Below are 247,022 nucleotides of genomic sequence, written 5' to 3'. Positions count from 1 at the left end.
TTAAAAACACGATTTACAACCTGAAGAGGTGATAAAGCGATAGATCTTTCAGCCCAATTCTACTTTTTCTGCATAATCCATCATACAAAATGTAATCAAATGGAAAAGTCTCTTTTTAAAACTTGTTTTATTAGTTTTAACCTTTTAACTTTATGCATCAAGCAAAAATTAAATTATATGCAACATTCTCTGACTGGAAGAAATTTGTTTAACATTTAAACCTATTTTCTGCACATTCCAGCACATAAAATAAAATATTTTTTTGTGCTTACACTCAGTCTTTCAAATAGATGCAAGTAAAACACAGCAGAAAATAAATAAAATCAAAGACTAGCGGTCCTGTTGCTCTATTTTCACCTGTAATGCAGGAGTGGGGTAGGCGGAGGTTTACCCTGGTGCAGGTGTGCCACAGCCGTCAGTGGAAGAATCCACGAGTTTCTCTGTGAATTTCCCATTACGTGGTAGCGCACTCGGTGCTTGCTCAGAAGTTTAGGGTTTTTTTCGCTGTAAAAAGAAGTTTTCTTCCCACACACAACGGACGCTAATGTTTTTGTCACTTTTTATGGAATCAAACTCAAAGTAAGGTCAGTACTTCCACGCTTTAAACGCTGCACGCTCATACTCTCTCCCGCACTCGATATATTATCCATTGTTGATCTGCACACGGCTGTTGTCACGAACGTCGCAGTCGCTTACGTCACTGTCATGAGACATTCTCGCAAAAAAATCACGGTTTTAGTAACACAGTAACGCAGCGTTCCTACGGGAAAGTAACAGTAATCTAATTACCGTTTTTGCAATAAACGGTAATTATTAGTTTATTAGTTTATTTACTTTACTCGTTACTTGAAAAAAGTAATCGGATTACAGTACTGCCCGTCTCTGGTCGTGAACATAGTGTGACATTTTTAACTCATTCTGTGTTTGTGACTTTGATCACAGTGAAATAAACTTTGCTATAATGCACTTTCTGACACAAAGACAGAGAAAGTACCAGGCTCAGTGCAGTAAACACTGCTTGCACTGGTATGTTGTGAGTCGTGCTTCGTATTTGTGTGCGTCCCATGGCATCTTTCCATTATTTCTGCACAGTCATGTTCAGGTTACTTTATTGTTACATACACCACAAACAAATGTTTCCAGAGATTCAACCATGTTTCAGGACAATAAATCAGAAGGAGGAGACTAAAAGGGAGCGAGTCATCGGGTAATAAAACCTCTGTGCACAAGTGTTTGCAAAAAGGCAACAATCTGCTAGCTAACAAAGCAGCCAGAAGGAGGCTTTTGCATCAGCGCCCTCTTTGTGAGCACTTTGACCCGGTGACAGCCAGCAACCATTCACCAACATCCATTTTCAGGGTTGCTGGCTGATTCTAGGTCTGCATGAGTGAGGGCTTATAGACATGCTATGCACAATAAATAAGATAAAATAAGGCCCCTGTGGATTTGTCAGTGAGGAAATGTTGCCACCTAGCTTGTTTTCTATGATCTGTTATGGAAATGAACTCTGTGAGCGTCACCAGGGTCTTTCAGGCACAGAGTGCGCGTTGGCCGAGGGTCAGGTAGCACAACAGCGGTCAGCACATTATTACCTGTCCTGTTAAACCTTGTCATCACATGAGTCAGACCCTGATGTTGTTGAAGGTCATCTGAACATGTCATTAAAAAAGACTCTTTTTCACCAACTATCGATCTACGCTGAATTAACAAGAGGCCGAACCTTGAAACTGCTTGAACTGTGTTTACAGCATCCATCACTGGTTCGCACTGTCACAGAGAGGCAGAGCGCCGGGCATATTTTCTTCTTACTGATTGTATTTCTACTTGTATTTTCCTCATAATCTTCCGAGTTCTTAACTCATGCACCTCTTTATTCACAGTTCTGACAAATTTGACTCCGAATGAGAAGCATTGTTGCCGTCTTGTCAGAGCAGATGTTACAAACAGCTCTGAGGTTTGCGTCACTGAATCTGGTTTCTCAGCAGCAAAAGATCTTTTGTCGTTCAGATAATTAAAGAATAAATAATGAAGGGTTTGTGTTTGGTTCGAGAAGCTGTGAGTTAATCAAGGGCGTTCTTGGTTATCACAAGGGAGACTTCAGCAGCGGCGTCCTGTGCCAAGTCACACTCGCTGCTCTGCACGGAGAGCAATCATCTTGCAGTCGGATCAAAGCTTCTACTGTATTTCACGTCTCGCACAAGGCCGCCGTCTCATGGCGAAATCTTTGGCTGGTTTCTTGTTAGCGAAAGCGGGATGGATTATTATTACTCTTTCCAAATCTGCCACCTCAGTGACCCAAGGGTAACCCCCTTCTTTCTCTGGGACTTACATATCTGACTCCAATTACAAAGCAGCTGTAGGGAGGTAGCATGTTATTCCGTATCACTGAGTGTGATCAGCTCAGTATAACAGCTCCTGTGATTAGCTGCTAGATCCTTTAAGTAAGTCACATTTGTGGCGTTTGTTACCCAAGCGTAAAGGAAGGATGTACTTTTGATCTTTTATATCCTGTAACATGCTCACCTATCATGCTGGCTCACTGCACAAGGTGATCTGTGCATTATACCATAAACAGGAAAAAGTTTTCCCGTTTTCACAGGATGGAAAGTAAATAAATGAATGAAATTAGTGGGCTGAGCGTTTAATTTAAATTTGTAAAACTGTAATTTGAAATTATATCAACATAAAAGTAGCATGTCGTGTGTTTTACCTTAAATAAAACCAAGTGTACAACTAACAAAGATACAAACTGTTTGTGCCTCGTGTCGCGCCATATTAAATAGAGAGGAACGTACTTTTCCTTTTATTTTCTGTCTCTATTTTTGTTTTGGTTGGGCTTATCCTCATTCAGATAAACAGTGTAGTTGCACAGCCTTGAACACGAGCTATTTCTAACCACAGTGGTCTTCTCTTCCTTGAAATGAGTGTTAAATTCTCGTTTCCCCGCTCCAGTCTGCAGAGTGCACTCTTTCCATTCATGTTATGCAACAGCTTCGCGAGTAAGGGTCCGCAATAGATGTGCAGGCATCTAGTACCCCTGTTAGGTCTCGGCTCTGCCCCGACGTCGGCCTCCACAGGAAGGAAAAACACAATAAGCTGCGATCCAGACCAACAGAGGAATTCCCCCAGTCCCTGCCTTAGTGAGGCCAAATTATAATTAATCACAGGTTGAATAATTCAGCGCCAAAACGAATGGAAGCCTTTTTCAGCCCATTTCTCGGCACCTGCCTCCAGTGTTGTCCCCAGAGCCTGTGTGAGTGTGTGCATGTGTGTGTATAGGTCATGTTTGTATATATGTTTGTGTGGCGACGGTGAAGTGGGGTGGGGGTTCTGGAGAGCCAGTAGAAAGAGAAGAATGCAACCTCAAAACAGCCAAACACAAGACAGCCGTGAACCCTCCGCCCTGCAGTCCATATGAGTCAGCCCTGACTCGGAGTGGCCCCTTGATCTGCTTCTTCTCTTCTCCTTCACTCGAGGTCCATCTTTCCTCCCCTTTTCAGCTTGACTTACAGAAGAAAAACTGCCCCTTCAGACTGTCACTTTTTATGTCACTGTGCATGCAGCTGGGGTTGGAGTGAACACGGGACCACTCTCATGTGGAAAAATTATCACTGATTATCATACCTTCCATGTAAGTGTGAAGCTAAACAGCATCAGTCACTACATCACCGAGCCATTGTTAATATAAAACACACTGCCTATTCAACTCTTGGCTGTCAGTGCATCACTGGATTGAAACCAGCGTCTCCAAATCCCGCCTTCATAAACAAACGGGCTGTGTTTTGTTGCTAGGTTTGAATAATGCACGGTGTAAGCTATTATATACTATTTAACTGGAAAAACTACACGTTTCAGCAAAGACCACAGAAAATAACGAGCTTGCAGGAAAATGCAACAGTGAGAAAATAAAAATCCATCTGCACTGCCTTGGTACACATCTACTGCCACTGAAAGATTTTTGAAACTGTAAGCCTTTGCTTATATAACTTCAAACCAGCTGTTATCCTAACTCTGAACCTGTCTGTTATTATGTCAGTCTGTCTGCTGTTATGTCTGCATGCCTACCTACCTGCTGTTATATCTAGCTGCCTGCCTTCCTGTCTATTTGTCTGTTTTGATTTACGTCACTCCTCTTGGTCACCAAGTTCTTCTGTGCCATTCCCAAATGGTCGGCACCCTCCCCACCCCGCTTCATCCGTCTGACACCCAGCGGCTACTGTGGGCCTCTGCTGTGGCGAAGAAAAGCTGCGTGCACTTCAGCGCTGCCATAATTAGAGACAAAGACAGAAAGAAGAACGACAGACGTCTCTCATTGCTGCTGTGCACCGCTGTTGCAGGCACACGTGAAAGAAATCAAAATCAGCTCCATCGCAAATCTTTGCCATGCAACCTTATAAAACCGTTTAAAGTCATTGCAAACTTTAAAAACACAGTTTATCATATTGCATTTGACAACACAAAAAGCCGTACATGCTAAAACACATCTGTGGTGCATTGTAGCTCTTTTGCCTTTTAATCTGAACATGCCACTGCTTTCAGATTTATCGCGATCTAATGCCACTTTATTTATTATTGGAACCCCAAAACACAGGACAGGTGAAGCGTTCACGGGCGTTTAAATAGAAAACACTGCCATGTTTAAAACAGCACAGGTGCCTTCACTGGTTGGTGTTTTTTACGCCACTTACGATGAGGAAATATGATCCGGGGGGATCGTATGAATAACAGATCCATGTGTTGAAGCCTTATCATAGGACTTCATAAAACACACCAGGTAACAGTACCAGAAGTAATTTAATACCTCTTGACTGGAGTAGCTGCAATGTGGCTCAGGAGGTAGAGTCAGTCCATCAACTGTCCATCAATCAGAGGGTTTATAGTTCAATATCGAACTCCTGCTGTCCTTATGTGGAGTGCGGCGAGCTGCTCAAGCCTAAATTGCTCAATTAGATCGATAAAATGCGCAGAACGAACTGTGGAAACGCAGGTTTTAGTGCTGTGTGTTCCTTTGTGCTGAAGATAAGTGATGTGATGAACCAAAGCTTGTTAAGCCACAGTTTCCCCCACCTGTCTTCACCTGCTGGAGTTTACTTCCTAAAAGAAACCAACTTGAAACCAGTAAATATCTAAAACAGGTGTAATACAGGTTTGGGGGACTCCGAGTTATTTATTTATTTGCATATTTGAGTGACATCTGTTGGAGAGGTTAGTTGCAGTGAGGTGTGAGTGTGGGTTATATAGTATTCACGTCTCTGGGGACGATCGTTTCTGGGAATCTGCACTTTTGTCTGACTGGAACATCCATTGTGTCCCCCTGATAGGTGGTAGCAGCAATTATTTCATAAGGACAAATTGCTGACTTTTGTTTTCAAGCCTGTTAGTTATTTTTGTGCGTCTGTGTGGTTAGAAGCTTTTAGCTCCAGCACACCCTGAAGAACTGGGTGTTTTTCCTCACCAACACAGCGAGTTTGCAGGTGCGGAAGAATGCACTGCTGGGGGGATATTGTGTATATTGTGTTGTTCAGACTGTCTTGCTTTGCTTTTTGAATGGGTTTTTTTGGTATTTCCTTCTATTCCTAGTTATTGTTGATGTGCTGATCTGAGTTTAAGGCCTAGCTCCAATGCTTTCACTCAGTTTCAAAGAGCAGATATGGTTGATTTGGCAGCAGAGTTGGGCTGGTCAAAAACTGGAAAAGGGTCAGAAAGGGCTGAATTAAGAAGCACTGCTGAAGAACTAACTATGACTGCCAAACCTCTGGCGGTAGTCCAGGCTCCACTGACTACATCACTTTCACAGTGATTTGGTGGAACTTTATCATTCGATCAGAATCTGCAACTGGAGAAAGAAAAGGCAAAAACTAAGAAGAAGGGATTAGTCTGAATTCAAGCATTACAGGGAGACATGAGGTAGTGATGGAAAGGGAGAGCAAAAGTGGAACAAAAGCTGGGGCTGATAAAGACAAGCAAAAGATGCGTATCCTGGCTGGAACTGTAAGGGTAAACTTGCATCTTCTGTTTAAATTTGATACGAAAGAACACAATAGAAAAACGTGTTGTGTTTGAACATGTAGTTGCCATAAAACCTCTGTAGTTGCCATAAATGCTCTTCCATGTCTGTTTGCCTCATCTGAAAAAAGATGTAACAGTATAATGTCAAAGTTGCAGTAGCTTTCAACTAAATTGTAATTTCAACCAACAGATAATACCAGCTCCACTGTACCCCATTTCAGAGGCTATTTGAAGATCTGATGTGGTTTGTGTGGGCTGCTGCCAAAGAGTACAGCTGGAATTGACTTCTTGTTGACTGTGATGTGTAAAAAGCATTCACCCGTTTAAGACCAGTGATGGGAATAACGGCGTTACATGTAACGGCGTTACTAATGTTACTAGCGTTACTAAACTTTGTCAAGATGACAAAGCAACAAGGTGATATATATACCAGTTTTTAAATTGTGTTGATAGGCTACGTAAAACCAGAGTCATGATAAACAATATATACGTGTTTTTTCCTCAATAGTTTCATTCATGTTTACTGTCTAAGGACAGCGCTAGCAAGCACTCTCTGCTCATTGTTTAGTTTAGTTTTTTTTATTTTTTGACCATGAGCAGAATCAGAATCAATAAAGTATTCTGATTCTGCTCATGGTCAAAAAATAAAAAAACAAAACAAAAAAATCCCGCCCTTTTGTGTTGGTGGAAAAATGCACCATGTCAACCAAGCAAAAATGACATGGCAACATGACGTTTGGTTGTTTAGGAAGAGGGGGATGTTTTAGGAGTAACAGCAAGAGAGAGAGAGAGAGAGAGAAAGAAAGAGCGAGTTTTGAGATGTGAGCAATTTGTGACTTTTAGCGTGTTTTTAGTGTGTAGTTAATGTGTTGTCTTGTGTAGTTAGTGTGTAGTGTTGTGGATAGTTTTGTATTGTGTTTCAGAACAATGAGGCGACTGCTGTCTCCAGGTAAAAAAACAGGAGGAGTGATGCACCTGCTGTCAGACCTGCAGGTATCAGGCTGTGATGTTCTCCTTTATAGTGGACAGAAATATTTGGAGTGGCATCGTATTGAATGCAGAACAGCTGATTGTTATCTAAATAGTTTAAAGTGGTTATAAAAAAGGTTAAAAGGTAAATGGATGCAAATAACTTTGTTGTTCGCAAAACTTGTGCATCTAATTTAAAATTTTACAATTTACATTTGCATTTAAAGTTATGAAATATGATTCATTAAACATGTTTGTGGTTATTACAGTAAAAAAATATAACTTTTTCTACTCGGATTTTATGTTTTTTGTCTGATTTTAGATCAGTTGTGTTAATACAGTATGTCAAAATGAAAACATAACTGTAAATTCAGACACGTGAGGTTGTGCTGAAAAGAATGATACCAAACAAGGCAAAGTAAATCGTTTTTAAAGGTGAAATGTAGAGGAAACATCAAAAGTAGTTAAAAATGGGCAATTATACCCTGGACCCCAGAGGGTTAAAACTTTTTTTTAAAAGTAAGGCAAAAGTTATTTTTCAAGTAATTAATTACTTGTAGAATCTTGTAACTCAGTTACTAACTCAGTTAATTTTTGGAGGAAGTAACTAGTAACTATAATTAATTACTTTTTCAAAGTAACTTGCCTAACACTGTTTAAGACTGAAGGCTTTTACTTGTTTCATGTCCTTTGGTGTCTAAAAAGTTGTGCAAACAGACCAGGAGAGTCATTTCATTTTGCATGTGTGCAAAAGATGTAAAATGAGCCATCATGTGCATGCGAACCTGAAGGAACACAGAAATCTATCGTGCACTTCTTCTGAAGTGGACTTTCTTGGGACTGTGAAGCGGGCCCACCTTATGGAGATGCTTCAAAACAGCAGAGGTTCCAATCATATCAAACTTTTCTTTGGACACACAGTAGGGAGTCCACTAGCTCTGTGCTTAGTGGTAAGTTGAAAAATAGCGAGCCTGATTCCAAGCTAGATCTATAGATCTAGCTTGGAAGCACCTTTCCACTTAATCACCTTTCCACTTATCACTTAATCAAACAAAATCTGCCTTGGCTATTGTTAAAGAAACAGTGGCATATTTTGTATGCCAGGATATTAATCTCTACACATATTACACATATTAATTCCTATGCAGATGATGCTGTGTTATATTTAACTGTGAACCCAGGAGGCACAAATTAGTTACTTAATGTATAGAGTTAAAGATATAAACGCCTGGATCAAATGTCATTTTCTACTTAAAAATTTGGTCAAAAGTGAGATTTGTGCATGTTGCTGTAAAAAAAAATGAAAAAAATAAACTAGTTGGCTAACCAGACAATGACTCTGAAATGCATTGTCATGGGCTTTAGTAAAAACGTAATTTTAATTCCCTCCTACTGTATTTGAATTATAATTAAATGAATATGCAGGACTGTTTTGTTTCACTTATGCACTATTTCTGACTATCTCACTGTCTCAGAGTGATGCTGAAAAACTGGTTCGTTATTTCTTCAAGGGCGCACTTGCTGCAATTCGTGATTTTTAGTCTCCGCTAAAAGCTCCTTGAAAAGCCTTTAGTTAAAACATTTCAAAGAGGGTATTAACGGGGACTAGGAAGAGACCATAATTCTCCTTCTCCTTGTTAGCTAGTTAAGTTCTCAGAATAATCAGACCCTGTCAAAAGACCACATTATCCCAATAGAGTACTGAGCTCTCTCAGACTGCTGGCTTGCTTTTGGTTCCTAGAGCTCCCCATCCCTGGTCTCTTCTTGTTCAAAAGAAGTTCTTACTTCCCACTGTTGCCAAGTGCTTGCTTATAAGGAATTGTCAATTGTTGAGGGTTTCTCTATAATACAGTAGGATCTTTACCCACTTTAAATTTATTGGATGAGCTAGTATGGTGGTTTTTGTTGCAATAGCTCTACTGTGGTTGTGTCTTTCACCAACATTTTTAGAAAAGAATGTCCTTCCTGCTTCTTTTTCAGTACGTTCAGTCATGGCCAGCTAAATTACTCCGTGTCTGAAAAGGAGATAATGCACTAACTTAGGCTCTAATGTTTTTTGAATTTCACATTGGCCCATCATTGCAGTGATTGTGTACATATTAATTTTCTATCCAGGGTGCAGATTGATATCCATTTATGCACAGGTTGAGTTTACTATCATCACGTGGCCTATTATTTTTAATAGTTTTCATCAAGTTTTTCTTTTCTGTTTTTAACCAGATGATGTCTCATTTGTTGGTTGATAAATGCTGACAAAGTGTTTGGAATGACATGAAGATAAAACAGCTTAATTGACCCACTCCTGGATCCTGAGTGCACAGACCTTATCGATCTTATTGGTCAAGGAGACAAACTAAATAAAGTGCTTAAGCGACTTCAATCACCCACAGGGAACACTGGTGCAATGCAGAATAAACAGCACTGATAAGGGCAAAGAAAGTTTGTAGTTAAATTCCTGCTGTTGCAGGACCAGTGAGTGTCTATTTAAAAATAAACAGCTGACAGCAGGAATTGAATTGAATGCTTGAATTGGACTCTCTGTGACGGCTATGGCAACATAATGAAACAGCAGTATATGTGCAGGAGGACCGAATTCTGATCTAGCATACGTATCTTCCTTTGGAGAGCTAAGACCAGTCTGTTTATGGGCTAAAACTATTTTCTTTTACCTCTTTCTATTTAGTTTTTTTCTGTATTGTTCAAGGCGTTCCCAATGGCTTTCCCAACATCATTTTTCAAAGTAAATTCCTTTTTTCTTTAGTTTAAAACATGTCATTTAACAGGTAAGGCTGCACGTCAGCCTTTTTCTATAATCGCATGATTCTAATTCACATTTTTCTAGCACTACATCATTTTAATTTATAGACTTTGCTTTATTTGGTGCCTATAGAGAGAACTGAAAATGTATTATTATGATTGAAGGTTTGAAGTTGCTCCACTCACACAGGCCACGAGACCAGCTGACATACGCCTGGAAACCACCATTGTGAGGAAACATGGTAATATTCCCTGCCTATTAGATGCAGTAGTTCATTAGGTCAAACTGATTGCAAAGAAGTGTGAAAACCTCCTTGTGTTTGCTTGGGCCTCTAGCAGATTGCTGTGGTTGCATGCACTTTGTGTAGGTTAGTTAGTAAGTGCTTGCAGATAAGATGCCATCTTCCATGCAAAGTTTGGGTAACCATGGAAATCTGCTTGTGATCAAAGCAATCATAATGACGTTTTTAGTGTTGCAACCTGTTTGCAAGAGACAACTTCCAGCAACCACTCACCAACTGGTGGTAGTGTACGCATTTTTCCCAGTGATCGGAGGTTGCCGGGGGTCGGTGACTGATCTCTCCCAATGCATTTGTTAATGTTAAAGCCCTTTTTAAGTACATGATTAAATACTCAGCAATGCATGGAGATGCAGGATGAGAGGACCAAAGACCTGCGAGAGAAAACTATGGAAAGAAGAAAGTAAAACAACAAAATAATGTTACAGAGGTAACGGGTATAAAACTCTTAATCGTGCTGGAAAATTTGCAACTCATCAACCAAAATTAATCAAACCTTACCTAGTTAATACCTTTTCTTAAGCTCATATGTGAGCTTAACGAGGGTAGGGCAATTAAATACACAATTAAACACAGTGCATTGAAATAAAACAAAAAGAAAATATAAATTGGGAACAAGCTACGTACAAGTTCCTGTTTTAGGGTAGCACATTCTGATGGACGCATCACGGGCAACTCGGAGTATCTTGCCCAAAGATCCTGTGGCATGTGGAATGGAGGAACCAGGGATCAATCCACTGACGGTCCAACTGGAAGATGACGCGCTCCATCACCTGACCCTGGCCACCTTCTGAAATGACACAGAAGGTGAACATGAAGAAAAGAGGTCACTGCTGTTAGGCTTGTTGCTTCCACTGTGTTTCGCTCTGTGGTTTTCTCGACATGCTGTATTGTACTTCAGAATGACACAGAACATATGTACTGTTACAACATATTTACAGATGGCCCTACAAGAACATAAATGAATAAACATATCCCACAATAAATGAGGCTATGGGAACACATCCCACCATTTTCATTTTTTAAAGGTAGACTGGACTTATCCAAAACTGACAAACAAACCCAGGCACAGTCTTTACCAAGACATGAAAGGCTGTGGCACCTATGACGGGTGAGATCCCACTGCGACACCTTGTCCAACCACAAGTGCTTTGACATCACTGTGAGTAGTTACAGGAATGAAAATGATGAAATAAAGATGAAAAAAAAAGTATGGATGGCTGGTTTGACTATGATGGAGTAAAAACATTGCAACAACCTGCAAAGACAAGGGCAGCCATGAATGCTTGGACTTGCTGCTGCTGTGAGCAGCGTGCAACACGCAATGCCTCGTGCTCGTTTTAAGGGTCACATGACTTTTTTGCTCTGGTTGGGTCAGGCCCAACCTACGCTGAGAGTGGTGCGAGACTACAAGAGAAAGAGATTTATGACATGGTTAGAGGACTTAAGAACAAAACCAGTACAGACTGGAATGATATTGATATGGTAACGGTAAAGACAGTTATTGATGGTATCGTAAAACCATTAAAATATATATTCAACTTGTCGTTTCAAAAAGGAGTTTTTCCACAAAAAATGAAAGTTGCTAAAGTTATTCCCATTTACAAAACCGGTGAAAGACATCATTTTACAAACTATAGACCAGTGTCAATACTCTCCCAGTTCTCTAAGATACTGGAAAAACTCTTCATAAAAAGATTTGACAGTTTTGTGGAAAAATATGAATTAATGACAGATAGTCAGTATGGGTTCAGAAACAACAGATCAACAGCTTTGGCACTGATAGATTTAATGGAAAAGATAACGGAATGTATGGATAATAAGAGGTATGCGCTCGGAGTTTTCTTAGATCTAAAGAAGGCGTTTGATACTGTTAATCATGAAATTCTATTAAAAAAACTGGAAAAGTACGGGTTTAGGGGAGTGGTTTTGGAATGGTTAAAAAGCTATGTAGGGAATAGGCAACAATATGTACAAATAAATGAATATAAATCTAATTTGATGGATATAGCTTGTGGAGTACCTCAAGGTTCAGTACTGGGTCCAAAAATGTTTATTATGTACTTAAATGATATCTGCAGAGTATCGGAGATTTTAAAGTTTGTAATATTTGCAGATGACACAAATATACTGTGTGCAGGTGGGGAATTGCCACAGGTTTTGGAAATGATCACACAGGAATTAACGATATTAAAGAAGTGGTTTGATATAAATAAATTATCATTGAATCTCGATAAAACCAAATTTATGTTGTTTGGAAACCAAAAGAAAAACATCGAAGTAGAAATATGTGTTGACAATGTATATTTAGAAAGAGTAAATGAAATAAAATTTCTTGGGGTGATCATTGACCACAAGCTCTGTTGGAAGCCACACATTACTTATGTTCGGGGGAAATTGGCACGGGGCATTGCCGTCCTGGGAAAAGCAAAGCATATGTTGGATCAGAAAGCACTGCACATTTTATACTGTGCTTTACTACTGCCATATATGAGCTACTGTGTAGAGGTCTGGGGAAACACATACAAAAGTAACACACAAACAATAACTATAATACAGAAAAGGGCCATTAGATTAATAAATAATGTAGGGAACAGGGACCATACAAATGCACTCTTTGTCAAAATGCAAGCTATTAAATTCCAAGACTTGGTGAAGCTTAAAACAGCGCAAATAATGTATAAAGTCAGAAATAAATTGCTTCCCAAAGAAATCTGTAAATTGTTCATAGAAAGAGAAGGTGGGTATAACTTAAGAGGGAAATGGAATTTAAAAATACAAAGTGCTAGAACAACTTTAAGAACTATGTCAATCTCAATTGCAGGAGTTAAATTATGGAACAGTCTAACAGAAGAAATAAAAGACAGTCAAAACATAAAACAGTTTAAAGTAAAATATAAAAACCTAATTTTAAATAAGTATAAGAATGAAGAAAACGGGGTTAACCCAGGATGGTAATGTTGCTGGTAATGGTGTTGCGGTTCTTTTTTGGTTGTTTTTTTGTTTTGTTTTGGTTTGTTGTTTTTCCATAACTTGTGTATCTGCAAATATACACATTCTGTATTTTTCATATGAAAGAAACTATACTGTGGTGGGGCTTGCTAATTTCTTGTTTTTGATTTATGTATGTTATGTTTTGTTTTACTTCATATGTTTATATGTTTCATATGTTGTTTGTTTAATTTAAGACAAAAAAAAATTAAATGAATGAGAGGTAAAACTTGAGGGGGTAGGGACAAATAAGTAAATACTTCAGCCTACTCCTTTTCAAACAAATAATGGAATGATATTTTGTAATGATTGTGAAGGCACATGTTTGAAATGTTTGAAATAAAAATGAACTGAACTGAACTGAACTGAACAAGCCTCTGGCAAGGCGAAAAAATTCCCACCACACTATATCTGAATTGAGGCCCTGAATTTGTAATCATATCTGGATCCAGACTAGAATTTCTTTAGAACATAAAAAAATCTCTTAAGGTTTATCTATGAAAATATGCTATGCAATGTCAAATTTGGCCCTTTCTTACAAAGTTAAGGAGAACTTCCGGGTCCAGATCAACATCGGGAGTGATGTCAAATGTTAATTGCTTACAAAATGAGCCATATCCAAGCTCATTGTCTCATTTCATAACCTTCCTTACAGAGATAAAAAGTAGTGACAAGAAAAAAAGACAAAGCTGAAACTAACTTTGCTACCACATAGCCAGCCATCATTAAAGGGCGGCTTAAGTTATTGATTTGCTCTGTTTTTCTCTCACACACTGAAAAACTGAGCTGATGATTTATGATACTTCTTTTTGTTTCTGAAGAAAAACACAGCTCTTGTCTGAAAGTGTGTTTAGTTCTCTCGAGTTCAACTTTTCTGTTGGTTGCTTTTCTGTTTTTGTCCACGGCAGTGCCATGGTCTCGTCGCTGTGAACCGAGGTGCTGTTTTAAATCATAAGAAAGAAGGGTTTCTGAATTTGAAGACCATACATTCCCTGTTTGGGTTATTAAACAAAAACTCAGAATCAGGAAAGAAAGCTGGGGTAATCTTATCCATGGCAGACACAAGCAGCTGAATTGGGTTTCCTTCGAAGGGTGGCTTTGTTCTCTCCCAGAGACAGGGTGAGGAGCTTGGACATTTAGGGGGGCTCACAGTTCAGCTGCTGTTCCTCCACATTGAAAGGAGGCAGTTGAGGTGTTTTGGGCATGTTGTACCAGGAGGAGGCCCTGAGGCAGACCCACAACTCAACAAAAAAACAACATACCTCAGCTGGCTTGAGAACAACTGGTTATAAACGCGATGAGCAGGAAAGAGTAGCCCGGCTGTGGGAAGTCTGGGCTTGTCTGCTGGATGGATGGATGGATGGTATTAAACCGAGGTAAATTAAGAGCGAGCAGCGGTTAAAAACAGATGGATACAAACCTATCTTCGTGTTTGAAAGGACCTACATGTCTGAAATAAAATAATGATAATAAATAAACACTACAACAGAAAATTAAGCTGAATGCAATGTGTTTTGAGTCTCAGACATGCCTCCAAATGGATACACCTACACAGATTTGACAGTTTATCAGATCAGTCTAATACATTCTTACATGCAGGTAACATTTTTCACAATGTTTAAGGATATATTTAAAAATATACAATATGATCCAATTAGATGATGCGTTCAGAGTACTTATAATTCTTATTTTCTACCTGTGCCTTTAAGAAGGAGAAGAGAAGGGAGGGTGAGAGAGAAGCAGGGGGAGAGTGACAGAACGAGAGAGAGGAGGTGGTGGTAATGCTCTCATATGTTTTCTTTCTGTGGGAAGTGGTACAGCCCCTCCACAGTACAAACATGCACATGCATGAACACACACCTATGTTCACCCCAACCACGTACACACACACACACACACACACACACACACACACACACACACACACACACACACACACACACACACACACACACACACACACACACACACACACACAGGAGGACAACGCATCTTTTAACTTGTGAGAGAGGGTCTTATCCTCTCAGAGAGAGGGAAGAGAAAGTCGTGGTGATGAGCTTATTCCACAACTGAGACAGAAAGAAAGACTTGAATGGTAGCTGATGAACCACAGGTGCTACCACAGAGAAAGTAATGGCATTGCTCCCACCGGAGGAAGTCGCGATGTCCCCGCTACGTCCCGTCTGATACAATACAGGAAAACATGGCTGCAGCGTAACCACCAGTACATCCCCATTACTGCTGGGTGATAACTGAGGAAGCATTGCTCTGGATTTTTCCAGTGTGGCTTCCTGCTTCGTTTTAGATGGAAACCACTGACAACCAGGCCCAACCCGACAAAGCCACACTGAAACGTGTGGTCACATCCTGCATCTGCTCGCTCCCTTTCCATTATCCATTATCCAGCGTGCTCCACGCTGCCATCCTCCACCTCCCCTCCACCACACCATATAGGCTCTGAATTCTTCAGATGGAGAGTCAAATTACCATGACAGTGCTGAGGAGGATGGCGGGCCGCAGTCGGATGGGAGCAAGTGAGAAGTGAGAGTGGCAGCTAGCTGTTTCTGTAACAGGCTTTGTGGTACCCTGATCCCCTAAGCTGAACCTGGAGGGCCGCGGAAAACTGCAGTCACACTCTGATAAGGATGAGCGCAGCGGCGATGGTGAAACACGCGCCGCCTGTGACTGGCGAGGAGGCAGGCAAATTGCATCATCAGCGTGAAGGCAGCCACCACGCCAAAAACACGCCTGAGTGGAACTTGAAAAAAAGAGGCTGTGCCAAGTCCCTCTTCTTCCTCCTCCTCTAACAGAGCGCCCAGCTCCATCCCTGCCCTCCCACCCCGCCTGGCTCTGTCACATCTTTTAATTCTGTCTCAGAACATGCACATGAGCACACTTGCCAGCGTGCATGCCCACACTAGCGCGTGCATTTTCTGCATCGGTTTGTTTCTGCTGCATGTCTCCCACGTGCCCTCCGATACCACTGCCAGCCAGCACAGAGCACTGTGACCTCCCCCTGCCCTCAAGCTTTGTGTGTGTGTGTGTTCACGCACACATGTGTGTTTATGCATGCGTGCAGAAGTGGGGGATGGGGTTTAAGCAGACGGGTAATGGGGGTTGTAACACCAGGGAGTCAGGCATTGACGCTCATCTGCTCCTCTGTGCCCTACAAGAGAAAACTGGTGCTGTTATGAACATCAGTGGCTCCCGTAGCTTCACAACACGAGCTTCCAAAGGTGAAAATACATAAGAAAATGACACCTTCCAACTTTTGCTGCCATTAAACATTAAGCTCTGTTCTTTTCATCGCATTTTCCAGATCTTTTTAGTCTGAGCAACAGAAATCATTTACAGTCCCATGGAAGTAGCACTGTACATAACGAAAGTGGAATGACTGGTATTTAAGACAAAAACGCCGTGACTGGTTTATGGAGACAATGGAGTGAGACGAATGTGTTGTCAGCTGCTTGTACATTTGTCTATCTCGACTTAACTGAGTGAGATGTAAAGGCAGGGTCAACGAGGGGACAGTAGCTGACAGGATCGCTGGAGGTGGGTGTTATGCGAAGGGTGTGGAGGGTGTAGGAGTGGGCAGGGAGACTGGATTGTGATCCTGTCAGTTTATAAAGGAAGGGCGGGGGTGGTGCTGGGCTTGGTGATATGAATAATACCACACAGAAAGTAAACAGCCATTCTTAACTCCTACACCAGCTGACTGGCAGATAGAGAGGGTGGGGGGGCAGACAGGGACAAACACAGAGAAGAGGATCTGGAGACACTTCTATATGAAGTATTCCTAATTTTTAAGCTCCCAAAATAGCCTCGGTGGGATGATGAATTTAGAGCTGCCTGCAGTGTCAGGAGAGGAGGATGGAGGTATTGTTTAGTTCTTCCCCCCCAATCTCAGTTTAAACGTCTCGATAGACGGACCCATGGGAGGCTGTCTTTCGAGTGAACCCTGCTCCTGCTTTAAACTTCATTGCAAAGATCTTGAAGAAAGAAATAAAAGAAGGTAGGGGACGGCGCGCGGAGGCTTTTGTTTCAGTTTGTAGAGTAAAATCAAAAGTGAGCTAACACTATGGGACGGCAGGGGAACGCCACCGCAGGCTCTATATTGTGATGGAGGCCTTTTTGGGGGGTACATAAGAAGAGTGTGTGTACATGTGTATATTTATACAAGTGTGTTTGAGGGATGTAAAATCATCCCCTCTGCCTCTTTTGATCTCAACTTTACATTCACTTAAAGTGGCTCAAACCTAAAAACGGGTGTTAAGAAGTGGGTGGGGGTGGGTGGGAGCAGCATTTACTGGGGCTGTTTTGCTGCGTTTTTCCCTGTGTGTGCGTGCTTTAGTACACGTGTGTGTGCGTGAGACATGGAAACGGGGTGTAAGTCTTGCAGAAAATAGGTTGATGTGACCTACATATCCACGTGGCTTCTAATTAGCATACACCCAGTCTTAAAACATGGGAACACACACACACACACACATGCACACACAAAGGCCAGTTACAGTGACGTGTTACAGAGACAGCCAAGAAGAGGGCTATTTACATTATTTGCACTGTGTTCTTTGTTTGCTATTTAACCGTCTCAACACCAGAGCAGATGGCACTCTCCTCACACACACACACACACCTGCACGTGCACTCCCCCCCCCCACACACACACACACACAAACAAATCTGTAAACATTCACGTTGCTAAAAAAATGACATTTTAATGATTGCATGACAAGCAATTTTATGATGATGCTCAAACTCTGCTGAATGCACTATGTAGAGCTGGGCGATATGAGATTTTTTCATATCACGATATGTTTTTTTCATTTCAGGCGATAACGATATCTATCACGATATAAGCCAAATAACTATATTTGTAAGATTTAAATGTGCCGTTGCTCACAAGTAAAATGTGAAATAATCAGCAGCTTGTTTTTATTTAAATATTCATTTCCCATAATAAGTTCAACAGGGTAGATGTACTTAAGGAACATGAGACTTTTTCAGATAAATAAAGGCAAATATTGCAAACTACACAAAAGGCAGCCGCTAAAGCGTTTAAGTTTCAAAATAGAACAAACGAAACAGACTAAATTGTCAATTCCACTTAGAAATAAAGTATTAATTCTAAAAATAAATCTTAGTTTGTTTTACAGAAGAACAGACAAAACTGACTAACTTTTGTCAATATCAAATAAACTGAGAACTAAAAGGAAATTCTCAATCTCTCCTTGTTGTATAGCTGAGCTTTTCAAACAGTTTTAACAGTTACTTTAGTCTGACAAAAGCCGAATGATGAATTAGCGCTTCCAGTCAGAGACTGAGGCTACGTCCACACGTACACGGGTATTTTTGAAAACGGAGATTTTCCGTTTTCGTTTTAAAAAATAATCCCGTCCACACATAAAGGCAGAAATGAAGGAAAACGCTGCTATGAACATGCCAAAGCAGCAGGTGGCGCTAGATTCCTAACCGTGCAGAAATGTTGGCCAATCAGAAGTCTAGAAGCCTCGGTGGGAAAAAGTAAACAAAGCTGGGGCATAGAAGCAGAACCGAGTCGTATGTGTGGAGGGACAGTAACTGTGTGTATATGTAAGCATTTAAACACTGCAGAGAGTAGAATTAACAGTATTGTAGAAATTCATTTCACCGAAACAATAACGTGGCGCACAGTGTGACGCATGCAGCAGTTTATTGTATTTCCAGACTTGCTTTCGGCACAATTTACAGTGCACGCTACTCTGTTTTTTGTCAGACTTGAAATAGCCGAAATACCTTCACACTACGGAACTTCTATGGCTCTTCCGTTCGACAATCTCTCCGGCATTGGAACCATCATCGGTTTTCTCTTCGGTCACGCTCGGTTGATTTTTCTAGTCGGCACACTCATTTCCTCCATTATGCGCTGGCTCCATTACCCGCTGGTTGCTTCCCAAACAAACACACGTGCGGCTTGGCACTTGTGCTGTACGTAACAAGTCACGCGACGTGACGCTGCGGCTGTGATTGGTTCGGCTCTGCGCTACTGAATTTGGATCGGCTGACTTTTTTTTTTTTTTTTTTTTAAGAGGACAAGAGCGGCGAGGTCTATCGCGATAGCTTAATTTCTCTATCGAGTAAAAGTTATATCGCGATACATATCGTTATCGTTCTATCGCCCAGCTCTAGCACTATGGATCAATGTACAACAGCAGTTTAAGCTAGGTAATTAGAGTTCTCATTAAATCCTAAACTCTAACAGGTAGTCTCTTTGTGACGATGGCATGAAAAAGGCAGATGACTAAAGACCGTCTAAGTGTTGGCATCATATCGTTTGTCTACCAGAGAGCACTCTGTAACTATCCTGCTCCCAACACAACCATGTGAGCAGAGCGTATATAAGTTAATAGATAACTACACATGACAAATGTGACCAAGTATCAGTATCAGTCTTATATATCAGGCTGAGGCTTTTTCCTGTTGTTTACACCTGCATGCTTCATAAGGCGAAAATAGAGTTTATACTACTCTAACAGTCTGAGCTCTCTGAGCAGCTCTGTCATCTCTGTGAGGATATTCAGGAATAGCTCTCCAGGCTTCTTGAAGGATATTCAAAGCTCTTCTTTGTTCTGTTCTCTGTCAGAATGATCCCACACTGCTTCAGTAATGCTGAGGTCCGAGCTCTGGGGAGGCCCATCCATGACTGATGGTGTTGCCCTGGGTGTTTTTCTGTCTGGTATGATTCCTAATTCCATCAATATTTCCAATATTTAATCAGCTTCCTCAATAATAATAATGAACATATTTCTGATATAATACATACACCACATCATAAAATTTCATTTACTTTTATAGTTATTGCCCCAGACCTCTGCACAATAGCTTATGTAAGGTGCAACCAGTGAACAGTAGAGAATATGAAGTTGTCCAGTCTAATACCTGCTTTGCCTTGTTTAGGATTGCAGTGCGTCTTGATGCTTTTTACTTTGAAGGTGAACCTTCTCCATTTCCGGTTTGCGTCACACTTTTTCAAGTTCTGAAGCAACCAGAGCAATCACTAGGAGATTTTTAAAAGCTTCTTTGCATCCAGTCACACCCAGCAAGTGCCAGCACCATCCAGTAACCACTGCCAAACCAGTTGAGGGATCCACATTTTTTTCCTCCGGCTGGTAGTTTTATCACGTCCAGTACAGATTGTAACAGATTGTTAGTTACTTTTAGCCAAGTCGAGGGTTTTTTGTTTGTTTTAACAGAAAAGCTTTTTTTTTTTTTTATTTGAATTTTTGTTCAATTTTATATTTGTCTTTAAACCCACCAAACATTAACCACAGAAGTGGCGGGTCCGAAAACTGTTTGTGACATAATTTGTAGCTCTTTGAAAGGCACCAACAAACTGCGTCCTGTCAACAGCGACATCAAATCAGAACGAATCGCTTTGAACGACGATGACAAAACAACAGCTTAGCCCTTTCATTGCTGAGGACTCGTAAATATGGAGCAATCCTGTGGCCAGCTGGATCCATGTGGAGTGCAACATGACAAACAGTGCAGTAAACACAATCACCACCATAACACTACTGTATGGTAAAGGATTAATGTAGAACAACACAGAACGTCGAAGGGTAAACAATTAAGTGGATATTTATAGGGACCGAGGGGGAAAGGTGGATTCAATTCACTATGGTAGGTGAGTAGAGCTGGGCGATAGAACGATAACGATATGTATCGCGATATAACTTTTACTCGATAGAGAAATTAAGCTATCGCGATAGACCTCGCCGCTCTTGTCCTCTTAAAAAAAAAAAAAAAAAAAAAAAAAGGTCAGCCAATCCAAATTCAGTAGCGCAGAGCCGAACCAATCACAGCCGCAGCGTCACGTCGCGTGACTTGTTACATACAGCACAAGGGCCAAGCCGCACGTGTGTTTGTTTGGGAAGCAGCCAGCGGGTAGTGGAGCCAGCGCGTAATGGAGGAAATGAGTGTGCCGACTAGAAAAATCAACCGAGCGTGACCGAAGAGAAAACCGATGATGGTTCCAATGCCGGAGAGATTGTCGAACGGAAGAGCCATAGAAGTTCCGTAGGGTGAAGGTATTTCGGCTATTTCAAGTCTGACAAAAAACAGAGTAGCGTGCACTGTAAATTGTGCCGAAAGCAAGTCTGGAAATACAATAAACTGGTGCATGCGTCACACTGCGCCACGTTATTGTTTCAGTGAAATGAATTTCTACAAGACTGTTACTGTTAATTCTACTCTCTGCAGTGTTTACTGTCCCTCCACACATACGACTCGGTTCTGCTTCTATGCCCCAGCCTTGTTTACTTTTTCCCACCGAGGCTTCTAGACTTCTGATTGGCCAACATTTCTGCACGGTTAGGAATCTAGCGCCACCTGCTGCTTTGGCATGTTCATAGCAGCGTTTTCCTTCATTTCTGCCTTTATGTGTGGACGAGATTATTTTTTAAAACGAAAACGGAAAATCTCCGTTTTCAAAAATACCCGTGTACGTGTGGACGTAGCCTCAGTCTCTGACTGGAAGCGCTAATTCGTCATTCGGCTTTTGTCAGGCTAAAGTAACTGTTAAAACTGTTTGAAAAGCTAAGCTATACAACAAGGAGAGATTGAGAATTTCCTTTTAGTTCTCAGTTTATTTGATATTGACAAAAGTTAGTCAGTTTTGTCTGTTCTTCTGTAAAACAAACTAAGATTTATTTTTAGAATTAATATTTTGTTTCTAAGTGGAATTGACAATTTAGTCTGTTTCGTTTGTTCTATTTTGAAACTTAAACGCTTTAGCGGCTGCCTTTTGTGTAGTTTGTAATATTTGCCTTTATTTATCTGAAAAAGTCTCATGTTCCTTAAGTACATCTACCCTGTTGAACTTATTATGGGAAATAAATATTTAAATAAAAACAAGCTGCTGATTATTTCACATTTTACTTGTGAGCAACGGCACATTTAAATCTTACAAATATAGTTATTTGGCTTATATCGTGATAGATATCGTTATCGCCTGAAATGAAAAAAACATATCGTGATATGAAAAAATCTCATATCGCCCAGCTCTATAGGTGAGTCACCATTTTACCAACAATGACAGGGGCCTTTTGTCAGGATTTATTCATAAAGCCTTTTAACACACAGTTTAAACACATCAGGAGACATTCAGAAATCTCCGAGCTTGTTTCTCTGCTCAACTGTTTCCGACCCCTGAGCGGGAGGAGCTCTTTCCTCATTCTCTCTCCTCTGCTGTTTGTCTGCTTTTTCTTTCCTCTCCCTCCTCCTGTCATCCTGCACTTCATCTCCTCCTCCCTCCCCCCTCTCTCTCTTTGCAGAACAGCCATCCCCAGGACAACTATTAATCAGAGCCAGAAATGATAGATGTTTTGCTCACCAGCAATACCATCTATTTTGCCTAAGTACAAACAGTATATGTGCTGTGCATATTTATTTCAGGAGAGAAACAGTGGCTCAAAAACAACACACATATTTGCAGATTTACAAACGCTCACACACAGACACATTATTCTTGTATTCTGTAAACAGGCTCTGCCACAGTGACGCAGAATCCAGACTTAAATATAACAGATTCAGCTCTCTGTATTTCAGGCTCTGCTTGAGTGTCTTGGCATTACTCTGTGTCATGGCACCTTGCAGCTTCTCCTGCGCACTGATGATTAAGCAGCACAATGAACACAGTGGTCACTGCCGCCATAAGACCTCTTAAAAAGACTCAAACTAAAGGCGCTGGTGAGTCAGAGCGCTATAATGCTAGTTTATAAATAGTGTGCTCCCCGAGACCTGAATATATTGATATGAATCATTGGCTGTCTGAAGCAGCATTGAAATTAACTGATTTGGTCTTTTTGTTCCACAGTGAGCTCAAAAAAATGAAGCGAGCTCTCAGAAATGGCGGTGCAACCGTTGCCTTGACTCGCTCGCTTGTGCTCATAAGTCATTTATGCTTCTTTAGTTCCTTCCAACAACAGTCAGCATCTTCAGCACTGCTGAAAAAGCTGCGGCAAAATTACATTTCTGAGATTTTTAGCAGCCTGGGTTGAAGCTAAGCTTGGAAAAATAGTGAGGTCCGCTTTTTGAGTGGCAGCCAAATAAAAGTCCTGTAAGTACACCTTGAAGATGAGGTAAAAGAGATGTACAGCTGTGAAAAAACACATGTGAGAATGGCGTTTTCATCTGAAAACGCTCCGCGTCCACACAAGCGTTTTCAGTCGTTTTCACAGAGTTGTGTGTCCACACTGAAACAGCCGAAAACGCTTACGTTCCAGTACTGCGCATGCGTGAAATGCAAGAAGATTCGGCCTGCCTCATTTCTGCCTGCTGCTTATTTACTTTCGCTTTGAAACGTCGGCAAAATGTCGAGGAAAAGCACCGCTTTTTTTAAAAGGACCAACAATGAGGGGAGTTGTTGTTGCGAGTAACACAAAAGTACAAAGTTGCAAAAGCGAGTGAAAATTAAAGAATTTGAAGAAAAGCTATCTGGAGCATGTACAGACTGATATTAATCTTTAATAGGGCTGTCAAAATTGAGAACAAACAAACAAAATAGCTGCTGTATAATCCCCTCCGCTATCTTAGTTTAATTGGTCACATGACTGCATCATATGACTAACATGCATCATCTTTTTCGAAAGTCTCCGTTTTCACTGTCCACACTGCGATGCAAAAACACCGTCTTCAAATGTATTCGTTTTCGAGAGCGTTTTCGAAATGTTGCGTTTTCCTTCGGGGAAAATGCTGTCTAAGTGTGGATGGGAGGCCAAAACGGAGAGAAAACGATTGAGTTTTCAAACGAACACACACTAGTGTGGATGTAGCCTAAGACGCACGTGCCCACTGCCAGTAAAACTGAGGTTCACGTGTTTGGTCCTGACAGTTTCTCTAAGGATGTCAGTCAGTACATCTGCCCCTCACCAGCAACATCAAATCATCTCCTAAAACCCTTTTAAATAATTATTATTATTGACTTTTTTTTCATTAATTTTCCTAAATCATGGTCTGTTTGTCTCTATCTGCTTTACTTTGTTGTGTAAGTTAGTTTAAGCTCATATGCTAGGTATTTGTTTTGTAAAGCATGCTAGCATTTAGCTAGATGTCAGCGGGTTATGTTGATATGGGGGACAAGTGTTCACCAGCTAGCTTTTCCTGATTCATAAAATGTTCGTTTTGAAGTTTCAAGTTTAGCATTTCTGCTGTCTGCATGGAGAGTAATCAAGTAACACTGTTGAATGATCAGCAGGGTGCTAACTATGAAGTGTGATGTTAAATGGAAAACGAAACTCTTTAGGTTGTCTTTTGGTACAAGTTTCTTGTGCGTTTCTGATGCTTTGACGGATAATCTCGACTTAAAATGCTGCATACGGCTAATGTTTGATTTTAATGTTGTCGTGAATAAGGTTCATATAAGGAAAACATTTTCCTCTGCATGTAAAGACTTCACTCTACACTGAGCTCTCAGCACAAGCGTATAGGAGATTGGTTTGTTTCGTGCCACATAGCGATCGTGTCATTGTTCTATAGTAACTGAATCGTATGAGGTGGGATGCTGGAAAGGTTAGAACAGTCAGTGTGTACGTGTGTGTCAGTTTGGCATGACTAATGAGGATTTAGTTGGAACAAAGAGGCATATCAGAGCCACAGTGCTGGCTAGGACAGAGATGCAGTCATAGCTACGAGATACGTTTACCAGCGATTGGCCAAGGCGACATGGTACACCACTGAAAAATGCTTCCTCCCTGGCTGCCGGCCTCACTGGCTGGATGACTAGATGCTTGCTTGGGAATTAACTGAATAGGCTGCTCCGTGTACAGTGAATATGACACATGCTGTAAGTGTTGAGCAGTGCCAGTTTAGTGTTGGGTTGGGCGGTTGGCTGAGTACAGGAATAGCGGGAAAAAGAAGCAGGAATACGGTTTAAGGTGAGTAATGAGAAATGGTTCACAGAGTTGGGTGATCACTGTTTTACAATACAAACTTTAAAAGGCCTGGTGAAAGACACTGGTCATGCAGTTTACAGTGCAGAATTCAGCTGGGAAACCTGGAATTCATAGTGATGTTAATTCAACATGTGCAACCCTCCTAAATGCTGTTGCAGACAAAGGGAATTCCCAGTGGCTTCCCCCAGCAGCATAATCTTCCCACCACACTGCAAAAAGGGTTCAGGAATGCCTCCAGCAAGACAAACAAAGAGCCTTCCAAGATCAAAAGGGTGTTTTCGCACTTACAGTTCGTTTAATCAGTTGATAAGTTTGAATACTTGCAGCTTTTTTCTACGGTTTCCAGTAAACCAAAAGCTTCACTGCAAACATGAGAGCTTGTCCACTTCTTGGTCAGATACAGGAAGGTGCCCCCTGGACTAGTGGATAATATGGAGAATTTTACATTTGTTTTACAGCTAGTTATCACTGTTTGTATCTACAGTTGTCTATCAGGCTATGGGAAGATGTATGGCTCAAATTTGCATCATATGCCTGGTAGATCAGTCGGATCATGGTTGGATCGCATTGTCACCATAAATGAGACCACCTCCTCCAAATGGTCTGGCTGCTTTTGTTGTGGGGTGCACCTGAGTGTGGTTATTGTGTTCACATCAGCACAAACAAAGTGCACCAAGGGGGAAACGGTTTAATTTCGACCTGACTAAACAATACAGGTGTGAAAACACTCCGAGTTCAGCTGAATAGCCACAGAATGTGCTGCAACAAAGCCCAGTCCAACAAAAAAAGCACCAGAACATCTTCTCCATCCATGTCCTGATGGATCAAAACTATCTCAGAGGAACGAGGGGACCCACGCAATACAGCATCGAGCGGGTGGTGTTATGGCAGGTAAGGTATATTCAGCGCAGTCCAAGCTCAGCTGAGCTACTGTACATGCATCAAGTGACCCGAAAAAAGAATAATGTTGACAATTTATGTGTGCAAAACACTGCGCACATAAGTCTGTGAAGGTTCTCAGTCATCCAGGTCATAGAGGTCGTAGAACAAAACCCGATAGAGATGGTTTGAAAGAGGATACGTATTTAAAATGCAAAATATGAGTAACTATATTCCGTTACAGTTACCATTTAAAAGGGTGGTATTCAGAATACAGTTACTTTGTTGAAATAAATGGATTACACAGCGGTCTTTTCCTGTTTCATATGTTAGGCTATGCCCTCTGTATTTTTGGTAATTCCACGCCAGTGGAAACCCAAACAAAACACGCATTAAGAGGCTCAAATGCCTGTGTCTCAGTCTCGAGGCCCATGTCACCTCTACTTGCGGCCCGCATAATGACATGAAGAAATTTTTTTTTTCAAATATTCAAAAAATTATTTAATATGAAGGCAATAGGCAGAGTGTTACAGACACAGCCCTAACGAATGTATGTAGTCCGTGTTGCAGGGAGAATGGACTGCCATACCCGTTATGTGTCTGTGAGCGAGAGGGAGGGCGAAAAAGGAAAGTCGGAAAGTACGAGTTGTCACCAACCAGAAACGGGAGATGGAAGCATGTAAATATTCGGAGCAACGGACCTATACGCGCAGAATAGTTTTCCACACGAGATCGCTGCAAAAAGTGCAGCCTTACCTAATGTCCACCCTACTGTTACTCTGTTACTACTTTTATATTAAGATTTAAAAATTTAGTTGGTATTGGTATAGCGAATAACCTTCAGTAATAGTAATAAATTACACAGCAATAGTACATTCATGTAGTTGCAAAAAGCATGATAATACATTAAGTAATCCAAAGTATTCCGTTACGTTACTCTAATTGAGTAACACTCCCACAGAGCTTAAAATCTGGGATTCTCCACCAGCTGCTCTTAGAACTGAAGAAGCTTCTCGGATAAAACGTCTTCAAGAAACCTAAAGATGTCCAGACGCTTTTCTTACCGAGCTCCTTAGATAACACTGTTACATATACTACATGAGTGTGGTGTAAATCCTGGGTTTACATACTCATTTAATGCATATACCACATGCATCATTATCAGTGGTAATGAAATAATAAACAGTCCGAAGAGATGCAGAAAGCCGTAAGAGACAGCAGCACAAGCAGGAGATGTCTTTATATTTTAAAAAGGAAGTAAAGTCCTGCATAAGATCTAATATTAAATCTCATCGAATCACACATTTAATGGCTGGTCAATAACTCGATATTTCACAGTGTTATGCTTCCTTATCCCTTCTAGGATTGACAGTTATGTTTAATTTTAAGGCAAAATCAGTCCGGCTTCTTCTCCTTTAATGACCTGCTCACCCACGAACTAATTTACATGACTTAAAATCATGCTTCTCGAAATCAGTCATGCACTATAGACCCCAATTCTAAACCGGACCTCTTGGCAAGGCTTGAAGTTAGCCAACAGTATGGAAAGTATCAATAATGAGGACACAAACCTCAACTAAACTCTGGAGCCCTGCTCAGTATGCCAGGATTTGTCCAAGTAGATAAATCAGAAATAATTGCCCAGTTCCCCTACATGTCTTGGCCACACTGAAGGGAGATGAGGGGGCCATAACACAATACAATCAGACATCAGTCATTTCCCAGGCTTCACGGGTCAGCGGCTGAAACAATGGGGAACATAGGGTAATTGTTTACCATGTTTCTTCGGACAAAGACGGTGTCTTTCAGTTTCTTTTTCTCAAAATCAAAAGTTTGGTTTGAAGCAAGGCGCCTCGCCCTACTTTTTTTTTGGGCTAATCCTTAATCACCTATCAGCAACCTCATAGATGTGTGATAATGACATATACAAAACTTTCGAAGCCACTGGGCTCTCCCTCCTCATCAATAATGCGATGTCAGTCGATGGTTGCAAACAAGGCACAGTGAGCCTGTTAGCACTCTACAGCTGTTTAAGCTGTCAAATATTTCAACATGTCATAAAAGTTACAGCAAAGTCTCTCAGAAAGCAAACCAAAATAAACTAGTTTAAGTGACAGTTGCATAAAAGAGGAAAATAGATTGGATTACCTATGAGCGAAGATTTTTTGTTAATTAAAGACTGGATAAAATTAGATTAGCCATGCTAAAAACTACCCTTTCATCTTCGCTCTTTGAATGTCATGCGGCACTGTTAGGTCGACAATGGCTGGCCGAGGGGAATCACAGAGGGAGAAATGGTGTATAGAAGGCTGAAATGGAGTGAATCACCTTTACAGGGTCCTGCCTCAGTGCTCCTGGGTGATTGAACAGATCAGCTGGGTTCAGCGGCAGAGTGAAAGAGATGGAAAGCGAGAGGAAGACTGGAAGAGAGAGATTTATCCGTATATAGGAAGGTGATCCTCCTACTGAATGTTGCCAAAGTAGTAAATCATAGTGTGAACACCTGCAGGGTAAAAGGTTAGGTTTGCACGCACAGCCAAGGTGACAGTAAAACCTCCACCAGCCTGCCATTACCTCTTTCAGCACAGCAAGGTCAAGGGTTAATTCCTTTTTGGGGTATAAACAAAAAGCACACGTTTAAAACAATCTTAAACACGTCCAACATTTTTATAACATGTCATTTGTTACTTTGTTGCTTTCCTTGATGATCTGTGTAAGTACAAAGCTGGAAGCCTTGGTAAAGAGATGGTGAATTTGAAACAGAATTTTGGTAATGGTTGACCTTTCTCCATTCAAAGGGTTGCTTCTGAGGCATCTAGTTGTGAAAAAACAACATCTTTTTTTTCTCTTTATTCTTCATTACAGATCTATTCAGGTGGCTCATTGTTGGAGCGATTAGCACTGCGGCATCAAAGCGAGGAGGTCCTGGGCTTAAATCTGCTGTCTGGGCCTTTTCTGTATGGAGTTTTGCATGTTATCCCTGGTATTTCTTTAGGAACTCCAGCTTCCTCCTAAAGGCGATTCTGAATCAACCGTGGGTGTGAATGGTTCTCTGTCTCTCTGTCTTAGCCATGTGACACACCGGTGACCTGACTATGCTCCACTATACTCCCTATAACGGCTGGGATACGCTCTAGCCTCCCCATTACCCCAAACTGTGTAAGTGGAAGAAGCTGCATGGATAGACTTAAATCTATTTGGATTTTGCCTAAATTTTCCCTTTAACTGGAAAAGACAATCAGGATTTTTACCCAGAAGTTCATGTGAAAAAGCTTCTGTGAGGGGAAGAAGAGTATCTTTTCTGGCAACCAGAGCAGAAGAGTTGGGTGTTTAGCATGAAAGGCACTGCTGAACGTGACTCAACAATGGCTGCGTTCAGGTCTAATACCTCGTGTTTAGATATATCTAGATTCTGTCTGGATCCATCTCAAACGTGTCTCCAGAGATCAATTCTGATCAAGCTTTGCTTTTCTGCTCATTTGTGATTTTATCTGCAGGGACTCTGCTGCAAAGCATCATCAGTGAACGTGGTTGCATTGACTGCCTGTCTGTATCAAAGGAAGATCAGCTGTTTTACACCTTTGTTATGCGTGCTGGACCACAAATTTGAACATTTGACAATACAGAGAAAGTATCGTGTGCATGAAAACCCCTGACTTACCAGGATTAATGACAAAAGCGATTTGCCGGGGCTCGACACATTATTACAGAAGAGCGTATGAGTCATCACGAACAGAAGCAATCAAACAGGTTTGAAACAATCCCAGTTTAACTCTGCACAAAGATCGATGTTGGTGGTGAAAAGTGGAGGTAAAATTTAATAAACTGTTGAATAAACCAACATTTTCATTCACCTTATGATTGTGTGTGTTCCTGTGGTTAGCTGGGTTGTTAATCGACTGCATCCTTGCTCTTTATGTCCACCTGTTGTGGAAAGTGACCGAACTTTAAGAACGTCACACAGATCATCTTCCTGCGACATGATCTTAAATCACTTTTCACTGACACAGGATAACATTTTGGCACTAAAACAGATGCTTTATTAGCATTCAAATAGCAAACCATTTTAATAATTTCTTATGAAATTCATACAGTTCCATAGATCATGCAGATTTCTACATCTGCCATTTGAATTAAAAAATATTACCCCCACACTTCTGATATGGGATTATATGAACAGTAAATAAATAGACCGCTAAGATTTTTCTGGCAATCCCATTACTTAACTTTCATAATCTTGCCAAAGTATTCAATTATTTCATGGCACTGTTCTTTAGGCTACATCACTCACAAGAAAAAATTCAACTACTTCAAGTCAGTAAGTTTCAGAATAAATGCATTGTTTATACTTTTGGAATATTTAGGAGAATGTGCACATAATAAATTAATTATGGCTTTCAGTCAGACGGGAATGAGCTGGACCCGTAAATACAGTACAGAAACTCATAACTACACATGTGCAAGCTGAGAAACCTTCCTTTTATTCCCTTCACTTGAACCCCTTTGACAATAAATCACGTTACCATGACGATTCTTTTAATTCTTATGAAAATATTACTCAGCGCGCTGTACGACCGGGTAAACCGGGTAAACTCCCACTTTGCCCTATTCATGCATGCTCGCGGCTCAGTGGGTACTGCTGCAAACATGGAATTAACACTCGTGACTAACGTTTTAGTGAAGGCCCGTCGAGTTTTTTAGGAACAGTAAATCATTCTCATTAGATGTAAAGTGGAAATCAGTTCTATTTGCTTCACCTGGGATGGTTTACAAGTCCAACCTGTTCTTTGTACAGCTCCACAATGTCTGCGACTGTATGTGAGTCGTGTGTGTGTGTGTGTGTGTGTGTGTGTGTGTGTGTGTGTTGATTCTGCAACAACTCATCAAAACCCCAAAAGGTTGATTCTGTTAATCTGGACGTAACGTTTTCAGCATTTACAATCTATCCCTGGGGTTTAAATCGTCATCCCGACGATTGAGGCTCACTGCCAGGGTCTAAACAGGGCAGACGTTTTAGGCACAGCTACCTGGGAGTTTACGGCCCCTATTGCTCTACTTCCTGCTGCCTGGGGTAGATGATGCCGATTTGAGTGCATCCCAGCATTAGCACTGAAAACGCTACATCCAGATGAACAGAATCAACCTTTTGGGATTTACTTACCTGGATGACTTAGCATGCATCAAGATAACGCATAAAAACTGCAGCAGATATCACTGCAGATGCTTTCTTCAAAAACAGATGAGTTAATTTATACTTCTGTCATACCTTTCCTTCATATATGGTAAATAAATACCTACCACAGAGGGACAAAGCCTCCATCACTTTGCCTACTGGTTTGTTAGGTTAGAGAATTCTCTAAGCAGGAAGAACAAGACAGATTTTTATTTTGATTTTTTTCTGAAACTCACAGCGCCTCTGACCTCATACACTGCATTGCTTGATGTACTGCCCAATCACACACCCATAGCGTCACTGTTATTGGTACGCCTGGATGAAGCTGAGAGGAACATTAATGTCAAAGTGACTCAGATGTCATCATTTTAATAGATTTATAGTGATATTATGTCTGAAAAAGGCTTCCACCGAGCTCCTAGTGGTATACATCTAATTCTTAACAAAGAAGATTTCTGAAAATTACCAGAATTTCTTTCCCCACAGTGATCCTCAAAATTTTGTTTTCTGTAAAAACCAAAAAAACACAAAAAAACTAGTAATTTTTAAAAAAAAAAGAGTTCACCATTGCCCTTCCATTTATGTTGATAAGAGACTGAGATGATGTTTGCTTTTGTCAGTTAAAAATGTTGGTTTCTTACAGCTGTCATTACTGAGGATGGAGGAGCAGACACAGATTTATGCCATTGTTCAAGAAATGTTTTCAGATTGTTACACGCGTTGAAGCAGCTGAGATGAACTATTGCTCCCTCTGGCAACTCGTTAGTGCTAAGCTAATTACTGGTGCTTTGGTGAGGAAAGGTAGGGGTGTTACGATTTGAGGGGTGGGGCCATGCTAATGGAGGATTACACAGAGGTTGTTATACTGTTTCCTTTTGATGTGATTACCGAGCTGAAGGCTACATGTTGGCTGGTTTTTAATGATGGTCCTTCTGGTGTCACTGGAAACAACAGCAACCATAAAAGTCACCTAGAGAGGGAAGGGAAAGGAAAGGAAAGGACACTGGGAGGCTAAGTTAATTAAGCCCTGTTATGCACCTTGGCTGCTCTCGGCTATCACCTTTCTCTGTGAGACACAAAAGGCATTAAAGCAATGTTTCTGTGAAAATACTGCTGTAAGACAACATTTCACATTCTACCTGTTCAGAGTTTGTGTAAAACGCTGATGTGTTCCCCACCAAGGAAGTGTGAAAATCAAATGAATAGAAAGGTATACATGTTGTGAGAAATATTCATATCACTGGGAGTTGTCTTAGTGGCTCGGTTCTCATTGATATGCATACCAGCTTATAATGTCAGCTCTGGTGATTTTCAGAACAGGATGAGTCACACCTAGCTGGCTTCACCCTCTATTACTCGTCTTTCTCAGAGCTCGCTTGTGAGAACTTCATACTGAGTTAATCTACATCTGGAAGACAAACTATTTACCTACAGAAAATTGATGCACCGCTAATTCCAATTCTGCCACATTTCACGTTAAACCCACGTTTGTCCAGACATAAACTTTGTGAATAAAATAATAAGAGATCATTAATGGTTTTTTATGGTAACAGTGGATCTGTGAAAGGTTTCACTAGCAGTAGTGATAAACCTGCAGAACATGATGATGGTCTGACTCTGAAGTCCTCCTCAGCTGCAGTCACGTAGGTCTAGAGACTGGCCAGCGAACACTCGCCAATGACTTGTGAGGGATAAACGAAGCATTAAAATGTTCGCCTTCAAACTAGAAGTTGCACCTATCCGAAGGTGCAGTTTCTGCTGTCCTTGTCTGGTCTTTCTGCCCTCACCCCCAACAGATCTCTCAGATGGTTGCACCTCCCTGAGCCTAGTTCTACCAGAGATTTCTTCCTGTTAAAAAGGAGTTTTTCCTTTCCACTGTCACCAAGTGCTTGCTTACAGGGAGTCCTCAGATTCTTGGTTTCTTTACCTGATTTGGTGCTATATGACTAAAACTGAAATTAAGTCAGGATCTTCCATGGAAACTACAGGTGACCACAGCAATCTACGGTGGCTGGGAAGTGCAAAGCACAACAAATTAAAAAACGGCAAGAAATTAAAAATCCACAACAAATTAAAAAACGGCAACAAATTAAAAATCCACAACAAATTAAAAAACGCAACAAATTAAAAATCCACAACAAATTAAAAAACCACAACAAATTAAAAATCTACAACAAATTAAAAAACCACAACAAATTAAAAAACCACAACAAATTAAAAATCCACAACAAATTAAAAAACCGCAACAAATTAAAAATCCACAACAAATTAAAAAAACGCAACAAATTAAAAAACCGCAAACAATTAAAAAACCACAACAAATTAAAAATCCACAACAAATTAAAAAACCGCAACAAATTAAAAATCCTTGACGGAAAGGGATTGTCTGAAATACCGGAAGTCGAGAGTGATGTCACGGGAGGGGGCGTGGCCAGGATTTTTGGTTGAGGCGCCATGTTTCTGGGCCGAACAAAGCGCTAGCGAAAGAGGAGCGAAAGTACACGGATAACACCAGCTACGGTTCGTACTTGCTGTGCGGTCGGTTGTAAAGTTAGATAGCACGACCGGCAAGGGAATAAGGTTGAAAATGGTTTATCTTTTCATTCTTTCCCCACCTGGAAGCAACATGAGGCAGCTCATGTATCGGATGTTACCAAAAGAAGGCGTCTAGTCTGGATAGCAGCTGTGAGACCAGCTGATATCCAGTTCTCTTCCATCTCCAAATATCTGTTGGTGTGCTCCAGACATTTTCATTCCGGTAAGTTATAGATATGTTCATATCACTCTTTATCGGTCTTTTAAGTCTGACATCACTAGCCGTGTCTTGGCTCAAACTCCCAAGAGCACCTGCAGGTCCATAAATCACACGATCACTGTGGCATCACTGAGTGTTGAAAAACTATCTAAAGTCTTTCATCTGTAATAAAATGATCAGCGTTCTGCTCTACCATGTGTAACAATTGAGTTTATCATCCAGGCATCCATGAAAACGAAATTAGCAGGAAGTTAGCTCGCTAGATTCCATCTAAATACAATATAGCATGTCCTAACTGAGGGATTTTGGAAACAAAGTCAAACGTACAGCTCTGCTATCACTTCCAACATAAATGAAGACAGAAAACTAAACAGCAGTGACGTTTGTAGGGTACTGAAGTTTGGCTAGCTGGTGTAAAACGATGTGCTACGTGACCGTTAGCGACACAGCTATGTTAGCATAATATAAACACTAACTTTTTCCACTTGATAAAAGTTATCGTGAGGATTCTCGGTGGTCAGGAACAACGGCGCTTCGTGTCCATCCCGTGTAGATGTTAGTGAAACTGTTGGGAAGACAACATGAACATTTTATTTATACTGTATAATCTGCAGATTCTGACAGAAATCTGCATATCCTTTGAAGCACCGCTCCTCTCTAAAATGGCAATAAGGATAATTATTAGGCCATATGTAAATAACAAAATAACTTAAAGCAAAGTCTGAAACAAGTCTTTATATTTAAGGGCCATCAGTCAAACAATACTGTTTGGTCTGGGTCTAAACAGAGCGTGTTGTGTGTGACATCTGCTTTTGCATATGTGGGCCACTTTGAGGGTTCACAAAGGAGCGCGTTTGCTGTCACATTTTATTTGTAGTGTGAACAAGCAGACAAAAAAATCGGAATTGAGCATTAAGACCTGCAGTGTGAACGTAGCCATAGTGAGTTCAGTGCATTGATGTGACATTGTCCTGAAGGATTTAGTTATTCTCAGTGGTTAAAGAAATTGCAATTATTTATTCATATTTATTAGAAATAATCCTAATTACATATCTTGCTTCCGTGTTTGTGTCCTTTGTCACAAAAATACATTTTTTACTATAATACATTGATTAATGACCTGCAGAATCTCCTTATCATATTACGTGTCCATAATTGTCACCTAAAGTCAAACTTTATGCTTTCTCCATAAAGTGATTACATACTTTAGTTTCATTTTCTGAAGTCAGGTTTCTGAAAGAGAACAGGCAGATTTGGAATATAACATGCAGCGTTCTATAGATGGATACATAAAAAAATGGAAAATTACATGTATGTGCTAACTTTCTAAACACTTTGTTACATTTATGATAAATGGATTTGAAAGTAGATAAAACACATTTATGTTGGCCTTAGCTCATTAGAGTCTTTGTCTTTAAATTAACTAGTAACTTGTATGTTTCAGGTACTGCACTCTCAAAGACTGAATGAACCAGCATTGCAGCCATGGGTCATTGTGAGCATCACAGGGAAGGTTGAAGCCGCCCACTGCACCTGTATGGCCGGAGTCGTGGAGACCTGCAGCCATGTCGCTGTTCTTCTTTTTAAAGTAGAAGCAACAATGCGGATCTGTGGCACAAGGGCTGTTACAGATGAACCTGCATACTGGGTTTTGCTGGGTAATATGACCAAGATACAGCCAGAGGTTGGCCATAAGATAGACTTCTCCTCTTCAGCTGCCCAAAAACGGCTCTGGATCAAAACATAAACAGACCATCCGTATTGACAGGTAAAAGGAGTCGTCCTCAAAAAAGAAAAATCCCACCTGCTACTGTGGAGGAGTTGTCACTGCTATTGGATACTTTGCTGGAGCACAGTAAAGCTGTGGGTTGTGGGAATGACCCATAATGTTTTATATAAGGGTCTAGATTTATGCCTGAAGTGCACTGCCATGTAAATAATTTGCATTTACTGAATATGTACTGACTGAGTACCACTGTTCAAAAGTTCAATAAAGAAACAAACTAATTTTTGCCTCTTTTTTATTATAGAACATCACATCAGTTACAATGTAGAATCCATGTCATTTATAGTTTATAAAAGACAAAATGTTTACACAAAATCATGACAGCATTTACACGATATCACCCACTACTAACACTACTTAATTTACTATCAATTACTTCAATTTATCTTCTGAAAAATTACCGCTATTTATACAGCACAAGACTTAAGAATATTTAACAGGAGCAAGTTTCATTTTCCCTGGTTTTACTACCACACTGTTCATCAAAACGGCAGCAAACCTTCACCATCTTATCCAGAAGGGTCACCTCTTCACCCTCACATGGAAGAAGTAATCTGATTGGCATGGTGGTATGTTTGAAGCAGGTCCCTTGTGTAGCGCTGGAACCCAGTCACGATGTTGCATCCATTTCATTGGCTGGTCTGCTGCAATAATGCCAAATAATTAGCAAGTCTATAAATAGCACGTAGTTCTACAAAATCACTCATTAGGATGTTTTTTTTTTCTAATTTGCTATGACCTCAGAGTGCATTGAAAAGAAAACTAATAGGCTATCTGGTCTTTAAGTGATGGCGTGACAAATCCTGCTTCCAGGCCTGAAGTAGTCTGCGTTTAATATGGGTTTTGTGTTGTTAACATGTTTAATGTTTTGTATTGTCTTCTATTTAATCTCAAAAAACTCCTAAAAACAGTAAGTGACCACTGTTGGCCTCCCACTGCTTCTATCACCACTAATCATTTGAAAGCTCAGTTTTTAAAACCTTACGATGTAGCTACAGCCCAGCCCATGCAGCAGTATATGAATGACTAATCCTATTCATCCTTGTGGATGGATTATCTCAGTTGTTCTCCTGGCTGAAGTTTGGTCCGTTTACAGCATCCTGCCATGCGATTACATTTGTTCCTGACCACCGAGAATCCTCACGATAACTTTTATCAAGTGGAAAAAGTTAGTGTTTATATTATGCTAACATAGCTGTGTCGCTAACGGTCACGTAGCACATCGTTTTACACCAGCTAGCCAAACTTCAGTACCCTACAAACGTCACTGCTGTTTAGTTTTCTGTCTTCATTTATGTTGGAAGTGATAGCAGAGCTGTACGTTTGACTTTGTTTCCAAAATCCCTCAGTTAGGACATGCTATATTGTATTTAGATGGAATCTAGCGAGCTAACTTCCTGCTAATTTCGTTTTCATGGATGCCTGGATGATAAACTCAATTGTTACACATGGTAGAGCAGAACGCTGATCATTTTATTACAGATGAAAGACTTTAGATAGTTTTTCAACACTCAGTGATGCCACAGTGATCGTGTGATTTATGGACCTGCAGGTGCTCTTGGGAGTTTGAGCCAAGACACGGCTAGTGATGTCAGACTTAAAAGACCGATAAAGAGTGATATGAACATATCTATAACTTACCGGAATGAAAATGTCTGGAGCACACCAACAGATATTTGGAGATGGAAGAGAACTGGATATCAGCTGGTCTCACAGCTGCTATCCAGACTAGACGCCTTCTTTTGGTAACATCCGATACATGAGCTGCCTCATGTTGCTTCCAGGTGGGGAAAGAATGAAAAGATAAACCATTTTCAACCTTATTCCCTTGCCGGTCGTGCTATCTAACTTTACAACCGACCGCACAGCAAGTACGAACCGTAGCTGGTGTTATCCGTGTACTTTCGCTCCTCTTTCGCTAGCGCTTTGTTCGGCCCAGAAACATGGCGCCTCAACCAAAAATCCTGGCCACGCCCCCTCTCGTGACATCACTCTCGACTTCCGGTATTTCAGACAATCCCTTTCCGTCAAGGATTTTTAATTTGTTGTGGTTTTTTAATTTGTTGTGGATTTTTAATTTGTTGTGGATTTTTAATTTGTTGCGGTTTTTTAATTTGTTGCGTTTTTTTAATTTGTTGTGGATTTTTAATTTGTTGCGGTTTTTTAATTTGTTGTGGATTTTTAATTTGTTGCGGATTTTTAATTTGTTGCCGTTTTTTAATTTGTTGCGCTTTGCACTTCCCAGCCACCGTAGCAATCAGCTAGCAAAAAAAAAAGGCAACGGCAAGGAGGTTTTTGGTGCACCCCCCTCTTTGTGATAGCCAACAACCTCCAGTAAATGCTTACCAACCAGCTGGGGAGTGAACACTTTTCCCTAGCAACCAGAGGTTTTTGGTGTATGCTTCTTTCTGGCCAATTACACACGTCGACTGCCAGCTGTAGCACAGGTACTTATCCGTCCATCCATCTATAGAGTTTACACTCCCATACCTTATAAAAGCATCATATCGTTTTAATTTAAATCAATTAATTAAATTTCAATCAAATAATCACAAACTTTCACTTTTTGGTGATGTCATCATGTTGCCTAGCAACCACCTAACAATGACTAAAATCACAGTGCAAACAATAGCGTAGCACGAGCATGCACCAGCATGTTAAATAAGAATAATTTTATGTATTTTATTGAATTATTTTTGCTTGATTTGTTTATTTAAACATCCGCGTTTCAAACCTGCATGTAGACTAATGGAGTGAACAAGGTCATATTTAAAGAGCAGATTTCTACTCATTTCCAGCAGGAGCTTATATTATCTGCTTTTTTTGTAGCAGGCTCAAAGAATTTATAGTTTCCAGCTGGGTATTTGTCTGTGGTTTGTTTCCAAATAAAGAAATGAATGAATTTATTCAATTTATGTTTGGTGTATAGACATGTGGTTCAAGCCAAAATGAAAATGTTTTGCATGAAATCCGGATGCGTGAGGTCAGATTAACGGCACAGAGCATTATTTGGCAGGACAGCGGTCGGGTAACACTCCTCCTCTTCCGGGCTTCCTGCAATCGGTGCTTGATCCAAACTGACTCATCAACATGACAGACATCACTTGTCGATATTTGTATTACAGATGTTGCTGGAAGCTTTGTATGTATACCAACGCTCTTTCTCTCGGTGTCTCTGTGTCGTGTGCATCAGTGACAGACTCGTCCAGGGACTAAATTTGCCCTCTTTGTTTTGTTTTGGGGGCTTTAATTTTGCTGCTGTTGGAAAATTATCCATAATTGCAGCCTGCAAATGCTTATCCCCCTCTTTCTCCTCTCCAACTACTCTCTTGTGTACACTAGCTGTACACACGTACACACACACACACACACACACACACACACACACACACACACACACACACACACACACACAGTCTGCTACCCTCAGTAGATAAAATGGTTTCTGCTGAAGGATAGATCCACATTTTCTCACTGTCACACTTGGACACATTGCCACATTGAGACACACATACACATATTTGCATGTAGACTCACACACGCTCATGCTCTCTCTCACACACACACTAACACATCCACCCTGAGGTTGATAATGAGGCTGGGGAAACATGATTTATGTTTCATAGTGCAATCTAATTGATTTGATTAATCACATTCTTTCTTAGCTAATTAAATTACCACAACAGATTACAGAATATTTGGCCACAAACGTGCCCAGTGGCCATGCTGTTTGTTTTCAGTTGAGTTACATTACGTGTTTCTGAAAAGCTGTGATCAATGAATTTTATGGTCTATAAATCATTCAAGATCCATTCCTAAAGCAAGAGTTTCTGTGTTACCAAACATACATATAAAAGTTGTGCAACACGTTTTTCCCAGCAGGAAGATATATGCCAGTGTAGTCACACTGTTGAAATTGTGAAATTTCACATATGTTCGTAATAATTCATCATACACACTGCATACATGCTTCTCTATATGCTCAGCAGCCACTTCATCAGTTACCCCTTGTTAGTAACGGCTTTTGCCTTCAGAACTGCCTCAGTTCTTCATGGCCCAGATTCAACAAGGTGCTGGAAACAAACTCAGGTCTGTACTGACATTCAGCGTTTCCTGCTGGAAGCAGCCATCACGAAAGGATGGCTGTCAGCAACAACACTCGGGTAGGCTGTGGTGGTTAAATGATGCTCATTTGGTACGAAGGGCAGTCTGATTTTACCTGTTATCCTTTTAGCCCAGGTTTAGATAAGTTGACTCTTCAGTCTGGTGTACCGAGGCTATATGGTTTTATTCCTGTGGTTCTATCTCTCATTCGCTCACAGGGAAACTGGGTGGGTGTTATCAGTATAGTCGAGCTGGTTCACTGAGCGCCTGGTATTACAAAATGTTTGATTGGACTTGTTTTTACATTTCTTGGAAAATAAACAAAGAGAATCTCATTAATTTGAGTTGGATTGCTCTGGGATGAACTGTTGTTTTAGACTCTGGAAGGACTGAAAGAAAATAACGAGAAAAGAAATTTCTTCATAAATGTTTTCAAAAATCTAATCACAAATCATGTTTAGAGCTTATTAAAGGATCGACTTATCTTAAAACCAAATGTCAGAGCCTAATTTTACAACTATGTTTTTCCAGGAGTAATGCAGTGTTTGAGTTGGGCTGAGAGGGATCACAAGAATACAAAATAAAGGTAACCATTAAAAGAATACTTAAGTATTAAGTAAGTAGACTGGCAGAAAGTCGAGGGACTTATGAGAAACAGATGAAATTGAAAAGGCAGCGAGTGCTTCATCAAACGTGTACGCTGGATGGTCAAACTTATTCAGAACCTCCTCCCCCGACACTTTCCAACATCAACTGTTTCTGTAACTTTCCAGAGCCAGTAATCCGCCGTCCACACACACATAAAGATTTTTTTCCTCCATTATTAGGTTTTCATTAGTGTATGATTGTTTGAAAGTATGACTAATTTTTGTCTTTGTTACCTTAGAAAGAGGCCTTTGTATCTTCAGAAGGAGTGGATCTCTTCCATCATGGTGTGCTGTCCTGTTTCTACAGTAGCCTGGAACAGCCAAACCAAACAGTGGCTCTAGCATGGGACTTTTTAACAGCCACCATAGGTTTTTCTAAGCATTTCAAAGCAAAGGCTGATAAGGCAAATACGAAAGAGGCAAAAATGTACACATCATTCTTAGCACCATGCTCAGGGGTTAAAGCAGGCCAGAGGGTGCAGATGTAAATAAGTTGTTTTCATGGTACTTAAGCATCTAGCTAGTGCTACAGAAGGTAATTTCAAATGCAAAATTTCTAACAGCTCATCAAACATCAGCAAACTGTTTGTGTGCATTTTATCATAATCTGTCTGCTAGCTACTGCCTTATTTACCAGAATGAAGCTAACTTCACTATGAGATGCGAAAGTTGTAAAACAGAGAGACGAGGGAGGAAGGAGAGGTTATTTTCAAAGGAATAGATATACCGGAAATTTAAAGCTTAATCTTTTTAACACGTTGAATCTATATGTTCTTTTTTCATATTATGAAACATCCTGCAAAAAAAATACAAAATAAAAATAAATTCAAGTACAGCAACTTTGTGTTAATGATAAGTTGGATAAAGAAGTCTTGGTTTGCTGCAGACTTAGTTTGCAGTACTGCTCTGAGGTTTGCAGCGGTTCGGTGGTGCAGAGCAGCTGTGGTGTTCATGGTCAGTGATCGGCTACATCAGGGTAGCAAACTAAATGTAATCTAAACCAAATCACAAGTAAGGTGATCACGCTGATTACATTTACTTACTGAATTCCACCTTTAATCTCCTAGGACCTGGCGTCCACATATGTGGACATCACAGTTTGGGTTATTTATTCTAAAATAATCAATTTTGCTCTACAAGGGACTGATATCCACTTACAAGGACATTATACTGCTGCTCTTCTATCGAAATTTTAAACGAATATCCTCATATGTGGCTCTCATTTTTCTTAGAAACAAAAATCAGGTAAAAAATAAATAAATCTGGTAATTCTTTGTTTTTACATTCATTGGGTCCGAATATGCCCAAATATCAAAGAGAAATTAAAAATGCATGCCTTGGAAGAGTTCGAGTCTTAGGAGGTTAAACCAGCTTTATGCTGTCTACAAGTGGACAATCTGCCACGATGGCTCATGTAACATCTGATAACTTGTTGAATTCACACGATGAAGTCCACAAAGAGCAGCAGCACAGGTCAGCTGATCACAACTTATACACAAAATCACAACAGGAATTATCGTAACTTTTCTATTGTAATGTAACTGCAACCGATCTCATAGTTTCCCCTGCTACCAAACTCAACTTTAACCTCTGACTTTATTCATTTGATCTCTTTAGCTGTGGAGGAAAACTCACCCGACGACAGTGCAGGCAACAGCAAACAGAGTTTAGCTTCTTAATTCCTTTGTCTTTTCTCTGTTTGTGTTCTACATAACAGAAGCTCAAGCTGAGTACACACATTAGAGTTAAAAATTGGAAGTTGAAATGAAGTTTGCATTCCCTTGTATTAATATTATATTAATACATTATATAAGTGAGCTTTATGAGCTGATTGAAACGTCTTCCAAAGCACCACTTTTTACTTTTTAAACATTGCAGAGCCTCTACTTTTTTCACTTTAACTTGAGTAATTAAGTCAAATTAGTTCTTCTACCAGAGTATTTTTGAAACAAATGTCTGTAGTTCTACCTAAGTGATGAATGACTGGAGGTGACTGGTGACTAGAACCTAACCCAGATGGAGCATTCCCAGTGGTAAGTGCACGCTAGGTGTGAAGGTTCGGATAGCGGCGCGACCTTCTTCTCTCAGGTGTGACAGTCAGGTTTTCACACCAAACTGCCAAATATGGCCAGACAAATAACGCGCAGTGTAGTTCTTTAACAGAATAATCTGGCCTTAACATATTTTAAGACCAGATTGTCCGATTTCCTACTTTATAACTTTCATTAGACCCATCTTGCAATGTCATTTTTCAAACTTCATTTGAAACATAGTTTTCTGCCAGGAATACGTAACATCTAAACTGAAGCTGAGACATTATCAGGGTTATTTTATCAGAAGACATTATAATGGTTTTTCACAGGCTGTGCAGTACTTCTCATTACGAGTTTATAGATCTTCATATGTAAAACTGATGGAGGGCCTGTTAAGGTTCTTTTGTAGTATTGATTAAAAACTAGTCTTTGTCAGAAAAATACATTTCTAAAGAACGTGAAAGCTGCATCTCTGCGAGCTGTGAAAAAACACAGACAGACATCTGTTAGATTTGTGAGTAGTTTTAGAAACGGAACAAATTAAAATCAAAGTTTAAAACAACAAAGAACATAAAACACCCAAAAACTATGAACGTGTTTGATTTACAGGAAAAATAACTCTTCGGGTGCATTTCATTTCAGATCTATAGATTTGCTGCACGTGCTGTAATAAAACATGTTTCTGTCGTGTTGAGACATCAGGTTGCTGAGAGCTGGTTACTAAGATGGCTGCAGAGAAAAAGAAAAAGAAACTCTGTGTGAGCAGGAGGATAAAAAAATAAAAAGAAAAGACCGAGAAAAGGAGAAAAAAAGCAAAAGGAAAATACAAGGAGTGAGGGACTTGTGAAGTTTAGAGGTACAGCGGGACCTTATAAAGTGGGCCAAAGAGTGTGAAGATAGAGCACATAAAAAGCGAGCCGGGGATAGGGAAGATTGGAAAAGAGAGCAAAGCCAAATAGAAGACAGATTGGTCTGCAGAAAGTGGAGAGCTGAGAGATGAGAAGGAGAGGCTGCAGGAAGGAAAGAGCGAGCAATGAGAAGGACGGGAAAGAGAAAAGAGGAAGAGCGGCAGAAAGGGAAAGAAAAACATATAAGAGGGAGAGTAAGAGGTCATGAAGTGGTTATGAAACCAACTCTGACCTAATCTGGCGTGTTTATGACTCGATGTTTTCCTTTTTTCCGCGCTCTGAGACGCAAGCTGGAATTAGACTGGGCGGTGGCTTAGGATGAGCTCAAAGAAAGGCGAGAGACAGAAAGATGGGAGCCTTTTGTACTGTGGTTTTTACTTTGTTAGTGTGAGTGTGGCACTGGGTGCAAGTGTGAAGGTCAGGGTGAATCACAAACACTTTCATTCAGATGCACACAGCAGCACCTGAGGCTGACTCACCTGAACACCTGAGCATCTAGCAATCATTAACCAGTAAAGTCAGTACAAACAATATAAAGATGTGAAGGTCATTTTCCATTGTGTGAGCACGCGCTGTCGATGTTCAGCCATAGTTAGTCACTCTCTGACTTTATTACAGAGTAACTTGTCACATGTTGTGATTATTGTACATATTGTTTATTATTATAAGTGAAAATAGGATCACAACTTCTAAAACTATTAATAAAATGTCTGTGATAACTTAATTTCTTTGAATTTTAACTTCAATGTGTTAACTTAACCCTGCTGCCAACACTCAGCTGTCTTAATAAAAATTGTAAATATAATACTATAGACTCCACGCGTCAAACAAGGTACAAACTGGTGAGATGTTTCCACACTTTTGAGCAGTTTTAGTTAAAGAGCCCCTCTTCTCACTATCAGGGGTCAGTAGTGTGCAATACGAATGATCCGTCAGCTTTTACAGAGTTAAAAAGGAAGAGAATCTGTTTGTTTGAGCACTTACACCCAAATTTGCTGATCTCACCACAGTTCATCAGTCTTGGAGGACAGAAAGCCGTTACATCTCTGGAAAATCACCCTGGCTTCCAGTCACAGTTGGCCAAGAAGCAGGTGATGGACCAGCTTCAAAAAGTGTTTCTAGATAACATCACAGACTACAGGCCACACAGCCTCTCCTGTTAGTAATTAGGTTGTAGAACAAGACTGGAGTAAACTGGAAAGCATGCTACTGAAACTCTGTAAATATGATAATGCCATGATTGCAAAGTCATCATAGCGGCATGTTATGTGGGTTATTATAATAGTGTCATATTTTGGAGAGGCACCAAATGTTCTCTGTTCATGTGTCATCACAACCCCTCATCACGTTGTGATTATATCAGCTGAGGGATCATGCCAAGCCGGTGTAATATAAACCCTGCGTTGTGCCTCATTTGAGAGCGGCAGTTCATTACTGAACTTGATAGTAGGCGTGTGTGCGCGTGCGCGCGTGTTTGTGTGTCCGTGTAACAAAAACAGAGAGACGGTTTTGTCTGCATGTCCATCACACGTGCGGCATGACAGACTCCGACACAAATTCACGTGTGCGTCGGCATGGATGCGTGTTACTGCAAGCGCGCGAAGCAGTTTCTGGGAAATAGTTGAGAGGCTCACCGAGTCCGCTTACTGTCTGAGAAAAGGCATAAACAATGGTGTTTTAATGCCTTCCTCCAGCCTCCTCTGGCTGCATGTGACTGTGAAACACCAGTACTCACAGGCTTGCGTGTCTTTTTTGCTTCCCGTTTAACAAAAATACAACAGACAGCATTTCATCTGAGACAGCAGATTGCCCATGAAGCCTGCACCCCGATGGAAAATTCAGATTTGCATTAAATTTGTCACCGTTTTTTGAGATTGAATATTATCCTTCGCACAATTAAAGTCTGGCCAAGCTATCGTCGGCACAGTTTAAAAATTAAAATGTTTATCATGCTTATATGATGAAAAAGCACTTTAAAAAGCCTGGTTTAAATCTATGTATATCATGCTGTTTACTGCAGGGAAAAGGCCATCTAACTACCATCAGGTTTTCTGTCTTCTCCCTTACAGGGCCTCTTCAACCCCCACCCCTTGTTCTTACACACAAACACCAAATCTCTCCCTCCCTGCACACACACACACACACACAAACACACAGATGTGAGCACAAAGAGCGAGATGCACACAGTCTGGAAGTTTAGGTGCACACACTCTCACACAACTACACACAGGAACACACAGAAATGCTTACTCTTACACCCCCTCACACACACACACACGCACACACATTCCTACCCGCTCTGCTGAGACGGTATGTGAACAAACCACAGGCAGGGAGAGGTAGAGAAGGCCAGGGCTCCACTTTTACTGATTACTGCAGGAGAGAAGAGGAGCGAGGAGGCTTCTGCCAGTTCTTCGCACAACGACCTGCGCGCGCACGTGCACGCACGTGCACGAGAACTACACGAATAATAAATCTCTCTGTGGCCGGATACACTGCTTTATGTACAAATGCACACAATAAAAAAATGTATGCCAGTAAGATGTTTGCTCAAAATGATAAAATCAGCAGGACTCCCCATACATCCTGCAGAGTAGGGCTGAACGATTATGGAAAATAATCTAATTGCGATTTTTTGCCCCAATATTGCGATTGCGATGCGATATGCGATTATTTTTTAAGGTATTTGTCTTCTGTATTACAAAGACAAGCAATACATCATATAGTATGGCCAATACTATATTACATTAATTTTAAACTGTTCTTTCCTGGAAGACAGACCTCTGTTATGATGACATGAGGTGATGCATGAATTGATGACTGACATTTTTATTTAACTTCTTCAATCACAACAGTATATTTGAACATACACAATAGTTTATTTTTAGCTTACAAACATCTGAGCATAAAGTGCTGACAAGGAACCCTGGTGTAAACATTAAAATGAAAGTCAGTACAATGTGCAGATTGCAGAAATATACATAAACAAAATCAGTGGCTTTACCACACTCAGTTTTTCGACATCTGTGAACTACTAGACAGTTATTCAATTAAAAAATAATATTAAATAAATAAAACTAATAAATAAAAAATACACACATCTTACTGATCTCTGCAGTCAGTAACATTACACATAAAGTGCAAACATAATAGCAATTGTATAAACACACACACAAACACGCCTTTAAAGTTTAAAGGCGTGATATTGGACGGTCTAGCCTTCTGATTAGCTAATCAGAAGGCTAGTTCTGATTAGCGTCACCGCTGTCTCGGTGGAGTTTAATAAACTCGGCCGTCTGCTTCTTGCTATCTAAAATATAACCAGACACTGGTGTAAATTCTCGACTGTCTCATACTTCTGTTTAATAAGTTTTCTGTTTGACGTTTAGTCAGCTGTGTGAAAACCAAGGAGGAACCCACCCGGGGGATTAATAAAGTTTTATTTTATCTAATCTAATAACTTTAATCTCAGCCAAACCGATTTACTCACGAACAAACAAAACACTGAAAAAAGCCCAACAATAACATTTTTAGGTTGTCTAAGTGACTTATATATTACGTTTAACCCGAGCAGCGAAACTCCGCGGTGATCTGAAAATGATGTGCCGGGAGTTGTGCCGTTCTCGGCCGCATCAGTAACCCTCGAGCTCCCGGCTAGCTGTCGAGCTGGTGGGTAGCAGACGCCTCTGAAAACGTCGAAGCACTTTTGCAAATATGGGATATCTTGATAAACCGAGCAGATATTTGATGTTTACACAACTACTTTCTCGCCTGAAAATATGTTAAAAGTTTATTTTGTGACCCAGAAAGATTAGTATGAGTAATTTTAAAACTTAGTAGCGGCCGCCATTGCTGGAAACTGGAGTTTGGCTGGGCCGCGCTATGAATTCTGGGATATGGTAGTAATTTGGACAGCCTTCGGCGCGTCGCTGTGACGTAATCGGTCTACAAATGCGGCCTCAGGAGGATGCAGCCCATGAATTGTATAATATAATCGCAGTATAATCGCAGCCTTTGCGGTTAGAAAATTGCACTTGATCATGTCGCGATATTATCGCAAATGCGATATATCGTTCAGCCCTACTGCAGAGACAACATGCACACACACAGACACACACACCTGTGCCCTGTGTGACATGTATATTAATCCTTTTACAGCTCCAGACATTTAAACGGGCTCCTCTTTCTCCGCTCTCTAAAACTCCTGTGTATTTATGAAGCTCACACACACTCCAGGTGTGATGCTAACAGCTTTCATACACTGTCACACATTGCACCTGTAAATGCAGGATAGCCCTTTTTCCATAATTCACATTTCTGTTTGTTAAAAGTGGCCCTTTTGTTTCATTGATCGCTGCCGTATGTTTAGCTTGCTAATTCCTTGAACACTTGTGAGGTGCGATCATCTCCATAAACATCCAGAGCCGTGTCTGACTTAAATATTCCCATCCTCACCTTCAAGGTCATCTTCACAGGCATCTCCAGACAGCATCCCTATTTCAGAATCTCTACCTCAAATATAGTCTGATCACTCTAAGATTTTACCAGACTTTATGTTGAAGAGCAAATTTCAGCTTCTTTTCCAAACAGTTTTCATCAGTTTTTCAGCTTAGGAGTCCACAGTTTCCACCCCTGAACGCATAGGAGGGCGTAAATTTTTCCTTACGTCAACATTTGTGCTTTCGGAGGTGACTAAGGAGGAACTTAAAGGGGAGACGATCTGAATAGTTATGTGTGCTGCTGTGCATCCTTATGACAACAAGGAACACTCTTTGCTCACCACTTTGAACATTTGCCAGATTTGCCTCACTGCAAATTCATCCACAAAGAAGCAAATCTCACTGGTACATATGTAATGTGACGGCCAGAGATGGGCAGTAACGCGTTACTGTAATCCGATTACTTTTTTCAAGTAACGAGTAAAGTAAGGGATTACTATTGCAAAAACGGTAATTAGATTACCGTTACTTTCCCGTAGGAACACTGCGTTACTAAAACCGTGATTTTTTGCGAGAATGTTTCACGACAGTGAGGTAAGCGAGTGCGCCGTTAGTGACAACAGTTGTGTGCAGATCAACAGTGGATCATATATCCATTGTGGGAGAGAGTATGAGCGTGCAGCATTTAAGGCATGGAAGTACTGACCTTACTTTGAGTTTGATTCCATAAAAAGTGACAAAAACATTAGTGTCCATCATGCGTGGGAAGAAAACTTCTTTTTACAGCGAAAAAAACCCCTAAACTTCCGAGCAAGCACCAGTGCGCTATGACGTAATGGGAAACTCACAGAGAAACTCGCGGATTCTTCAACTGACCGCGGCACACCTGCACCAGGGTAAACCTCCGCCTACCCCAGTCCTGCTTTACAGGTGAAAATAGAGCAACAGGACCGCTGAGTCTTTGACTTTATTTATTTTCTCCTGTGTTTTACTTACATCTATTTGAAAGAGTGAGTGTAAACACAAAAAATATTTTATTTTATGTGCTGGAATGTGCAGAAAATAGGTTTAAATGTTAAACTAATTTATTCAAGTCAGAGAATGTTGCATATAATTACATTTTTGCTTGATGCATAAAGTTAAAAGATTAAAACTGATAAAACAAGTTAAAAAAAAAAGAGACTTTTCCATTTGATTACATTTTGTATGATGGATTATGTAGAAAAAGTAGAATTGGGCTGAAAGATCTATCGCTTTATCACCTCTTCAGGTTGTAAATCGTGTTTTTAAAAAGTAACTAAGTAACTAAGTAATTAATTACTTTTGAAAATAAGTAATCAGTAAAGTAACTGGATTACTTTTTGGGGGAAGTAATCAGTAATTAGTTACTGATTACTTTTTTCAAGTAACTTGACCAACACTGGTGACGGCTGTCCTGACACGGATTCCCAACGATAGCTGCCCCTGTAAAAATCACCTCGTTAAGTAATCTAAAATATGTGAGTGCGTCACTACCTCCCAGTTAAACCGCAAAATGTATGAAATCACGATAATGCTTCCTCAAAGCAAGAGAGATGTGTGATGTGTACTTATGCGTGGATCGTCATGGGTCAAAATTTTGTAATTTTTTGCCAAATTTGAACTTAAAGTTTTTAACTTAATGAATACATTTGTTTGGTCAATTTCAAGTTATTTTTCCACCAACAGTTAGTCCTAACTAGGGGTAGGTTTTGATTATCGATTTTCCGATTAAAATCTATTCTAGCTTGAATATAATAACATCAATTCATTAAAATCCTGAATCGATTTTCAAAAATACATTTATTTTTCTCGAAAGGCCAGAATCTCAGGGTAAACCTCCAGAAATTTCGACAAACTCCAAACAGCTAAAACAGTAAGCAGGTACACAGATTCTGCACAAAGACGTGAACACAAAGCGCGGACCCCCTGACACACCAGAATCAGTGAGATGTCGGCTTTCTCACCCGACAGCACGTACACGGACACGCCGTCTGGGCTGAAAGCCGACGGCTCACAGATTCTGATGCGTGGGGGGTCCACGCTTTGTGTTTACGTCTTTTCTTGCACTGGATTCTGAAGCTGCAGAGTTTGTCTCTCTCCAACCAAAATTGATTGAAACAGCAGCAAAAGAAGATGCAAACCATGCTTCACATTTCGCTTCACATAAACATCGTAATGAATTCCCTCTTACTTTCCACCACCTCTTACTTTCCACCACGATAAAATCACACTTCATGCACAGCTCTCTCTCCGTGTACTTCAAGAACAGTTTCCCGTCTAAAAATCTCTGTTTTCTGCATTATTCGCTTGCTTATTACCCACCAGTTGTTTGGTGCTGTTGGCCGCTGTCTTTTTTTAAATTTAACTGACTTCCGACAAGAAAGCCTAATTTCTGCTGTTCAATACTGAAGAAATTTAAACTTTATAAAATTATGCGAAATTGCAACATGCTTAGCTGTGTCTCTAATAAAACCCCTGTAACTTTGCTCTGCTTCACTTCAGCAGCATCAGGTAATGTTTATATGTTGATTCATGGTTTTCTTCAGTTTTTGTTCTACTGCAGTATATTTTTAAGGCGGTTATCTGCTATAAAAAGCCAGGCCAGGAAAATCTCCTTCGTGTTGTTCTGTCTTTTATCCCCAGTTACTTTGACACAAAGGCACCTGCTGGGATGCTTACACCTTTGATAAAGTCTCACAAGTGTCAGCTTTCTTTTTAAAGCTATAAAAATATGGACATGTACTGATAAATGATCAGAATTATAATATTTCTGACTGTCTGAGGCAACATTTTCCTGATTCAAATTGAATGTAATCGTGGATCGAATCAAATCGGGACCTTGTGAATTGGAATAGAATCGATTCTAGAAACCAGCCCTAGTCCTAACCCTAAGCCTACTTCCAGGTCAGTACATCAGAATCTTTGAGATAGTAAGCTGACTTACAGACAGGAACAAAAACATTCAGTGACAGAAATAAACATGGCTGTGCAAACTGTAGATCGTGTGGCTGTTTATTGTCACTAGGGGGCAGTGTCACAAACAAGCCTATGGGCTGCTCTTGCTTGTGCTGTCAGTGCTTGTTGGTTCTTCGGGGAGCCGCAGAAAAGACTGAATAAGCATGCATGCATAGGTAAACCTTCACCCTGCAAATACCAACTCGATCATACAGAAACGCTTTACCATGACTCCTGCATTGAGACTAAGGATGAGATGATACTCGCTTGTGGATGTAAACATCATTAGTCAATGCCTTTGTAGTTTAGTGCCTGGGCAAATTCATTCAAGTGTAGCAAAGACAAAATTTAGAAAGCCAAGCAGACCTTTGCATCGCTCTCTCCTTTACATCGCTGTGGAATACGTGTACTGATATAAAAGCAGACCTGCGAGGCGGTCTGTTGAGCTAAATACTGAACACTGCATCAGTTTAAACGTGTTGCTAAATAATTATCACTGTGAACAAAGTACAGCAGAGGTTTATAAGCTTTGCAGACATTAAGTGATTAACCAAGGTTAAATGGAAAAATCGAAAATTTGACCTAGCAGTTTCGTTAGATCAAAAGTCAGTATGACCAATAATTATTTGGATTATAGGCATCATGTACATCTCTACTATAATTTAATGCAATGCTTTGGAAAACATCATATTGGCCTTATGATAGCAGAAGGATTTCTCTCCTGAAGGACCAAAAATGTCTCTAGATTGACCAATTTCCATTAAACATTTGTAGAGATATTAGTTTTGACCAAAGTGATGCACTGGACTGTCTACATTACAAACCCTACACTGGGCATTTACCCTCCATTATTGGGGATAACCCTAACCCAGCAGTATGTGTTTTTGTCCCCTCATTGACGGGACTTTGGCAAACAGTTGAGTAGAGTTGGACTGTTCACCAGTGATGATTTAAGTATAATTTAAGCCTGCAAATGTGTCTGCGTACACATTTGTGTTCAGACAATGAGCAAAGAGGGATTTTCACCCAATGCATCAAAATCCCAACTGCAACTGACATCTGCCCAGTGCTGATTGGTTGACAACTGGTCCAGAATAAGGACGAGAGCGACGGTGGACAGACAGTGGATGCAGTGGACATTTCTCGTGGTTTTTAACCGTGAAGATTCACTTCAGATCTTTGTATGTTAGAGTTTTGCTCTTCTTCGCCGTTGCCTTATGGACCACATCCTTTATACACTGCCTCCATCGACCCCAAACACTCTTGCAAGTAGACGGCAGATAGTAGACTCCGAACACATTACTTCTGCTTGACTATAAATTCTTCTTCATATGGGACAGGGTGGATTTTATACTTGATGGATTATGTGTGAAGACTAGTGGTTTGCATATATGGGTCATGCCAAAACTTTGGATCGTTACATCTGCCAAAGTGTACATACATGCCTCTATTTGTGAGGACGTATATAAGAAAATGCATTATTCAGGCCTAAAAGCAAGCCTCGACCCTCTAACACGTTCCAAAAAACATTCTGTCTCATATTAATGATATGAAATCTGGTCCTCTGACAGACTTGAGCACAAACCCACCCACATGTTGTATGCAGAACTGTTGCTGGCTATCGAGTTCTTTCATGTAAAATCGACAGTATGATATCCTCTCAAGAATCCACATGCACCAATAAATTCTGCTGCAGACAGGACTCCCTTCATCCGGCAGCCAAACACGGAGCTCCTTCCTCGGAGCTTTATGTCTTCCTGGCTTTTCTATGCTCGATTTCCTTTGTAACTGTATGTGCTGTGCATGTGCCAAAATCAAAGCCAGATTCTTCTTCCTACAGGGAGATGTCTGTCCTTCTGCTGTTCTATCTTTCTTCCGAAACTGTCATTTATAAAAAAAAATTTAAAAAAAAATCTAATTGAAAGTTAAAAACTCTTGAAACACAAGCTACGACTTCAGCTTTAGCAGTCATGAATACAAATTGGGGTTTGCAAAGATCGAAGATTGTTGGGGAGTTTCATTTTTGTGCCTCGGGAGAAGACCAATAGAGGAAAATTGCTAAATTAAAGACTTAAATGTCCAGCATCATCTGCAGCCCCGTGAGCTCTGCGTGTGAGGTAGGCAGGAGCCTGGCATCATTCAGGGTAATGCGGCTGAAAAACTAGCTATGCTCATTGCTTTCATATCACTCATGCATGCCACCATTTGCATGTATATTGCAGACACAGAAATGCATATGGCTGAGAGGTTTCTAAACTCCCAAACCCCTCTCTCGTTCATCTTTCTCTCTTTCGCTCAGCTCCACACCACCTCGCTCCAGCCATCTCAAAATCTTTGCAAAATCTCTGCGTCGTCATTTCATCTGATATCTTTTTCCTTTTGTCTGAAATATATTAACATACTGGTCTCTCCTCCTCCTCCTTTTTCCTTCTTGCTTGCTTAATTTCTCTTTCTTTTGCTCCTCTAATGCAGCTTTTATCGTGAGTCCTGTTCTTTTTTTATTAGCAGTCCAAGAAGCGTGACATTTACGTGAACTGCTCTCGGAGGTTCTTTTCCCCATTGTCTATCAGTGGAGCCGCAAAGTCCCGAGTACCGTGGCTCCACACAGGGTCAGCTCTTGCCCTCTGTCACCATTCATAATTCTCATATCAGCCAGCAATGAAACTTCATATCTTCATATCTTCAAATCAACGATCCCTGCCTTTTAATAATACGGGAAATTGCTGGTCTAGGTAGCTGCTTGCAATGAATATTCTGGATCTCCATCAGTCAGATTCATTAAATCAGAAGACATAAAGTCGGAAAATATCTTGTTAAATGTTGTTTTATGAAAATATTAAATTTGTCATTTAGGAGTGACAGTGACGTTCATTTTTTTTGCCAGGTGTGCTTAGCCTGCAGCAAAAGCGCCATCATATTGTCTCTAGATGTCTCGCTCGCTTTCGAACGTGTTCAACAAAGTGATGAAGAGCGCACTGGAGCCTCTAATGACCGCAGAACATTTTCCCTCCCACTGCTCAGTCCTCCCCTGAGAGCAACCTGGAAACTGAACCTGTATGTATGCACAGATCCAGCGTCTGACTGATCTGTTTAAAGACACACCAGCCACACTGATTACTGTCTCCATAGCCAGCCATAAATAATGAGATTTAGCTCAATTAGGATCCTCTTGAGGTGTAAAACAAGTGGAGAGGCTGCAGTTAGTCTCCAATAATCCACACAGCTCCTGCTCAGCCTTCTAGTGGATTACAACCCCAGGGTCACTGTTTATCCTTTACGTAAACTGGCTGCCGTGTGCAGCGCTCAGGCTGCAGAGCAGACACCTCCTACCCCGATAGCATCTGATCTCTCAACTACTTGACGAACAACAGGACACCGGCAGCAGTACCATCATTGCCGATGCTCCATCCGTCTTCCAGCTCTTACTCTGGATCGCTATCTCCACTGCTCAGACACGGGGACTAGAAGGGCAATTCAATCTCCGTCGTATCTGCTGAGAAATGGAAATGCTGTTGCCCCTGCCTTATACAGTGGGTGGTAGGCCACAAACCGTGTGCATGCAACACCACAAGGAGAAGACCTTTAAAATCCTTGGTTACTGAGAATAAGTCCATCGCATACAATTATGTATGTCCAGTGAAGCAAATGTAGTCTCTCGGGAGCTATTGTCATCTGAAAGTGTGGATCAGGTATTCAGAATTGATGGAAGTGATACTGAGCCCGATTTGCAGAGACGTAAACAAGTTCAACCTCAACTGGAATTCAGCTGAATGCCATCCCAAATATGGCGAGAAATGCCCCTGGCCTTGAGCTGCTGAGAGGTTTTAAATGTATATACTGTAATTGTGAACACTCACTTGGGAGAATAGATAGGTTACACTAAAAGTCTGCCCTGCCTTTTTTTTTTTCGAATCAGCGTCCATGAAGCTGAAAATCAATCGTCATGAACAAATCAAGGTGATATTAAAATACCTAAGTGGTATGGCTATGCTCATGCTTTGGCACCAACTTGAAGAAAAGATGAGTAAATTTCAAAAGTCAGCTAAGTACACTTGGATAAGAAGCTCTTTGTGCAGGACGGTAATGCAATCAGATGACAAATGAGAATGCCAAAAGCATGACCAAACTGCAGAGACAGTAGCCGACACGCTTCTTGGCCTGCGGATCCAAATCGCATCCCATCCAGATCGGTGTGCGTCTCACTCTTTTGGCAGTGATTGACAGTTACAAGCTTTTGCAGGTGAAAAGGCCTGCAAACCTCACTCTGACATTTGAGAACGCACCAACCAATATTACAGAAAGTGTAGTTTTGATGGAGGGAGAAAGGAATGTCTCCCAGGGAGGTGTGGTCCGTCTGTCTATATGTCTGTTGGTCTTCTGGGCTCCCATTTTACGGTGTGTTGGTGAGGCCGACACAGATACGGTTTCACCCCGCTTGGCAGAGCCAGGCCCTGCTGCTGACAGCAGGTTTTATTTGATGTGGACGTCCCGTGTTGGGTTTCAGCGCTGGCTTCAACATATGATCTCAATTATGACCAGAGGAGGAACGCATGCTGGTGGATGACTGGTGACTCTGGGCAGACAGGAGAAGGGAGGGGGTGGAAGAAGAGATGGAGGAAAGCCAACAGATGGAAAGTCTGTGGAGGGAGGGAGAAGTGTAGATAGAGAGACAAATGGATCAGGTGGATGACGAGAGAAGATGAAATGGATCAGTTGATAAAAGAAATGGATTAAAAAAAGAAGATCTCATATAATATCTCTTTGAAAGCGTTCAGACTTCTTTATATTTATCTTTAGGCAATTAAACTCGGGTAACACTGTATGAAAGACTATTCTACAAGCCTTGGTCCGGATACACAAAGTGAGAACTTGTGTCCATGATTTTGGAGTTTTATATTTAACAGAAAGCAGTTTACATCTGGTCACATGGACATGTCACATGGTCAGATTACGATCTGTTCATTTATTACATAAAGACCGTATAATTAGTGTCCTTAGTGTTATTGTTGTTTTGTATGAATACTGTGTAAAAGTGTTAAGTCACCCCTAATTTCTTTACATTTTGCTAGGAAAATGGAAAATAAGTGTAAAGATTTATGAATACGTGTGCAAACATATATGGGAAATAAGGTAAAAACAAAGTTTATACAATTCTACCAAGTTTGAAAGTCGATGTTTCGTGTGTCCACCTTCATCCTTCCATCTGAGCTCTGAGCAGCTCTCTGTCATCTCTGTGAGGATATTCAGGAATAGCTCTCCAGGCTTTTTAAAGGACAGTGAAATCTTCATCTTTAGATGTTTCTGTCTTTTGTTTTGTTCTCTGTCAGGATGTTCCCACACTGCTTCAGTAATGCTGAGGTCCGGGCTCTGGGGAGGCAGATCCATGACTGATGGTGTTCCATTGTGTTTTCCTATGCAGGTATAATTTTACTCCACTGGCAGTATGTTTGGGATCATTGTCATACTGAAAAATGAAGCTGCTGCCAATCAGATGGTCTTCAGGTGGTACTCCATGGTGGATAAAATCTGATGGGGGATTTCTGTGTTCATAAATCCATTAGTTTTAATAAGATCTCCAACACCACTGACTGAAATGCAGTCCAAACCATGACAGCACCATCTTACAGATGACTCTAGACTCTCACTGCTGTAACTCTCTCATGACCTCGTACATACTGATGATGTTATGAACAAAACTTTCCATAAGCGTGGCTTCTTGACAGCCACCCCTCAACTAAAGTCATTTCTGATCAGGCTTTAGTGAACAGTAGATGGATCAGCTGGAAGTCCAGATCAGGACCTCTTTCGGGTCTTTGCTGGATTTTTCCCATTTCTTATGAATAGGATTTTCAGATTCTGCTGTAGATAGTTTTGTACGTCTTCTTCTGTCCTCATCTTGCCCAATTTCATCCCTGTTTTGAAGGACACAATGCACACCATCCTGAGATACGCAAAGTTTTCAGATAATAGCTCTTTGAGAATAACAGTTTTATGTCTGTCAAACTGTTATTGTTGGCAAGGTTGGGACTGAAAATGAGTGAAAAGCAGCCAGTATCCAAAGAAAGATTTTTAAAGAGTTTCAAAGACCACTTCAAAAATTCACAAGGAAGTCAGGCTCCTTTATATGCCACCCTACATATAAAGAAATGATGTACTGATGGACAGTGAAGGAAATGTAATCACAAATTTCAAAGTAATACACACCAGGAGGAGTTTATTCTGATGAAAATTTAGTTTTCTGTACAATTAATCACATTCGGCCTCTCTTTACAAACAAAATAGTTCCTAAATGACGTTTCAGCATGGCAGACTTGATGGCAGCATTAAGAATTAGCTCCTCTGTACTGATAACGAGCTACACGTAATATACTTTCTTCCATACCAAAATGACACGAATCTATGGGCTAATCTGATACAGCATGTGGTTCATGAAACTTAATTATGTTGGCACAATACTTGGGATGTTACTTAACCAAGTGCCTCTCAGCACAGCTCTTTAAAACCTGGAATATGTTCAACTAATAGAATCAAGGTGTTAGATGGCATTTGTTTTAAAGGGAGAAGAATTAATTACACGGTAACTCTTACATCGTACCTGCTCTGAAAGGTCAAAACGATAAGTGACTTAAAGGTGGCAAACAGGCATTATGTTCAGCAAATGTTTTAATGGTGCGTAAAGATATATATAAAAAGGCAGAGTGGAGCAAAAACAACTTCACGAGTCTATATTCAGGTAAACTACAAAGACCATAATTATTATAATGCATCTCTCCCATACATTACATTATTGTCAAACTCTAAGTGGAGTGATAATTGAGGCAAATGGAGCTCGTTAAGACGGTATTATCATCAGTGACACTGGCAATCAGTTTTGACAATTAGGAATCAAAACTAATCAGGATTGCATTCAACATGATCTAATTTGACCTTCGGGAGCCTAAAATTTCATTCAAACGCCAAACATTAATTTCATGTCATTATTTACATCACATCATTCCCTCTACCTCAAACCAGCAGTTATTATAAAGCCGAGCCCCACAGAACTGCCCCGCAAATGTAATTCTTCAGTAAGTTGCTTATGATACGGGCCCCCATCCATCCCCTGTGTTGATAATAAGTTGGTGTAACTCTAGCACCAATGTGTTAAATAATTTCATGGAGGAGGGGAGGGGTCGTATTTATTGGATTCAACTGTTTTGGGGTGGGGGCTCTCTCTCTACATTAAATTGAGCCTGCACACCATTCTATAATTCCTCCTTATCGGCCAGAGGCTTTAGTTATTTACTTTAAAATGATCTAATTTCTTATTCCAGCGGAGGGGGGACAGGCCGCTGACTTGAACAGCTGCTTCATGACCCAAAAAACTGTCAGTCTTTCCCTGGAATAAATTGTGGACGATTCCATCTGGCAGCGCGGGGGTGGCGCGCGCGTAGAGACTCGTCCAGCTCACTCTTTAAAAAGCTGTTTTTGTGCTTTTTGCGAAAAAACAAATGTCACGGACACGTGTCAAAATACGCGTTGTGATATTTTAAGGATCACGCAAGGTTTTAACCCGGCCAGGGGCTAACGTTCTTCGCGGCTTCCCCCCCTCCCCTGCCGCTGAGAGCAGAGTGCGGGCAGGCTCATAGTAGAATCAATTCACAGAGAGGGCAGCTTGAAACCGCCTCTCATGCCTGCGCGCTTAGTTTGGAGAGAGTGGCGTGTCGGGCAGCTTGGAGTTTAATAGTCCGGGTAGCATCCGTGCTGTATGTACATGTCTGTCTCCCCATGTGTACGTGCACGGCTGCTTCGGCTGTGAACGACCGGGGGGTGGGGGGTGCTCGGAATTCAGATCTGACGCGCTGTTAAAGCTCTGATTGAATCTTTGTTTTAGGCGCAGGCGAGCTTTGTGACAGATGTGGTGAAATAAAGTTAGTCCGCGTGGATGTGTGTGTGTATGTATGTATGCGTGTGGGGGGGATTTTTCACCCCCTCCACAAAAACACAAAAGTTTCCAGCATGTCGGAGCTTATCTGACACACAATCACATCCACCCTGACACTTGTCACACACAGTTGGTGTGACTCAGACGGCTGCAGAGCTGACAGGTTTCATCACACACACACACACACACACACACACACACACACACACACACACACACACACACACACACACACACACCATAGCTCCATTCAAGACTTTAATTTTAAAATGCGTCCACCCCCAAGTAGTCAGAATATTGCGTGGCTGGGGAAAACGTGGACCCTTTTGCGTGGGTGCCAAATAAACCCACCTGCAAAGGCGTAAGTTTCAGCTGTGTCATGTATAATATTAATATTTTAAAAAGCCTATTTGCACCCATTTGCCTATTAATACCATTACTCGCGCTATTAGCGCAGCTTTATTTAACTTCTCATCTCCAGGTCACTTCCGTGCGAGCGCGTGAACACATTACATGTTCATCATTTTCTCTGAGTGTAATATTTGAGATAAATTATTCACAAATATACACGACAATGGAGCATCCAATCAATCCCCCTGATGAACTCTCCTTCTCCTTCCCTTAACTGTCTCTGGCTGTCGCTCCTCTCTCATTATTCTGTTCATTTTCACAGTCTCTCACACACACGCGGCTCTGTGTAGACCCCGTGTTTGTGTGTGTTTGTGTGTGTGTGTGTGTGTGTGTGTGTGTGTGTGTGTGTGTGTGTGTGTGTGTGTGTGTGTGTGTGTGTGGTGGCTTGTTTAATGCACTGCAGGTTGGTTCCTGCAGCAGGTCTGGCCAGATAAGAGCAGCACACAGCTTTCTGCTGGGAGGGAGAGCGAGAGAGGAACATTACCTCTTCACTCACATAAACCATTAAATTGTAATAATGGGGCCACCAGCGCTCAAACCTGGTTCCATAGCGCCCCCTAAGGGCGCTTAGCTGAGGGACACCTGACTGTCGGGGTCTCAGATGCGCCCCAAGGCTGAATGACACGCTGATGACAATGACTTGGTGATCAGAGAGGAAACAGAGAATAATTTGGAGCTTTGGATTCACAGTTGCTGTTCTCTTTGTTGTGCTGTGGGGCAAAGCGGAAGACTTGCACACACACAAATAACAAATTACATTTACATTAAGCCTTTTTTTTTCATTGACCGACTCCACCAGAAGCATCTGTGAGAGCAAAGAGGCAGCTCTGAAGCTGCGCTCAGATCATCGTATAGAGAGAGCAGATTCAGTTTCCTTGACCTCAGCCTTGATGTATGAAATTCAAATTCAAATTCAAATTCAATGACATCCATGTGCTTTGAGCCAAATACCTCCTGGTCCCTGATGCTGCAGGGAAGCAGCGCCGAGACCCTCAGTTACTAAATGGTCGTCCACACGCTGTGTTCAAAGTACAGACAGAGCTCTCGTCAGGTCATAAATGTCAGCTCGTGCGACGTGTGTTGTCCGAGCCCGAGGCAGCAAGGACCATAAGGTCTCAGTTTATCTTTCCCTGCGTCCACACGGAAGGCCTGATTGTGGCGTGCAGAGCGAGAGTGAGACAGCAGTGCCCATTTGCATTAAATGAGTCAGCGCGTCTGTGTGAAAAGAACAATCCGTTACTTTATTTTTCATCAACAGACAGAAAAATAAATAAAAATGTATTTTTAACCAGACCTGATAGTCTCACTCACAGAAAACCTCTCTCCCCCACTCTCTCCAGTTTGTTATCAGTGAGATCCCACCGCTGCCAAATCATTCAGTGCACACAGAGCGAAGGCCAGCTCGGTCAAGTTCCTGGAGTGGTGCTACAGCAGGCAATTTTTCTCTCTTTACCTAAAGTGTCTGAATGTATGACCGACAGATCTGAGCTTTAATCCGTCTCCTGGATGGCTGAGTGTGAAGTTAAAGACACAGATTTGCACCTTGCACCTTGAGGAGTTGAGCTCATATGACAAAACAAAAGAATACTCCCAGAATATTCCACCCTGCCTTTGTCTTCATCTTAACTCACTCTGATTCCCTTCACTTACGGGCCTGTTTTACCTGTCGTCACTTGTTGGCACACACAAGCACGGCAGTGTTAATAGAGAGCGCTGCCTTCACAGACACACCATGCATGGTGACCAGTGACAGCAGCACCACCACCCACTTCAAACTGTATCCTGCCAAAACATCACTGGGTGGTGTAATATCACATCCTCGTGTAGAGAAGCTTCTTCCCTTTGATTATGTGTCACAGCTGAGGCATGTTTTGATATTTCCTTCCGTCTGTCTGTCTTTCACACAGCCATCCAGCATGTTATGCTAATTGGACACATGCACTGGAAGCTCTGTTGTGTTGCCCTTGTTTTGTGGTGTTTGATTATGAATTCAATGTATCTCGTCTGTTTTTGATGCTGTGACAGAGACACATAAGAAAATGTCCTCTTCTCTTCTCTTCTCTTCTCTTCTGACTGAGCTGAAGAACTTCATTGCATGTGTTTGTCTCCTGCAGGTGAATGCAGGTAGATGCATCCTTTCTTCTCTCAGCACTTTGTCCCAGTAGCTTTATTTTGAAATACTCGGTTACCCCTGGGAGTCCTCTCGTAATGGCACAGTTATATAGAGTTGTCTTCACATACAGGAGTATTCTCTAAGGAAGAGTGTCTGATGTGAAAAGAACTAAATACAACCTCTTTTCTCTGTAGCATTAAGAAGCTTAAAAATAATCCCACTCACGTTTAGATGAATGAGCTTGAGCAGGATTCAGGATTTTAAAAATAGCAGAAAGTCCTATAATCACCCTCCCACCAAACCTCTGCTGCCACCAAGTGGACTGAAATAGTTATTACACAATGAAGAGAGCCTGTCAGTGGAAATTCTATCTATCTATCTATCTATCTATCTATCTATCTATCTATCTATCTATCTATCTATCTATCTATCTATCTATCTATCTACAATAGGATGCTTTACAATGACAATAATTAATAAAGTAGTCCAACTTTGTATTCTTTAACAGCAAATAAGGAAATGACTGATTATAAAAACTATGAATGAACAGTGTCTGGTGGCTTAAAATTGCAACATATTTTCATAAAGTGTTGCAGATGATTAATAAAAAGGTTAATGGTGTAAACATCGTTTCGAAGGTTATTATAGAGCTGAAATGAATGTTTATTTAAGAGAAGTTGTGTGAATGAGTATGAGCCAGGTGGGGTGTCCTGGTTCATTGTTGTCACTTTTATTAGCAGAATAACATTACGACCGGTGACGGGTAAAGTGGATAACATGGATTATCTCTTCATCTGTGAGTGGGCGGGGCACATCAGGGAGCAAGTGAACATTTTGTCTTCAGAGCTGATGTTCGAAGCAGGGAAAATAGGCGAGTGTGAGGATTTGAGTGCGTTTGACAGTATGGTGTCTTGTGGGGTGTTCTCGGTCTGCAGCGGTCAGTGTCTATTAAAAGGTCCAAGGAAAGAACAGCGGCGACCCAGAGACAGGGTCATGGGCGGCCAAGGCTCACTGGAGCGAAGGCCGGCCCGGGTGGTCCTACCTGGTAGATGAGCTGCTATCGCTCAAACGTTCATGGAAACGGTGCTCCCCGATGGCTGTGGTCTCTTTTGGCAGGATAATGCACTGAAAGCAAAAATGGTTCCGGATTGATTGAGGAGCACAAAATCGACTTTGAGGTGTTGACATCCTTCACATTCAGTCCAGTCGAGCATCTGTGGGATGTGCTGGACAAACAAGTTGGATCCACGGAGGCTTCACCTCACAGCTGACACCACAGCACCACAGCTGGAGACTAGTGGAGGCAGCAATATTAGGCAGGTGGAAATAATGACTGCTGTATGGTGAGTGTGGTTTTTACACACTGGGGCTGAGAATGGGCTCACTGATCAGTAAAAATATATATTATAAAACAACTCTAACATAAAAATAAATAATACACGAAAAGTTAAAAGTCATAATTTAACATAGTTGTTATCGACTCTTATGATATTATACACTATTAAAAATATATACATTTCAAAAATAATTATTTGATATTAAACAAACTAATGACAAAATAGCAAAATGATTAGTCAATTAATTTTCCTGTTTGTTGGAAACTGAAAACAAATTATTTACTAGATTAATTTAGCTTATAAGCTAAATAAGCTTTAAGCATTTTAAAGCTTATTTAAAAATGTTATTAGTGTGACTGAATAATGAATTCAGGTGGGCTGCCTGTCTTGGCCGTATAAAAGTGAATAACAACATTTCAGCCTGATGACCTTTTCGCCCGCACCATGGGACCCGCTCTGTTCAGGCTGGGGGACATGTTCAGCAGCGACACATGTGAGTGACGTTCATGTGCTCATTTACTGTGTTTGGGTGCTTCTGAAATAATCTGTGTAGTGTGTCCGGCTGTGGCTCGGAAGTTAGAGGAGGTTGGACGGTTGGTGGTTCGATCCCCGGCTCCTCCAGTCTGCACGTTGAAGCCCTAATGGTCCCCAGAGCACCCACTGGACTGCGTGTGCGGCGTCACGGTTAGAAAGTGCTTAAAGGCTTAGAATAAAGCATTGTATGAATGTGATTTCAGTGTAGCGTTATATAAGTACCGGACCATTTGCCATTAATCTTCTGCTCTCCATGCTACCGTTAAGCCTGATATTATTTCTGTCTTTACGAGCTTCACACACACGCTGACACAAGCACGCACGAGTGCGCGCTTTGTCTGAGGTTTTCTATAGGAATGAAAAAAATCACGCTTACCATGAAAACACTTTATTTCATCATGTTGTATCGTTTCATTGAAAATTAACAGACCAGTAAAAAGGAAACAATACAGTTTGAAATCCATCTTCACGTTCCTTGCGGCATACCTCCGGCACAGATATCGATCGGATGGCTTTTTAAAAAATTATTATTAAGAGTCCTTCCTGTATATCATGAGGATATTGTCATTCGTTATTACGCATTCTATTCAAGGTTTACAGTAATATGAACACAAAAAATCACAAGTCTACAGTAGAGTTGTGCCGTAGTGGCGAGCGGTTAAGATAAACTATCAAAGAATCACTTGCATGCACGCTTTTTTGTCTACATAGCCTGGATTAAAAGAGAGCGCTACAGGACATCTAAAGCACTGAGAGGAAAACAGAAAATCTTTTCTAAGACTGCGACTGTGCTCAATAACAAAGGTCTGTGTTAAAAGCTTTGCATTACACACTGTTACAGAGGGAATCCATCAGTATGTGCTCCTAGGACATACAAAATAGTCAGCTATTAGAAAGCACATATAACAGCTATGAAGTCTTGAAGTGATAGAAGAGCAATAACAGAATAATTATCATCATAATAATAACAATAGCATTATTAATAATATAGCAACAGGTGTGATCTGTCTTTGTGTGTGTGTCTCTCTCTAGCTGATGTTACAGTATTTTACATACAGACTAATTACATTTGCATGATGACTGAACTGTACATGGTACTGCAAAAACACTAACGGGTAACTCACTTTGATGACTCGGAATATAACGAGGAGAAAATAAATTAAGGTCGATTTTTGCTCATTTTTAAAGACGGCGTCCGGTTTAAGATTTAATTCGAGCTGTGTGAAAAGACAAAGATCCAGAAAACACACGGGACTGAGGCGACGAGAGACGCCGACGTGCTGTTTTTGTACCTCTGAACCCGGCGAGGGTCACTCACCTGAGAACCGTTTCACGCTGCCGAGACGCGAATCTCAATTTCGAGGCCATTTCTGCACAGATCACGGTGCTGACTGAGTAAACGGATCATAAACTGCGAGGGATTACTCTCAGAGTGTTTCGCTCACCTTTCATTCATCTTCCTTTCCTCTCAGAGCTGTTTCTCCCTCTTTGCTGTGAGCAAGCCACTAATTAATCCAAACTCTCTGAGAACGAGGGAAATTGAATCTAAGATGAAGCTCCGCGTTTGTCTTCTTGTCCACACTTGACGAATGACACGAGCGCTCTCGGCTGCGGTCTGTCCTCTCTGCTTGTCTCGCGCGTGGCTCGGAGACGAGACTCATCAATAAGCAATGAGCGGGCTAACCACTAGGGAACGACCTCGCTTGACGAAACCTGGATTGTACAAAGTAATGAAATGCATGACAGGTGGAGCTGACACAGAAAAAAACCCAACTGACTGACACGAGCTAGATGTTTGTGTGAGATCACTTTAAAAGATGGAGGGTGCCATGCTCTTAAGAATATGTTTCTTTAAAATTCTGCTGATGGAGTAAGCATCGTAATGTGTTTCTTTCACCCCACCCCTCTTCTCTGACGAGCCTCAGAGTTTAGTCACCCGCTGAAGCGAGACAGCCGCTCTCCATCCTAAACGCACGTTTTGTTCAAGTCGACCTTCACCGGCAGCGGCCCGGCTTCCTGGCTCTCCTCCGATTGCTTTACGGTGACGGCGATGACGGGACTCAGGTGGTACGGGTTGACCTTGTGGGCGTTTTCCAGAAACTCTTTATCTCCGTTGATACTCAGCTAAAAAGATACAAAGAATTTTTTTTTTTTTTTTTTTAAAGGCACATAATACCATATGGCGTGGATAAACTGACAGTTCTAGGAAAGCGTTTGTGTACTGCTGTGATTTAAAAGCTCCTTTTTCTAAAGGGAAGAGAAGGCACACGTCTGAGGTTTGACAGTAGCCGACAGCTTCAGCGATGGAAAGAGGAGATTTCTACCTGTATCCTGTTTTGCTTTGTTTTTCATGGATTTTTACCGCAGGCGTTTTGAGGATCCAGGACAAAAATGTGAGACCTGACAAACACACATCTGTGTATTCCCAGTTTATCAGAGTCAAATATATAAAAAATTCTTCAAAGTCTAAGTTGGTAATGCTGCGATTATCTAATGTTTGAAACATTCCCTTTTCTTTAAAGCTTTCTGAGAAGACTGAAGAACTCGTCACGATGTACGTCCTCCAGTGCATTCACAGCATGTTTGCATACATAGCAGCTTTTATTTACTCATAATTACAACTTGTGTAAACTATCAACAGATAAATAAATCAAATAAAACTTGTATGTGTGGCTGAGATATGTTCAGTAACAAAGCAAAGTGAGACACCGGAGTGCACAAAACATGCTTGTGATGATCCAGCCTGGTAGCATGTTTTAAGGCTGTGACAGGCTGCAGATGAAGTGCGCCTCACTAACGACTAATGGATTGGATGAGCAGAAAGGGAAGACCGGGAGAAGACATGCTAGCTGCTGTGGATGGGAAATGCTGATAAGAATCAGATATCAAAGCAATGTTTATGCCGCCTTCCTGGAATGAAATCCAGACTCAGACAGAAGTGGGCTGTTGTTTGGTTTGTGTTACTTTAAAGGTGTCCTTAAGGAGCTCCGAGATTAGAAAACACAGGTGCACTGCCCACCCAGGCAGAGCAGAATTCAAGATTTAATGTTGATTCATTTCTTTTCCAAATGTGTACCTGTGTCTTGATGTGCTGCTCCGGTGCGGTAACGAGGCTGGCACAGCTGAGCCACAGCATGACCATGATAGACAGGAAGAGACAAGCAGCTAAAATCCACCGTGGAAGGCCAGAACGTCTGCAGAAGGAAGCGGGGGAGCAGGGGAGGGCGTTAGAATGAGGTGGGCCAGAAAGACCGAGAAGATCGCCAAATTATACATAAATGCGCTGCAGATGTTGCATAGACTTAAATAGCATCTCGTTAATGCAATTAAAGTTCAAAGTCAAAGAATCAGAGAGGTATTTTTCTGCATGTTGAAACTCGTTTAGTGAAAGAATCACTTTATTTGATTCTCTGTGGTTTTAAATGGCGTTTTATGAGTTTTGCAAACAGGATGAACTTCATCTGTTCAGCTGTCTTTGTCAGTTAGGACGTCAGTGTAAGGTCGGGGAGTTAAATGTGTCCACTGCCAAACACTGCGCGATACTGCAGCTCTGTTAGCTGTGCTAGATTAGCTTCATCAAACAGGTTTCAAGTGTCTTTAGGTTCATTTTCATGCAGGCTCCAAGGAACGCTTGTGTAAAAGCAATTTAAATTTATGATAAACGCCCTGCTTAAATCATTTAATTGGTGATTTTCCACAGTGTCACCTGGACATGCAGCCGAGGAAGTCGTGCTCAGATGCCAGGTCCTCCGGGTGCTGGACGGCGTGTTTCCCTTTCGCTGCAGCTTTGGGAGTTCCCTTCTCCCCGTGTCCCCTCGCACCTGACACACAGTTAAAAAAGTGGACATCAGTTCTAGCTGAAACAACAAATGGTGGGATATTGCAGAAGCATGGATGTGCGGAGCATTTTGGTCTAACCGTGGGGCCTCTGGGTGTGAGAGTGGACCTGAGGCCAGGGTTTGTCTGCCACGCTGGATCGAGGAGCCTGCAGCTCGGGCAGAGAGTACTCCATCTCTGGCTGGCTCTGAGGAGAGGAAAACAGCATCAGAGGAGCTCCTAAGCGATGAGAAAAGTCAGAGCAAACACATAGAAACCCCACAGAAGGCATCCAGGTGATCCTACGTCACCTTAAGGTCACGATTATAGTGAAAACCTTTAACATTCAGTTAATCTTTGCGGAAATTCTGACTTTGGACACAAAACACCTGCTTCTCTTTTCTCTCCTTCATACAAAGATTTGAGATTCTTACCCACAGACAGCCCTGGAGCTGGAAGGATGATTCAAACTTGTATTCAAGGACATTTCAGCCCTTTAAGAGCCGTCTGTGAGGGTACAGTCTACAAACGCTCCCCGTGAGTTTCTCAGTATAACGACAGAGTCTTTCCGGACTCTGAATCTTTCTCCTCTGTTCAGTAAAAGTTCATTTATTCGTACTTCAGCATTTAACGTCGTGTGAAACCAACGCCGTCATTAGAATTCGTTTTTTCAAGCATGCTCAGTTTCCTTTTCTCTCAGACACTGAAATAAGTTCACTAAAGCTCCTTTTAGTGGGACACCATCTCTGAAAAACATCTTTTTAAACCCACATAGAGCCTGCTGTTGCCATTTGCACTGTTGTGTGTTTCATTACGTGCGCGATGTTTTCGGTTCCCCTGGAGAACTCATTAAAAGAGGATTTTGCCTCCCTACTGCTGACCCTCCCTCCACTCTAAACAGCAGCTGTAGTCAGTTGTAACGATACTATTGCTGGCCTCAGCAACAGCACACTCTCACAGGCCTACTAACAGCACAACACATCCCCGTGGAGTGTCTTCTTCCCCATTATTCATCCATTCGGACACTCGACGGGATCTGAAACCTCTTGCTGTGTCGGACACTATAATCGAGGATCATTTTCACTTTATTCTTTACTTTGTTTTGGAAATGAGTGATCTGCTAACTTAGTGAGTGATTTCAGTCACATGACCAGAGCAGCAAAGGACTGCTGACGCGCTGCAAGTCACTCTGGAAACTGAGTTTATTCTCACTCATTTTCAGTGGCGGTCCTAGCCTGTTTGGTGCCCCGGGCAAACACTCCCTCTTCCGCGCATGTTCTCGCTTCGCTTGTGGGGGTGTCCTCCACGACGTGTTTGTCAGATAAACTGGTCGTAGCTGTGGATCTGAGAGCGTGTGTGGATGTTTATCGTCCCCTGTCCAGGGTGTACCTCAGATTTCGAGCCTTCCTGTTCTGTGGCCAAGAGTATTTCACCGTGCCTATGCAGGAAACATGCACTAACATATGCATACGGGGGGGACTATTGTGCTACCCTTTTGAAGGAAAAAAACATGTACACCTCCCCCATTCCATCTCACAGTCCTGATCAATCAACATCAAGAAGGGATCCAAGTTAAACTGTGATTGTCATCCACACCCTTGCTCCCTGCAGCAGCTCTGCATCCAGCACACGTGTCGCTTGTGTCCGTGTTTATGTCAGTATTTATTCACCGCACACAGAGTTCAATTTGTTTGTTAACAAAAACCACGGCTCAGCTGGAAGAGGCGCTTAATCGATCCATTTTGTTTCAAACGCTCTTCTCCCGCCACCTCATCGAGGGCTGAACTGTCAAAACAACAAGGTGGTGTTGAGAAGGGATAAAGAGGTCTGCTTTGCAAGTCTTTCTTTAAAATTACAAGTTTGTTTTTCCCTTCAGTAGGAATAACTAAGAATCGTATACTGTCTGGTTCCTGTGAGCCGCCTGCTTGTTTTTATGATGCTTGCTCATATTATTATCCTCGCAGCATGGTGTCAGGCAAAGCTCTCTGTATACAGTCAGCCTGTAATGGACAGCCATGTCATTTTTATTTCAGGCAACAGCGGTTTATTCCCCCCTCCTCTCTGCTGTCCCGATCCTTAGCCCGACTTTTTCTGTTGTTTCAACACTCGGGGAGTCAATCTGTCGAGTTGGTGGCGGTTCGCCAGCTGCCCACTAAACACAGGCCTGATAGTTTTCTCACTGCCTCTCGGAGCCTGCTGGTTTCCCCCTGCTGCTCCAGTCTGCGTGTCGCTGCCATAAAGAGCAAACATCCATCACCGAGTCCAAAAGAAATGTCGGTAATTTCATATTCTGCGCTTGCTCCATCGCCATATATGAGGTTGAGAATTACAGCCCAGCGTGCACACACATTTTTATACCTAATAATGAATTTCAGCATAACAGACAGCTCTGTGTTACACAGAAGCCTTTGTGTATGCGTTAGAGTGCATAAATACTATCATTTCCCACAGAAGCCTTTAATTATGTAGCTTTAACTGCCATTGAAGTCACTTATACAAACGGGAAAACACTTGGGAGAGATGGTTTTTGATTTTGGAGGATCTGTCTGGGCAGTCGGTGGTTAAACAGACCCAATCTTATTTTAGCTTTAATGTAGAGGTGGTTTACTGTGTTGGCTTTAACAAAAAAAGATACACTAACATCTGAATTTACTCTTTTCAAAAACAGAAAACGCGACAAATGCTGAATCTTTTTTCCACTCTGCATCTAAAGACGCACGGCGATGGATAATGGAGAGGTTTTTTCCAAGTCAGCCAAGGTCACCAGACACACATGACCTCAGCTGTCAATGCAGAAAAGTCTGCATCAGCACCACAGCGGAAGAAGCACTTTCACTTTTTCACTGTTCTTCGGCGTAGTCTGTTCTGTTTAATCTTGCAGTGAGTTTCCATCGTGAGGTGAGCTCAACAGCTGGTCATCAAATATGCATGGCAGCGAGGGGAAGTGACATCATTTAAAAGGAAATTTATAAACAATTAAAGTGCAGTGAGGGGGAAAAAAAACCCACCCAGCTCTCTGAATTCAGCCACCTTTCCTCCACCCCGCTGTGTGCCCTTGTTCACTCAACCTTCACAGATGCACTGACTCTAAAATGAGCTGTGGCCCAGGCTGTACACAGTGTATACCAGAGGATACATTTCACAGTTCTAACGGGAAGGAAGCAGAGATGAGCTCATCCAGTAATCTATAAGGGCTCGCTGGCTTGCCTTAACCTCCAATTGAAAACATATGAGGCGTAAAATCGCAGTAAGTAGTCATTTTATATTTTTCCAACACCGGTAGGCAACAGACCCTGCATGAACGAATATATCCTGAATATACTGTGCAGATACTGTGTACATGCAAATTAAAATATTCTGTCTTTCCAGTCACGTGGTGTGAAATTTGTAGAACAGACTGAAGATCTGACCGAAGCAAAAAACAGGATTCCATCTTTTTGGTGGTTTGTCTTAATTTTGAATGCGGGGTAAGAAAAGCGGCGTAAATGCTCACACTGCTGTTTTTATTTACAGGTGACACATTCAGGGCATAACTGAAAAGTAAAACAAACGTTCCTAACAGCCAGCCAGTGATGACGCGTGTGGCTGCCGTGGGATCAATGACCTCAGTGAACATTTTCCTGCATTGCTACTGCAGTCAGATCCAACCCGCAGTTATCTCCTTACATCATTCTTTTATATACAGCTTATGGAAGGGGTGTCCAACATTAGGTCCGGGGGCCTGAATCGACCCAGCGAAGACATCAATCTGGCCTAATTGGTTGGCTTTGTGAATTTATGTGAAGGACATAAATTTTGGTGTTTTCACAAGTTTACAGCTTCTCCTGCTGATGAAGAGCTCCCCCTGTGGCCACTCACAATGCACCGAGGTAATTAAATTACATATTAAACACATTTACGTCTTTACAGTTTAAGCCCTAAGAGTCGTCAGCATTTCTGATGAAATTGCTTCTCTGTCTTACATTAAGGTATCTCACTGTGGAGTTAAACTTGTTTACACTGACAGAAATTGGAGTTTCACTGGTTCGGCTAACATATCAAAGCTGTATGTGGCCCACAGTGTAAAATGAGTTTGACATCCCTGCTCTATGGTGTTCCCTGTCTCCCAGTGCCAGCTGGTCCTACCTGGAAAACCACAACCTTGCCGTCGTCAGCCTGCAGGTAGAAGGTCCAGGTGGAGGAAATGAAACTCTGGGCGGAGCTGACAATGTCATTGCACCAGCTGGACACGGCCTCCATCACAGAGGGCGGCTTTGGGCGGAGAGTCATGGCCTTCAGCTGCAGGAGAAAGAGCAGGATGGCAGTGAGGGTGGTCTCCTGTGTACACACTTGTGCCAAGTTTAAACCGACACCTATAAGTTGTGTGTGTCTGGGTGCACCCTTTGAGCGCAAAGTGCTCTTTCTCACCTTCCTTCTCTTGATCTCGGGTTCGGAAGGCTGGCTGGCACAGCCGGTGCTGCAGGCCTCCTGCTCCAGCAGCTTAATATATGCCTCCTGGCATGCTGTAGAGAGAGAGAGAGGGCGCAGTAGTGAAGTATGACAGAATATATAAAAAAGGAAAAGAGCAAAAGCAGGTTGACAGCGCAGATGAAGGAGCGAGAAAAGAAAGAATGAGCACAAAAGGGAAGTCAGCAGAGAAGAAATAAAACAGGTGAGGGCAGAAAGAACGGACACAACCGAGACGACTTGCTCCACAATGCTGTTACTGAAGCAGGAGGAACCGGGGTATCTGCTGTCTGGACAGCAAATCACATCATTGATTTTCAATACCGCAGTTCAAACAGGGAGAACAGCCTGAAACCCCCCACCCTGACAAAAACGAGCCTGCCAGCTTTCAGGAAACACCGCAGTGTTTACCAGAGCTTTGATGTTGCTCTCCAGATTTTATTTTCAAATCCAGTCCTGTCTTTTCCAACGACTACAAAAACACCAAATTCGAGATAAAAGAGCCATTGTGCTTCGTATGGATTTTGACCCTCGTGACCTCTCTTCAGGATTTTCTTTCTTTTTTCAATCTGATTTACAATTAACATTGAAGAAAATAGATAGATAGATAGATAGATAGATAGATAGATAGATAGATAGATAGATAGATAGATAGATAGATAGATAGATAGATAGATAGATAGATAGATAGATAGATAGATAGATAGATAGATAGTCAAGCTAACAGCCCAATGGACAGCTTGACACACTGACTCACCTCCCTGACACTCCTCCCTGCTGGTATTAAAGCCAGCATTGCCATTGACAAACTGGCAGATGGAGTAGAGGCGACAGCCACGGTGACAGGCGTTCATTATGGAGTCCTAGCAGTCAAACAGACAGAAGGGGGGGGGGTTCAAAATTAGAGATGTCTCCTATAGTCTTGGATAAACTCCAGATAACCTTGTTAGGAGCTGTGACATAGATGGGTCATGGCATTCGTAATGACACGGTGCAGCTGTAATATTATGGCCTGACATAAACAGTTTATAAGACGCGTTTAGATGCTGCCAGAGAAAGCTGATGGTAATAAGCGAGCTCCATGAAAATTTTGCAGGATACTGATGTGGTGAGAGGAGGATGCACATTGCTGCATCCTCCTCTCACCACACTCTTGATGCAAATAAAGAAACAGCGTCCTCTGGTGGCCTCGCTGGGAATAGACGAGACAAAAAAGGTTTTTGGCCAGTTTATTACAGCCTTGAGCTTTTCATCATCTTTACTGCGTTTCCGCGCTGATTCGGAGGGAGGGGAAAGGCTGTTTATCCCAAAGCGCGAAGGTGAATGATGGACGCAGAGCTTTGGATCGCAGATTTCAAACCGGGTGTTTGCAGCTCTACCCTTTGCCGCCCTGCAGGGTGTCTGAACCACACCTGAAGGCAGCAGAGGAGGAGAAGGGGGGGAGGGGGGAGACAAACACCCGAGATATAAAATCTGTAATCCACGGAAACTCACAAACCTCACGGTCTCAGCCTGCCGCCCTCCGTCTGGCCTTGTCTGCGTAAACCTGTCTACAAACAGCGGATCCGAGTGGGTCACTGACGCAGTTCACGTCTCGACTGGCCTTTAAGATGCACACAGAAATCAGCTGCATCCATTTTCGGCCTAAGTGCGCCGAAGCGTCCCTGAGGCCCTCGCGCGGACCTAAACACGTTCACTGCGGGTTATCGTGAGCTCTGGCTCCCCCGTTAGTCTGCGCTGCGCGCCGCAGCGGGATGGGGCCTGCCGGGGACAACTTACTTTAGCGGGGCTTTTGTTTCTGATGGTGAGCGCGCACTGCTTCTTGCAGTAATTGATGTCGCCCAGCTGGTCGTCAAACAGATCGGAGGACGCTGCAGCAAGTCCAGCGAGGAGCACGGAGAGCAGGGCCGAGAGCGCGCACATCCTGCCGCCGAGCCGAAGCATGCCAGATCCCGGAGAGAGCCGCGGAGAGTCGCTTTGTGGCGCCACTGCTGCTGCGGATGCTGCTGCTGCCTCAGCCCGGGTCCCGTCTGCCGCTCCGCTGATCTGCCTCTGCCCGTGGCGTCACGCGCATCATCATCATCACGCACGCGCCGTCAAACAGCCTACTCGATCCGCAGAGCAGCCTTTGCTGCAGTGCATAAACGAGCAGCGGAGAGGAAGACCTGACCCACACCTGAGACCTCACAGAGACACAACACGCAACTCACGGTCACGCCTGTTAGAAGAACGGTTTACTGCTGGGTTACCTGAAAAAGGGGGATCATGAAAAAGTTTAACCGATGCTAGTTATAGAAGTATATGTATAGAGTATATGTAGCATAACATAACACAACATAACATAAAATAATATAACATAATGTAACGTATTATAACATAATATAATGTAACATAGTATAATATAATACAATATAATATAACATATAACTGAGAGTATTTGTGAGCATTTGTACCTGAGAGTATCCATATGTTTCTGACAGTATTTGTGAGTATCTGACAGCATCTGTAAGTTTCTAAGAGTATCCGTGAGTATTTGTGAGTATGTGTGAGTATCTGACAGCATCTTTAAGTGTCTTTAAGTTTCTGAGAGTATCCGTGAGTATTTGTGAGTAACTGACAGTATCTGAGAGTGTCTGGGCTAACTGTGTGTAAGCTCTTAATGAAACAGAGTGTTTTGGCTCCTCCTCTGTCTCTGACTGTCCATTACTCGTTTCTGCTTTGGGTGGATATCTGTGGGCGAGTGTCATTTTTTATTCTTAATATTTCTAATCACTCTCTGGACCCTCTGATGCTGATGCTGTGATCTTGAGGACATCGACCTGAGCAGCGCTCCATTTTCTGTGTAAAAACTTAAGCAGAGCCTCACCTGCAGATGAGCTTTCACAGTTTTTCCTCTTGTGTTTGGAAGAACACGTGATGCACTTTTTATTCTGCATTGTTCTTCCCGTCATCTCATTAGTGCCAATTCTGTGTGAATGCAGGGGCGATGTTTTAAATCCATTTTTACATCGGTAAAAATATCTTTGGTGCAGATGTTTTAAAATGTGTTTTGTGAAATAACATCTGGATTAGGCGAGTTTACAACTGTATGCCTCCCACTCTTCAGGATCAGATTCACTCAGAGGTGAGAGCATTACATCCATGTGGTGAAAGACTGCAGCCCAAATATTATTAAAAACACAAAATACAGTATTACCTGTTCTCCTGCATTAGAGCTAATAAACTGTAATAACTTAAAATAAGTTGTTTTACAGGTGTAAAAACAAAACAAACAACACAGCTTTTGCATTCAGTGGGGTTGTGTTAAAAAAATATGCTGTGAGAGAACAGGGAGCTCGATACTTGGACTGATGACTGGTTTCGTTTCTTTACATAAGAATATTTCTTTTTTAAAATCATTTAGTATCACATGACTTTAACTTCCATCACTAACTGGTGAGGATAAAGCCTCGCCTAACACTGACAGGAAATGACATATTGTAATAGGCGTGGTGATGTCAGGAAAGGTGAGATTTTCAAACCTGACAGTTGTCACCGCCTCACCTGAAGCATCTCTCTGCATAGGAACGATGGCAGCAGGGAAAGTGTGCAAGTGTGTGTGTGTCTGTGGGGGGCGGGGCGTGAGGGTTGCAGTCAGAGGAGGGATCCTCTCTCACGGAGTGCAGCTGCGCAGTTCTTCCTCCAGCTTCAGCTCCTGGAGCTGCGAGCGGACAGCAGCAGAGAGAAGCATGATTCCCATCGTGTTGGTGATCCTCCTGGTTCCACGCGTGTTGTTCTCCACGACACGTGAGTAACACCGAACTTTCGGTAACTTCAGGTAAAGCTACGTCACCTCGATCCTGTCTAAAGGAGAGTGCAGAGCAGCGCTCGAAGCAAGAGAACAAGTTCATGTTCAACTGCGTGAACAAGTTTGTTCCTCACCTGTAAAAATTCTTATTCTTAATCATAGCGATTATAAGGATTAAACTAACTCAGAACTATCTGCAAAATAACGTTATTTAAAATGTATTAATGCAGTAAATGTGTCTGTCTGATACCTGACAGTCAGTGAGGTAATAAGAAGAAGATCATAGAGGAAATCTTACCTATGACTTTGTACTTGCTTTATGGCAAAACTGATGCCAGATAACTGTATACAGCACTGTGCAAAAGTCTTGAGCCACTCCTAATTTCCCTTTAAAACATTTTTATATTTTGCCTCCAAGAAGCCAGACATTCCTCGAGTGCTCTTGAGCAACAGTTCTCCAGCTTTCTGAAGGTCTTTGAAAGTGTTTCTTTGGAGATTGGCTGCCTTTTCGCTCATGTTCGGTCCTGTCGTCAGACCTGACCATTTTCAGAGGAATGGGTTTTGTTTGTTTGTTAACACTGACCACTGAATCATGCGAGCATGAAAAGGCATCTAACCCAAGGGATGAACTATGGGATGTTGTGCCTGCATATAACAGAAAACTGAGGTGTGCAGTTAGAACAGTATTCATTTTTCATATTATCACAGATATATTGTTTACTGCGCTCATAATTAGCACTGTGTTTAATTCCCTCTCACCGAGGGCCGAAGATGAGAACTGCTGTGCTGTTCCTCAAACATTTTCTCTTTACATTACAGATTAAAACACTGAAGTGAAACATATGTTAGAAAGCTTATCCGCCGCCCACCTGCAGCATGGCTCATAAAACTCTACATATTAACTCAAATATCTGTGAATAAGGAGCCCGGTGGTGCCATTCAAACACAGAGAGGAGGGCTTCTCATGGGCATCAATCACAGGGGCAAACCTCACGCCTCAGACGGTCGCGGTATGGAAAAGCATTCAAGGGTTTCACCAGTAAACCGGGGTGACCTCTCTGACTGATCCTAGCGGGGCTCCATAAATCCGCTTCATTACTGGGTCATAAATATGTGCCGAGAGGCTGCTGCTTCCCACACACACACACACACACACACACACACACACACACACACACACACACACGTCGGTTGTTCATATCTTGTGGGGACATCTCATTGACATATGCATACCCTAACCCTAACCATGGAAAATGAATGCCTAGCCCTAACCATAACCCTTACCCTAATCCTAACGTAGCCCAATTGTAACCCAGTCACCAAAACCACATTTTGAGTCTCAAAATGCCTTCAAACTCGTGGGGACCGGGATTTTGCTCCGCACAAGTATAGTAAACTTCCCATTTTTGGTCCCCACAAAGATATGAATACACACTCGCGCACACACACGTTTTCCCACGGCTGGCCAAAAAATTTTGCCTCTAATGATTTCTTGTTATAAGTGCTGTGGTTTCACCTCGGGCTCTGCTGTCGGTTTGAGAAACACTCAGACAAACAGCCGCCGAGCGCTGTGTTGGGGATGCTGCTGAAGAAAGCGCAGTTAATTATGGTTAAACGATGACTGGGGGGAAGCTACAAACCTCAAATCTAAATGTAGTCCTGTTAGGAAAGAGAACATTAGCAAGTTTACAGGATTTTTCACCTCCGAGGAACGTTTTGGTTAAATTATTCCACATTCATGTGTAGACGGGGGAAGAGAGAGGGACTGTTCTAAAAACCGTCAATAGATGATGTATTATATTATTTTATTGGTCAGGCCTGGATGTGAGGATCTTCTGGTTTTGTAGATAATCTTAAACAACTTTAGATTCTGGGTATTTATTCTGTCACATTCAGTAATTAGAGAATAGAATAGAATAGAATACTTTTATTCGTCAATTTCTTCAAATGTACTTGCCATACAAAGGAATTGAAATTACGTTTCACACTGTCCCATGCGTAGACATTGACAACAATAAGGTGCAGATGCACAATACAATAGAGCATAATACTAATTAGACTTTGAGAACTTGATTATGACAGGACTTGATTATCACATGAAGCCTTCATACTGGTTTTGGCTTAAGAGGTTGTTTTGTGTCCATGTGTCTCCAACACCCAGATGTGGCGGTGATCTCCCCCCAGGATCCCTTTCTGCTGATTGGCTCCAGTCTAACGGCCACGTGCACGCTGAGCCCTGAGCTCGGCGTGCACGCCAGCACTTTATACTGGACGCTGAACGGAGCGCGCGTGTCCAGCAGCGCCTACAGTGTGGTGTCCCCCAGCGTCCTCAGCGTCACCCTTCACGGCCTCAGTGGATCCCAGCAGCGGTCCGGAGACAACCTGGTGTGCCACGGAGCGGACGGACGCGTCCTGGCTGGATCCTGCCTTTACGTGGGCAGTAAGTGGAGGGTGAACACTGACTCTGCAGATGACATTATAAATGAGCACACTTCATAATTACATGATCAGCTTTATTAGCTCAGTATTAATTTTGCAGAACTGCAATCACTGCAGAATAAACTCACTAACAGGCGACATGAACCAGGAGATGTAACTCCTGTGTCGTCCTGTAGGGGGGAAAATTCAAAGAATTCAGCTGTTATTATACGGTCTGCCTAATCAGAAATCTTCATTTGTGCAAGTTATAATAAGAATCATATTAATCATAGTTATTTTTATTAAAGTGATACTACAGGTTAATATAATTCTCATTGTTGCATTAATGTGCTGATGAAGGCAGAAATTATTATACTCATACACATACACAATATTTACATTATGAAAGTATAGTCATATATTTTCCATAATAGATGATTTTATGGGAACGAAGCCTATTTAATACTGAGAGGGAAGATTAGGAGATGGTCCAAAAACAAAGCAAAGGGTTTCAGGTTGTAATAAACCTTCACTCTGACATGAAACTTGCTTATGTTTGTGGAAAAGTTTCAGTTAAGGTTAGGAAGGGAGGTGTCAGTACTCGAGTAAAGTCTGACGTTCGATGTGGTGAATCTGTAACTTTCTCAGAGATTTCTGATCTGAACGTTTTAAGATTAGTTGAGTTGATTTCAAATTTAATGATTTCCAGCTGAACTTTTTCTGGACAAAATTCATTTTTTTAAGAAACCTCGATTAAAACCACATGAAGCATCAGGTGGCTCACACTCACTGTGTGTGTGATTAACGCTCTCTTACTCTTTGTTCCTTCTTGATTATAATCTTTATATCTGTCTGTGCTTTTTTTCATGCAGTATCTTTAAGGCGACATTAGTGTTTGTTTTTATTTTATTTATTGTAATAGGTTGACACCAGTCTTCTTCTTCTTCTTCTGTTTTCTGCTCCGTTTTGTCTCCAGTGCCTCCCGAGAAGCCCGTCAATCTAACTTGTTGGTCCCGAAACACGAAGGACTTGAGCTGCCGCTGGAGCCTGGGTGGTCAGGGCGAGACTCACGTCCCGACCAAATACACCCTCAAGTACAAACTGAGGTGAGTGCCTCCAGACCTGCTGTCACAGCTTACAGGTGATTATCTCATCCCGCCGCCCTCAGCTAGACTGGAGAGTTCACTCCGAGGATGCAAACGCCTAAAAACACCGTCTGCCTCTGTGGCGGCAAACACCAGATTCAGTCTCTGTTCTTGCGTCCAGATGGCACGGCAAAGAGAAGGAGTGTGAAAATTACAGCACGGGAAACGAGCGTTACTCCTGCTACATCCCCCGCAACATCGCCCTCTTCACTCCGTACGAGATCTGGGTGGAAGCAACCAATCAGCTGGGCTCTGCTACCTCTGACATCACCACCCTGGACATCTTCGATGTAGGTGAGTGAGAGACGTCTATCTAAAGTTAACAGAGGGTTTCAGCTCAGCTTTACGCTTCCCCCTCTCCTTTTACGTTTGTCTGCAGAGCTCCAGCGTGTGGCTCTAAGACAAAACTGTCATGTTGTAAAAGTTAACCTTAGCAGATGCCCCTCACGTGACGGCTTCACATGTTCCTGGAATTGAAATTGTGGCGTTATGATTAGTGTAGCCCTCATCTGCTTGCACAGGCCTCCGGTAAACTGTCGCATTTCATAAAGCAGCCTTTGTGTTTTGGAACTCGGCATCCTCTCTCTGTGAATCCTCATTGGACGCTGAGGAACAGAAAGCGTGGAGGCTGTGAGTGGGCTGGAGGCGAAGGAGGAGCGCCGCCGTGTGTGATGCGTTGCGCTGCCAGAATACCAGAAACAATGAGTTCTGCCGGCTCCGTTTCCCTCTTCATCTTGAGCCGAACAAAGAGACACGTCAGCCGACACACAGTGAGCGATGTCTTAAGCGGAAGGTTACAAATGGGAAGCATTTTTAACGAGTGTTCCCTCTCGTGCTGCCATCCTCTTTGCCTTCATCTTCCTCCCCTTCAAAGCACTCGAGCCACTTTGTTTTATTTCTGACTGACTGAGGGAACGACGTGCTCTGGCAGGAACTACAGACTGACCTAAACTGAAGCGCACACACTAAATGAACAGCACCAGGTTTTTAATTTAGCATTTTAATAGCATTTAACTATTAAAATGATAAATTAGGAAACCTCTGAACGTGGTATCACTTTGAAATTGTCCTAATCACACACATTTTTGTAATCAGCTGGTCCAAAAAATCATACCAGGGTACACATTAATGAGTCATTCGCACTACAGTAAAAACAAAACAAAATATGGAAACCTACCTGTGATTAGTAAAAATCTCAGGTTGCAGCAACCAGTTGCAGGTTGTCTTCTTTCTGACAGACGTGTGCAGGTTTGCAGATAAGTGCTGTGTAGCTTCTAACTGGAGACAGATGCCAGCACGTCACAGTGAATGAATAATGAGCACGACCCTTTGAAGTAGGGAGTCCACTCAACTGGTCACCAGCTGGTTGTGTTCTGGTTATTTTCCTGTTTGAAAGCAAAGCTGCAAAAGATCACTGTCCTGCAGAAACCACATTTATAATGTGGAGGAATTTCTGAATTTCTCGGATCTCAGATGGGAATTTCTGTCTGTAGACGGCAGCAAATTTAGGCGATTATTTTTGGTATGATTTTCTCTGATTAAATTGAAAGCGGCATCTATACGCCGTCAGTTAAAAAAATTATTACCTATTAGTAATCTCCGTCTCTTCCACAGTGTGGGTTTTGTCCAGTATTTTTCCCCTCAACCCAATCAGTCTCTCGATGGTCGCCCCTCCCTGAGCCTGGTTCTGCTGGAGGTTTCTTCCTGCTAAAAGGGAGTTTTTCCTTCCCACTGTCTCCAAGTCTTTCCTCACAGGGGTTCATCTGATTGTCTTGAGGCGACTGATGTGATTTGGAAATAAAAATGAATCTGAGTTGCTCCATGTTAACACAGTTTTTCATGTAAATGCCACTTTGAGCAGACTATATCTTGCACGCCATCACAGTCATTTTATTTAAGCTGTGGTCGTAAGCTGTTGTTTTCTCCAGTGCAAGAATGGCTTCTTTCATTTGGGGTTATTACTACAGAAAAAATAAAGGCAAATGATATTGAAACCTGCTGTTTCTGACAATCAGCCAATCGGAAGAAGGCTGGCTGGAATGGCGAGGTACGTCTCAGAGAGAGGATGACGTGAGGTGCTGCACCAGGTCCTGGTATCAGATAAATTACGATTAGTATGAACACAAGCTTGCTGTAATGGAGTTCAAAGATATAAATATAAAGTTGGACAATATTTGGTCCCCATTAAATATTTATTTGCACTGCTTTTCCTTCCACATGACAGCTATTTATTTAGTTCATCTGTACCGTGGAAATTCCCTGTGAAGCTTCAGCTCTTGCTTTGATCGTGTGGTAAAGCAGACCAAGGATGAGGCCAAATATAGTAAATACTCTAAAGCTGCACGTAAGAGTGTTAATGATTTAAGAAGCAGCCTCCGAGTAGTTTCATTCATTTCATCTCTTACTGGTCATCCCTGCCTTGTTGGACTTTACACCTGCTGCATGCAAACCCTTTAATAGATGTCCCTTGTGTGTGCAGTGACCACAGACCCTCCCGCCAACGTGCAGGTCAATCGTGTCGGCGAGCTCGAGGACCAGCTGACGGTCCGCTGGGCCATCCCCCCCGAGCTCAAGGACATCCTGTTTCAGGCCAAATATCAGATACGCTACCGACTGGAGGACAGCGCTGACTGGAAGGTGGTCCGCACACAAACCCGCAGACTCGCCTACACGCACTTTCTCTGTAGCTACTGTGGAAACGTGTGAGCAATGATGAACATGAAGCTTCTTGCTTCGCTGTAAAACAAATCTTCTCCTTGCTGTCGTTAGCGATTTATAGCTTCTAAGTGTTGAAGCTTGGTTTTGATCCAAAAGTGCACAAAATGTTCCTCCTTTAACTCTCTTTGATGTTTTCTAACCAGAGGTGGGACCAAGTCATTGTTTTGCAAGTCTCAAGTAAGTCTCAAGTCTTTATCCTCAAGTCTCAAGTCAAGTCTCAAGTAATGTCAGGCAAGTCAGAGTCGAGTCTCAAGTCACTGGTGTAAAAGTCCAAGTAAAGTCACAAGTCTGAAATTTTGAATTTCAAGTCCTTTCGAGTCTTAAAAAAAACAAAACGAAAAAATAATGTTGCAGTTATATGCTAAATGTAAATATTAGACCATGTAATTTTTAAATCTGTGTTTTTCTCAACACATGACAAAATAGTGAACTTAGAAAATATACACAAATTGTGAAATTGCACCTCTTTAAAATGCAGCTCAATTAAACCTAGCTCCAAGAATAATTTTCACCGACAGTTCTGAGATAAGCTGCATGTTATTCTTGGATGCGGTTGTAGGACCGGCTTTAAAATCGCATGACAAAAATATCATACATAAATAAATGATATTTTTTTTAAAATATCATTTAAAAAAAAAAACTGCATCACCAACGTAGCCTGGAAAACATTTGCTAGTTAGATGAAGTCAGCTATCTCATCGTAGCATATTTATATGCATATTTATAATTATACGCTTCTTGGAGTGAGTGCATACACTCATGAAGTTTAGTAACTTCCGGTCACTGCAACAAGCCCAGGTACAGTTTACCGACGGATGGGTGCAGGACCTTGAAATGCACCGTGTAGAAAGTAAAGACCATCGTATGTATCATAAGTTTACCAGTCTCACAAATCGTCGTCATAAATACACATTCCTTAACCGTTTATTAATATAACCTTTGAGCTCAACGGTAATTAATTAGTAGTGGAAATAATTTCTGGTAGCATCACAGAAATGTAGCAGTGACAATAATACTGTATGCTGTAATCGCACTGGACAATTAGTGATACAAAACAACAGTTTTATCCTGTGAATAAAAGTATATGTTTTTGTCAATGTACCATAATAACAGAAGCGAAACGCAATATTGTGTCAGGACAATTCACTATTTATGCACAATAAATAAAGGAGCATAGCGCGACAATTTCTGTTCAGCGCCAGACTTGCTTGTAACCTATATCACCAATTATGTTAAGAAAAATGACGCATTAACTACAACAGCAGACTGACCTGTGTGGAAATGCTTGGAGCAGACTAACCTGTGAGCTGGAGTGTTCTAGGACGTTATATTTGATCTTTGAATGGCTGCAATCCAGTCGCCTCTTTATTACTTCGGAAACATGGCTGAACAATTTCTCTTCAACGACGTAATCCGATAACAACCGATCTCTTTACCCGTCGGCTTCCTGTGGCTGTCATGCGACCGGCTATTGCAGTTAATAATACAACAGCTTCTTGACATTTTTGTGTTTCTTTTTTATCGCTGTATAACTGATTTTAATTGAAAGCCTGCGTGCGCTAGTACCGCTTGCCACGAGTTCCCAGAATCCTTTGCGGTTCTACCCGTGAATGACGTTACATTTTCAATCTCTATATAATATGCGTGTTAAATTTTATATTTGGGGTAAAATATCAAGTCTTTTCAAGTAAACCGGTTCAAGTCCAATTCAAGTCCCAAGTCATTGGTGTAAAAGTCCAAGTCAAGTCACAAGTCTTAGAACATTTTTTCAAGTCAAGTCTAAAGTCATAAAATTAATGACTCGAGTCTGACTCGAGTCCAAGTCATGTGACTCGAGTCCACACCTCTGTTTCTAACCAAAGCTCCTTACTGTTTCTCTGCTTTGTATGTTTCTCTGTTGAATGAGAAGATTAAGCAAACACCGTAATATTTATTGAATACGAAGTCACCAGTATCCAGAGGAGATTCAGGATGAAAGCAGAGCAAACAAAAGTTTCAGACGCTAAAAATAATGTGGGGAGGCGTTCAGAGCTAAGACCGTGAAATTAAAAATGATTAATTAACTTTATATAAGAGGCAGTCAGGAGAAAATAGCAGAGCCAAAATCACATCGTTATCTCCTGTTGAAGGAGTGTGCAGCGTGCTTCTTGGTACAGCTGCAGTTTTCAGGTACAGTTGGCGAATTTGTCTCAGGTCTTCTGTGGATTTGAGATCGGGGCTCGTAGCATGTGCTGCAGGACTGATCATGTATGACTCTAGCCTTAAGTTTAAGCTCACTGTCACGTTGCAGAATGGATCTGAGCACTTTCAGGTCAGAAGTCCTCGTTTTCATTCAGATCAAAGCAGGTGAAATGGATTCACGGTGGATTACTGTCCCTGACAGTGACACTGATATCCGGCGTTGAGGCATTTATGGCCTTTCTGCTTTTCCTCCACCAGCTGTCAAAACTGTCTCCTTACAAACTCTGTTTCTTTCTGACCTCTCCATCAGTTGGTGGACGATGTCGGCAATCTGACATCGTGCCGCCTCGCAGGCCTCCAGCCTGGGACCGTCTATTTTGTCCAGGTGAGGTGCAACCCAGTGGGCATCTTTGGCTCGAGGAAGGCCGGCATTTGGAGCGACTGGAGCCATCCGACCGCCGCCTCCACGCCCAGCAGTGGTAGGAACTTGAAATACAGTAGACGCCGTCTCCAAGTAAAAGCTATCAGCCTGGATGTAGCAAACATTTGTCACTAAAGTACTTCCTGTCCCTGACTGTCTCTTTGCTTAAATGGCCTTTAAATGCTTCCCAAGCGTCTGTGATGCCCACATATCTTGACCGTTCTTTCCGTTCTCTCCAATAATCAACCTTTCATTGCCAATTAAAAGCCAAAAAAAGAACAATGTGTCCTCCTTCCCGATCCAACATCCTGAACAAGGAGATTCAAACCGCATGTGGCCTAAAAGGAACCAAACATCAATAGGCTACGTACCTTGATAGGGATCTCCAGACGGAGGATTAGAGGGAACTGCGGAGAGCCGCGGGGACGTTTGATAGATTTTTGTCGTCGGCTTCAAACATTGATCAAGTTAAAAAGCGGCATGTCTGTCAGCGGCGCACACAGGGCCTATAAAGCCTGAGTGGAAGCAGGTTTGGGAGCTGGAGGGGCAGATAATGAGTTACATAGGTTATGTGGTCAGGGGGAGGAAGTCGTTATCGGGCTCTGTTGTTTGCAATAAAGAATTGATGGTGGCAGACGACAGGAGCCCAGAAACTGAGTGTCGCTTCCACAAACACACGGCGTCACAATGAAACTAAAGTTCTGTTTGGATTTTCGGTTTTGCAGTGTTGAGCTACGATAGAGTAACTTTGTTTGTTTTTATCACGCAATCAGACAGATTAGGTACAAAAAGATGGAAAGCGTATTTTAATGTCTTTGATTGAGGAGAAAAAATAGGAATCGAAGCTTTTGTCTGCAGCAACGACTGTTTTGAACGAGTTTTCCCGCCTGTGAGAATCAACCCTTCCGAAGGCAGCGTCTCAATTCAACCCTGCTCCGTTTGATTGTCTAATGAAGACCTGAAAAGAACTCTAAACTTATACGAATCATTCCAAATATTCACAGAGCAGTCGGGTCAGGAACATGCTTCGTTTTCTTTAATGCATAACTTCTTCTGATATTTAAAAAGTCACACCTGTGCTCACACTTCACCTGCGCATCTTCTCACTTCCTTTGTCTCCCCCCGCCCCGTCTCCTCCCAGAGCAGCTGCAGAGCGGCTCGTGCGACCCTAAGAGCGGCGAGCAGAACTCCACGCTGCGGCGGGAACTCAAGCAGTTCTTCGGCTGGGTCCGCAAGCACGCCTACGGCTGCGGCGGCATGTCGATGAAACTGTACGATCAGTGGAGGGTGTGGCTGCAGAAATCGCAGAAAACGCGCAAGCAGGTAGGTAAGCGCGGCTGTGTCCGCGGCCCCAGCTGAATTTCTGACCCTGCCTTTGCTTCATCATATGGTCGGCATCTTTGCAAACACAAAGGGGAAGGATTTCTCTTGAACTTGCTCTGTGAAGTTTCAGTCTGTACTTTATGATCGGGTAAAATGTGCGGTTTAGACTTTACAGGCCCAGAGGTGGAAGCATGAAAGTAGACACGCTCTCAGTCGAGCACTCTGATTTTATTACATATTTAATGAGTGGACTTCTCATCTTCATCTGATGGCCACAACAAAGAGAAATAAACACGTAAATGTAATTAACAGCCTTCGGTAATGTGTTCCTTTTGTGTTTTGTTTTCTCTTGGCGCGAGCGTTCCCCTTTCACAGAAATAACTCGGCCCAAATGGCACGCAAAGCCTCCAGATCTGCTGTGTTTGTGAGTCTCTGTGAGGAGTTCACGTCCTCTGACGCTCAGTCCTTGAACTTGAAGAAACCTTTGGTCTGCCTGACTCGATTAGCTCAGAGGTGCCTGGATTTTTTTTGTGTTCTTTATAGGGGACAAGCTGTCGTCTGAATAATGTCTTTGTCCGCAAAGTGTGACAGCTTCCCATTGATTACCTCGAGAGAAAGGCAGCGAGAGGCAACACGGTGAATAAGAACGAGGAGAAAAGCGGCAGTCACACGGAGAAATGTGACGATTAGTGGAGGTGGCTTTTTTTTTTCTAGCTGAATTATCCCAGTAAGAACCATCTGCTTTTGTCTTTTCAGATTCTGCAAGAAGATAATTCATAGCACAGAAACTCGGCGTGACTGTGGCATTTAATTCAAGACGCACATCGAGAAAGCTTGACAGATGACTGGTCCACAGGGTCCCCGCAGTGTTGAGAGGTCCAACTCCCGTCCAAGGGACGCTGCAGAGGCTGTGCGCTCACACACTCTTGATTTTAAAAGGCCCGAGTGGGAGATAACCGAGACAAAGCAGCCTTTCATTCAGTCTGTCTGCTAGATCTGTTAGCAATAACAAAAAATATTAACGCCTTCAAAAACTGCAAATTTATACTCGAAAAAAGTTCAAACTGCTTCGTGTTTAACAGAATGTAAGATAAACACGTCTCTGGAAGTGAAAGTTTGCGGCATGTCACCAGATCAGCTCAAATGTCGTTTAGCTTATTGCACATTTAAGTGAATATTTTATCTATTTTTACTGTGTGTGATGTAAAGTGTACAAACACCAGCTGGTTATTAGTTAAGAGCAAAACTTGTCTTGTAAAGCATCTTTATTTAAAAATACAATCCAAACAAAGAGAGCGTCTCCAAACCGATCACACCTTCTGAATATTTTATATACACATTTCATTACAGCGCCAGCAGAGTTCTTTCTTTGAGCCCTGAAGTAACACAAACGCATGCCTGCAGACAAACACTCACGCAGGATGGATGAGTGGGTGGAGCCGGGTGGAGGGGGAGGGGATCGATAAGTGCAGCTCATAGTGTCCGAGACAGAGGCTACCTCCTGGGAGCGAGCTGTCAGTCGCACTCCTCTGAGTCATACTTGAAGTCCTGCATGATCTCACTCAGAGCCTCTTTGTTCTGGATGATCCTGGGCAACGAAGCAACACACACACACACACACACACACACACACACACACACACACACACTTACTTTTATTTGTGCTGGTTTGATATGGAACAGTTACAAAGATTATCGGATCAATTAGAAGAAGAACTGAGCCTCTCAGCAGCGAGCTGATGGGAAGCGAGCACAGTAAACTGAGGGGCTGTAATGGCAGCTCTTACTTATGCTTGATCTCCTGAATCTGTTCTTGACAGCTCTGGTCCTCCGGCTGATCCTGGGCCTGCTGCTTGGCCAGCTGCAGCTTAGCCGTCTGTTGAGAGGGCACATCAGATAAGATTTATGCAAACCACTCATCAGCAGAGGATGGAGGAAAGGCGGATGATTAACCCGGAGATAATGGGAGCTTTATAACATTACTGGAAGAAAGGGAGCTGAATTATAGAGGAATGTAAACCTTTATACAAAAGAACAAAGCAACATCTCTGAACACCAGATGTACCGAAGTCTGTGAAAATGTGGGAAGCACTGAGGTGGTCAAATTTGTCCAACACTCTGTAATACTGCCCGTAATTAAAAGGAACTTCAATGTTTCACATTTGAAATGACAGTAAAATTATATTTATCTACAAATACCTGCAGGTAGGCACACTAGAATAAGGAAACACAGATCTATAGTGTTTAAATAACTTTAATAGTGCATGACTTCAGGTATTACACAGGAAAGGAGAGAAAATTATTCTGCAAGTGATTTTAAGTATGGTGTCATTCAAAATTAAGTTAGCCTTTTCTCCTTCGTTATAGGTCACATCATGGTATTTATTTTGCTGTAAGCTGGTAAGGAAGCACAGTTCTTATGATTTATAGTGGTATAACAAAACGATCATTTAATAACCAAACATCCAGCCTAGACGTCAACATTTTTAATAATAATAAAGATTTAAAAAAGGTCAAGAGGTTCGTTACAGTAGTTCAAACTGGTGGAGGTGAAGCTTCCAGCTACAGCAGGCTGCATCTGCACAGCTGTCAATCAAAACGGCCACTCCCCTAACTTAAATCACCATGGTAACATTATTATGGAGGGGGTTTTGTGCTGGGCATTTTACCTCGGGATGAAGGACTTGCTTGTGCAGTAATCATGTTTCCATTCTGCTTTAAAGAAAGGTTTTTGGTTTCTGTAGCTAATTTTCCCCTTCACACTAAAAAAGAAAAAAATCACCACATATATCTTTAAACAGTGTGTTGATTTAAAGTGATACTAAAGCTTACAGGCTGGTCACTTTGAATGACCGGTGGAGGCTGACGGATGGCAGCTCACTGCTGGATTTCATCCCAGCAAACTAGACTTGTGTTTGTGGTGCTGTGCCTTTTTGAAGCAATTTAACTCCTAGCAGATGATTCTGTTTACTTTTAATACAATTTTAATACAAAGTAAGTCGAAAAGGTGTGTCCAGTTTTGACGGTGATGGAAATATGAGTCCACAGGCCGACTGCTGGCACCACCGTGTGGTGACCATCTCCGCATCTTCACAGCAAGTCTTGAGAAACACCAGTGACCCGATCATTCCTCCTTTTCAAATCAACTCTTAGCATCGAGAGTGTATGTGTGTGAGAGGTGGACAGGGGAAAAAAATGATGATAAATCAACCTCAAAAGATCCAGGTCTCAAATATGAAATCTCAAACATATCCCTCCAGAAGCTTTTCTCACAGCTTTACTCCATCGGTGATGTAAACTGGAGGATTTATAACAAACTGCTGCTCTACAAATAATTTCTGACACTCAACAATGATGGTGGGGAAATCTGCTTTCAGCTGAAGAACGATTAAGAAATGATTTTCGTTTAAAGCAAAAACTCTGCCTCCTTGTGGTGAACCAGTAGAATTGCATCCAGTTTTGGAAAAAGTTCTGAAACATTATCTGTCAGGTACGGTTTAACACCACATTATTAAACAACACAAATTCCTCTTTGACAACTGTTCAACTTTTCTGGTCAGTCATTTATAATCTTCTTTAATCTATATATTTATAGTTTTGCTTTCTAGCACAAACCGTTTTAGATGTTCTGAACGAGTGCGAACAACGTGTGTGTCTTTGTGTTCAGAGCAGGTACTATAAGGCATGCTGTCGGCGGCTCGCTAAAGTAGGATACATATTTATGTTTAACAAATGGTCAGAAGTGAGTGGAACGTGCTGCTTTCTGACAAAGAGAATAACACAGCCTTGTTGCCTTTACTGTGATCATGTTTACTGGCATCCATAGTTTCTTGCCAAAGGCCCGTTAAGGAAATCTCTCATCACCACACAGACGTATATTATATTTTAGATTCCCCTCGACTTTGCCTCGGTCTAAAAAGTGACCCATGCAGAAAGTGCTTACATACCAGTTCAAGTTTCTCCTTCTCTTTGTTCTGCAATTTCTCAATGTGCTCGGAGAGGTCTGGTCTGTCAAACTCGTCGTGCAGCCTGCCCTTGATCTCCAGCACTTCCTTAGAGATGCCGCAGAACGCCTGCGTTATCTCATGGACCAGCTGCCTGTAGTGGTCAAAGTCATAATGGGGCCCTGTCCTCAAGTAGGCTTCGTGTCCCCTGGAAAACATTCAGCAGCCATCACAAAAACAACAGGAAGGGGGGGCAATTAGTCATTTAATACAGATTCCTCTTGTTTGTGTACATGATGTAATCACTAGAGACAGGACTGTGTGTGTTTAACAGCATTATCACGAGATTCAAACGTACTCTTCAAAGAGCCGGTAGGTTTCGACCCGCTCGGACTGAAGATGATAAAATCTCTGGATCAGGGCTTTAAAGTCTGAAGGCACCTGGAGAAACGAGACAGGTCACCAAAATGAAAATATATTAAAACATCAGGTCGCAGGACACTCACTGGATGTATTTTTACTCACACTGAACTCAGACTGGATTACAAATCTGAAGCTACACTTTCTCATTGCAACATATCAGGTGACCCAGAATCCTTCCGTAGTTATGCAGCAATAGGTGTAGCCTGCTGGGGGATTCCCATGATGCACTGAGTGTTTCTTCTTCACTTACTGTGTATTTATACACGTCTTTGCATTGACTCATTATTTATTATTAATGTCTGGCTCTCTTCTATAACTTGTCTTCTGTCCTGTCCGGTCATGGCAGATGGCCACCCCTTCCTGAGCCTGGTTCTGCCGGAGGTTTCTTCCTGTTAAAAGGGGTTCTCTCCTTCCCACTGTCACCAAGTGCTTGCTCATAGGGGTAACATTCGTGTAACTAACATATTAAATCGTGACCACTCAACATGGTATAAATACCAAATAACAAAAGTTTAGTTTTTCTCACAAACACCGATGGAAAGCTTGAATTTTAACTAATATCTTGGCTGTTTTAAATACTCATTAATATGTAACGTGAAAAAAAAGATCAAGATTACTGACCCAGTTTAGAATGAAGTCATGTTGCTGTTTTTTTCTGTTAATGGTTTCTACAGGAGCGAACTAAACAGAAAAAGTCCTGCTTCACTGACTCAGCAGCGTGAATGCTTCAGCATCACTAGCTGGAGGTTCCCAAATTACCATTAGCTTGGTTAGCTTAGCACATGTGTTAGCTTTAAAGTTGGGCTTTTGCGAAGTTAAACTGTGAAATAAGAAACTCACCATGGCTGTAACACACCCGGGATGACTCTCCGCTTTTTATAATGGCACCATGTTTACACTTTATAAGCCCAACACGCCGCTTTCCTCCTGTATGTGAATCAGCAACCTGACCCGGAAATGAAGAACATGCGGTTGTAAATGGCTGCTTTCCAAAATAAAAGCACTTGAACTCGTCGGTTGCACAAAAAAGAGACTTTCTTTCTTTCTTTTTATTGAACCCCTCCTCACATAAAAGTGAAGACGCACATAAACAAAGCAGGAGGTCAATTACACACCAGAAAGAAAACAAACAAAAGAAATAAATAGATAAAACAACTAATTACACATGTCCAAACGCAGATACAATTTCTTCACAAAATTTAGTAAGTTCGCACTGTACTGTACAGTACTAGAATTATAGAACTTCGCCATCTTATAAACATTCGGTGTCAACCTGATATATACAGTAAAAAAGTAATTGCCCCTTTCTAAATTAACTGTAATTAACTACGTTTTTGGAAAGCGAAGTTTAATTACACTGTCACACCGAGGCCTGATTATTGTCAGACCTGTTGAATCAAGAAATCGCTAAATAGAAGCTGTCTAACAACGTGAAGCAGGCTAAAAGATCTAAACAAACAGCTGAGAAACAAAGTCACTGACGCCTATCAGTCTGGAAAGGATTACAGAGACATTTCTGAGGCTCTGGGACTCCAATGAACCACAGTGAGATCCATTATTCACACATGGAGAAACTGCAGACAGTGCTGAACCTTCCCAGGAGTGGCCAGCCCACCAAAATTCACCCAGGAGGTCACAGAAGAACCAAAACAACATCTGAAGACCTGCAGGCCTCGTCTGGCTCTGTTAAGGTCAGAGGTCATGACTCAACAATAAGAAAGACACTGGGCAAAAATGGCCTCCAATACCAGTTAAATGTTTGATGTCAGTTACTACTGACATCAATGGTGGCACAAGCAGTTATTACCTGAAGCTGGTAATGTTTTTTCACACAGGGCAGGTAGGTCTGAAATTTGTAAACTAATAAATCAAGAAGGGGCAAATACTTTTTTCACAGCACTGCATATAAATAAGAATCTGCATCTTGTTTAAGCTGTTTTCAGAAGCCATCATCCTGCATTCAGCCATCTTTATCAACTTAAATCGACCCACTTCTCCATCTACAGCACAATTTGCAGCATTTTATATTCACAAGTAGCTTCTTTATCTCCAATAAATGATATATATTTTTGTGGCACCACATCTGATATTATTATGACTAGTTGTTTATTAATAAATGGAAATGTCCCATGTATGTTTTATTATTATAAACAAAAAAATCTGTAATGTTAAAAGACGTAAAGCAAAAGGAACAACGTATTCTGTGTGTGTATAGATATATATACTTATATGTAAAGTAGTAGTGTAATTTCTGGGTAGCTGTAAGGTGAGCAAGGCCAGTAAAACACTTTATCTGAAACCTCCGCCTGCCGAGGTGGAGGTAGGGGAAGGCTGCAGACCCCGGAGCACCGTGAGGTGATGTCGTTTTGCCGAAACTGTGGCAGTTTTATTTTGAAAAGCCTGATGTTCTCAAACCAATTAAACGACCCTTCCTGTTAAAGGTGCCGTTCTTCGGCACAAATCCCCCGGGAAGGTGCTTTGCCAGGGCGGAGTCACTCCTAAAAAATTGAGCAGAGTGGCACGTGCGTGGACTCCGTGTTTGTGGGGTTTGGTATTTTTGGGGGGAGAGGTCGCAGAGCTGCTCCCGTGCGGTCTCCCTCCGCCGCTCATTGGTCGGCTGAGCATCTTCAGCACCGCGCAGGCTGAACAGCGACGCACAGCCACGCAGCCTTCTTCAGCGGAGGACGACGCGGTGCACGCGGCGCGGTTACTATGACACCGTTTCTCTTATTTTTCTTATTTTGATCCTTCGGCGCTCTTTCGCTCTGCACTGCGAGGATTTGATGCCCGGGGTCTAGAGGCTTTGATCGGGAATTGCCCTCCGGGTGGTGGCTGGGAGGAGGCTGGTTACCCCACCGCTGATGCTCGGACTCCCGGCTTGTTCCACCGGGCTTCCCTCCGGTCGAGTGGCCAGGCATGACGGACCCTAACGACCTCGCTCAGGTTACCGGCAGCAGCACCAGCAGCATCAGCAGCAGCATCTCATGCACGGTTCAGCACCGCCAAACACCGCCGCCCGATCCTCGGGTCCCCCTGCCGGTGTCCCAGCGTCCGCCGGTCCCCCGACGCCTGTTGTGACATGACAGCTCGGGGCAGAAAGGCGAGGATCAAAGGTTACGGGCAGGGACTGCAGCAGGAGCGCGGATGGATCGCATCCTCCGGGAGAAACTGACCGCTGGGGTTTAGAGGAGAGGATGCAATCATCCCTGCATCTAAAATTCACGTGACACTCGATTTATCTGCTCCCTTGTTTCTGCTTCAGATCCTCCGGAGGTCAGCGCGCAGGGTCAGCCCCAGAGCAGCGGGCAGATGTGCTCGCACATCAGCAGGGCGGGTGTCTGCGTTACCGGGTACCCTCCCGGGCCTGCAGCGTGGTAGCACCCACCTTTGCCTTATAATCTCATCGGATGCACAGCCTCGCGGTGTCGGTGGAGTCCCGGCCAGCTGTGCCTGTCAGGCTCACTTAGCCGCCGCTGACCGCCACCTCCACCCGCACAGCCATGGGTTGCATCCAGAGCATCGCCTGTAACAAGTCACGCATCAAACGAGAGAGCATCGTGGTGTGCGACCTGTCCGCCACCATAGACCACTGCCCCACGGTCATCGAGGAGAGCTCGCCCATAGTGCTTCGGTACAAGACGCCCTATTTCAAAGCGTCTGCGCGGATTGTGATGCCTCCAGTCCCGCGCAACGAGACCTGGGTGGTGGGCTGGATCCAGGCGTGCACCCATATGGAATTTTACAACACCTACGGAGACGTCGGCATGTGAGTTCACACCTCTGTCACCTGAGTCCCAGTTACACGCGCGTGACAGGATTTCAGATGCAGGAAAACGGGAGCGCGTGCGTGACGGCGCGCCTCCGTGCACTCTAATAACTATAACGCGTTCGTGCCCGAGCTGCACGCGCTCGGGGAGCATTTGTGCACGCAGCAGGTTAACGGAGCTCGTCAGCCTCCTTCATTCAAACGCCCACCGACAGATTCTGTTCCTGTGACTCTGGCACCTAAATAGAAAAGCTGCTATTAGAGGAGCTAAACAACAGTTGCTGCTCTCACACTCAAATTGTGCCCACGGAGACATGTCCTCCCCCACACCCACACCTCACACACACACAAACGCGTTATGTCTGGAGGGCATATGCGAGGGGGTGTTTAATCCTACTGGGTGCAGGGGTGTGGGTGGTGCATGCACGGGTGAGAGGATGGGGTTTAGGTTGTCATCGGATTGGTCACATGGCATGGTAAATAGATGGTAGGGGGCCTCCAGATGACAAAGCTGTTGATTACAACAAAGGGATGATGATGATAATCCACTGGCACACTGAACCATCATAGCTTTTCTTTCTTTCTTTCTTTCTTTTTTTAGACAATTTGGCCCAACAAAGAGAAACTTCCTGTAATAAAATAGATTTTAAAAAGCAAAACGGCTTAATGAAATACAGTATCACATAACTAAAAGCTTGGTAGAAATATAAAAAAATATATATAAAATAATCCGCAGCCAATCAAAAAACAAGCAAAGCAAAAACAACAAATATCTCCAAATACACTCAAAAAAAGCAAATTGGGTGGTTGTTACATTTACAAAAGTCTAACTTGTAATTTGAACAAAATAATTTCATGTCCCTATGGTGAACATAATTAAATTATGTAGGATCTGCATGAAATTCAACAACTTAATTTGTTCTTGTTCAGATGACCTGATCAAATCTAATAAGAGTGGTTAGTTGCCTGGACTCACGAAATTCACAAGATGACACAAGATTTCAAACCACAGGAAAATCGCTGGAGTTATAAGAGGCAAACAACCATACACACACCACGTGTATGTTATTGCTATTTATTGTGGTTTAAGCTGTCAAGTCTTGATTGGTGGTGTGGTGGTTAGCGCCGTTGTCTCACAGCAAGAAGGTCCTGGGTTTGAATCCAGCTAAACTGAAAAAAAAGAGCCTGTTGGAATTCCTTAAGTGAACAGTGGTTGCACACAATTGCTTTGGCAGAAACAACTGAGTTAAATCAACACAATGTATTCATATTCAATAAGCCTGTGCAGTTTGTGTTGATAAAATGTGAGTGAAACTTGTTTAAATGAACTAAGTTGAGCTCTTGGAATATTTTAATCCTTCGCAGTTTTGTCACTTTATTCCAACACTATTCAATAACTTTTACCCCAATACTACTTGGTCACTTAAATAATAAAATTTGTCTTCATATTTCATAATGTTCAACAAAGTCTAGAGTCTGGTTAACATAAAAATTGAATGAATTTACAACCACTACCATCCTCCTATCTTTATCCAGGCTGCAGGGGGGGCTGGGGCATAACCCAGAAGTGATACGGTAAGAGGCAGGGTACACCCTGGATAGCTCACCAGTCTGTCACATACAGACAAACAACTATTTTCTCTCAAATTCACACTTTACGGTAATTTGGAATCACCAATTAACCTAACTCTAATAACCGCATGACTTTTAACTGTGGGAGGAAGCCAGAGTACTCAGATGGAACTCACTGTAAACTAGCCAGGTTGTGGATTTGAACCAGTGAACCCATGCTCTTACTGTGAGGCAACAGCACTAACCACCACGCCACCAAGATGTCAACCGAGGCTTAACAAAAGTAGGAAAAGCTATGATTTCAAGGCTTGATGCAGAATTTTCCATACGTTTTTGTCCTTGACAGCTTAAACCGCAATAAATAGTGATAGCATACATGTGGTGTGTGTAGTTGTCTGCCTTTTAAAACTCCAGTGATTTTCCTGCAGTTTGAAATCTTGTGTGATCTTGTGCATTTCTTGAGTCCAGGCAACTAACCATTCTTACTAGATTGTATCAAATTACACGTTACAATTTTGTAAATGTAACAACCACCCAATTTCATTTTTTCAGTGTAGTATGCAGTGAATTCTCTGTGGGGACTCTATTTCCTCCCACAGTTAAGTCATGCAGTTATTGGGGTTACGTTAATTGGTTAAAAGAATTCTCTCCATGTTAGCCCTGCAATAGACTGGTGAAGAGGATGGATGGAAGTTGTTATAAATCTGTTAACCAGACTCTAAACTTTGTTGTACATTATGTAATATGAAGATAACGTGTAGTTTTTAAAGTAACCAAATAGTATTGGGATAAAAAGTTATTGAATAGTGTTGGAATAAAGTGAGAAAATTGTGAAGGATAAAAATATTTCAAGAGCTGAAATTACTTCATCTAAACATGTTTTAATCACATTTTATAAACACAAACTACACAGGTGTATTGAATATGAATAACTTGTGTTGATTTAACTTGTTGTTGTTTAAGTTGCTGCCAAAGCAAAACATCTATGTTCAACCAGTGTCCTCACTGTTGAATTAAGTAAATCCAACATTTTCTTTTTTCAGTGTAGGAAAAACAGTCGCCACAGCACCACAACTGGATCTAGTCATGCTGGTATCATTAGCAAACTAACAGACACGTTACACGTGTTCCTGGAGTCCATTAAGGGGCAGCTAACAGGGATCAAATGCGCTTTTTGGGGACTACTTTCATCGGTGGATTTGGTGCCATGTTTATACACGTCATACACAGCAACAGTGGCTTAACTTGTGTTTTTAATAAGTTTGAACGTCAGTTAAAATCTATGAAACATCTTTTGAATGAATGTTGGAGTTACCCAGAGATCTCTTGGTTCTCTGTCTTCCTCCAGGTCCAGCTGGGAGCTGCCTCAGCTCCGTGAAGGCCTGGTCCGGGCCATCAGCGACTCAGATGGCGTGAGCTACCCTTGGTACGGAAACACGACAGAGACAGTCACCATAGTCGGCCCCACGTCCAAGCCGTCCCGCTTCATCGTCAGCATGAATGACAATTTTTACCCCAGCGTTACCTGGGCTGTGCCGGTCAGCGAATCTAACACGCCTTTACTGACGAACATCAAAAGAGACCAGAGTTTCACCACCTGGCTGGTGGCGCTCAACACCACATCCAGGGAAAAGATCCTGCTCCACACCATCAAGTGGAGGATGAGGGTTGACATCGCAGTGGACCCGTCCCTGCCTCTGGGTTCCAGGGCCAGGCTGGTGGGCCGGGTGCACCAGGACCAGCCGCGGGTGCTGACTCGAATGGAGCCCATCCCTCTTAACGCCATGGGGAGGCCCAACGCCAACGATGCCCAGGTTCTGATGTGGAGGCCGAGGAGAGGCCCTCCGGTTGTTGTCATACCGCCCAAGTAGAACACCACGTGCATCTGATTGGCCGTTTCTGGACATCATATCAGGCCAATTCTGCTAACAGGATAATCAGATGAGACGCAAAAGCAGACAAAAATGATATTTATAAGCAGGCTGAGAATTGCATTACGTGCTGATGACCTCATCAGAGTTGCAGTGCTTTGAATCTTGAGGGGACAACCGCCTTAATTCCCCACCGCTGCCTTTGATGATTAGAAAGTTTGTTAGTCCCTGCTTCTGGTGCCGTTGGGCCGCCGGGTGTGCAGGCATGCACTCCGGCCCTGCACAACAGAGGGAAGACTCGTCTGAAGCTTGAACATCTGCGCTGGGATGTAACTGATACCTGTGCTGTAGCTACTCAGGCCCTGGAAGAAGTGATGGAGCTTAAATACAATTGACAAAGGTTTTCGCGGCCTTAAAGACAGCATACTCGTGGCCTGCTCTGTTCTGTACGCTTAAGTGCTGTGTAAGAGTTTAAGCGAGGAAAGTTGTTAGAGTTTGCGTTGCGTTCACGTCCAGCGAGGACGCCGTCGCTGTGGGGTTCCTTCTTCATCGTGGACGCAGACAAGTAGAATCTCACCGGGATGACGTGAGCGTGCAAACGCGTGTATCTGTTTGTGCTTGTGTGCTTTCTATAATGGAGCCCGGGGTCGGGCCCAGGCGTGCTGCTGTGTCACACCGGACTGCCTCACACACTCTCACACACACACACAAGGCCTCGTTTGTAAAGCCGAAACATTGTAGGGTCATTTCTTTTCTTTGTGTTTCAAAGATTGTCACATGCAAACACAGAGCTACCTTGTTTTTGACATATCAGAGGAAAAGCAGAAATAACACTTTGGTTTCAGTCACATACACACAGACATGACTGAAGCCCTGCAGCAGGACTATTTCCCCCTCCTGCAATCGCACGTGGCCAGTTCGTCCGAGCTGCAGAGCTTCTCCCTCCCTGCCTTTTGAAAAGCCAGAGATGCCTGTGTTGATGACAGCCTGCTACAGTCAAACATGGTTTTATCATTTGAGGAACGTACTGATGCCAAGTTCCACTCATGTAAGACTGAGATCACACCAAAACATAGTTTCTTCTGAGTTAACCCTGGCAGCGTGCAGCCCTGCAGTTAGAAGGTGATCTGCTGAAGCGCAGCAACGTTTCAGCTGTCGTCAACGTACTTGCTCATCCAGATTTGGGATATCAAACTAACGCCTGTTAAATCTCACTCATCTGAGGGTTACAGGGTTTTTTCTTTGTCTTCAAACAGCATTTTTTACATCTAGAAAAAATGTATGACTGTTCATCTTCAGGGTGACGAAAAAAGTTTCGTCCATTCAAAAATTGTCCATTCAGCAGTTAGCAAAATATCCAAACACGTGACGGTGTGAGAGGAAGTGTTTGCTTCGCAGCGTCTCTGGTGGTCTGTCGTGATGTGTGTGTCAGAAGGTTCGCGGCTGAAAATGAAAGCCAGTATGTGCTGTTTTCCTACGAGCTCACAGCTTCAGCGTAGTTCACTGTTAGGCTGTTGTGTTTTGGCTCGTAGCCTTCATCGTGGTCGTAAAACATCACACACTTGGCTGAGATTGTGCGTTTTGTATTTCTTTCTATTTCACATCTGCATCATTTAATCTGTAATATGTTTTATGATGACCCCGATGAATGCTGCGAGCCACAAATGCGCTTGTCTAGCCTTACAGTTACTCTGTATACTGTCGGTGCTGCAGGAGGTTTGATCTCTTCAGGCTTTTTCCTCTCCTCCGTGCACCTTAGAAGGAGGTGAAACAGTGCCCCAAACCAGAAACCTCTACGCTGCTTCTGATGATTTTCCAGGCGGTGCATTTGCTGTAGATCTGCTCATCCGGCCTCAGTGGGACTGAAAAAAAAAAAGGCTTCTGCTGAACTGGTCCAGATGAGACAGAGATGAAGAGAGATGGATGATGTAACCACATTATCTTGCTGATGCTGCTCATTACTCTTGGTGCGAACCGAACAAGCCTTCACATACACACACACACACCTCATATAGAACAACAACAGAGCCAGGATCACCAGGAAGGACTGTTCTGCCGGCTTACTGCAAAACTTAACACACACTAACCGCACAGCGATGTGGACAAAGAGATAGTTTAACACCCTGATTATTGTAGCTATGACGCAGGGGCAGTTTGTGAGGCCAAGCCGACAATCACGAGCAGCACTTCCGATGGGACAACTTAGAAGGTGATCGTTATTGGACTGAAACTTTGCGCAGAGAACTGATGCTTTTATAGTGGGGAACTCCCCCCCCCCACATGCCCCGATTAAAATAACGTGTTAATTAAAAATACATTTTTACTTCACCGTGAGGGTCACACAGTCTGCCGTCAAAGTGCATCCGGGCCTCAAGTGTCTTTTACAATTAACAGCCGTGCCTGTGGGCTCGGAGCAGAGTGCTGCACGGCCCTTCGTGTGAATCTGACTTGTTATTCCTACTTGTCCTGCCGGTCGACGTTAGATTGTCTGAAAGCGACAGGCTGACGGTGTTTTACAGTGTTTTAATGTGGAGGACGTACAGTCCTTTCTCTCAGACTGTCTGGCTTTTGCATGCAGTGTTTTTAAACTCATTAAAACAAATGCCAAAAATAAAGTGTGAACTTAGTCCTCTTTGTCGCTCCACAGCCCAGGTACAGTGTAACATTTTTACATGGGTATAAGAGGCTGCAATGTCCCCATGGTACATTCACAGACTGTAGGTAAAAGATGGACGAGCTGGCTCTGTAGCTGCGTTCTCTGTAACCACCAGCAGGAGGCGACTTTAGTGATTATAAGATACTTGTATAAAAATCTACTGGGAAAACAACCTTTCAGCTCTTTTCCAGATGGGTTTATAACTTCTGATCATAGTTTCACATCTTATTGAACACAAATTGATTTTTATTTGGTCAATTATCAGTCAGGATCTTAAAGCATTTATCTTTTTAACTGCGTTAGAAAAAAGCTGCTCTAGTTTCTAAAAAGCAATAACTCCTACCGAGCAATCAGTGGTCACTGTCAACCTCTCTGACTTTTTATTAGTGCTGTTCACATGTGTAGAGCACATCTTTGCTAGACAAAGAAAAATTGAATGCTTCATAAGGGAATCACTTCCAGCCCGACTAAGATTTGGGAACATGAAGCTTAGGGTCAATTTTCAATAGCAAGTAGGGCTGCCACAAACGATTATTTTGATAGTCACCGATTATTTGTGCGATTAGTCGACTAATCAGATCTTGCATCCATCGGACGCTCTAGTGAGCCTTCACCTCCCGGTCATCTATTGAGCTGGTGGGTAGCAGACGTCTCTGAAAATGTCAGAGCACTTTTGCAAATATGTGATGTCTTGATAAATTGAGCAGATATTTGAAGTTTACACAGCTACATCCTCGCCGGAAAATATCTTAAAAGTTTATTTTGTGACCAGGAAAGACTAATATTAAAATTAAGTCGCGGCCGTCATTGTTAGAAACTGGAATTGGCTGGATAGAATTCTGGGATAGGTTTAGGGATGGGTACCAGTATCCGGTGCCATTATGGCACCAGTTCTGACATAAACTGTAGTAACCAGACCGAAAAGCAGCGCACATTTCGGTGCTTTTTTTTCCTGAGATGTCATACACTTTGGATTCTAGCCAATAATTTTACCTTACCAAGGATAGTAGGCGAGCCCAGATACGTACGATCTTTTAGAGCAGAGCTACAGATTAAAAATGCCCAAGGTGAAGCGGTCAAAAGTCTGGCTGTACTTCACAGCAAAAGATGCAAACTCAGCACCCTGCAACAAGTGCTTTAAGGTGATACTGTGCAAACGAGGTAACACCTCGAATCTGATGAAACACCTGGCGACGCATAGCGTTCTTTTTAAAAGCTGTATTTGATAGCTTGCTGCAAGCCCTCACACATCTACTGCGGGTGTGGTGCCTGTTATCGGACCCGGAGTTAGCAACATCCCCCAAAAACCCGAAGAATAGAGTCCTGGCCCCTAGCCCTGCCAGTGTAGCAGAAATGATGACGGATGATGATGGCAGCAGCAGCCGTTCTTCGCTGGGCGAGTAGCTTAATGTTGTTCGTGTGTAATTTACGTTGAGTAGGCTAACCACGTTATTACATTAATGCATGTAAGGTGAACTAGCAAACATCATCATAGCTACATGTGGCTGTCTTCTTGTTTGATGGCAGATGCTCCCTTCACCCTGGCCAAAATGACCAAAGAAAAAGTGGAAAACAGCTAAACATGAGAGGTTTTTGGACAAAGTTTGTGTTTTTTCCATTGTTTAAGCACTGCTTCCAGCCAAGAGTGATACCATAAATCCCCTATAGCTGCAGAAAAGGCTAACATTGTTATCTTTTTACAAAAAAACAGCTGAACATGAGAGGTTTTTGGACAAAGTTTGTGTTCTCCATTCTTTAAGCACTGGTTCGAGCACTGTTTAAGCACCGGCACCGTTTCAAAAGTACCAGTTTGGCACCGGTATCGGATAAAACCTAAACGATATCCATCCCTAGATAGGTTGGGCCATGAAGGATATACCCGACCCATCCTTTAAATCTGGGGAAAAGGGAGGACGCATTTGTCATCGTTGTCGAATTTGGACAGCCTTCATTGCGTCGCTGTGATGTAATCGGCCTACAAATGCAGTCTCCAAAGGATGCGGCCACTGAATTTGGACACGGCTACCATACCTGAGACTGCTTCATCTTTGCCGTTTAACCGCAGCTGGCATCCTTGTAGATGCATTGGTGCCATCTTCTGTTTCAGTCACTCTTAAATCCTACTACTTATTCCTGCGTCTTTCAGGATCTTACAAAAGCTTCAAATATTGCGTCGACTATTAAATTAGTCATCGACAATTTTGAGAGTCGATGTAATCATAACTAGTCGACTAATCGTGGCAGCCCTAATAGCGCGTCATCCAAACTACGCAGCAGATCCATGACGAACCTCGTGGTTGTTATTAACAAATGGATCACCTCAGAGGTACTTTCGACTGCAGTTTGGTGCACTTTTGGGCATCTTTTATTGTTAGGAAATAGATTGACTCACCGAGTGAGTTGTGAAAATGTGATGCGAAAATGCATTTATGTGAATTGCTCCAAAAAATTAAAAAATTGTGGAAAAAAAATGAGGATAAAATACTTTGTTTTTTAACCCTCAGCGATGTCACAGGAACCAAATAATTTGGACATCCATGCAGCCAATGACATCAGATTTGAAAGCAGGTATCCATCTTTTATATACAGTCTATGTGTTGGGGTAGAAAATGTAAATGCCGTGTGTTGTGGTAAAGTAAGAATGATCAAAGAGGAGACACACAATGACACATGCACATAAGTCAAAGGAAGCATGTTTTTTTTATAAAAGATTCACATATTGGTAATTAAAATAATAAAGTTCTTAATTATACCCGCTTTATCCCAAAAAAAAAAGTAGTTTCAGAAAAAAATAATAATAATAAATCATCAAATCAAACGTTACTTTCTCTGTAAATGATGTAACCAGCTTCAGTTTCATTGGACCACATTCTGATTATTCCGCCACAAAAATCACCAAATGACACTGTTACACAGGCAGAGGACACGCTAACCGTCAACAGTGGTTCTGAAAACTAAGCTAAGCCTAATGAATAAGTTAAACCGCCAATTAATTTATAGATTTAAATGTCAACAGTGCTAATACTTACACCAAACATTAACATGATTTCCAATATTCAGTGTAACGTCTCCGCTTGGTGTTGTAGTTTCAGAGCTGAAGCTCATTCTGACTCTGAGCTTAAACAGGACAGGAGTACCTGTTAGAGCGTTAAACACCCCGAGGTGAAGGCGGCAGCCACTGGGCTACGTGGCAAATGTGGCTTGGAAGAATAGTTAGAAAGGCCCACCCTCTGGTTCTTTGCTCCTTTGTTACACTGGGTGACTGATGTGGCCGTAAGACTAACAGGCAGTCAAACTAGTTCCTGGTGAAGACAATCAGTCGGTCCAGTTTCCCTTCACCGGGCGTGGCAGCTGGATTATGTGCGCTGTTGTAATCACAGAAGAAAAGTAAAACGCCCTCCTGGTTTCGTCTCTCCTTGCTTCTCCTTCTCAGCTGAGGCACTTTTGGTGTGAGACTTGTCACAGCGTTGTTATAAAATTAAAAAACAAAACAAAACAAACCTTCCTCTGATCCAAACCTGCTTACATCCTCCGTTATGTTTTCACACTATATGTGAAAACATAAAGGCAGTCCAGTCCTCCTTTCCCTTCGTGTCTTCACGACCTCCCGCAGCTGCTGTAGTTTCAGCCGTGTGTCCTACGCCCTGCTGGGATTGGGGGAAGGCTTGCCTTCGTAGCCGTACAGGAAAGTGGCCGCGATGACTAAAACGGCCCCGAGGAAGAAAACACTGCAGGCAAGAGCAGAAAACTCATTGAGCTGAAAGAAAGAAAAGCGAAAAGGAAAAAACAGAGAAAAAAATAGCGACTGCTTTCTTTACCTGGTTGGGTCAAAGTCCTGCAGCAAGAAGTACGATATCAGCGTTGACAGGATGATGGAGAGTGACGTAGCGAAGCCCTTGAGGATGTTGTCTGCGTACTTGATGACCGCTGCTATGACCAGACCACCCAGGGCCTGAAGAGAAAACAAACACGGAGACACAGATGGACAGAGGCATGACCTGTAGGGCCAACGGGGAGTCCGAGCCCCAGCTTTAAACAGTCTGTTAGCCCAGAAGTTCGACAATATACGCGACAGCACAGCGAGTGAAAGTTACCTGCAGTGCTACAACAGTCCAGGTGACCGTGTTGTATCCCTGAAACATTCCAGACTCCCTCACTCGCTCCCCATCATAGGCCATCATCCCGAGGAGCCCGAACACCAGGCCGAACATCCCTGAAACGCAGGGACGGAGCACTTCAGAGCGACATTCCCAACACTGCTGTTTTCTATTATTTAAGTAATATATCAAGAATATTTCCACTAAAATCAGGCCTAAATTAATGATTAAATTCTCGTTTTTGATCGTCTTTCTTGTTCCTGCTGCTGAGGCTCTGAGGTTTAACACAGGTGAAGATGCTGTAAGCTCAGTGGGAATCGCAGGAGACTCAGCACATACTCACACGTTCCAGGATAAAAATAAACTAGACAGGAACATTCATCTAACAGAAACATATCGGAGGGTAAAAAGCCCAGCTGGCTCCCCGAGCAAAGACCCGAGGAACCGCTGCACACATGGGAGCTTCCTGGTCCATTTATCACTTTTAAGCAACAGCATCTCAGATCATTGTTCTTCTGGCCTCCACTTTATTTTTCATACTTTTTACTGCGCTGGACTGCGTTTCAAGAACATATACAGGCTGTATATATCAGTTCACAACTGATTTGCCTGGTGATAGATACCAACCCAGCTGGATGTTGCGGACCCACACGCTCTGTTTGCTCTCTTTCAAGATCTTCTCAAAGTAGACACCAGCGAAGCCGCTGGAGAAGCACGCCACCAGCACTGCGGCGAGGCCGACGAACTGGGAGCCAGCAGACGGGGCCTCCTTCTCGGAGGCAGAGTCAGAGGGCCACTGCAAGCACAAACCGGAGAGCCTTAAATTTTAACAGGTGAAAAAAACTCTTTCGAGCTTTCTTCTCCCCACATGTACGATTAGGAAGTTAAATCGTAACCCAACAAACATTTCAAGGAATGATTATCCACCTCAAAATGTGGCGAAACAGTCCAAAGTGTGCTTTGTGTGTTTCGAGTTCCTGTAGCACAGCAGCTTTTAGGTTTTAGTTTTTAAAAGACTGACAGGCCAGCGTCAGAGATGCTCAGAGGCCAATTTGACAGAACCAGACCAAATCTCACCCCCAGCTCTCTGGCTCTAAACGTGACTGCAGAGAGAAACGTCCGTCTTGGAAGCAGAAACAAGCTTCTTTATTGGTTCAATACTGAAGTACACTTTATCCAGGTTCACCCGTTTAAAGGTCACAGTTACTTTGACTAGCAGGTGGGTCCTGGCTCATGACTTACACCTCTCATCCACATTCAGTCACCCAAGCTTCCAAACAGGAGCCAATGCGTAACACCGCTATGGCCTCCTCCATCATTTAGATACAGTCTATGATAACTGCGTGGAGCAGACTTCTCTTCTCTTGCACATCTCCTGCTGAATAAAAGTACATGCTGCAAAAATAATAAGTGCTACACAATCCAGTGTGTCACAGGGTTCGACGTGATGATGTCCAGAGAAAACAAACAAACCTGGGCTGTGTATTTTACATCCAATGAAACATCCAGCGGATACAACGTGCGCCTTCCAGAGAAACTCGTATGTACTTAGTAAACTGGAACTTTGTGTAATGATTATCATTCACAGTGAAGTCTCACTGAATCCCTCATGCCGGGTACCTAATATTCAGACACGGCATCGTCACAGCTTTGCTGCGTTGTGAAAAAGCTGCAGAGCGAGACTTCTTGTGTGATGTGCTGCAGTAAGCAGGAAAACACAGGCATTAATGCACAAAAAAGATGATGCTGAGCTTTGAATGTGCAAAGGAAGAAATCTCACACTTTCATCTTTGGATAAATAAAGATTCAGGACAAAGTGAAGCTATTGTTTGGTATATTCCTCCAACATCAGCACCATCAGCTCCGCAACAAACCTCGCTGGGTGAAAAGTAACAGCACCAGCTTGGAAACGAGCAGCGAAACAGAAGCGGGGTTTCTCTGCAGACTCTGTTTTCTGTGTGTTTGTAGGGTCTGAGATGGAAACAGAACAGTTGCTCTTTAGCATCATATCTGATGTGAGTGCGAGCCTTCGTGGAGTGCCGCTGATAAGCCACGGTCACTCCTGCACGTACCTTGGACAAACAGATCCGTTCACGGCTAAATATTTCTCAGAATAAGTGTAAAGCCAACTGATTGCCATTTTCTTTGTTTAGCCAAGGAGGAGGAGGTGATATGAAAACAGTCATTCCTCCTCTGACACATCATTCATCAGCAGCCAACATTTACTCAGTCTTCTAGTACAAGCCTCATTATTTATTTGGCCTTTAAATATCAGAACAAATAAAACAAAAAACAAAAAAACAGCACACTCAGTGAGTAAATGCTCAGCAGACAAAGGGGACTAAAGTGTCAGCTGCGTGCACACACTGCTTTTTTCCAGTCTCTCTCTGAGCTGAGTGAACATAAGTAAAGTAGCTTACTGTGATTTGAATACACAAATCCATTTTACTTCCTGAATGTCTTTTTGTCAGCCTCAAAACATCTCTGAGCTCGCCTCCTTCAGCCTTAGAGGTGCATTTTCATTCCTGTGTTTTATGTCTGACTATCTCTACACATTTAGCTTTTTTAAGACAGCAAATAAAAGCTGATTGTCTCAAGAAATGGTGAAACAGTGATTCGAGATGCACGGCACCTGCACGAGGGCCACGCCAGCCATGAGAATCAGCAGCGAGAGCCACTGGTACACGCCCAGCCTGCGGCCCAGCATGGACACCGAGAACAGGGCCGTGGTCAGGATCTTCAGCTGGTACGTCACCTGATGGAGACAAAGGAACAAGCGATCAATCCTCCGGTCGTCACGGCGGTCATGAGGCCCGCAGATTAACCTGCCGTGCTGCTTACCTGGTAGGTGGCTGCGTCCAGGTTGGAGAGGGCGACATACAGCAGGTTGTTCTGCAGTGTGTAGATCCCTGAGGGGATCGCCAGCTTCAGTGTTTCTACGGGTTTGTGAATGATTTCCTGACGGAGGACGCTGTTGAGAGCGCGCATGCTGTAACCTGCAGCATGGAAAGAAGACAAAAACCACACATATAGATTACAAATTCTAACCAAGCTTGGAGCTTTAGAGTGAAATCAAAGTACGCAAAGATGACTGAGCGCTTCGGTGCCTCTTGAGGATTCCCCGTCACAGTTTTTAATATTCAGAAAGTAAAAAGAGAAGTGGTCTCTCTGGCCCAAGCTGTGGCCCGTCGCAAGAAACACACCGCCTGACGAGCTCCTGTTAGTCCAGGCTCAGAAATCCAGCTTTACAGCCAGAACCAGGAACTTGGATTTTAAATAAAACAACCAAGACATAATTGCAGTGCCGACTTTTAGCTTTAAAGTCACAGCCATCACCAAATCCTGCGTCTCCTTCCTTGAGATGTTCCGTGAGCCCGGCACGGCAGCTATCTTTACTTTCTTCTGCCTCCAGTTTAGTGTTTAATAGCTGAAAAGCTTGAAGTGACATCAGCTGACTGCCCTGGCGGTTAAGACCATCACATTTCTTTGCTGTGAGAACCTCTCGGGCTGCTTTTGCAGCATACTCAGGCTCTTAAGACAGTTTTGTTTTGCAGCATTTGGCTGAATCTGAATTCATCCTGCTGCTTCTATCAGCAGTCACATCATCAATAAGTGTGAGTGGGCTGGTTCCGGTGACTAAGACCCGGACGTACGCGCCCAGGTCATAATGCTGCTTCCACTGCGGTTGACAGACAATGTGCTATTTGTTCAGATCCTGAGTCGTTTTTCTCCTCCTCCATATTTTTCTCTTCCCGTCATTCAAGTTCAAGTTAATGAACGTCTGTTTCCTGAGCACATGTTAATAATTAATGTTAATGATAATAATTCAATAACAGAACCGGTTAAGTGGCTCAGACTTTTACTGGTCACTGAAAAAAAAAATAATCACAAAAACAACAATGATATACTTTGAGGGAACACGCCTCACCTGGCAATGAAACGGTTTCAGGCAGTCGTCCAATTACTTCTGAGTAGGGCTGCCACGATTAGTCGACTAGTCACGATTACGTCGACTATCAAAATCGTCGACGACTAATTTAATAGTCGACGAGTCATTTGAAGCTTTGTAAGATCCCAAAAGACGCAGGAATAAATAGTAGGATTTAAGAGTGTAATAACGGACTGAAACAGAAGATGGCAGCACTACATGTACAAGGATGCCAGCTGCCGTTAAACCTCGAAGAAGAAGAAGAAGAAGCCGTGTCCCAGAATTCATAGCGCGGCCCAGCTCAGTTTCCAACAATGGCGGTAGCTAGTTAGTTTTAATACTACTCTTATTATTCTTTTAACGTTTAACGTGTTTTCAGGCGAGAATGTAGCTGTGTAAACTTCAAATATCTGTTCAGTTTATCAAGACGCCACATATTTTCAAAAGCGCTCTGACGTTTTCGGAGACGTCTGTTACCCACCAGCTCGATAGCGAGCCGGGGGCAAGGCTAACTAGAGCTGGTGAGAACACCGGACTCTGGGCAAATCATTTTCAAACCCACCGCTGTCTTTCGCTACTCAGGTTAAACATGATATACAAGTCACTTAGATAACTTAATGTTATTATTTGGCTTTTTTCAGTATTTTATTTGTTCCTGAGTAAATCGGCTGAGTTTATTGAACTCCAGGGAAACAATCTGCATATTTCATTAAAATTTAATTACCATCTTGTCTTTATTTTTAGTTAGCACATACCTTAAACACTTCAAGCTATAAGCTAGTGATAGTTATATACGAGCAGATGCATGCTGGTGCAATAAACTGTCTGGTTTTTTTACGTACAATGGATGCATGATCTGATTAGTTGACTAATCACAAAAATAATCGGTGACTAGTCGACTATCAAAATAATCGTTTGTGGCAGCCCTACTTCCGAGCCTCTGAAAACAGACTGTGTCTAAAAACATCTGTATTTGCTGATCAGTGAATGAAGTACTTTTCAGTTTTCAGAAAAAAAGACTGCTATTAGCCAAAAACGAATTCTGAGCCTCACTGATCCAGAAAACCCACCAACTGTAGTTTCAGCACGTCAGGAACAGTCCACCAAACCTGACTGCAAATCCTCAGGCTGCACGCACACTGACACATTTCCAATTTAAAGCAGGACTCTCAGTCTCAGTCGTGTTAAAAAGACTGTCTGAAATAAGAGGCCTGTAAACGAGTATCACGTGACCATCTGTGCACACGAGATGTTTGAAACTCTGCAAAGAGACAAAGATCAACAGCACGTGTGAGGCAGTCACGACAGAAAACCCAGACACAAAGCAAATACGGCACCGGAGCGAAGCAAGGCACAGGGAAACGAAGACCCACGGGTGGAAGATAAAATAACAAGACACGACAGCCCAGCTAGAGGGTTGTTTTTTGTTTTTGGACTAATGATATCCAATCAGGAAGCTCACATGGACGTGCGAATCCCTGTTTTCTGTAGTTTTAGTGAAAGTTCTCAGAATTCATCCTGATTACCTCAGAAACAGAACCTCTCAGGTAATCGGGAAAAAATGACCTCTGATGAAGAAAACATCAGTAAACTCTGAACAGGTGAAGTTATTAACAAACACAGAACTGAAGCTGAAATAAGATAAAAATCACTTTAGTCACAAGCATTCACAGTGCTGGTCCTGGATCACTGGATCAGTTTGAACTGCCTTCCTGCTGCAGGAGCTGCTCAGCCACAAGCATATTTAACATTTAAATCATCTTTCATGTTCTGGGATTAAACAACAAGCCCAGCATGATTTGTGCTTTACAGATCAAAGAAGCCAGACCTCAGACGGCACCGTGATGGTTCCTGCTCACATCCAGCTGGACTTGTTTGAGCATTTATAACACTTCACTGTGGCCTAAAGTTTATCACACATGACAGGACCGGTGCCGGGAGCTGTGTACACGGACTCACTGTGCTCCTTGAAGACCAGCAGGACGCAGGTGAGGATCTTCATGACCTCGGCCACCACCACCGCTGATGAGGCCAGGTACCGCGGGCCCTCGGCCTGCAGGGTGCGGGAGTAACGCATGGTGAGCACCAGGGAGGTGGTCTGGAACACCAGCACACCCAGTGAGAGGTACTTGAGCCGGGGAGAAGCCATGGCCACGTTTCGGCGAGCAGCTGGAGACTGAAGATGAGCAGAGGAGAACAGAGCCGGGGGGTGCAAGAACAGGAGCAGGTGTTTTACTCCGAGGCGGTGGGAAATGCCGACGGTTGGTCTCACCTTTCGGTCCGCTCACCAGTAACTTTGCAGACTCTCAGTTCGGTCTTGCGCTGTCCGCTCTCTGCGGCTCCTCACACGGACAGATGGACACGGTGCTGGCGGATCACCACAGCTGTCAAAACAGCAGCTCAGGTCCTGGCGTCCATTGACCCGCACCGGATATCAACCGCCCGTTAACTTTTCAGCACGCTCGCACCGACCAATGCATCACGACCCGCCATCCCGCTTAAAACGTCCACCAGAGGAAAGAGTAAATTGCACGGGGAAGAAAACTCCAGCCAGGTGAAGATAAGATCCCGGACGACTTCCGCGTTAGCAACTCTTCTTCGTGTTCTCGTCGTTTTCGGGTTCGTGTGAGACTCTGCCTCCTGCTGGGCTGACACGGAACAGCACCTCGGCAGGATAAACGGGAGAAAACTCCAAACAGAAAATATCTGACTCTATTATTATTATTATTATTATTATGCATTTAAACGATTTGCATTTTCAGTAAAGGTTTTAAACTTCTGAAGTTAATGAGATGGAACATTTTTCTCAATGCCTGACCATTTATAGTGCATTTCAGGGTCGCGGAGGTGGGCTGGAGCCTATCCCAGCTGCCATAGGGTGAGAGGCCAGGTACATCCTGGACAGGCTACCAATGAAATAAACTACAGTATATACATAGAAACACACTGAGGCATGTAATAGAATTTAATCTGTCTCCTTGGAAGGATTCTTACATTAGTAGGAAGCAAAAAGACTCCTGACAGTAATGTATCTCCTGGACGAGATTTGGTGCGTGTCTGTGTGTTTAAGTGTGGTAGGGTATGAGTTAGTGTGTGTGTCTGTAAGCCATAAAGGAACATGCAGAAAGCGAGTGCATTTCACATAACCTCCCGACTGCACGTCTGGACTGACATGCAGTTGGTCTGAGGAAGCCAGAGAACCCACACAGACATGCAAATGCCACACGGAGAGACAGACGTATAACACAGAGGAAAAGAAATACACACTTAATATCTTACAAGTTTTACTGTGACCTACAGACGTCTACAGACCTCTGCAGGCTCTCTAAATCTGTCTTTACACCAGTGATTATGTCACCACCACTGAGATCTTCTTATTTAAAAGCCTATTCTTGGTTTGCATTCAGCAGAGAAATGTTGGAAGTTACAAAGTCCCAGGATTCACTCATCTGTCCCAAAGGTTCGCACTGAATTCAGGTTTGCAGCGCCTTCCTCGAATAATCTGCAGTCAACTAAAACTTCAGGAATGTAAGGTGATTATAGATGACTTGGATGCAGTAACTTCAGGCCGTGTTAATATTTCTTTTGTTTAAGGTATTCATCCTTTATTGACAGTGCAGCTTACACATTTTGATTGTTTCTGTGTTTTATTTTCATATCTTGTACTTGTTGCATGGATTTGTGCATAAAGTCTTTTTGTTCTTCCTGGTTATATAAAATTCAAAATGCTGTATTTTGTGTTTATTATCTGATGTTTGGGGCCCTGTTTATGAGCATTTCACAAATGCCTCATTTACATGCAATCGTGTTTTCAATCGATCTGTGTAACTGTAAAAAGCAAAAGTATTATAACTTAATTATCTGTAGGCATTGCATGTCCACTTCCCTGCCTTTGACCTGCAGAGCAGTACCCAGAGACACTGCTGTAGTTTCAAATGCAGATTTAAAGGACAGAAATGACTCAGTTTGGCTTCTTTGGTGTATTTATGTAGTGATGCAACAGTACATAAATACATGTGAATTATATGAAAATACTCTATCCAAATCCCAGGCACTGTTCAAACCTTTGTGCTTTATTGGCAGTACAACGTCTGCACTGTGCGTCTGAGGAGGGATTAAAGAGCATCCATGTGTGCATAAAGAAAAGCACTGTATACACGTGGCTTTAAGTGCTCAGTAGGAGCAGAAATGTGTTATATGAATAGCATCCATTTACCGCTTACCAAGAGGATTCATGCAGATGAAGCCTGAATCAATTAGGACAAAACAATAAAGCCTCTGACTCAAGTTTAACCTTCAGAAATGGCAGATTTACCAGGCAGAGCGAAAAACACGATGCTACATCTACCAGGTCTAACATGGAGGCCCTAAAAAAAAAAAATCCACCTGCAAATGACACACCTGTAAAAACCTGCCGAGACACGAAGATGCTCCAGGACAAGACAGCACGTGCACTCGTGTGTGGAGATCTTGGCTTTATTTCAGTAAAGCATTCGTTCGATCATTTGTTTTGTTTTTTTAATCCAACAGATTTGATCAGTTTTAGTTCTACAACACACAAACACGGTAACAACTACTTCATATTGCAGGTATATTACGGGCTATTTGGTTAACAGAGAAGAGTACAGTAAACTTAAAAAAAACATTTTATATACAGAATATAGACATGACCTCATAACCTTGCATATGCACTGGAGCTGCTGTGATTCATACAAAAAAAAGTTATCTGATGCCTGAGCGCCCCTACATTCGTACAAACGTGGATTTGGGGAGTTTTCAGGCTGGGTCTACAAATACAACTCTGCAGAAAGGTGCAGCTTTTGTGTGTCTGACTTTTCAAACAAGAACAACAAATGACAAGTTTGGACACAGGTTTCATATTTTTGGCTGAATAAAACAAAATTTGGTATGTGAGATTTTTCTGAACGCTGAACGATTGTCCTTTTTTGTTTTAAACACAGCAGCCACATAAAAGCTCAACATCGACCTTAAGAAAGAAGACAAGTGACTTTCTCCTTCTACGCACGATTTACGACCGTTAGAGGTGCGGAGACGCAATGATTGTAGCTATGGTTATATAACTTTGGAAGAGACGCTATTTATAACAGAGGCACTTTAAAGACGTGGCGATTTGCCTCGGCGAGATTCAGAATTATACAGGAAGTGTGCACCGTATTCATATAAAAACAAAACAAAAGACATGCTAAGCTCAGATATAACGAGCAGAAGATGCTCGGAGTGTCTGTACATTTTCATATACAACATACTGAATCTGGTGACAAACTAATGTACGCTTTTCAGTATTAATTACTCAAATACAGCTGTACCACCTGCAGAGAGACAACCGCACACTCTCATTACACCACCCAAGGACTGTAGCGATAGCGTGCAGGTGGAGCTCCATTTTCTGACCTTTTGAAGTGTGCAGGCAGATATTTGATGTTTAGCAGATGTTACTTTCATCAAACCTCTGAAATACTTTGAAAACTTTCACATGACAAGCGCAGACCCATGCAGCACCGCCCAGCAGGCCTCGCCGTGCGTTTGCTACATGCACTTGTTGTTTTTTCTGATCGTACAGCAGCCTCTCAGTGCCGCTCCCCTTTAACCCAGCGAAAGCACGAATGCAACAAACGTGGTTTTCCTTTGAGAGTAAAAATATCCACTGAATATGACCCATCGTATTAAAGTGAATGGTTTCAATGAGGTGTTAGTACTGGCAGGTTTATTACACTGAACAGAGACGGACGATCTCAATGCAGGAAGTGCCCAGTCTTTTCTCGCCGGTCTTTTTTTAATCCCGCACCAGCTGGTCAGAAGCTCCTCGATGATCAGTTTATGTGTTTGGTGCCAAAACATGAAAAGTCTTGATCCAGCCAGCAGAGAGCAAAGGCTGCCTCACTGGACTTAGAAGAACTCGATCAGAGAAAAACTCCAAAAGACTTTTACTCAAAAATGTTTAAGAAACTATACACAGTCTTCTGAAGTACAAAGAGAAGATAACATAAGAGGTGATTGATTATTATAGAAGAATAAGGGATTAAAGACAGACGTGAGAACGTACTGATTGTGTTACTATGAGTACACAGAAGCCCCAAAGTCAGTCGGTTTCTGCTTTCTTCCTCTTCCGCCTACGCAAACACCTGCATGTTTCCGAGCTGAGGCTGCTGAGACGCTTGCGGCATCTGCTGCGACTGCGGCTGCAGCTGCACCTGCTCTGGAATGTGTGTGTGGTGTGATGACGGCAGTGTGTGGTGGGAGTTCCCCAGAGGGGTGGGGCTGGTGGTGACGTCGGACCAGTCCGAGTTGGAGTGCGGGGAAGAGGAGGACCAGGGGTCGGGGGATTCCGGCGAGGGGGTGAGATACGGGTGCTCGCTGGGCGGGTGGGCAGAGTGGCTGGGCGTGGTGCCCTCCGAGCCCGCTGTGGTGTAGCTGTGCTGCGATGGAGGCGTTGGGTATTTATCCACCGGGCTCTGCATGGTCGGGTATGAGGGCAGAGCCCGAGACTGGCCCTCGATCCCTGCGTGGCCTCCGTGGCCGACAGTGTGTGGGTGCTGCAGGGTGTGAGGGAGCCCGTGAGCCATGGCCATCTGATCAGAGATCTGGTATATCATCCCCGGGGTGCAGTGGAGGTGCCCCGGAGCCTGCTGGGAGTGACTCTGAGTCTGGTTCTGACCCTGGGACTGCGTGACTTGCACCTGCCCCTGCTGAGGCTGCTTCAGCATGGTCTGGCCTGCTCCGGGAGTCATCATCTGGAAGGTGACGATGGGTGGCAGCTGCTCCCTGGTCACGGTGACGTTCATGGGGGTCAGCCCGACGCTGCAACCCTGGCCGTGGTGCTGGGCCATGCCGGGGTGGGATCCCGGAATCTGATGAGGAACCAGGCTGAACATGGGGCTGTATCCGTGTTTGTTCATGCTCACCCAGGTCTGCTGCTGTCCCAACATGTGGCTGACAGGGGGCAGCATCTGTCTGGAGGTGGGGCTGCTCAGCAGGGGCGGGGAGTTTGCCGTGGTGGAGACGGCAGTGGAAACGTCGCCTGCGTAGGAGTGAGGAGACTCCAAGGAGTCGACGGGCGACATGGTGACGGAGCTCTCTGGAAGGCCTCCTGCTGCCTTCACGCCATTGGTGCTTCCTGCTGCCGTGCCTCCTCCATTTCCTGCTCCCACCCCAGCACTTACAGCTGCCCCATCTCCTCCTGCAGGCTTCTTCCTTCTCTTAGCCTTCATGTCTTTCATTTCTTTGGGCCCTCCACCAACACCTCCTACTTTTGTGCCCCCGCCCCTCCTGCTCTTCTTCCCCTGTGGTCCAGGGCGCATGCCAATGTAGCCTGCTCCATTTGCTCCACACATAACAGATGAGTTTCCTCCTCCACCCATGTGATTAGGCCCATTGTGGGGACTGTGAACCAGATTGTACTGATCCAGGAGACGGACGATGTCGTGGTGCATGCGTTCTTGAGCCGTATCGCGGGGAAGCCGATCCAGATGATCAGTGATGTCGCGGTTGGAGTAGTGGTCGAGGAGAACCTGTGCCGCCTCGAAGCTGCCTTCCCGGGCTGCAAGAAACAACGGGGTCTCCTCCTGAAAGAAGCAAAGGGAGCGGTAAGCACAGCGTAAGGAGCTCCTATTTTAATACGAACAAACAGGAAAAGCAGGACCAGATCCACAGTTTGTTTACACGGTCAGTTTAACCCATACAGGGTGTGTCCCACAGCCGACACAACAAACACGGAGCAGCTTTTGAAATCTTTGACAGATATTAGGGAGAAAATATGTTTCTGCAAATAAAGTCTGATATTTTTTCTTTACAGCTCTATTTCATAACTGTCCTTGTGTTTGTTGTGATTTATAATCAGCACATGAAAACAAAACATCTCACCTTATTGTCTTGCATGTCACGATTGGCTCCGTTCTTTAAAAGCACAAGTGTGGCCTCCACATTATTGACTGCAGCTGCCCAGTGCAGAGCAGATTTACCTAAAATGATGGGAAGATGAGAGAAGAACCAGAGCCGCATTAGCTAGAAAACTATTATTACTGCTAAAATTACAGCTAATAATGTAAACGCAGCAAGTCCCTGTGTTGGGATATGCTTGTCCTGCTAACATACTACATTAAAACTCACATCCTTTAATGAATTTATTCACACATTAAATACGAAAAGCTTCAGACAAAGAAGAGGATTAGTTTTCTGACCGTGGTCGTCCACAGCGTTGATGTCAGCGTGGCAGTGGATCAGCTCTTCCACCATGCCCTCCACAGCCAGCCTGGCCGCCAGGATCAGTGGAGTTGTGCCATCATTCATTCTGGCGTCCAGCTCCGTTGCACGGTTACGGATTAGAATCTGAAAGGGTGCAAAGACACAGTGAACAAAACGCGACTGGCCGTCACACTGATCTGCACCAGATCGCAGAGGCGTCTCACCTGAAAGACTCCCTGAGCGTCAGCCGCCACAGCAGCGTGCAGCGGTGTCCTCCCCATGTTGTCGTGGGCATTTGGATCTGCTCCGGCGTCCAGCAGCCTCTTAGCGGCGTCGGCCCTGGCGTAGCGGGCAGCCAGGTGAAGAGCGGTTTCTCCGGTACGATCGGTCTGAGCAATCAAAGACGCGCCCTGAGAGATCAGGTCCGAGATGACGCTCGGTCCCGGTTCATCTCCGCTCTCTTCCTCCTCTTCTCCATGCAGGCTGCAGTCCGGGGCGGCACTGCGCAGCGATGCCAGCATCAGCGGCGTGAAGCCGTCTGAAAGAGTGAAGATTCATTAGCGAGACAGATTTTTGAAAAATTATCAAATCTAAAGGTTTTTGTCCCCCTACCGGGTCCCTTCACATTAACGTCCAGACAATCAGTGTCCAGGTCGGCCTGAGGAGGAGTGAGGCTGATGTCAGCAGCTTTGCGATGCTGCAGGGTCCACTCTCTTCGATCTACACCTCCGTCCAGAGCAATGGGCAGCAAGGGCTTGTCTTCAGTCTATAAAAAGCAACAGATCTCAGAGTGAAACTCACAATGACCAAAGCCTTTCCGTATGCGCCAAACGTCTTTATTGTTCACTTACTCTCGGTTTCTTGGATGGAGCCTCGTCTTCCAGCCATCTCTGACTCTGACTTCCATCAATCATGCTTCCATCAGTCTTAAAATTCCTGATATAGAAACAAAAGCAGTTTTGAAGACAATGACTCTCATCCTGCTTGTATCTGTGTCATACTCTATGGTCCCCTGAAAGCTCATTGCGGTCATTTCAACAACAACCTTCTTGCATTACAGCATATATTTCACCTGAGCACACTCAACCTCTCCACCTTGTTTTACGCACACGGTGTTCATTTGTACGTGAACTCACTTCATATCAAAATCATCCTGTCCAACAGGCTCTCTCCTCTTGTCATTTGTAGCAGCCATGAAGCCGTCAGGCAGCCACAGGACGCCGTGTTTGTGTTTCCTTTTGGCTGCTAGCATCCCGAGCACCAGGATGAGCAGAATAACAACCACTGCCACTCCAATCAGAAACATCAGTGGTGGAGGTGGAGGTGGAGGTGGGGAAGAAATGCCTGAATGGTACAAAGACAAGTGTAAATACAGAGGTTTTAGTTTGAAAATGGATATAAAGCACTTATATTCCATTCATTTCTGAATGACAGATTTACTTACTGTCAACAGACACTAGAGGGTAAGGGAGGTCAGCCTTGATGTGGGCTGCTGCAATGAAGGAAGCGACTTCTTCTGTGCTTGAAAAACAGTGAGAGGGGCTCTGGGAACATTTGCGGTTATCTATTTCCAGGTGCACCTCGGAGCTGTGCAATTAAAAGTGAAATTCAGTCGCCGGTAAGCAAGAAATTTGTGATTCATTTGGCAAAGAAATGCACAGACAAGAAATTACGCGTCTGTCGTATCCTTACCCAATAACCTCCTTGTGCAGCTCCCGCTTGCTTCTCTGGGCATGTTGTCCCAGTCCCTTTGGTGCTCCGAAGTACGGCAGAACCATTGGTTCGTTGTTTTCGTTCAGCTTCACCTGAACGTTGGTGTGCAGCAGAGCTCCTAGGTAGCGCAAGAAGCCCCTCAGGTCTCCCAGCAGCTCCTTAGGCTGCAGGCGGACCACGAGAACCAGTGTGCCGCCCGCAAAATTGGCAGGAATGTCAGAACAGTCCAGGCCGTCCCAACTGCAAGCCTCCGTATTGCAGCTCGGGTCGCAGATTTTATTACCATAGTGGTCCGCGCAGTACCGGTCGTACCTTACATAGAAATCACAATCAAGAACAAGAGGTAAGGATTTGATTTTAAACACATGTTTACAGAAGAGTCAAGGGGAGAGTCACATACTTGCAGGAGGAGTTTGAGGTTATTTGGCACTCAAAGCTGTCAAAGAGGCAGCCGGGGTTGTCACACTCCTTATCGCAGCGCCCGTTCTTAAAGAGATCCCAGCAGGGAACAGAGGCCTTGCAGTTTGTCCACGGCTCCCTCTGAAGCGAGCAGTCCCCTCCGTCCCACCGACATTCATGGTTGTTACACAGATCGTCACAAACGTTGTCTCCTGCTTGCCTTTCACAGTCTTCGTACGGACAACTCCGGGGCGTCGGCGTAATCTGTCTGTTCTCGCAGTATCGTCCGGAAAAGTAGAGCGGGCAGTGGCAGCTCAACTGGAACGGGTATGCCTGGTCTTTCACGCAGGTTCCTCCATTTTGGCAGGGCAACGGACATCTCACCTCGCAGTGTGGCCCGCTGAAGCCCGACCTGCACTGACAATACAGATGGCCGGACGCTATCTTCACACACTGCCCGCCATTCTGGCATCCTTGTTTCGCACAGTCCTGCATTTCCCCACAGTCCAACCCGGTATAGCCCTATAAAACACAACATGCTGTTTAGGTGTGATAGTAAGGCAGTAGATATTACTTTATCAGGCAAACTTTTACAACAAGCATTTAGTTTCTCCTACAAGACTGTTGCTACTCTACTGTACCTGAGCCATGGTGTGGCCCTCTGAAGCAAGCATGAGAACAGACAGGGAGCAAGAGGTTAGTGCAGAGAAAAAGCACGCACTGACGTTCAGGCAGAAGAACGACAAACAGCCAACCTGCTGTTATGCTACACGCCACAGATGTGACAGTTGCCGTGGCCGTAGCTACACGGCAGCATAATCAAAGACAATCATTAACATTTATATGTTTTTATAGGCTTTTTTTTTTTTTTAGGACAAACTCATGGAGGAGTGTTTAAGGAATAAGAATGAAACCAGTAGTTATTAAAAGCTGATGAGCACAACGGGCAAATAACAAGAGCTGCAAAGGCCGTATGAGGGATAAAGAGGAGATCGCTTACATTAGAAAACAGCCAGCTTTAAAGAGAACTTACACGAGGACAAGAACAGCTGTAGCCGTGCACCGAGCTCATGTTCATAGAGCAGACGCCTCCGTTGCGGCACGGACTGGACAGACAGAGATCCACCATGGATTCACAATGACGACCTGAGGAAACAAACACATTTCGTCCCCTTTTTAAAAAAAACAGCAAAAATTACTTGTGGTGCTGTTGTGTTGTTTTCAGAGGTTAATGTGAAAATACCCGTGTAACCAAGGCGACAGCGGCACTGGTAGTTATCGACCAACTGGATGCAGTCAAGGCTGCCGTGACTGTGGCAGGGTCGAGTCTTGCATTCGTTCAGATCCCCCTCGCAGTGGTCACCAGTGAACCCCGCCGGGCAGTTGCACTTGTAACCGCCCACACCGTCTTCACATTGTCCTCCATTCTTACAGAGAGGCTCCAGAGAGCCAGGCTTGGGGGCACAGTCATCCACGTTAAATTCACACTGGAGTCCTACGACATACAGAACAGACAGCATTTAATTTGCACTCAGTTTTATTTTTAGATCCAACAAAAGAAACTTTTTTTGAAAAGTACAACATCCAATCAACATTTCCTTTCCCACGTCAAGAACAACTAAAGAAGCAGGAAAGGTTATCCTCAAACATTAGCATCACTTTCTGTCCATACTTTAAGTTTAAAGCTTCCTCAGCTGTTAAACTAATCTCCTATTATGTGCACGTACCGTGTGTTCCAGGTGGGCAAGCGCACTTAAAGTGATTGATGAGGTTGATGCATGTTCCTCCGTTTAGACAGGGCTTTGAGTGGCATTCGTCCACATCATACTCGCAGTTCACCCCCTGGTAGCCTGGTTTACACTGGGACAATGAAACAAAACACAGAGGTTAGCTCAGTTGTTTGCATATAGAACCTAAACATAAAACCTGCCAACACATGCACACATATCAAGCTGAGAGTGCACTTACTATGCATTCATACGTTCCCTGATAGTCCTTGCATGTAGCACCGTTGCGACAAGGGTTTGACTGACACTCGTCGACCATGTCTTCACAGTAGCTGCCTGTGTATCCTGGCTGGCAGTGGCACTTGTGGGCATTTCCCACATTCTCACACCGGCCAGCATTCTTGCATATATTCTCCAACTGCAGACCTGCAGCCAAACACATATGATGAGTTTACCGTGTACAGAGGCAGCCTACTACAGTGATTAAACTGTAAGCAGGAAGGTAACAAAATCCTCGGGCTACATTTAGTATTTTAAATTTTCCTTGCAATAATATAAACAGTAGGTCATTATCACTCTTGATATCTCTGCCAAAAAAATACTTCCTCACCTTTCCTGGCGGCAAAATCCTGGCACGACTGGTTGGGCACATCACAGTAACGTCCATACCATCCAGGCTGACAGTGGCAGGTCCAGGAAGTTGCTGTCTGTGAGCAGGAGCCACCATTATGGCAGCGCACCTGGCTGCACAGGTTCACATAGTTCTGCATACAAAAAGAAGGTTTTGAAAACATTTCATAAAAACAAACCAGCACAATTCACAGCCCCTTCGATGACATCGACTGTTTAAAACAAGACAGCAAATATGAGAGATCTGAGTGCACGAGGCCGCCTGTCGTGGCTCTACAGAAAGCAATGAAGCAGCCTCCAAGTAGATGCACCAATGGTATCAATTTGAAGCTCATAAGTAGCTTCGTTCTCAAGTTATCACATTCACAAACTTGGTGTCAACGCTGCACCCCAGCGGGGTAATGACAACACCCCATTAGCCTTTTAAAATGTGTCAACTCTCCTTGTACCTACAAAGGAATTACAGAATTATGCAGACCCACACTGCACACTTACCTGGCAGTTCTGTCCACTGTATGCCATGGGACAGGTGCAGCGGTAGGTACCCAGACCGTCAGTGCAAGTGCCTCCGTTCTTGCAGGGCTGAGAGTCGCACTCGTTCTTCTCATACTCGCAGAATTCACCGTAAAAACCCGGATGACAACGGCAGGTAAATTTACCGATGTCATCAATGCAAGACCCGTTATTGAGGCACGAGCTGGACGGAGGAAGAAAAAGAAAACAGGGCTTTAGGCGGGGAAAGTCTTTAAAATCTACTGATGCAGAAATATGTATGTATTCGTACTCAGGTCGCACATATTGGGAGACAGCATCTCTCGTGTCGACAGGGCGCTTACCTTTCAGTACACTCGGGGATGTTGTTTTCACACAGTATGCCGTTAAAGCCGGGTCGGCACTTGCATACAAAGCTGTTGACGTAATCCTCGCAGGAGGCGCCGTTTCTGCAGGGATGGCTGGCACACTCGTTAATCTCAACGTCACAGCGCTTTCCCTCAAAACCTGGGCGACAGTCACAGACGAAACTCCCGACTTCGTCCCTACAAGAGCCTCCATTCAGACACGGGTCTGCAGAACACAGACGAGAGGAGGAACAGGCTCACTAAACCAGTTACTGAATAAACAAGCACACATCTGAGCACGGCTCAAACTGTATGAGCACCTTTGGCTTTTATGAGCTATTATTAAATAACCGCTGATGGTTATTTATTTTAAACGTCATTAAATTAAATAAAAGACTGGTGGAAGTTACGATGATATTGGATCCAAAGACAATAAAGTGACCAAATTAAACTCACTCGGTGAGCAGTCGTCAATGTTTATCTGGCAGTTGTGTCCACTGTAGCCAGACAGACAGTTACACATGTAGCTCCCCAGGCTGTTTATGCACCAACCGCTGTTTCTGCAAGGGTTGTTCTTGCACTCGTTTACATCATCATTGCAAAGCGCACCTACGCAAGTGTGGACAAAAACACAAAAAGCAAAAACAATTGGAATGTAGTTCTAATATTACGGCTGACAGCCATCATCAAGCACACACACAAATGCATGCCGACGAACACATACCTTCCCAACCGCTAGGACATCGACAGGTGAAAGAGGTGTAATCTGGAGTTGGATGGCACACACCTCCCCTTTTACATGGATGGGAGGCACAGGGAACTTGTTCCACCTCACAGTGTTTACCTATTTTCACAGAGATTTGTAATAATCAAAACATGCATATGGAAATATTCTCCAAAGTGATATCTAGACAGCAGCTTAAAATTGTGACATTACAAGCGAGTAAATGTGCCATCACTGACCTGTGAACGGCAGACTACATTGACAGGTGTAGCCGTTGTCTAGATCTAAACAGACGCCTTGGTTCAGACACGGGCCAGATGCACATTCATCAATGTTCTTCTCACAGTTAATACCTGATCAAAGAGGAGTCAACAATAACGTGTCAGACTTGATGTTTCGCTGATATCGGCAAAGTTTCTCAACAGAAACAGAGTCTGCTGAAACTGGAAATTTCTCTGAGCACAGGCATTTGACACAGGCACGAAAATGAACCTCTGCACTGTGCATCAATTCAGAAAGGACTGGAGGAGATTTTTAAAATACTTCTTATATAAAACGAAAGATCGCGGTGGCGTTTACCTCCAAAGCCAAGTTTGCACTGACAGGTGTAGCCGTTGTGTCGATCCACACAGGAGCCACCATTCAGACATGGGTTTGACTGACACTCATTCTTCTCCAGCTCACAGTGCTGTCCTTCCCAGCCAGCCTGACACTCACAGCGGTACCTTCACACAAAGTAAAGATGTCACAGTAACAGCATTAGCTCCTGCATATATATATGTGAAGAGATGTTACATTTAAAAATGCTGACAAGCTGGAAAAAACAATGCCTGCATATCTATCTGAAGTAAGTGCAAATTATCAGTAGTGAGAAAATTAATTGGATGAAATTCCCACGATAATAAAAATGACTGTATCTTATCCCAATAATGTAAAACACAAAACACCAGTATAGACATAACTTACCCGTGTTGCTGTTCGACACAGTGACCGTGCTGACAAGGCTGATGAGCACAATGGTCTTTACCAGAGAGGCACAGAGGGCCGTGGGTGCCGGGTGGGCAAAGGCAGTGGAACCCGTTGATTTTGTCTTGGCAGGTTCCCCCACTCAAACATGGATTTGACATGCACTCATTAATGTTGTCTTCACAGTTTAATCCTGTTAGAGAACAAGTTAAAGGTAATTAGTAGCATCAAAAGGGCACGTGATGATTTCAGGCCACTTTATTCTGCCTCAGCTTTGAGGCCTTTTATACATGTTCATGAGGCAAAAACGTACCTGAATATCCCGGGGTGCAAACACATTTGTACTTGTTGATGCCATCCTGGCACTTTCCATGAACGCAGGGGTTGCTGGCACAATCGTCCTCATTGATCTCACAGTTCACACCTGAGCAGAAAGTACACAAAGACAAATTCATGTCGTGTAACAACAGTCGGGTTTAAGAGTTTATCCTTTCACTAGAATATATAAAAGTGGCACAATAAAATAATCTGATGATTAATGCGAGTAAGGAGTTGCATTAGAGGAAAAGTCGATGAGCAGCTGTTATAAAATCTACGATCTTTGAACCAGCTGGCTGTTGTGACTTAGCCTGAGACCAGTTTTGGGACGTCCGGCACACCCAGAAGACTTCATGTTCTGTGGGGCAGCCTTTGATCACAAGTATATATGGATTTTAAAAAGCTAAACTGCTATCAGGTAAGTTTGTTTATCGTCCTTTTACTTGTGGTCTCTATATGCCCCTCACACTGTCTCTTCCGTGAAGCTCTTCTTCACCACAGTCACCGACTGCTTGCACGTAGAGGACAGACAAATTTTAAAACTAACTTGGACAATGCAATCATTTTGCTCTTCACAGATACTGTACTGGTCAGTACCAAAAACCTTGTTCCTTCCATTCAAATGCAGATAGACAGAATGTCAGTTACCACCAGAGGGGGTAAGAGACCAAAGAAAAAAAGGAATTTAGCAATATGTGAGAAAATATGACCACATACATATATATATACATATATATATATATATATATATACATATATATATATATATATATATATATATATATATATATACATATATATATATACATATATATATATATATATATATATATATATATATATATATATATATATATATATATATATATATATATATATATATATATATATATATATATATATATATATATATATATATATATATATATACATACATACACACACATACATATATATACACACATACATATATATACACACATACATATATATACACACATACATATATATACACACATACATATATATATATATATATATATATATAAAAATAAAACTAGACCACAGGAGTGCTTTAAAGTGTGACATCAGTGATTAGCATTAGAGCAATGATGATTAAATGTGAACAGAGCGAAGGAGAACAAAATAACATAAACACTTTGAGAAGAGGGGAAGTGACAGAATGAAGCCTGAATGCAAGACTTCAGTACCAAGCCTTGGGGTGGTAAAAACACAATGAAGATCTTACTAATCCAGAAAGCAACGTTGGTTTAACCGCCTGACCGAGACTTGTGACTGCTACACTGAAGAGTACTGTAGACTTCAAACTACACGAGAGGCTCTAGATGTGAGGGACCGGGATCTTTTCATTCAATTTAAACAAGTCACCAGAAGACTCAATTACACGACGTTGGACTTAAAGAGCATTTGTGAAATTGATTATTTAGAAATGCTCAGAAGCACAGTTAGAGCTCATTTATACTTCTAAAAATGCTGTATGAGGAATGAGAACTAAAACTGTTCAGTGTGAACGGCTACTGCTGCAACTACAACTGCCATTAAGAGACTAACAACTATTTTAACCGTTCTAATGATTACATTCCTTTGTACTTTGGTGACCACACTATCGTGTTTCAGAATGACTTTTCATCACACTTCATTTTCTCTCAAGCTTTTCTCAATGAATAACGTCACAGTGTTTGTTCCACATATCACATGACACAATTTCTATCACATTGCACCATTAAATGAGATTCTGGAGAATCTTTGCAGCACACTCAGTACTGACCTGTGGTTCCAGGTAGACAGCGACAACTGTAGGTGTTAACGAGGTCAATGCATCGTCCTTGGTTCTGACAAGGGTTGCTGTGGCACTCGTTGAGCTGGATATTACAGATGGAGCCGGTGTATCCAGGATTGCACTTACAGGTGTAGGTGGCAATACCATCCTGACACACACCGTAGTGGCATGGATCTGGCTCGCAGTCATTGATGTTCTCCTCACACAGCAGACCGGTGAAGCCTGGGTAGAGGGGAATTTCTTACTCTCTCAACTGACTTTCAGCGACTACTTTCTGGGTCAAAAACATGTTGCAATTTCCGTTTACCTTCAGCACATTCACAATCGTATCCGTTAGGTCGGTCGATGCATTTGGCTCCATTTAAACAGGGCGTGCTGGAACACTCGTCTATGTCTATTTGACACATGTCCCCACTGAAGCCTAGAAACATAACAAACAAAATTAATATATTGATAAGATTCATTATAGATTTAGTTTTTAAAAACAGGTTCAGTCGGCAGAAATGAGTCAGGGGAATGCACTAACACAGCTGAAGGTGTACCAACCTGCTGGGCACTCGCAGATAAAGCCGCTGACCTGATCGAGACATTTGCCTCTGTTCAGGCAGGGCGAGCTCATACACTCATCCACCTCGAGCTGACAATGATTCCCCTCATATCCTGCACAAGTACACAGAAACAACTATACAATTTCGCAACAACAAAAACACTGAAGGTCATGGGTCAAGGACACAGAGCAAACTTTAAGTGGATGACACTGCTGTTATTTACTTTAAGTTTTGTGGTTAAATGCAAAATGACCCGTTTCTGACTATAAAACAGAATTTTCACGTGTGTCAATTTTCACATTTTGCTGTGTTAAAATATAACATTATTTTAAAAAATTACAAGAAATTTACCAGGCATGCAAATGCAGGTGTACTCTCCGATACGATCCAGACAAGTGCCGTCATTCTCGCAAGGGTTTGACGCGCACTCGTTTATGTCTTGTTCACAGCGTGGGCCCGCGTAGCCTCGAACACAGTTACAGGTGAAGGAACCATCAGTGTTCACACACTGCCCACCGTGCTCACAGGGGTTGGTGCCTGCTGGTAAACAGCAGAGGTATATAAATAACAGCAGAGAACAGAGGCTGACAGAGATTAAAGCTTATTTGCTGAGAAGACTCACCGATGCTGCACTCATCTCTGTCGTTGTTGCAGGTGGGCCCAATATATCCAGGTGGACAGTTACAGTTGAACATACCAGTAATGGGATTGGTGTCACACTGAGAGCCCTCTCTGCAGGGATTACTGATGCAGGCATCATCAAGATGGCAGAGCAGACCTGAGGGGAACATTACATCAAATCGAATGAGTGAAAAAAATAAAAGACTTTAATGCAAACTATGGTGAGACAAAATGTCCCTGGAGAGTCTCCTGCACATGGTTATATACCCGTTTCAGAGAAAAACAAAGTCAATGCAAATTTGCTACTTGGGGGAGGCTTACCTTGCTCTAACGCCAAAACCGTGCTGACTAATCAGCAGGGTGAAAATGCAAAAACATATTCTATGGTATAATTAGACTGTTTTACAGAGTAACAGCTCAGTTTCATTTCCGTGTGAAATATTCTTTAACAACAACAGAGGCATCATGTGCTTAGAAAAACATCAGTTAAGGTTAGACGTGTTCCACAGAAAGCAGCATTTCTCTGAAGTACCAAAGAAAGGGTCAAGGACATCTATAGTTTCAGTACGAACTCATGGCACCATTATTTACACTAGAGTTAACGTTGTGCAGGGTTTCGTATGAACGCCCACCTGTCTTTCCGTGAGGACACACGCAGATGAAGGATGCAACACGGTCTATGCATGTGGAGCCTTGGCTGCATGCAGCTGTTGCACAGTCATCAATGTTTTCAGAGCAGTCAGGTCCACTCCAACCATTGACGCATACACAGACGTAGCCGCCAGGCAGGTTGCTGCAGGTACCTCCGTTCTGACAGGTGTTTGGCTGCAGCCGGCACTCATCCACGTCCTCTGTGCAGTGCTGACCTGTGAGGGGGGGATTTAAAACGAACAGGTTAATCCTTTGCCTGCCACGTTACAACATGCTGAGCTTCTGACAGAGAACCAAAATACATAATTTTTCCTCATAGAGGGACTCAAATGTTGTAATTTTGAATCATTAAAGCACCATCGTTGCTACAAAACTCAGACAAGCCCTAGAAAGCTGCTGCCTGCATATTCACTTTGTAAACACAAGTGCTGTGGATGCCACGCAAAGGTGTTAGGAGAGTTAGCAGTCCTCAGAAGTGTGTAGAAAACAATCAAACATAGCCAAAATGTCAAAGAAATGTTTTTAAACAGTTCAAACAATCTGCTATGGATGGAGAGGTGACGTTCCAGACTTCAGGTCATCTTCAGCCACAGATAAGAGTGGCACATATGGAAAATGTTAGTCACACATAAATAACTGCACATGAAAGTGCCTTACCAGTCCACTCTGGAGGACACTGACAGTTGTAGGTATTGACCCCATCCATACAGGTTCCTCCATTGGCACACTGGTGATTGGGGCAGTCGTCGATGTTGTTCTCACAGTTAGTGCCATTGAAACCTGACGTACATGAAATAAATACATTTGATTATTAGTGGTTTTAATGAAGTGTTGATTTGGGAAGACAGTGAAGCATAATGCTCTAGTATGCCGTCCTCTAACAACGTCTGGTGCTATATAAACATCACGTGTGTGTATTTGTTGTATGTATCCGCTAACTGTAGCACTCTGACAGTGCTGCGTGTCAGATATGACAGAGCCAACAACATCAGACTATTTGCACCCAAAACACCATAGTGTAACAATTCAGAAACACTAACCTACTTTCATTTATACATAAATAACAGCTGTGGTAGCACTTTTTTTTTTATGATTTTATTTCATGCTTCTTCTTTTTTTAAATTTCGGAAACTGAAATCCTACCGGGAAGGCAGTGGCATGAGTAGGTCATGTCCAAGTTAAGCTGACAGGTGCCTCCGTTCAGGCACGGTGAAGGCGAGCAGGGGTAGTACGAGCTTTCACAATGTCGACCCGTATACCCAGGAGTGCATAAACACCTGCATCAAAGGCAGAGCAGGTAACATCTTAACATCATTTTCACAAATTTAAGCAGAAATTAGAGCGACATCATTTTGATCAGCGTTTCCTGTTGACGGTGAGCATTTTTGAATTTGGTATCAAAAACTAGGCTCTTACTTGTAGGAGCCGTGGGTGTTGACACACCGGCCTGCGTTCTGGCACAGGGAAGGCGTGTCTTCACATTCATCTGTGTCATTGAGGCAGCTAGGACCTTTGTAACCAGGAGGACAGGAACACGTGTATTTGCCGCTGGAGAGAGCGCTGCACTTTCCATCGTTGGCACATGGACTAGAGAGACAGCTGTCCTTGTACTCACAGCGTGCTCCTGAAAGACGCAAAAGTGCACAAAGAGCGGAGATTTAGTGGTCACTGATCAAGAAACGCAGCCTAAAAATCAGAAGAAAAGCAGCGTGCAAACTTTCCACGTTCTATGTTTAGTAACTAAGGTTCAGAATTTTATTGATATCGTTTGATTTCTTGAATATAAAAATAAATCACTGATAGATGATTTGGGGGTGTCGGGACTAACTTGTGTTGACATGTATTTTGGTTTGTACTTCTGGAGTAAAAAGAAAAAAGGAATTGAGAGTTAGATCTAATCATATATTTCACAGCAAAGTGTGACAGGTGGAATGTATAATGAAAAAATAATAACACATCTGTATTTGTGTGAGCAAAGATATAATGAATATAATTAAGGAAGCGTTGAAGTGGAAATGTGTAATAAATCTGTTGTTTTTCTTGAAACGAAGCATGATGTTGGATGTTCATGAATGCAGCATGGATGAACAACTAACATTTAGCTCTTTGGATCTCACTTCCTATTCAGCACAGCGGAGCTATGAAACTCATGACTCTCAGAGGGTGGTGACGTGATTAGAGATTATTAATATCTTTCAGAGACCCAAAAGTTATAACTGGTTATAACAGTCATACGGGCTGTTTAAAAATGCATCAGGCTCTTGAAAGAGCAGAGACGATCAAACGGGAGCTTACCTGCCCATCCTACTGGGCACTCACACTTGTACTCGTCAAGCGACAGCAGCGTACAGTGACCTTGGTTCTCACAGGGGTTGTGTGGGTAACACGTGGAGTTCTGGGTAGTTTGGCAGTGCGGTCCAGTAAAACCAAGAGGGCAGGAACAGGTGGCACTACCCGGTACAGGCACACCAAGTGACATGGTCACAGTGCAATTCCCGCCATTCTGGCAGAAGCCGGGTTGACAGGGATCCCTGTGCTGGCAGTACTCCCCCAGAAAGCCGGGAGCACACCTGGACACACATCAAAACACAAATCAGTGATGGAAGAGGTTAAACGCTCAAAACTAAAAGCTTATCGGCCTTCAATACAGACAATACAACAAACAGATGAGCTTAACAAGAAGACAAATAAGCATGTGAACCTGACAGCGCAAACAAACAAAACAAAAGGGCGAGTTTCACTCAGGTGGATGTAATCCACCACATCAGACGACTACTACTGAGAGTACTGATAGAGCGCTGAGGGTAACAGCTGTATAGGAGTCATGTAGCATGCATGCGCGCGCGCGCACACACACACACACACACACACACACACACACACACACACACACACACACACACACACACACATCAAAGAAACAAATAAACCAGCACAAGTAAACACTACTGTCTAATACACTGTCTTTCCATTTCTGTATAATGATCTACATAACAGCATGCGGGAAACCACATCCCTTAGTAGGAGTATTAACAAAATGTGTGGCTGTACATAAAGAGAAAATAGCTTTTTAGATGCTTCAGACTTTTAAAACTTAGTATGCACCGTGCATGTTTAATGCCTTTAACCCAGGAGACATGTAAAGCCATTTTGAATGGGTTTTTTTTTTGTGTCTTGACAGACTAACTCTAAGATAACTTAAGGAAGTGCTCTAGCTCCAGAGCTGTTTCCCCATAAACCCCACTCAGAAAAAAGGCAGAAGCTGGGTTTGGTCAAAGGGTTAAAGTGGGGTCATTCATGACAAAGGAGAAGTTCAGAAGCAGAAGGATGTGAGGTGGAGTTATCTGGAAGTTGTTGACTGCAGCATGGCAGAAACTGAAAACAACAAGTGGAAAGTGCTAGCAATTACCTGGACAAAGGGCTAAACGATACATAACAGACAAACAGGCAACAGTATGGGCAAGAATGCTTGACTTATTTAAATTACCACCACATTTGGTCTGCAAAATGTGTGTGTGTGTTTTTTCCTCTCTTCTTCACCACCACCCCTTTCTTTCGATTTCATGTTTTTTCAGTAAAGTGATTCAGCTGCATGCCGAGCAGCGAGGAGAAAAAATTACAGTGTTACGCAATAAGTCAGCTAGGCATGTTATCAAAGACAATGTTCCCTTCGTCACTTTCTATTCCTCTGTTTTTTTCAGTCCCACCCACTTTCACTTAGCACTTCTCCATGTGTGACAGTACTTGATCATAAGTGTTATTCTGTTGCTGAGAAGAAGAAAAAAGTCAGACAGTTTCCTGTGTATGCTATTTTTCATGTCATCTTCTTGCGTGTGACAGACACACCACCTGGGGACTGAGGGGAACAGAGCAACCCGCTGCCTCTTACTGAGGCCTCTAATCCTGCCTCCCCAGAGGGGCTCAGGTAACACAAAAAGGACAGCAGAGATACACCACCGAGTATCCAACACCACACATGCAGAAACGTGTTACTAGTTTTTTTTCTTTTAAAAAGAGAAAGACTTAAACATCCTCGACAATTTCAACTTAAAGGATGATATATAAATGGAAGAACTACAGATTTGTGTTGTGACCCACATAAAGATCGGATGACAGTGTAGAGGGGAATTACTTGCACTTTAGTATCACAGTCTGACTTATTTATTGCTGGCTGCTCCACCCCAAGGCAGCTTGAAGATATTAGGTTGTGAGAGCATGGGAAAACAGGAGAGTCATGAATCATGCCACATAAAGTCTCACAGATCAATCGCATCTGTGAAACTTCTGGCTGGTATAACATGTGAATCATCCAAAGATGACAAACAACATCTGAGAAAACGTTCCCACTCAAACACTAAACGGTTCACAAATGCAGTGCACAATAAGTTCGCTGTGTACACAGATTTTAAAAATATACACTAAATTGAACATATCAAGCAAAACGCTCATATATTTTTTTAACTGAACTAATCCCAAACTACACATAATATAAACACCTGAACTGTCCACCAGAATTATTAAAAACACATCAATGAGCCACATAGTGCTAATAATCACCCTGTACCTTCATTACAAAAATACCTGTGCACTCATGAGCCCAAAACATAAAACATTCACTCGATTTGAGACAAACTTTCAGTGGATTTGCTGAACAACAGCGTCAGAATAAAGCTGTGAGTATCATATGGTTATTACCGAAAGAGAGAGATGAACAAATTCCCCTTTTGTCTTTTGTTTGCACACACTCTGTTTTTTTATGTTTTATTAATTGGGCAGATGAGATAATAGATTAGCGTAGTAGTAGACAAATTAGGCATGGCCACCCTGTCCGTCTCTGCTGCAGTATCAGTGTGTTTGTACCGCGACCCCTACACGCTCCAAAACACATGCCTTCAAACAACACACACAAAAACACACAAACAAAGAGACGTCCCTCCCCGCGGCCTGCTCGCGATATCACAACAAGGTGGCCGTCCTGGGAATTAGGACTGCTCTTTCTTCTCCCAGACAACCTCTCCGCCCACCTCTCCCAAAGTAATGACACGGCCGTCTGCCCTCGGACATACATCACGTTAGCGGGCTGTCACACAAAGAAAAGCGTGTCCAGATTAATGCCAGGTTTATGTTTCACTCTGAACTTTTTACACATCTTTACTGTTAAAACTTGGGGGTGATACGAGGTCCAGGGAAATCCAACACTTCTCCTTTAATGTAATCGTAGCCCAGTTTGAGCTTTATTTAAACAACTTTGTTAACCACGGGTTTGTTTTATACACTGATGGTGGAAACAGCTTATTTTAAAATGATGTGAATTTGCCAATAAAAATTGTACCACCGTCTTTGGTGACATGTCATCACTACATATGTGTCAAATATGAATATTTTCACTAAGTATGCAGATTAACATGCCAATCATGACTACTTCATGACTTGTCATCATGGAGCTAATCAAAATGGTTTTAGATGGTTGAAAAAGCCAACTGATTGAACCACACAGGTTACCAAAGAGAACCACACACACAACCAGCGATTAAACAATATTTCCTGTTTTTCTGCTTTTCTTTCATTTATCCAGAATCACACAGCTTCTATATTGAGATACCAAAGTTATAGAGTGCTATGTAATTCCCAGCCCTGCCAGGTTTAAAGCTCTGGCCAAAGGCTGGTCTACAACTTCCACTCCAAACTCAAACATGGTTGTGTGTAGATTGCGTACAGGCTTAAATATGACATAATGCACCACACATTTCAGCATCATGGAGGTTTCAAATGGCTCTTAGTTCAGTACACAAGCAATATTTGTTTGAAAATTTTTTAACCCCCACACAAGTGATTTGCCTTTTTTGTGAAAATTCCTAAACAGGGATGACGCATGGTGAGTTCTATTAAATTCAACTGGTGCTATCTAACCAGTGTTGATAGAACCAAATGCTATAGCGTCAGGAAATGTTACCCTGTCCTTCAGGTTTCACTGCCACAGAGTGCTCATTATTAGCCCTTGGCTGTTTCACTTGAGCCTGAGGCAAACAGACAAGGCTGTGCATGATTCCCATTATTGACAGGGAGTGGTGCCTCGCTGAGAAAAAGATAATAACGCACTGACAAACGGGTCTGTCCCTAAAAACACAGACCGCAGTGTGAGCCTTTGACAAATTTCCATATGCACAACAGAACATAGTTAGGGATTAGGACACCTTTACTAACACGGCGAGCTCTGCTTTCATGAACAACACAGCAGCAGCTCATTAATGGATTCTTTGTTTTGCTCCACGAGGCCTCCGTCCCTCCTGTTTTCTCCAGCTTTCCCCCTACTCCTCCGAGTTTCCTGCAGCCCTTCTTTCCCTGTCTTTCTCACTCCTCCAGATCTCATTCTAACCCACTCTCGAGGTGTCAGGTTTCCACAGCTGGTTCACATTAGCACCCCCATCCTGTGCTCGCTCTCGCTCCCTCCACTCCTCTTCTTCGTATTCTTCCTCCTCCTCCTCCTCTACCTCACGCTGACCTCCGTAGCCGTGAGGACTTCAGTGAGCAATGAAGGCTGGACTGTTTCTCACAAACTCACGTAATATCCCCCACCTCCTTCGCTCCTAATCCCTATGTCCTGAAATCGCCCAGGCTCTAATTCTATTTTCTTTTGTGGTAATTCCCCTTCTCCTACCTCTCCACCTTCAAGTATACAACCCCACCACCCCCTCTTCTTCCAGACACTATTATAGTCCCAGCTACACTTAATAACTCCATCATGGTCCCCCCCCCCCCCCCCCCCCCCGCGGCCATCGCAGAGAAGCTGTGTGAGAGAGAAAAATGGAGCACATAAACCAGCTCACATTTCAATCCCTGGATCACTCCCTGCTTTGGCAGAGTATAGGTGGCCTATTCACTGCACTTTATTCGTGTGTGTGCACGCATGGATGTCACAAGTAAAGTACAGAACATGTTACTGATCTCGCTGCTGCTTCTGTGCAAAAATACCTCAGCTCACAAAAGAAGCAGCGCTGCAAGATTGCTGAGGGATTAAAAAAAAGACAAGCTAGCTATGCAGACGCTTACAGAGGGTGTTTGTGGCACACAGATCAGACATTCAGACTAGAGCTGCAACTTTATCACAGTTTTGAAGGGAGGTGAATCCAAATGCTGAAACTACAGTCCAAGCTTCCCAGTGTATCTGATAACATTATCACAGTTTTCCTGTATCAACATGCATCACAATACAGTAAAAACTGAACTGATGAACTCTGCTGGTGATTAGAGCACAGCAAACGGTTTTTATTTAAACTTTATTCACGACCTTGACGAAGGTTACAAGCCGAAACACATCGGTTAAACATTAGAGTTGTTCTATACGCTGCAAGCGCTGCTGGAGCTCTGTGTACCTTGGAAGTAGGTGAAGTTGTGCTGGAAGCCTCTACAGCTCTTCTACAGACACAGCCAGGAGTATAATGAGTAGTATACTGAGTGAGCTTCCAGCACATATGCTGGAGGGGCCATTTGCCCTCTAACTGAATGATAATGAGTCTTGTTAGGACTTCGTTTCCACTGGCACTCTGCAAATGCAGTGTGTGGACAGGTCTTTCCAGCAGAAACCTCTGCACATAGCAGAGAGCCTGTTGTTGAAGGGGAAATTAAAATGCGCTTAAAGATAGATATTAAGGTTGAAATATGAGGGGAGTAGAAACCATGAATAGCTCCAAAATTGTCTTTGCCACACGGGCGGGGGTGGGGAGGGGGTGAGGCAGATGTAAAAGTTAAAAAGAGGAAGCAGGATTAAACGAAGAGGCTGCACCGAGGTGGCAGTAAAAGACACAAAGGTAATGAGAGAGCTAGAAGGAGAAGGAGGCCATGCAGACGGACCAAAAAACATCGAAGAGGACTGAGCAAAGGAGTGCGGTGCAGGGTGGAGTCATGTGGTAAAAATCGCAGGCTGTGTTTAGAAACATGTCCAAAAAGGCTCATCTGAGCAGCCGCGGTACACAGAACAGGACTCCCTCTGTCTCAGAGTACTCCATTTACCGATCTCTCTATGTTGTTCTGTCATTATCCTGATTCTGCGGTCGTTTAAAGTGTATTCTCTGCCAATAGCTCTGCCGGCCTGAAAAAGGTCCATATTTAGATCTACGCTGCACACAGTCAGTTTAGAAATGAGAAGGGGAAAAGTAACTTCAGGTTAAAGCTGAGGGAATGAGTCTGTGAAACCCTACTTAACACAAATTATTTCATTTTATTGTTATTTAATAATAAATAAAAACCAAACATTTACTCAAATAAATGAAACCTCACCTAAAAAAAAAACCCATAAAAAAAACCCCAAACTGGTTAAAAATATTTTATCACAATCCTGGTGATTTTCCTTTGGGGTAAAGCCAAACCTCTTTTTGGGGGGGACTTTTTGTACACAGGAAAAACCCAGGACATTTTCCAGATGAAGTCATCCCTTAATTGCTTCTCTAACAAAAGCACAGTATTTGTGATTTCTTAATTTCAGAAATCTGCTTCAAACTTCCCACTGGGACACAGGCCGGGAATAAAAAAAGTCAGAGGATTTCACTAACGTCTGTCAGTGATTGATGACCGCTGAACTAAAAGCAAAGTCAGATTGAATTTCGCCAGATGATAACGGCTGCTTTTCTTTGCTGACTGCTGTTTGTTTCCGCAATAACAAGTGAGGAAAGTCACGCCGGCTAGATCCTTTTCAACACATTGCGCGTATGGACAACGTGTAACCTTATGACAAAACTGAGGTAGTTTTGACCTCACGGTATTGCACGAATGCGCGACAGAGGGCCACTTGTCACCCTACTGTATGTGGGTTTATGGTCTGGTTGCTACATTCCCCGCTGCTTTGTAAGTCTTCCTTTTTCTGAGTGAGAGGTTTGAACCTCCTTACGGTTTGCAAGCAGCAGCAGTTTATATTTTACACTGATCACACTGACTGCACACTTTCTTGATTTGATTTCGGCGTCCCAAATCATGGGACTATCAGCTTTTTAAAGCCCACATCATAATCTGATTATCTACTCCCCCCACTTGCTCACACACCAGACGAAATAAAGGAAAATGTGATGACAGTGGTTCATACTCTGTGATAAGTTAAAACAATGCTTTGTTGAAGCCGTGAAGCACGTCTTGTGACATTTTTGGGCCTCTAAGCACACACTCAAGGGCTGCACTGAGCTTCATCTTGACTATCAAATATTAAATCTAAACTTCAGACCTTTCCATGGGTGCCAGCATGTGAACTTGCCCGGGGCTTAAGGTGCCCTAGACTTTTCTGAGACACACAGACAGAGTACATGTACAAGCACACACACACACAAAGAAACTCTTATCACTATGGCTCCAGTCTCAACCACATCTACAGTGCTGTTAGCTCGGCTGTGGGAAGGAGATAAGTCCTGGGAGAGCGAGAGTGGGAAACCACTGCTGTGGGTTCCAATCTCCAGCTTGAGGGTTTGTTGATTTTAGTTTGGATCATATGCCTAACGCAGTTAAAATCTGTGTGCGCCTGATCGAGGAGCGTGGTTTGGAGGAGTGTAAGGGTGAATCAGAAAGGACTGAGTGGTTTTAAAACATTACTTATTTCCCACATTTTCTCTTTGTCTCTATTACCCAAAAAAAAGTTCATGTGAGGTAGCAAACATTAATAAAGCTCTCCAAGCCCACAGACACAAATGGGAGATGATGCAGGAATTACTAAATAAAGCCAGTGGGTGAAGAGCTCAACAATAACAATTCTGGAAAATAGTCTAAAAAAATATTCAGCACTGATGCCATGGAAAGATTAAGAGGCCAAATGCCATCTAGTAAATCCCTGAGGTAGTGGTAGGGACTTGGGATAAATGAGTGACAGTTTGATGAAGGAGGCATAGCAAGAGGGAAATTACACTCCCCTCTTCACTCTTCCCTTCCCCCCCTCTCATCATTAGTAAGAAGTTGTGCTCCGAGGTACTACTCCTCAAATTACCTGAAAAGAGACATCCTCTTTTGTTTAGGCCCTCTCGCTTCCTCCGTCTGCCCCGCGGGCTAATTCTACCTGTCAGATCAAAAAGGTAGCAGGTCTACACAACACACTAACGCTCCCCTCACCTTTAAGAAAAGGTTTGAAATGTAAAGGGGGAAGAACAAAAAACAGAGAAAAAAAAAAAAGACTAAAAAGGAGGGAGAGTTCATCAGTTTGCAGCATGACCCAGCGGAAGACACGGATTATGTTGCGGATGTAAAATACCATAATAATGATGATCTGTGTCGTCTTGATCTTGCTTGAACCTCTCAGGTAATAACTCCACTGAGGCCCACAAACATGACCAAGGTTTCTGTTCTGTTACCAAATATACTTTCAGGTAACATCCATTTACAAATGCCTATCCGGGCACACTGGCATGCACGAATCTGCACAGAGAATTACTCATGGCTTTCACACCCAAGCTGATGGCTTGTAGTGTCACCGGTTAGACAGCTTCTGTGCTTTTTTGCACCCTGCCCTACATGCCAGCCAACGGGCCTCTCCCATCCACTTTGACTTACTCTCACAGCCATGTGCACGTTCAAGACTCATGATCCAAAGAGAGAGGGGGTAAAAAAAATAAAAATTTAATCCTAAGACTTTTCAGATGTTGCGTTCAGCAACTACCATTATTTTAAACTGTATTTCCTATAGTACAGCAAAAATAAAACTGTAGTTTTCTTTCTTTCTTTTATTTTTTCTCCACTTTTTTTTCTTCTTTAAAGCAAAAAATATTGGACAGAAGGAATTTCCATGACTGCAGCATTTCTATACTTTCCAGAATTAAGAGGATGTGCAGGATCTCAGCAGAAATGAAGCAAGCTGAAAAAGTACTGCACGTGCAGAGAGGAAGTGTGGAGGTTCAAGTATTACCGTTTCACTCCATGCACATTCACTCTTTCAAATAAGGTGAATGAAGTTAGTGTTGGGGAGTAATGGAATACCGGCATTACGTATTTAAAATACAAAATATGAGTAACTGTATTCCGTTACAGTTACCGTTTAAATAGGTGATATTCAGAATATAGTTACTTTATTGAAATGAACGGATTACACGATGGTCTTTTTCTGTTTCATATGTTAGGCTATGCACTCTGTATTTTCGGTAATTCCACGCTGGTGGAAACCCAAACAAAACACACATCAAGGGGCCCATGTCACTCCTACTTGTGGCCCGCAAAATGATGTGAAGAAATATTTTTTAAAATTATCATTCAAAAACGTATTTAATATGAAGGCAATAGGCAGAGTGTTACAGGCAAAGCCCTAAAGAATGTAGCCTCATGGGCAGTGTAGCCCGTGCTGCAGGGAGAATGGACTGCCATACCAGTTATATATGGCAAGGAAGGGAGAAAAAGGTGAGTGGAAAAGTACGAGTTGTCACTGACCAGAAACGCGAGATGGAAGCATGTAAATATAATAATAACCACTGAAGCCAAAAAGAGAGCCTGACGAGCCCAGTTGTAAGTAAGCTATTAAGACTCGACTGTACACTGTGTTTGTGTTTTCCTCCGAAACAATAAGTTCCGTTGGAGCAGCCTTTCAACGCCTTCCTCTGTCTCTCGCTAGCAAAGTCGACCCAGACAACAAAGTAAAGCTAGTTTTCGGCTACGAGCCCGACACGAACCCGGCGTATTAGCCAGAGGTCCCTTTACTACGGTTTGGAGCCGCGGACCTGTTTTATATACGCGCGGAATAGTTTTCTATATGGGATCGCGTCAAAAAGTGCAACTTTACCTAATATCCACCTTACTGTTACTCATTTTACATCAAGATTTTAAAATCTAGTTGGTATTGGTATGGTGAGTAACCTTCAATAATAGTAATAAATCACAGAGAGCAATAGTACATTCATGTAGTTGTAAAAAGCATATTAATATATTCAGTAATCCAAAGTATTCAGAATACATTACTCTCACTGAGTAACGTAACGGAATACGTTACATTTTGGGGAATGTATTCTGTCATCTGTAGTGGAATACATTTTAAAAGTAACCTTCCCAACACGGAATGAAGTTTATAGTTTCTCTCCTTCTGCAGTAAAAAACGATTAATCATGAGACCCTTTCAGAAACAGTTGAGAGCTTCGTTTGCCCAGTTTAACCAGAAGGGTTTTTCAAAGTTTCGTGTTATACCAAAGTACGTCTAGAAGCCAGTCTCCCGTAACAACCTCTTGACATGTATTCAGAGAAGTATTTTTAAGCCATAGTGTATGGGAAATAAATAAATAAATAACATGATGAAAACCACTAAGGACTTGCACATAATGTGTGCACAACGTTATAATCATGATGTAGGAAATGTAGAGTTGGTTTGCAATATGGATACAGTGAGGGAAATAAAACTATAACACTTAATTACCTACATCTTTACTACAACAATGAACAGATATGGCTGCTCCTACAATATTGAAACTCTTTTGAACCTCTACTGTATTCATGCAAAGACAGGACTGAGTCATTTGTATCAGGATTCTGCTTATAATTGGCTCTTTGGGAGCAAGTGCAGGCCAAATGTCCTCTTTGCCTTTAAGGAACTCACACACAGATTTCTATTCAGGATTGTTTGAGTGTTTCTCTCTTGTAATGTCTCTATATGTACTACCGCAGCAGTAATAAAGTTATGACAATTAAAGACAGGTTCACAGCTACCCTTTATGTCTCTTCTGTAGAAACTAACCAGATAAGAAATTTTACAATATCACAGCTAACACAGAGCATGAACTTAAAAGAACAGCTGAAAGGAAATGATCGGGTTTTTCATGAGCCACACACTCACACATCCATCCATTACTCGTCCATGCTGCTTGTGAAACTACAGGAAATGCATATTCCAAAAATGTTTTCATGCAGTGAAGAAACCAAAACAAATATTTCAAGTCCTTCAGCAGCACCCAGCATGAGTCTGTCACATTAATTATCTGTTGACCTCGGTCATGATCCATGTGACATAATTAAGCAGGTCCAAGCTAAATAGCCAGAGTGACTGTTTACTTACAACCAGCTGCCTTTAATACACTGAGGAGACTAATAGGGACATAATTAGATTTTTTGCACAATGAGCCTTTTGACTGACAATACAACACAATTGCGACCAGAAAGCCTGGACAGAGGAAAGTGTGTGCCTTTATGTGCACATAAGTGTGCGTGTTGTTCATGTTTGGCTTCAGACAGCAGAAAAACTGTCTGACTACCTAATCAGTAGGCCTGTTCTCTGTCAGCTGACTTTCTAAACTGAGAGACTTCTCTCTTTGTCTCTACAGGGCAATGTTCCTCTCTACAGTTTAATCTTATTGTCAGGATCACTCAAATCAGAGGAAAGAATACCAACTCTGTGGTCAGGAAAGGAGAAACTTAGCTGAGGAGGAATGGTGAATAAAGTTGTAGAAGTTGTAGAAGAAACGTAAAAATGCTAATATTATAACCTGCAACCACAGTTAAATAGCAGTAAAGTAATAAACAGTATCATAAAAATAAAACCTAAAAGGATGTGGTCAAGCCTTAAAAGGCTGCAAATGATTTAAGATACACATGCCAATGAAAGGCAGCAGAAAGGACAAATTAAATGAAGCCGTATTACCCTCTGTGCATATTAACGACAGTTCTGAAGTTGGTTGGTTTTGTTTTCTAAGCCTAGTTTGTAAAAATCCACTGATCACCACTATCTAGATGTTCTTCCTCCATCTGAGAAATAAACTAAAAACAGCCTGTCTTTAGATGTTAGATAATATTTCGATGTAGCAATATCTCCTCACATCCCCTCTGCATGCGTCTCTTTTCTCATTAACACAAAGCACTAACAAACTAGTGTACACAGAGATTGGCACCTGTGCAATAATTTGTATCTGTCCGTGAAGCAGACAGGAAAAAAAGGTCAAACACATTAAGGAATGTTGCTTTTGTTGTCATCTCTTCTTGCACAAGTAGCAGTGTTTAAATTCCACAAACTCTGGGAACAGACGCACAGCAGGATTCTCATCACATTTAATGAAATATGATCAGCTTCAAGAACCAGCGATGGTGCATGTGTGTTTGGAATTTGGCTTGGGAGTGGCAATGCAATTAAAAAGACTACACAGTCTTAATTACAAACTACCCTATGCTGTCAGAAAGTGGAAGGCTTAGCTCAAGCGGCCCACTGGACTCCTTTACGTTGTGGGCCTTTCTCTGGTCTGATTACACCACGGCTACGAGGAGACTCATTCACAGGTCGTTTCAAGCTTCAGTTTAATTTTTTTGTCCTCGTTATTCTCCTGTAATAAAAATGTTACCAACCTTGACATCCCACTCAAATAAAAAAAAACAAAAAAACAAAAAGGTGCGCAGTAAAATGTGTTGGCAGAGCCTGGAGCGATCAATTCTACAGAAACACAAGAGAGAGTAACAAAACCCCTGAAATGTCCCAGAAATAAAATCTTGGAGGTGGAAATGTGTGTGTTGGTATTGTTCCCAGTACTTTGTCAGACAGAGCGGTCTTTTATTCCCCCAGTCGTGTCTGAGCAAAACCTCATGGTCCCATGAATAGGCTGGGGTTGATCTAAAACCCACTTTTTTCCTGCCTTTGCTTTCACATCCAACAGTCCCCCCTTATGAGGCATGTCTACTGCTGTGCTCACGCTTTTTGTTGAATGTTGTTAAAGTGTGTGCAGCATGACTTAAACTAAAGGTGTAGCTATGTTTGGTTGCAGGCCCGGCCAGTAGATCTTACCTGCAGTACTCAGTGCCATTGCTGAATTTCAGGCATGTAGCGTTGTTTACACAAGGTGCCTTATCATCCACACACTGCAGGGCTGCAAGAGACAAGAGCAGAGTTTTAAGACCAGAAAGGCACTTCATATCCACAACACTTTCTAAATAAATGCCAATGCTAAGCCAGACCATCCACTTATAAACCAATCTGTGTTGTCATCTATCATGCATGTGCAACATCTTCATATTATAAGAGTAAAGAGCATCAAACAGTTTTCTCAGTGAAATGCGAACTTTTGTATAGGCTGAAAATAAATGTTCTAAAATCTTGCCAGGTAAAGGAGAAACATGTCTAATCCTCAGTTTCCCCCAAACCCCAGTCATATCCCCAGATATGGTACTGGTACTCTAGGTCAGTGGTCCCCAACCCCTGGGCCATGGATCGGTACCGGTCCGTGAGTCGTTTTGTTCCAGGCCGCGAGAGTTGAGGCCCGGGTGCGAAATTTATGGTTTTCACATTTTTTATCATTAACTCTGTTTCCCCTCAGTCTTTTCCTGTGTTGTAGTTGTGTGTCTTTTTTGAAAGAAATATTCACACGTTACCATAGCATCCAGAGAGCATTAAGGGGCAGAAAGGAGGATGTTACTCTCAATGTTGTTGGCGCATTTCAGGAGGACGTGGTGAATAAGGGTACACAATTTCACAGTGAATTCGCAATTATTATTATATTTACAAAATACCACAGTTTTTGTCTTGGTCGTATCATTTTATTTTGTTGTATTTATCTGCGACACCTTAAAGGCCGGTCCGTGAAAATATTGCCTGACATTAAACCGGGGCACAAAAAAAGGTTGGGGACCGCCGCTCCAGGCAGCATATGCACTCATAACTCTCCTCTGAGTCATTGATGAGAGAGTCAGAAATACTTTGTATGTGAGGGGATGGGGGAGACCGAGGAATAACCGGTTTGCAAAACAATGTGACTGTGGTTTTTTTGGACCATGGGAGGCAATTCTTCCAATTAAATGAAGCAAGGATCAACATAGAGGTTCCATTCAAAGAATTCAAATTGAGTAATTTCACAGTGAAAACATTAAAGTGTTATCCTGCTTATGTTATCATTTTGTTTGAGAAGGCTGGCACGGCTGCTGCTGTGAAATCACTTTTGTACCTTGGCCTAACATTAAACCTTTATACAAACATAATGTAACTGTAACATTAGCATACTACTCAGTAAGCATCCTAACATTTCAGTTTTTATCTTGACAACACAATATAATGTTACCGTTCTAAATAAATGACCTACCACCATGGCAGCGTTTTTGTTTTTTTTTGTTTTTTTTTTTGGTTTGTTTATTTTTTTAATGACTTAATGTCTCTCTCTTTTTTTGAGGAAGGAATCACTCAAAAACATGACTGGGCGTTGGCAGGACTCACTGAGGTCGTCCCAGCGCCACCTCTTACCATAACCACCCACGTCTAATGGTTGAGGCAAACCCACTCCGTCGACGAATGTCCACTCCCCTTCTATGGGGGTATTTTTAAGGAGCTGACCCAGATGTACTCTAAAAGTGTCAAGAGTTTTCCATTAATACCATAACTATCACAACTTTGAGAAAAAACAAGTTAACAATTAGCTGTACTGCTATAACTCTGTCAAATGTGTTGGTACAATGATTGGATTGCTGTACATAATTTCATCCATGACTTCCTGTTTATGACTGTGTCTAAATACAGAAATAAATAAATGACGTGACAGCGAAAAATATTTTCGTACACATCAAAGAAGTAGCATTGTTAAATGACTCAAATGTTCCTCAAAGGTGGGGAGCCCCAGCTTCGCTCGCACTCTTTGAAATTCAAAAGTGAGTATTTAAAACTCGTTCAGGTTTCTCCCCATTAAATGGTAACACCACCACAGATGCACACTCTCCCCTGTGAGGGAAACCCTCCAAGCAGAACTGCAATTTTTTTCCTTCCTGCCCTGCTACAGAGACATAAGGCGGGGGGCTTGCAACTCATCTCTCCAGCTATGCGGAGGCAGTCTGAAATCAGGCAGTGGTCACAGGCACACAAAAATGAGCGTTGATGAAGACAACAAAGACCATCTCTCTTCACACTAGTGAGACACTCATAACCAGACACATCAGCCATTGTGCAGCCTTCGAGCCGCCAAAGACACATGGCTGAGGAGGTCTTCATGCACACCACGGCAGCCCATCATGCCAGACAGAAGTGTGGTGTTCTCTGCCTTTATTTGCAAATGTGATATGCTAGCTAAATCAAGGAGGTCATTGTTTAGCATCTGTAATTAATTAAGCAGAACTGTCATAAATTATTAGAAGCACTTGTATAAATGTTTCTTAGCACTTTGCTTCATTTATAGTCTCACATGTTTGGTGGTTATACGATGCATCCCCACTCTGCAGAACAGAGCTCTTTTTACAAAACTGAGGGTAGGTCAGCTGATTTAGAAGAAACGCCAACAATGTCTTCACAAAACAGTCATTGCATTACAGGAAGTGCGCTCAGCAGTGGTGTTATTTCCTGAGTCTAGATTAATCACAGTGTCACTCAAGTTAAAAAGCCACGAGGGCAATAATGACAGCTAATCCTGTTTACTATGATTATTTTATTGATAAATTTGCACACAGCTTATTTGAAAAGTGTTGTGCATTCACTGTCTGGTCCAGGAGACTTATGCTTCAGAGTGAGGCTGATGGACATAGCACATTAGACACGGGGATATCGTACATAAACCACAGTGAAATTTATAATCCCAGCAGGCATGCACACACACATGCTACCCACGATATGCACACTTGCACAGGCATCCACTGCACTTCAGTATGAGTTGATATCAGACTGCTGTTGCTGTATGACAGACCACAGACTATATCGTGCTATTTTGGGACCACTTCTGTTGACACACAGCGTCTGCGCTTGCCCTGGTTAAAAATCATGCATACATATTAACACAATGAAAATAATCCACACTTATGTGGTTAAGACATGTTAAGTCATGTTTTATCTGCTTTTATAGAAATGATTACAAAGATTTCCACTTTGCTAACACCGGATACTAGTCCTCTAGCAGATAGCTTTACTGTGTTTTGCTGGTTAGTTCTTTAGTTGAGTGAATAGAGGATGATGAGCTGAGAAGACGGGTGTATGAAGGCAGATGGAATGAAAGAATGGAAGTATGAGAGCAAAGACCGGAAAACTGTGCTCTCATCCCCCGACTGGTTTGACGAGCTTCCCATACAAGCTGTCGTAATGCCAGATGCAATGATCTTACCAGATTTGGGACAGCCTGCCTCTTATTACGCCATTTTAAAAAGCGCACACACACACACACACACACACACACACACACACACAGCTGAATTACCCACTACACAGGTTACCAATTCCCGGACGGGAAGGTTGGAAAACAGTTTAGCAATCTGTTTTTCCAAAATAAAAACAATTGGTTCACACACATTCATATGACTGATGAGTGTATTGTAATCCAGACTGGTAACATTGTATCCCTTCCACCTAGTCGTTCTCACACTTTACTATCAATGATCCATGGACAGGAACATTTCCCAGGAATGAGAGCCTTGATAAGACTCGATCGACAAAGTCAACAGTGAAACTACCACCAGATGTGGTGAGCTGTGAAGGAACACACAAGTTACCTGACTGAATGCTCGTGATTATTTGGATCCTTGGAACAAAAGCCCTTGTTCATTTTCTCACTTGCTGCTACCTTATCTTCAAACTGTGTGATTTTGTGTGTGTGTGTGTGTGTGTGTGTGTGTGTGTGTGTGTGTGTGTGTGTGTGTGTGTGAGTGTTTAAAGAAGACGGCAAAGCATGAGTGAGTACAAAAGCAGATTTATAGACTGTGCAGTGTGATAAGACTGAAACAGAGCTGTGAGTGATCCCTGGTGATGGAAGCTGACTCTGTACAGGTGCCTTTGCGAAGATTATTCTTCAGACTGTCCTCATGCTTTTAGCATGTTAACATCATTGCACACTCAAAACTGTAGGAGGCTGCACAGAAATAAGTTGCATAGAGAACATTTAGTTTTTGGTGTTAGCCATTTCAAACATTTCAGCTTAAAGAACAAAGCTGATTTCTCAACAGCAGTGCCAGCTGTCTCAAAAAAGGGTAACGTGCACTCTGGATGTTGTTACTGTGAACTGAAACTTATTCAATTGAATTCTTTGAACAGACCTGGATTCTGGTCTGGTTTAGCTTTGCTAAATCTAAGTAATTCTTCCACTGGTTCAAAAAACACGATAACATAATTTACCTGTTGCCTTTTGCAAATCAATTATCATCTCTTGGTATTTTGTGCACACTCTAGTTGAGCACATGCAGTGCTGCAGCAAAAAAATTTGCATGTTGATCCAGGCATCCGGTTTTCATCAGTAACAGTCAAAAAAGAGGCTAATAAATACACACGGACTACTACAAATTCACTTAACCTGGGAAAAACAGCTACTTGTGCCCTTTCACGGGGTAGATAAAAGCCAGGTTTGTGGATTTTAGAGGCTTTTATCAACCATGAAAGGAGCTCATCCATAATTGAACCAGCTGTGATTATAGTGGTAAACAGGATGTAAAAAACCCCATTTCACAATTACCTGATGTCATGATGTAATATAACTCTGTCAGCTGTCAGGTTTTTTTAAAGTTGGCCCTGTACCAGTAAATCTGTGTGCTGCTATGTTCTAAAATAAGAAAACTCTTGCCTTTAAAACTGCACTTTTAGAGTTTTCAATGTACTTAGGGTGCTGAGAAAAGGCAAGCTCATCATTGCTGACACAGTCGTCTTTTAGTATTATTGTCACCTTCAGATGACACTAATTAGTCTGTTAGAAGCCTTTTTCAGGCACTGGCAGCATTCTGTCACGGTGACACCAGTCACGATGGTGAAGAGTCAGACATAAACACAACAGTGGCCAAGGGAGCAGTGATACAATCGGCGCTTATTACAGTGGCAGCAATCACCAGCATTGGTGACTCTGGCTTGACTCTGGTGGAAGTGTCACAAACTTTTTGAACATGAGAATGCCACTACGAGCTGTGGTCACACAATGTGTAACACAGCCTCCAAGAGAGAAATCTCACTTCTGGATTTGGAAATAGTGAAAATGCTTGAAACACAGAACAATGTCTCAAATATATTAGAAAAGTAGAAATGTAAGATAATAATATATTAATATACAGATATTAATGCCATCAGGACATTCTCCAAAACAACTGCTTTTGGATATTTTTTTTTAAGTGAGCTGAGCAACTCCCACAGCAGACAGTCGCAGTCGAAATCAAAATGCCCGTCTATTACTGTGACAGCATGTAGTTCAGGGGTGAAAGTGACACTCGCACTGATGTGATGTGCGGTTGATACACTCTCCCCATATCACACCACACACTATGTGGCAACCTAACAGAGGAGCTTTGTAGACACACTGCTGCTGATAAGGAAAAGACAGAAAAGTAAGACAGACTGTACAAGCAGGACACTGAGCAATCACAATCAACCTTTATGCTCTGCACAGCTTATACCACACGTCTAAAACATGTTAAACAAGACATTTCTCAGTGGTTATGTCCAGCAGGCTGTCGAGTTCAGAATGCACTTGTGGAAATTCTCAAACCGATGTGTTCTTTTAAGCTTCCTATATTTTCATGTGAAAGCCCTGAAAGCTAAAAATGTTGAGACTTAAATGTAATAAAAATCTATGTAAAGAAAAGCCTGAAACCACAGTCCAAGTGGAGTCTGGCTAGTGGTGCTCACTTTATAAGTCACCATAAAAGGTCCCTAAAGAGCTCGTACGAGAAGAAGGAAGAAAAAGAAGACGAATAGGTAGTGAGACAGAGGGAGGGAGACGAGACGAGACGGAGTTTGAGCTAATAGCTGTGGATTGATATGGGGAAGTAATTATGAAACTGCAGACAAAGACACCACACGAACGAGTGTCCCAGAGTACGGGCAAATACCCATACAGCCGAGGGCAGGAAGTTGTTCGCGCTGAGTGAGGAAGTAACCCCATTTCCTGGAATTGCTGTACAAGCCTCCATATCCAGCAGGCCAAGCAGTTGTCATGGTAACGTGCAATAAAATACCCTTAGCTCAGCATGTGCGGTGGGAGACAAAGCACAAACTAAACACTGTTACCCTTAGGGAAGCTTTACTGGCCCACACAAACAGTGGCGATAGCGAGCACACAGACCAAGCACGGCCTTCAAGGCTCAAGTCTTCCAGGTCCCCTTTAGACTGAGGGTGGTGTCATACAGGAAGACACAGTAACATGCTTAACTGGGATGTCTGGAGCTGATCTTTAGTATTTTATCAGGAGAGATTAAACGCAAGGCTATCTGTAATAAACTACTGAGGACTACATCCAGAGCATTGTTTAATGCAACTCTGACCACACCAGCTGTCCCAAAACTTTCACTGCAGTCTGTTAAATCACTGAAAAGATTTCATGAACCCATTCATTAGAAACGCATGGGTGAACCACCGACTAGCACAAAGTATTTAAAGTAGTCATTTGCTTTAATTGATGAAAATTAGGTTAAGATGGAGGACAAAAATCCTGACTGAGGTCAAGATATAGGGGGAAAAAATGATTCAGTAATTATCCCACTGACCAACCAACTGCCTCGCTGCTTTTTACTGCCTGGAAAAGTTGGACGAGCCTCAACTGAGCATACGGAGCAGGGCCGAGGTGTTTTTGTACAGCTGGACAGCAGGATACAGTGCTGGATCGCTTTCTCAGCGTGTGTGTGTGTGTGTTTTGAAGGGAAAAGAGAAAGAAAGAAACAAGGAGAGTAATCCAGACAAGACAAATTTAGGGACTTTCCCTCGATCGTTCAGAATCTAATGGAAAACAATCTGACCTTGCTTCCCTACTTCTACCACTGTGTGCAAACTTAAAATATACGTTTACTATATGATAAGTTATTTTAAAGCTCATCTTTAAATGAAAAAATTTGCATTTTGTTTAATTAGGTATTTTTCTAAAAATACGCTGCTTACTATGTGATTCCAGCAACCGGTTGAGAGAGTGCATAGTGAGCAGACTGATTTCTGAAGGTTTGAAAGCAAATGTTTCCCATACTTAAATCGCTCATCTGTTTGAGACATCCTTCGTTACTTTTGGTTTCCTGATGTACCAGATGTTTTCAATATGTGATGGGTCTGGACTACAGAGTAAAGCTCCTGGAAAACTCGAAGGATGTGATTTGGCACCGTCTCGCTGAAACACGCAAAGCTTTTCCTGAAAATAGATGCAGGCTGTGCGGTGAACCTGTACATCAATCAGCATTAATGGTGCCTTCACTAACGCACAAGTTACCCGTGCCATGTGTAGTAATGTGGTAAAGATGCTGGCTCTGTTTAATTAGTTATGAGCAGTTCTGCTGGTGCTGTTCCTTATGTCAGTTTTTTTTTTTAAACTGTAGTGCATGTTTAGCTCAGACCGTGACCTAAACACTCCATTGGTGTTCAATAACTCGAGGTGAATTTTGGTTAACGCCGTCTCCCATTTCAGAAGTAAAACTGTTTTGTTTTTTTCATGTAATTAGTGCATAGGTGTAAAGATAACAGTTACCTGCAGTTGATGACTCGCTACAGCACTGCTAGACTATCAATCGTGCTGGTGGAGAATTCACAAACTGAACACTGGAAGCAATCACAGTAACAAGTTTCTGATTAACTGAATATTAAACACAGGACTGAAACTAATACTGTGGCCCGTTACGGCAAAGCATTTCTTTCTGAGCTTTTCCGTGTAGTTTCCGTCTGCCTCCGGTCTGATGTGCACCACTTGGTTCATTACTCCATGCGCCCTGCCTGCCTGTCTCCAGGATTACGGGGCCACATTGGCCAAGGAATGCAGGCCGCAATAATTCCCTGTTAATTTGCTAACCTGCTCAACAGTGCAGACACAACGCTTTGTAATCCCCTCGACTTTCAGAGCCACAAACTCTGCCTGCTATAGTAATGGTGCATGTGGTTCACGTAGGGCGTGCACAAAGCTTCATTCTGGTTTTTGCCTGAAGTGTATTTAATGTGCGTGGATCAAAGTCACTCAGACAAAACTGGTTTAGTAGGAATTGGTGGTTTGAGCAGTGCGCAGAACAATGGTGTCAAGCCCATTACTAGGACTTTCATCTTGACTGCTAACCAACTTCAAGACCATAACCACACCAAGTCTATAGATTTACATCTATTCTTTGGAAAGGTAACTAGAGAGAGAGGCCACATTCACTGCATTCGTGCATGTAAATGCAAAACCAAATATATGCGGAAGACAGTGCCCTCAGAAGTTCCCACCGACATGTGTGTGGTTATCCAATTTTTTTTTACTACTACACTAAACAAATAACGTGGCGGCAAAACACACGAGGAAGAGCTGTGTAGCTACATGACTAACTTAACTGTATGCAATCTGAAATATGACCACAATAAAGCGATAGCAAATTTAGCTTACTGAGACTGTGTGAGAAAGTTGGATTGTGTCACCGACAGGATGCTTCAATTCACTTTATTAGTAACACGACTACAGTGAGTAGGTAGGGCAGGAGATTAGCAAATAATGAAAAGCTGTGGGCTGGTCAATAAACATCTTTGTCTTCCCTGCACTGGGCACAGGCTGCTGCAGATAAATCATATTTCACACCAGGCGGCAGCTTGGGTCAGATGCAAGTAAACCGCGGGTGGTACAATCGCTGCTCTTTGTCAGCGTGTATGTACAATACAATACAAACGCACACGCAAATAGATACGCACACGCATAGTAGCAGTCTGCCGTTTGCACTGGGCAAGCATTTGCAACCATCCACATGCCCGCAGCACAGGGGCAACACTGTGTCGTGTGCCACAACAACGGCACCTACGCTTCCTCGAGAATGAGAACTCTCTGGCCCCGACCGAGAATAAGGTCAAACCTTTGCGCCTTTCCCCAGACTGAGCTGTGATTCGTGCTCTCCCGCTTCTCATTAAAAGCTCTCAACCCACAAACGTTTGGCAGGCTTTCATTGTGAATTAACTAACCTGAAACCACCTTCGTGCTATCGAGACGATCAAAATCTTTTAACGTGTCATCCTGTCACATGAATAGCTGACTTACACGCATCAAAGGATGCGGCAAAGACAGCATCCAGACATTATGCAGCTTCATTACCAGCAAGAAACGAGATAAAAAACTAGGACGATTGACTGTGGTGCAAACAGCGTGTGAGAGAGAGGGAGGGAGAAACAGAGAGGGAGGGAGGAATGTCAAACACCAACAACATTCCTGTGCTTCTCCTTGCACTGCCTGCAGCACTTTTACATTGTCTGTCTTCCTTTTGTGTAACTTCACTGTTCACAAGTCACCTATAATCCATAAAAAACCGTGAGAGAGAAGAGCAGTGTTGGAGCTCTGGGCTGAAAGGTTAGAAAAACATGTGGGACAGAAATCAATTCCCCCGCCTTTGTACTCTCTTTATGTAAAGGATGTAAAAAGAGTACAAAGGCCAGCAGGTTATTTTGTATTTTCATGGCTCTCGGAGCCACCACTGAAACTAACTAAGCAAAGAAAGAAAAAGAAAAAAGAACACACACATCACAGTAAAAGCCCAGAAACAATCTCCAGTAATCACAAAACTTCATTCATTAAAAAAAGAAACACCAAAGGTCAAGGATCAGGGTCATCTATAGATGCAAAACATAACCACAGAAGAGCTCAGAATGAAGGTAAACCCATCTAACCCCAGCCACATCCCTGTGATGTTCACCAATGAGCTGCATCTTATCTTAACCAGACGATGCAGCTGTGTTTACATACACAAATCATTGTCAACAAACCTTATTTCAGTTATATTTAAAGCATTACTGTTTTCTAAAACAACAGTAAAATACATTTAAATATAACCTGAAAAAAACTGGGCGATGCCAATACTGTTATGTTGTTGTTACCTGGGTATCACTTTGACCAAACCAGCAGGTAATAAGTTCGGTAACTGCGTTTCAACCAAAATGGCATCACTGTCTGTTTTTGTGGTAGACCTCCAGCCAGAGTCATTTTGCTGCTTTAAGCCAAATAAAGAGAGACTTTAACTGCTTTTAAAGATAAGCGAGTGGCCAAAAAACAAGACGAATTTACTGGTTAGGAAAAACTGAATAAAAGACAGGTGTAGGGGATGCTGATATTACCATTTATACTGAAAAATGTACATCGATGTATTTTGCACGTACATTCCTGGGAACTTCATTAACATTTTCAGTTCTTACACACAACCGCACTGTACACTCACATGACATTTAACCCCCAAATGCTGAAAAGCGTATTACCGTCAGTGTGTGCTGACACAACTCTGTTAATTGAGCAGTCTAAACAAGATAAAGTGTCCATTTTGAATTCTTTCTCCAGCGCTCGGTGCTCAACATCTGGGCAGCGGTGCGACACAGCCGTGCGTTAGGCCGTAGTACCCGCATTAACTAAACCATAACGCCCTGAATTAGGCACAGGGGAAGAAGTTGGTCCACATGGAGGTGTGAAGCCGTTCTCTTTATTTTAAATCTAACGAATACAAAGTCAGCGACCATGAGCACAGGAGAGTCCACTCAAAGTAAAAGGTACCCAGCGTGTGTCTCAGAAGGCCACGAAGGAGCCCAGAAAACCCCCACCAAGTCACCTCAAACTTCGATTAAAACCTCTTCCATAGCTTACCTCCGATCTAAAGCTAGCCAAAGGAAAACTTTATTTTTGTTTGTTTATTTTTTTAAAGAGTTAACAGGTTAAAACTGACCTCACCTAACTAGCTAGTGTAAAGAGATGCTAAGTGTGTCCGCAGATGCAGAGGCAACGAAACGTGATGGCAAGCGGCCGGTGACTAAAACACACCACGGTTTCGCCACAGCGCCAAACTTACCTAAAGAGACCTGGATGAAGCAGAAGACAAAGGCCAGCGACTTCCCCGGGGAGAACACGGGTATCTGCTCCATTTTCTCTGTAAAATCCACATAAGGTCGCCAGCCCGAAGCTGAGCTGTCTCCCCGGAGGTTCGTCGCTTCTCAGAAAGTTTGGCAGGAGATGGCTCAGGCGGGAAAAAGCAGACTTTCGAGATCAGCCGCGGACTCTGAACATGTCACGTTTTTTCCCCTGTACGTGTTTAACGACCTGTCTCATTAAAACCGTTTAAAACTCACATAAAGTTAAAGTTCTGTTGTCGCACACGGCAGCGACTCGCTCCTCCACCTCTCTGCGTTTACTCGAGGCACGACCGCAGAAGAAGCGCACCACGTATCCTTCCGCCGGACGCCGCGAGGGTCTATCGCGGAGCTTTAAAAAGACACTAAAATACGTTGAAAACACGGGGCTTAAATCCAAATTTAGCTTCCTTATACCACAGGGAGAAAAACAGTGTCGCTTGATATTTGTTTTATCTCGGGAACGAGACGGGAGGAGGGTTTAGATGTTTTTCGCTCTCAGCGTCGCCGCGGCGGAGGAATTTTTTTTTCTCATTTTTCTACTTCTCTCGAAGTCTGCTATGACTCAAAATTAACCCGTTCAATGATTTCTTCTCTTTTCTTTCTCCTCCCCGGGCGCTGCACGTTTTTTCCAGGTACGTCTGTGAACGCCCACACTTAAGCAGCGCTCTTCGTTACCGTTGCGGTTCTGCCCGGGCTTAGCACCTCCGCGCTTTTCAGGTGTTTTTGGGGAACAGAAATGTCGACTTAAAAGGTAAAACATCGAAGACTGAATGTGGATCAACAGTGGCTTCTAGTGAGCTCCAAAAACACTTTTTGTTGCACGCCACCCTCCCTCATTTTAATAATGTGTGTCATAACATTTGAGGTGACTTTTAAAAAGAAATATACGAGCTTGTTTAAAATGATTTTAATTTTACAGCTCATTTAAAATCAATATCATTGGACAGAAAGAGCTGCATAAGAAGCTACAAGTTTTACAGGTACACAGATAGCCAGGCGCCTACATGTTTACCTACCACAAGGAAAACATTTGAAAGCCAATAAATGCTTTGGGGATTTCAAACTGTTGCTTTGTTTTTCTTGGAAGCTTCATCACTCCTCCGTGCTCAGACAGGCCCATCACACTTGCTTTATAACCTGTTAGTGATCACAGAAATCCCAGACTCATTATCCCCTCTCAGGAGGAATGATCCAGGTGTAAATCACAGGCTCATCACAATAACAAAGCAGTGTCTCATCCCAATGATTTGTTTGTCTTTACACCCCATTAGAGAAATATTGCCAAGCCTCCTGCTGCCACCAGCGGCCCTTTGTCCTCTATTCAACTCTGCTGAAAGGCCTGGAACCAGAGGAGAGCAAATTGATCTCCTCAGGGGTCCGTACTGACAATGCCTTTGTTGCTGCGGCCAATGTCAAGCTCTTGCTCTCCATGCGTGGTTGGCTGTCAGGTGTTGGCACGACAACACGCCGTTTGGTCAGAAGCTGTTTTTATTGACAAACCCCGTCTCACGTTTGCTGGTTCTTCTGCATTCACATTTCTTTCATTATGTCACTAAAGGCCATTAGTGAAATCCAGAATTTCTTATAAATATCATATGTCACATTAAAGCTAGCAGTGATATAAATCACATGAAAGGTTCACTTTGTCTGCAGCTCTGTTGTCCTAATGACGTCACCCCAGATGTGGGCTTCTGTAATTTAGGAAGGATGGAGTGAGAAAGGGTGTGGCTGTGCCTCATAAGCAGAAAACACTGATTGGTTCCTCCTTGCCATTACTCTGAGAAAAGAATGCGTTAACACACAAGTTTGGCATGATTTCAGAGAAAGCAGTAAAAAGCGAAAGAAAGCTTAGCCACCCTGATGTTTTAAACCACATTTTCTGAAACTAATCAGCAGCTCCAGCCTCAGGTCGCTTGTTTATCAAGAGTTTACCAGGCAACAAAAGACTGTAGTTACTTCGCCAGCGCTTCAGCTTTCATGCAGCACATTTCGGACCAACTTTGTGAGTATTAGTCTTTTGAATTTTAACTACCCTTGGCCTGGCTCAGAGCCACGAGGCCCTGCCACATTGGTGAGAGACACTTTCATCAGTGTTTGGGCTCTTCACGCCGATTTGAAACTCATCCGTCAAGGGTGACTCCAGCTGTCGGCTTGTAAAGCTGTGCTGCACACAGGTGACAGATAGTCATGACTGATTATTCCAGGGACAGCCTGTGCGTGATCTTGTCCACTCCCCTTAACCATAAACATGCCATCTTTCCCGAGCGTGACAGCCATGTGAAACCAAATCGGTGCCTGTTATTCAAGAAGAGTGTTACACTGCCTTTATGTTTGATGGTGGCAGATAGTATGAAGTGTGTATATGATGCCTTTCTATAATTAGTAGAGGCAGGCATCGATACGCTTTTCATTACTCGGCTGTGGCAGCTGATTTGCTTGCATCAACAGTTGTGCATAGCTGAAGTGGTTCCTGCATGTCAGTTCTGGATGCTTCTATATGCTTCATACTTACTGTGTAATTACATTATTGAGAACAGCACTCTTAAACCTCAGTGCAGTCTGTAAGCTCCGCTGAGAGTGTTGACAAGCTGGCATTTTGTGCAGGCTTTGATGAGATGAGCCTGAACGTAGGTATGAAGCTCTCGTGACCTCTGTGCCTTTGTTAAGACACATGCACATTTGCACAGGAAGCATCATTTATCTAATGTCATCTTCACAGTATAAGCAGATCTAGTGGACAAGAAGCTGAGGGGGTATATTTAAGGTTGATTATCACCTGACTGACCCACTTTGACTGCCATAAAAGAGACAGCCTGCAGACAGCTTTACGTGTGTGACATGCGTGCCTCCAGACGATAAAAGACCTGTGGATATATTGTCTTAAAGGTTACAATGAAATCGTCAGCCATGAGAGCGATCCTTCAGATTTCAGATCTCCTTGATGGAGATTGGCCACTCGTCGGGTCAACAAGATAAGACTCCACATGGTATCTTATTTACAGAGAGATATAAATCTGTTAGAAGGGTTTCAAAATATTTAAACATTGTAAATAATTTTACTGTGTGAACTTGAGGTTATATGATCGAAATGTCAACAAAGAGGCAGATAATGCCCACGTAAGTCGAAAAGGGTCTCAGATCAGCATGGAATCAGTGTAATCATTTACTTGGTGAGACATGGGATTGCCTAGAGAAAGTAAACATACCAGTGGAAGTTGTTTTTGTTTTTTTACTGGCTTCATTTTGTTGTAAAATTTTAAGATGGGGACATCTTGACAAGCTCAACATACTAAGTGTAATTTCACAAACACTCGTAATCACTCAAAACCGATTTATTCTGACTAAACCACTCATCAAGATAAAGCTGAGGCTTCATATTTTTTCTCATTGAGCTGATGAATCAGTTAGTGAGCACACGCAGCTTAGCTGTTAGCAGTCTTCAGCTTTGGTTTCGAAGAACAAGTTATACTAGTGCAGCGTTTGGCAGTGGCTGACCTGCTATTCTGTGATCAGCTCTGTGTGAGAAACTAAGATAGTGTGTATGATCAAATGTGTGCGTCACAGCGTTCCACGGCGGTCAAAGGTGGAGAGTCAGAGAGTGCGAAGTCACGATGTGGCCGAGCGTGATGTGGGCAGAAACTTCAGTTTCCGACGAGAGGAAGAGGGTGAGGAAACAGGTGATGAAGGAAAGGTGTGAGGAGGAAGGATGCATGCACGCGTATGAGAACACATCTTGTAAGTTGACCTGGGGCTCTGGCAGGATCAGGTGGACGGGAATGTGCTGTTGCGTGTGGATGGGATCCTCCCGTGAGCGTCCTAGCGTGCCCACCGTCACCCCACACTAGCAGGCTATTTATATTGCACTGTGGGAAAATAACAGCCCCAGCAGTGTCATCTGGGCCCTGCAAGGTTTATATTGCCTGCCCAGAAGTACACGTATATAGCACCATTCTTCCCAACTCCCCAAGTCACAAAGAGCAGAGACAAACTGGCATATTAGCTCTATATGTAAGCATTATTGAGTTGATTTAACTCAACTCACGAAGGACAGTTTTTCTGTTTCTTTAATGCAGCAAAACAAGTTCACAAAGACGAGGGTTTGCAATGCATTTGAGAAATACTAGTAGGACACATATTTAGAGCACTTTGATAGGATTTTAAATACATCCCTGGACACACCGCACATGCACATGAATTCTCACTTGTGGAAAGCAAACAGCCCTCAGTCTTCTAAAACGGGGCTTCTGGGATGAATATAGTTTTACTGTCAGCTGCAGACAGTAAGAGTTAAACAAAAGCAGGCAATCACGGAGCAACTGCAAGGATCTAACATCTTAGCCACAAAGAAGCACAGATTGGAATAATATTTGAAACGTTAGTATTTGTGTAGGTTAGTGTTAATTTTGACACCTCCTACAGTTTGCACTTCAGAAAGGCGACGGATGGAAGTACAACTGAAACGAATGTAATCTGCTGTGGAAAAAATATAAAAATGCTGTGTGACACTGCATTAAGCTCACGCTGAAGCACTGGGATTGAACCAAAATAATGATATCACCATATCACTTTTATGTAACATAACTGTGAAATCTTTATAAATGTAAAAGTATTTTAAACGTCAGAAACAAACCAAAAATAAAAGTTAAAGTTTGGACCTCTGCAACCAAGACTCTGTAACAACTGCACCCGTTATGCTGCTGATGATATGTTGATCTGAGAGAGGTCTCAGGGAGGGCAAACTGAGTCCGAGCAACTCCCACCCAAGGTCGCCTAATGCATTAACACGTAGCACACAGGGACACGCAGACACACACAGTAATGTCAGAAGGAACACATAGACACACAGGCACCTAAATCTCAAACCTCATCCGTCATGTCCCGGTCATCCAGGCCCAGGGGTGCGTGTGAGTCAAACTAATCTAACATCCAACTAACGGGCTGAAGTAACCAACTCATACTCTGCGACAGCATATGTTCACAAGAAACATGGGTTTTGTTTGTAGGGCATTTTCTCCACTCTGAGTGTACAAAATATGCACAGACCATATTATTTTTGAGTTGAAGTGGCATGCTGAAAGTTATAGTGAGTGCAAAACTGAGTGTGTGTGGAATATCTTCCAGTGTTCTGTGCATCATAAAGTCACAAGCCACTAAAAAGCAGGCTTTCTCACAGTCACAGCTCAGGACTGCATGCATGCGACAATAATATCCGAGAGATGAATGAGAGTCAAGAAGGGACTGAGATACCTGTGTACCTCACAGCACATCATCATAAATCATTTTTAATCGCTACAATAATTAATTGACATTAAATTTAACATGGCTGAGCTTCCTCTTTTTTAACCCCCCACTCCCGTCTTTGTTTAAGCCGCATTTTTATAAACCTAAAAGGCAGTTTTAACACTCAGGATAAATATTTTATGTTCTCAAAAGAGAATTTACGACTCATTTACAGGTTTGCTCTTTTTCTAAATGGACGTGGAGTATTATCGTTGGGAAGATGTGAGAGCTCGTCATTGGTCTACAATAAGGTGGTAAAGCATACACGGAGTGGAGAGTGGGCTCAGCAGGTCCACGCTGACCCCCTGTGAGAAGTTCCCGGTTCCCAGGACCCGGTGTGTACGTTTGTAGGGCAATAACTCATCAGGCCCCTTTACTTCCTCTTTCGGCCCTCTGCGTTTTATGACCCGCTCCTCTGCTGTACAGCTGCTCTCTCTGCAGCTTCCCTCTGGTCTGATTGGTTAAGACGGGAGTGTGAGGCAAGAGGATGATGGGGAAGAGACTGGGATGAGGTGGGAAGTTTGATGGAATATGTTTTATATTATGGCCTTTAGAGGTGACTAGCAGGCACGTTATGAGAGTGAATTCTGCTTTCACTTCATTACAAACTATTACTATTTGATTGACTGGAGAAATCAGATTTCCCAGTTCTTTTTAATTGTGAAGGACGAGCCTTTCTGTGTACTCTGAATGTACTGACTATATCTGAACAAATGTTCAACAGATCTCAGAGAAATTCTGTGCATGTATTTATAATAAATAATGAAGGCTGTAGCGTCACAGTAACATTTCATAATATAGCCTGTGACTAAGTGCTGAGAGGTGGGACACACCGTGACAGGTCATCAGCCTGGCGTTGGGCTAAAACAGAGACACAGACGACCGTTCACACTCACTATGGGGAATTTAGAATCACCAGTTGATCTAACCCCACTGATTGATTCTGGAATCTTCCCATCCTCCTGTTAGTGATCCTCCATCTATATGGAAGATAACAACCTTCTGAACAAATTAGTAGGTGGAGAAGGCCCCTACTGGCCCATATCTATGGGGCTGATTTCTGCCAACAAATGCCCGTTGTATGGACGGATAACATCTGAAGTGGGATCACTGAATGTGTTTGGATTGTGGAAGGAAGCTGCACAAACTTCTTCAAGCTCGGGACTCCCTCGCTGTGAGGCAGGAGTGCTAAGCACTGCGCTACCATGTGTAATTACAATGTAAATACGGTACTTAAAAGTAGGCAGGCTAGAATAAGAGAGTAACAAGTCAGGTTTTTACAAGAAATAATTATACTGGAAGTAAATGTAGGCAGTGGAATGTAATTTAAAGTAACATGTAAATAATGCTACATGGTGCAGAACCAGTTTTAAGATAAAATGAATGCATTTTGTGTTAAACCTTTGGTCAAAACAACCAACCAAGTAGATGGAAAACAGGAAGGAAAGAATGATCATGAAATGACTATATACCTGTGCAAGAACTGGGTCACTGAAAGCAGAATGATGTCTGGATCCAGATTAGTTTTTGATGTTTCTTCAATAACATCAAGAAAACGTATCCTGTTTTTTCCCCCTATTTTCATAGGATATGTATTTCTGATGACATGACATAAAAATGTCAGAGTTTTTCCCCCTATTTTGCAATTTGTAAAGGAACCAAAAAACAAAAACAAAACAAAACAAAACAAAACAAAACAAAACAAAAAAAAAGATCCAAATCAATTGAGAAGTTATTCACTCAAAGCTGGGCTCAGCATCACTGCCAGTGTTGGGACTAACGCGTTATTAAATAACGCGTTACAGTAACTACGTTATTATTGTGGTAACGAGCACGGTAACTAGTTATTATGCCAAAATCAGGAACGCGTTAGTCGTTACTGGGATTTAGATAGGGTCGTTACTCGTTACTTCGTGTGGTGGCTGTCGCGGAGCTTCCACAGATTCAGTAACATTAGCAAGTGGTGAGGCCAGCAGGTGGATGAAGGAAAAGGGACGCAGAAGGAAAAGAGACCCGAGGCGGCCGCAGGTCCAAGTGTGAACTGAACTTCAGGTAAGAAGTTATGACCTGCAGTCTCTCTGGGTCAGATATGAACCAAGTTTAGGTGGAGTTTATTTTCGTTATTCTGACTTTTTCCGTACTGCGTGCTAGCTAGCATGACGGAGTTTCTATACAGCTGGGTGGTGCTATGAAGTTAATGATGTTGAACTTTATTTTGTTCATAAGTTATTAGAGTTGCCAACCGTCCCGTCTGGTATTCAGAGAAAATGTTACGCGTTTCTTATTGAGGTGAAAAGGAACAGTTTGTCCCGTAATTCAGCTACAATGAAAAAGGCACAAAGCTGGAGTTATTCTGTGTCTTCGCTGCACAGCTGCCTCTTCTTCTTTCATTCTCTCCCCCTCCCTCTCCCGTTTCTACTTCAGTCATGAAAACTGATCAATGATCAGCTGATCGGCTCTCTTGTTTGTTTATCGCTCACTTTGCGCAGAAAGAGGAAACCAGCAGATGTCGCGCTAAACAACAGCAGCACGTTTAAGCTTGATCAGCTGTTGTTCGAATTTATTTAATATTAATTTCTAGTATCAGCTGATGTTTGCTGGAGCCACAGCTGTAAAAAAGCTGCTGGTCATGATATGGTTTGGTTATCTGGTGAGAGGGAAACATGAAGATGAAACCAGGAGATGTCCTTACTGAATCATCAGAGCTGAACAGGTGATGGAGAAACAGGTTTACCCTTTAGGTGACATGGATGAGTTGAAGGGAAGTTATGAGCTGTTTCTGAGAGACAAATAACCCCAGGATCCTTTTCTAAGTAGCTGACAGCTGATAACTGTGCAGGGGCGGGTCTAGCAAAGTGTGGCCAGGGGGGCATGTAGGGCACTAACAGGGAAAGGGGGGCACAAAGAAATACTTTTCTTTCTTATTCTCATTTAAAATGTCTCGCTTTTAAAAAATAATTATCTGAATCTTACAACAAACGATTGATAGATTGATACATATATACCATCAAAACAGTGAACATCACTGTCACAGCAGTGTTTGTTTTCATTCAAAGGCTTTATGATTTTTGCTATAATGGCGGCCAGTCTCTAATCAAAATGCCCGGGACGATTTTTTTGTCCCAGTCCAGCCCTGTATGTAGCTCATCTGCAGTCTGGTGTTACCTACATCTTCCTATTCAGAAGGCAGAATTTCCGAGTTCTGAGTACAATCAAAAGCACCACGACTGCAGTTTTTGTGTTGGATGTAAAAGGCGCACATGACGCTGTGACGTAGGCTAGAATCATGGCGGCGGTCAACAACGGTCCAGGCGTGGGATTTCTCTCGTGGAAATATGCACATTATCTTTTCCTTTCTATTGGTAGGTGGCACAGTGCACTTGTGGCAAGTAAGCAAGCTAGAAGACTGGCAAAGTTATGGAAGCAACACATTAACAAGAAAATTCTGAGTAAAACCAAAGTTACTTTCCCTAGTAACTAGTTACTTTGAAAGTAACGAGTAACTTGAAGTAACTGAGTTACTTTTGAGAGAAGTAACTAGTAATGTAACTAAGTTACTATTTTAAAGCAACTTACCCAACACTGATCACTGCTAGTTATAGTTTTGTGTTACTCTGCTAATAACCAGCCAAACTAAACACAAAATATTTCCTTGGCAGAGATAGCGATCAGGTGTTTGCATCAGGTAAAATGATTAGGTTACTCTGTTAGAAACATGACTGAAACTTTGGCTGTCTCATTTTTCATACGCTACAATCTCTTTCATTCTGCACAACCCTTGAACAAACTAACTAAAGTTAAAGGTCACATTTCTTTAATGCCCTGTTTCTTTAAGATCACTAAAGTCTCGGGAGAAATCGAGAGTGGGTGGACGGTGTCTTAGTTCTATTTGTGTCTTTGACAGGAAATTTAATCAAGATAGGGCAATATGAGTCGACAAGAGAGCACAGAACTGATAAAAAAAAAAAGTCAGATCAGTTGAAAGAACTGATCTTTCAGCATGTCTCAGTTGTGTGTGTGTGTGCGTGTGTGTGGTAAAGTCAGACTATGTGTGTTCTGTACATGTGCCATTTTCCTGACCTCTGATCACACAAAGTATTTTAATCCAATCAGCTTCGTTTTCACATGACTGTCACACACTCACTGCTGCTATGGTAACCTGGAGAGGAAGGAGAGAAAGATAGAGCAATGGAGTGAAAGAAGAGAAGCTATTCTCTCTCTAAAAACTGTGAAAGGGACGCACCTGCAGAATAACACACACACCGTGTTTCGTAGTTCACCTGTCTGATGCTCGCCTTTAGGTGCATTTAAATAATAATTTATTAATTTTTAAAAAAAAGTCTTAATTCTGAAGAAAAAGAGTGAACGCAGAGGAAGCGAGAACGCATTTATGTTAACGTGGTGACAGAGTATCGGTGGCCAGCAAGACATTTCAGTTAGTGTAAGTGTGTGATGGGAATCCAGATGCAGTGCAAAAACCACGGCTGCACCGCTGCTCTGGCTTCTGGTGTGTTTTCGTGCTTTTTTTTTTTTTTTTTTGCAAGTTTGGCACATCTCAACTTTTAGATAAACTTTAATGTTCGATTATGCATTAAACACTGAATGTAGCTTGGGATTTCTGGCAGAGAAGATATGGTGACAATCACGAATAAACAGGACACGATGAAAACTGACAGGGCTGCAAAACCAACAGTCAGAGCAGCGTAGAGAAGCACTGAGACAAAAGGGCTGTGATCGTTAATAAAGAAAAAGGGAAGAGATACAAAACAAGCATCTTCAAGCAGTTTTAGTGGAACATGATTGCTAACAAAGATAAGTTAATGGCAACTGAGGCCAAACTCACAAATACCCACTTCCCTTGAGAGGTGAAAAGGTTAGTCTGTGCCCTGTGGTTTGTGTTTGGCACGCTACTCTGCTGCTTCTCTTTTTTCTCTTTCTGACATTTCCTGTTTTACCTCAAGCTCAAGATTCTGACTAATGCTCTGCTTACGCTGCTATACGTTGTTGCATTTTCAGGTCCCTGCAAGCATAGCTGTCGAGTTTTTTTCTTTTTCTTTCTTTTTTTCCACCCCAAAGGCGTAACCTGTATTTTCCCCTCAGTTTTGACAGTAACCCATGATTTAGAGCTCGACTAACAGGGGGACACCAGTCGCTGAAGTTTATTTCAGGACTGAACTCGGAACTGCATCAGCGAGCACAGCGCTCCACCTGCTGGCCATGGGTGGTATCGCCAGTCTTTGCTGGTGGTTGCAAACAGCTAAAAACTTTTGTAGGTGTGGAAATTTAAGGTTCTCCAATTGATAAAGAAAGAGAACGTTTGTCACATGCTTCATATACAGCAATGTCCAGTATCTAACCTTCAAAGTCACTTGATCGCCTTTCTTTCCCATTCTGATGCTCATTTTGAACTTCAGCAGGTCACCTTGAACACATCTACATGCCTAAATTCAGAGTTGCTGCCATGTGATTGGCTGATCAGACAGGTGTGCCTTATAAAGTGGCAGTCATGAGTACACAAACCACATGATCAAATCTCACGCCACTGTTGACTCCATGCATGCTGCTTTACCATGATGACGACGAGCTCAGCTCAGTGTTCTGACAGACCGAGCGCCTGAGTGTAAAAGACTTTATTCATAGAGAGAAGACAGAACAGGAAAAGAGGCGGGTTCCTTTCCAGCTGAGAGCGAACAGCGGCGACTCTCAGCTTTAAATGAAGTCTACAAATTTTACAAAACAAAAGGAGCCTGCTGAACTTCAAATGTCTCTGAACGCCTGCTTGCAGTCATGGTGGCGTCACGCGGCTGAGGGTTACCAGACTGTACAACAATTATTGGGATTAAATGTAATATTCCTCATCACCTGAAGTTACTCAGTATTTGAGATAGAGATTAATATATACCATATAATATTCAGAATCAAGACGCGCACACATGGAGCTTTCATTTATTGGAAATATTACAATTTTAAAGCCACTCTTAAAAAAAAAGGCAGTTCTAAGGGCTAAAGCTGAATATAATAAAGGCCACTTTTACATGACATGAAGACTTCCTCATCATTGGACCTACTCCTTATTTAACCATGCAAACATTAATAATAAGCTTTTAAATATTAACCTTCAGTGATCCACCGAGCACAGTTTGTATTTTACTCAATAATTATTGTACAGTCACTGATTGGCTCACCATCATCCCACACGTCTTGGCTAATTAAATCAGGTCAAACAGCGTCTGCAGGCTTCCACACAGTATTTAAAAAAAACAAACAAAAAAAACAGCTGACTTGGATATCTTTTCCTATTACGTTGCCGGGGTGATTTAACATCCTAAAAATATTAATGCTATGTCTTTGAAATCTCTTAGACTAATGGATATGCTGTGCATCACTGCCATGATTATTTTATTAAAGGAAGCGCAGGAAAAAATGAAATTAGGTGGACAATCAGCCGCTCCTGTTACAGCACAACACAGCTTTGAAAACTCACAAAACTTTTCATTTTTTTTTGCACGCACACACACACACACACACACACACACACACACACACACACACACTCCCACATTCGCACATCATCTGAAATCCCCGGCTACTACGAGAGCATTGTTGTGTAATTGTTATTAATAAAACTATGTACTATGACATCATTTATATTCAGAGCACACATCCATGGACAGGCGAGGACAAAATGGGCGGTGGCATGTTTGTAAAGTCTTATTAAGAGCAGGAATCCTGTGTTTTTAGTCGAAGTTGACAGCTTTTCTTAGTGTCTGCAGACTCTAAGCAGCCCATTTTCCCACTTCGGCACCTCCTCCTCCTTCTTCTTCTTCCCTTTCCTCTCTTAGAGCCACCAGAAGCGTACGTAGACAATGAGCATGATGAAAAAGACACCTCCAGCTGCCAGCTTGGCATAGGTGGAGCGGGTATTCAGATACTTGGCGTCGCTTCTGTACTTTTTCGACAGGCTGGACAAGTTGCTGGCCTTGGAGTCGAGTGCTGTGAGGAGGAGAAAGCAGAGGGAGAAAAAAGTAAAGGGGGGTTGGGAAGGAGCAGGATAAGCACAAGCGCGCAGAGAAAACTCCCATCACGGCTCCGTTTGACCCGAACACAGATGACAGACACTCACCGGAAAGCGCCTCTCCTCTCTGCAGCACCTCCTCGATGTTCGCCACCATGATCCTCTGTACGTCCTGCAGTTCTGTGTTGATGCTGCCCAGATTCCTCCTCGCTCGGCTGTCGATGTACGACTTCTTGGTTTTTTGAATGTAGGTGTCTGAAGAGAGAGACAGCCCACAGTTATTTCAAGCTCTGTGTGTTCAGTTACTTCACAGCCCTGCCTGTGACAAACACGCTGACTGCCAGGATCCACTTTCCCCGGAGGACTAAAGTGGATTTTTATTGAATTTCATAGAAAACACATTTCCCAGCTTTGAATGAGAGCAGAGAGACTGCTGATGCTGACCTATTAAACAGATCTAGTCGCACAAGAGCCGATCCTTTTCTTCCCTTTTAGTCCTCTGATAAATTCCTGTTATCAGTATTTTTCATTTAAATTTAAGTGATTCAGAAATGTTTCACACACAGACTCCTTATTAAAAACCCAGAGTTTTGTAAACACTTTTTTTGCTGCTCATATTTTGGATACTTTGTGGCGACCGACTTGTTTTTAGAGCCACAAACACATCAAGCGGCTCTTAAGAGGAGTCGCAGTTTCTGGCACCTCAGTGTATTCAGCCTGGAGGTTTCTGTGTGGTTTCACAATGATTTACACCCTGAGTTCATCTGCAGGGAGGAAATAAAAAAAATCAGCCCCTAGCACCACAACTTCACTGAACATATAAAATATTAATAGTCACCAGCAGCAGAAGCACATAAGCATGTGTCAGCATCTTAGAAATAATCAGAGAACTCTGTTAGTCTGAAACTGCTTGGATGATTGGTTTTCAGGTTTCTGCTGCCTGCTCTGCTCAGTATGCAGCGTTGCATACTTACATGTAACCATCACAGCTAAGTGCCAAAACCCCCTAACCTAAACCTCGTTCTAAGTTTAGCCCTAAAACCAAGTCTCAATCCTCAAACCTGCCTCTGAAGGGGTACAGACGAAGGTGAGACTTTAAGTTCCACATAATCCGATCACTTTGATGGCTCTCACAAAGATAGCTGGACATGTTTTTATCGGATTTTTCTTATTTGTTGTTTGTGGCTTTATGACGAGCAGTCATAAGAGCACAGATCGAGTGTTTCCTGCACAGGTTTAACATGTAACCCGGTTTATACTACTACTACATGTCTTTTCTTACCAAACTCAATGAAGGAGTAAGGCCGGGATACTGTGGGGACCTTCTTTCCGTGCTGCTCATGAAACTCTGCCTGGAGGTCTTCTAGGTAAGCAAAGGCTAGCTTCTTGGGAAAGCTGGCTTCACAAAGCACCAGGTAGCACACTCCCTTCTCTATACAATAGCTGAAAAAAAGCAACATAAAAATGTACTTTGAGTGGAGCATGAGGAAATGCACTGAAAACATCTATCCGTGTGTGCTTAATTCCTCGCAAACCACGAAGAGACGATTATTTTGAGACAGTTTGGATTCTCACTCACTGAAACGCCATCGAACCGGCCTCTAAAGTGCAGCGTGTGGGGCTCTGCTCATTGAGTTTCCTGAAGAGCTGCTTAGCTTGACTCTGATACTGCTGAAGGTCCCGGCCCAGCTAAAGAGATGAAAAGCATAAGTGGTTTAAAAAAACTAAAAAAAACAAGTACTGATATCGAGCACAGAGAACACAGAAATTAATCAAAATCTGACTCGTATGCAGCAGAATTAGAAGCAAATGTGATTATTTTACCACCAAAAGAAATGAAGGCAACGTAGATTTGAGCACGTTATGTATCTGAGGGTTTTACAGACATACTCAGACAGCGGCGGGACGTTAAACGATGACACTAATTTACAGATAGATAATGTGGTTGTTTGAGAAACACATGTGATGCTGAGGCACAGAGCGGAGACGCAACAAACCTTTTCACTTCCCTTCATGAAAGCAAACAAGAGAAGGAGGAAAAGATGTTAGAGTCAAGGCGAGCACAAGCATAAAGGTTTTAAAAGCAACAACTCATGTTACAAATGGCATCCATTTGAACATTTCAAGAAGTCCACCAACGTCATCAGGCATATTTCATCTACAGGTAATAATAAAATGTGGGGAGTGGATTCTACTTCACTGGAGTCACTTAGTGTTAACCAGTGTAATAATGAATGATAGGTATAAAGTGAGTCAGTCACTTACTAACTGACAAATAACCACGTCAGTTTCCAGCCTCCCCACCACCCTGAGCTAGATGGGCATATTAGCAAATAGATGAATGGATGGATGCTCGATCTTTCAGCCATACATCAGTACCAGCCTGGTGACGGTATTATATTGTAAGACCCTACAATAATAGAGAGAAACCCCAGTAATCAGATGACCCACTATGACCAAGCGCTCGGCGACAGTGGGAAGGAAAAACTCCCTTTTAACAGGAAGAAATCTCCCACTGAACCGAGCTCAGGGAGGGAGACAGGACAGAAACACGCTGTGGAAGAGAGCCAGAGATTAATAATAATAACTAAAGATTAAATGCAGAGGGGTGTATAAAAACATAGTGAGTGAACTAAGAAGCACCAAGTGCATCATGGGAATCCCCCAGCAGCCTACACCTATTGTAACTAAGTGAGGATTCAGGGTCACCTGTTCCAGCCCTAACTATATGCTTTATCTTGAATCCAGGAGAGGGGCCTGAAAGCTGAAAGGCCTGCCTCCCATTCTACTTTTAAATACTCTAGAAACCAAACGTAACCCCCCAATGCGAGATCGAAGTGCACTAATGGGGTGATATGGTGCTGAGAGGTCAAAGTTTCATATCTCAGTCCTGAACTTATGCGATGCTGTAATGACGTGAAATAAAAAGCTGTGGCAGAAGCGGTCTGATGACTCAGTCGCTTCAGGCAGGTAAATAACGAGGTGGACAGGTGGACAGGCCTACAGCAGGACAGGCCTACAGCAGGACACCTATCAGCAAATCAAACGGCTCAATTAACTTTCACACGCCAAACCAGAAAGTCATGGTGGGGGTGGTGCCGGTGCCCCCTCAAACGACCCACATCTGGATGAAAACAAGCGCTCTAAAGGCGGACGTGACAGCTGGCAGAGGGTTAACGTTGGCTAGCGTGTCACTATAACATTAGTGCAGGATACAAGCATTCACTAATAATCCTCACCTGCTCGTCCTCCTGCATGGAGGCGGCCAGCGGCAGGCCGTCAGCCAGCCGAGCGATCATCGTCAGCAGCACCATCTCTGCGAAAAGCTCCGCTGCTCAGCACACACTGCAGGCTCCTCGAAGCTCCGTTTGACAGGCTGAAAACTGACAACACCGCAGCACTGACGCTGAGCTGGCCGGAAACGCTATAGCTTTGTGTCACAGCTAAATCCCGCCGCGGAACCAGGCGGACAGACACAAAGGTTCCGCGTCGCCGTCCCTGATACGAAACTTATTAATTTCAGGTATTTGTTAGAATATAATTACGACAATCTTATATGCGTTACATTAGATTTTGTTAAGTTCAAATTAAAATTTGCTGCTTTATCTTGTTTTTCTTCTTTTGGCTGCTTCCGCCACAGCGTGTGGTCTGCTTTCATCTCCTCCGTCACTACATCCATGAACCTCCTCGGAGGTCTTCCTTGTTTCCTCCTACCTGGCATGTAGCTTGCCATCACCAGTGTGTGAATGTGTGTGTGAATGGGTGGATGACTGGATATGTAAAGCGCTTTGGGGTCCTTAGGGACTAGTAAAGCGCTATATAAATACAGGCCATTTACCATTTACCATTCACTCCTCCTCCCCTGCACATCCCCAACCCATCTCTAACTCATCTTCCATCACTATGTCTGCTCCCTGCACCCTCACCTATCTCCTTCACATTTACACACGCGTATTCTGTCTTACTTCAACCAGTGTTCATTCCTCTTCTCACCAGGGTATACTTCCACCTCTCCAGTCTCACCTCCACCTGCCCCCTACTCTCACTGCAGATCTCAATGTTGTCTGGAAACATCATAGTCCACACAGATTTCTGCCTCATAAAGAATGACATTTCATGAATAACAGTGGTGAGGTGTATGGTAGGAGTGACAGATGGGGTTAAGGTGGGGGTAGGATTATATATGGGATCTGCTTTGAGCTTCTTCTTGTATGCAGTGGCGATGAACAGGCTGACAGATGAGGTCAGGAGGAATCTCTGTGGACTCTGATGTTTGCAGATGACACTGTGATCTGTAGTGAGAGTAAGGAGCAGTTGGAGGAGAGCCGGGAGAGGTGGAGGTTTGCCATAGAGAGAGGAAGAAGAACCGAGAAGTAAGACAGAATACATGTGCGCGAAAGAGAGGGATGGTGGAAAAATGGGTATGCAAGGAACCGAGGTAATGAAGGTGGATGAGTTTAAATACTGTACAAGACAGGCGAAGCAGAGAGTGCAGGCAGGGTGGAGATGAGTGTCGGGGGTGATTTGTGACAGAAGGAGAGCAGCAAGAATGAAAGGGAAGGTTTCCGAGATGGTAGTGAGAACTGCTGTAATGTTTGGTTTGGTTTTAAATATCGTAGCTGTTGGTGGATGTCAGCTTGGCAGTTCTGTTCTTGTAAAAAATGAACATTTGTATTATAAAGCACTAATGCTCTTATAATGAGTATTAATCCAAGCAGTTTCCATGTGCCTTGGTTCAATACAAATGATTATTGGACAGAATGATGTCACATTTGCTCCGCTTGTATTTTACAACATTGACTCGGTGGACCTGACCTGTAGGTGCAGGTTTAGATAGCAAACAGCAAAAGCGACTTTTTATCATTATGAGTTAATTGCAAATGATATTATTATAATTTTAAATAAACTTTAAAGAGATAAGAATGACCACATTGCAGCATCACTCATTACACAGTATTCATTAGATAGATTGTTTTCGTCTGCAGTACATCCGTTCAAAGTATTTTTAGGATTGAATTTAAGTAATATTTCAAAACCAGCAGCAGTGACCGCGAGAGTTTATTTACATGTATCACTCACCAGTTTCATGACTTTAGTGCTCTCACTTGTGATGAGAGGGAGTCATGCTGCATGTACACAGGAAGTCTGTTGTTGTAGAGACCCACCTTTTAGCACATCCCAGCACACCCACTCACTTCACCAGATGCACCTTGTTTAGTTCTCTCACCTTTGATTGGGTGTGGTGCTTGTCCTTGATTGCACTCACCTGTCACACATTAGATGTCACACAGTACATAAGGACTGCATTCACTTTTGGCTCACTCTTTCCTCACTTCCACACGGGGCGGCAGCTGAGGTGAGGTTCTGTTTGGGTTTTTATTTTATGTAATGTTAAGGTAATGAGTAACTTGAATCTGTTTTCTTTCAGCATTGGCAGTCCATGTGTGTCTTTGTTTCCTTCCTTTTTTGCCTTATTTATTTGAGAATAAAAGGAGTACCCTGAAAATAATTCTGCATTAGATGGCTGCTTTTCTTATTCTAACCGGATGAGCCCATGAAGCTGATTGCTTCAGCCCTGAACCTTCCTCCCTTCAAAACATGGTCCTCCGAGCCGGAGCAGTGTTAGCGTCATGGATTCAAAGCAGCCATTGACTGAAGGTTTGACTGAAGGTTTGAGAAGATCCAGTCGTGATAGTCGACCTCCTGCCTACCTGCAACAGTATGAAGTTCAGTACCCTGGAGCTAGAAGAGCTACATGTGAGACAGAGAGCCAAACTGAATGCCAGCACAGTGATAAAGACACACATGGGCTGCAGGATCCTGTCGGAGAGTCAGAAAGACCACCAGAGACATCCCTTGTTCCTTTACCCACCACCCAAGATGAGGTCATGAGGGAACTCCTAACGACCATGAGGGAGATTAAGCAATTTATGGTTCAATCATCTCCTTCCCATTCTCGTAGCTCCAGATCTTCAATTCGCACAGTCTCATCTGATGGAATCAAAGCTTCTGTATGCAGTTTACGAGCCAGTCCTCAAACACATCAACAACATGAGCAGCTCCCAGTGATTGATACAGTAACCTGTCAATCACCCTTCCAGCCCCCGCAGATTAGCCGTCAGTCTGGCTTAGTTACAGCTGCCAGCCCTCCTTTACCTAATTCAACAATACTAGATGCTGCTATCCCTTCAACTGGTTTGCCTAGACCAGTCCTTGCTACAGAAGATGAGACTCCCTTTGATTTCCTGGCCTTATCACGGCAGGATCCCGACCAGATCTCGTGTTCAACCTGCTGTTCCTTTAGCTGAAGACCCTGTTCAACCTCTCATTCGCATATCTGACCACAAGCATTGCCCTCCTCTAGAGCAGCAACCAGCTACATCCAATACCTCATATGAACAGAAACCTTTGATATCTGGTACTGCTAGCTCGGGTCACTCCTCTAGCACGAGAACACATGTATATAAGCTTGAAGGTCCTTCATTTCCAGACCTTAGTAGAGAAGACGAAATGCAATACAGGATGTTACGGATGGCCCTTACAAACCTTCTTGATCCTCATGAGACAGAGCACTTCAAATATCATGTCCTTCTTGATCACCTCAAAGTAGACCAAGCTAAACGATTAGCTCTTGCCTTTTCCTACGCTCCTGACCCATACACTCAAGCCATCAAAGCCCTTGATGAGCGTTATGGGCAACCAAGACAGCTGGCATTGAAAGAGCTAAAGAATATACTGGAACTGCCTCCTATCAGAGCAGGTGATGGTCAGAGCCTTGATAATTTTGCTCTTCGAGTACAGGCTTTAGTTGGGTTGCTTAGCACTATGGGAGAACAAGGACGTGCAGAACTAGACTGTGGCTCCCATGTCGATCGCTTGTTAGTGAAGTTGCCTGCAGAGCATTTCAGTCGCTTCAAACGGCATGTTTACAGGGAACAGGGAGAAATGACGTATACCTTGCCTTTGTTCTCATCCTGGTTGCAAATGGAATGCAGGTGTCAACCAAAGAAGGCCAGTCCTGTTCCATCCTTCAACCAGACACGACCTGCCCGTAAGTACGCTTCTCCACTTACAACAATATTACATGAAGCAAATACATCTGATGATTCTGTACATGCAACACAGCCGATCATGACAACTAAGGCTACATGTGCATATTGCTGCTCACCAGAACATCACATTAGTAAGTGTCCTGGGTTTATTCAGAAGACAAAGGATGAGAAAACAAACTGGATAAAAGTAAACAAACGGTGTTGGCGTTGTGCTAGGAATCATCAGGCCGCAAAGTGTGACCTGAAGAAAGCATGTGCCACCTGTATGGGACTACATCTCCAGATCCTATGCGATGTAAATAAGAGATCTAAAACTGACACTCATCCTGTAGTGAGGACGCTATACTTTGATAGACCTAGTGATTGTCCTAGTGTCCTTTTAAAGGTCGTGAAAGTGCTCCTGCGAAATGGCAAAAGAACCCTTGAAACATATGCAGTACTTGACGATGGCTCCCAGCGTACCATTCTTCTGACATCAGCTGCACAGCATCTCAACCTAACTGGGGAAGCAGAGAGATTATCACTTAGAACGGTCCGTCAAGAAGTTGAAACTATTCATGGTTCTTCCGTAAGTTTCAAAATCTCACCCATCGCACACCCAGAGAAAACCTACACAATTACTAATGCCTTCACTGCAAATCACCTAGCACTTTCAGACCACACCTACCCTGTATCATCTCTCCAACGGAGATACAAGCATCTTCAAGGTATCCCATTACCCATTATTAATAAAGCAGCGCCACTCCTGCTCATAGGCTCAGATCATACTCACCTCATCACGCCTACTGCTCCATTGAGACAGGGACCATATGGGTCTCCTGCAGGAGTTAAAACCCAATTAGGATGGACACTTCAAGGCCCGATCACAGATTTTCATCCCCAGAGCAGTACAGAGCACGTGCAGTGTTTGTTCACATCTCTCAGTTCATCTGCAGATGTACTGCGTTATCATGTTGAGAAGCTATGGCAACTAGACACTTTACCTGAATACAGTGAGAAATCTGTGATCCGATCAAAGCAAGATCAACTGGCACTGGAACTCCTTGAACAGGCCACAAAAAGGGTTGAGATCAATGGTGTTAATCGCTACGCCACTCCTCTTCTTCGGATGGCAAACTTTCCTCCTTTGAATGTCCCTCCAAATGTAGTCATGTCTAGACTCTGCAACACTGAGGCTCGGTTAGCTAAAGATCCTGGCAAAGCCATGTCTTACAAGGATCAGATTTTGAAATTGGAGCAAGCAGGCTATATAGTCAAACTTAGCCCAGAGGAGATGCACAATAGCAAAGAAACCTGGTATATCCCTCATCATATGACAAGTCACAACAATAAAGATCGCATAGTCTTTGACTGCTCTTTCACATTTCAAGGTCAGTGTCTCAATAAGTACCTATTGCCAGGACCAATCCTAGGCCCAACACTTCTTGGTGTTTTGTTGCGTTTTAGGCAACATTCAGTAGCAATAAGTGGCGACATCAAAGGCATGTTTCACCAAGTCCGTCTTCTGCCTCCTGATAAACCACTCCTCCGATTCCTGTGGCGTGACATGAACAAAGCAGCTCCCCCTTCAGTGTATGAGTGGCAGGTACTCCCCTTTGGTACGACCTGCAGCCCTTGTTGTGCAATCTATGCACTGCAGAAACATGTGAAGGAATATCAATCTGACAAAGATGTGCAGTCTTCAGTAATGCAGTGTTTCTATGTTGATAACTGCTTGCAGAGTTTTCCATCAGCAGAGTTAGCTCGAACACTCCTAGACAAATTAAGAAACCATCTATCAGAAGGAGGCTTCGACCTTCGCCAGTGGGCCAGCAATAATCCTGTTGTGATTAGCCATCTACCATCTGAGGTAAGAACGGCAAGTAATGAACTTTGCCTGACTGAAGACAAGCCATCTGGCCCACATGAACGCACATTAGGATTATTGTGGAATTGTGAGACTGATTTGTTTGCCTATAAATACAGAACTCTAGCCTCACACCCCACCACAATGCGTCGTATCTATGCAGTACTTGCTCGTCTGTATGACCCATTAGGCTACTTACTCCCATTCACAACACGCGCCAAAACCTTGGTGCAAGAGCTATGGAGAAAAGAGAGAGATTGGGACGACCCTTTCCTTCCACACGACCTCTTAGAGGCATGGAAGTCCTGGGAAGAAGAACTTTGTTATCTCCCACAAATTGCCATCCCACGTTGCTATACTTCTAAGGAAATGGATGTTTCTACCACAGTTCGAGACATTCATATCTTCTGTGACGCTTCAGAGCGAGCATATGGTGCTGTCGCATATTTGAGATCAGATGATCTTGAAGGCCATGTAGAACTGAGTTTCTTGTTAGCTCGCTCACGTGTTGCTCCTAAACGGCATTTAACAATACCCAGACTGGAGCTATGCGCAGCCCTACTAGGCGCACGCCTCTGTGAGCTCATACAAACAGAACTCACCTTACCAGTCAGGACTACCACCCTTTGGTCTGACTCGACAACTGTACTTCACTGGCTTCAGTCAGATTCCTGCCGTTTCAAGGTATTCGTAGGAGCCAGAGTCTCAGAAATTCAAAACCTCACAAACAGTCAAGACTGGAGATACATCAATTCAGCCACAAATCCTGCTGATGATGTTACGAGAGGTAAATCCCTGAAAGAGTTCCTTAGCCCAAACAGGTGGACTGAGGGTCCCTCGTTTCTGCATGAACCTCCAAATAACTGGCCCACAGTTACAGATCTCCATCCTGATGATGATCAGACTGAGTTAAAGAAATCCTACTTTTTTGGTATTGTCAGTATACCCTCCCATACATACACACCCAGCTTCAGAACGTATCAAGAGCTATTGGATTTCACGGCTCATTCACTCTCCAACCAAAAGGGTAACATTCCTTCTGCAGCTGATTATCAAACAGCAGAACAAGAAATCCTTCGTCAGGCACAACTGGACAGTTTCGGTGAAGATTTAGCCCGTTTACAGTCAGACAAACCCCTCTCATCTGACAGCCGTCTATTGTGTTTGTCACCAGTGTTGTGCAGGAATTCTGGACTTATCCATGTAGGAGGCCGACTACGGCAAAGCCCAGACTTGGAATTGAATGTCATTCACCCAATAGTACTTGATCCTGCTCATCCAGTGACCAAACTGATCATACAAAATTATGATGACAAACTGCATCATGCTGGTTCAGAAAGACTTTTTGCTGAACTACGTCGGAAATTCTGGATTCTCAGAGGAAGGGAAGCCGTACGCAGGCATCGGTATAGCTGCATCGCATGTCAGAAATGGAGAGCACAGCCCATCATTCCAAAAATGTCAGACTTGCCTGCTGCTCGTCTTAGGTTATTCAAACCACCTTTCTACTCCACAGGAATAGACTGCTTTGGACCATACAAGGTCAAGACAGGCCGCAGATCGGAGAAAAGGTGGGGAATAATATTCAAATGTCTCACCACTCGGTGTATACATCTTGACCTCCTAAACAGTATGGATACAGACTCCTTCCTCATGGCCCTCCAACGATTCATTTCTCGACGAGGAACACCCCTGGAAATTATATGTGATCAAGGAACTAACTTCAAAGGAGGAGATAAGGAACTACGGGCAGCTTTTAACAACCTTGCTCCGACTCTACAGCCGGTCCTGATGACTAAAAGAATCCATTTCAAATTCAATCCCCCGCATGCACCCCATTTCGGTGGAGCCTGGGAGAGGGAGATACGTTCTGTGAAGAATGCTCTGAAGAGAACCATTGGTGCACAGATGGTCACTGAAGAGGTCTTAAGAACAGTCCTAATTGAGATTGAAGGCATTCTTAACTCAAAACCCCTAGGCTATGTATCCTCAGACATTGCGGACATTGACCCCGTAACCCCAAACCTTCTCCTTATGGGCCGACATGATTCATCACTCCCCCTGGTATCCTATTCTGATTCTGACCTCCTAGGCCGACGACGATGGCGACATGCACAAATATTGGCAGATCACTTCTGGCGACACTTCATAAGAGACTATCTACCATCCCTCCAAAGAAGACCCAAATGGCAGAAGGAAAAACCAGATCTCACATTGAACTCTGTCGTCATGATTATGGATTCACACCTTCCACGAGCCCTTTGGCCTGTAGGAAGAGTGACGCGCTTGCTGAAAAGCCCAGATGACCACATCAGAACTGTGGAGGTCTTAGTACAGGATAAAACCTATATCCGCCCTGTCTCCTGTCTGATCCCCCTGCCCTCGCTTCCTGAAGACTGATCCTGATCATATCAACATATTTCTCACTAGACATATGGGGGCGGCTGTTGTAGAGACCCACCTTTTAGCACATCCCAGCACACCCACTCACTTCACCAGATGCACCTTGTTTAGTTCTCTCACCTTTGATTGGGTGTGGTGCTTGTCCTTGATTGCACTCACCTGTCACACATTAGATGTCACACAGTACATAAGGACTGCATTCACTTTTGGCTCACTCTTTCCTCACTTCCACACGGGGCGGCAGCTGAGGTGAGGTTCTGTTTGGGTTTTTATTTTATGTAATGTTAAGGTAATGAGTAACTTGAATCTCTGTTTTCTTTCAGCATTGGCAGTCCATGTGTGTCTTTGTTTCCTTCCTTTTTTGCCTTATTTATTTGAGAATAAAAGGAGTACCCTGAAAATAATTCTGCATTAGATGGCTGCTTTTCTTATTCTAACCAGATGAGCCCATGAAGCTGATTGCTTCAGCCCTGAACCTTCCTCCCTTCAAAACATCTGTCACAGCCCTGAAATAACAGAAGCACAGAGTGACCACAGTTTTTTCCACAGAACAGTTTTTCATCTCTCCTCTTGTTTTATGGAGGTAAAACATCTCTGATAAGGTCATATATGAATCAGATAAAATACCACAAGTGTCTAGTATTACAGTTTAAACATGTTTGTCCTCTCTCCATTATTTTACATTCAGTTCTGTCTCTCATCTCTTTTCCCCTCACTTCCCAACCAGCTGCAGCAGATGGCTGCCCCTCCCTGGGTCCGCTGGGGTTCTTTCTGTCCCCCTCTGCCAAGTGCTTGCTCATAGAGGGTCCTCTGATGGCTGGGGTACTCTCAGAAATCTTAGGTGATTTTACATTATGGTTTAAAATGCTTTGAGTGAACAGTTATTATCAGCTGAACTGAATTTTCCATTTGAAGCAGGAAACAAGTTTACCAGTCCAGCCAGTATTCGCTACACACTTACTAATAAGTTCCCTGTCATGACAAGTAATCCAGAGACCACAATGAAAAGACAATGCTTAAAAGAAAGTGATGGCAAAAGGCCTCAAAACCATTTTAAACAGCATAAAACTCAAACTCTAGCCAGATGTGGTTAAATGACAAAAATTAGTCATGTTACTGATCCCGCACCACAGTTTCTCCTGTGACTAATCCAGTATTATATTCAGTCTTCTCTCAGCTGCTCCCTGTATGGGTCGCCAGATCAAATCACCTGCCTCCATCTCACCCTATCCCAGCATCCTCCCCGGTCACATCAATACTCTGCATGTCCTCCTGCAGCTGCATCTGCATCGTCATCATCTCCCTCTCAGCCTTGCCTCTCTGACTTTGAGCTGTCCCTCTGTCTCCAAACCAAACAGCAGGTCTTGCTGTCTGTTGCTTTGGATAGCTCAGGCTCACGTAATTCGATCTCATTCTTTATCATCCACATGTTCAATTTGGCCACAATGTTATGGATGCCCTTCCTAACACAATCCTCCCCCCTTTATATGGGCCTGGGACTAACGCTAGGAGTGTCTCGGTGGCGTGTGGCCCCCTTGTGGCTGGGTTTGGTTATTGTATACAATACTATTTACAATTTTGACCAAATACAAATTGACAGTTAATATTTAAGGCGTAAGCAATATTTTCCTGAAAGATCGGCTTTGAATGCAGTTTAAAACTTTAGTTTACATCAGCAGTTTAAAGGAGCAGAAGGCAAATCTGAGGGTTGGTGTGTAAGTTAAGAGAGGAAACTTTGTCAAAACTGTAAGCAGTCCAGATAGCTGAGATCTATAATGAGCCAAAGTCTAAAATGTTTCCAGTCAAATGTAGTCACTGATTTAGTCTCTAACGGTGTGTTTTAGCTGAATGGGCTTTACGTCACTTCACATCTCTCACAACACAGCTTAAGAGAGACAAGTCAAAGGAGCTTGCAAAGAAAAGCGTCTGGACTTAAGTTACTTGAAGACGTTTCACCTCTCATCCGAGAAGCTTCTTCAGTTCTAAGGTCAAATGGTGGAGAGTCCCAGATATAAACCTAGTAGGAGTATCCCCCCTCAGAGGGACAAAAGGATCCCCTGATCATCCTCTAATCGCCTGAGCCAAGGTGTGAAACTGGGTGTGGGTTCCAATCAGCCAGAGTTTCGGGTGAGTTCATTATGAAACCTGGCCCCACCTTATCATGCGAATTCCTGAGATCAGATGGCCCAGGATGTGAGTGGGCGTTAAGGCGTCTCGGATGAGAGGTGAAACGTCTTCAATTAACTTAAAGAAGTCCAGACGCTTTTCTTTGCAAGCTCCTTTGACTACGATGACCTGGATGACTGAGAACCTTCACAGACTTAAGAGAGACAAACACTGGATAAACACATACGTACTGTGTCACAATGACCTCATGAAGTCCTCCTTGTCTGATCTAGTTTTTCTTAGCACGCACACATTCCTCCCAAAGGACTAAAGAATGTGCTGACTGTGAAACACAAAAACCAGTCAGCGCACTTGTGCCTGATATTCTTAATGATTTGAAAGTACACAAATGAACACGCATAAGCATGCTGAGGATGAAAAAAATGCAAAATATTCCAAAATATCCTGGATGGGAGATGGTTAATTCAGCAGCTGCATCCACCGGCAATGTATTTGTCATTTGAAACAAAACTTTTAAAGTTAAACTAAGCGAAGAAAAAATTATTTTGTGTGTGTGTACTGGATTAAAAATAAAAACTAGACAGTTGGTCTGAGAATTGCAAGGTCTGCAGCGTCCGCTCCTGGCATTAAACCATCTGAACTGCCTTCACAGAAGTTCTCACACTTGATAATCATATTGCAGTGCATTTGATCAGCAGCACCAGGCCGATACCCTCTCGGGTCCTATGGACGTGGTGACCGTGTACTCAGTTTTCCACAGTTAGTCTCTACTAAGACTAAAAGAAACATGATCAGTGCTAATCAGCAAAGAGATAAACTCCTTTATTAGTAATAAATGCCTGACTGTTATAGTTACAGTACATTTCCCTTTTAAGACAGAAAGTAAACAATAATCAAAAATAATCAAGGCCTCATTCTTCTCATGTGTTCAATGCTCCCTTTCATCATTAGGATCTTTATAGTGTCCGACACCTTTTCATTCAACAGGTCATATTACTTAACTTCCGTCTTCATTATCCTGTCTCTCACGGATACAGCTCGTCATAACTGTCATTTTCAATTTTGTATTCAATTGAAGTCCATTTTGAACCTCACAATAAGTCGAGAAGTGAAGCAATGATGCCCACTTTTTAACTTTTGTACTATAAAGAGATCATTTCCAGTTGTTATTAAAATGTCATTCCATGCGTCTTAAATAGGAGCACTGACATGAGTCAAATCAGCTTCAGTCATGGTTTCAAACAGTAAGACCAGGATAACACTGCTGATTTGTGACGGTCTCCATTCTCACAAATGTAAAAACGGTGCTACATTTTCTACAGCATCATTTTTTCCATATTACATTAAAAGAGCAAACCTTTGAAGTCAGTGGAGAATGCCCAGAAAAATACATACGCTCGCTACAAACACATCATGTGGCTGTCAAAAAACAAAAAAGATTTTTACTTCTGCCCTGTTTCGCCTGCTTACACCTCGAACATTAAAGGTTTGGTAATGTGAAACATCTGGTTACAGAGCAGCTGAAAAACACTCCTACATGAGGGGAATAACTGATTTTTTTATGTTAGTGTGTTACAATGTGATGTTCTGCTGGTAAACCGCAGGTCCTAGTACACAAATATACTCCTAAAAAATGGCTAAAGATACATAAACAAAAAAAGCTTTCCAGGTGCCTGGAGCTTCTGATCGAGAATGTGGAGGATGTGTCAGAGCTGTTCCAATCCAACGAGGCTCGTCTCTGCAGCCCACTGCTGGCCAAGATCCAACAGCTCAGAGGGCTCCTGTTCACGCCTCACTGTGTTTTTCTGGCATAGGTTTAGCCCACTCAATATTCAGTCTAGAATGTTGTAGTTAAACAGTGTATGACTGGAGTATTTTATTTTGAATTAAATTTTTATTTTACTCAGTACATGGCAAAAGTTTGGAGCCACCCCTTGTTTCTTCATATTTTGCTATGAAATTTTGAAACGGGTACAGCGATTGTTTCAAACATACATGGAAAAACAGCATATAAGGCAAAAACTGAGTTTGTATGTTTAGCACCTTTATCCTTTAGCATAGTCTGAACTCTGAGCAGCTCTCTGTCATCTCTGTGAGGATCTTCAGGAATCGTTCTCCAGGCTTCTTGGATGTTTCTACCTCTGAGCTTTGATTGAGAGCAATTGATTGTGGTGACACTCCTATAGTGCTTAAAATCTGGGACTCACCACCAATTGCTCTTAGAACTGAAGAAGCTTCTCGGATGAGAGGTGAACCGTCTTCAAGGAAACTTAAAGAAGTTCAGACACTTTTCTTTCCAAGCTTCTTAGACTACGATGACCTGGATGACTGAGAACCTTCACAGACATGACGAAGCACCATCTCGCTGGTGTACCTCTGTACTTATTGACAAAATAATGAACTAAACTGTCAAATTTGGATTCTTCACTCGATCAGACCTGTTTACACTGATTTTCAGTCCAGTTTCATACCTCCGCCATACCCTTGTTTCCCTTCATTAAGCACGGCTTCCTGACAGTCGCCCTTCCACTGAGACTAATAAGGCAGAGATCAGCTGGAGATCCAGATCATCTCTCAGGTTCTGTGTCAGGTCTTTGCTGGAGTATTTCATGTTTTTTTTAAGGACATGACTTTCAGATACTGTTCATCTGCAGCAGGTGAGACTTCTTCTGTCCACTTTGCTCAGATTAGTCGACTATCAAAATCGTCGATGACTAATTTAATAGTCAACGCGTCGTTTGAAGCTTTGTAGGATCCCAAAAGACGCAGGAATAAGTAGTAGGATTTAAGTGTAATAACCGACCAAAACAGAAAATGCCAGCACTGCATGTATAAGGATGCCAGCTGCTGTTAAACCCGAAGAAGAAAAAACTGTGTCCCAGAATTCATAGCGCGGCCTATCGCGGCCTTGCTCAGTTTCCAACATTGGTGGCAGCTAGTTAGTTTTAATACTACTCTTAATATTCTTTCTGGGTCACAAAATAAACGTTTAACATATTTTCAGTATTTTATTTGTTCCTGAGTAAATCGGTTTGGCTGAGATTAAAATTATAGTTTTAAGATAGCTGAATAAACCTCAAGCAGACAACTGATTATCAGAAGTGTGAGATGCTCGAGAGTATACTCCGGTGTCCTGTTATATTTTAGATAGCAAGGAGCAAGGAGTTTATTAAACTCCACTGAAACAATCTGCAAATTTCATTTAAATTCAATAAATTATCATCTTGTCTTTATTTTTTAGTTAGCACATACCTCAAACACTTAAAGCTGTAAGCTAATGATAGTTACATAAGAGCAGATGCATGCTGGTGCAATAAGCTGTACTTGTACGTCCAGTGGATGCATGATCTGATTAGTCGACTAATCGCAAAAATAATCGGTGACTAGTCGACTATCAAAATAATCATCTGTGGCAGCCCTAGATTCAGCTGAACAAATTATGTGCCTAAAGATCCAACTTAACATTTATTCTCTGTTGACACATCGCTGGTTCATTCCCTGAGTTAGGAACCTTTTCACACTTGAATCATTCACATTCCTCTGGAAATGCTCAGGTGCAAGGACTGGATCACAAGTGAGTGAATAAGCAGCTTTCTGAAAGCCTCGAGAACTTAAAGATTACAAGAAAGTCTGGCTCCTTGGAAGGAAAATATAAAGGAATGAAGGGTGGCTCAAGACTTTTGCACAGTCCTGTATAATGCCATGTTCGCAGTTAACTAATACGAGGACACTTAACACAGTTGGGTAAAGACCTAACAATATGGAGAAACTCTTTGGAGAGAGTCTGTGTAATCTATTATTGGAATGAGGGATGTTCAAGCATGTTCAAGTTATTCAGGAAAGATACTGTCATATTTCTGTTTGATGGCCAGAGCACGAGCAGCTGGACATGTCATCACCGGGAGACGAGGGGGTCCCAGATCCAAGCCCGACAGCTCGTTCATCAACTGTTTATTTACTCCCACATCAAAACCTGTCAGCAACAACAGCACATTATAAAATGCAGGGAAAAAAAAGACACCATTAGAGGATTACTATGTCAGTGCAAAGCTATCACTTACCAAGTTTGATGGCAAAACTCACAAGCTCCTGAATCTTGAACTGCTCGTAAAAATCAGATTAAAGATGTACAGATGTGAGCAAAGTGGTACAAATGATCAAGGACACACAGCAGCGGTAGAGAGATCAGCAGTACCTGTATCGTCCTGGCTTGGACGAGGTCGCCGGTCTCGAACGCCAATATGAGCTTGTTGACGTGACATCCTACGTAATTATATGTGCTGCGTGCAGAGAAATAAAACTACTGAGCATAGAGAAGGAATAAAGACAGAGCATCGTGCAAATGAAAAGTCACACACACACATACACACCTGCCAACTGCTCCATGGACTCCCATTACCAAAGCTCCTAGAAGTTGCTATTTTTTTAAACGAATTACATTTTTTAGGATAGTTCCATGGCTAAGGTTAAAGTGACAACATGCTACAAAAAGAGGAAAGACTGACCTCGTCTATGCCATAGAGGACTGACCAGTGAGGCGGAATGTAACTGATACACTGGCCCAAGTCCATCAGGTCACTCCCAGTGAACTTGACGCCTCTAAAGGAAGGGATGACCTTCTCAATACCTTCTATTAGTTCTCTCACGTTCACTGAAGAAATAAAACAAACAGGAAAATACCCCCCCCCCCCAAAAAAAACCCACATTATAAAAGACATATAAAAATTTAAATGGTTAGAAATGTCCAAATCTCAGACTGCCTCACCGTTGACACCAGTGACTGATGGGACATGATAATAATAGAAGGGCAGAGTTGGAGCAGCTGAAGCCACTTCCTGGAGAAAGGTCCTCAAAACATCTGAAGCGGGGTGACAAGAAAAGAGATGCATGTTGTCATGTATGAAATGTGTTATTAATGCTGCAATATGCATGTCTAAAAACATCACACACCTGCACTGCTGGGCTTGAAGAAGGACGGAGCAATGACTGCTATACCATCGGCCTCAATCTGTGCTGCATGGTGAGCCTGGAAGAAGGACAATGAAAGATGGGAAATGAATGGATTATCAATTATCTAAAAAAGAAAAGAAACTCCATTAGATATTAATAACAAGGCAAATTATTACCTATGACATTTGGATATTCTGAATAGATTTATAATCCCCACAATAAACGCCATTGCCTGATAACATCTGACTGGTCACGTGATGTGTGACATCATGTGCTCTGGAGACTTTACACCAGGCCTCACAGTCTGCTCTCTCCTCTCCTCCTCACTGGCTGTTTTTTCCTCTTTGACACACTCGCTCAGACTTACTGTGCACTCAGGCCTTGCATGCACGCTCATGTGCTGACAGACACACACGCACATAAGTTTGATTTGTTGACTTCTTTGTCAGCCTCTTTTAAGCAGGGTTGTGACTAGGGCTGAACGATTATGGAAAATAATCTAATTGCGATTTTTTGCCCCAATATTGCGATTGCGATGCGATATGCGATTATTTTTTAAGGTCTTTGTCTTCTGTATTATTAAACAAAGACAAGCAATACATCATATAGTATGGCCAATACTATATTACATTAATTTTAAACTGTTCTTTCCTGGAAGACAGACCTCTGTTATGATGACATGAGGTGATGCATGAATTGATGACTGACATTTTTATTTAACTTCTTCAATCACAACAGTATATTTGAACATACACAATAGTTTATTTTTAGCTTACAAACATCTGAGCATAAAGTGCTGACAAGGAACCCTGGTGTAAACATTAAAATGAAAGTCAGTACAATGTGCAGATTGCAGAAATATACATAAAAAAAATCAGTGGCTTTACCACACTCAGTTTTTCGACATCTGTGAACTACTAGACAGTCATTCAATTAAAAAATAATATTAAATAAATAAAACTAATAAATAAAAAATACACACATCTTACTGATCTCTGCAGTCAGTAACATTACACATAAAGTGCAAACATAATAGCAATTGTATAAACACACACACAAACACGCCTTTAAATTGATTAGCGTCACCGCTGTCTCGGTGGAGTTTAATAAACTCGGCCGTCTGCTTCTTGCTATCTAAAATATAACCAGACACTGGTGTAAATTCTCGACTGTCTCATACTTCTGTTTAATAAGTTTTCTGTTTGACGTTTAGTCAGCTGTGTGAAAACCAAGGAGGAACCCACCCGGGGGATTAATAAAGTTTTATTTTATCTAATCTAATAACTTTAATCTCAGCCAAACCGATTTACTCACGAACAAACAAAACACTGAAAAAAGCCCAACAATAACATTTTTAGGTTGTCTAAGTGACTTATATATTACGTTTAACCCGAGCAGCGAAACTCCGCGGTGATCTGAAAATGATGTGCCGGGAGTTGTGCCGTTCTCGGCCGCATCAGTAACCCTCGAGCTCCCGGCTAGCTGTCGAGCTGGTGGGTAGCAGACGCCTCTGAAAACGTCGAAGCACTTTTGCAAATATGGGATATCTTGATAAACCGAGCAGATATTTGATGTTTACACAACTACTTTCTCGCCTGAAAATATTTTAAAAGTTTATTTTGTGACCCAGAAAGATTAGTATGAGTAATTTTAAAACTTAGTAGCGGCCGCCATTGTTGGAAACTGGAGTTTGGCTGGGCCGCGCTATGAATTCTGGGATATGGTAGTAATTTGGACAGCCTTCGGCGCGTCGGTGTGACGTAATCGGTCTACAAATGCGGCCTCAGGAGGATGCAGCCCATGAATTTGGACATGTCCAGAGTATAATCGCAGCCTTTGCGGTTAGAAAATTGCACTTGATCATGTCGCGATATTATCGCAAATGCGATATATCGTTCAGCCCTAGTTGTGACACAATGAACGGACCTCTAACCCGCACCAAACAACATGCTGTTCTTTAACTGACATGTGACTGTCACACAGGACGTCATGTGCCAGATTATTCGCTGACTGGGACCAGATATTTCCTGGACTCGGCCCCCTGCAACACAGTGACTGCCTCACATTTCAATAGCTTTACCATTTAAACTGAACACATTTAATATAAAGTAATATAGAAACAGTGTTTTATTTTTACTGCAGGCACATGTGGTGCCTGAACACACCGCTAATATTAAATCTGACTTATCTGATGGCCATGTTGTGTATACCTCAGGTTAAGGCAAGGCTAAGCCTGCAATACTGCCTGACTAGGTCAATGTGGCGGAAACTCCACTTTAACCCTGTGTTACTAAATTTAAACATATTTTCACACAGGAGCTCGACAGAAAATGGAATCATGACATAACTCACCAGTTCTTGGGTGTCTTTAAGACTCAGGCAGCCAACATGAACAATCACCTGATCCATCCTGTGGAGAGGAGAACATTTCCTCAATATCTATTTTTTAACTGTATACTTATCACTTTAAAGCCCATGGTGACTCTAGGGAATAGCTACAATGTGCATGTGCTTGTTCGATTGTTTCTTTGCGTAATTTTGGGGGGTTTTTGAGTAAAAATCCAATTGCCTGCGATGACTCACTTGCCCTTTGCTTTTCGACACCACTCCTCAGCCAGGAGCTTCCTCTCTTCCACACTGAGAGACATGCTCTCACCCGTGGTGCCATTCACTGCAAGCAAAGAAACGTCTGTCCAAGATCCACATCACTGAAACTTAAATCTCAAGATTCTCAGTCTTAAAAACCAAACAAGATCAAAAAGCATGTCAATAAATAGACATAAAAGGATGGCGTAGCCTATAATAGTCTAGCACAGCCCACTTGCCACCGCTTCAGCAAAGGATAGAAAAACTGTAAGAAATGAAGGAAACCGCCACGGCGAACCAGTCATCGTGGAACTTGTGCCACAGACTGCTGACTGTGCGATAATTCACAGCACAAAACTATTTCAAGTCTAGAAAGCAGTGGTGCAGACAATGATGGGGAAATTAAATAGAGCTGGAAGAGCATAAAAACACAATGAGGTACAAAGATCAGCACAAACATCCTCTGCTGACTAAGCACTCACAGAAAGTAGTGTGGAAATGAGACGTTAACACAGGAGAAGCTCAGGCTGAGCTATAGTGATTCAAAGGGCTTTTGGTGAAGTGGAAAATGAAGCGGTAAGCATTTCAGAGTCACGCCTGGCTCACGGGGAGAGCTGTGCAGAGGAAAGGGCAGGATCTTGACATTGTCTAAACTTTTCTCCATGTATGTGCCACCAAAAGAGCCGCAGATAACAGTCGGCACTCGAGACGTGGGAATCTACTTCAGCTTGTGCAGAAATTTCAAGGATGAGTGTCTGAACTGAAGAAGAATGCTTAAACTGCAAATAACAAGCGTAAAGACCAATGTGCCCTTTTTCCAGGAATATTATTACACGGGGAAGCAATGGTCTTCATTAACAGCTCACAGCAGCATTAAAAAGGCACCCTGTGGAGGTTGGTTTCCTCGAGGAACAATGGTGCAATAACGGCCTCACGGCACCTGGTTTTTAGTGTTTTGTGGACTGGACACAGCAGGAAAACTGCAGAATAATCCCACCAATCAGATTACACAAAGGGATATTCAAAGGTTGAGACTGAGTGGGGTTTCTTTGCATGTTTCACTCTTTTCTCTGGGCTATTTTGCCTCCAGCCACACGTCACTGCAAGTTCAACAAAAACATTGCATTCATAATCCAGAGTTGATTTTTGCGGTAACTCTTTGTTTTCTCTGTTTATCTGTGGAAATTTCACACCAAAGGTATGCATTAGCTGGGACTAATTTTGAATACGCCGCCCCAGCAGCTGCAGGAGACCAGTGTGTTGCATTCTTGCATGGATATGATAGGTGTGATATACAATATTTCATAAAGGCAATAATTTGAGTAAAAATTGATGGAAAGTTTCTAAAGAGCTGGATATTATACTCAGAAGGAATCATCAGTTAAATGTTTACATGGGATTTTTATTAGAAGTCAATAATGTTTTATTGAGTTGTGCAATTCAGCTAACTTGCTATGGTTTTATCCAACTCTGACTACATATAAAAACATACTTTAGATTATTTTTACACCAGGGAATGTGATTAACAAAGGAGCAACATATCTACCACAGTAAAACAACAGTATGTATACAAATCAGCGGATGAATCATGCAATATTAGAGTTGATTCAGGTGGGGATACAGAAAAAAAACACAAATATAAAAAGAAAGAATCCACAGGTAAACTTACCAAACACGTTATTTACACCTTGCTTCTCTTTCAAGTAGTCAATATAAGGTCCAATCACTGATAGGTTGATTTCACTGTTTTGGGAGAATGTGAAAAATATAGACCTACACATGTGGCAAATAACAATACCTGACAACAGGTGTGTAAGATGCCCGTCCCTGCGCCTCCCCAGTTTCAATACATCTCACACACTTTTACTGAACAGACACACAGGAGGAAAGAGGCTTCAGATCCCCTTACCCTTGACTGGTGATCGGAGTGAATGTGGCTGCAACAAGTCCGGTGAGCTTTTTGTCGGCGGCAGGAGCCATGATAGACATGTTCTGGCATAGAAAGGCACACTGGAGTGAAACAAAAGAAACACCGCAAAACAAACAGGCGAGACACAGCCTTTGACATCAGCACACTCACAAACTTTATAATACACCACAGAGCGCTGGGGCACGGTGTGTAAACAGAAGAATGGCTGTAAACTGATATACTATGAAAAGGAAATTATGGAGCATCAAAAGCAGTTCCAAAGACGATCTCCAGCTTACCTGCACGGTCTTTCCTTCTGGGAGGCGCTGGCATAGGTTTTAGTTTTAAGGGAAGTGGATCTCTGGTTATAACTTGTTTTTTTGGACAGGGATTTGCTGAAATGCTCGTCACGTGAACATCAAACAACTAAACGTCAATGGACATCGCAAAGATTCATGGGAAATGTAGTTAGTTGGGGGGGGGGGATTGGATAACAAGTAAATATGAACTTTATCCGCTTTTATATTAAAATATTTCAAATTAAATACCTTCCTCACCTTCACGCACACACATATCGGACAGCAACTCTGTTGCTTGTGAAGCTCGCACACAAGAATTTCACTCACATGTGCTGTACCAATGTACCTGCACATGTGATGTGACAATAAAAGTGATTTGATTTGACTGTTTTTTTAATGTATTGATAGGACTGAATTTACTCAGCATTCATGGTGCATTCAATTTCCATCAGGATATTTCTTAATTGTAGCGCTACCAGCGCGTACAGAAAAGTAGTAAAAAGTTAGAATAGATTTTGTATGTGGCCATACAGTTACGGGACAGTCACATAAGTAAAATATCTAGTTTTACAGGCGGGGAGCAATAACGCTGTGCCATACAAGCAAAAGTTACTAATAGTAAACAAAGAAAACATAATAAAAGCAGGAATTCACATAAAATGACAGATATTTGGCTGAATTTGTTTCGTCTGCGGTATTGATAATTATTAGAATATTGTTGTGTTTTTTGCCTTAGATTAAACGCCGTGATTGCAAATTTAATCGCTGTGATTGTACTTTTTCTGAGCTTTCATGAACGACACAGAAGTGCAAATTTATTTTGTGTTCCTCAATTTTGACTGTCAGGTAGCTCTCCCGCCTCGTTGTGTAACCGTCATGTTACCGGGGGTGTAATGTGTGTAACTCCCATACAAACATCATCAGTATGCTATGTGTTTTCTGCCAGGCTGGTTACTGACTCGGAGTTACATTAAATCCCAACCGATAGCTCTTTAACTGCATCTCTGAGCCTGACCGAAAGTGCTGCAGGACAAATAAAACCTACGACCACACCGCCTACTCTTCCAGGAAGCGGATGTTGTTGACGTTTTCATCGTAACAGCATCCGGTTTTTTGACGGCAGCTAGCTTGGGGAAACACAGCCGTACAGCGAAATTATCAACTTAATCGCAAAAAACACGGAGAAGATACCCAGGAAAGGCCCGCTGTTCAGCGATGGAGAGGTGTTTTTTCGACCCATCTCGTATTCCCGGGTCGCCCGTTGTCACCTGCCCGGCTAGTTAGCGCCGCTCAGCTAATTAGAGACCGACAAGTGCTCGGCTTCTTCTGAGTAGCAGACGATAGAGAGCTGTCAAGAGGAGGAAATCATTAACTCTCCTGTAGTAAGCTTTTCATCTAACAGGCCGGGCGATAGCCGGAGGTGTTGCCTTAACTCTTTAATTTGTTCCAGGCTGTTTGAGGACAGGAGTTATAAACACAGATAAGGCATGAACTGTTAACTCGGAACAGTCTGGTTTGGCTCACATTGAGTTATAAAGATCACCGGGAACCGTTATAACGTAAAAAAAAGAGAAGCTTTCCCAACATTTCCCACTGGTGTGTTAGGCGAAAACATCTGGAAAACAGCGGTTTGGTTTCCAGCTGGATTGGTTTGACACGGCGGGGTTTCGTCTTAATGGGGTTTTAAATGTAACGTCAGGGTTTTCCATGACAACGTGTCACACATCCTGTGTAGAATCAGCCCAGGGAAAGTAAACAGGTGTGACACGTACAGGGACCCGTTCCCAAGAGGTGGCGCACATTTCCACTACAACCAGTCGCTGGCACATACTGTCAGCTAGGCTTAAATATCTGGTTACTTGAACTCATTCCTGCTTAGATATTTACCTGTAGTTTCAGCTGTGGACGCACATTTTACCTAGTCACTCCTTGGGGTCTACACCGATAGAGTCGAAGTAGCCAAAACTAACTCTTCGTGCTGTTTTTGAGCATTGCTCATTAGACATTACCTCACAAGGAAAACTAAAAAAAAAAAGAATGATTGGGATGGCATAAGTTAGTTTGTCAGGGTGGTCTCAAAGATTAGATAGTGTACTTTTAGGTTTGTATGCATTTAGCTGTAATCTTCCCAGCACACCGCAATGCCACTAGTACTGTTATTATTGATGCTGTTTGGAGCATTATGTAGCCCTGGACAGGCCATGTCCCGGGAGGAGAAGCAGAGATTGAAGTAAGTTGAAGAAAAAACACTCATGCTTTTTCTCATCTGAGCAGATGATATACCTGCTGACTTCTGTCCGTTCTGCTTTTGTTTAAGGAACCAAGTGGTTGAGATGTTTGATCATGCATATCAGAACTATATGGTGAGTAAACAGAAGAGCTGAGTGAGGTTCATTATTTATTTGTTCAAATCTGCGAACACACAGTCCGGTCAACAGCATCAGCACTTTGTCTAAAGTGTGTTTGTGTGTTTCCCAGGACCATGCGTACCCAGCTGATGAGCTGATGCCTCTAACGTGCAGAGGACGAGTCCGTGGGCTCGAGCCCAGTCGTGGAGACATAGATGATGCACTTGGCAAGTGAGTAGCAGGCTGCCTTTGTTATGACCACAGCAGTCCGAGGCGATTTACTTACCTTACTGCTTTGGAACTCGTCAGGAAGTTTTGTCTGTTTGTGTCACTCTTGATAAACTGCTACGATTTCCCCCTGAAAGGTTTTCGCTGACCCTCATCGATACTCTGGACACTTTGGTGGTGAGTAGGCTTTGTTTGCATCTGATGTTTATTTGTTTAATGAAAAATAGTAAATGAATAAGGATCACAGGCTGTGTAGAACAGATGATTCCATATGCTGTTTTGCTTAACAATTAGATCGGAGCACTGTGTCTAGAGTCCTTAATACTAAATATAAATTCCCAGTTAGGTATTTCTGGGATTATTTTTCTTTCCAGTGCATTTCATTTGATATTTAAACTATGTGTAATTGAGCCCAGTTTCACAGTCATCCGTTTCTGGCTTGCAGCTTTTAAATAAGACGACAGAGTTTGAAGACGCAGTGAGACGAGTCCTGTCAGACGTGCGGCTGGACAATGACATCGTCGTGTCCGTCTTTGAGACCAACATTCGAGTCCTCGGGTGAGATTGGATTAAATTGTCTTCAGATAGTTAAGGTCAACAAATACAAGCCCGTGCACTGTCCCACATTTAAAATGATAGGATTGCGTTGTACTAAATTCGCTGTATGTGGATGTTGTGTGTGCGTGCGTCTGATCAGAGGTCTGCTGGGAGGACACTCCATGGCCGTGATGTTGAAAGAAGGAGGTCAGCACATGCAGTGGTACCAGGATGAGCTCCTACACATGGCCAAAGACCTGGGGCTTCGACTGCTGCCCGCATTCAACACCAGCAGCGGCCTGCCTTATCCCAGGGTGAGACAGAAACACTTGGGCGGAATTACAGACTGTATGTAAGCTGATGTAGGCTTGACCCCTGCAGGTCGTAGAAGTGCAGGTATGCAGGGTCTCCCTAATTGAGGCAGTGTCCTGCTTCCTGCCTCTGGGCAGTTACATTTTTGTTTAACTTACATGCTGCATATATCCTGTTGAACTGTGGTTGATCTGGGTAGATTGGCTGTTTTTCTGCCTGGCAACAGATTGGGGGGGGTATGGCAGCAGGGTATGGATCCTTTGATGAAGTCCTCAGGACAACGCCATGAGTACCTTGTACTGACTGAATTCCGTCTTGCAAGAATAAAGCCAAAAGCCAACTCTAGCATTGTTACTTCTTTTATTAAATGCACTAAATGTCCACAGGAGGTTTCCAAATGTAGTTTAAAAAAAAAAAGGGGTGTTATTGATGTTCTGCGGCTTGGAGGATAGCAGCAGCTCGCTCCTTGTTCAGTAAGAAGAGTGCAGGTCATATGTGACGCAGTCATAGAGGCGATCCACGTTTGTGCGATGGAAAAAATAGAAGACTTGCAGAATCTTTAGTAAAGATGTTTTGTTTTATGTGTATTACAAAATAAATGTTTGAGTTTATTCACATACAGCAAACAGTTACCTGCGTTTGCTCGGGGCATTCTTTCACTTCACGGCTTCATGTTTCCATTTTCTGCTTCGCTGCTCCGCTCGCAGCTGTCACCGCTCCCCGATGCAGACGTTCTCTCGGCCGACTTGTTTTCATGCAAATCCTCTCGCAAGATCAAACGCGTCTCTCAAAGCAGAGTTTTAATGTTTTTCTTTTCCTTTCCGATTGACAGGTGAACCTGAAACATGGCGTCAGGGGGCCCGAGACGAGGACGGGCACAGAAACGGACACCTGCACAGCGTGCGCAGGAACCATCATCCTGGAGTTTGCCGCTTTAAGCCGTTTCACTGGGGACCCTGTGTTTGAGGTAACACGCGGCCGGTCGTATGATCACGTGGTGCAGCGGGGACATTAGCACTCAGCAAAGCATCACGAGCAACACATTTCAGCAGTAATTTAAAATCGGCTCATCTTTTTCCATTATCCGTTTTCTTCTGCTGATCTAGTTCAGATTGAGCTGTTAGTCTTTTTAACATTTGCAGTCACTTACACACCACATGTCTCTGTTTTAGTTGTATCGCCTCACCGTTTCTGCACCTTGAGGCACTTGATGGCTGTCTGAGAGCTCTTATTGTGTCTCAAGCAGCCACACCCAACATGCAGTTTAAGTTTCATTTGAGATCAGTTTGCAGATCCTTGCCTTTATGAAACCACCCTGTTATGTAATGATATGTAAATATTAAAATGCCACGTAGTGTCTCATATTTACAGGTGAGATGTCGTTCTGTTTTTTTCTTGTTTAACATGTACTTTTTTTACAGTGCTCGTATCTTAATGATGATACACCGTAACCACCTGTGTTTTACCCCCCGCCTGGGGCTGCACATATTTATAGTAACTGAGTAAACTCAGCTCAGTCACCTCTTTTTGAGAACAAAAACATCTTCCCAGTTCCCTTTTTGCTGTTACACAAGTGCACGCAGACTTGAAAATTGCTGTTTGTCATCATTTCTGTTCATTTCTGCGCTGATGTTAATCAGGAAGCACCTGATGGTGTTTCTGTTTCATCAGTTTGCCGTGCAGATTTTTGACCTCGCATAAAGTCAAGTCATTTTAATGGCAAGTCTTGTTTCCTTTAACTATTCCAGTAAGCACAACGCCATGTTGTCATTCAGCTAAATATGCCTTTATTTATCCTCCGCACGTGTCATTTTCCTTTTTTAAAAAGCCGCTCGTGGAAATATAATAAAACGAGTCACATCAGGAAATATTTGCTCTGTGTTTAGTTTTTTTTTTTAAATCAGCGTTATTCTGATTACAGGTATTTTTCTTTGGCTTTCTCTGTGCTCCACACTGTTTCAGTTCCTGGCAGCAGTAAACTGCTGAATAAGCACAGAGTCAGTTTCTGTAATCCTTCAAAGAGTGCAGAGCTGCTGCAGATAGATTTTTCCTGGTCAATCGATAAAGCACCCTTCCCTTATCACAGGCCCATGCCCGGAGAGCTCTGGACTTTCTTTGGGAGAAGAGGCAGAGAAACAGCAATCTGGTGGGAACCACCATCAACATCCACTCTGGAGAGTGGGTCCGAAGAGGTGAGAGAGCAGGTACAGGGAGGACTTGTGACTGAGGAAGAGAGAGAAAGACTGGGGCAGTGTTTGTTATTAAAGGAAGGAAATAGGAAAAGTGATTTGAAGTACGGTAGGATCTTGTGGGTGAACTAGAACTCTTGTGTGTCCTCTGACTCCTCTCGTCTTATAAAGTGATGATTTTGTGTGTTCCAGACAGCGGAGTCGGAGCGGGAATTGATTCGTATTATGAATACCTGCTAAAGGCCTACGTCCTCTTGGGAGACGACCTGTTTCTGGAACGGTTCAATATTGTAAGCGCGCGCGCACACACACACACACACACACTTTGGTGGAGTAATCTGATGCTTCACTGTGTGAATAATAGCATTTGTCACAATGGCATCTCCCTTATGAAGCAGCGTTACAGATTTAAGATTGCTCGCTTGAGCCGAGTCCTTGATCACAAAGGTCGCTATTCGTGTGACGCTCCTAGAACATTTTGTTACCCAAGAAGAATAGTTTGAACTTTTTTATACATGACAGATTTCTGTATTTATCTTTTCTCTTCTCACTGACGGGACTGGAAACATGCACACACCTGCCAAGTCACACCAAAACTGGTCACAGTTTACAGTTAATAAGTAATAAAACAAAATGCAGTCTGTTCTGTTTATCTTAACGGTTGTATCTTCTTTGCGTGTCCCATTTAGCACTACGCATCTATCATGAAGTACATTAGCCAGCCTCCTCTGCTGCTGGACGTCCACATCCACAAACCTCTGCTTCCTGCTCGCACCTGGATGGACTCTCTGCTGGCCTTCTTCCCAGGGCTGCAGGTCAGATTAGATCACGTGAACTCGAACCATTTGCTGGTCGTTTAGCATTTCAGTAACACGACTAACATTTCTTATGTCCCAGGTGCTGAAGGGAGATATCCGGCCTGCCATCGAGACTCATGAGATGTTGTACCAAGTTACCAAAAAACACAACTTCCTGCCAGAGGTAGTCTGTCACTGTTGGCTTCATCTTCTCAGTGAAATTTAACCACTCGGTCAGATAACTTCACGTGACTTGTGCTGCCAACTAAAACAGTTTGAAACGAACAAGCTTGCATTTATTGCTACACTGCTGCATTTTCCCTTCATCTGTCTGTCCTATTTACGCTGCTTAGCACGAGTGCGCTGACCCCTTTGTCCTTCTCCGGTTGTCCTCAGGCCTTCACTACTGATTTCAGGGTACACTGGGCCCAACATCCCCTGAGGCCTGAATTTGCAGAGAGCACCTATTTCCTTTACAAGGTAATTTATCAAGTAGTGTGACATAATGCAGGCATTCTCATTTCACAGTGCCGGATTAATATCATGCAGTAGTTTATGCTAAGCCTGCTTTTTCTACTATGTTTCTGACACATCTCAAGGTGCATGAGAATGTATCTAGTTTGTCAGAAAAGTTGTAATAATTAAGCACCCTTCAACATACAGATCACTGATATGTGTTTCTAGATATGTAGTCTCATTTAAAATCCCTGATGTGCTCTCCTTGTGTTGTGATCACACTCCTGCCCTCTCGCTCTTCCAGGCCACAGGAGACCCTTACTACCTGGAGGCAGGTCGCACCATTATGGACAACCTCAATCGCTTTGCTCGTGTTCCCTGCGGCTTTGCAGCAATGAAGGATGTACGGACAGGCAGCCACGAGGATCGGTGGGAACGATAGACTCCTTATTTGAATGATGATTGTGAAATCAGGCACTGTGTTTAGATATGCTTACACCACATTAGATTTGCATACAGGAGATAATGCATGGGCAAAACAAAATGTTATCACATTCGATGGTGTGCCATCATTTAATCTTTGGATGGGGATTGTGGCAAAAGCATTTTATAAACTACACTGGGAGAAGATAGAAATCTGGTGAAGGTGTCTCCAATTGCTGAATCAAACATGTGCATCCATGTCGCTGTGCAGTAAGGAAACTTCTTTGCAGTTCCCAGAAATTAAAGAATTTATTTGGTCTTTTTTCCCCAGAATGGACTCGTTCTTCCTCGCTGAGATGTTTAAGTATCTGTTCCTGCTGTTTGCTGAACTGGACGACATACCGTTTGACGTGGAGGACTACGTCTTCACGACTGAGGCACACCTGCTGCCCCTGTCTCTCTCCATGGCCCCTCACTCCTCGCCTGCTCCCTCAAATCGAACGGTGACGAAAACGATTCCACTGTAACGAAACTTTTAGAAAGTGATGAAAGCATGGACACCTTTTGATTTAAACGTCTGGTTCCTGATGTTTCAGTCAGATGAGGAGCTGGACGACTCAAACTTTGACTGGACTTGTCCCAATACGCACCTCCTGTTTCCTGACCCTGCCTTCCCTCGCATCCTGAGAGAGCCGATCCGTAGTGCCGTTGATAAGAGCTGCCCGCGCCCTGCCCCTTACAGGTATGCACGCTAAACAGGTTAAACCGGGCTGCCAGTAATGATCTGTTTTCTATAGTCGCTCACCTCTTCTGTCTTTCATTTTCTCTGCTTCTTCCCATGCCTCCTGTCAGGGAACCTGGTATGGGCCGTCCTCCCCTCAGGGCTCAGGACTTCATGGCAAACAACCCTGAACATCTGGAGCTGCTGAGGAGGATGGGAGTCAGTCTCATCCACCTAAAGGATGGCAGGGTTCAGCTGGTCCAGCATGCTACACAGGTCAACACCACACAACCCAGATGAACAAACACAGTATCCATAGCTGAGATAAGTGGGTTTACTGCTGCTTCTCAGCTGTTTCACTCTGAGCATTAGAATCAGAATAACCAGGTTTAAGAAGCTCTTTACGAACCGCTCTGACCACACAGTCAGTCTCTGGAAGCAATGGGGGAAAAATATCTTTTAAAATCTGAAAATATTTCTTTATAATTTATAAGTAATAAATGCAGAAGAGCATGTGCGCATACAAGATATCCGACATTTTGGGCCAGATGACTTTCACAGGTCTTTTCATCCTTTAAACGCTCTCTCCCGCTCTGTCGCCCGCAGGCGGTGAGCGCAGTGGCAGCGGAGGACGGCGTGCGGTTCATGCAGGAGATGATGGAGCTGTCCAGTCAGCAGCAGAAAGAGCAGCTGCCTCCGAGAGCCATTCAAATCGTCTCTCATCCATTCTTTGGCAGGGTGGTGCTGACCGCCGGCCCGGCACAGTTTGGCACGGATCTGTCCAAAAGTTCCACAGGGGTGAGTGGGCTCGCCAAGCTTCGGGGTTACAAGTGGTCACTAAAGGGTCCTTCTGTTGTTTTTGTTTTTTGTAAGCGAGGCGCTCACGTTTCCTCTTCAGGATCACAGATGGAGAGACGAGTGCTTGCTCGCAGAGCTCTGAGATACGTGCTGTTAGTGTCGGTCTTTGTTCTTTCTGTAACTTCGCCTCTTTTCCGCCTCGTCTGTGCAGGTGCGGGGCTTTGTCACTGTAGCCGAGCCCTACAGCGGCTGCAGTGAGATCGTTAACGCCGAGTACATCCAGGGTCACATCGCTCTGCTCCAGAGGGGTCAGTGCATGTTTGCAGAGAAGGCCCGGCACATCCAGAAGGCTGGCGCCATTGGAGGCATAGTCGTTGGTGAGCGCGAGCAGCAGATGACTGCTCAGTGACTAGATTAGCGCTCGACAACCTAATTATCTCAAAGACAGCCAGCCCAGTAATTTCTGCTCACAGCATCGTGATTAAACAGCAAAGCAACACTTTTCTGACCAGATTCACGAACAATAAGTTCTTTTTATGTTTCATATAGAAAAACGAGCAGCTGTTTTAAAAAGCAAAAAAACCCATATCATTGCAGACGATAACGAGGGCAGCAGCAGCGACACAGCTCCACTCTTTCAGATGGCGGGGGATGGCCGCAGCACCGATGACATCACCTTGCCTCTCCTCTTCCTGTTCCACAAGGAAGGCAACATCCTGCTGGAGGCGCTGAAGGAGTACAGAGAGGTGGAGGTGCTGCTGAGCGACAAAGCCAGAGACAGAGGTGTGACACTCTCCCTAATGGTTCCTCTTTGTTCCTCTCCACTCGGTTCGTGAGACTCATCACGTCAGTGTGCTTATTTATGCCTCCGCTGACTGAGCCTTAACGTGGCTTCATAAAATAAAGATGGGCTGCAGGGATTCGGGCATTATTTGAAGTCTCAGAGCTTGTGGCTTATTCCAAAACCACCCACTTGTTGTGGTTATAATGGGAAATGGGGGAGGTTTGCATCCTTATCGCTCTTTCCCTCCTTTTCTCTGTGCTGTGTAACGGTGCCTTTCTCTCTTCTCTGTCCTGCTTTCTTCTCTTTCTTGCATACTCTGTCCTTTTTGATGGGCAGCGGCCATATTCAAAGGTAAACCTCTTCCTGGAAGCCTGATCGAGGGCAGTAAGTATGCGCTTTTTTTTTTTTTTTTCTCTCTCTTCTTTAATCTCTGTTTTTCCTCTTTGTAGTAATGCTTGACGGTCTTCATCCTGTGCAGTCTGGCTCGTTGCCTCAGGTTTCTGTTTCTGACTTTCACAGAGAAGCTTGGTGCAATCACAGAAATGTGTCATTTGCTATTTCCTCCCTCGAAGAGTTTAAGTCATAGCAGCCTTTTCTGTCTTTGGTCATCATAGGTTTCACAGGAAGGCAGGACAGTGACAGGGTTTGACCACACTTATCTGCTTTTACTTTGATATAAACAGCTGTAAAAACAAATCTTTTTAACGAATCCTGAACAGTTTAAAGAGAGGCCGTTATTATGAGAATGACTTCCAGTTGTACATCTGCACCGTAGGAGCGGTTGGGTCTGAGCATCTGCTGTGCACTCTGCAGACCCTGGATCTCAGATCCTTTGATTAACGGCGAATCTGTGCCACCACAGAGCCACTGTGACATCATAATGACCAGATCGCCTGCACCCATCTGCATCTGAATCATGCAAGCCTCTGGGTTAGCGGCAGTCCTAAACGGGCGCACTCGTTCCTTAACTCGCTCACAATCTGCAGCTGAAAAAGCGGCTGCATTTTTAGAAGAGGTAACAGACTGAAAACGCTTTATCGCTGACCAGATCTGTGTCAAATTCACACTGCATCCGTCTGCCAGGTTCATTTTCGCAGCCGACTCTCAGTTTAGTTGTGGAGCTATGTGAGGAAGGTTTTATCTTCTGGGAAACATGACTCACATTCAGCATCATGCTGTTTTAGTTGTCAGCCTCTTGATGAAAACGGTTCTATTTTTGACTGAGAATGGTTACCAGGAGGCATCTATAGATTGCAGAGGAGGGAGGGGAGGAGTGTTTGTGTGTAAAGCTGTTTCGTCTCACGCCCCTGCTTCCTTTTCAGGTGCAGATGTGCAAGAAAGGGAGGAGGACTGCTTGACTGAGGCAACGACTCCCACCTCACACGAACCTATAGGCCAGTCGCAGATGAGCACGGTGGAGCTAGACGAGAGTGCTCCGGAGGAAGTCAGTCCAGTGGATGAAGATACTAGTCCTGCAGAGGAAGTTAGTGCACCAAAAGAGGAAGTCAAACCTGCAGAGGCGGAGCCGGCTGTGGCTCAGCCTCAAGAGGACAGAGACTCGGAGAAGGAGGAGAAGCCAGAGGAAGACACGGACTCAAGCAGCCAGTCGGTTGACGAACTGCTGGCTGATTGGCGAGAAGACTTGGAGGCCTTCAAGCAGATGGAAAAGGATGAGCTCTGACAGACGTTAGGTGCGTTCTGCCCTGTGACTGGTCTGATCCCGCTACGGGGAGCGACCGCGAGGTGTCACGTGTCACCGGCCTCAGTCTTATGAATCAAAAGGAAGCTGGGGATGATGCATTCTCTTGCCCTCGGCAAATGGTATCGCGAGCCAAGGCGACCCACGTACTGTCTCTGGGCCATAAGGGAGTTGTTTTTAGGTTCTTACACTTTCTGTTTTATTTGTCTGAGCAGATTCTATCTGATGGATTATGACCATGACATGGACCACACTGTTTCTAACTTTGTCTCACTTTCCACTTCACATTACTTCACTGTTGTTCTCTCTATGCATTTCTGACCACTTTAACTCAGTGGCTTTCTCACAAATTAACCCACTGACCAATCAGTTTTATTTAAACGTGTTCATAGGTTTACTTGTTTGGTGGTCTCGGGCCTTATTGTATGTACACGTTGACCACAGTTGATGAGGATTGGTGATGGATAAGCTGCGGGATCACCAGGCTTGATATTGCTGAAGGCTTTACTAAGTTGCGTGTCGGTGTAAATATGTATGTTGACTGAAATTACTACAGGGCTGTTTGCTCAGGTTCTGGTTCACACCACAACAGCCTCTGGACCATGTAGGGTGAAGCAGACACACCCTCAGCAGCACGACGGGATGGATAACGGCGCCACAGGGGGGCACTGTGGGATCTGCAGTAATAAGCCAATAAGTTGACAGGGTGAGAATAAATAAAAACGAATGAGAGGAACTTGCTGTCTGAACACAGAGTGCTTGATTTAATAAAAAAAAAAAAAAAGTCAAACAGAAGGTTTAACAATGTCGCTTTCCTGTTTTACTGCACCGGACTGTTCTCATGTGATTAAAATGTTCCATTATTTTTATCTTGTTTGAGAGGAAATGATGAACACATGCTGGCTTTTGTGGAACAAAGAGGCAGGAGATGTGAAAATCACTTCTGTTCCGACAGAGGTTTCTGTGCAGTGGGCGGACACCCCCATCAAATCACTCGAGTCAATGTGACAGACGTGTAATTGGGAAATTGTCAGTATGCGCCATGGTATTACTGTCAGAGTGATTCAAACCCTGCTGCAAGAGTGCTCATCATATTTAGCAGAAATATGTATTTAAATCTGTTTTTGTCACTTGAGTAGAAGTACAAGTATCTGCTGAACCGATCCCATGTTTACACTCGCTGGCGGTTATTTTAATCCGGTGCCAAGAAATGAAAACACAGTAAAAGTACACGACAGAGGTAGGTGAGTACTCGGTACATTTCCAGCACTTTTGTTTATGTGCACATTTACGTGCGTGTCTCATGAATGCGAGCGGCTCTCCTGCTGTTCAGCGCCTTCGGAGCGTTTTTACGCAGCGGTGATGTGCAGCTCGGGCCCGGCGCTGATTGGTGGCTCGGTGGGGCACTCCTCAGCAAGATGGCTGCATTGCTGCGCGCAATAGTGGCATCCTGGTGAAATGACGCAAGCCACAGTTTACGTTCAGTCCTCGCGGCTCCGAGCCTGAGCTCTCCAGTCTCCATAGCGCAGATCCCGCCCGACACAGCCGGAAGACCGCCCGACTCTCCTCCTCCACCGGACCGAGTGGAACCGGTTCATTTGAGTAAGTAGCAGCGGGGATTGCCTGTTGATGTGTCCCAGAGGTGCGGTTTGTCCTGCTGTTCGTGGACTCTTTTGTTGTTGTTTCCCGAGTGTCCGTGATTACCGGGCGCTCTCCTTCCTGCACACTGTCGATGGTTTCTCGCTGGCGGGGCTGGCCGTGGGGCTAACGACGCTTTGTTTCTCTGTTTCTCTCGCTCGTTTTTAACTATCATTGTTGTTACTGGTGGTAAAATCCACGAGGAGCCCACACGGAGCTGTGTTCCTGTCTCGCGTTTGGACTGTGTGAATGCGCTCGCTCGCTCGCCTTGGACAGCGTTGGCTCGGCGCATTTCAAATTTTCCACACATCCTGGCGGCTGTGCCAGGCTGTCCCGCTGCTGGGAGCCCGTGTGTGTGTGTGCGGGGGGAAACACTCCTCACAGGGAAGAGCAGCTTTGGTCGAAGCTACAGGCCGTTAACCTTTGTGGAAATGAAACTATGAGCACACGCACACAGCACTGACTCCCCCTGTGGGGAACAAAGCTCCCAGTGTCTCCCTGTAGCACAGCTGGACACAGCTGTTAAGCGGCTCGAGCTCCAGGACAGAGCAGAGCTCTGTGGCCGGCCATGGGCTCACACCTCTGCTGCTGCTGCTGCTAAACCTGTGGTACAACTTCTGAGCTGCCTTCTGTCCACAGCAGCCTTTTGGCCTGCGGGGGAACGACCTGCTGATCGTCTTTGTTCCTCATGACTGCCTCAGAGGAAGACAGAAGCTGCTGGATTGTATGAACAAAGTCACAGCAGCCAGGATTACATCTGATACACAGACCATTTGCAGCTCATTAGCTCAAAGTTACCGAGTCTGTTTCAGATGGATCCTTCCTTCCTTCCTTCCTCAGACACTATGAAGCACACCGGATCGCCAAAGGCACTTCAGAAGTTTCCAAACCGCCTTACTGGCTGCTGCCTTTAAATGTGCCATATGGTCATTAGCTACTGTAGACTACAGCGTGCCATCAGCAGCAGATCATTACACCCTTTGGTGGCTGTGCAGCTCTGGTGTAGCCAGACAGTTAAAGGGGACAGCATCCATCACCTGCAGCTCCCATCAGGGCCAGACCAGCAATCCTGTGGGTGGATGTTGTGGTGCCCCTCCTGACTTTAGCCTTGTTTTATCTCCATCTATCTGCCTCTCTCCTCCACACTCCCTCCCTCACTTGTTTATCTGTTACTGTGTGTGTGCTTGTTTCTCACATATGCCTTTCTGTTTCCGGTGGCTGAAATATAAACGTCTCACCCCTCCACACTCCTTCTCTTCCTCTCTATTCTGAGTCCTCCTGCTTCTTCCTTGTCCACCTGTGGCCTCCTCACCTTCAACTGATTAAAAGCGATCCAGGTGAACACACAGGCGCTCATAGGGTCATCCCGCAACACCTGTCGTGTCATCTTGTGGGGAAGTGGAGGGTTTCCATGGTTACCGCAGGATGTCTTCTCTGTCTGTGGGTGTGGGAGGGAGTTCCCGTGACTGTCTCTTCCATCCAGTTTGTGTTCGCTTTGCGGGCATTGTGTTCTGTGGGAGGTGCAGCTGAGTGCTGTCAGCTGTGATAAGGTAGTCTGTATTGCAGTGTGGAAAGCACAAGGTCAGCACAACTCAATCCTCCAGGTTCACTGTACCTGTCAGTTTGACTGAGGGCGTCGCAGGCTGATTAGGTTTTCTACCCGGCCGAATAAACAAAGTGCAAGAAGCAAATGTTGCAACACTAAGCCCAAAAAATCCGCACTTTGTCATTAGCCGCCGCTGTGCTCCTTCTGCTCCGTGCATTCCTGTTTATTTTGCATTCGGTGTGCAGATCGGTGGACGAGGGCTGTTTCTGCCACCGGTCTGTGTGTGAGTAGGGATTGGCTGAGTGGCCTGCACACATGCTTTCTGTCACACGACGAAGGGTCCTGTCTCTGTGTCCCTGCCTGCGTTTACAGTTCAGTTCGTGTTCAGAGTCCAGCTGGGATGGAGACATGGGGACAAACTACAGTATTGATTTTGCTTTCCGTTTCTTTTTCTTTTTATTCGCCTGTTTTCCAATCTCTACTCTAGTTAAAGGGTCGCTGACGGGGTCTCAGCTGTGGAGCTGTTAATGCACAAGTAGGTGGTGGTGAAAAATTATATAAAAGGTCAGTGTTTTGGAGGAGGGGGGTTCCTGTTGGCGGTATACCAGTTCCATCTTCCCATACTATGACACCCTTGTGTGGCTGTTAATGCTCAGTTAGAGCACTCAGCTCTGTTATTAAGCATGTATGAACTGAGCCATGGTTGTTGGAGCCCAGCTTCCAGTACCACCAGCAGACATCAGGGCCAAGATTTCAGCGTCTGTCTTCCAGGCTTCACAAGATGGTAGCTGATGGTTATCTGATGGATTAGACTGTTTACCTGCGAGTTTACCTGTGCTCCGTAGCATTTGGACTACAAGCCGAACCCAGAAAGCTTTGTGTACTAAAAATATGGTCTCTCACCTACAAATTCTGCATATTGATGTTTGGAGTCTGTGCATAAAGATGAGAGTGCAGGTTGGTTTTACCTTTCAGCAAAACCCTAGTTCCTGTTTAGTCTAAGCATCTTGTGCACAAACATATCTGGAACTTGCTTGGTTGTTCAAATATAACAAATTCATCACAAGCAGAACTACGTGTGGCAAAACACTTATCCTTCACATGCATGTCGTCGGCATCACCGTATTGTAAATCATAATAATGTCTTTCTGGGTGTCTTTAGGGTAAACTGCTGGAAGGTTTTATAGCGTGTGTGTAGGATAATGGACCGACCAAAAGCACTGGTTTGCATCTGAAGGAATAACATTGCAGATGCGATACCAGCCATGTTGAGATTTTAAACACGGGCTCGTTTGCAGCCACCTGAAGAGGCGAAACATTCAGTGTGTTTTTATTCCCACACAAACAGTCGTCTGAAGGGTCTTGGCCAGTCGTCCTGCCAATTATGCAAAGATTCGTATGCGTAATTTCTTATGACTATTAATGCGGGCACGGTTTTAATTGTGTGCCTCGTGGGTTGGTTTGTTGGCAGTTCAGATGGATCTGGGTAAGAAAACATAAACACGTCTGACCTCGTGTGCCTGCTGTGTTGGAGGAGGCCGACACCATCAGCTGCGCAGCTGTCTGTCAGCAAACGTGATCAACAAGAAAATCGGTGATGTAAAAACATAAACCACCTGAATGCTCGGAAAGCTGCCCGGCCCAGACGGCGTGTCTCCTGCCACCCTCAGACACTGTGCAAACGAGCTGGCCCCAGTGTTTTCTGGCATTTTCAACTCCTCACTGCAGGCATGTCATGTGCCTGCCTGCTTCAAGTCCTCCACCATAATCCCTGTCCCCAAGAAACCTAGGATCACTGGACTAAATGACTACAGACCCGTGGCTCTGACATCTGTGGTCATGAAGTCTTTTGAGCGCCTAGTTCTCTCCCATCTCAGGACCCTCACGGGCCCCCCTCCTGGACCCCCTGCAGTTTGCATATAGAGCCAACAGGTCTGTAGACGACGCCATCAACATGGCCCTACACTTCATCCTGCAGCATCTGGACTCCCCAGGAACCTACGCCAGGATCCTGTTTGTGGACTTCAGCTCTGCCTTCAACACCATCCTTCCAGACCATCTCCGAGACAAGCTTTCCCAGATGAATGTGCCTGATCCCATCTGCCGGTGGATCACTGACTTCCTGACGGACAGGAAGCAGCATGTGAGGCTGGGAAAGAATGTCTCGGACTCCCGGACCATCAGCACCGGCTCCCCTCAGGGCTGTGTTCTTTCTCCTCTGCTCTTCTCCCTGTACACCAACTGCTGCACCTCCACCCACCAGTCTGTCAAGCTAATCAAGTTTGCAGATGACACCACCGTTATTGGACTCATCTCGGACGGGGACGAGTCTGCCTACAGGAGGGAGGTTGAACGTCTGGTGTCCTGGTGCAGCCACAACAACCTGGTGCTGAATGCCCAGAAGACAGTGGAGATTATTGTGGACTTCAGGAAGCACACAGCCCCACTCCCCCCCCATCATCCTGACTGACACCCCCATCACCTCTGTGGACTCATTCCGCTTCCTGGGTACCACCATCACCCAGGACCTGAAGTGGGAGCCCACCATCACCTCCGTCATCAAGAAAGCCCAGCAGAGGATGTACTTCCTGAGGCAGCTGAAGAAATTCAACCTGCCAACACGGACGATGATGCAGTTCTACACTGCAATCATCGAGTCCATCCTCACCTCCTCCATCACCGTGTGGTACGCTGGAGCCACTATCAGGGACAAACAGAGACTGCAGCGTGTTGTGCGCTCTGCTGAGAAGGTGATTGGCTGCAGACTCCCATCTTTGCAGGACCTGTACACCTCCAGGACACTGGGGCGTGCAGCTCGGATCTCAGCTGACCCTTCTCACCCTGGACACAGTCTGTTTGACCTGCTCCCCTCAGGCAGGAGGCTCCGGTCCATTCGCACCAGAACCTCTCGCCATAAGAACAGTTTCTTCCCCTCTGCTGTTGGACACATGAACAATAACCATATGACTGTTCCCACCACTAACACATGACCCTACGCTGTGTCACTGCATCATTCCATGTTTGGCACTGATCACCACCTGCACTCATGTATATATCTTTCTACGTAGCACTCTTAATTCTTATTCTCATGTATATATCTCATGTATAGCTCATGCACATATCTTTCTACGTAGCACTTTTAATTCTTATCCCTACTTTTATTTTTTCATGTCTATTTAAGTGCTATTTATGACACTATGTTTGCACTGAAGCACCGCAGCAATTTCCTAATGTTGTAAACCTGCTCAACATTTGGCAATAAACCCCTTTCTGATTCTGATTCTGATTCTAGAGCTCTACCCTTAATTAGCAGCAGTACTTTTACTTTGGAGAACCTGCACCCAGGATGGAAAATAATATTCAGCTATAGAGAAGTGCAAAAATTCACAAGTACAGCTTTTAAATACTGCATTTAAAAGGTTTACTTCATTACTTCCAAACCCCTCACGCTCCCTGGATGCTGTTAATTATATCGCCGTCATGTCGCCCAAGAATTTTCCCCCATTACTTTTCCATCTTTCTCCTGTTTCCGCTGTTTTGCTTTGAAATCTTGTCAGTCAGCCACCTTAGGCTCTGACCTGCTTTCGCCTCAGTCCCACAGAAATGACTACCTGCCTTTTGCTCTTTCAGGGAACTGAGTGCTACTAACGCCAGCCATTTGCAGGCCTCAGAGGAGACATTTTATCCTCTAGTCTAGCCTGCATTAGTTGAAATCATTCGTTTCTCTATGGCTTGATTATTTTTACCTGTACCGAGATACGGCTTAATGCAGCTCACGTTTCAATTAGAGTGCTTAACTGCTCTTTCTTCACTCTCTCTCTGAGTGACAGCACTGAAAGGAAATGGTGAGAGCCGTGCAAACTTCTGTGGGCCTGTAGTAACAACACTGGCCTCTTCCCAAAAATACATAAAAGCTTGTCTACAGCTTACTCCAGCTTCTTCACCAGCACATGCCTCAGTTCTGCACAATATGCCTCTCATTGTCAGTCACAAGGCCGGGCTTAAGTTTCACTCAGCAGAACAGGGTCCCCTCTGTTTCCACGTCCACTCCTCCACCCATGGCTGCTTGTCATCCTCATTACTACAGTGAGAGGAAGAGGAAAGAGCCACTCAACGGCAGACGGTGAAAAAGAGAGAAGAGAGGCACACAAGCAGCAGCAGAACACTCATGATGGACCTTTACTGTCCACCGGCCTGTGTGTGTGTGTACGTGCGTGTGTGTTGGCATGACTTCCCAGGCTTGTCAGGCTGATGGAGTGCCTAAAGTGGGACAGGAGGAGAGGTGCAGCATTTGCTGCCTGGCTAGAGTAAATATTATGGCGCACTGGCCCACGAGTTGCCGGCACTGTGCTCTGTCACATAGAGATGCAAAGACACGCTCAACACGCCGCAGCTCGCGATTCGCCGTACGAGTCATTTGCAGTGACTCCAGGTGGAGCGTTTTGATTTTTGAGCCGAGTGTTTATTAGGTCAGCTGGTGCAGTGTGTTTGCGTTCTCACTATGAGTTATGCAACATGACTAGTACATACGAGATGATTTGTCAATCAGATTTTCTCACTTAGTCATAGATTTTATCACATAAGCTGAACTGAGGGGGTTGAGTATAAGATAAATAAGGATTTTTAAAGTGTTAATTATGCAGAGCAATATTTTTTCCCTCAGGGAGCTTTACTGTTTGCTTATTTTAGCTGTACATACTTTTTTCTGGAGTTGTCCTCTATCATCACATACAGAAGGATGAATAATTCAGAGAAAATTGTGAACTTGTGACCCCTACAGTGAGGGATCCAGTGGCTCTGATATGCTGTGAGGACTCTTTCCTGGCATGGATCGAGGCCCAGTTGTCCCGTGGTGTTCTCAAATTTTTGATGACAGAGTGCCAAGTTAGGGAGCCAGCATATGACCGAGTGCCGCAGAGAAAACATCCAAACCTCAAACACTTGCAGGTGTTTATTCCATATTCAGAGGATAGACTTGTGGTGGTTTATAGCTTCATGTGTTGCCATATTTCTTTGCACCGGCTGTATTTGGGGTGTTATGGGGTCTCTTGAGGACAGAGCAGAGCTGTGAGCGAATGAATGTCGCGTATTGTTATCTTGTCATGCTGCTGCGCTCCATGAAATTGCAGGGGAAGCCTATGATGAAGCACTTTTTTGATCTAAAAGATTATGCCTCAATCTACAGTGCACCAGGGGTCATTGGATTGTTTGAGTATGAAAATGATGTGAATCATGTTGCTGGCTTTACTCAACCAAGGGAAACAGTTACTGGCTCCATCTCACTGGAGTAAAAATAGGATGGCAACTTCCTTGTGACTAGGAAAAATTGGTGGGTGGTGACTACATTGAATTGCTTAAAGTCCAAGGAGTTACTCCAACCAACTGGTTACCGTTCAGCTGGTTGTATTCTGGCTATAATCATGTATAAAAGCAAGGCTGTCACCATCCTGCAGCACCTACGTCACTATTGGAGGACAAATTTCTAAATTTCTGTCTCAGCTCACGGAAGTTAGGCTGGATTCTGGATCTAAGTAGTTACTGTGAATTTGTGTGCATTTAGACGGAAACAGATTTGATCTGTTTATCACAGTTAAATGCTGCGTCATTGCAGACTACATATAATTGTAAACTTGACTCCATTCAGCCCCAAACAGATATCAGACTGACTCTATCTCATCCCTGTTTTATCAACGTCTTGATGCTCCAAGGTTGTTTTCAAGACGTTAACTGACACTGAGTGGTTGCAGATCTGGCGTCCACCTTTGAAACTGCAGTATCAGAGGCAGCGACGCAGGTCACACAGGGCGCGCAGTCGCAGCTCCGGTTTGGATAAAGGGGGAGAGAGGCTAGTTGGCTGATGATATCAGTAGATGTTCCACCTGAGAAGGCACCATTAATGCTGAATGTTATACACATGCTGCATTCCAGATGAGCTTTTGTGTTTTCATGGAAGTCCTTAATTATGTCAGCCAAGACTGCATGTATTACATCATACAGCTGCCCACGCTCGCTGCACGTCACCGAGGGAGATGTGCTCCTTGCAGTAAACTCAAAAAGAGCCTAATGATATGTTGTGTTTTGTACTATTTTCAATTAAATATAGGCTTTGAGCCGTTTCAAACCACTGAATTCTCTCTTCTTCTTCTTTTTTTTTGTTTTAGATTTAAAGCGCATCCAAACCTTTTTTGTGTTTTTGACATGCAGTTTCTAAAGCGTAGCTCAGCACTCAGCTGTGAAGATGATGAAGCAAAGATAGAAACTGTCGCTGTGTCGTCACAGGTGAGGCTGCCCTGAAGTCACTCTCCCTGAGGCTTAAATGGCTGCTGAGCGAGCACTTCCCCATCACAGCCGGGAGCTTTACGGTGGGAACTGATAAACGTACACGTCCAGTTCACGCACAGAAATAAACCCGTTAAACAAAAACTCTCTGCTATGCTTCAACCAGTTTTCCGCCTTTGTTTGGCCCATTTTTCAGGCTCTGTGGTTGCTTGTGCTCCCTCTGGCACAATCTTGCATTTGAGAAACCCTTGCACTGCACACTACTCGGTCTGTGTGCACGACCTGTGTTTGTGCAAGCATTCACATCTTCCTCACAGCGCTTTCTGAGTTCCTCCTTTAACAAACTGACTTGTAAAGGAGGCTTGTTCACAGACCTGAGGGCAGGTCACGTCCCACACCAACATATGCAGGCATGGGCAGGCCTCTGTGTTTGCCAAATAATTTTCAGGGTCTGGTTATTTGCCATGTGTTAAATATACAACTTGGTCTGCATTTAAGAAGAGCTCTTTGTATCGCCTGGCTCAGGATTATTGTTTCAAACTGCTTACAATTGGTTACGAGGTGAAACAGCAACAGGAGGCTCTGCGCCAAATCTGGGGTAAGATCGGCTTGAATGACGCAAGAGCTGCTAGCTGACATCACAACTTCTTTATCTTTAAACTGGGTTGCCCCTCTGTTTTGGCCCATATGCTCATAATGAATCTTGAGCATCTGGATCCAGAGGCGGTCGTGTGCCAGTTGGTGTTAAGAACCTTTTATCCTTTTCACACACCGGATGTTTATTGGGCCATGTTGGCTCACAAGCTGAGCCAACATGGCCCGTGTGTGTATACACTGAGTTGCCAGGCTTGTCCCATTGACACACTTGAGCATCTACAGAGCAGCTCAGTCCTGCTGTCCTGTGGGTTAAATCAACACTGGAAAAAACAGAGCTCACACACTGCAGAACTCCCAGTTTTTACTTATTTATTTGTAACACGTCTTCAATAGGTAAAAATTGGCTGAGCACATTTTTTTTCCGTCTCAACAGCTGGCCCACACTGTGGTGTGGATTTTTTTTCCCGTATTTAAATCAAAGCTGAGCAACGCCCCACTGTGGTTTTGCACGTGGCACAGAATAGCGCATTGGGCAGAGCTCAGTACTAACTCGGGCTGATTCCTGCTGGAGTTGCCAGTCCTAAAAGTGTATGCACTGATCTCACTGTACAGTGGAACACGTGCAAACGTACAATGCCAGCGCGGCTCGTGCAGCAGCACAGTGGACGAGCCTTTGGTGGCTTTTTGTCGAAGCGTTTTATTGTAGTTTGTAAATTAAACTGTGCAGTTCCCTCAAAAAGCCATTTACCTGCACTTTGCTCTACATAAAGAGGTAAAAATTGACTTAATTAAAAAAAAAAAAAAACGTCAACCAAAAAACAATTTTCACATTTGCATTGTTAATACTGATGTGTTACAGTGGCGATTTAAGACATATTTTGAGCAAAATGCACGTGTTTAGAGGTGGAGGTTTAAAGCTGGAGAATCAATTCAGATTGGTATCTCCATATTTTGTGTGCAGATTATGAATTCTTTAAAGTATTATTATTATTATTATTATTATTATTATTATGAAGTTTGATTAAATGTGAAATTCTGTCCATGTAGGCAACAACAAATGTGTGATTTTTTTGATGACTTATCACAGCTAATTGGTGAATCATCAGCAAACAATGGAAATGACCCAGTTCAATGGCAGACTGTTGGTAGACTATTGGAAGTCTGTTGGCAGACTTGTAGCAGACTTCTGGCAGACTGTTTGCAGACTGTTGGCAGTCTGTTGGAAGACTGTTGGCAGACTTTTAGTAGATTGTTTGCAGACTTGTAGCAGACTTCTGGCAGACTGTTGGTAGACTATTAGTAGAGTTGTGGCAGACTGTTGGCAGTCTGTTGGAAGACTGTTGGCAGACTTTTAGTAGATTGTTTGCAGACTGATTCTGTCTTAGCAATATCTCAGTAGGTTTGGCAGCAAAAAATAACCGAAGTGAGATAACTACACCATAATAGATAAAACAAATACTGATAAAGTTGAACTTGAAGGACATAATATATATTGTTGGGTGTCTGGTGTTCAAACCTCTGCATGTGTTTCTGATTGTGCAGCTCTGAAAATATATTATCTATGATGAAACCAACAGTCAACCCTTCATGTAAGCATTCCTCATTAAAACCTGCCAAAGATTTTTGTGATGCTTGTGAGAAGACCAAGTGTTAAAATGAGCAGAAGTCTGATTTTGAAAGGATGTGACTTCTTGAATTATGCGCCACTGAAGAATGTCTGAGCCTTTGGCCTTGGTGTTATTTATTTATAGGTGTGTTTGGCTGTGTAATAGTCTGCTGTTCTGCCTGTAGCTTATATGCATAACCCGAGTAATAGCAGCTTGGCCTAAGGATCCACAGCCTAGCATTATCCCTGCACACAACAATAGCTCTGGGAGTGCTAGGTCTATTTTAAGCCTGCTCCTACTCACAATTTGATGTTTCAATACACACAAATCAAAGCCTTCAAACAGATGCTGCCCACACACTAGAGACCCTTTGAAACTTCACGTCTATCACGGCTGCTCACATTTCTCAGCATACGTCCTCCGGTGGTTTTCGGAAAGGGAGTTTCTGTGCTTTGTTCATCTAATATTCACTTCAGTTGTACGCTAATAGTGAAGAGAGACTTGACTGCTCGCTCTTGGTGTCCTCTCTCCCGTTACCTTTGTTGGCATGTTCTTTTTCTATCTTTTTTTCTCCATCTCTGGCGTTTGATTCTCCACTTCACTGTGATGTAACTCTGACAGATAACATGGGCTCCTCCGGCAGCGTTTCCAGGTGCATGCCTCGTGCTTCTTCCCTCATTTATGTGCCAATGTCAAGAGACAGATAATGCGGGATGCGATTATTGCTGTGTCTTTACGACAGCGTGCCTCAGACTGCTGCATTAAGATCTCCCAGCTGTGTGTGAGGTGATGGTGGCTTTATGAGCACATGTGAGGCATAATTGAGTTGTTCCAGAGTGGTAGTTGTAGTAAGAGGTATCCCAGGCTGCCTGGGACGGGCTGATAAGCTGCTCTCTAGACCAGAACTCCTACTCAAGCCACAGGTGACCCTACACACTCATCCCGAGCTTGCATGTGTGTGTCTAAGTGTCTGGATTCTTGCCCGCAAGGTATTACTCCCTCTTGCCTGTAGGCCCTTAGAGAAATTCATGTGTAAGCTCTGCTCAGGCTCCAGAGATTAATGTCTTTTCTCCTGCAGAGCTGAGAAAGGGATTCATATATGAGTTCTCTCATCTTGCACTGAATATTCACACACCTCAGAGTCTCAAAGGAGCAACGAAAGATAATTAATTTCAGGATGCTTCTTTTTTTTGCTATGTATGGTTTGTTCCTGAGAATTGTTGCAGTCTCCTCGACACTCCTCTGCTGCCTCACCGAGTGACAACCTGCCAAGTGACAGTGAATGAAGCAGCCTGTGATAAAGGGAACAGCAGCAGCTTAGTTTGCTGATAATACTGGCCAGTAAATTCTGGGCTACATAGTACCTGCACACGCAGGTACTCGAGCGCTGTGCACCTGGTGCTTTGTGTCATATCCAGTGAGATGGAAGCTGGTGGGCCGCAACCTAAAGACGGCCTCCTGTCAACTTCAAACGCTCTGAAGGAGCAGCGAGGGCCAGGCGGCGTTCTTTTGAAGCTGTGCACTCGTCCTCCTCTCTAGACCCTTTCTGTCCCACCTATTGTAGACCTTTTCCTTCCACCTTGTCCCCCTTCAGCTCAACCCACCCTCCCTCTCTTTGTCTTTTTCTCTCTATTTTCAGTGTCTTCAAAAAGCCTCTTCCTCACCCTGCCTCTTATTATTTATGTACCGGCGGCACAGATTTAATCAGGTGTGTGTGTGTGTGTGTGTGTGCGTGCGTGCGTGCGTGCGTGCGCATTTTTGTAAGTGGCAGCAGTCAGATGGGCCTGTCAGAGACAGCATATGGCATGTGTGAGTGACACAAAAACTATCTACATACAGCGTGTGCAGCTTTGTGTTAGCTGTTCTGCAGGGTGGGAGGGTTTTCTTATTTTCTATAGAGTAACGATGAGTTCGATTTAGTTTGTTCATGCCCTCACGTTGTTCTCAAACAAAGCTCTGAGTTGCGTTGAAGTAATTACAGAGACTTAACGGCCGAGTCAGACTGGTTTACAGGTTACAGGTTTGCTGAAAGTGAAAATATTACTGTAATGTATAAAATCAGTCTGTTGGTGTCTTTGTCTGTAAACTCCTCCGAGACCATCTGCACTCAAACTTGAACTACAGGTGCTTTACTACTTATCTGATGGTTCTCATCTATATCAGGCATTAAAAATGCATCAAGTTGCCTAGCAACAGATGAAAACTATTCGTTTTTAGCATTTATGAACTTTCAACACCTCATAAAAAAAATGTGTTTCAGGGGAGTGACATCAAACTCATATCCACAAAAGTTTCATTATGCATGGCTAGCAACCGCCTAGCAACAGGCCAAAATTACACTTTTTAGCATATATGCAATGTCTGTCTATCTAGAAATAAAATATTCATTTCAAATTTTAAGTATATCAGTTTACCAACAGCATGAACAGGCCAAACAGTATAATAGCACAGAGCCGTATTCGTATCGCCGATGTTCCAGGTAGATCAGATCACCAATCTGATATTTGGATTGGATATCCGGACTGGAAAAGGTCAATGCTGATGCGGTGAACGTGGCTCCCTGTTGCTCTGCGTTTGCTGTGTCACAGTCAGTAGCAAAGCAGCATTTGCTCATGTAGAGAGACTTTATCGTTCATTTTATGCATCGCAGTCCTGTTTACACTTTTGTTGTTGATCCTGATGATGTTAACAGTCCATATAAGAATAATCGCAGTGTCTTCCTCAGAGTAGGAACACCTCGCTCATTTAACACAGCTATTGGATTTTTACTCTGTGTCAACAGATCAGTGCATCCTTATATCATGGTGCCCGATATGCAAAACAATTTTTTTTGTTTGTTTATTTTTAATGGATGGTAACACAAATTGGTGTAATCTAGGGAAGGGTTTATCTCTTCAGCAATGTTGGCTTCATGTAGCAGAGAAGCATCACTACTGAGCAGATAGTGGTGCAATAATCACATTAACTTGCTATGTAGTTCCCATAAAATCCCATCACTTCTCCTTTTCTGTGTAACTTCATAAATACAGCTAGTCAGACATTTACATTCATGAACTTTGGACAGACAGTTGAACAAATCAGGGAGGGGTCATCTGAAGTTGCCTTTTTCTCCTACATTTCAGATAACTCATGATATACATGCACTGTCACTACTGGAAACGCTTGGTGTAATTTTAGGTGAGGTTTCTAATGAGCTATTTATATATAGTAATATGTACCTATTCTTTTTATGTTGAATTTTTTGCAGGATATTAGAAGAAGGGGTAGTTTCAGCAGCTTTGGCAGATTTTGATGCCAGATGTTTGGACTCGTGACCCCCTGAGGTTGGTTTGTGTCTCCTCCCCTGTCCTTGAACTTGGTATTTTTCGTTTGCAGCCACTTATACTGGGGATTATATTAATATTATCTTCTCACTAATAAAAATCAGCATTGCTATCTGGCACAAAATCTATGCGGGCTGTGCTGTAATTAGTTTTTAGTTTAACTCTGCAATTAATGACTGTGATAAGTGCAGAGTCATTAACTCTGTATTAATGAATCCAAAGACTAAATAACACCTGAACTGTGTCACTGATCAGCCCACCTGCAGCTCCTGTGATACTGGTAGAGTTCAGCTAATTATTTTTGGTTGTTTAGACCAACAGCTTCACTCTCTTAGCTCACCCGTTAATTTAGTTTTCACAGACACAGTGTATTTTACACTGGCAGTTTCACGGCCCACTGCAGACAGACGGCAAACATCTATCGGAGGAACATAGTTTGGCATTTAGCAAAAGAGGGAACTGGACATTTAACAGCTGGAGACAAACAGAACTTTGAGGGTGGTGAATATTCACCAAGCAGCCAAAGGTACGGATGCTGATGTTGCTGCTTGCGCAGGCAACCAAGAGGTTTTCTATAAACATCACTTAGTAATGTTTTCAGATCAAAAGTCCAAATATTCAGGTGTGACTAGCTCTGTAAGTTTTCACATTTAAATACATTTGTGTTCAGTTTCACAAAACACATTTATTTATTTATGCATTTCTTTTAGTTTTTTTAGGTGTTTTGTATAACAAGAATAAAAAGCATAAAGCATATATCAGATGGGTTATGCTCTTTATTTACCCTGCACTGCACCCCTGCTGCTGCTGCTCCATGTATTTAATGGCAGTGGCTATTTTTAGCTCTGAAAGAAACTCTTATGAGGAAGTAATAACCTGCAGCATGCGCTATAAATGTGCATTTCTCTTTCTCTTAGGGTTGTGCTGCATGGAAAAAAAACAACATAAACGACATTTTGCACCGATCGGGAGTCGCCATAAAAGCTCAAACCGTCGATCATGTTTGACAGAGCGCCGTAAAAACAACAGCGCTGTTCGTTTTATTGTGTCTGTCGTGAATACGAAGTCTTGTTTTCTCTCTCTGTGCAGGTGAGAGTGCGATGAGGAGAAGTTTCAGAGTGTGAGGCCATGGGCTGCACCTCGGCCAAGCAGGTGTCGGCCGTGCCCAGCGATGAGGAGGGACGCGGCAAGGCCTACAGCAACGGCGACGTCTTCACCGGTCAGTTCGCGAACGGATGTCAATAAAATCTTCACTGCTCCATTTCACTCAGTTGATTGCTCAGCGTGGACCCATTACCCCGCCTGCCCACACAATATACATCCTCATTGTTACAGCTCACGGTACTTCGGCAGAGTGTAAAGTTCTCCAATTCAGACAATAACTGTCAACACCGCCGCTTTTATTGGAGATGTCTGTGTTGACAGTTCGTGTAAGAGAGGAAGTAACCAGTTAGTGAGATGACGGCGTTGAGTCGTGTCCTTGGATGGGACCTGGCGTGTTCGTTCCATCTCCATATTGCTATTCTTGCGTTTTTATTAGAGTAGAACAACAGAGAAACGTCTTCTCGCTGACATCAAATGCTAAAAATGTAAAAAGTGAAGGTTTCTGAAACTGTAAATGGTAAACTGCTGTCACAAAGCAGACAAAGGCTATTTGATGGGCATCATGAGTCCATACTGCTTTGGTAACCAGCCAGAAAGGTTTGAAAACAGCTGGATTAGCTCAAAAGAACAACAGTTTTAACAATGCTCACTTTCTACAAATGTGTCTCCCAAACACGACCTAATTTTGTAGATTTGATTAATAAAAAATGCAGAGAGATTCATTAGTAATGAATATACTACAGTCCTTAGTTGCTCCCTTTGCTTTAGCAGCGTGTAGCCGGCTGTTGTGTAATGAGGGGCAGGAATAAAAGCTGGAGCCGGAGAGAGATGATGGGTGGCGGAGGGATTAACAGTGATTAAGAATTAGGAGCAACACTCTGGTATAGCTGCAGGCGGGTGAATGGATGTGGCAGATGATGATCCACAGGAGGTCCCCTCTCTCTGTCTATCTGTCATCCCCCTCTCCCTCTGATCTTTCTAACTCCTCTCCAGCCTCTCACCTCCTCCCTGTAACCCCTCTCTAACTCTGCTCCTGCCCTGTTTCGTGCTCCTCTCTGTTCTCTTTTGCCCTCTTGTCTCCCGCTTTGTCTTCTGAGCAGCGCCAGAACACGGCAAGGAGACATGAAGGAGAGCAATGAGATGAACATTTTTTTCCTTGAGAGAGGAAGAGAGTGACGTATTTTGGCGCTGCAGGCCTTTTTTTTTCTTTCTTCAATCTATTCTCAACTTCTGTGTCTTCCCGTCCCCCCTTTCAAGGCCTCGCTCTTCTCTTCCTTTTTCTCTCTGTCACACTATTTTGGGTCTCTGCACCCCCTTCTCCTCCCTCCTCCTTCTCTTCCTGCCTTCATCTCCCAGTGTTTCTCCCAGCTCTTTTCCTCTCTTCTTTGGCACAACATTAGGTCAGAACCTTGTGTCCTTTCACATCCCCTCCTCCTTCCTCCCTCTTAGTCCCATCCTATCCCCTAGTCTCACTGTCAGTTGGTTAAAGGGAAATCTGGAATGGCAGTGCATGGGTTGGACTACTATTTGAGTGTGTGTGGGGATATCTTTGTGGGGACCAAAAATTGGACAATTACAATACTTGTGGGGGCCAACAGCCCTTATGGGGACCACACATTTTAAGGCATTTTTGAGGCTCAAAATGTGGTTTTAGCGTCAGGGTTACATTTGGGTTATAGTTATATTTAGGGTAAGGGCTAGGGTTAGGCATTCATTTTTGATGGTTAGGTTAAGGGTAAGGGGCCAGGGAAAGCATTATGTCAATTAGATGTCCCCACAAGATATGAATATCCGAGGTGTGTGTGTGTGTGTGTGTGTGTGTGTGTGTGTGTGTGTGTGTGTGTGTGTGTGTGTGTGTGAAGGTAGAGATGGAAGTGACCTGGATTGTGCGGATTAGAGTTATCCCAGGCCTCAAAACCCCAAAAGCATCTCCCTTCTTAATGCCCCCCTTCCTTATCTTCACCCGCTTCGCGTGCACATCTTTCTGCTGTCGCTGTCGTCACATACTGTGCAGTCATTCTTTCCCACTCGACTCGCCGCCCTTTACAACCGCTGCCAAACTGGCTCGCAGCATCCGGTTTACTTCTCATGACTTAGGCGGAAAACACTGGTCGGCTCTGGTCAGCCTACGCACACAAGTGTAACCCCAGCGGGCTGCGCGTCGGTGTGTTTGTATTCACGTATGCGCTGATGTTTTCATATCAGTGTGCTCAGTTAGACAGTAAGCCCTATTCATGCTCATGCAGATCTGCCTCCAACAGATTGTCTGGCAATCAGTCTGTCCTTGTGCCCTCTGTGTGCGTGAGTGTGTATTTGTATGTCCCAGATATTCAGACTCCGGCCGCTAACCCTAACCAATCCCCCAAATGCCCTGCCCTCCCCTCCCCAACCCTCTCTCAGTCGCTCTCACACAATAACCGGAAAAGGCTCAGCTCCATTACACAAACGCTGAGGGGACGACGAGGGAAAATAGCAACACTCTCCACAACATCGTGCTGCTGATGTCTGTAATAATTACAGTCAGAGGAGATTAGAGTGGAGATAGCAAGTATATCTGATTGTATATGTGGCAGCTCAACATTTATAGAAAACAAGGCGGTGTGCAGTTTCAGTGTTTATCTCAGTTTTTGTGCTGAAAGGTTCGACTGTCTCACTGAATGAACACGTTACTGTCCTTCTGTGCCACAAGCAGACAACGCTACAATCACTTCCTGGGAGTAAAACGGGATTGCTCAGAAATTATTGTTCAAAGAAACTCGGGGCTTTCTTTATCGGACTGCCGAATGAGAATCAGACCTTGGAAATATTATCGCAGATGAAAAAAACAAAACAGACCAGTTGCTTTCTTGAATTAACCGATTGTGCCGTCGGTTCCCTGTTAAACTCGAGGAACACAAAACACAGCTGACAGCCCAAAGTCACAAAGGACATCGTTTCTGTGTACGTTGCGTGCCGAGTGAAAACGACTCCTCTCTGGGGCAGCGCACAGACCTGAAGGTCACCGGTTCAATCCCTGGGATGGAAAGATAGACTTGGAACCAGAGGTGAGAGCAGCATTAGAAATGAATCCATCAGAGGGGCAGCTCAGAGTCAGAGAGGCAGAAATGGGTTGCACATGTGCAGCAGAGGCAGAGAGGATGATGAAGAAGATTCATGGATGTAGTGAAGGAGGACATGCAGAGGGTCGGTGTGACAGAGGTGGATGCTGGGATGGGGGCAGACGGTCTGCTGTGACGACCACTTATGGAAAAGAAGGAGGAGAAGAAGGTTTTCAGTATTATGAAGGCAGTTCACTTCTTGCTGGTATACATCGCAATGTTAACTTCTGCTGCAGACACAACCTGCTGCAGAGCAGGCTGCGACCTGGAAAGATGCCTCAGACCTCAGTGTGCTGAGAGTAAGAGGAAGTTTTTAAAGTATTGTCTTTCCCTGACGCACATTAGTAGAAAAATAGATTTCTACTAATTTTATCCTCCCTATCAGCTCTAATATCTGAAAACAAGGCACCTATGTTTGTACTTGTTGACCTTTATATCACATTTGCATGTGCGCTAGGCTGACATTTGAATTGTACTTTTATACTTGTTCTGTACCTGCTCTCACACTCTCGGGGCTGCAGCTGAGAGATTTTAAAAACCGACACTGTCTTCCGCATATCTGAACAGTTCAATTACACTCCTTCCTTTAAACTTTACAAATGCACCAGCTCTTTGTAGTGATGATCATCCGTACAGAGCTTTTAAACACTGCTCATCTGTCAGTTTTTTCAACTGGTCTGCTGACAATAGGCCTGTCTGTGGTTCTGGTGAATCATACAGCACCGCCTCCGTCATGTGAACGTGATCATTGAGAAACCAGAGGTTAACTTGGGTTGATAATGACCTTTGTGTGACCCCTGACAGCAGATGTTGGGTTAAATGGACCTTGATTTTAAAGGTATGTTGCGTTTTTAATAGAGGGCTCATCAGCAGCTCAGTGGTTAAGTGGGACTGTGTTCAGAGGGGAGGCAAAAAAAACCTGATTCATTCAGTGATCTTCAGAAGCCACAAGCTCCACAGCTGATTACAGAAGTTGAACTAAAGAGGAAGCTAACTCAGAGTCATGCACAGACAGCTCAAATACAGTCCAGCCCTGTGCTGACCTGTTGTTCCTTTCCTCATTTTCTACTGTTAAAATGGTGGATGGTCATACCGACCTTGGTACCAACCACCTGCGGCTGAAATCTTCTGTGAAAGGCAGCCAATCAGAAAGCAGGTTGGTTTAAAGTATGTCCTGAGGTCCAGTATAAGATAAATAAAGATTGTTTTAAGCAGAAAATCACAGGAAGCTACTCTGGAGTCCAACAACAAAATTTGTGGAGCTGGAAATGAGCATTTAAGTGTCTGTGTATGCATATCTGCTCCCATGCACTTCATCATCACGATCATCACTTTATTTCCAAAGCACTTAAAAACAACATAAGTGCTGTAGAAAAAAATGAGAGATCAAGTGTAAAACATTGAATCAGCTACAAGTTCATTCATAAATGCCAGATTTGAAATAGTACTACGCTAAAATCTGAGTTATGTGCTCTTGTTTGCTTTTCTGGCACAATTTCACCTACGTCCCAGGTGCATGGAGAAGTTATTAGGTTACCAGACCAACGCGTTTCGGCTTCATCATGACCCCGATGAAGGCCACAAGCCGACAGGGTCGTGAAAATCGTGCAGCAGCGTTTTTGTAACGGGTGTAGACGTGAGAGGGAGGCAGAGTAACAATAATCCAGACGAGAGGTGATGCCTTTAGGTGGGATCTAGACAGGATGGGCTTGATTTTTGACAGCTGCCTCAACTGAAAGCACTTAAAAACAGGGAGGACTCGACTTGCATGTGGCGGTTAAGTTTTAGGCTGGGGTCCATTTTCACACCTAAATTAGTGATGCTGGATTTTTCATGTATGGCCAAGGAGGAAAAGTCAAAGGTAGGGTTACAGCTGGAGCTACTGGATTTAAAAAGCATGACCCCAATCTTTTTTTTCCTTTAAAATTAAGGAAATTCGGTGCCATCCATCCCCTGATGTCACTGGGATAATCAAGGAGAGGCTCTAATGCACACAAGAAGTGTTTAAGCTCTTTATGCATACAGGAGGTCTCATCCGTATGTAAGAGTTCTCTGAAAGTCGTGTTTATGCAGTAAAGTTTACTTATTGAATCCATCAGCTCAGCTCGCAGATGAGCAGAGAGCCTGCGCTAATCTTCTCCGCTTGTAACTTTCTCTTTACGACAGATCAGACGAGAGCCTTCATCAAACAAAAGCATGATCTGTCTCAGTGTTGGATATTTCTGAGAAGCTGTCCCAACACTGCAAATTCCACTTAATGTTTTTATTTCTTTTTACGTGAAGTTTGACTGTTTTCACACAGATGAGACTTTCCTCAGGTTCCTTTCATCTTGGAAGAGTTTTAGTGACAGTGAGAGACAAGCTGTAACTGACTTTCATTTGTGAGCAGCTGTGTCAGTCTCTGGAAACACATATCGGCACCCGGCGTGTCTCCTGCATCTCTTACTTACTTTACTGATTAATCATGAGTCAATAACTTTTATTAGTTGTGTTATCAGTTTGCTATTTCGGTGATAATGTGTGGGAGTATTACTCAGAGATGAGATATCAGAGTATCTTTTTGGCATTTTAATAAACACGTAAGGGCTCTGAGTCAGTCGTGACCTCTCAGTCTAATCTAATACGGACATCTAATTAGCCAATCACATGGCAGGAACTCAGGGCACTGAGGCGTGTAGACATTTTCAAGATGTCCTGAAGTTCAGACTAATTGCCAGGGTGGGGAAGGAAGGTGATTTTAAGTGACTGTAAATGTAGTTGTTGGTGTGAGTGCTTCAGATACTGTTGCTCTGCTGGGATTTTCCGACGTGGCCGTCTCCGCCGTCACAGAGATGATATGATTCGACTGGTTTGGCTGCTTTGAGCTGAAGGAAGGCAACAATAACTCAAATAACCACTCATTACAAACTAGGTGTGCAGAAGAACATCTCTGAATCCGTAGCATGTTGAAGCTTGAAGCACATGGGCTGCAACGGCTCCTGTGAGCTACATACAGGAAAGTGAAGCTGCAGTCTGCACCAGCTCACCCAGCTAACATTCACACATTCACACTTCAGTTGTTGCATGCAGACTGGAGTCAAACCACCAACTTTCCGATTAGTAGGCAACCTGCTCTACCACCTGAGCTAAAGCCACCCCAGGCTTTCTGACGCTGATGCTTTGAGTAGAAAAGCTCTATGTAAGAGCCAGTCCACACCGTACCCATCTTCCGATAGCTCAGATAGTCTCAAACTGGTTTGTTCGTGATGATGAATCTGATCCAATAGAGCAACTTCAGGATGCGGTAAACGTCATGGATGCAGCAGCTGTCAGGGATGTTTCCAGCAGTGTGCTGAATCTGTGCCATAAAGTATAAAGATGGTTCTGAAGCATTAGCAAGGTGTTGCCTAATGTGTTCCCACAGCCAGTGCTTTAGTTCAGTTGTAGTTAACTGTATAACCTTCCTCCGATAGTTCAGTGACTCCAGCTGAAATGTTAAACGGGCCTTGCAGTAATAAACTGTTTGAGATCGTTCTCTTCCTGCTTTTCATCATTTTATCCCTGCCGGCAAGATTTCTGTTCAAAATATCATAAACAATTATTTTTCTCTCTTCTCCTTTCAAAGCTGATAGTCATTTCATTGGAGCGATGGTTGGTGTGTGTGCGCCTGTTTAGAGATGAGGGTTCGCGTTCAGGTGTGAGTGTCACGGCCAGACCGATGATGGCTTGTAGCCAGGCTGGCTGAGAGGGAGGACACACAGCAGGAAGGACAGAGTGACATAGCCACAGGACAGGCCAGCGAGAGCTATGAGAGCAGACACACACACACACACGCTTAAATAAGGCGATTTAAATGACTCATACCCAAACAAACACTGCACTCGCATGAAATGACAAACGTGCTGATTCAAAGACGTTTCCATTTCTATCTGCAATGAAACATGCTTGTGCACACACACACATGTGAACACACGCGCACACACACTCTGACTGCTGGTATCTTAAGGTCAGCGCGGAGCGCCGCTCTGTAATCAGAGATGTGAACGACGTCCACATCACAAAATCGCGGCTTCTCAAAATAGTTCTTCCCTTTCATCTCTCCCCTCTCCGACGGGCTCCCTCCCTCTCACCCAAAGCGAGCCCAGCATCGATGTGACGAAACACCCATGTCATCTCTTGTGACACAGCGTGCCACGCGCACGCACGCACGCACGCTTCACATACAACTCGCGCAGCGTGACCACTTTCTTTGCTCCTATCTAAATCGAAGCAAAGTCTGTGATGTGATGACTCTTGATTGGTGCAAGCTGGGTCACTTTGATCTGTCTACCGTTTATCGTCGCGTTCAGCTGCCATCCTGTGACAGAAGCAGAACATTCAAACACTTTAACCTCTCAGGCTGCAGCTCACCCAAATTATAATGCCACATGCTCCTCAATGCTTGCTTTAAAATTCCAGTTTAGGCTGATTTAGTGTAAATCCAGCAGCTGCTGCTAATTTTACCCCCTCTGTTCGTTTGTCTCTGCCCTAAAAAAACAGATTATATAGCTTGAAATTGATGCTGTTGCCCCTCTGCCATCAGGAGAGCAGAGGAAATAGCTCTTAGTACTGTTTCCTACAGTAGCACCGTATGCACTTGTGTTTACAGAGCAGACCTGAGCTCGGTGAGCCTGTGCTGTGTTACAGCGCCGTATGTGTGTGTTTGTCGGCATGTTCAGACAGGAGCTGCTTTGCTCCGACTCGTTTACATTCCTGAGACAAACAGCAGAAAAGGAGCTGGCATTTGTTTCTCTCGTCTCTTTCTCTTCATCTCTGCCAGCGTTCTCTCTTTCTCTCGCTAATTATTTCGGCTCTAAAGACACACGTGCGCGATGTAAAAACACAGGTGATCGTGGGCTTAAGCACACATCAGGTGAGGAGTTGGGCGAACCCTTCAGCCGGGTACGCGGGGGCACAGACGGACGTCACGCCGACAGACACACTGCAGAGAGAGCGTGGGGGCAAAATACAAAGTGTGTAAGAGATAAAGCCACTGGTACTTATCGCCTTCTCAGCTGCTTTATCAGTTACGAGGTAGTCAGCAGAGCTTGTGTTGTTGCTCAAGGTTAGGCGGGGCTCGGGGTTACGCAAATGTGCCGTACATATCATTTCACGTTACGGTCACTCTTATTAAGAGCTTGTCTAAAGGTCCTAAAACCATTCCAATGCGTCCCACATCACTGATCATTAATAATCATCAATAAACATGATAAACACATGGCTGGCAGTAGGCCTCATCATACTGGAACTGTACAGTGTGTTCACTTTGGTCTTTAAAGGCTCATTAATGTCATCTAAAATACAACAAGAAGCAGCCAGAGAGCACAAACATCCGCCCAGGCAGCTCGCTCTCTGGGCACTGTGTACTTTTAAGGGAATAGTAGAGTATCTTCCATATATTCATGTGCATATAGTACACATGTAGCATTCACTCCATCGGTTACACATTTAGTAATTGTACATTTATTGAAACGGTTCTAATCTGTTACTGTTATGTGTCTAAAAAAAGTCATAATAAAGTAACACGATCCCTGTGTGACATTCCCTGTAAGCATGTTGTCAGTGCAACATTTAAATAACTCAGGTCCTGACCTTCAGATCAGTCTGTTCACCATAAAGGAGGATCAGAGGTCAAATCTGACATTTGAAATCTTACTTTTTATATTTTGACCATACAGGGAGTGCAGAATTATTAGGCAAATGAGTATTTTGTCCACATCATCCTCTTCATGCATGTTGTCTTACTCCAAGCTGTATAGGCTCGAAAGCCTACTACCAATTAAGCATATTAGGTGATGTGCATCTCTGTAATGAGAAGGGGTGTGGTCTAATGACATCAACACCCTATATCAGGTGTGCATAATTATTAGGCAACGTCCTTTCCTTTGGCAAAATGGGTCAAAAGAAGGACTTGACAGGCTCAGAAAAGTCAAAAATAGTGAGATATCTTGCAGAGGGATGCAGCAGTCTCAAAATTGCAAAGCTTCTGAAGCGTGATCATCGAACAATCAAGCGTTTCATTCAAAATAGTCAACAGGGTCGCAAGAAGCGTGTGGAAAAACCAAGGCGCAAAATAACTGCCCATGAACTGAGAAAAGTCAAGCGTGCAGCTGCCAAGATGCCACTTGCCACCAGTTTGGCCATATTTCAGAGCTGCAACATCACTGGAGTGCCCAAAAGCACAAGGTGTGCAATACTCAGAGACATGGCCAAGGTAAGAAAGGCTGAAAGACGACCACCACTGAACAAGACACACAAGCTGAAACGTCAAGACTGGGCCAAGAAATATCTCAAGACTGATTTTTCTAAGGTTTTATGGACTGATGAAATGAGAGTGAGTCTTGATGGGCCAGATGGATGGGCCCGTGGCTGGATTGGTAAAGGGCAGAGAGCTCCAGTCCGACTCAGACGCCAGCAAGGTGGAGGTGGAGTACTGGTTTGGGCTGGTATCATCAAAGATGAGCTTGTGGGGCCTTTTCGGGTTGAGGATGGAGTCAAGCTCAACTCCCAGTCCTACTGCCAGTTTCTGGAAGACACCTTCTTCAAGCAGTGGTACAGGAAGAAGTCTGCGTCCTTCAAGAAAAACATGATTTTCATGCAGGACAATGCTCCATCACACGCGTCCAAGTACTCCACAGCGTGGCTGGCAAGAAAGGGTATAAAAGAAGAAAAACTAATGACATGGCCTCCTTGTTCACCTGATCTGAACCCCATTGAGAACCTGTGGTCCATCATCAAATGTGAGATTTACAAGGAGGGAAAACAGTACACCTCTCTGAACAGTGTCTGGGAGGCTGTGGTTGCTGCTGCACGCAATGTTGATGGTGAACAGATCAAAACACTGACAGAATCCATGGATGGCAGGCTTTTGAGTGTCCTTGCAAAGAAAGGTGGCTATATTGGTCGCTGATTTGTTTTTGTTTTGTTTTTGAATGTCAGAAATGTATATTTGTGAATGTGGAGATGTTATATTGGTTTCACTGGTAAAAATAAATAATTGAAATGGGTATATATTTGTTTTTTGTTAAGTTGCCTAATAATTATGCACAGTAATAGTCACCTGCACACACAGATATCCCCCTAAAACAGCTAAAGCTAAAAACAAACTAAAAACTACTTCCAAAAACATTCAGCTTTGATATTAATGAGTTTTTTGGGTTCATTGAGAACATGGTTGTTGTTCAATAACAAAATTATTCCTCAAAAATACAACTTTCCTAATAATTCTGCACTCCCTGTATGCACACGTTCTAAGGCTTTTTGTCAGTTTTCATGACAAAATCATGAAGTTGACCTTGAAGGCCTCGATGGACACGAGCCAGGTTGTAAACACGACCCCGCTCTACGCCCCCCACAAAGTTTGATCACATGGCATTCAAAACTCTTCAAGCGATCGCGTTCGTGGACACAGTGAAAACCAGAAACAGAACCACCCGAGTGGAAGTCATAAAGGACTGTGATATTTGTTTATGGACTTAATGATAAGATCCGTAATGAGTATCGGCTGTCGTTCGTTAGTTTGCACAGTTTGCACTTGTGTGGGTTGACTGTGTGCATCGCGATATCTTGGCTGTTCTTGGGCTAATCATCGGGGCTCGGACGGTATCGGGAAAATAACTTTGGATGATTTATTGCCCTGAGTCTGAGCTGTGGGCTTGATTGAGGCCGGACGTTCTGGGCGCGGTGGTTGAACCGTGCAGATGGTTGCGCCGTTTGGTGACGGCCAACGCTCTTGCTGCCTCTGAGTTTGTCTTAACTGTCTTAACCGTCTAAGCTGTCCATGAAGCCCAGAAGCTGTTTAACTGATCTTAAATCCCCTGCAGCTTACTCCTCCTTATCGCCTCTTTTTTCTTCCCCCCCCCCTTTTCGTCTCCTCTCATTTCACATACCCACTACTCACTTATTCTCCCTCGGTGTCTGCCCGTCGTTGCTTTCTCTCTCATCAGATGAATTGCTGTAGCTAAAATGGAAACTTGTGTCCTCCTGCTTATCCCTCAGCTGTCATCTCCACTTTTCAGTACACCCCATCAGGTCATAGTTATCAGATTACCTTGAACCAATTATAACAACAATCAATGGAATAGTCGCTGGCCATGTTGCTGTTGCAGCGAGGTTACAGTAAGGCTGACGAGCCGTTCTTAAACTATTTCTGAAAGGAATTTGGTCCCTGTTTCTTCTGATAAATGCAACTTATTGTTCTTTCCTCCCTCCTTTAATCATCCCTCATTCTCTCTCTTTCCAGACGAATACAAGAAGGGAGTGGAGGAGGTGAAGTACATGAGAGGGGATGAAAACCGAGTGAATGCACGCAACCAGGAGAACCTGGTGAGACACACAAACACGCACACACCATCCGCTGACAGCCTGTCATCGGCTCACAGACTCGCAGACCTTTTCCTGACAGTCCATCAGATGAGGCGAACAGACTGCTGTTTGTGTCCAGAGGCGGCTCCATCAGCCTGACCAGCCTGCACGCACACACACATTGTCTTAGTGCAAAAAACACACACAAAACTTGCCTCGCATGCAGGTAGAAACAACATGAGGCGTGTGTGGAATGTGTGGGCTGATCGCTCGGTTGGTTTCACTCCCTCCTGCAAAACTTTTAGGTCTTCAGTGGTGCAAAGACGTACTATATCGTGACTGGGAAAGTCATTCTGCTTCAGAAATTTGCAGAACAGCTTCCCTGTTACATAATAATGTTTGGATGCATTATTCCTCAAAAGGTGAAACTTGCAAAAACAGGTTTTTATCCTCTCCAGATCACTAACTGACTGAAAAGAATGAGCGTCATGTAAATTAGGTCTGCCTTCATATTCAGGTTCACGTTATTTTATTTTACCTGTAGGTAGTTTTGGTCTGCAGTCATGAGTCATACTGTCTCACATGCGCATTTTCAGTACAGACACACACAACAGATAAGGACTGTATTCAATGCAGTTTTATTTATATAGCGCCAAATGAGTTGTTGTAAGACACAAGCTGCGTTTTTACATAGCCCGGTCCGTCTGCCGTTTGCGGTCTGACCAGCATCCGTGTAGCTGCTTGCTCTCACAAAGTAATCCTCACTCAGAGACTCAGAGGTGGAAAATGCATGATGCGGAAACACAGCAGGAAACGCATGCATGGTGATCAACCTTCATCAGAGCCGATAATCAGTTTTATTAGGCATACATACATTATGCCTCTTTCCCGTGTCCCACGCCCGTCACGCAGTGCCGTCTGGGTGAGGATTGTAATTTGATAATCCAGGTTTGATGTGACATTTGCTTCCAGTGATGTAGCTGTTTGTTTTAAACGTATCTATCAGCTGATAATGAAAACTAATGGTGTGCATGTGCGTGCGTTTTCAGGAGAAGAGTAATGTCCAGCACAAGGGCAAACAGCAGAAAGAGGTTCCTGCACCAAACATCAAATCCAAGTAAGTCATGAGTAGCGGGTTTAATCTCGTAAACATGCAGTGGGAATAAATAATAACATCTATTCTTTATGGGCAACTTCGGTAATTTGAATGACAAATGTCAAAGGTACAGTTTGCTCACATTACGTAATATATTTTCTTTTTGTTTTGTGACAGAGGAAGCCACAGTTTCTCTTTCTGTTTCCACGCTGATTTCGTCTGTTTTCAACGTTCAAAATGAACTGTTGAGCCGGAGGTTCTTAAACTGTGGCGGGGGCCCCCTCTCAGAGCCATGCAGCCAGTAGAAAGGGGACCTAGAAAAATGTGAAATAATCTTGCGAATGAAAAATAAGCCGAAGTTATCAGGCTGAACGTTATTTCACTCGAATTCAAGCCGGAGCCTTTTTATTCTGACGAGTTCTAATGAAAACAAACAGAAATGATTATTGAAGCGCGTCTGAATCTGGCTGAACTGATGCGTTCATAAGCGGCTGCTTCCATTAAGTTGTCACCTCAGTATGTTAATGTTATGACGTGAAGCGAGCGATATTTTGTGTCTGGCTTTTGTAATCCTGCCTCGTGGCCGGCCCCCGCTGCGTGCATGTTGATGAGCCTCTGCGTGCGTACATCACGGCTGCTGCCGGCTGCAGTCTTTAGTCTTTTGCTGCATTAATTCTTTATTAAATGATCTTTTAAAATCCTCCAAACAGAACTGTTTCTCACACTGCGGTGAGGGATGTGTGTGCGTGTCTGTGCTGTATGTGTGTGTGGGGGGGTTGTAATGGAAAATTCTCATGATGTATTTGTTGCCTCCCCCCTCCTCCTCATCTCCATCCTCCAACTTCCTCTCCCCCCCTCTCTAACTTTTCCATTTGTGTCTGTGTCTCTCAGCATTCACACGTCAGAAAGCCAGCAGGAATTTTTCAGGATGCTGGATGAGAAGATTGAGAAGGTGAGGAGGCCGGAAGTGGGGTTTGTTGGGGAGGGTTGCAGTGAAGGAGGGGCAGGGCATTTAAAATAACAGCTGGATCCTAAACCATTAAACATCTCCCTCACTGAGGGGGAGGAACAGGTGATCGCCACGGTGATGAGCGCTCGCTGCTCTTAGTCTGCCTCTTGAATTACGCTGCAAGCTCATAAACAGTCAGAAGCACCCAAAGTGAAATGAGTAATCCTCGATTCAGCTTCGCTATGACGGATTAAAATTTTCACCTCGGCCTTGAAACGTGGATGAGGAAATGTAGCTACAGCGTGAAGATAGTAAAATGTTGGTGTATTCGATATATTTCAAACATCTGGAGTTGATTCCAGGAGTTGCGAATAAAAGTTGCATCCTGGGACCTGTTTTGGTTGCAGCTGAAATCGGAGAGTACGTCCATGTAGGTTTTTGGTCACCGTGGTCTTTTTCAAAGGCGTTCCTTCTCATCCATCAGACCCCAAGGAGCCTCTTGGATGAGAGGTGGAACATTTTTTTAAATAACGTAAAGAAGTGCAGTCATCTTCGCTTTTAAACTGTTATGAAACTTGGAGAAGTTTGAATGTTCCCTGCAAATTATGAGTGACCAAATCACGGGGAGGTGCAACTGCCAGCAACCGCTCTGCAACCGGTCTCTAGGCCTGTGTGACGGGGACCTAAAATCAGACTGGATGTTGCCTCCAAACAGTCACAGCTATTATGGTCTGTGACTGCAGTGTGTGTAGTTAAAGCCGTGTTCCAGCCATGCCACAGATTTAATGCGATTCTATAAATCAGCTCTGTGACTTGTTTGACGTCAACAGAGAGCTACACAAATGAGAATGACGGCGAATGCTGGAGGAAAAAACAGATTTCCAGATGAATGATAGTGATACTTGCTGCAGAGTCTGATGGATAGGGTTACATGATGGATTTTTACTAGGCTGCTGTTTTCTTGTATAAATGCAATCGGGTCATAATATGTTAATGTGGCCCAAAAATAAAGCCCGTTAACAGAGCTTTAATTACTGTCTGGTGTTTTAATCAAAACATTATGAGTGCAATCTGCAAATCTGAAAAAAGAAAACATATCTGTCACATTAACGTTGAAGTAAAAGTCTTTTAATTTGAAAAGCATCATTACTATAAAGTAATACAGAGTGGAAATATTACAGTACTGCACTCGGCGTCCTTCTGAGGCATCCTGTGATTTCAGAGCTTTTTTGAGGAGAGTTGGAGAAGCTCTGCAGAGGAAAGGAGAGCAGCTAGTTTAGCCCACCTTTGAGCACTTTATCGGGTGCCTGCAGACTGATGGTGGTCTGTGTAAATGAGGTGGTGTAACAGGTGTCGGCTCTTCTCATAGTCATGCTTTTGTTTGCAGGGACGAGACTACTGTTCGGAGGAGGAGGAGGAGGAAGATGGGACATAGCACAGAGGCCCCCAGGAGTCACCCCCACAGAGAGCCTCACCGTGTGTGTGTGTGTGTGTGTGTGTGTGTGCCTGAGAGAGCGCTAAATCAGTGTTTGACCAATGGGGTGTTGACAGGACACTTTATGTTGGTATGATTTTGTGAGTTGTTGAACATGTGGCAAAGATAATACTTTAAATACAAGCGAAAGAGTGGGGGATGCTTGAGACAGAGAGAGAGAATGGCATAAAGAAAACTTTCTTCAGAGACTATACACAGCCCTCCTTACTTAGCGCCTCACCCCTTCAGGCCCCGGGTGGACAGATGGAGGTGGCGAGGGATGAAGTGACAGGCAGATGAAAGGAGGGAGGGATGGAGGATGACGCGGTGACGGATGTGCACACATCGCGTGAACTCGCCTCTGACGGGTTGGGCACGGCCGTTTCCTCAAGCTGGATAAAGGCGGCTTCGCAGGCCTCCATCTGTCCTCCTGTCTGTCTGTCTGTCTGTCTGTCTGTCTATATTTAACCTCTGCAATTGGACAAAAGAACTTCCCAAATACGGAGGCCCAGGAAGGAGGAACATGTTGGTGGGTGTCTCGAGATGCACGAGTGGAGAAGAAAGAGCGCAGGGAAGGAGATATCTAACACTACCAGGATCCACACTGAACTCTTTGGCCTGCCTGGCTACAGTCAGGCTGGCCTGGGCCGCGGCAGCCTGAGAGAACGGGTGAGGGAGGAAGAGGGAAGGCGGAGAAAGGGGGGAATATTTTGGGGATATTTTAATAAGAGAGAATATGGAGCGAGCTGGTGATTTGAAACTCAACTCCTCCTGCCTTGAAGTCAAGGACCCTGTTTTTGTTTTTTGTTTTTGTTTTTTATTCTGTTCCAGCCAATCATTCACTCAAGCCCTTCCCTTCCATGATGTTCTTTTCTTCAGTTTGTTTTACTCTTGGCTTCCATCGTAGTGTATCCTCATCAAAGCCATTATCGCCCTCACCGCCACAGCAATCAGAGTGAAGCTGCATAATTCACCGCATCTGTGTCTCAACCCAATCCGTCCTCCGCCTTTTACCAGAACCTGGCAGAGCCGTGCTAACGTGCACGTGCAGTCTATTCTTGTACATATGGTAGCACACACGCATTCCAGCACACGTTCGGCGTATCGATATGAGTCACTCAAACACATTAATGTGTTCTCCTCATTTCACCAGCAGACTGTCATGTGCATCAGTCAGAGGTGTTCCATGTAGCTCCACATTTCTGCTTTGGCTGAGTGTTCACACACACACACACACACACACACACTGGCACTGAAGCAGCAAACTGGGCTGAGCGTAAGGGGAGGATGCATGGTTGCCGTGGAGACACAGACCTAATCACTTTTTTTTCTTTTTCTTTGATTTGTTTTGTTTTGTTGCTGTTGTCATCTTTACTGGATACTTACTGTTGTATTATTTTAAATACTTTTTTCTATTAAAAATAGAAAGCGCAGAAGCTCTGATCCTGTGTGTACCATGTTAATGTGCGCGTGCGCACCCCCGCTACTCGGAGCAGAGTAATGGAGCGCCATGATGCCGGCAGTGCACTGAGGAGGGAGAAGTCAGTCTATTTTTCTGTGGTCATGCTGCCTGAAGCCATGCAGTCAGAGCACATTCATTCATAACTGCAGCGCTGTGCTCTGCCACCTGCTGGCACAGACTCAGTACTGCAGTCTGCTCTGCAGGCGTTCTAATAAATACATATAAACATATTTTGGCCATGATCAACAACTTCGTGGGCACTCACATTTTTTTTTTCTAGGTCAAAATAAATCAGTTAGATGTCAGCAATTCTCCAATGAGAATTCAAATCACGGCTCTTGAAATTATTTATCTATATAAATGTGAGCCCTCCGGGTGCATGAGCTAATTCAGCCCAACTGTCAAGCGGAGGTCAGCGTGACATCTCTCAAGCACAAAGATTATTCAAAGAGCTTCAGGAGGCAACGAAATCCTGCTTAAAACAACACGATCTACAAGCTTAATTGTAAAACATGCAGGGGGACACGACCTCGTCTCACATTTAAATCATATAAATATAAAATATATTTAAATCATATGCTCGTATATCCCCTCAGACTTGATGTAGGAGTGTGCTGCAGCAGGCACACAGCTGAATGAATATCATTCATGCTGGTAAAGATGAACAGGGGTCTGTTGAGGCTGTGGTGTTGGCCTTTACTTCGCTGAAATTTTACCTGGAATCCTTTTTGATAAAAATTGTTGGGTGGAGTGGGTGTCAGTTTTTAAGCTCTCTGAAGGATGGTTTGATGGGGAAAATGTGATATCAGCACTAAAGCGATGGAGAAGTAGTGGGTGGAGGTGGAGAGGCAGCCTACGTGGAGGTGAGCACAGCTAAACAGGTGAGTGTCAGCTGTTTCTGTGCTGAAAATAACAGTGACGATACACAAATGCAGCTGTTGGTGGGTTACTCTATGCTGTTGCTCACCTTGGCTTGTAATCACCTGATTCTAAGACCCGGTTAGGGAAACTTCTGCCAGAGATAGCGGGCCTGCTTTCTTCTTCACATGCCTGTAAACCCCAGAGTGCTCCTGAGCTCGGCCTAATGTGCACACTTGGGACTGTGCGTATGATGCCTTGAGTGGGTAACAGTGGTAGAGCCGATCTCCTGGTTATGAAGGGAACATTTGGTGGCCCCGCTGTGTCTTTAATAGCTGTCTCTCTGTAACACACACGAACTCCTTCTTTACCTTGCATGACTCACTTGCAGGGGCGCATGAGGTTACAATCAGCAGCCGCTGAGCACATCGGCAGCGTGAAAGGCTCCCTGTGGGACGGCGCTCGCGGCAAGGCTCTCCCACACAGAGAAATAAAAGTGTTGGAGGCAGACACGGAGAGGGGGAGAGCGGGAGCGAGAAATTAAAATGAGGGAGTCGGGGAGGTGAGAGTGTAGGAGGGAGAGAGTGAGGAGGAGACGGATGTTGCCCGTTAACCTCAGACAGGAATATGGGCAAGAAAATGTTCTTTCCACCCTGACGTAAGTACCAATAAAGAGCCCACTCCTCCCTGCTTCCAGTGCGTGTGTGTGTGTGTGTGTGTGAACAGCCCAAAGTGTGAAAGTCTTTTTAAGGTACAACATGTTCTTGGCTTTCTGAGTGATTTAAATCCAGATTCTTAAAAAATATTTGAGCTAAATTCACTTTCATGAATTAAAAGTGGAACGACACTGCAGTGACTTTAAACTCCCCCTAAAAGCCTTAAAACTTTAGCACCTCCTGAGAAACACCAACAACTGAGATTTAAACCCACTAATTAATCTGAGAGTGACTCCAGGTCTGCTTGTGTTGAGTTTTCTTGGTTGGATGATTTATGTTTTAATCCAGATTACAGATGTAGACTTAAAAATTCCACAAGTTGTAAAACAAATGTTCAGATTTGGTCATCCTGGGATTATTAGCATCAAAGGAAAATAAACTGACAGGCAGAAATAAGATACTCTGATATTTGGATCGCCTGAAGGTGTCTGAGGAAGGCTAGATAGCTTTTAGAAGATCTATATCGATTAATTTTTAATAGGACAGAGAGCAGAGTGTAAAAAAGAATCAATTTAAATCATACGTTTTAAGACTGCCGCACTCCAACGGGCCTTAAATTTGAGATACTGTTATAGGGCAGAATAATTTTTATGTATTATAAAAATTTAACCTGGCTTAACTTCAGTTTTAACCACGTGTGTAGACAGTACTGCATTTTGGATAGAAAATAATCACCTCACACATGCAGGTGAACATGTCTACGCCTGCGTATGACAGCCACATGAACGTATAAATATTCCTTGCATGTGGGAGCATGGTGCATGTTTGTGTGTGTGTGTGTCCATGCAGACGTTGCCCACGTAGACAGTATGAGTCAGCTGTGAGAGGCAAACGGATGGCTTCCTGCCTGGATGCCCAGCAGGCCTCTGCTCAGTGTCTTAACTCTCTCCAGCACTTCCTGGCTGCCTAATACCCACTGTGGAGTAATCCTCTCTGTGAGCTCTAAACATACCTAAACACAATGTCAACCCCTGAACCTCCTCGTTCTCATTTTGTTTGGAGAAGCATACAGTTTCCATCCATCTACAGCGCGACTTAATGATATGTCCGTGTCTTTTAACCAGGCGTATGTAAAACCTCTAAGGATCCATGCTATGGATTACCCTGGAGAAGATGCAGCTCTCACGAGGGGGAGACCAAGGCTTACGAAAGGTGGAATTAGATGCATTTGCATTCACGCTGCACACCCACAAGAACTGACCTACTTAAATCTCAGGAAGCTAATTGTTGAGCGCATACACGCCCATGAGCAATTATGCAACCGCTTGGATGCGTCTACTTCATGTCAACATCACGATCTGATGATGGCTCAAGTGTGATGAAAAAGCACATTTTTTGCAAATTCCATGCATCACCGAAGTGACCAGCGGTGCAGGAAGGAGTGAAATGGATAGCCACACAGCCTGATTGGCTTCTGGTTCTGCACTTGTATTGTATTTTGCTGCAGTCTGCCAAATTCCCATCAGCTGAGTAAGCAGCCAGCGCTGGAGGAAAGACTTCAGCCTTGAGTCTAGTGGTCCTGAGGAGGCTGTGTTTCAGGAATAGGAGCTGTTTTTAGTTGACAAGTGTGGGAAAAATTTGACCATTGGAAGTGGGGATGAGTGGTTTAGTCTCCATCTGAAGTCCTTCAAGATAAGACTGTATATGTGTGAGAAAGAGAAATCTAATTCAGCAAGGATAAACCGGCAGCACCATCTGCTGGTTTGGGATTTCCCCATGATGCTGACACATGCCCGTGCACACCCTGAAAAGGGCTCTCTGCATGATCAGGCACTATCTATTAGAGGTGTACATCACCCAGACAGCCTGGGTGGACGCCCACCTATGTACGAGTCCACACATATAAATCAGCTCGCTGGCATTGCAACTAGAGTGGATTGCAACCTCTCCTCTCCTGAAATCACTTGCTTACAGTGAGCCATAGCAAAACAGCTTTAAAAGACTGCTGTGTGCAGCTGTCGTTATATGTGCGGGGTTGGTAATGTTTCACACGACTATGCCTTTACTCTTGTATTTTCCATTTGAATCTACAGCAAAATAAAAGTAAGCATAACCTTTGCTTTGTTGTCAAAGGAAGCGCAATCCTTTCTTCAGGTGGTTTTATGAGCGTCCTGGTAGAGAAAATAGCAGTACATATTTATCCTCCAGCTTTCTCTGACACGGTTTTCTAGTTTTTCAGTTAGGAAGGATTTACCCTTCTATTTCAAGCCAGAGCAGAGAAAGCACGGTTATTTAAGCAACCACAGTTTAACAAACCCAGAACCTTGGCAGCTTTTAAAACACATTTCTTCCAAACATGAGGGGAAAAAAAGAGACAGTTCAGCTCTATCTGTCATCCACAGATCAGTTACAGCAAAGACAAATGGCTTCACGTCAAGTACGCAACCAAAATTACAAAGCAGATGTTTTGCTGTGACAGAAGAGCGAATTCAAGCCAGCGGTGCCTAAAACTGACGCTGGTCCAGCAGGGCGAGGTTGTTCTCCGAGAGCTGCAGAGAAAGTACAGAGTACAGTGACTAACACGGGTTTATGAGCATTTTCTTCTTTTTTAGGCTGAAACCTGAAGACTCCCGGTCCAGATTGGCCAGAGTTTGGACCTAAATGTTGATGCTGTTTATGTGGCCCTGAGAAAGCTGCCATCATCCTCATCTCTGACCTTTTTTAAAACAGCTGTGTGTAGCAATAAAAAGGACAGGTCCAAAATCTGTAAGGGTGGGGTGTCAGGACTGTAATTCGGAATCGCTCTTCATGTCTTTGGGAAAGCACTAGAGGGAGCTGAGGCATCACGCAGACAGAGAGCATCCAGCAGCAGACAACATGGCAGAATACTCTCATTACCAGGTGGCAGAGATCCTAGCTTACATAAACACAACTGTGTCAAGACAGGGACAGCAGTAAGCCGGCTTTGTCTGTCTGTCTGTGTCTGTCTGCTATAATTAAAACAGGTTACCCGAGGGTTACTGTAATCATATAAGAGCAGAAGATATAATATCATAATAGGATGTAGAGATGGCTGTAGAGAGGCTGACTTTTGGAGTGCAAGGCGAAGCATTTTAGACACACTAAGCGAGTGGACTGTGACTTTCTGCCTCTGTATCTGAAATGTTCTCATATGAGTTTGACACATTTTCCTCATGTGATTGGATAGTTAGACACTTTGTTTTTATTCAAAGAAAAAAGGCCTCCAGTGTGGCTTTAAACACTTTTAAATGTCATCACAGACTTCAGTTTTAGACCTGCCATTTAACTTGTGTCTCCTCTTTGATTGGAGGAAACGGAATCTTTGTCTGATGATAATGTGTTTTACATTATTTTCCATTGTATGTATTGTTGTTTTTGGTTGGTTTGTCTTCTATATCTGTACAAAGGTTTTGCAGGGTAACATGTGGAGATAAATATTCTTGTGTAGAAGTTCTTTGAAAAACCTTCAGGTTTTAAAATGAAAAAGAAAAGACACCCAAGTTTTCAGTTAAGAATGTCAGTCCACAAAGAAACGTTTATGGGAAATAGACTGCTTCTTATATAGCGCTTTTCTACTCTTCTGAGCACTCAAAGCACTTTACACAACTTGTGCATTCACCCATTCACACAAGCACATTTTCTAAGCGCTTTCTAACTAACATTCACACACACATTCATACTTTGATGGATGCATCGGAGAGCAATTTGGGGTTAGTTTCTTGTCCAAGGATATTTGGCATGCAGACTAGGGGAAGCCAGGAATCGAATCACCAACCTTCCGATCAACAGATGACCTGCTCTACCACCAGAGCTACAGAGCTACATCCCTTCACTTATCAGAATAAATTTAAATTTAAGGATGTCTACAAATATAAAGAATGATTGATCCTTTTCAGGGCCACAGGTGGGGCTGGAGCCTATCACAGCTGTTTTAGGGCAAGAGGCAGGGTACACCCTGTTTGTCACAAGGCTAACACATAGACACAGACAACCATTTGCACTCATATTCACACCTATAGGTAATTTAGATTTCCCATTTAACGTATCCACACTAACTGGATTTCTTTGGGAGGGCACTTGGAGAAAACCCATGCAAATGTAGCCCAGATGAAAAATATCATACTTATTCTCTTTATATTAACTGTCCACATCAACAAGCGTCGTATTTCCTATGACCATTGAATGCACCTCTCAGTTCACCCCACGTGAGGGCACCTAGCTCAGCAACCAATCAGAGCCTACCCAGGCCGCATTGACCCTGTCAGCCAGGAAGTGAGGTGGAGGTGCATGGTGTCCCGGGTTTTTCTTATCTCAGCAAGAGGAGTGGAGGCATCTGCTACTCAAACCGAGAAATCCACGGACAAAAGAGAGGAAAACTCAGGATTGAGAGGAAGGAAAACCAGCCTACTTACCTGCTGGAAGTCCGGAGTCGAGTGGCTGGATGAAGGAGAGAGGCAACGTCGGCTAACCACTCACCTTTCATCCGGAGAGCTGCTGCAATTCCAACGCCAGTGTGTGTTGGGCTTTTGTGAAACAGAGCAACGGTCAGGTTTTTTGGAGAGGACGGAAAAGTCCAAGGACCAGGACGATATTCTGGTTGTGATAGATGGCGAGCCAACCACTTTGAGGACGATCTACCCCAAAGAAGATACACACCACACACTCATACATTCCAGTTACATTCACAAGGACCTTTGAAGTTGGCTATCGCCAGCTTAACTCTAAATTCTTAAAGGGCCCCAACGAGTACTTTTATTTTGTTGAGTGTGCACACTATTTATTTTATTTTATACTTTATCTGTACAAATTGGACAAATACCTGTTATACTTTGTAACAATACAAGAGTGGCTACTCAAAAGTTAACATTGTGTCCAGGTCATTATTGCTGCTCAATACTTTGGCTCCATACGAATTTGGTGTCTTCTGATTCTGGCCAGGGTCTTATTACGAGCCCAAGTAATTATTGCGCTGTAATTCACCTTTATACCTTAAAGTTGGTTACAGAAGTGGCGAGCCAGCCAGGAGCCAATTGATTTGAGCATCAATATTGAGGCAATGACCAGCATGGATTTCATACAAAAGTCTGGTGTCAAAATACCTAATGCGGTTGTTGTCGCTGGGATAACACAGGTATCTGAGAAAGATGAACAGGTCATTGACTTTCTGAAACAGTATGGTAAAATCACAAGAGTCCTTTTTGTTGATGATTCACTGTCCAACTTCTACCAAAACCTGATCGTAGAATACTCTAGCAGTTCAGCCTTAGAAGGTTTAGAACCTCGTTTACCATACACATACACAGCACAAGCTGATCCCAGCGTTGTCTATGAAATTAAAACACTCAGTAGCATGTACACTACCACGGTTGGGAGTAATGTTACAAAAACCTACTTGGCGGAACTCAAGGAACTAGCCAAGCTGAGTGGCAAAGACTACGGTGAGGTGCTGAAGGAGATGATGTGTCAGATTGGGGAGGATGTTGAAGCCATGCGACCTACCACTGAAGAACCTTCTCCCACGTATGTCGAGACCACTGTTGTATCTCCGCCCGCTTCTAAAGAGCGACAGTGTCACACCTCACATTCAGATGTTACACCAAGTGATACTGGTGCCACTGATGATGTTCCCCTCACTAATGGAAGGAGAGCAGCGTCCCTCTCAGTAAGTGACTTGAACCCACCTGACATTCAGAAGGTTGTGGTAGAGCATATCGTACGAAGGCAAGATGTTGTCCCACACATCCAGTCCCAGGTGAGACTCCGTTCCTTCTCCGGTAAGGTTCCCAGACCTAACAATGAAACTGATTATGACACATGGCGCACACAAATTGAACTGCTCCAAAATGATCCCAGCATGTCCCCCCTGCAAATATCCAGAAAGATCCATGAGAGCCTGCTCCCACCAGCAGCTGATATAGTTAAGAGTTTGCGGCCTGAGTCACCACCTGTGACTTATTTGCAGCTTCTAGATTCAGCCTTTGGCACTGTAGAAGATGGTGAGGAACTTTTCGCTCAATTCCTGAACACCCTTCAAGATCCAGGTGAGAAGTCATCCACTTACCTTCACCGGCTACAGCTAGCATTAAACAGAGCCACGAAGAGGGGGGGAGTCGCATGTGAAGAAGTGGACAAACATCTACTTAAACAGTTCTGCAGGGGATGTTGGGACAACGACCTACTCAGCGCCCTGCAACTTGAGCAAAAGAAGAGCAGCCCACCCCAATTCTCAGACCTGTTGTTAATGATTCGCTCTGAGGAAGATCGACAGCAAGCAAAAACTAACCGTATGAGAAAACACATTGGCACCACAAAGCAGAGAACTCAGTTACAGTTCCAGGGTGCACATGTTTGTGAACCAGAGGAGAAACATGGGAGTAGCATTGCTGCTATTGAGGATCTGCGAAAGCAGGTGGCGAGTCTGCAAAGTCAACTAACTACATTCATGTCACAGAAAAAAACAAAGTTTGCAAACAGCAAGGACCCTGCAGGGAAGCTGCAGAGTAAGATGTCAAAGCCACATGGTGTAGATGGACGTATGCAAAGACAGACTTCAAAGAGGCAAAGGGGCAGACCCAAGCCCTGGTATTGTTTCAACTGCGGTGAAGATGGACATATCGCTCCATGCTGTGTTGACCCCGCTAACCCCAACCTAGTAGCAGAAAAAAAGAAGCAGTTGGAGGAGAAACAACGCCAGTGGGAAGCGCGAGATTGTACAGATTCACCTTTAAACATCTAACAGTTCCTGTTGTGGGACAAACAGGAGCTGAGGAGAGTCAACAACGTCCCTCAGACGTAAACAATGGTGACAAAATCACAGCTGAGGTTAACAAAGTAAGTACCCCAGCAAAGACTGTCAAAGCACAAACATGTTCTGGCTTAAACCATTCAGAGCAGAACCAATCTTTCCAACTCCCTAAACAGTTGATTGGTACCAGAAGTACAGCTCAAGTGACTGTGAGAGGTGAAGAAGTCAACTGTCTTCTTGACTCAGGCTCCCAAGTTACCACTGTTCCTGAGTCATTTTACCAGCAGCACCTTTCAGAGCAAAAGATCAAGCCACTACATGACCTCTTAGAAGTGGAAGGTGCTAATGGCCAGCTAGTGCCTTACTTTGGCTATATAGAAATGACCATAACTTTTCCAAAGGACTTTATAGGTGTTCCAGTAGATGTAAACACACTTGCTTTAATCGTCCCTGACACTTCACAATCCCTCATGCTCATAGGCACAAACACCCTAGATGTACTGTTCGACATCTACTCAGAGACTGACTTAGCCAATCGTCAACCCCTCCCACATGGCTACAAAGTAGTCTTCAAAATCATTGAGTTGAGACGGAAGCAGACAAGTGACACCCATCAGGGGGTAGTGAAGCTACTTGGCAAGATGCCTCAAGTCATTCCAGCTGGTTCAACTGTAGTGGTGGAGGGAGTCGCCCTTGGCGAGGGCCTTCAGGATGAAAAATCAGTTGTAATTGAGTACCCATCATCGTCCCCCTTGCCCGGTGGCCTGCTACTTAAAGCCGGTCTGGTGGACTTTCCCCAGCGGCGGCCCCACAAGTTGCCAGTTGTTATAAGCAACGAGTCTGACCACGACATTGTCATCCCTGCCAAGTGTACTATTGCAGAGGTTAGTGCTTATCAGACCATCCTATTAAAGGAACACAACAAGACCAAACAGTCAGAACTATCCCAGAGAACTCCAGACACTCCGTCTTTCCAAGAGCCCACCATAACCTTCAATTTTGGTGACTCCCCAGTTCCATTGGAATGGAAACAGCGCATCACTCAGCAGCTCAGCGGCATGCCTGAGGTGTTTGCACAGCACGACCTGGATTTTGGCCGGACGGACCAGGTGCGACATCATATAAAACTTTCGGATGGCACGCCTTTCAAACTACGTGCCCGGCCAATCCACCCACGGGACATTGAGGCTGTCCGGAAGCACATTCAGGAACTCCTTGATGCAGGAGTTATTAGAGAGTCAGAGTCCCCATTTGCGTCACCCATAGTGGTAGTCCGGAAAAAGAACGGCCAAGTCCGGTTGTGCATCGATTATAGGCGTCTAAACCTTCAGACTATAAAAGATGCGTACAGCCTTCCGAAGCTAGAGGACACATTCTCAGCCCTCAATGGTTCACAGTGGTTCTCTGTTCTTGATCTAAAATCAGGGTACTACCAGATCGAGGTCGAAGAAGCAGACAAACCGAAGACGGCCTTTGTGTGCCCTCTCGGCTTCTGGGAGTTCAACAGAATGCCTCAGGGTGTAACGAACGCCCCCAGCACGTTCCAGCGGTTAATGGAGCGGTGCATGGGGGATATGCATTTGAAGGATGCATTGGTCTTTCTTGATGACGTGATAGTATTCTCCCGAACCCTTGAGGAACACGAAGAAAGACTCATGAAAGTGCTCACTCGTCTAAAAGAGTTTGGGTTAAAGCTGTCACCAGAGAAATGTGTCTTCTTCCAGACTTCAGTCCGTTATCTGGGACATGTGGTCTCCAGAAATGGAGTTCGGACTGACCCTGAGAAGATTTCGGCCCTTAAAACATGGCCTGTCCCACAGACCCTGCGAGAGTTAAAGTCGTTCCTTGGTTTTGCTGGGTATTATAGAAGGTTCGTTAAGGGGTATTCCAGCATTGTGAAACCTCTCCACAACTTAACTTCGGGGTACCCACCTAGCCACAAGAAATCAAAAGTAAACGCAAGACAAAGTGCACATCAGTACCATGACCCAAAAGACCCTTTCGGAGGTCGCTGGACGCCAGCTTGCCAGGAAGCCTTCGAGTCAGTCATCCAAAGTCTCACCACTGCCCCTGTACTTGCCTTCGCTGACCCCCAGAAACCCTATATACTGCACACCGACGCCAGTACCACCGGGCTTGGTGCTGTATTGTATCAGGAGCAAGAGGGACAACTTAGAGTCATAGGCTATGCAAGTAGAGGGCTGTCACGGAGCGAAAATCGCTATCCAGCGCACAAGTTGGAGTTTCTGGCGCTCAAGTGGTCAGTTACAGAAAAGTTCAGCGACTATCTCTACGGCAACCACTTCACTGTTGTAACGGATAGTAATCCGCTGACTTACATTCTGACTTCAGCAAAACTTGACGCAACTAGCTATAGGTGGCTAGCAGCACTGTCCACATTCTCTTTCAAACTCCTCTATCGTCCAGGGAAGCAGAATGGAGATGCGGATGGATTATCACGCAGACCACACGGAGGGCTAGCGGACGACCTGAAATCACAAAAAGAGATTGAACGCATACAACAGTTCACTCAAGATCACCTTTGTGATCCAGACAACATCAATGCTGTAAATCAGTCTGTGGTGAAAGCAATCTGTGAGAGGCAGTTCACCTACAGCGTCAGTCCTGACAATGAAAGAGAGGCAGATGCAGATTGTGTTGCCTTGGTGGAGGTGCTTGCTGTGTCTCCTAGTGCTGTACCTGATAGCTATGGGCAAGAGGAACAGTTTGGAGGTCTGCCAACCATTCCCCATCTAACTGAGGCAGAGCTGGCAGACGAGCAAAGAGCCGATCAGTGTATAAAGCATGTTATTTCTCAGATCGAATATGGGGACGCACCACCTCCAACCGTGCGCACACAGTTCCCTGAGCTTCCACTGCTCCTCCGAGAGCTTAACCGTCTTGAGCTCCGCAACAATGTCTTGTACCGGCGACGCCAAGAGAGGTCCCAGAAAACCTACCAGCTTGTACTTCCAGCTGAGCTTCGCAACACAGTTCTCACCAGCCTGCATGACCATATGGGTCACATGGGAGTCGACCGTACACTGGACCTTGTAAGGTCAAGATTTTATTGGCCAAGGATGGCTTTGGACGTGGAAAGGAAAGTGAAGACGTGTGGCAGGTGCGTGCGGAGGAAGGCACGGCCTGAAAGAGCGGCCCCCTTGGTCAACATTAATACGACACGACCTCTTGAACTCTTGTGCATGGACTTCTTGTCCCTGGAAGCTGACAGGAGTGGAACCAAAGATATATTGGTGATCACGGACCACTTCACTAAATTTGCAGTTGCTATCCCAACACCTAATCAAAAGGCCCGCACAGTGGCAAGGTGTCTGTGGGAGAACTTTATGGTACACTATGGCATCCCAGAAAAATTGCATAGTGACCAGGGCCCAGATTTCGAGTCCCGCACAATCAAGGAGCTCTGTCAGGTGGCTGGTATCCACAAGGTGAGGACAACCCCATACCATCCTAGGGGCAATCCTGTGGAACGATTTAATCGTACCTTGCTTGATATGTTGGGAACTCTCCGTGATCAAGATAAGTCCTGTTGGCGTGACCATGTAAGACCCCTGGTCCACGCTTATAACTGCACCAGGAATGAAGTGACTGGTTTCTCCCCGTACGAACTGATGTTTGGACGCCAACCTCGGTTGCCAGTTGACCTTGCATTCAACCTGCCAGTGCAAGAGGAACAACACTCATCTCACTCTGAATATGTGCAAAAACTCAAGTCACGTCTCAAAGAAAGCTACAAGTTAGCTATGGACAAGGCTGCAAAGATGGCTCACAAGAACAAAATGAGGTTTGACAGACATGTAACTGCATCAGACTTGGAAGCTGGAGATCGGGTATTGGTCAGGAATGTCCGTATCCGGGGCAAACATAAGATTTCAGACAAGTGGGAACACACTGTGCATGTAGTGGTGAGAAGGGCAGGCAACCTCCCAGTATATACAGTTAAGCCTGAAAACAAAGATGGTCCCCTAAGAACACTACACCGGGATCTGTTGCTACCATGTGGCTACCTACCTGTGGAGGAAAGCAGTGAGCATGTACAGAAGCCAGTGTCACGCAGGCCAAGAACCCGTGCAAATCCAGCGCTAGAGGAAGAGAACTCCTCAGACGAAGAAGATGATTTGCTCATTCCTGTTTGGTTGAGTTCCCCTGTCCACACAGTGAGTGAGAGTCCTGTAAATGTTCCTGATATTGACAACCCACCTGTTTTTGACAGCCAATCTGATTTTGGCAACATACCTGATATGCCTAACAGTACTACAGATGATACTGAGTACTTATCTACCAATGGAGTCACACCGACCGAACAAGTGGATGAAATAACCTTAACTGAAACTGACTCACCTGTTGATGACCCAGACGTCCAAGAAAGGCAACTTCCATTTCAGGAGGCTGGCACCAGAGGTGCGAATTCTGAGGAGAGAGTGGAGGAGATAGTCCCAGTGGATACAAGGGAAAACATGGATACAAATGATTCTGTAAGGAGATCTGAGAGAAACCGTCGTCCGCCACGACGGCTTGACTATACGGAGCTAGGCAATCCTCTGATCACTGCAGCAAAATCATTCTTGCAAGGACTGTCTTCAGCTTGGGCCGATGTCATCAGTGATGGTGAAGAGCCTGCTTCGCCCTCTTCCTTGACCCGTCAAATAATCATCATTTAACTGTCTACCATGCACAGGGACGTGCATGAGTTCAGGAGGGGAGGGTGTAGCCCAGATGAAAAATATCATACTTATTCTCTTTATATTAACTGTCCACATCAACAAGCGTCGTATTTCCTATGACCATTGAATGCACCTCTCAGTTCACCCCACGTGAGGGCACCTAGCTCAGCAACCAATCAGAGCCTACCCAGGCCGCATTGACCCTGTCAGCCAGGAAGTGAGGTGGAGGTGCATGGTGTCCCGGGTTTTTCTTATCTCAGCAAGAGGAGTGGAGGCATCTGCTACTCAAACCGAGAAATCCACGGACAAAAGAGAGGAAAACTCAGGATTGAGAGGAAGGAAAACCAGCCTACTTACCTGCTGGAAGTCCGGAGTCGAGTGGCTGGATGAAGGAGAGAGGCAACGTCGGCTAACCACTCACCTTTCATCCGGAGAGCTGCTGCAATTCCAACGCCAGTGTGTGTTGGGCTTTTGTGAAACAGAGCAACGGTCAGGTTTTTTGGAGAGGACGGAAAAGTCCAAGGACCAGGACGATATTCTGGTTGTGATAGATGGCGAGCCAACCACTTTGAGGACGATCTACCCCAAAGAAGATACACACCACACACTCATACATTCCAGTTACATTCACAAGGACCTTTGAAGTTGGCTATCGCCAGCTTAACTCTAAATTCTTAAAGGGCCCCAACGAGTACTTTTATTTTGTTGAGTGTGCACACTATTTATTTTATTTTATACTTTATCTGTACAAATTGGACAAATACCTGTTATACTTTGTAACAATACAAGAGTGGCTACTCAAAAGTTAACATTGTGTCCAGGTCATTATTGCTGCTCAATACTTTGGCTCCATACGAATTTGGTGTCTTCTGATTCTGGCCAGGGTCTTATTACGAGCCCAAGTAATTATTGCGCTGTAATTCACCTTTATACCTTAAAGTTGGTTACACAAACACAGGGAGAACATGCAAACTCTGCACAGAAAGACCCCGGCCTGATGCAAGAACCTTCTTGCTATGAGGCAACGTTGCTAACCACCCTCATTCTTTATGTTTTTTCGTCTGAACAGCCAGACTTTCTTGTTTTTTTAAAACAGTTCTCCAGCTTTCTGAAGCTCTTTTCTTGAAACATTGACTGCTTCTGACTCTGCTTTCAGTCCTGGTACTTGTACCTGACCATTTTTGTTAAATGTAATGAATCATTCAAGCATAAAAATGGCACTTAACTCAAGGGATGAATCAATTTAATGTCTAGAGATAAACAGCAACTGTGGAAATAATCATTTTTAAATCATATCTTCAGTGTTTGCACCAGTGAGATGATTCATTAACAAATGTGAGAAAAACTTACAAGTCGAGGACAAAACCGAAGTGTGAGGCCTGAAAATATCTACAGCAGTGTGAGAATATCTGAAAGTCATGTCCTCAGGAAACAGAGAAAATCCAGGAAAGACCTGAGAGATGATCTGAACCTTCAGCTCATCCATTTACTGCTAATTGAAACCTGGAAACCTGGAGAGCAGTCCCTTCTTTCGAATGTTGGAACACTGAGCTACTACTCAAGAACTGGACTGAAAGTTGGTGGAAACAGGCCTGACAGACAGATGAATCCACATTTAAAAATTTTAGTTCAAACCATCATCAGTGCGAATGGAGAAAGTCAGGAGGGAGGTACAACAGTGAGTGTCTGCAGCCATCTGTACAACAGACCTCAGCATTACTGAAGCAATGTGGGGTCATTCTGACAGAGCACAGAGAAAAAGGCAAAAACATCCAAAGAAGAGCTTTAAATGTCCTTCAAGAAGACTGGAGAACTATTCCTGAAGACCCTCAGAGAGCTGGTAGAGAGCTGCTCACACCAAACATCACTGCTGCTCACTTTCAAGGGCTGCCTTTGTCTCATATACTATATTTCCGTTTACGTTTAAATGTTTGAGTAAATCAATGCTTCTATTTCCCATTTTTCTAACAAATGATAAAAGATTCGGGTTGGCTGCAGAGTTTTGCACCGTGCTGTAAGAATTTCAGAGGGAAAAAAGTGCAGCACTCTGCGAAGTGCAGCACTCTGATGTCAGAGTTGATGACTTCATGGTCTCCAACTCTGCGGCATCCAGAAGGCTGTCAAGGCTCCAGATGTGGAAAAGGAAAGAAACATTTAGGAAAACGTGCAGGAATGAGGAGAAATGAGGAGAAGTATAGCGAGCGGGGCTCACTTACCCCAGTTTACTAAATGGATATATAGCGCTTTTCTAGTTCCTAAGGACCCAAAAAGCGCTTTACATTATCCACCCATTCACACACAGGTGATGGCAAGCTGCATTGTAGCCACAGCCACCCTGGGGCGCACTGACAGAGGCGAGGCTGCCGGACACTGGCGCCCCCGGGCCCTCTGACCACCAGCAGTAGGCAACGGGTGAAGTGTCTTGTCCAAGGACACAACGACCGAGACTGTCCAAGCCGGGGCTCCAACCGACAACCTTCCGATTATAAGGCGAACTCCCAACTCT

The 247,022-nt window shown here is 43.4% G+C and overlaps 10 protein-coding genes across 15 annotated transcripts; 4 read left to right on the top strand and 6 right to left on the bottom strand.

Moving 5' to 3' along the window:
* Positions 1–64,942: 64,942 nt before the first annotated feature.
* On the bottom strand, positions 64,943–73,198 carry tmem59l (transmembrane protein 59-like). The gene is made up of 8 exons (XM_085348297.1): positions 73,019–73,198; positions 71,997–72,102; positions 71,201–71,295; positions 70,919–71,071; positions 66,896–67,001; positions 66,684–66,798; positions 66,054–66,171; positions 64,943–65,101 (listed from the first exon to the last, which is right to left on the bottom strand). The coding sequence occupies exons 1-8, from the start codon at positions 73,181–73,183 to the stop codon at positions 64,943–64,945; spliced, it is 1,017 nt and encodes a 338-aa protein (XP_085204423.1). The 5' UTR covers positions 73,184–73,198.
* Positions 73,199–74,967: 1,769 nt separating this feature from the next.
* Positions 74,968–86,052, top strand: crlf1b (cytokine receptor-like factor 1b). Its single transcript, XM_085348201.1, has 8 exons — positions 74,968–75,025; positions 77,188–77,466; positions 78,421–78,550; positions 78,711–78,883; positions 81,069–81,226; positions 83,799–83,967; positions 85,051–85,232; positions 85,989–86,052. Exons 1-8 carry the CDS (start codon positions 74,968–74,970, stop codon positions 86,010–86,012), a joined length of 1,173 nt encoding a protein of 390 aa, XP_085204327.1. The 3' UTR covers positions 86,013–86,052.
* A 616-nt stretch (positions 86,053–86,668) lies between these two features.
* On the bottom strand, positions 86,669–90,542 carry rex1bd (required for excision 1-B domain containing). The gene is made up of 5 exons (XM_085348422.1): positions 90,440–90,542; positions 89,535–89,617; positions 89,180–89,384; positions 87,020–87,108; positions 86,669–86,820 (listed from the first exon to the last, which is right to left on the bottom strand). The coding sequence occupies exons 1-5, from the start codon at positions 90,440–90,442 to the stop codon at positions 86,748–86,750; spliced, it is 453 nt and encodes a 150-aa protein (XP_085204548.1). The 5' UTR covers positions 90,443–90,542; the 3' UTR covers positions 86,669–86,747.
* Positions 90,543–93,006: 2,464 nt separating this feature from the next.
* fam78bb (family with sequence similarity 78 member Bb) lies at positions 93,007–96,808 on the top strand. The gene is made up of 2 exons (XM_085348220.1): positions 93,007–93,365; positions 96,286–96,808. Exons 1-2 carry the CDS (start codon positions 93,100–93,102, stop codon positions 96,806–96,808), a joined length of 789 nt encoding a protein of 262 aa, XP_085204346.1. The 5' UTR covers positions 93,007–93,099.
* A 5,472-nt stretch (positions 96,809–102,280) lies between these two features.
* On the bottom strand, positions 102,281–110,052 carry slc35a3a (solute carrier family 35 member A3a). Of its 2 annotated transcripts, XM_085347615.1 has the most exons (8): positions 109,778–110,052; positions 109,449–109,665; positions 106,403–106,557; positions 106,194–106,316; positions 104,189–104,357; positions 103,559–103,677; positions 103,283–103,416; positions 102,281–103,192 (listed from the first exon to the last, which is right to left on the bottom strand). In XM_085347615.1, the coding sequence occupies exons 2-8, from the start codon at positions 109,636–109,638 to the stop codon at positions 103,102–103,104; spliced, it is 981 nt and encodes a 326-aa protein (XP_085203741.1). In that variant the 5' UTR covers positions 109,639–109,665; positions 109,778–110,052; the 3' UTR covers positions 102,281–103,101. The 2 variants fall into 2 exon arrangements, with proteins under 2 accessions (XP_085203741.1, XP_085203740.1); XM_085347614.1 differs by having other exon boundaries at positions 109,449–110,052.
* A 1,880-nt stretch (positions 110,053–111,932) lies between these two features.
* On the bottom strand, positions 111,933–152,617 carry notch2 (notch receptor 2). 2 transcript variants are annotated; one of them, XM_085348728.1, is made up of 35 exons: positions 152,237–152,617; positions 141,336–141,417; positions 128,924–129,198; positions 128,045–128,252; positions 127,772–127,905; positions 127,286–127,408; positions 126,610–126,843; positions 125,979–126,134; positions 125,708–125,896; positions 125,355–125,468; positions 125,116–125,229; positions 124,797–125,030; positions 123,003–123,113; positions 122,690–122,882; positions 122,303–122,448; positions 121,963–122,076; positions 121,724–121,843; positions 121,456–121,608; positions 120,997–121,225; positions 120,656–120,857; positions 120,141–120,294; positions 119,772–119,956; positions 119,531–119,663; positions 119,047–119,298; positions 118,837–118,949; positions 117,805–118,325; positions 117,384–117,716; positions 117,136–117,278; positions 116,828–117,035; positions 116,543–116,627; positions 116,304–116,457; positions 115,916–116,229; positions 115,688–115,835; positions 115,371–115,468; positions 111,933–115,072 (listed from the first exon to the last, which is right to left on the bottom strand). In XM_085348728.1, exons 1-35 carry the CDS (start codon positions 152,307–152,309, stop codon positions 113,621–113,623), a joined length of 7,497 nt encoding a protein of 2,498 aa, XP_085204854.1. In that variant the 5' UTR covers positions 152,310–152,617; the 3' UTR covers positions 111,933–113,620. The 2 variants fall into 2 exon arrangements, with proteins under 2 accessions (XP_085204854.1, XP_085204855.1); XM_085348729.1 differs by having other exon boundaries at positions 125,708–125,893.
* A 10,579-nt stretch (positions 152,618–163,196) lies between these two features.
* On the bottom strand, positions 163,197–168,012 carry sec22bb (SEC22 homolog B, vesicle trafficking protein b). Its single transcript, XM_085347683.1, has 5 exons — positions 167,832–168,012; positions 166,172–166,281; positions 165,875–166,035; positions 164,701–164,847; positions 163,197–164,570 (listed from the first exon to the last, which is right to left on the bottom strand). The coding sequence occupies exons 1-5, from the start codon at positions 167,904–167,906 to the stop codon at positions 164,416–164,418; spliced, it is 648 nt and encodes a 215-aa protein (XP_085203809.1). The 5' UTR covers positions 167,907–168,012; the 3' UTR covers positions 163,197–164,415.
* A 10,852-nt stretch (positions 168,013–178,864) lies between these two features.
* On the bottom strand, positions 178,865–187,841 carry npl (N-acetylneuraminate pyruvate lyase (dihydrodipicolinate synthase)). 3 transcript variants are annotated; one of them, XM_085348338.1, is made up of 12 exons: positions 187,765–187,841; positions 187,466–187,548; positions 187,226–187,299; positions 185,554–185,641; positions 185,323–185,380; positions 182,971–183,046; positions 182,786–182,878; positions 182,526–182,671; positions 182,391–182,437; positions 182,216–182,300; positions 182,082–182,121; positions 178,865–181,993 (listed from the first exon to the last, which is right to left on the bottom strand). In XM_085348338.1, exons 2-12 carry the CDS (start codon positions 187,543–187,545, stop codon positions 181,851–181,853), a joined length of 930 nt encoding a protein of 309 aa, XP_085204464.1. In that variant the 5' UTR covers positions 187,546–187,548; positions 187,765–187,841; the 3' UTR covers positions 178,865–181,850. The 3 variants fall into 3 exon arrangements, with proteins under 3 accessions (XP_085204464.1, XP_085204465.1, XP_085204466.1); XM_085348339.1 differs by lacking the exon at positions 187,765–187,841 and having other exon boundaries at positions 187,466–187,634; XM_085348340.1 differs by lacking the exon at positions 178,865–181,993 and having other exon boundaries at positions 182,023–182,121.
* Positions 187,842–188,879: 1,038 nt separating this feature from the next.
* On the top strand, positions 188,880–199,797 carry edem3 (ER degradation enhancer, mannosidase alpha-like 3). Its single transcript, XM_085349036.1, has 20 exons — positions 188,880–189,994; positions 190,082–190,127; positions 190,243–190,343; positions 190,478–190,517; positions 190,786–190,898; positions 191,038–191,191; positions 192,022–192,156; positions 193,276–193,381; positions 193,571–193,668; positions 194,068–194,193; positions 194,276–194,359; positions 194,572–194,655; positions 194,936–195,060; positions 195,386–195,557; positions 195,651–195,796; positions 195,907–196,051; positions 196,382–196,573; positions 196,785–196,950; positions 197,171–197,356; positions 198,680–199,797. Exons 1-20 carry the CDS (start codon positions 189,906–189,908, stop codon positions 199,036–199,038), a joined length of 2,667 nt encoding a protein of 888 aa, XP_085205162.1. The 5' UTR covers positions 188,880–189,905; the 3' UTR covers positions 199,039–199,797.
* Positions 199,798–200,471: 674 nt separating this feature from the next.
* Positions 200,472–231,682, top strand: LOC146607611 (uncharacterized protein C1orf21 homolog). 2 transcript variants are annotated; one of them, XM_085347458.1, is made up of 6 exons: positions 200,472–200,658; positions 215,136–215,265; positions 226,509–226,591; positions 227,620–227,687; positions 228,558–228,618; positions 230,003–231,682. In XM_085347458.1, the coding sequence occupies exons 2-6, from the start codon at positions 215,175–215,177 to the stop codon at positions 230,048–230,050; spliced, it is 351 nt and encodes a 116-aa protein (XP_085203584.1). In that variant the 5' UTR covers positions 200,472–200,658; positions 215,136–215,174; the 3' UTR covers positions 230,051–231,682. The 2 variants fall into 2 exon arrangements, with proteins under 2 accessions (XP_085203584.1, XP_085203585.1); XM_085347459.1 differs by lacking the exon at positions 200,472–200,658 and adding an exon at positions 213,980–214,046.
* The last annotated feature ends 15,340 nt before the right edge of the window (positions 231,683–247,022 follow it).

Source organism: Diplotaxodon limnothrissa, linkage group LG23 (assembly GCF_057381915.1).
Source record: "Diplotaxodon limnothrissa isolate DT_005_m linkage group LG23, D_limnothrissa_male_GT1.1, whole genome shotgun sequence".
Taxonomy (NCBI): domain Eukaryota; kingdom Metazoa; phylum Chordata; class Actinopteri; order Cichliformes; family Cichlidae; genus Diplotaxodon; species Diplotaxodon limnothrissa.
The sequence above is the reverse complement of the archived record's forward strand: the minus strand, read 5'-3'. Positions and strand labels throughout refer to the sequence as shown.

Bases quoted from the DNA above. Each gene is read 5' to 3' on its own strand.
- crlf1b (XM_085348201.1), top strand. From the start codon at position 74,968: ATGATTCCCATCGTGTTGGTGATCCTCCTGGTTCCACGCGTGTTGTTC. The intron at 77,467-78,420 runs GTAAGTGGAGGG...TTTTGTCTCCAG, and splicing joins ATCCTGCCTTTACGTGGGCA to TGCCTCCCGAGAAGCCCGTC. The intron at 78,551-78,710 runs GTGAGTGCCTCC...TCTTGCGTCCAG, and splicing joins ACCCTCAAGTACAAACTGAG to ATGGCACGGCAAAGAGAAGG.
- sec22bb (XM_085347683.1), bottom strand. From the start codon at position 167,906: ATGGTGCTGCTGACGATGATCGCTCGGCTGGCTGACGGCCTGCCGCTG. The intron at 166,282-167,831 runs GTGAGGATTATT...TCATCTCTTTAG, and splicing joins CCATGCAGGAGGACGAGCAG to CTGGGCCGGGACCTTCAGCA. The intron at 164,848-165,874 runs GTAAGAAAAGAC...CTCTCTCTTCAG, and splicing joins TTACTCCTTCATTGAGTTTG to ACACCTACATTCAAAAAACC.
- LOC146607611 (XM_085347458.1), top strand. From the start codon at position 215,175: ATGGGCTGCACCTCGGCCAAGCAGGTGTCGGCCGTGCCCAGCGATGAG. The intron at 215,266-226,508 runs GTCAGTTCGCGA...CTCTCTTTCCAG, and splicing joins CAACGGCGACGTCTTCACCG to ACGAATACAAGAAGGGAGTG. The intron at 227,688-228,557 runs GTAAGTCATGAG...TGTGTCTCTCAG, and splicing joins GCACCAAACATCAAATCCAA to CATTCACACGTCAGAAAGCC.
- npl (XM_085348338.1), bottom strand. From the start codon at position 187,545: ATGTCTATCATGGCTCCTGCCGCCGACAAAAAGCTCACCGGACTTGTT. The intron at 182,672-182,785 runs GTGAGGCAGTCT...TTATTTCTTCAG, and splicing joins ATCAGTCACTGGTGTCAACG to TGAACGTGAGAGAACTAATA. The intron at 182,301-182,390 runs GTGTGTATGTGT...CTCTGCACGCAG, and splicing joins GTCCATGGAGCAGTTGGCAG to CACATATAATTACGTAGGAT.
- rex1bd (XM_085348422.1), bottom strand. The intron at 89,385-89,534 runs GTACGTTTGAAT...AATGTTTTCCAG, and splicing joins ACCTACCGGCTCTTTGAAGA to GGGACACGAAGCCTACTTGA. The intron at 87,109-89,179 runs GTATGTAAGCAC...CCCTCTCAACAG, and splicing joins AGAAGGAGAAACTTGAACTG to ACGGCTAAGCTGCAGCTGGC.
- fam78bb (XM_085348220.1), top strand. From the start codon at position 93,100: ATGGGTTGCATCCAGAGCATCGCCTGTAACAAGTCACGCATCAAACGA. The intron at 93,366-96,285 runs GTGAGTTCACAC...GTCTTCCTCCAG, and splicing joins ACCTACGGAGACGTCGGCAT to GTCCAGCTGGGAGCTGCCTC.
- tmem59l (XM_085348297.1), bottom strand. From the start codon at position 73,183: ATGCTTCGGCTCGGCGGCAGGATGTGCGCGCTCTCGGCCCTGCTCTCC. The intron at 67,002-70,918 runs GTAGGACCAGCT...TCCTCTCCTCAG, and splicing joins GCAAGGTTGTGGTTTTCCAG to AGCCAGCCAGAGATGGAGTA. The intron at 65,102-66,053 runs GTACACATTTGG...GTATCTTTTTAG, and splicing joins AGCAGCACATCAAGACACAG to CTGAGTATCAACGGAGATAA.
- notch2 (XM_085348728.1), bottom strand. From the start codon at position 152,309: ATGGAGCAGATACCCGTGTTCTCCCCGGGGAAGTCGCTGGCCTTTGTC. The intron at 122,077-122,302 runs GTAAACGCCACC...CTCTTTGATCAG, and splicing joins GTGCAAACTTGGCTTTGGAG to GTATTAACTGTGAGAAGAAC. The intron at 117,717-117,804 runs GTATGTGACTCT...TTTCTATGTAAG, and splicing joins ACCTCAAACTCCTCCTGCAA to GTACGACCGGTACTGCGCGG.
- slc35a3a (XM_085347614.1), bottom strand. From the start codon at position 109,638: ATGGCTTCTCCCCGGCTCAAGTACCTCTCACTGGGTGTGCTGGTGTTC. The intron at 103,678-104,188 runs GTTGGTATCTAT...CCTGCGTTTCAG, and splicing joins GGTCCGCAACATCCAGCTGG to GGATGTTCGGCCTGGTGTTC. The intron at 103,417-103,558 runs GTAACTTTCACT...TTTTCTCTTCAG, and splicing joins GGACTGTTGTAGCACTGCAG to GCCCTGGGTGGTCTGGTCAT.
- edem3 (XM_085349036.1), top strand. From the start codon at position 189,906: ATGCCACTAGTACTGTTATTATTGATGCTGTTTGGAGCATTATGTAGC. The intron at 191,192-192,021 runs GTGAGACAGAAA...TCCGATTGACAG, and splicing joins GCGGCCTGCCTTATCCCAGG to GTGAACCTGAAACATGGCGT. The intron at 193,382-193,570 runs GTGAGAGAGCAG...TGTGTGTTCCAG, and splicing joins TGGAGAGTGGGTCCGAAGAG to ACAGCGGAGTCGGAGCGGGA.